A 255,773-nucleotide genomic window follows, 5' to 3' on the forward strand; every position below is an offset into this window, starting at 1 on the left:
ACTAGGGTCATTTTGACCCACTTCCCCTTCTGCTTATTATTTTAGATCTCATGACATTTGTTTATGGTCTTAAATTATAGCAATAGCCACTTATGATTAATATCGTGGGGGCACAGGGTGTAGACTAGCAGCCTGCCCCTTGGCCTGCCCACTGGTAGGTCTGATCTGTCAGCTGGTGAATAAAGATGGTTCTGTCTCCTGCTTTAAGAATGGCTGAGGGATTTATTACAATCTCGCCATAACACATATGGGTGATCCACATCACTGGTCAACTTGGAAAAGCAAACTGAAAATAACTTGAGATACTACCACACACAGACTCAAATTCCTAATAATTAAAATAATTCTAGATTTTAAGCCAGTTACCCAAATCTCTACTCTGAAAGCACATTGGGGAACTGGGGAATGGCTACTGAGTAGGTACCAGACTCAGGGGACCTGCTATGGACAGAACTTGGTCTCACACTCTCCGCCCCTAGATGCTCTAGAGAAGCAGGGACCATGACACATTTTGGTCTCAGGTTATCAGTGTCAAGTAGGAGTCGGTGTCCACCCAGGCTCAATGTATTTGAGTATTTTCGTTTTCTCAGAGCCCAGTTACCCACAGGAGTGAGTAGAGCTTCCTGGGGAGAGATGGGAGGGACACAGGTGGTGTTAGTGTGGGGTCACGTCAGCGCCTACAAAGCCGCTGCTCCTGGGGGCGAGATAAGGAGGACCTCAAGCACAGGACTAGGAGGCAAGGAGAGGGGAGCTGGCCACTTGCTTGTCTCCAGACGTGGGTGGGGATCAAGCAGTAAAGGGCGGTCCTCTAACACCAGGAGAGGTGCCCCTGTGCAACGGGCACACGCCCTGTTCTGAGTGTTCCGGCTTGCAGATGCGCTGGGGACCCTTCACTGTGTTCCGCCTCACCGCAGTGGAGGAATGCATGAGTAATAAAGTGTCCAGAGCCTCTGTGTCTAGTCCTCCAAGCTCACAAGACCCTGGGGCTTCTGCAGCCCTGGGGTCACAGTCAGGATTCCTTCTGCATTTGCGGCCTCTTCAATCAGGTTCTGGGTTTGAAACTGACTCTTAGGAACTGGGCAAGGACTGAGCTGAGGAGTTGCTTAGGGCCTTGCTAAGTTTCTGAGGCTGGCCTCAAACTTAAGATCCTTCTGCTTCAGCCTCCAAAGTCACTGGGATGAGTGGCCCGTGCCACCGCACCCAGCCCATCTACCTTTCCTAATTGAACAAAGGGCCTATAAATGTTAGCTCTGGTGCTGTCCATCCCAGACCCTTTATGTGAAGCAGGTGGCATTGTTGTCCCCTTACCTTTGCCATAATGAGTGAGTCAAAGGCAGCTGCAGATGCCAGGAAGGCTGCACAGGCCACAGCCCTTCCAAGCTTCTTGAGCCAAGTTCTGCACCCCCTTAGCCCAGACGGCATGAGGGCGGAAGGGCAGGCATTGCTGAGACCAGAGGGGCCTGGCCCTGCATGTTCCCTACTCAGGCTCAAGACCACTCAGAAGGGACGTCCCTCACCTGAGAGGCTCTGCTGCCACTAAAGCTGGGAGGGCAGAGGGAGTTCCTCAGGGTGGGGGCATGGTAGTGTGTTCTCCAGACGCCCCCTGCCTGGACAGGGGCTGGCACTACCTGAAGTGAGGCTGCCAGGAGCTGTCACAAACATGTCTGCTCATTGACAGCCAGCTGGCACTCACGGGGCAGGAGCAAGGCACCCAGATGAGCTGGGCCAACCTCAGCAGAGGACTGGGCTTGCTCTGGGATTTGTTCCCAGGTCTGGAGATTACTATGCCTGGTCCTGTGTCACAAGAGCAGCCTGTTAACAGCATGGAGCTGCTTCATGGTGCTGATCCCCAGCCTCACAGAGCAAGGAAGGGAACAAGACCCCTCCCTGCACACCCCTCCTTGCTTACCTCTCCCTGCACACCCCTCCCTGCACACCCCTCCTTGCTTACCTCTCCCTGCACACCCCTCCCTGCACACCCCTCCTTGCACACCCCTCCTTCACACCCCTCCCTGCACACCCCTCCCTGCAGAACCACCCCCTGCACACCCTCCCTGTACCCCCTCCCTGCACAACCCCTCATTGCACAACCACCCACTGCACACCCTCCCTGCACACCCCTCCCTGCACACCCCTCATTGCACACCCTGTCACCACTGAAGCATCTCTTCCACCACAAATGGAAGTGAAGGCTTCTCAGGGTCTGCTGCTCTGGTTCCCAAGAATGAGTCAGCTTGTCATCTTGACAGAAGAGGTGCTATAAGGTCAGCTGGGTGAGGTACCACATTCCAGTGTCCCTTATGAAGGAGGGCTTCCTGCCTCAAGTATCCCAGTGACCATCTTGGAGACAGCATTCCAATACAGCCTAAGACCACCAGCTTGATTTCCAATCCTGTGAAGAAATTTGTGCAAATTCTTCTCCACTGCATCTGAGGTCTTTGTTGCTTCTTTGAGAGTCCGACCCAGAAGTTCCCCGGGGACCACTGTCCTTAGGCCTGCAGGACGCTTCTGAGAGCTTTGACTGCTCAGAATCTGTTGTAGTGAAGGTGAGGCAGACCTTTGGGAGGGGTCAGAGCAAGCACTAGAATAAATCGGGAATGGCCTTCACTTTAAGTTCCTGTCCTACCAGATAACAGCTTGGGTCAGACCACTGGCCATAGGACATGGCTCCAGCAGTGGTGGGACCTGGGGACATGGATTTCTCTCTGCATCTCCTGTTAAGTGTGCCCACGGCAGCTGTGTGGTGGCCTTGGGGGCTGTGGGGAGCACCTGGCACCAGCCACTGGCCAGTGGTGCTCCACAAGGTGGGCTGTGAGGGGTTGTCTCACCACACGGATTCAGACAGGTTGTCACATACACAGGACACAAAAGTAGTGGGCAGTAAGCATGGTGTCCTCGACCACATGGTGACACAAGCTGGGGTCCAGAAAACAGATGGCACAGGAGCAGGTGGCTCTGCAGGCAGGGGCCGACCACCTACTGTGGCCAAGCAGCAGCTTGGACCTCGCTGGAGCTGTAGACCATGGTGCAGAGGCAGGCGAGGCTCAGAGGGCTGCTGTTCACAGAAGCAGAGGGGATGGAGGAGCACTGGCCTAGGGGCAGCATAAGTCTGGGGCAGCTGGGAGGCCTCCTGGCACAAGGCTGCTCAGCATCCCTGCTGCAGAGAACACTCGGGTTCCTTCAGGCCTGGGAGGCCTCCTGGCATGAGGCTACTCAGACTCCCTGCTGCAGAGGACACTGGGTTCCTCCAGGACTGGGAGGCAGGCTGGCCAAGCTCTGCTTATGCTACCATGGTGTAAATGCGCAGGTTGCTGAGCATCAAGGCTGAGCAGTTCCCTAAAGTTTGTCTATATTTGTGAAATAGAGTCACCAAGAACACTGACCACAAGGTTTCTTTCTTTCTTTTTTTTAACTGGGGTTCAACCCAGGGACCTTAACAACTGAGCTACCTCCCCAGCCCATTTGTATTTTTTATTTTGAGACAGGGTCTCACTAAGTTGCTTATGGCCTTGCTAAGTTGCTGAGGTTGGCTTTGAACTTACAATTGTCCTACCTCAGCCTCCCAAGTTGCCAGGATAACAGGCATGTGGCTCCACACCCTGCTTTGTGTTTCATATAAACTTCAGGTAAAGGTCACCATTCCGACTGTGTTGAAGTGTGTGACTTGGGGTGCTCAGTGTTCTCAGGGAGCTGCAGGACCACTGCTCTTGCTCTGGGGCACTTCCTCACCCAAGAGCAGCAAACCCTGCACCCTGGGCAGTCCCACTCTCCCTGCCCTCAGCTGCTGGACACGTTAATCCACTCCCTGTCTTGTTGCCTCTGCCTATTCTTGGCAGGTCACTTGAATGGAGTTAAGCAGTCTGTGGACTATTGGGACTGGCTTCTTGCACTCAGCAGGTTTTAATGCCTTTGTGTCTCAGTGCTGGGGTGGAACCAGGGCCCTCAGGTGCTAGGCAAGTGCTCTGTCCCTGAGCTACACCCCAGCCTTCCCTTAGGGTGCTTTCCATGTGATCCAATTTGCTCCATGTATCAGGGCTTCATTCCATTTCAAGACCTAATGCTGTTCCATTTCTTGAATACATCACATTTTTTTATCTGTCCACTGATGGACATGTGGGCTGTTCCATCTCTTGGCTATTGTGAATAATGATGCTCTGAACATTGATGCTGAGTTTTGTGTGAAGGTACATTTCTACTTTCCTGGAGGTACCTAGACAGGAATTGCTGAGTCATGTGGTTGTCCTGGGTAATATTTTAAGGCACTGCCACACTGTTTCCACAGAGACTAAGTTACATTTTATCTCAGAATATGGTTTTAAGTAATAAAAACCGCTCTCAACAAAGCCTGGCCCACAAGACTTATGCTTCCATTCCATGGGTATTTATGGAGAACATACTGTGTGTATTTTTTAAACATGGCAGTGGAATGCATCACAATTCTTATTACACATATAGAACACAATTTTTCATATCTCTGTACATAAAGTATGTTCACACCAATTCATGTCTTCATACATGTACTTTGGATAATAATGTCCATCATATCCACCGACATTGCTACCCCCCTCCCTCCTCCCTTCCCTTCCCACCCCTCTGGGTTAGAGTGAGGTCCTCGATCAGTGAGATCTTAATGGCTTGAAAGTGTAAGAAATGAGGTTTTTTGATCCATTGTAATGGCCTTGTGGGACAGGGTTAGCTAGAAGCCCAAATAAGTGGTTGTGGGAAGAGAGAGCTAAACCTTAGAGGGGGAGATGGGATATCCTCATAAGGCCAAGAGGGCCGTGTGGGCTTTACTGTGTGGGCTTTACTGTGGTACAGTAAAGGAAGGGACTGCAGAGAAGGGAGGTCAAGCACATACTGGAGGAGGAGTGACAGTGACAATGATAGGTGGAGAGGTCTCGGGGTCAAAGCTTGTCCAAAAAGGTGGGGGCCATTTCTAAATCCCTGAGGAAGGACTGGCGATGCAAAGTGAGTGGATATCTGGGTATCTGGGTCAATCCAGGTAAAAGCAAAGAGGTCTTGGGAATCTTGGTGTAAGGGAATGGAGGAGGAGGCATCCTCAAGCTCTAGGACAGAAACCTGTGTGGTGGAGGCGGGGAAGGAGCACCAGTGAGTGCATGCATGAATGTGGAACGATGGGGTGTAAAGGACCACTGCTGCATTGATGACAGAGGTCTTGGACCAGATGGAAGGTGCCTGAGGGCTTTTTGATGGTGAGAATGGGTGTGTTATGAGGGAAGTCTGCCAGACACAATAGGTCTTTGGCTAGGAGGTCAGAAATGATTGTCTGAGTCCCCTAAGGCTGTTTAGAGGTAGTGGGTATTGGGATTGGGATGGAAAGAGATGGGGTTTTAAGTGTGATGTGGATGGGATCTTGGTGTGTGGCTACAGAGGGGTTGTGTATGTCCCATGCCTGGAGATTGACCAAGCACCAGGGCAAGGGTACTGATGAAGGGGTAGTTGTAGGTGATAGAAGAAGGAGGAGTGGGAATGAGGATGAGTCTGGGAGAGAGGCCCACATGGGAAAATGATGAGCTGAATTTACTCAGGAGATCTCTGCCTAGAAAGGGAATGGGGCATTGGGGAATAATGAGGAAAGAGTGGGAGAAAGGGATCTCATGAATGGAGCATGTAAGAAGAGGGGTTCTTAGTGGTTGATATAGTTTGCCTTCCACCCCGACAATGGAGGTTGTGGAGGTAGAAGTGGGTCCCCTAAATTGGACAAGTATTGAGAATGTAGCCCATGTAACCAAAATGAAAGAGATGGGCCTACCTGTTACCACAATGGTTATCTTGGGTTCCAGCATTGTGATGGGAAGCTTTGGGAGAAAAAGTAGGTCATGAGTGAGTTTTGACCATCAGGTGACTCAGAATCTAAAGTGTGTATTGGAGTAGGGCCTGAGTCAGGTGGTTTTCAATTCATTCTAGGATGAAGACAAGAAGGTGCTTCTGGATGCCAAGCTGATGCTAGTGGTCCCTGGGCAGTCAAATTCCAGAGCCCTGGCACACGGCAACACCATAGAAGCCCAGACCCCAGGGCACTGCAGGCTGCCATGCTGCTCTAGGGAAGTTTAGAAGCCATGTCTGAGAGCCAAAGCATCAGGTCCTCTCTGAGGATGTTGATTGGGGTGTGCTGGCACCAGGAGGGACACGGGGCAGTCGTGTTACTCTCCTGGCCATCAGGAGGCTCTGAGACCAAGTTCATGCTGGCAGCTTCAGGATGGAGCTGCAGAAGCTGGCAAGGTTATTCTGGGCATGTCGGTGATCTCCTGGGTGCTGAGATAGGAGCTGCAGTCGAGTTGGTCACAGGATTTGGGAGCTGCTGCTGCTGCTGAGCTCTGTGGTTGGGGCCTGGAGGCTGGATGGAAGCGCCAGCTTCCTTGAGGGCCCTCTGTGAGGACAGCTTACACCTTACCCCTGACTGCAGTCAATGATTAGGCACAGTGTCAGGTGCCCAGTCAGTCCCCTGGGTAGCCCTGGCCCTTTGAGGGATTGTTTATTATCATATGTGTCATGGAGGAGGAAACTGAAGCCCAGAGAGATGAGGTGACTTGCCCCCATCGTGGGCTTCCCAGCACTGGGTTTGGGTGTTAGATCCAGCCTGCCCACGCTCAGTCTGAGGCTTCTCTGGCCCACCTGGATCCCGGCTCTACTTCCTCCAGCACTTGACCATGATCTCCTCAGTCTTCTGGGTGTCACCACATGTTGTGGATGCAGGCTTCAGCTCTTCCAACTGTATAGTTTATGGGTGTCTGTGAGACCATCAGGAGATGCACTTAGGCCTCCACAGAACCTGGAGGCTGGTGTTCCAGCCATCACCAGGCTCCAGGTTCAATGCTGAGCCTGGGCTTCAGATTCAGATACTCCAGAGCTGATTCTGGAGACATCCCACCCTCACTGTCCACAGTTCTGCCCAGCCTCACCTCTGGGCTTCACTGAGCTATACCGAGGCCCAGAGGCAGGCACTAAAGTGCTCCTCTGGCAGCATGCCATGCTGTTGCAGGCCCTCTGCAGCAGCTTGATCAGGAAATCTCTTCAAATTCCTGGGCCTGAGGGTGCCAATGGGTGAGCAGGATTCAGTGCAAATACTTCTCTCACTGATGTCCAACTCAGTCACCATAGAGATGACGGGCAGTGCACTGGGCACTCAGAAGCCAAGTTTGATGCATACAGTATTACCACATCTTTCAGTACATGCCGGGGTCCTGCCCTAGCGGGGTCCAGGGAGTCCTGAAGGATGAGTGGCATCGGCAAAAAGATGAGACAGGAGTCATTCAGTTGGAGCAATCTCCAGAGAGAGAGCTCTAATGCAGCTTTCTCTGGGTTGTCTTTTATTACAATTTTTCTCATCATTATAGATTCAGAATACGTCATTGATTATATAATTTGAAACTTTGCCAAGACATGACATTTCCTTAACCATGATTGGGGGTACAAAAAAATGTAACATTAATTTACATTTTCCAGGATATGACATTTAGTTATTTAATTATTAAAAGTACAGAATCATTAATAAAATACATCACTAATTTACATTTTTCAGATTTTCCCAAGATTTACTATTTTCCCCAAGATATGCTATTTTCTTATTATTTTTTAATGCCAAACTACGTAACCAGACTCTAAGTCTCCTAATCAATCATTAACCTTAAAGTTTAAAGTACACTTGTACTTTATTTCTAATCTAAAATTCCCATCTAAAAAAGTCCCCTTAAATCTTATACTTAAAACATCCTAAAGTTCCACCATGGGACCAGCACACTGGTTTCATTAAAGAGGTTCTTGGCATAAAAGTTAGCTAGTGAGATCAAAATAAACACACAGACTCAATTACCTTTTTCTATGACCAGGTCCTAGACGGCTCCCACCTCTCTGGCTCACACCTCGAACTGGTAGGGCAGCAAGGATTACTTAGGGCTAGCAGGAGAGAGGAAGAGGCAGAGCACGCTAGGGAGTAGCCTTTTATTGGGGAACAAGAAATTCAGGGGAGAATTCCATCCAATGAAGGTTGAGGGGGGCAGCACTTCAAGGTCAGGGTTAGTGATTGGCGTCCGGGTCAGTGACCAGTCACACCCCCACACGGACAGGCTCTCTCACCAGGAGAGGGTCGGGAAAGCTCCCACTCAGTTTAGCCAGAGTGCCTCACACCCAATCCGGGAGTTGCCCAATCAAGTGTGAGAATGGCTCCCCACACTAAAGTTTATAAATCATTCTTAAAACATATCAGAAACCCATACAACTAAAAACTTAAGAATTTCTAAACTTAAGAATCTAAATAAAATAATATTTCTAACATTATTTTAAAACTGTGTCTTTTAAAGCTATTTTAATTAATTCCTAAATTTATTCTCATAAAACTGGTTGAGCTGCTTTCTCAAAGAGTTTTTTTGTTTCTCAGTCAAGGTGCACTAGTTCTCATATCTTTATAATCTTTCTCAATAGAAAGTAAGTTCTAAACATTAATCTACTTTCCACCAATATTAACTATGCTCATCATATATACCTATGTAAAGAAAGAAGGGTTTATAAAAAGAGAAGAATATATCTTTATATGTTTTAACTTTCCTAAGTGTATAATATAACTTTCCTTAATCAAAAATGAGACTAGATGTGGTAAACTTTGTAAAATAAGCATAATGATTAGGTTTTCTAAGAGGCCAGAAATATGGGCTTGGGTTCTAGTTGATATAATCAATGTGGTGCCTAAAATTCTCATGACCTTTCAGAGGATGATTGTTGTCCATTATCAGATTTGTCCACAATGTACTGAGATAGAAGAACAGCCTTCTACTTTGTCCTTGATATGCTGAGGGGTAGTAGAACAGCTTCCAAGGCATGAACTACCTGTTATGTTCTAGCCATCTGAAATTTAATTTATTTGGCATTTAACATACTCATGCCTCCTGTCAGAAACATAAGCATGAAAATGAAAAGTCCCAATTACATAAAAAAGGGTCTCATGGTTTTGGTTTCCCACCAACCAGCGTGGCTTTGCCAGCATTAATCCTCACTGTGACCCTGTCAAGACAGTGGGAGAGCGGCTTTGCCAGCACTTTTTCTCACTGTGACCCTGTCAAGACAGTAAGTGGGGGATCGCCTTCACCAAGTACAGGTGACCGGTAAAGTGCAACCAAATGGATGGGACTCATAACGAGAAAAATCTCTTGGTACTATATGGAGTATTGTGCAGACTTACACTGCCTAATAAATCTGAAAGATAATGAAACCCTGGGGTCTGTTTTTCTCTCTTTCCCACTAAAAGGAAATCCTAGACCTCTTATTGAGCTCTTTGGGTGCTGAGGACAATACCTGATCTTTCTGGGAATTTCACTTGGTATTTTTACTGGCCGGCCACAAATTGGTATCATTTAAGTGGGACACAATACAAAAGGCTTCCGGGAATTTGAGAAGCTGTGGTTACTCACTGTTTTGGCACTCTACACCCCTCACCGCCACTTTGAGTCACAAGTCTCCGTGACTGAGGGTTTTATTGATGAGAACATCTGGTGAAGGAAGACAGCCTCCTCCTGGATGTGCCCTTGGTGGGTGCCACTCATTGCCTCCCTGGCATGGATATCAGTTGGAAAAGCACCTTTCAGCTTGCTGCAGAGCTCTCTTCAAATTGGAACGTCTGAGTTTTGAAAGCCTTTGAAACACCACCATGAGATTCCTATTATTAGGTGGCTTAACTCAGATTCTGTGATTGTCAATGTGAAAAATAAAAATGGTGCACTCAAGAATGCAGCTGGCCTGTCCTCATAAGCTTCATGCCACCAAAAAATGGCATCGCTATGCTGAAACATCCCCCCTCCCCACCAATTTAGCAGTATCAGTGATTGTTTCAACACTGGGGCCTTCTGGATAGTTGAGACAGCATGAACATCTCCCTTCAAACACTGATTCTTGTGATCAATTCAGAACTACTCAAAAAATGTTGTGGAGAGTAACAAGCACAGATTTATTAGAAAGGATAGGAAAGGGGGAAGAAGCCACTCTCAAGGGAAAGTGACTTCTCTGAGAGCAGACGGACAGAATGCCTTTTATTCCTGCTTTCCAGTTTTGGGGGAGTTCCTACAGAAATTTCCAGACAGCCTTACCCAGGTCCATCTCTTGACTTTTGACTGATGGAGGACTACCTCTGACTTTCAAGTCCCCATTGCCATGACCACTCTAGGCCACTTCGGCACATGCTGACTAGGTTTAATTGGAACCTGTTCTTATAGGAAATTATCCTTCATTCCCTGAGTTCTGAGACCTGATCTGTGTAAGGGCCACACAAGTCCCCCCACTTCAGAATAACTTGTGTTCCTTTTATTGGCATTTTTTCAGGCCTGCATTTCTCCTGCAGATGACAGGTATTTTGCTGAGGAATATAACCTATCTTGTCCATTATGCCAGGCAGGTCTACTGGTAAATAGCTCCTTGGAAAAGAAAGCATGTTGGGTCAGGAAAGTGGGCCCATTTGATAGAATTATTCCCTTAAATTTGTGTTCCCACCACACCTGCCCCTTATCATTCCCACACCAAGGATGTAGGGTCCCTAAATTCTTTTAGGGTATTGGGTATTAACTAATTCTGACGGCTTTCTGGTTAGAAAGGTCCAAGTTGGGGGAGAGTGACCCATAGTCCTTTTTATTCAACTAGTGGGGCCGGGACAGTTATGAGTATTCAGAAGCAGGGCAGTAGAGGTCCATGGTACCAGTTACCTGGGTACTGAATATGGTGTACATAGAACAGAGGTCATACTATGACAACAATACAGAGGACAGCAAAGCATTATTTTTTGTAAACACTTAGGGCATAATAATTAGTATTTCAGACGTCTCTTAAATCCATGAAGACAGTAACATATTCAAGCTTATGGTAGGGTCTAGCATGCCTTTTGAATGGAGGCCATTAAACTCTCTAGAAACATTAGCGGTATTGTCAGAAACATATACACTTTTAGTTTTTATAATGTCACAGGTGTCCCCTTGTGAAATATTTAAACTATCAACTGCCACCTGATTTTTGTAAAATAGCTTTCTCATTGGTGATAACTCTGTTGAGTACAGAGATCCCTTTAGCTGTGTCACTTAGGGGTCTCTGGGTAAATTTAGGGCTTCTGCATGCCACATTGCACTATTTAGACCAATCAGACATATACATATTGGGGTTAGAAAACACACCAATGAAAAACAGGTCAGTTACCTAGTGGAAGGGTGGGATGATTTGTGTGTCTGTGAAATCAGGTTTAAATTGGCTGAGGACAAGCCTGTGGTTCTGCCAGTCTTCTGTGATCCTTGTCAGACACCCCTGCATGAGAACCCTTTCTTCATCGCCTCCTATCCTTTATGTCCTTTTGTCAAGGCTAACATAGTACACACCTCAAGTTACATTAAGAGGAAGTGTCATTCCTTTTAATAGTCCATATGATTTTGCTTTTTTTTTCTTTCCTGCAGTGCTGGAGATTGAACCCAGGGCCTTGTGCATGTGAGGCAAGCATCTACCAGCTGAGTTATATCCCCAGCCCATGACTTTGCTTTGCTTGTACTTTCTGGCCAGGTGTTTAAGACCAAGTTAGTCCAAACTGCCTTTGTTCCTGTCTACTTTTTAAGAGTTGACTGAGATTCCCCAGGAATCACTCTGGGGGAACTTGTGAGAAGCTTCTTGGCTTCTTTAGTCTTGTACTTGCTTTGCCATCTGTCAACATGGGTCAGGGCCTTGCTGACCACTCATGGTTTCCTTTGGTAGCATTATGAATATGTCCCAATCCAATGATCCTCTTCTTTGCAGACTGTGTACTGGTTGGCTTCCTGTCCTCATGATCTGCCTGATTGGGAGGTTTTGTGTCTCAGGAGTTTCAGCATTCTAAGAGAGGTTCTGTCATTCCCTGGGTCCTGGCTGACCTTAGAGGGAAAAGGCCAAATTATTGTCTGCTTTTTCATTAGCACTTTTTCCCCTTGGCTTTAGTCACCAAGCAGTCCATTTTCACTGTTCTTGAAGTGGGAATAGTGGGCTTTAACTTTAATGTCTATAATTTATAGTATAGTTACCACTTGCATTTAACTAGTGATAATGTTAGTGCTGGGAGTCAACATCATATCCTATCTGTTCTGTAGGTGATTGCTCATTGTCTTTAATCAACTCAGGCTGTTCTGTTAGAGTAATACTTCCGTAAAACACTAACAGGCAATAGTTGATAAGTTTCACAAGGAAAGTAGAAGATGAATTTAACAAGTGCAAAAAAAATTATTGGGGGGCTGGGGATGTGGCTCAAGAGGTAGAGCGCTCGCCTGGCATGCGAGCGGCCCGGGTTCGATCCTCAGCACCACATACAAACAAAGAGGTTGTGTCCGCCAATAACTAATAAATAAATAAATATTAAAAAAATTATTGGTTTATACAATGGCTTTGAACCAACAAGCATAATGTCTATAATAACACTCATGTATACTTCATATCTATTAAGCCTCCAGAAAGACCTATGACTTTATCAACTCCATCACACATGAAATGCTTTATAAGTTTGCTTTTCTTGAAACTCGTATAGGCTTAAATATTTTTATATTTTACCTAAACTTTTAAATAGTTTTGTGTATTATGTCCTTTTTAACTTTGAGATTACACTAATCTTTACAACAAAAATCTCTTTTTAATTGAGCTCATTCTAGTATAATTTGGAGCCATCCTAACATGGAGTAGGGTGTTCCCCTTGCTCATGTCTGCATTCTCCTGTCAATTTTACTTGCTCAATGGGACTCTCAAATCCTACACATTCCTCTGAATCCTAACCACAGTGTGGCTAAGGTCAGACTTGATGGTTTCCACTGGACCACAGTGGCTCTGCAACTCAGTGCCAGCTCTGCAGAACCAACACCATAAATGGCACCTCTGCTCAGTAGAGACTTCAAAGCCCTTCACAGAGCTCTGGCAAATACTCCCCTTGAGGAACTCTCGTACATTTTAACAGACTCTTGGGTGATTTCCAATGACCTTTTTGGGCTGCCACTCTGAAAACTAAAGTCTGGCAGATTACAGACATCCCTCCATGAATCTCTGTGGACCACAAAAACAAATCACAGCTTCTTGTTAAAACTTTCCTACTTGCATACACTCACAGGAGGGGTGGGGCCTTTGATGAGACCAATCAGAGCCAAGCTGCTCACTGAGCCAGCCCTGCCCCCTACTCTATTGCTGCTGGGATCTTTCATCACACCCAGCTAGGACAGCACAAAGAGAACGCTTTGTTTCTGCAGAGGCTGCCATGAGTGCCAGGGAGTGACTCCTTCTCAAAGGTGTTATAATTCTCTCCTGACAGTTTGATGACTTTGGACTGTAGACCCTTTCTAAATCTTCTCAGGATAGTGTTGGTGTTTTATCATCATTGACACTTTTCAGGTTTGGGACGGTCATGTCAGTTCAACCTGTCAACTAGTCACAGGTTTGTGGCATGCATTGGTTTTCTGGACAATTTGCCACCTGACCATGGTCTACCTTTTATTGCAAAAGATACTCCACATTGATTGATAGTGAAGGTACTCAATGGACCTTCCATGTCCCCTGCCATCTGTAGGCATCTGGCATTACTGACCATTGAAAAAATTTCCATCAAAATCAACTCAAAAAGGTTTTGATTCTCTCCTTCACCTCGTGGTCTGTGCATCTTGCTCAAGCAGTTGGTCATTAAATGCAGCTATCCCCAGAAAGAGATCATCCCCTCTTAGCTGCATCCTGGGTGATGATTAAGATGACCAGTTTGGCAGTTCTTCAAAAGTGAAACATACCCACCAGAGAACCCAGCAAATCTCATTCCTAGATATTCATCCTAGAGAAATAAAAACTTATGTTCACACAAAAGCCTGTATATGAATGTTTAGCTGGCTCTGTTAATAATCACCCCAAACTAGAAACAAAACCAGATGTCCTACAACTGTTCAATGGATAGACAAATGGAGATACATTTATGATAAATCAGCAATAAAAAGGAACAAATGATTGAAAAATACAACTTGGATGAATCTCAAGGAGATTAGCTAAGTGAAAGAAGCCAGTCTCAAAAGTTTACATCCTCTCTGTTTCCATTTATGATTTTCCAAACGTTGAAAACTATAGTGGTGAAGAATAGATCACGTGTGCCAGGGATCAGGCATGGGAGGGCAGCATGGCCACAAAGAAGGAGTTTGGGTGACCTGGGGGAATCACAGAACTCTTTCCGTAATCTATTTGTGCTGCTGGTTGCAGTCCATATACACATTAAAATGCAAAGAACTGTAAGCCAAGAGGCTGCACTTCTCTCTCAGGGGTACTGTTTCTTCCTGGGCAGGTGACCTCCTCCTTAAACAGCATCATGTTTGTAATGACATTGATCGTTCTCCTCATTGTCCCTTTGACCTACACAGCCTTACTCACATTTTAGCTGACCTCCAGCAGAGCAGGCTGTCTCCTTTCCTGGATGGCAAGTGGAGACTGGATCAGTGCATGTTCTGGTGGCACTTGTAAGTGGAGTCATGGCTTTTTGGGTGAGAAGTTCACCTGAGTACTTAATTTACACAGCAGATCTCATGCAGGAGCTGCATTGGACAACCTGGCAAGTACAAAATTCTGCCTTAGTCTTCGTTTTCCTGGTTGCATTCTAGGGGTTGGAGCACAGCATGTGGTTGAGACTGACTTTTCACTATTATCTTTATCACAATGCCTTCAACTTCAGGTGAGGCCCCACTATCATTTGACCCAGGGGCTCCTACTGGACCTGTGTCAATGTGGGCATATTTTTAATGGAGGGAGGCCCTACCCATGCTGTCTTTATGCTTCCTTGATGACCTCTTTGTGGGGTTGGCCAACGTAACAAGAGCTAGCTTTAATTTCTGTTTTTCCAGGCACAGCCTTAAAGAAAATATCTATTAGCTATGAGAGGTGTATGTCAGTTTGCCCCCTCCACCCATCGGAGCTTTTTTCTATGTCCAAGGTACTCTACCCAAAGAAAGTCACATTGACCAGAAAGAGATCTTTTCTTTCTTTCTTTCTTTCTTTTTTTTGTTTGGCACCAGGAATTGAACTTAGGTTCCCTTAACCACTGAGTCACATTCCCAGCCTTTTTAAAATGTTTTGAGACAGAAATTCCCTATGTTGTCCAAAGCCTAGTAAATTGGTTAAGACCTCAGTAAACTTGCCTCAAACTTACAATCCTCCTGCCTCCCAAATTGCTGGGATTACAACCATATACAACCACACCTAGTCCATACAGAGATGTTTAGGGGCCCCCTTCTATAGAAACCAGCAGGACCAAGAAGCAAGTGCCTGTATTCATGGGGACTCCAGGAGGCCATTGTACCTGCTGAGCTCTGAGCAGAAGGCAGGACTCCATTCAGAGCCACCTGCTTTCAAGCAAATATTCAGAGGTTCAGAACACAAAAGATGGGGGAGCTAGCACTGGAGGCCTGGTGCAAGCTACCGCCAGATTTCTCAGTGACATCATTTACCCTGGGGTCAGAAACATCTGGTCTGCTGGTCTCCACCCTGATCTTCTCGCCTTTCCCTCTTATCAGGCAAGGACAGCCTGCCCCTGGGCTTCTCTGGGTTTATCAAGGTGAAGGAAAGTAACTTGTTTGTGGCCATGTTGGAGGGCTTTGTGGGTGTGCCTGGTGAAACCGCAGGTTTCAAACTGGAGTTTTTTAAATGGAGTTGCTTAGGCTCAGGCCTAAGGCCATCCTCACACACTTCCTGTCAGAGCTCTTTGTCTTTCTGAAGGTTGAGTCTGTCTTGGGCTTTAGCCCCAAGGAGAAATATTAGTAAGAAAGCCTATTCTTTACCTTTGGCATGAAAAGTAGGAAGTGAAGCCAGGGGAGTCAGATCGCTGTAAACTGCAGTGTGGCTGATGTGAATTGAAATGTGTTGGGAGTCTTGAAATAGAATGAGCTTTGAAATTATAGCTCCCAAATATATACACTTCATTAATAATTTTATATTGTTCACATATGATAATATTCTGCATAAGGCCTCACTTAGTTGCTGAGGCTGACTTTGAACCTTTGACCCTCCTGCTTCTATCGCCTAAGCCACTGTGGTTGCAGCCATGAGCCACTGCACCTGGCTGTTTTTAATTTTTTAGTGTGATTGATAGAAAGTCACAATTACACTTGTGACTCACAATTTGTTTGTGTTGGACATTGCTTGCTGCCTTAGGGTATTGTTTACCAATTCAAAGCTCAAGATACTTCCTGATAAGACTAGAGAGCAGAAAAATTAAATAAAATTTAAAGTAATGGTTATTATATAATTTAAATTCATAAAATAGATACACAAATGATTAATAAAGTGATATGATCAAAGTTAATATGAGACATGGTTCAATGCAAATATCTTTCTGGATAGTCTAGATATTGCTATTTAGCAGAACCTTAAAACAGCTGCTGTTTGAAGTTCTGGATTCAAAGTACAGAACTTCAAATAAAAAGAAAATAGGAATGGTAGGGCATAACTGAAATACCCCGAATTCCAAGTTAGAGGCCAGCCTAGGTAACTTAGCCCTGATCTCATAATTAAAAAAAAAAAAAAAAGTGAAAGGACTCTGGGTGTTAGTTGCTCAGTGATAAGTGTCCCTGGGCTAAAATCCTACTGGGGGGAGTAAAGAAAACGTCGCCAAGAACCTGCCATTCTGTTCTCATTATCCTTGGTTGGATGCACTCTACCGTCACTCAGAGCGTTGGTTCAATGGGTTCCGTTTCAGGGGGCGGGCACTGAAGTTCTGTCCAATCAGAGGCGTGACATTGGGATCTGTCCAATCCAGCGCAGAGCCCGTGAGGAGGGGGCGGGTTTCTGCCATCCGGGCCGGCTGCTGTCCCGATCTGTCTTTATGTTCGCTCCGCTGTGCTCCTGCTGTTCGGGTCACTGTACTGCGGAGGCGCTGGGAACCCACAGGAGAGCGCTGCGCTCCCGACCTCTGGGAAATGGTGAGTGAGCGGGGGCGTCTGGAGCCCGGGCGCTGCGTGGAACTGGCAGGACTGTTGCGGCGGGAACCTGAAACGGTGGGTGGGACACCCCGTCCTCTCCAGTCTGCAGCCCCGAGTCCTCCTCAGGGCAGCGCCGCCCTCAGCTGCCCTGGCCGTCCTAGAGGAGCGCAGGTCCGCCGGCGGGGACCCAACCCCCTCTCGGGTCACTGCGTGGTCGCCTCCGCCCTGTCTGGGCAGCAGCCTGCCAGCAGCTCTGCCTCGCCCCAGCTGTGCGGTGAGACCAGGGACCATCCTCAGGAAGGGTCCAACTCTGTGCGTGGTGTTCCTGCGTGAGAATAGCTGGGGTCTGCGGGGACCTCAGCTCCCCTACCTCCTGGGCCTTCCGAACGTGCGGGAAGCAGCATGTCTAACCCAGAGGAGCCTGTCCTGCAGCCTGGCTCTTTATAAATGCCTAAGTTATAGATAAACCCCTAGGTTTCTAGCTCCCTGTCCGCATTGCAATGCCGAATTCTCCTCTCCAGGTTGTGAACTATTTGTCTCCCATGAGCACTCTACCGCTGAGCCACAAACCCAGCCCCCAATTTCTTTAAATAAGTACCTAGAATTCTTGTTACTGGATCATATGGTAGTTCTATTTTTTTTTTTTTTTTAGTTTTTTGAAGAATTTGTATACACACACACACACAAAACGAAATTTATATTATAACCAACATTCTATAAAAGGTTTTCTTTTTTCCATGTGGCTGTACTCTGGAGAACTTATTGTCTTGCAACTTTTTGATAGTAACCATTTTTATAGCATAGTTCAGGCTGCAGGGGGTCTGCTATTTGGTGCATTAAGTCCCTGATACAAGTTAGATTCCAGTGCTTCCACCACCTGTGGCCAAACTTGTGGTACTGGTGAAGGGCAATAGGAATTAGAAAAGATTCACACAAACAGATTATGAACATAAATAGTTTGAATTATGTGGAGCACTCCTTTCTGATGGAGAAGCAGACCTAAAGAGTTACACCAGCAATCTTTATTTATATATGTCTCCTTATCAGGTTAAGGAGTATGCAAGCATTATTCTTTGTACTAAGGAAAGTTTCAGAATTAGATACATCTGCAGCTTTTCTACAGTTTCAATGTGAAATATTAGGAGCTTTGTGTAGCGTTCAAGGAGGTCCATTGTTTGAAGTTACTGAGCAGCAGAGCTGGTGAAACATTGTGGTTGTCTGGCAGGAGAATTTCTGTATCCCTGAGAGCTATGTTCCTGAGATCAAGGTCAAAGCTGATAAGACTTGCACAGAGCCTCCTTGGGCAGGGCTTTACCATAACAGCAAGGCATCCTTTGCCTTTGCACAGAAACAATCCCAGGCAGCATGTGCACCACAGCCATGAGGTCATCAGAGACCCCCAATCGCAGTCACTGCTCTCTGCAATCTAGCCTGTCAAGTTGCCACTGGAAGAGTGTGCTGTGGCTTTTTCTGAGATCTGTACTTTTTGACCCCTTTTCTTCTCTAGTGGTGGGGATTGTGCCCAAGGAAGTACTTGCCCTTCAATATAAAACCACTTGTTAGTGATCTGTGGAGATTTGCACATACTCAGTTACCTTTGTTTGCAGAACTCAGGAGGCTGGGATGGAGACCCAGGAAGAAAAGGTGTTGAGGCTCTCAGTGCATGGGCAGACTCCTTCTAGGAAGAATTGGAGTTATTACTGGGGTGAAGTGGGGGAGAGAGCTCAGGAAGCATAAAACTCCCACTTAGGCTAACAGTGGTGGCCTTTATTTTCCTCTTTAAATTCATGATTCTGGCTAGATAGGAGCTCATTCATCTGCAGCAGCAGTTGGCAGAGTGAGCTGGCAGACCCAGAGCCCTTCTAGGGATAAACTGACACCTATGAGATTTAACCCATTGTCTTCCCTGGTCCCAGGTGATGAAGCCAATGGAAGTACTTGCATGTCCATAAAAAAATCACTTTTTCCTGTGGTCTTGATACTTGTGTGTTTGTAGTCCCCTCCTCTCTCAGCAGTAGATAAATTAAAATGCGAACCACAGAAGACTTTAGAGTTAGGATATGTAGAGTCCCAATCTTCCTCTCCTAGGTCTCTAAATTTACTTGTGGCATGACTTTGTCTAAGTACTTGAAACATGAGTAGATATTTATTCAGTGTATCCATATATGAAGGGAGAGTCAGGAGTCTCCTATTCTGAGGAATTTCCAACATTATCCTCCATTAACATCTGCCTTTTATTGTGGTGCTGGGGTTTGAACCCAGACCTTGCACATTCTGTATGCACCCTCTACCAGTGAGCTGTGCTACCAGTCCCTGCACCTACCTTTAGATTGGGCTGACCATGCATTGAAGTCTAATGTAATTCTTAATATGCTTGGATTTACTTTCGCCTTCTGTTGGTTTTGACAATAGAAAATTCATCTTCATGTGGCTTCACCTATGGATTTTGTGTGTTATGAATCCTTATTTATTATTAATGTAATATTACAGTTTCATAATATATGTTAGTGTCAGGTAATGATAGCTACTTGTTTTGCTCTTACAAATCAGGGTTTTTTGGCTAATTTTGTATATACTTTACAGATGAGTTGTAGGGTGTTTTGTTTTGCCCCTTCATTCAATAAAAGGAAAACATCCTGAAATTTTGATGGAAAATGTTACAAATTAACTGGGAGGAAAATCATTGTCTTTGGAAGGATGAGTTTTATCATGTACACATGGTGTGTGTAATTGAGCCTTTTATTTGCTTTTGTACATTTTAATTTTCTGGTAAATTCTACATATTTCCTTTGAAAAGCATGCATACACATGAAGTATCACAGGGTTGAGATGGCTCTCTAATACTAATCTGATGTTTTCTATGGTTAAACTGAGTGTAATATGACAAAAGATATGGGTGGTCCCTAGAAACCATTGTTTTCCCACTTTTTTATTTGTGTCTTCTTGAATGTACACCCTCTTTCCCCCCCTTTGGATTTCAGTTGTTTGGACCAATATTGCTGTGTCCTCATGTGTTTTCATGGTTTACACATGAAGTGATTTCTACAAGTCTGTGCTGATGGTGTATTGTGTATCTTCATAGATTTCCATAAATATAGAACAACAACATACATTTCATCTTTCGTTCATTATAATTCATTTTTCCATATATTTTTCAGTATTGTTTAATTTTATATATCTGATGTGATTTTATTTTACATTTCTCTAATTTCCTAAGATTTGGAATGTTTTCATGATTATTGGCTGTTGAGTTATCTTCTGTATAAATTGCTCAAGCCTGCTTTTTTTGGTGTCCTTGAATTTTCCTTTGCTATTAAAATTTTTTGGTTATATGTGAGGGAATTATTTTCTTCCACTGTGTCACTTCTCTTTTTGCCTTTTAATGTTAGCATTTGATGAATAAAATTTTTGTTTTAATGTTGCCCAATTTTTTTATTTTTTTAACATGTTTTTTAGTATACCTTTGAAAAGAACTCCTTTTTTTGTGGTTCTTGGAATTGAAACCAAAGGAACCCTCTTCCCACTGAGCTACATTCTGGCCATATTTGAAATTTTATTTTAAGACAGGGTCTCACTAAGTTGCCCAGGCTGGAATAGAAATTTCCATCCTCCTGCCTTAGCTTTCCAAGAAGTTAGTATTACAGGTGTGTACCACCATGTCCACCTTGTAACTAACTCCCTTTTTATAATAATTTGTGAATGTTTTATGGTTTGCTTTTATCTTTAATTATGTATTACCTCTGACAATGATTTATGATGTGATATGAGGAAAGACTACAACAGCATGTATGGGTCACCCAGATATCCCATTTTCCCAGCAGCTTTCTTTGGAATAGATGCAATTTTTGTACTTTCCTCCAGTGCAAACTTTTGTCATTTATCATTGTCTAAATAGCAAGTGTCTTTTTAAAAGTTCTGTCTTTGTATCAACAGGTCTATTTATTCATTTTATTGTGAGGTGTACATGACTGCTGTGACTTTATAGCATATGACCATGTGTGGCCTAATGACTTTTTCGTTGGTGATGGACCGCATGTACAGTGACAGTTATCACAGCCTAGGTGTGTCGTAGTGAACCATCTAGGTATCAGTGCTCTGGGTGATGACTGCAAAATGAAGAATCACTTTACAGTGATTTATAGCATTATCATCTACACATGGTGTAACTGAGTCTTTTATTTACTTTTGTAAATTTTAATTTTTTAAATAAATTCTATGTATTTCCCTTTGTTTTAGTTGTAGATGGACATAGTACCTTTATTCATTTATTTTTGTGTGATGATTGAACCTAGAGACTTACATGTGTTAGGCAAGCACTACACCATGAGCCACAACCCCAGCCCTACATTTTCCTTTTAAAGCATGCATACACATGATTTACAGAGATTTACAGCATTTCCCTGAATGTATATTTAACATTAAATTAGGCATGTATATGTATATTCTAATTTATTTATAATGTTTCCTTCTAAAATATAACCAGAGTTTTTTCTATCTTATTTTTCTTTTAGTAGCATGAACATTTGACATGCTAACACTGTGGAAATGTTCATTTTCAATATCTTTAAATTTTACTCTTTTCCCTAGGACTATCTTTCTATACTCCTAAAATTTGCTTTCTCCAAACTATTGAAATTGATGATTAACTAATGAATTCTTAGGCTCTTTATTAGTTCAACTATTGAACAATGTGTTTTCTTTTTTTACTTCAGCTTTAGATACATCTCATTTTTATAGCTTTATTGTGGGGATATAGTTCAGTTGGTAGAGTACTTGCCTCACATGCACAAGGTCCTGGGTTCAATCCTTGGCACTGCCAAAAAACAAAACCAAAAAATCATATATATATGATTTTTTTGTTTTGTTTATATATATATAAATATTTATATCCATCCATGAAACCAGCACCACAGTCAACATAGTTAATATAGCCATTACACTAATGTGCTCCCTGGTCCTCTGTTTTTTTTTTTAAATATATTTTTTTTTAAAGAGAGAGAGAGAGAGAATTTTTTTTTAATATTTATTTTTTAGTTTTCGGCAGACACAACATCTTTGTTTGTATGTGATGCTGAGGATCGAACCCGGGCCACATCCCCAGCCCCCAGGTCCTCTTTTATAATCCTTTTTTCCTGCTCTTCTCCACCATATTTAAAAATTAATTTGATCTTATTGGACAAAGCCAAAAATAGGATTAGTTTCAAAATTCTATACATCAATGAATTATCACGAATGGGACACCTCATATAGCTACTGTCCTCCTCAATAATCCAAACTTTGCTGGGCATGATGGTTCAGACCTGAAATCCCTAGAGTCTGGCATTATTGTATTCAACTCAGCAGTGCCCCCTCCCTGAGTTTGTCAATTTGGAAAAAAATTAAAAATGTTCACTAATTTCAAGCTCAGAATTTCTTAAGTTACAGGTTGGTTGTTTGTTTTTGGTACTGAGGGAGCTTAACCACTGAAGCCCATTCCTAGCCCTTTTTAGTTTTCTTTAGAGACAGGATCCTTCTGAATTGCTTAGGGCCTCACTAAGTTGCGGAGGCCTGCAACTTATGATCCTCCTGCCTCAGCCTCCCAAGCCACTGGGATTACAGGTATGCACCACGGGCTCATCCAAGCTATGTATTTTATCAATAGTATTAGAAAGGCATAAAAATAATTCCTAAGAGGCAAGATTTAGGTGGGTTTCAGCCAGCATACAAACAAACCAAAACAAAGAAACAAAACGAAACAAAAAGCAAAGAAATTGTATGCTAGGCCAGCTTTTGAGCCCATAAAATGATATTATTGAGGGCCCAATTCTTTCTAAGGAGCCTCCCCTGCAGCTGCTGTCACATCTGCCCCCATCAAGCATAGAAGGGTCTTTTACACTGAGAGCTTCAGAGCACTGGGAAACGGGGGACTCACGTGCAGTTGTGTTTCTAATGTTGTTGGAATGGAGACTTTAATGGAGTCTTTAATTTAACTTTAAATTATACCCCTTTCTGAGGGTATAATTTTTAGTGAGGCTTTTTGTACACTGTCATCTGTGTCAAATTCAGATTTGGGTAGCAAGTAACTTTATTTTAAAGATGCATTGACAGACTGGGAAAGCAGACATCTCCATGTTGACTAGAGAAGCACTTGCTTTCTGTCCTTGTCCCACAGCTGATCCCATAATAGGACAAGGATTTGAGAAAATGAAAAAATAGTTTTCTTGTTGTGCTAGTGAAGGAGAAACCAAGAGGACTTCTGTCTCAGAGGCTGGGATTCTAACTTCCCTGGGGAACAATGGGCCTTTGGTGATAAGGCTGCCCTCTAGCTGTGCCCTTTCAGGAGTTTTCATTTACTTGTATCCTATACAGATAGCCATTTCTTTGATCTCCTGGTACCAGCCTTGAAGTCTTGATTTTTTCATTCCTATGTGCAAGAGCTGAAGGAGAGATAATTAGCCAAGGACAGGAAGAAGGTTAATCTTGCTCCTCCCATGGTTAGGAAGAGGGAGAGGGAGAAAAGGAAGGCAGGGGGAGTAAGTTTTAAAATAAGTCACAGTGGCAGAGTACTGAGGGTTATTTTCATTTTCTCCACAGTTAATTTTTATGGAAAAATGGGTTACTACATCTCTAAGCTGCTTCCTGTGCAACCTGGGTGATGAAGGGTCCCTAGAATGGAAGGTTGTTGCCTGTTGTTGTAATGTTTTCTTTTGGATTTTTACTAGAATGGACAGAGAGGCAATTCCAGCCTTGGTGGTGACCTGGAAGAAGCACACTCTTGTAGAGAAGTTTCTTTGATTGTTCTACATGGTATTTTAACTATATTTTGTTGGGGGTGGGATTGCTTTTGGCATATTTTCCCCTCTGCCACCATGAAAAAAGGAATGGTCCCTAAAATATTGTTTCTTTGTGGTCTCAATTTAATCTTGCTGCTGTGGGTCCCCCTTTGGAGGCATTTGACAGACACCTGTTCCCACTGCAAGTGGGTCTCTTGGCATAATTAGCCACCATCTTTTTAAAGGTGTGGTTTCCCTTTTCTGTTTTCCCTGTACATTGGGGTCTCCAAAAAGCATGTAACTTCCCCGTTGGATATACAATGTTTTGATCACTTGTTGAGGCACTTCTGCAGTGACAGATATTCGGCTGTCACTCTGCATTGAGGAAGGGATGTCTTAGGATCATCTCCTTCCAGGGGACTCTAGTTATTTCTGAAGCTTTTTCTATTCTGGTAGAATAAGCCTAACTCATACAGAAATGGAGTCTACCAATACAAGCAAATACCTGCAAGTTTCTACCACAGGGCATTTCTGTACTTGTGAGTCATAGAAAGATTACATTTTTACATATTGAATTTATAGTAGACTGCCTCTTAGTCTTTGGATTGTTTGAGTGCAGAAGACACAGTTCTGAATTCCTTGCGGATGAGTCCATTGCAGGCATGACCCTCACTGGTGGGGCTTGAAGAAATTGACCAAGCCACCCTTCCCATAGCGAGCTGTCTTGTGAAAGCGTTTTTATCAAGAGCAGGCCATTGTTTCATGCCGAAGTGTGAGCCCATGAGAGTCTTCTGCACTTTGCAGTGTTATCCTAGAAGTCAAGATTTTCTTTACCCCTTTTCTTCTCATCAGTATGAAAAGACATGAATCGGTCTGATTCAAGCTGAGGTTCAAGGCCCTGATAAAGAGTTTGTTCTTTCTTGCCATTTAGGTTGCTCTGTCAGCAGCCTAATTTCTCCTGGTCACTTAGATGCCAATCTTCAGATGACTAGGATAGTGCTTAGTTGCCACCTGCTTTGGTGTGACCGTGGTCTATATTAATGCCAATATTTTCAAGGGCATGCTTAATACCATTGTTCTTAGCTGCAAGGACTCTCTTTCCTTCCTCATAGTAATTAGCTTGACTTTCTGGGTTGAAGTTTTAGGAGCAAAGCCTCAGCTTTCAATCTGTCTTGTTTCTTGACTGCAGAGTATACAGCTACCCACTGGCCATTGTCCATGAACTTGCTTTTATCACTGAAGAAGCCCAGTCTGGCTCAATGATAGACTATTGAAGAAAAAACACTTTCTGGAGACTCTCTAAGCTCTCTGAGCAGTCATACCATCTGCTGACATGAGGGTTGTTTGATTTAAGGTGGGCGTGGTTTCTCTTGAGGTTGACATTGAAGGGTCTCAGAGGATAGTCTGGAATCTCCCTACCCTCCCAGCAGTCAGCTGACACCAGTAATTCTGTTCCAGTACTTCTGTTTGAGCCGCACCAGGACTTGATGAGGAACATGGCAGAGTAGTGGGTTGTCCTAGAAGGGTTTCTCAACCACTTGTAGTAAATCACAAGCGGCTCTCATGACATGAAGGCAGGAGGACCTTTCTTTTTCTATGAGGTCAATTTGTTTTGACAGATAGGCTACTGGTCACAGTATGTCTCCAAAGCCTGTATGAGAACTCCAAGGACTGTACCTTGTTTCTCATTTAGTCTTAACTCCTTTATGAGTCAGGCAGGCCTAGGGCAGGGCTGTCATGAGGCTTTGTCTTAACCTCTCAAAGGAAGCTTGGCTTTCTGGTGTACAAGTCAAATGTTTGATTTCTGATCCTTTTAGGGCTTCCTAAAAGACAGACATTTAGCTATTAGTCTAAAATTAGGGACCCAAATGTGGCAGATACATGACATTCCCAGGAACATATATTTCTGTCTCTTGTTTCTGACTTCTTAATATAGCCTGCTTTTAATTTGACATTCAGGCTCATTTGGAATTCCAGATAGATGACTATTTTACAAAACTGAGCCTTTTTGTGGACACCCCACCACATGAGGTGGGATGGTTTAGTGCAGCAGTAGTATTTGAGAGGCAGTGTTCTTGGTTAGGGTTGGCTGTAAGCAGGTCATCCACATAATGCAAAAGGAGTCCTTTATCCAGCTCTGACCCTCTCAGCTACAACTTATGATAACCTCATTGAACAATATAGAAGAGAGTTTAAATCCCTATGGTGATGTGTTATTTTCATATTGAATTCTTGTCACTCAAAAGCAAATGGTAATTAGGCATTTCTTTTCAGTGGGATGTAAAGAATTAATCTTTTCATTGTAGTGCTATGAACCAGCCACAGATACCTGGCATTGCAGTTAGCAATGAATTATGTTCTGTGGGCTGAATATTCTAAACAATGTTAGTTATAGCTCCTAGGTCTTCTTGTACAAGTTGGTATTCATCACTGTGAGTTTTTTTCCCCTTTCGTTTTTTGAACAAGCAGGGCTGGAGTACTACAGGGTATTTGATAAAGCCAATTCCATACTTATTGTAAGAATTTGTCCACAAGAGGCTGGATTCCTATCAGCACTTCTCTTAAGGGGGTACTGTTTCTTCCTGGGCAGGTTACCTCCTTCTTCAACAACATCATGTTTGTGATGACATTGATCATCCTCCTCATAGTCCCTTTGACCTACACAGCCTTACTCTCATTTTAGCTGACTTCCAGCAGAGCAGGCTGTCTCCTTTTCTGGATGGCAAGTGGAGACTGGATCAGGACATGATCTGGTGGCACTTGTAAGTGGAGTCATGGCTTTTTGGGTGAGAAGGTCATCTTAATACTTAATTTACACAGCAGATCTTATCCAGGAGCTGCATGGACAACCTGGCATGTACAAAACTCTGCCTTAGTCTTCATATCCCAAGTTGCATTCAAGGGATTGGAGCACAGGATGTGGTTGAGCCTGACATGTCACTGTTATGATTATCACAATGTCTTCAACTTCAGATGAGTCCCCACTCTCAGTTGCACCCAGGGGCTCCTGCTGAGCCTCCTCTCAGTGTGGACATATTTTCCATGAAGGGAGACCATTCCCATGCTGTCTTTAGGCTCCTTTGATGACCTCTTTGTGGGGGCTGCCAACACAACAATAGCTGGCTTTAGTTTCTGTTTTCCCAGGCCTTACCTTAAAGGTAAGATCAATTAGCTGAGACGGGTGTATGTCAGTTTGCCCCCTCCACCCATTGGAGATTTTTCTATGGCCAGGGTAGTCTTTCCAATGAAGTTCACTGTTGTTATAAAGAGATTTTTATTTTTTTCTGTACCAGGGATTGACCCAGGTTCTCTTCACCAGCAAGTCATATTGCCAGCTATTTTTATGTTTTGTTTAGAGGCAAGGTATCCCTAGGTTGTTTAGCGCTTATCTAGATTCCATAGGGGCTTGCTGAGTTGCTGAGGCTTGTCTCAAACTTGTAATCCTCCTTCCTTAACCTCCCAACTTTCTGGGATTTCAAGCATTCACAACCACACCTAGTCCATACAGAGATGTTTAGGGGCCCCCTTCTATAGAAACCAGCAGGACCAAGAAGCAGGTGCCTGTATTCCTGGGGACTCCAGGAGGTCATTGTACCTGCTGAGCTCTGAGCAGAAGGCAGGACTCCATTCAGAGCCATCTGCTTTTAAGCAAATATTCAGAGGTTCAGAACACTAAAGGTTGGGGAGCTTGCACTGGAGGCTTGGTCTCTCCTCAGCTACCCTGACCTTGGTGGACAGTCAGGGCCTGGGTGGTTGGACCTGGCTCTGAGGCCAGACAGGTGCCCTATTTATCTCCACATGGTCATGAGCCCTGATGCTTGTGGTGCAGCTGCAGTGCAGCCTGGGGAGCCCAGGGCCTTTGGCCTTTTTAGTCAGAAATTAGCTGCTGTTTTTGTCCAGAGCCTGTGAGGTTGCAGATCTCTCTCTACTCTGGCCATCTGCTTTTATCCACAGCTGTTTTTCCTTTTGCAGTTGTTTATCCCCTCCATCTTCCTATACATTTAGGCTGATAGGATACTGTCTTAGGAACAATTTCTCTGCCCCTGTGCTGAGTGTTCCTGGGCAAATGGGGTGTTGTGTAAATCTTAAAAGGAGACCATCCCTTCCTTAAGTCCTTGTCTAGCTGTTCCACCACCAGCTGCCGTGTTCTTTGTGGCTTTTTTTCCAGGTTGGGCAAGGGAGTTGGAAGGCAGGGCAGAGCGGGGTCCTCTTCACTTACCTCTCTAATCCCCAGCAACTTTTCTGGGATTTTCTTCTGACATAGGGCTGGTTTTCCTGACCCATAATGGGATGATCTGCAGCTGCCTGGGATTAAGCTGAGAAACAGTGCTGGCCCAGCTTTCATTTTCTGGTGTTTTTTCTATCCTTTCAAGAAGCAGTGCCTTTTTACACTATCAATGTAGTCTCAGGCCATTTGGGCTCCTCATGCAACTACATGAATATCTGCACATGTAGAATTTCTTCCATTTACCTACCTTTGGCACACCAATTCCAATAGCAAGATTATAAAAGTTAAGGAAGTCATTCAGTGGCCTGATTGTTACAGTTAAATATCATCTTTTTAAAGACAGACTCATACTTGGCTCTCTTAGCCAGGATTATTCTGAAGAGTCTATAGATGGGATCAATGCAGAATTGCCCATGTGTCAAAGGGCCAGCAACATTCAATCAAAAACACAGAGTAAACCAGAGTGGATCCCCCAAACCAGGACCAACTGAAAGGACCCTTTAAAACAGACCAGATGGGGGCACATTTCCTAGATCCCCAGCTGCCACTTAAGCACACCTCTGACACCAATGGTGCCATAGATGCCCACAGAAAGAGGGACCTGGTGCTCCCCTGTAGCAGACCTGATGTGTGGAATCCAGGGTCGCAGTGTGCACACAGGAGGAGCTTGCCAGATGTCCATGTTGGCATGACTTCACTGCATTCCTTTTCCCAGAATAGGCCCATGGTGGAGCCGCACACCATTCAGGGAGAGAAGACAAGAGGTCCTTGAAGCCAAGGGGCCTTGGCAGCTGTTGGGAACGCCCCTCAAACTCTCCCTTTACTTACAGGAACAGCTCCTCCAGGACAACCTGAGGCAACTCACCTGTCTCCTAATTCTCCAGGCTCAGCTATCAATGAATTCATCAGCCAGCTTGCTTTTCAGGGTGGAAGTGGGGTTGCTCAGAGCACCAAACCTGCCCAAGAGGGCTGGAGCAGGGCACTCTCGGTTTTCTTCACAGTGACCAAATTTGACACTGATCGCTTGGTCCTTGTTCTCAATACTCATCCAATACTGAAATCAAGGTTTTGAAGAAAAGGAAAAGGTAGTTTTGTTGCTTTTCTACCAAAAGAGAAATACAGGATTGTGAACGTCTAGTGCGTTCGGGTCCCTGGGTAAGGGTCGCGAAATCACTGGTACACAGGGGATGCAGAGCCAAGGCAGCAATTGCAACTGCATGCTGAGGTTTATTTGCATGTTCCTTTTATATTCTTCTTCTAACAAAGCAAGCAATTCTTCAGTAACATTTCATCTACATTGCACAAATATCATGTCTCAGTGGGTACACAGAGCTAAATTCAGATTGTTCCTGTTCATTTGATAAGTACCCTCCCAAAGTTCTTTGTAGACATTATCTAATCCCCGAAAGTACTGTTCCCAGGTCCAGTATGCAGGAAGCTTCTTCCTCTAGGCCAAACCATGCAGAAGCTTGTGTCTTGTGATAAGGGGAAGAGGACTTTTCCTCCTCCTAGCGAGGCATGCCTTCAGCTGACCTAAATCACAGCCACAGCTTCTTGCAAAGTGTCAGGCTGAGGGAGCTAAACTCTGCACACTTAAACCCCAACACAGGATGTTGGGGACCGCAAATCAAGTCAAGATGGTGCCTGGCAGTTTGCCAGGAGGAGTGGTTTGTGAGGCAACGCCACCGAGCCATTAAGATGGTAGGGATTCCTTATTGGCTGATTGCTGTAACTGGATGATGCTAATTGAGTCAAGCTGTGTGTAATCACTTAGGTATATATACCTCTGCTGTTTTGCAATAAGCCGGCTCCCGCTACCTTGGGTGCCTGCTACCTTAAGTTCCCGCTCAGTTCCCGCTGAGCAGGGTATAGGCACTTCCACTCCTCCTCTGAGAATTTTATGACCACATCCCTGAATGACAGCAAACCCTGAGATGCTGACATTTCTTCCTCTTCCTCCTCCTGCTCTGGGTTTCCTTTTCAAGCAAGATTACTTGATTTGCGGTCCCCAACAACCGGGGACTCCTGTCCCAAAGGCTGTGATTCTAATTACAAGGTGAACAGAAGTCCTTTTAAAGTGATGACTCAAAGACTACCCTCCAGCTGAGCCCTGTCCAGCATCATAATTCCCTTGAAGCCTTGAGAGACCTATTTCTTAGATCTTCCTGTGCCATCCCTAAATTCTGGATTTCTTGATTCCCACAGTACATGAGCTCAAGGACATATAACTTGGTTTAAGTTCTGATGGAGACATGAAGAAGGTTAATCTAATTTTCCTCATGGTTAGGGAGGCATAGATGGAAAAGAGAAAGAAAAAAACAAGTCATTTGTAAAATAAGCCACAGTGGAACAGCAGCAAGGGTTATGTTCAAACCATGAAATAGACCCTGACACATTCCTAGGGAGAAGCAAATAGAACACCTGCCAGGTGGGAGTGGCTGGGGTTGATGAAGAATAGAAAATTCAGAACCTGCTGATCATTGTGATAGATGACAGTCTTCATATGTCCTCAGTATGGGGCACTTAGTGAAACCGTGAGAGGTCAGAACAATAGCAAGAACTGGGGATGTAGCTCAGTTTTAAAATGCTACTGGGTTCAGTCCCCAGTACCCCCCCCCCCACAAAATTCAGATGTATGATCAAATAATCCTTTACTGTGAAGCCAGCATAAACTTAGGAGGGGACAGGAAAAGACTGTGTTTGGGCTGAGGTGGAGGTGGGTCAGACTCCATGGGAGTAGGCAGGAGGGAAATTTCAGCAATTTTACTTAATAAATATTTTATTTGTCCTCAAACATTCATGTTTCATGAATATTTCACATTGGGAAAAAAACAGTGGGTTGTGTTTTATGCATGCATTCAGATTTACTAGGAAATGTCAGTGAAATGTGCCAATCATCTGGGCATGCATGCATGTTTGTTCCTCATGAACATTTACCCTTACTTATTTTGATGTCATTTTATATTACTTTTGTTGATAATCTATGACATCGAACACTTTTCTTATGTGGTTTTTAAATCTAAAAATAATTTCCATCATTTTTTACATTTAATTTGTGTGTTTATAACTTCTTCCTGTTTTACATATTTTACTGAGAATATTCTTCCATTTATATTTCTTTCATACAGATAATTTCTCAGGTAAGATAGTCTCTTTTTGCCCCATGCCACATTCTTATGGACTGCTCTACCTTTTAATGGAGTATAATTTATCAATCTGTCCTTTGGATTTGCTTGATTTTCTTATATAGAACTCTTATTGTCCAGGAGCAGGTGTTGAACTCCCAGAGTTAAACCCTTCAATTAAAGCCTCACCTCCAGAAACTGATTATTTCTGGAGATACATATTATCCATCAGTCTGGCTCTAGAGCTTATGAACATGTTTATTCCATTGAAAACAGGTTTTCTTTTTAAAATGTGAGACAACCAAATTCCTCACATGATGTTTGTTTTCTTTCTTTTAACTCTTTTGAAAAAAAATTACTGCTCTATAACTCTCATTTTAAATGTGTTTAATAATTACATTACTTTTTGGGCACCTTTTGTTTGCTGAGATGTAATAGACTAGGAAAGAATTGTCCAAAGCCTCAGTAATGCATGCACTAGTCTCTCTGGCTCCCTTCCTGGTGCAGCCAGGCCTGGCTTGTGCTGTTCTCCTGTGCTGAGGGCAGAGTTGGCTTGCTGGAGCCACTGAGTTGTAGTATGACACACACACTGTGGCTCCATGTCTAGGAGGAGTAGGAGTAGCCCAGTAAAGAAAGGGGAACACAAGTCTGCCAGTGCCCAAAGGCCAGAGTAAAACTCTGCCAAAATGCAAAACTCCCTTATGAGTATGAAACTGGCTGAGAGGAGCTGCAGCCCACAGTGTGTCACTCTGACATCATTCAGCCAGAGTTTGGATGCAACTCCTGGCACTCTATGCCTGTGTGAGGCCTGATAACACTCCCCAGTCATGGATTCTGGGTGGGAACTGCAGTTAGAAAGGACGGGGTGTCCTTCCACAGTTGTATAAGACTTTGTCCTGATTCTTGAGCTCTGGAGTGTCTTCTACTTGTGAGGCCCAGGTGTCTTTGCTGGGCTTGTGTCACCCACTGAACTGCAGGTCATGCAAGAACTCGAGGAAGGGTGCTAAAGTACCTAGAATGTGAGAAAATAGAGAAATCTACAGATTTTAGGCAAAAGGGAGAATCAGCCGTGGAGGGACTTTGTTCTGCCTAAAATTAGCTCCAGTTACAGATAAGTTCACTACAGTGGCAATATGGCCTTATCACCCACTGGATGGTGGGGTGGTAGATCAGCCTGCAGCTGGAACCATCATTGGTTACAAAGAGCCACCATTGGGCATCTCTGGGTCTCCACAGTTTGTGCAGAGTACACAAAACGTAATCCTGGGAGAAGCCACCTTGGTGGATATGGTTCCTGGGTAGGAGGTGCCTTGTTGACAGTAGACATCAGCTTTTTCTTTCTCCCCAGGGTTATTCATTTTCTGTGATTCTCCCACAATATGAGAGACAGGATCTCAAAACATAGACCCTGTTCTCTCTATAGCTGCTCACAAGAATGACAACAAATCCTTCATTTTTGAGTTTCCTCCAGATTCAAAAATATCAATTTTCCTTTTGCAATTCATAGGATTATTAATATTTTTACCCATGCAATATTTGAAACTGACAGAGTATTTTAATTATCATATACCCCTAAGTAGTGGATGATGCTTTTGAAAATGCTTGTTTTTAGGAGGTTAATATTTCACATTGGTGGAGAGCAAATTATTACCAGACTCTTTTCATTACTTTAGTGCCTTCTTTTTTCTTCCTTAGGCACAGTCACCTTATCATCATATTTTTGACAAGTATTGTGGTTTATATCTGGGATGTCTCCAAAATCTCACATGTTGAAATATGGTGCCCAGTTGCATCAAGGTACAGAGATGGGCTTTTGGGCCATGATTGGATTATGAGGGTTCTGACTTTTGTGGACTAGCCCATTAACAACTGAATAGACTGGGAGGGGAACTAGTTGGAGGAGGTGAGTCATTGGAGCAGCCCTGACCAGGATCATCTTCTTCCAGCACCTTTCTCCTTCTCTGCTGCCTGGCTGCCATGAGCTGAAGAGGTTTTCTCCATGCTCTTCTTCCATGATGTTTCTGTCTTGGAGTGAGACTACCATGGCCTGAGTGCTCTGAAACTGTGAGCTGAAATAAATGTTTCCACTTCTAAGTTGTGACTTTTAGCTATTTATGTCACAGAAATGAAAAGTTCAGTATAAACGTTATTAGGTGGCATGTTCTTACTCAGTTTTTCCATGGTGCTGGATTTCAGAACTATCTGGGTATGACACTTGGTATACACAGGGGTATTTCTCTTAGAATGTCTGTAGACCATCAGCCTCCTGATTATCTCTTCCCAGAGGACAGACTTATGATTGAAGTGGAGACTTGAGGGAAAACTGGTTGACTTGGGGTTTAGTGGCATCTTATTTTTTCTATTTTGTCTATATCTGTAACCCCTTGGAACTTGAATGTGTTTGCCATAACCTTCATTGCATGAAGATTTTGTTGGCCTACAAATTGGATCATAGTGTTGAGGGGGAAACACAAATTATTCTCCTTTCTGCATTTTCTCTGAGTTGTGAATACAAGGAGAATATCCCAGAGTTCAGAGAATACCCACACACTTCAGGGTGTATAAGAATCCACAGTGTACTTCAGTGTGTAAGAATAGGAATGGGAGAATGTCCAAAATGTTAGGATGTCTTGACTTTAACCTTGGGTCTGACATGTCTATATTACAGTCAGCTTTGCAATTCCTGGGCTCATCACCTTCAAAAGATTTCTTACTTCAGCTTCAAATTTTCCCTAGCTTTAAAATGTATTTAATTAGTAGAGCTTCAAATAAGAGAAAATATATTCAAAGCCACAGGATACAGTTAGATTTTAGAAAAGGAGTTCAGCCTTATGTTATTTTAATTAAATGTTTTATTTGCCTTTCTTCTTCTCCAAAGTGTTCTTTGTGGGTTTCTCATGTGCAAGAAGAGAAGGGGCCTCTCCTCCCAGCAGCCATGCTTAGTATCTCACAAGTTATCTAGCCTGCCATTACCATGACCACATTGTAACTTAGTATTCCTTTAACCCCGAGTGCTAGCTAACTGAGCTAAGGTCTAGGTTAATACAGTCACAGAGCCCTTTTCTCCAAGAACATCACTATAGAAACTAGATAGTACGCCTGCATAGTTATCTTAATAGGTTCAAGGGGAAACTGCTGGGCATTCTAAGCATGGGAAACAGTTTCCTCATGAAGAATACTCAGCCAGGCATCCTGTGCTTTTGCACAGGAGTTTCCTAGTAGTCAGGCATTCATGTCTTTGCACAGAAACTTCCTAGCAGCCAAGCATTTTGTGTCTTTGCACACAAACTACCCAATCACCAGGCATGCCACAATCATGAAGTTTGTCAGAGACTCCAATCCCAAACACAGAATTCTTTAATATTTTTTGAAAAAAAAAATGGGTGCTTTTGCTATTCCTCTTGAGGTATGAATGTAAGTGCTTTATACATGTATTTCCTCTGTAGACATAAATACTGAGTTTGGGCAGCATGGTGGGTGGTACGTGCCTGAGATGCCAGCTACTCAGGAGGCTAGTGCAGGAGGATTTTATGTTTGAGATCAGCCTTTGCAAATTAGGGACACCATGTCTTTTTTTTTTTTTTTTTTAAAGAGAGAGTGAGAGAGGAGAGAGAGAGAGAGAGAGAGAGAGAGAGAGAGAGAGAGAGAGAGAGAATTTTTAATATTTATTTTTTAGTTCTCGGCGGACACAACATCTTTGTTGGTATGTGGTGCTGAGGATCGAACCCGGGCCGCACGCATGCCAGGCGAGTGCGCTACCGCTTGAGCCACATCCCCAGCCCCACCATGTCTTAAAATAAAAAATAAAATGGGCTATGGGTGTTGCTCAGTGGTAAATCTATATATAGTCCCTGGATTCAATCCCTACTGCAGAACAAAATCCCACTGAGTGTAAATACTTTTTCCAATTGAGTTGTGGGTCCTTTCTCATTCAAAACTAAATGAATAAAATTGGGAAGCAGAGAGGTCAAAGCTCAGTGACTTCTTATTAAGTAAATCTTGAGCCTACAAAAGAAGGTCCTTGGGAACCATGGTTTTTGTTTCTTGAGACCCATGTTTTCCAGATATGGGTTTGAATTGTAGGCAGTCACTTCTGAGAAGGAAGCCTAGAGAAGGAGGAGGAAGATGTAGTTGGTTTCCAGGTGTGTAGCCCAGGTAAGGGATGGCTTTGCATTTTCCTTTTAAACTACCTTATATTTGGAATGGGTAGACCTTTATATTTCTACATTTCAGGTTTGTGCTTTCATGTTTTAGCCACTGTGCTTTCTTTTCTTCTTAGAATAGTCAACTGTAACTCTTTAAATATATATGCCCAGATATACCCCCTAGGCTGGGGCCTTTGTTCTTACTCGTTCACCTAAACCAGGCCAGGCATATATGACCTGCAGTATTGACAGGTTTTCTTTTTGATAAATGGATATCAGAATGTTTTGGTGTCCTAGATTCCCACTGGGGATGTATGTATGAGTCATTAGATATTGCTGAAGAAGTGTACCATGCTTTGTTTATGTTCCATCTGGATGCTCCATCATCTATAAATGTACAAGAGTTAATGAAATGCTCATTCACTACCCCTTAGTATGTCCTGAAAGAACAGAATAATTAGAAGAGACTCAATCACTAGAATGCCAAGGAAAGTCTACTGAAATACCCTATTATATCATTTAGTTTTGATTTGGCCACTAATGATGTATCCTTTTATGTCGATTGGCACATGGTAACAATTTGTTCTATTATAGCTGTTTTATCCTTATTTGCTTTGTATAAATGCTATCTGCCAGATTTTCCCCATACAGTAATTTTTGTATCTTTGTCTTCATGTGTATTGGTAGACTTTTTCTTAATAATCCACATAAACCATCATATTTGATACAGAAACTCTACTTTCTTAGTAATTTTTCTTTGTGTTTTGCTTTGGGGAATGCAGCCTCTGCCTTGAGTTTACCAGGGATACTTTATTGCTGGAGGTTCTGAAGTAGACCACAGGCTTTCATTTTATTACACCTGCAGCTCAGAGACATGCACCTCATAATCTCCTTGCATTTTCCATAAATGGAAAAAATTATATCTTTCTAAGTGCCTGAAAATTATAAAGTGTACCTCAAAATAAATTTTGATTCACAGGGAAAAAATGAACAGTGTGGCTCTTATTTTATTCTCTATCCTTACATATGTGTATCTCAATAGTGTCTTTTAAAATAGCATCCACCCCCAATTGATTTATATTTCACAAGTGGATTCCACTTATTTTCATTTGCATGAAAAATTGTCTGTTGGTTCAGTGTATAAACTTGACATTTCTATGTATGTCTACATGAAACTTAAATATCATTTGATCAATCTGATCTTGTTTCTTCTTAACATGTTTGCATTACTCTTCTCATTTATGATTATTGCCTTACTCTGAAAATTCTTTTAACATTCCCATTTCATCTTGACTTTAATGCTCCCCTGCATTTTTTTTTTCTGAATTGCAACTCAAATAAACTTGGGTAAAAATCAGGATCTACCATTTTTTACCAGTGTTTGGCAAATGTCATAAAAGATTAATACAATTACTGCCATCACATTCTTTGGGTTATCTGCATTAAGACATGGGAAATATTTAGAATGAGAAGAATATATTTGAAATGTTCAAAAAGAATTGTCATTGATAGTTGTTATTTTAATAAAGTACATAAATCTCTTAAAATACTTGAACTCAGATCCTTCAATGTTTTTTTCTTATAGTGGTCTACCTCACTGCTATTGAAGAGTTTCTCTTAGACCACTGGCACTAGGATCACTAAATTGGAATCATTGCTACATATTCAGAAAACCATGTCCAATCTGAGACCCACTGAACTAGGGTCTGTATTTTAGTAAATCTCTGATTTGTAGCTGTGCATTTAAAATTTGAGAACCATCCTTATTACTCACTATAACTTTCTCTTCTGAGAAATAGATGATTTATCTTATTCTATATAATTGGAATTAAAGTGTATATTACTATAATATAATGCCTTAATTTTACTTTTTATGTAATTATAGTATATAATTGGATAGAAATTCATGAATCAGATGATGTAGTTGAGAGGCCCAAAGATCAAGGAAGAAACCAAACCTCCAAATGTTGGTGGAAAAATTATCATGCCACAGAAATGGTTTTCCAGAAGCTTAAGTTTATTTCCTTTGCTGTCCTAGAAGGATAGGTAATGCCCTATGTTTAGCATGTATTCAGCTTCTTTAGTCTCCTCCTTCTTTAAACTTATGACACTCTTTCCTCTGAGTTAGATAATAGAGAATATCACTGTGTTTCAAAGTATTTTCCTGAATAATTAAAGTGACTCACTTATTTGAGAGCCAGGTCTACTAACTCTCATTTCATCTTCAGTCAACTTACAAGCTCTGTGAATTATCAAATGGTCAATGTGCTGTTAATTGATCTGTTCTTATTTTAGGAACTGTTGACATTCAGGGATATAGCCATTGATTTCTCTGAAGAGGAGTGGGAATGCCTGGAGCCTGCTCAGCGGAATTTATACAGAGATGTGATGCTAGAGACCTACAGAAACCTGGTCTTCCTGGGTGAGCAGAGCTTCCCTTCAGAATTCCTAATTAATCAGAATTCCTAATAGAATAATTGTCTTCCCTTGATGAATATCTATTGGACACTTCTGCTCTTCATGAATGAGTCTCAGATTCTTACTTTCAAGATAAAGAAAGACTTGGGCAGTTTTTGTTACAGAGAAGAAAATGTTAATGCCATTACTTTCAGTCCTTCGTTTCTCCCTTTCTTGGGTTTATATATACCCTTCACTTTAGATTAGTGGTACTTAACAGTAATTCAGTGATATGGAATGATGTGACCTACATGTCGAAGTCCAATTTATTCCCTTTATGGTACCAGAATAGAAGCATCAGTAGTCACAGGGAGAATTCCAACAAGTAATAATTTCATTTTCCAATGAACACATCTTATTATCTAGATTGTATTTGGGCACCTTCCTCTGGAGCAAAGGAGAGAGCCCTGAGTCATGTACCCAGATGGATAGAAATTCATGAATCAGATGATGTAGTTGAGAGGCCCAAAGATCAAGGAAGAAACCAAACCTCCAAATGTTGGTGGAAAAATTATCATGCCACAGAAATGGTTTTCCAGAAGCTTAAGTTTATTTCCTTTGCTGTCCTAGAAGGATAGGTAATGCCCTATGTTTAGCATGTATTCAGCTTCTTTAGTCTCCTCCTTCTCCTGTGGTGATATTCCAGTACATTCAAATTAACAACTCAAACACTTTTCCTTGTGAGGGTGAGTGTGATTTGACAGCATTTCCACTATTGGGGGTGTCTCAAAAATCTGCACATTCATGGAGACCACTAGGTGAAGGTATTGTAATATATTAGTGCCATAAAGCAGTTTCTTTAATATAACTTATATACTTATTCATTGAAATACCCTGTCACAGCCTCGTCTGACTCACATGTGGAAACCAAAAGTGCAGAGTAAGATGGTTACCAGCTACTGCTGTGTTTTGGGGAATGTTGGCCAAAGTCTGCAAAATCTTATTTTAATGGGCATCAGAAGGTCAAAAGTTGTATTGTACTACCTAGTGAGTATCATGTATTATATTCTTTTTTGGGGGAGTTACCAAGTATTGAACCCCAAAGCACTACTGAGCCACGTCCCCAGCCCTCTTATATTTTTCAGTTTGAAATGGGGTCTTTCTAACTTGCCTATGGCCTCACTCTATTATTGCAGATGGTTTGAAACTTGGGATCCTCCTACCTCAGCCTCCTGAGTTGTGGGAATTCCAGGCTTGTGTCACTATACCAGCTAATGTACTGTATTCTTGACAAAGGGTTATAGAATGAATGCAGTGTTTTGTAAGCAGTAACATGATAATTATATGAAATAATTATTTTAAATTATTTTTAAAATAATTTAAAAATACCATGAAATACTTAGTAAATACATGACATTGAATTTGTTAATGAAGTGAATCAGTAGATGAACAAAATTATAAAAATTAAATCAAATCATTTGTCTTGATCACCATGTAGTAAATTTATCCAGGTAACACTGACATTGTGTGTGTGTGTGTGTGTGTGTGTGTGTGTTTACCATTAAAAAGATTTCTCTAAATCTCTAATGAGAGATCAGAGGCTCTTTACCTTCTTTTGAATATTTGTTATTGTTACCCAAAATCTCTCTTACATCCAGATCTGTGTCATGATAGACAGAAAGTGGTTTTCAGACAATTCCAAAGAAAGCCAGAACTGTTCAAGGTTCACATTATCCTTTTTCTATTGAGAGAGAAGAAGGTAGTGGTTGGATTTTTCCTAATTGTACAATGGTGTATTCTCAAGGAGAAGACCTGTAGTGGATACTTTTCTTTTCTCTACCACATTATTCTTCTTAATGATATACTCATGGTGAATACTGTGAACTCTCACCATGGTTTGGGTAATTCTCACAAAGTAATTTTGTCTATCCATTGTTATTTAGTCTATATATTTACAGAGTAACTGTGGCCTTTAATGTTACTATTCTACCACTCTGCTAATGTCCTGACTGCTATAATTTCATGTTGTATTAGCAAGAGATATTTCAAGTATAATATGTAAAGTGATTGTTATTTATTTCAGCCATGATCTCTCATCATACTCAGGAAATATCACCAGAGCCTGGCTTAGAACATTTATTGAAGCAAATGATAAAGAGAAGATATGGATATTGTAACCTCGACTATTTACAACAACAAAAAAATGGAGACTATGTAGGTAAGAGTGAAGGTCAGAAATCATATTATAAAGGACAAGACAAATTAGAACTGACTATGCATAATGAAAATTTTACCATCAGCAGACCTCAAGAAATAGCTCAGAAAAATATTCAATGCATAACTGAAGGACAAGTTTCTAAAAGGGATCATTTTGAAAGTTTCTTTACGAACTGTCCATTATTCTGCAATGAACAAAAAGTTCCTTCTTGTTCCCAAACATACACTTTTAATGATTGTGGGAAGGCCCCAATGCACTCATTACTGCTTAATCAAAATTCAGATATAGATTACTGGAAAGTGTGTAACACATGTAATGAAACAAGCAACACCTTCAGCCAGGTCTCTACTCTAAGCAACCAGTGTACTTACATTGGAGAAAACAATTACAAATGTAGCAAAACAGAGAAGAACTCCAGCTCTGGTTGCAATATGAGAGAACATCAGTGTGGCCATTGTGCACAGAACTCTTACAGAGATGACGAATGTGGGGACGCCTTTCCTGAGTGCTCAAAGCTGATGACCCATCCAAGTACTCAGGGCCAAGAGGTGCCTTGCAAATGTGAGGAACGTGAGAGAGCTTCTAACCCAGCGGCTAGCATTCCTCAATACAGTGGAGCTCCTCCTGGAAGGGAGCCCCCCAAATTTAAGGAATGTGTCCAAGCATGGAGTTGCTCACCCCTTTCTAAACACAAGTACCATAGCAGTGATCAACACTACAAATTTAAAGAATGTGGCAAAACTTTTAATCTAGGACCTCCCCCTGTTAAACACCACAGAACTCATAGTGGAGAGAAACCCTACAAATGTGAAGAATGTGGCAAATCCTTTAATAATTGCTCAACCCTTTCTAAACACCTGAGATGGCATAGCAATGAGGAAACCTACAAATGTAAGGAATGTGAAAAAGTTTTTAAGAATTTTTCAGTCCTAATTCAACACCAAAGTATTCATACAGGAGAGAAGCCCCACAGATGTGAAAAATGTGGGAAATGTTTTACTCAAAAAGTATATCTTATTAAACACCAGAGAATTCATGCAGGAGAGAAGCCCTACAAATGTCAGGAATGTAGCAAAGCTTTTAAGGATCATTCAACCTTTACCAAACACCAGAGAATTCATACAGGAGAGAAGCCCTACAAATGTGAGACATGTGGCAAAGCTTTTACTTTCGGATCAAGCCTTATTAAACATCAGAGACTTCATACTGGAAAGCATCCCTACAAATGTGAAGAATGTGGGAAAGTTTTAACAAAAAGAGGATACCTTTCTGAACACCAGAGACTTCATACTGGAGAGAAGCCCTACAAATGTGAAGAATGTGGGAAAGGCTTTCATCGAAGAGCACACCTTACTGAACACCGGAGAATTCATAGTGGAGAGAAGCCCTACAAATGTAAGAAATGTAGCAAAGCTTTTAATGCTCATTCAGCCTTTTCCACACATCAGAAAATTCATACAGGAGAGAAGCCCTACAAATGTGAAACATGTTGCAAAGCTTTTAATCGAAGAGCACACCTTACTCGACACCAGGGAATTCATCATGGAGAGAAGACCTACAAATGTAAGGAATGTGGCAAAGCTTTTAGGGATCATTCATCCCTTACCAAACACCAGAGAATTCATACCGGAGAGAAGCCCTACAAATGTAATGAGTGTGGGAAAGATTTTACTCAAAGCTCAACCCTTACTCAACACCAGAGAATTCATACAGGAGAGACACCCTACAAATGTAAAGAATGTGGGAAAAGTTTTACTCAAAGAACATGCCTTACTCAACACCAGAGAATCCATGCAGGAGAGAAGCCCTACAAATGTGAAGGGTGTGGGAAAGATTTTACCCAAAGATCACACTTAACTCAGCACCAGAAAATTCATGCAGGAGAGAAGCCCTACAAATGTGAAGGGTGTGGGAAAGATTTTACTCAAAGATCACACCTAACTCAGCACCAGAAAATTCATGCAGGAGAGAAGCCCTACAAATGTGAAGAATGTGGGAAAAGTTTTACTCAAAGACCGCATCTTACTCAACACCAGAAAATTCACACTGGAGAGAAGCCCTACAAATGTAATGAATGTGGGAAAGGTTTTCCTCAGAGTTCAAGCCTTACTCAACACCAAAGAATTCATGAAGGAGAGAAGCCCTACAAATGTAATGAGTGTGGAAAAGGTTTTACTCAAAGCTCACACCGTACTCAACACCAGAGAATTCATGCAGGAAAGAAGCCCTACGAATGTAATGAGTGTGGGAAAGCTTTTAATCTAAGAGCATACCTTACTCAACACCACAGAATTCATACCGGAGAGAAGCCCTATAAATGTAGTGATTGTGGGAAAAGTTTTACTCAAAGCTCACAACTTACTCGACACCAGAGAATTCATGCAGGAGAGAAACCCTATAAATGTGAAGAATGTGGCAAAGGTTTTAATCAAAGAGCATACTTTACACAACACCAGAGAATCCATACTGGAGAGATGCCCTACAAATGTGAAGAATGTGGAAAAAGTTTTACTCAAAAAACATGCCTTACTCGACACCAGAGAATTCATGCAGGAGAGAAGCCTTACAAATGTAAAGAGTGTGGCAAAGGTTTTACTCAAAGCTCACACCGTACTCAACACCAGAGAATTCATGCAGGTGAGAAGCCCTACAAATGTGAAGAATGTGGGAAAGGTTTTACTCAAAAACCACATCTTACTCAACACCAGAAAATTCATACTGGAGAGAAGCCCTTCAAATGTAATGAATGTGGGAAGAGTTTTACTCAAAGCTCAAACCTTACTCAACATCAGAGAATTCATGCTGGAGAGAAGCCCTACGCATGTGAAGAATGTGGAAAAATTTTTACTCAAAGACCACACCTTACTGAACATCAGAAAATTCATACTAGAGAAAAGTCCTACAAATGTTAACATTGTGCTAAAAATTGTTCAACTCTTATTACACATTACATGAATAATAGGAGAGTGAAATTATACAAAGACCCAAATGTGACAATGTGTCTATAGTTGTTTATTCCTTACTCACTGAAGCACTGAGTAATGGGGAGAGATAATACAAGTGTAAAAACTGTTGCAGACCTCAGCAATTTCTCAAACATTGCTTATCACTGGAGAATTCATAATGCATAGAACCCCTAAACAATTTAAATACCATGTCCAAGTCTTTACTCAAATTTCAAACATTCTTTAACATTAGAAACCTGATATCTATAGAAAATGTAGAAAGACATTTGCCTGAAATAAAATGCCTTATATTTAGATATAAGGCCAATTGATAACAGCAAAATATCTATACTGAATAAATCCCTTGAAAAAATATTTTTAAATATGGCAAAGCCCTTATCTGTACCTCATAACTTGAAGTGAGAAGAAAATGAGGAATTGCCTTTAACTTAAAAAAAAATGTTTTTAGTAGTTGATGGACACAACATCTTTATTTTTATTTATTCATTTTTATGTGGTGCTGAGGATTGAATCCAATGCTTCACACTTCTGAGGCAAGTGCTTTATCACTGCACTTCAGCCCCAGCCCTGCCTTTAACTTTTGCATAAAATTTATTAAATACCCTTGGCTAATGTAGCATAAAAAATTCTCTCAAATAATCATAGAATAGTGTACAAAACTTGTCTCAAAAATTACTCAATATCTTCACTTTTGAAAACTAGAGAAAACAATCCTAACAGATCTTTTTATCAGAAGACTTGTTCCTGAGAGTTGTTAATCTATATTTTTGAGACTTTACAGTGGATTTTGAAACACTTTATTCAGAGTATGTATGGATTTTGTTACTAAATAAAAGTAAAAAGTGTTAATGTGTTAACATTGTTTTGTATTGAATCATGGTATTATGTCAGAGGTATCACACTGTACCTCTTTACTAAGGGTTGCACATAACAGATAATAAAAACATACTAAAATATCTCCATTAATCTTTTTAGAAATGGCAACTTATTTGGAGAATAGTTTTCCCATAAATCAGATCTATATTCATTTCTTCTGTTTGTAATTATGGAGAAATTGATACAGTTAGAGATAAGGTATAAGAACATGAAAATAAGCCCCAGAGTTCTTTATTTTGATTTAGTACTCTAAAATTTTATACTACAGGTGTCAGTCTCAGTGTTATATATTTTTAATTCCAGCAACTCAAGAAGCTGGGGCAGGAGGATCCAAGTTCAAAGCCAATCTCAGCTACTTAGACCCTGTCTCAAAATATAAAACAAAAAGAATTGGGGATGTGATTTTTAAGCACTAGTGGATTCAATTTCTGGTATCAGTTTTTAATATTTTATTTTATTTTTTATATATTTTTTAACTTTCTATGGAAAGTTAAATTGTAATTCGGGAGTAACTGAGGTGTTATTGCATTTTTTAAAAATATTTTTTGTTGAACCTGATACATTTATTTATTTGTCTATACATTTATTAATTTACTGGTGAGGATCAAACCCATTTTAGGCAGGTGCTCTACCACTAAGTTAGAACCCCAGCCTGAGTTATTGCATTCATTTTGAATAATTTTCAACTTACAGGGAAGAATTGTAATTATTGGGTTTAGAGGAAAGTTTCAACACATGTACATATCACATGATCCAATCAGTAATTCACATAACTTTCACACATCACAAAGTTTTCATCACTATGGGGAAAACATTGAGAGTGTTTTTTCTCATCTTTGAATGCACCACACATTAATAGCTGTAGTTACCCTACAGTATAATTGAACCCTAGAGCCCTAGTACTTGTTTTTCCCCCTAACACTGTGCTTATGAACCCCTCACTCACTTTCAGCACATAACCAGAAGTGGAATACCTGAATCACAAATTTATAAATTCTAAAGAAAAGGTCCAGTCACTCATTATGACTTCCTCCTTTTTCCAGTGGCATGTGGTTCTATTTTGAGCACTGTGACCCCAAATGCCACCTTATGTGCTTGTCAGCAAGTCTGGACAGCAGGCTTTGAAATGGGAAGTTCACATTTCTTTTTTAAAAGTGAGGGGTGTATGTGGTGTGTTTCATTTATTTGCCTCACTATAACTGTAGTATAGCATAAGCCACTCACTTAAAAAATTATATATTTACATCTCCCCCTAATTTTTCTTGTTTTCATGAAGGATAATCAGAGTTTCCCAAACAAAAAAGGAAATAACTGCTTCCAGATGGTAAGTCTTGAGCCCAGTCATCTATGAGAATTTTATAACCAGTCACCTTCAATACAGAAGGGAGACTGCTAAACCGATGAAACAAGAGATCAAGTGCAATAAGGCTGATTACCCTATCTCTACTTTACCTAAATTAATATGGAATACTGGTATTTTTTAAGACCTATATGTGAAACAGTATCACAATAAAAAACACTTTATTTTTTGGTACTGGGAATTGAACCCCAGGGCTGCTATACCAGTGAGCAACATTTCTACTTTATTTTTTATTTGAGAAAATAATTAATTTTTTATTTGAGAAAGGATCTTACTAAGTTGCTGAGGCTGGCTTCAGAATTGCACTTCTCTTGCCTTAGCCTCCTGAGACCCTGGGATTACAGGCATGTGCCACTGTGCCTTGAAAGAAATATATACCCATACAAATCTTAAATGTTCAGTGAGAGAACTTGTTTTTTGTTTTTTGTTTTTTAAGAGACAGTCTAGCTGAGTTGCTTAGGGCCTTGCTAAGTTGCTGATGCTGGCTTTGAACTCTTCATCCTCCTGCTTTATCCTCTTGAGCCACTGGGATTACAGGTGTGTGCTATTGTTCCTGGCTTAAATGATTTTAAGGGAGTTCCCAGCAGACTTCCATAGCCCTACGGGAAGAGCCAAGGATGGTAGGTTTTTTCTGTGGGAACACATAGGTTGCTGTCTCAAAAGTCACTCAAGGGACTTGCCTTTGAAAGGTTCTATTTTCTGGTTGCTACATCCTTAAAGAAACTTGGAGAACAGAGTGAGCACTATCATTTGAACATATGCATGAATTGTACAGCATCCCCAAGTGCTATGCCAAGGAAACTGCTAACAAAGGTTGATTCACTGGCAGTCAATAGAGTTGAAGATCCCTTCTCACTGTTATGGGCCCAGCTATGGGCAATGACCAAACAGACTCCACCTTATCCTGAGACTCCATGTCATGTAAGAAATGCTTCTTCCATGAGAACCCCCCCCCCCATCATACTGATTATGCTTAGCACACCCTGCTTAGAAATACAAATGTTTCTGTTCTTATACCATGTTCAATTGTTCTGGGTTTTTTTGTTTGTTTGTTTGTTTGTTTGTTTCCATTTTTCTTGGGTAATGTACCGTGTCAGAGAATGTTTGTGTAGATGTTGGTGACCATTCTTCAACTTGTACTCAACTAAGGTCATTTTGACACATTTTCCTCTCACACATGTCCCATGTGGGCAGTGGGATTTGAGATTCCTCTCTGTGGAGTGGGCTGGCTGTGGAATAAAAGCTAAGGCCAAAAAACAAAAAACAGCATAGAAACCACAGGAAATAGTAAGCAATTTTATAAAGGAAGGGCAAGATGGCTCTGTGATCTTAGGGATCAAGCTTCCAAGTTGGAAAGAGAGAGCAAGAACCTGTGTTTGCTTTATTTATATAAGGAAAACATAAAAGGTTTCCCTTAGAATTTTCTTCACCAATTAAGATAGGAGGTGGGCTGTGAGCTGTCCAGTTTCCAATGGGTTATGCTCAACTCCAGAGGTACAAAAGTGGTCTCCCTAGCTGAGTGAAGACAGAGGTCACTGATATTGCATAACCCATTAAGTGGGAGGAGCCACAAAATAGTTTTCAATGCCAAACCTAAATCTCCCTGGCTCAAGGCTGAGTGAAGATAATCTCAAATAATTTATAGGTGATGTACCACACTTACCCTTCTGCTTATGATTTTGGATCTCCTGATATTTGTAGTCTTAACTCATAGTGACAGCCACATATGATTTAATAAATTGGCATGTTTAAAAGGTGTCCTCTATCCCATGAAGGGGTTGAAGGTGTAGCCTTGCACCCCTTGGCCCACCAGCTGGTAAATAAAGATGGTTCTGCCTCCTGCCTTAAGATTGACTCAGTGACTTATGGCAATCTTGCCATATCATCGCCAACTTGAGAAATCATGGCACCCTGCACTAAGATTTCCCTTTTAATTTTTCTTTTTTGGATTTGATGCCCTTTAGATCCTCTGTCATATTGGTACTTGCTGTCAATAAGCATCTTATAATGACAATTTCAAACATACACAAAGTAGACAAGGTACAAGGTACTCTGAAGTGCTTGCTGCCATTGAGCATTGTGCTTGTAGAGTGGCATTCTTCATCATCTGCTCCCATGCACAAGCCCCTCACTCCTGGGCTCCTGCTCCGCACATGTGCTCTCACTTCATTCATTTTTGCATTTGAAACCATCAGTGTTAAGGTTGTCAGTCTGCTCCTCCCATCACACTCCTTACAAAGAATCAACAGGGCAACTGGCCGGAGTTCTCTGCAGTGGAACTGATGAGGGGCATGCAAGCACTCCAGGATTTGTTATTACCACTTCAGACACTCCTAGAAGATGTGGGTCTTGAAGATTCAGAAGTCACTCAGGCCTCTTGGGCAAACACTCATTCTACTGTAGCTGTGGACACATCTGTCCACCTGGATCCTCTGGAAGGAAAAGAAATTATTAGGCTGCAGCAAAGATCTGTTTGAGGGCTCCTGAGCCTGTGGGCACCTTTCCAGAGGACAAGGGACTTCCTCTGTGCCATCTGGGTAAGGAGGTCCATGGTTGAGCATAAAGCAATAGACAGGGCCTGGAGGAGCCCAGTGCTGCAGGGAGATGTGGAGTGAGCCTGATCGTTGGTGCAAGTGGGTGTCTCAGTGCAGGCAGGAAAAGTACAGCAAGCAAGGCTGCATGGTGTGTGCATCTGATATGTGTGCAGTGTATACAAAGGCTGTGTGGATTTGGATGATATGTGTGTACACAGGCATGGTAGGGGCCAACAAGTTCTTTAAGAAAACAATTGTCATGCCTTTAAATTTTACAAACATTCACAATGTCCAATTTTAACTGCTAAATTAAAGCAAACAAATTTTCAGAAATGCACTTAAATTTACAAAAGTTACAAACCTTATTTTAAAACATCCAAAACTGTAAGTTTGAGAAATAATTAAAATTAAAACTTCAAAACACATTGTTTTTCTTTTAAAATTGAAATAATTGTTATCTACAGTCGTCAGTAAGAGAACTTCCTTGAAAAAAAATATATATATATTTCTTATTTCTACTAATAGTGATGGTTAGTTGCCAAAGAAAAGCATTCTTTTGGTGGTAAGCCCTGCAAAATAATTTCCTTTATGGCAATGTACTGTCAGTCCCTGACAAATTAATATACAGAGCCATTCCAACTTGACTTTGAAGCTGAATAATTGGAATGTGAATAGTGGTTCTCTCTGAGCCAATAAAAACTCATGAAGAGGGATGAGGATGTAGCTCATGGATAGAGTGTCTAGGGGTTTAAGGCCTAGGATTATAAAACAAAGAAACCAACAAAAACTTCCTCCTAATGCAAAGGAAGAAAAGAAGAAGGCAAAGACTAGACAATATATTCTAGGACTTGACATTGACCTCAAAGCATAAAATAGTGTGAGACCTAAGCTGAAACTGAACTAAATACCATGAAAAGTGAACTTGACATTGTGTGACATTTAATGAGTCACCTGTAGAAATAAAATGTATCCCCTTCCAGGTCCAACTCTCAGTCTTCTGCAAAGGCCTCAGAGGAGCTCTCTGTCCTTTCTTAATTTGTAGCCCCTGCAACGGGTTTCTAGCAGATTCCAGAAGGAGTTCAGGAGGGAGGAGAAATGCTCTGGCAGGATGGGCTTTGCACCCAAGGAACTGGGGTGGACAGCATTGTTTGCTCTCCAGAGGAGATGGAACGTGTGGCCTCCATCACTTCCACCCCTCCCTGAGACAATGATTGCAGAACATTGCAGAACAGTCACAGCTGGTGAAGAACCCTAAGGGCTCCTGGAGAGTGACTGTGGACTATGGTGAACTGAGTAAAATGGAGCCATCTCTGCACACAGCAGTTCCCACAATGCATGGGTTGGATAGGTGTAGCCCAGACATCTCCCTTAGCAAAATGTGACGTATATTTGGGACAAAGGAGTGCTTTGTGCACTAGTCCTTATCCCATGAGCTCCAAAATAATGTAGGGCCAGTGCTGTATGCACCTGAAGAAGATTCTTCTGATGAATGTGAGCTGACAGCCATTGTCCTTCAAAGAAAGAGCAGCCCTCATGAGCGACAGTACACTGACTGGTCCAGCAGAGGCCCTTAGGCCATTGACCTGCCATCGCTCCACAGCCCTCCATAAACACCTTGTTGTGTGATGCTGGGATGGGGTAGAGCAGTCAAAGTCTATTCCATGCCAAAGTGCTAGTGATACAGGGGTCCTGGGCACCCCAGGATACAAAAACAAACAGAAACACTCAGAGACTAATCAACTCTGTTGGCAGGGCAAAAATTTTACTTGATGCACAGATGTTTAAAATAAGTAAGTGTTCATTGCTGTTAATGTTTTTCTTGGCAGGAAAAAGATGACTTTAAAGGTTAACTAGGTTTGTCTGATATCTTGGTTTTCATGAGTAACATAAAATGAAGAATTAAAAATAGAGCTCTCTGAAAAATTTTCTGGAACTCCCAATGAAACTGAAGGGCAAGAGGAGTGCACTATCCTTGTTTATGGGAGGAGCCACTACCTCTTTTTCTCCTTTTTCCTACTTTTTTTTAAATTTGGTAGCAGGTATTGAACCCAGGGGTGCTACTGACTGCACAACAACCTCAGTCTGTCTTATATTTTATTTTGAGACACGAGTCTCACTGAGTTGCTTAGGGCTTTGCTAAGTTGCTGAGGCTGGCCTTGAATTTGAAATCCTTCTGCCTCAGCTTCTCAAGCTGCTGGATTACAGGTATGTGCCACTCTATTTGCCTTTTCTATCCCTTTTAATAAACTCTTCTATTGTCCTAGTAGGTTCCATGTCTTGCCTGCAGTCCTTTCAAGCAAGAACACAAGAGTCAGGGATGGGGACCTTCAAAAACAGCTCACTCTGTCTCCACAGTTACTCTTCTTTGCAGCACAGTCATCCCTGATTCTTGTCTTTCACTGTAGACAGGAGGAAACTGGCTGAGGAAGGTCACATGGACAATTAAAGACAGCTGAAGCCAGAGTATTTCAAGACTCCTGCCCCATGTCCTGTCACACGCCTGGCGTTCTCTGGCAATAGGTCAACCAAATGTTCCCCTTTCCATCTGCCAGCATTACAAAAGTAATAATGGCTGCAACTGTCCTAGACTCAGAAATCTCTTAGGAATAATTTTCTTCTCCCTGCAGTTGCTCATTTATCCTTTGCTAACATCTTTTCTTCTCTTTGGCTGAGTTCTTATCAGCTACCCATCCAATGGGACATCTAGGGTAAGAGGAGTAGGTAACTCTGCCCCTATAAAGAAGCCACATTCTGAATACCACATTTCCTCTCCTGAAAGTTGGTAACAAAGGGGATCCATAACCCTAGGGTATGGGCCAGAAGGAAAGGTACTAAGGTCAGAGAAGCTGCTTCTACCATTGCTTGGCATAGCCTTTGCAGGTAGGAAGAAAGTAAAAATGTAAAGGGTACCCTTTCATCTCTGCCACCCCTGTGGATGGCTCCTCAACTTCATATTCCTGTCACTCAGGTCATACAGCCCCACCCAGCTCCACCTCTCGACTTCTGAATGACATCAGGATTGCATCAAACTTTCAAGTCCCCATGAAAAGATTTTATTACTGTTGCACTAAAGAACTTGTTTGTAAAGATTTTATGGTTGGGGGCAATTAACCTATCTCCCCCAGTTTTGAAATCTGCTATGTGAAAGGGTCACACCATTGCCCAGCCTAACTTGTGTTCTTATCTGAACAATATAAATCTCTATTTAGATAACTATAGAAAATATTCTGCCCAACAAAGTAGAAGAGACATTTTTCTCAAGTGTTTAAGGAACATTGTTCAGGACATGTCATATTATGGCCATAAAAATGTTAATAAGTTAAAAGCCCTGAAATCAGGACATGTTTTTTTTTTTTTTTTTTTTGTAGCAACAATGAAATTAAGCTAGAAAAGATGAGGCTATGGCTGCAGCTCGGTGGCAGAATTCTTGCCCTGCACATGTGAGGTACTGGGATCGATCCTCAGAACCACCTAAAAATAAAGATATTAAAAAAGAAGGAAAGAAATTAATCTAGAAAAGAAAATAACAGAAGGAAAACTTAAAAATTAACAAATATGTATAAATTACATAATGTACTCATTAAGAAGAAAAAAGTCAAATAGAAAATAATTTAGGATGGATGAAAATGAAAACACAACATGCCAAAACTTGTGAGGGGCAGCAAAAGTAGTCCTCAGAAAGAAGTATACTCACGTGTTGCTTTTGGAGGGCAAATGGGTATAACCACTGTGGAAAGCAATATGGAGATTCCTCAGAAAACTTGAAATGGAACCACCATTTAATCCAGCTATACCACACCTCAGCATATATTCAAAGGACTTAAAATCAGCATACTATAGTGACATAGTCACATCAATATTTATAGCAGTTCAATTCACAGTAGCTAAGTTATGGAATCAACCTAGGTGCCCTTCAACAAATGAATCAATATATGGTATATATACACAATGGAATATTACTCAGACATAAAGGAGAATAGAATCATGGCATTTGCTGTTAAGTGGACAGAACTGAAAACTATCATGTAAGTGAAATAAGACATTAAAAAATGGCTGGATGTTCTCTCTGACATGTAGATGCTATCACAATAAAGGGGGGAATAGAATTTCACTGGATTAGACAACAGAAATTTAAGGAAAAGAAGTGAGGATGGGAATAAAGTAGAATGATTCAGACATACATTTCTTATGTACATATATGAATACAGGACCAGGGTAGCTCCACATCATGTACAACCAGAAGGATGGGAAGTTAGAATGTACTTTGACATGTCATACATACACAGAATATACTGTCATGTATAACTAAAAAGAATAACAAAAAATTAAAAAAAAAAAACAGTAGTCCTTCCTCAAAGGGAAATTCATAGCTATAAAACCCTACACTATGAAACAAAAGTTACCAAACAAGAACTTAAATTTACATGTTAAGTAACTAGAAAAAAAACAAGCAAGCTATATTCAAATGTAGCAGGAGGTAAATATAATGAAGAACAAGGCAACAATAAAAGACATAAAGAATAGAAAATAGAGTCAAGGAAACTGTTGATTGTTTAATAAAGTTACAATATTGATTGTTAGACTAACAAAGAAAATAGAATAAAATTATCAAAATTTCAAAATGAAAGTAGAAACAGCAACACAGGATTTACAAAAATAAAGGAAATTTTATGCATAACTAAATGTCAGCAAATAGCCTAGATGAGGTCCGAGAGGCCCAACCCACCAGTGACCCCTCTGGAGAGGAATGCTCTGTCTGCCTTGAGAGGAGCGGCACTCGGGTTCCCTATTCACCAATTGGTGGCTCCCCCCAACCGCCTCCATCTTGGGACATGGCAGCCACTGCTGTAGCCCTCCCCACATGGTAATCTCCACTGTGGGACATCGCACAGGGCCAGGAGGTAGCTGCCTGTTGCAGCACCACACACCACACAGCAGCATCACAAAATAGGCCAACCAATGTCATTATATAGCCCCTCCTTCCAGCTCCAACTCTGAAAGCAGTTCCCTCTAATTTATGACACCTGCACTGCCATCTTGTGTTACCTCCACTGCCACCTCTGCCATACTTAGCTGGGGCAGATTTCACCTTGGGACTCTGACTGGGGCCTGGAAGCCCAACTTTAATATACCTACAGGCTTGATACTGATGTCACTACCAACCAGGGACATGGCTGCTTCCAGCTAAGGACAACAACCTGGGAAATCATCACCAAGGTCCCATGGGCCTGGTTGCACCAGAGGTCTCTCCTCTAGGTGTGCCAACAGTCACCATCCTGTTAAAGAGGCAACAGGGAGCCTTGCATGGGGTCACCTCTCTCCATTTTCTCCTGCTAACAGCAAACTTCTTTTGATTAAACTTTTACTAGTCCTGTAATCTAATATCTCTATATTCTCACATTCTAACTTTTAAACATCAGCCTCCCTCTCTGTCTACCATTTGAAACTGTAAACCCTTATGCAAACCTGCTAGTTACATGATAGAAAATAAACAAACTCATCATTTCTGTTTATAGTGACAAAACTGTAAATGCCAAACTAGAAGCTAATTGATTTATGGCTGCATATTGGTTGCATTGAGTGTTATAAATATTGATGTCCTCCTTAATGGTGAGGTATTGATAACCTGCATGGACTGCACAGGATTATAGGATAGAAGCTACAGTATCTCCGATCTGCACTGCAAGAGAGAAAGACACATAAACAACATGAAAAAACAAGGGAAGAAAGTGCCCCAAACAAACCAAGATATCACAATAATAAAAACCTCTGATAAAGCATTAATCTCTAGCATATATAAAGAACTCAAAAAACTTAACACCAAAATAAATAAATAAATAACTCAATCAATAAATGGGCTAAGGAACTGAACAGATACTTCACAGAAGAAGAAATACAATCAATCAAATATATGAAAAAAAAGTGTTCAACATCTCTAGCAATTAGAAAAATGCAAATCAAAACTACTCTAAGATTTTATATCACTCCTGTCAGAATGGCAATCATCAAGAATACAGGCAACAATAAATATTGGTGAGGATGTGGTGTAAAAGTTACACTCATATATTGCTGGTGGGACTACAAATTGGTGCAACCACTATAGAAAGCAGTATGGAGGTTCCTTAGAAAACTTGGAATGGGACCACCATTTGACCCAGCAATCCCACTTCATGGTTTATACCTAAAGAACTACAAATCAGCATACTACAGTGATACAGCCTCATAAATGTTTATAGCAACTCAATTCACAATAGCTAGACTATGGAACCAACCTAGGTATCCCTCAATAGATGAATGGATAAAGAAAATGTGGTATATGTACACAATGGAATATTACTCAGCTTTAAAGAAGAGTGAAATTATGGCATTTTCCAGTAAATGGTTGGAGTTGGAGAATATTGTGCTAAGCAAAATAAGCCAATCCCACAAAACCAATGACCAAATGTTTTCTCTAATATGCAGATTCTAATTCACAATAAGGCGGGGGCACTAGGGAAGTATAGTGCTACCTTAGATTAAGGTAGAGGGAAGTGGTGGGAGGGGAGGGGAGGGGATGTGGGGATAGGAAAAATAGTAGAATGAAACAGACATTATTACTGTATGTATATATGTGACTACATGACCAATAAGATTCTGCAACATGAACACTCAGAAAAATGAGAAATTATATCCTATCTATGTATTATATATCAAATTGAATAAATGCATTCTACTGTCATGTATAACTAATTAAAACAAATCAAAATTTTTTTTAAAAGAATTTGCTGCCAGTGCAGTAAATGAAATGTCAGAGAAGGATATATATAATTAAAATGATCTGCGAATTAAAGAATGACCTAAGTCAGCAAATGCAGGCAAAAATTGATCATTCCAAAAAAGAGATAAGAGAGCAAATACACGTAGTGAAAGATTACTTCAAAAAGAGAGAGATTCTGAAAAAAACACTAAACAGAAATGCTTGAAATGAAGGAAACAATAAACCAAATAAAAAACTCACTAGAAAGCATTACCTATAGACAAGATCACTTGGAAGACAGAACCTCAGACCATAAAGACAAAATATACAATCTTTAAAATAGAGTTGACCACACAGTGAAGATGATAAGAAACTATGAAATGAACATGTAAGAATTATGAGATAACATAAAAAGAACAAATCTAAGATTTATCATGCTAGATGAGGGCACAGAGATCCAAACCAAAGAAATGCACAATTTCTTTAATGAAATAATATCAGAAAATTTCACAAACATGAAGAATGAATTGGAAAATCAAATACAAGAGGCTTACAGGACACCAAATGTACAAAACTACAACAGATGTACACCGAAACACATTATAATGAAAATGAGTAGCATAAAAAGTAAGAATAGATTTTAAAGGTCACAAGAGAGGAATCAGATTACATATATGGGAAGACCAATTTGGATCTCAGCAGATTTTTCAACCCAGGCCCTCAATGCCAGGAGATCGTGGAACAACATATACCAAGCTCTGAAAGAAAATGGATGTCATCCAAGAATCTGATTTCTAGCAAAATTAACCTCCAGATTTGATGATGAGATGAAAACCTTCCATGATAAACAAAAGTTAAAAGAATTTACGGCAAGAAACCCTGAAGTACAGAACATTCTTAGTGAAATATTCCATGAGGAAGAAATGAAAAATAATGAAAATCTGCAAAGGGAAGAACTAGAGTAAAGAAAAGGCCAATCAAAGGAGAAACCAAGTCAAGTTAAAAACCAAAAATTAACCAAAATGACCAGAAATACAAACAATAATAACCCTGAGTGCTAATGGCCTAAACTTATCGATTAAAAGTCATGGAGTGGCAGATTGGATTGAAAAAAAAAAAAAGACCCAACAATATGCTTATTTCAAGAGACTCATCTCACAGGAAAAGACACCCAGACACTGAAGTGAAAGAATGGGGAAAAATGTATCACTCACATGAACTGTGTAAACAAGCAGGGGTTTCCACCTTCATATCAGATACAGTGGACATCAAACCAAAGTTAGTGAAAAGGGATAAAGAAGGTCATTTCACACTGAAGGGAATCATACATTAACAAGACATAACAACCATAAATATCTATGCTTCAAACAATGGGGCATCTATGTATATCAAACAAACCCTTCTTAACTTCAAGAATCAAACAGACCATAACACAAATAATACTAGGTGAATTTAACACACCTCTCTCACCACTGGATAGATTTCCCAAACAAAAACTAAACAAAGAAACTATAGAACTCAATTCAAAATCAATAATTTAGACTTAACAGACATATATAGAATATTCCATCCATCAACAAGTGAATACACTTTTTTTCTCAGCAGCACATGGTTACTTCTTCAAAATAGACCATATGATATGACACAAAGCAATTCTTGGCAAATACAAAAAAAAATAGACACTACCCTCCATTATATCTGACCATAATGGAATGAAACTAGAAATCAATGACAAAATAAGAAATAGAAGTTACTCCAACACCTGGAAACTAAATAATATGTTATTAAATTATTCATGGATAACAGAAGACATCAGGGAGGAGATAAAAATTCTTAGAGGTAAATTACAACTCTAATACGACATACCAAAGTCTCTGGGACACTATGAAGCCAGTACTAAGAGGAAAGTTCATCGCATTAAGCTCATTCATTAAAAGAAGAAAAAGTCAACAAATAAATGACCTGACATTACATCTGAAAGCCCTAGAAAAATAGAAACAAACACCAAAAGAAGTAGAAGACAGAAATTAAGTAAAATTAGAGCTGAAATCAATGAAATTTAAACAAAAGAAACAGTTCAACAAATTGACAAAACAAACAGCTGGTTCTTTGAAAAAATAAATAAAATTGACATACCCTTAGTCATACTAATGAAAAGAAGGAGAGAGAAAACTCAAATTACTAAAATTTGTGATGAAAAAGGAAATATCAGAGACAAACACTATTGAAATACCAAAGATAATTAGAAAGTATTTTGAAAATGTATGCTCCAGTAAAATAGAAAACCTAGAAGACACTGACAAATTTCTAGAGACATATGATCTACCCATACTGAACAAGGAGGACATATACAACTTAAGCAGATCAATTTCAAGTAAGGAGATAGAAGACACCCAGGACCAGATGGATTCTCAGCTGAGTTCTATAAGACCCACAAAGAAGGATTAATACCAATACTCTTCAAATTATTCCATGAATTAGAAAATGTGGGAATCCTTCCAAACTCATTCTACAAGGCTAGTTATCACCCTGATGCCAAAACTGGACAGAGACACATTAAAAGAGAGAGAGAGAGAGAGAGAGAGAGAGAGAGAGAGAGAGAGAGAGAGAGAGAGAGAATCCCATACTAATATCTCTGATGAACATAGATGCAAAAATTATCAATAAAATTTTGGCAAATTGCATATACAAACATTTAAAAAATAGTGCACCATGATTAATTGGGTTTTATTCCAGGGATGTAAGTTTGGTTTAACATGGTAATCAATAAACATAATTCATCACATCAATAGACTTAAAGATAAGAATCATATAATTATATTGATTGGTGCAGAGAAAGCATTTGCCAAAATACAGCACCTTTTCATGTTCAAAACACTAGGAAAACTAGGGATAGTAGGAACATACCTCAACATTGTAAAAGCTATGCTAAACACAAGGCCAACATTATTCTAATGGAGAAAAATTAGAAGCATTCCCTTTAAAAACCAGAACAAGAGAGGGATGCCCTGTTTCACCACTTTTATTCAACATAGTCCTTGAAACTCTAGCCAGAGCAATTAGACAGACTAGTTACTAAACAACTCAGTGAGACTCTGTCTCAAAATAAAATAAAAAATAAGGCCAGTGATGTGGTGTTTAGGGATATAAATAGGAAAAGAAGAACTAAAACTGTCATCATTTGCTGACAACATGATTCTATACTTAGAGGATCCAAAAAATTCCACCAGAAAACTTCTAGAATTAATAAATGAATTCAGCAAAGTAGCAGGATATAAAATCAATACCCATAAATCAAATGCATTTTTATACATCAGTAATGAATCCTCTGAAAGAGAAATTAGGAAAACTACCCCATTCACAATAGCCTCAAAAAAAATTGGGGAATCAATCTAACAAGAGAGGAAAAAGACCTCTACAATGAAACCTACAGATCGCTAAAGAGAGAAATTGAAGAAGGCCTTAGAAAATGGAAAGATCTACCATGCTCTTAGATAGGTAGAATCAATATTGTGCTATATAGATTCAATGAAATTTCAAATAAAATCCCAAAGTCATTTCTTATAGAATTAGAAAAGGCAATTATGACATTTGTTTGGAAAAATAAGAGATCCAGAATAGCCAAAGCAATCATAATGAAGAAGAATGAAGCAGGAGGAATCACAATACCAGAGCTTAAACTACACTACAAAGGAACAGTAACAAAAATGGCATAGTATTGGCACCAAACAGACATGTAGATCAATGGTACAGAAAAGAAGACACAGAGAGAAACCCACATAAATGCAGTTATCTTGTACTAGACAAAGGTGCCAAAAACATACATTGAAGAAAAGATAGCTTCTTCAACAAATGCTGCTGGAAAAACTGGAAATCCTTATGCAGAAAAAAATAAAATTAAACCCCAATCTCTTGCCATGCACAAAACTCAACTAAAAGTGGATCAAGGACCTAGGAATTAGACATGAGATCCTATGCCTTATAGAAGAAAAAATAGGCCCAAATCTTCATCTTGTCAGATTAGACCCTGACTTCCTTCCTTAATTCCCCAGTTCTTCCCCTTTCCTTCCCCACCCCATCTCCTTATTTACCTGTTTCTATTCTACCCCTCTCCCTTCTTTTTCACAAGATTACTTTTGTTTATTCCTTTTTTCTCTGTAGCTGTTGCAGGTGAGAGAAAACATTCAACCTTTAATTTTCTGGGTCTGGCTTGTTCCAATTTAACATGTTCTCAGTTACATTCATTTACCAGTAAATGTCCTAATTTCATTCTTCTTTATGGCTGGCACAACCCCATCATATAGATGTGCCACATTTTCTTTATCCATTTGAGTCTTGATGTGCCCATGGGCCGCTTCCATGAGTTGGCTGTTGTGGAATGTGCTGCTCTAAATGCAGAAATGCATGAAAAGTCTGTGTCTCTTAATCCCAGCCATGGATTGTAGGTCCTGCCATTTGATAAAAGAACATCATCATCTTCCCTCTTTCTCCCAGGGGAGGGAGGCAAGAAATGTCTGCAATCCTGGTGTCACATCCACAGCCCAGTTATGCTGGGGCGGTGGAGCACACGATACAAAGTCAAAGAAAGTGCCTGGAGAGAGCATGGAAGATGTATGCCTTATTGGAGAAAGCTTGTGGGAGGTTAGGGATGCTCCATGGAGAGTTCAGTAGCCACAGGCTGACAGGGAGCTCCTCCAACCCTCACAGTGCTTGGCCAAATGTGTATTCCTTCTTCATGGCATTTGTACAGTGGTGGCTGGGGGACAGCTGACAAGTATCTTTTCCACTATGTCCTCAGTTCTACATCCACCCCACTCAGAGAGAGAGAGAGGTCTTCTATGTGATGACAACAGCAGCATTATCTTGCTAGGTTTGCTTGTCTGATCAGCATCCCAAGGAGCAGCTATCCTGGTGTACATGCCTGATAGAGGCTTACATAGGCAACACTAGCCTGCCCTTGTTCCCAGTGTGCACAGGAGAAAACCCAAGTTCTTCCAGATAACATGTATCTGGACTTCCCAGCCCAGGCCTGCTGTTACTGTTCTTTTAACTTGATGAGATATTTTGAGAACAGAAAAGGGGGCATTCAGGGACATGGTTTTTACAGTACCCCTTTCTTAGAGACGATATACCAGAAATTCTAATTCTTGTTCTGTAGTAATTGATAGGGTAAATATTTGAGTTAGGCATTGTCATTTTTTTCCTGGACCTGAAATACACAATTATGTTGTTTATTTGGGATTTTACTGATTTAAAATTAGACACTCATAGCTAAAAACTTTCCTATTAGAACTACAGAGATTTTGACATGTTGTATTCTTTTTTAAGAATATTTTAGTTTTGGGCTTGGGATATAGCTCAGAGATAGAGCACTTTCCTAGCATGAGTGAGGCCTTAGATTCACTCCTCAATAATACACACACACACACACACACACACACACACACACACGAGAGAGAGAGAGAGAGAGAGAGAGAGAGAGAGAGAGAGAGAGAGAGAGAGATGCATTTCTCCTCTAATTTCTCCTATAATCTACTCATTCTATAGTGCATTTTTTGGTATCCATGTCTTTATATAGTTTCTGTGGCTTTACTTGCTCTTGACCTCTAACTTAATTCCTTTCTGACTTATTAAGATCAAAAAAATTGTATTAACTTTATGGAATTCTCTAAGACTGGTTTTGTGGCCTAAAATATAGTCTATTTTAGAGAAAGTTTCATGAGCAGCTGAGAAAAGAGTGTATTAAGCTATTGTTGAATAAAACATTCTGTAGGTACCTGTTCCTTCCATTAGATTTAAAATATTTTATAGGTTTGAGGTGTCTTTGCTAATTTTGTGTTGAATGGCATATCTATTGGTGAGAGAGTTATGCTGAAATTATTCAATATTATTGTGCCAGGATATCTGAGCTTTTATGTTTGTTTATGGGATTATATGCATTGATATTTGGTACATAAACATTTTCTTTTTTATTGGTTGTTCACAACATTACAAAGCTCTTGACATATCATATTTCATACATTAGATTGAAGTGGGTTATGAACTCCCAATTTTTACCCCAAATGCAGATTGCAGAATCACGTCGGTTACACATCCACAATTTTACATAATGCCCTATAAGTAATTGTTGTATTCTGCTACCTTTCTTATCCCCTACTATCCCCCCTCCCCTTCCCTCACATCTTCTCTCTCTACTGTAATTCATTTCTCTCCTTGTTTATTATCCCATTCCCCTCACAACATCTTATATGTAATTTTGTATAGCAATGAGGGTCTCCCTTCATTTCCATGCAATTTCCCTTTTCTCTCCCTTTCCCTCCCATCTCATGTCTCTGTTTAATGTTAATCTTTTCTTCCTGCTATTCTTCCATGCTCTGTTCATAGTTGCTCTCATTATATCAAAGAAGACATTTGGTATTTGTTTTTTAGGGATTGGCTAGCTTCACTAAGCATAATCTGCTTAGTGCCATTCATTTCCCTGCAAATTCCATGATTTTGTCATTTTTTAGTGCTGCGTAATATTCCATGGTGTATAAATGCCACATTTTTTTTTTATCCATTCATCTATTGAAGGGCATCTGGGTTGGTTCCACAGTATAGCTATTGTGAATTGTGCTGCTATGAACATCAATGTGGCAGTTTCCCTGTAGCATGTTCTTTTAAGGTCTTCAGGGGATAGTCCGAGAAGGGCAATAGCAGGGTCAAATGGTGGTTCCATTCCCAGCTTTCCCAGGAATCTCCATACTGCTTTCCAAATTGGCCGCACCAATTTGCAGTCCCACCAGCAATGTACAAGAGTACCCTTTTCTCCACATCCTCGGCAGCACTTGTTGTTGTTTGACTTCATAGTGGCTGCCAATCTTACTGGAGTGAGATGGTATCTTAGGGTGGTTTTGATTTGCATTTCTCTGACTGCTAGAGATGGTGAGCATTTTTTCATGTACTTGTTGATTGATTGTATGTCCTCCTCTGAGAAGTGTCTGTTCAGGTCCTTGGCCCATTTGTTGATTGGGTTATTTGTTATCTTATTGTCTAATTTTTTGAGTTCTTTGTATACTCTGGATATTAGGGCTCTATCTGAAGTGTGAGGAGTAAAAATTTGTTCCCAGGATGTCGGCTCCCTATTTACCTCTCTTATTGTTTCTCTTGCTGAGAAAAAACTTTTTAGTTTAAGTAAGTCCCATTTGTTGATTCTTGTTATTAACTCTTGTGCTATGGGTGTCCTATTAAGGAATTTGGAGCCCGACCCCACAATATGTAGATCGGAGCCAACTTTTTCTTCTATCAGACACAGAGTCTCTGATTTGATATCAAGCTCCTTGATCCATTTTGAGTTAACTTTTGTGCATGGCGAGAGAGAGGGATTCAGTTTCATTTTGTTGCATATGGATTTCCAGTTTTCCCAACACCATTTGTTGAAGATGCTATCCTTCCTCCATTGCATGCTTTTAGCCCCTTTATCAAATATAAGATAGTTGTAACTTTGTGGATTAGTCTCTGTGTCCTCTATTCTATACCATTGGTCCACCCGCCTGTTTTGGTACCAGTACCATGCTGTTTTTGTCACTATTGCTCTGTAATATAGTTTGAAATCTGGTATCGCTATACCGCCTGATTCACACTTCCTGCTTAGAATTGCTTTTGCTGTTCTGTGTCTTTTATTTTTCCATATGAACTTCACGATTGCTTTATCTATTTCTACAAGAAATGCCGTTGAGATTTTGATTGGCATTGCATTAAACCTATAGAGAACTTTTGGTAATATCGCCATTTTGATAATGTTAGTTCTGCCTATCAATGAACAGGGTATATTTTTCCATTTTCTAAGATCTTCTTCTACTTCTCTCTTTAGGGTTCTATAGTTTTCATTGTATAAATCTTTCACCTCTTTTGTTAGGTTGATTCCCAAGTATTTTATTTTTTTGGAGGATATTGTGAATGGAGTGTTTTTCCTCATTTCCGTTTCAGAAGTTTTGTCGCTGATACACAGAAATGCCTTTGATTTATGTGTGTTGATTTTATATCCTGCCACTTTGCTGAATTCATTTATTAGTTCTAGTAGTTTCTTTGTAGACCCTTTTGGGTCTTCTAGGTATAGAATCATGTCACCCACAAATAGTGATAATTTAAGTTCTTCTTTTCCTATTTTTATGCCTTTAATTTCTTTTGTCTGTCTAATTGCTCTGGCTAGTATTTCAAGGACTAAATTAAATAGAAGTGGTGAGAGAGGGCATCCCTGTCTTGTTCCAGATTTTAGAGGGAATGCCTTCAACTTTTCTCTCCATTCAGAATGATGCTAGCCTGAGGCTTAGCATAGATAGCTTTTACAATGTCAAGGTAAGTTCCTGTTATCCCTAGCTTTTCTAATGTTTTGAACATAAAGGGATGCTGTACTTTGTCGAATGCTTTTTCAGCGTCTATCGAGATGATCATATGGTTCTTATCTTTAAGTCTATTGATGTGGTGAATAACATTTATTGATTTCCGTATATTGAACCATTCTTGAATCCCAGGGATGAATCCTACTTGATCATGGTGCACAAGTTTTTTGATGTGTTTTTGTATTCAATTCGCCAGAATTTTATTGAGGATTTTTGCATCTAGGTTCATTAGAGATATTGGTCTGTAGTTTTCTTTCTTTGAGGTGTCTTTGTCTGGTTTCAGAATCAGGGTGATGTTGGCCTCATAGAATGAATTTGAAAGAGCTCCCTCTTTTTCTATTTCCTGAAATAACTTGAAAAGTATTGGTATTAATTCTTCTTTAAAGGTTTTGTAAAACTCCGCTGTATACCCATCCGGTCCTGGGCTTTTCTTGGTTGGTAGTCTTTTGATTGCTTCTTCAATTTCATCCATTGATATTGGTCTGTTCAAATTGTGTGTATCCTCCTGACTCAGTCTGGGCAAATCATATGACTTAAGAAATTTATCGATGTCTTCACTATCTTCTATTTTATTGGAATATACGTTTTCAAAATAATTTCTAATTGTCTTTGTATTTCTGTAGCATCTGTTGTGATATTGCCTTTTTCATCCCATATGTTAGTAATTTGAGTTCTCTCTCTTCTTCTCTTCGTTAGCATGGCTAAAGGTCTGTTGATCTTATTTATTTTTTCAAAGAACCAACTTTTAGTTTTGTTAATTTTTTCAATAGTTTCTTTTGTTTCAATTTCATTGATTTCCACTCTGATCTTAATTATTTCTTGCCTTCTGCTACATTTGCTGTTGTTTTGCTCTTCCTTTTCTAGGGCTTTGAGATGAAGTGTGAGCTCATTTATTTGTTGGTTTTTTCTTTTTTTGAGGAATGACCTCCAGGTGATGAATTTCCCTCTTAAAACTGCTTTCATTGTGTCCCATAGATTCCGATATGTTGTGTCTGTATTTTCATTTATCTCTAAGAATTTTTTGATTTCCTCCTTTATGTCTTCTGTAACCCATTGATCATTCAGTAACATATTGTTCATTTTCCATGTGATGTAGGATTTTTCCTTCCTTCTTTTATCATTGATTTCCAGTTTCATTCCATTATGATCAGATAAAATGCATGGTATTATCTCCACCCCTTTATATTTACTGAGGGTTGCCCTATGGCATAATATATGGTCTATTTTTGAGAAGGATCCATGTGCTGCTGAGAAAAAAGTATATCCATTTGATGATGGTTGATATATTCTATATATGTCAGTTAAGTCTAGGTTATTGATTGTGGTATTGAGTTCTATAGTTTCTTTATTCAACTTTTGTTTGGAGGATCTGTCCAATGGTGAGAGAGGTGTGTTGAAGTGACCCATAATTATTGTGTTGTGGTCTATTTGATTCTTGAACTTGAGGAGAATTTGTTTTATGAATGTCGCAGCACCATTATTTGGTGCATAAATATTGATAATTGTTATGTCTTGTTGGTGAATGGTTCCTTTTAACAGTATATAATGTCCTTCCTTATCCCTTTTGATTAACTTAGTCTTGAAGTCGATTTTATTCGATATGAGGATGGCCACCCCTGCTTGCTTACGAGGACTGTGTGCATGGTATATTTTTTCCCATCCTTTCACCTTCAGCCTGTGTATGTCTTTTCCAATCAGATGTGTCTCCTGGAAGCAGCATATTGTTGGATTTGTTTTTTAAATCCATGATACCAGCCTATGTCGCTTTATTGGAGAGTTTAAGCCATTAACATTTAGAGTTACTATTGATATATGGTTTGTACTTCCATCCATGTTTGATTATTTATCCTTTTTAAAAAAAAATTAGTTTGTTTCTCCATCATTATCTTTCCCCTCGCCCTCTGTCTTTACCGAGGCACTTCCCACTGATGGTTTTGGTTATTGTTTTTCATTTCTTCCTCGTGTAGTGTTTTGCTCAAGATGCTTTGCAATGCTGGTTTTCTGGCTGCAAATTCTTTTAACTTTTGTTTATCATGAAAGATTTTTATTTCGTTGTCATACCCGAAGCTTAATTTTGCTGGATACAGAATTCTTGGTTGGCATCCATTGTCTTTCAGTGTTTGAAATACATTGTTCCATGACCTTCTTGCTTTCAGCATCTGTGTTGAAAAATCCGTTGTTAACCTTATTGGTTTACCCCTGAATGTAATCTGCCTCCTTTCTCTTGTAGCTTTTAATATTTTCTCTTTGTTCTGTATATTGAATATCTTCATAACAATGTGTCTTGGTGTTGGTCTACTGTGATTTTGTGTGCTCGGTGTCCTGTATGCATCTTCAATTTGTATATCTGTTTCCTTTTTTATTTCTGGAAAGTTTTCTGTAATTATTTTATTCAGCAGGTTACTCATTCCCTTGGTTTGAATCTCTGTACCTTCTTCTATCCCGATGACTCATAAGTTTGGTTTTTTTATGTTATCCCATAACTCTTGTATGTTTTTCTAGTGATTTTTTACCAGCCTTTCTGAGTTGGCTAGACTCTTTTCAAGATGATATATTTTGTCTTCATTATCTGACATTCTGGCTTCTACTTGCTCCACTCTGTTAGTGATACTCTCAATTGAGTTTTTAATTTGGTTTATTGTTTCCTTCATTTCTAGAATTATTGTTTGATTATTTTTTTATAATCTCTATCTCCTGATAAAGATGCTTAACTTCTTCTTTTATCTGTTTATGTAATTCGTTTTCAATGTGTTCTTTCACTGTTTGAATTTGCTGTTTCATATCCTCTTTAAGGTTCCATTCCATCTGTCTAAGGTGTTCCTTGAGTTCTTTATATGACCATTTTTCTGAAGACTCTAGGTCCTCCTGAATATTTAGGCTGTCCTGCATTGTTTGTACTCCTTTTCTTCCTTGCTTTTTCAAGCTGCTCATGTTACTTCTTGTTCTGTTTGACTGCTGAGTTACTGTTTACTCCTATAAATTTATTTGATGCTTGGGAGGAAAGGTATTAGAAGGGAAGGGAAGAAGTCATTAAATAGAATGAGAGTAAGCAGGTAGAATTCAAGGAAGGGGGAATAAGAAAATTGAAAAGAAATGAAAAGAAAAAAAAATAGGAAATAAAAAAAGAAAAAAATTTTAAAAAAATAATAATAAAAAAATTAAAATTAAAATTAGAAGAAAAAAAATTAAAAAAAATTTTTAAAAATTTAAAAAAAACAAGAAAGAAAAATGAAAATGAAAAAAAACCCAAATCAAAAAAAAGAAAAAAAGAAAAAAAAACACCTAATAAATGCAGTCTTAGAGTTTGATTAACTTCTCTTCCAGTAGGTGGCGCTGTGCCCACCAGGCCAAGCTTCTCCTGTCAATATGCGGGAACCAATCACTGTGCAGCAGCTCCTCCTCCCAGACTGGATGAGTCTCCAATCCTGAGTGCCTAGGGCCTCCTCTTGTGTCTAGTCACTTCCCCACTTTTCCTCTAGCCAGGCCCCTCTCACGGGTGCCACTCACCACAATACTGGCTACACACCAGGTCTGCTGCTCCCGGGAGCCTTGTTTTCATGAATGACTAGGCACACTGTCCCTGCTTGCCATTCCCTCAGACCCTAAGTTTGTAGAGCTTGGGGCTGAGAATCTTCAGCGAATTTTACTTGCCCTCCGGTAGCCACGCCCCTGGTAGCTGGTGCAAGAGACCTCAGTTGTCTGCACTGGTGGGAGCGGTAGCCGGGAGTTCTTTGCCGCGGGTCCCGCGCCACTTCTGATTCCCTTGGTCTGGCTATCGCGCTCACGGGAGCACTGGGAGGGGCCCTTACGGGAGAGCTGGGAGGGGCCCTTAAGGTTTCCTGGATGTGTGGAGAGGGAAGGCTAGGGGATTACACACCTGTAGCCGCAGGTTTCAATGAAGTTATCTCCTCCGCCGCAGTCTGGTGACGTCAGTTCTCTGCCATGGTGGTATCTCTTGCAAATGGCGACAGTTCGTTTCCCTTTGCCGGGTGACCAATGCAACGGGTGGGTCCTTATTGTCTCTCCCAAGCCCCGTTTCAAACCTGTGGCCACTACCTATGAAGGCTCGGTTGGCATTTACCTCCGTAGGATCAGAAGGGCTGACCAGTTGTTTCAGCCAGATGGATTAGTGCTGAGTCACAGCTGTTTGTCTGCGGGAAGCAGGCGAACGGGAGCTTGAATTCAGCCGATCCGGGCTCAGTGTGGGTTCTGAGAGGCCCAGACTGTTCGCCCCAGATCCACGTCAGCTCAGCATTGCCTAGTGATCCTGAGCAAACAGAATTTAGATTGTTTACGACTCCCTATGCCCGCACAGCTGAAGAGGTCAGAGACTTGATCTCTCCGCGCCCGCCGCCATGTTGGAAGCAGTACATAAACATTTTCTATTGTTTATCTTCTTCATAAATCTATCCCATTACCATTATCTGGTGACCTTCTTCATCCCTTCTGATTGATTTTGATTTGAAGTCTGCTTTGTTGGATATGAGGGTCACTACTCCTGCTCATTTTTAGACTCTGTTTAATGAAAATTCACTTTCTATCCTTTCACTTTTAGTCCATGGGTGTCTGTGCCTGTTTGTGTGTCTCTTGCAAGCAAGACATAGTGTTTTTGTTTTTTGTTTGTAATTCAATCTACCAGTGTGTCCTTTACTTGGAAAGTTGAGATCATTTACATTCGGTGTTATTATAGAAGTCCTCCCACTTCAGAATAAGTTGTGTTCCTCTTATTGGCATTATTTCAGGTCTGCAATTCTCTGGCAGATAATAGGTATTTTGCTGAAAAATATAACATATCCTGTCCATGTATGCCAGGCAGGTCTGCCAGTAAACAACTCCTTGGAAAAGAAACAATGTGGGGGTCACCAAAGTGGGTCAATTTGATAGAATTATTCTCTTAACTTTGTGTTTCCACCACTTGCATCTGTCTAACCCTCATTGTCCCCTCCCCCAAGGAATTTGGGTCTATAAATTCTTTTACAGTGTTGAGTATAAACTGATTCTGGCTGCTTTATGCTGACAGAAGGCCAAGTTGAGGATAAGTGACACATAATTCTTATTCTCCAGCAGGTGGTGCAGGGACAGTTACAGTTATTCAGCATCAGGGCCATAGAGGTCCATGGTAGCAGTTGCTTAGGAACTGGATGTGGTATGCATAGGACAGAGGACATGCTAGACAACAATAAGTAGAACAGCAAAGCAATAGTTCTTATAAACAATTAGGAAAACAATTAGTAATTCAGCCAGTTTCTGAAAACCATGAAGACAGAAACACATTCAAGCCTAAGGTAGAATCTACCATGTCACTGAGTTTGAATAGAAGCCATTCAGGGCTTTAGAAACATTAGCAGAGTTGTTAGAAACATATACACATTTAGTTTTTATAATGTCACAGGTGTCCCCTTATGGTATGGTTAAAGTATCTAATGCTACCTGATTTTTGTAAAATAGCTTTCTCAGTGTAATTAACTCTGTTTTGTACTGAGATCCCTTTAGCAATGTTACTTGGGGGTCTCTGGGTAAAGTTAGGGCTTTCCACATTACATTATTTAGTCTCATCTGAGGGAGATATATTGGAGTTAGAAAACCAAACCAATGAAAAATATGTCAAGCTAGCCTAGTGGAAGGGTGGGAAGTTTTGTATGTCTGTGAAATCAGGTTTAAATTGAGGACAAGCCTGTGGCTCTGCCAGTTTTCTGTGATATTTATCAGACACCCCCATATGAGAACCCTTATTTTGTAACCTCCTTTCCTTTATGTACTTTTGGTAGGGCTAACATAAGATACATCTTATGTTAGGATTTGTCTTTCCTTTTAATAGTTCATGTGTGACTTTGCTTTGGTTATGCTTTACATTAAGAGGATTTGTCTTTCCTTTTAATAGTTCATGTGTGACTTTGCTTTGGTTATGCTTTCCTGCTATGTATTTAAGATCAAGTTAGTAAAAATTGACGTTGTTCCTGTCTACTTAAAGTTTGACTGAGATTTCTCAGCGATCATGCTTGGAAACTTGTGAGAAGCTTCTTGGCTCCTCTAGTCTTGCTGTACTTGCTGTGCCATCTGTCAGGATGGGTCGGAGCCTTGCTGATCACACTTGGCTTCCTTTGGAAGATCATATACATGTCCCACTCCAATGATACTCCTTTTTTTTTTTCAGACTGTGCACTGGTTGGCTTCCTGTTCCCTAGGGTCCTCACAATACCCCTGATTGGAAGATTGGGTGACTCACCAGAGTTGCAGAGTTCTAAGAGATGTTCTGTCCTTCCCTAGGTGTTGACTGATCTTAAAGGAAAAGGGCAAAAATATCATCTGCTTTTATATTAGCTTTTTGCTTCCTTGGCTATAGTTTCCAAGTTTTGGTTTTAAACACCAAGCCGTTCGCTTTTACTGGTCTTGAAGTGAGGGTAAAGGGTTTTAACTTTTATGTCTTTAATTTATATTATAGGTACCTCTTGCATTTAATTAATATTAGGGCTGGGAGTAAATATCATATCTGTTCTGTAGGTGATTGCTCATTGTCTTTAATTAACATAGGCTGTTATTTTAGAGTATAATTTCTGTAAAACACTAATAGGCAATAGTTCATAAGTTTCACAAAGAAAGTAGAAGATGAATTTAACCAGTGCAAAAAAAAAAAAAAAACTTGGTTTGTACAATGGCTTTGAACCAAGAAGCATAATGTCTATAATAACACTAATTTATCATTTGTACCTATTTAATTATTTAGCATCCAGAAAGATCCATAACTTTATCAACTCTATCCCATATGAAATGCTTTATAAGTCTTACTTTTGTGAAACTTTTTATAACCTTAAATAATTTTTATATTTCACCCAAACTTTTACTTAGTTTTGTATTAGTTCCTTTTTTACTTTGAGATTACAGTAATCTTTGTAACAAAAATGTTTTTTTAGTTGAGCTAATTCTTGTCTAATTTGGAGCTATCCTAACATGCAATAGGGTGTTCCCCTTGCTCACATCTTCATGTCACCTGTCATTTCACTTACTCAATGGGGCTTTCAGGTCACAAAGATTCCCCGGAGTCTTATTTATAGTTTGGCTAAGGTCAGACTTGATGGTTTCCACTAGACCACAGTGGCTTTGGAACCATAGTGTCAGCTCTCAGGACCAATACCATTCATAGTACCTCTGCTCAGCAGTGAGGTTTCAAGGCCCTTCACAGAACTCTGACAAATACTCCCCTTGAGGAAATTTCCTACATTTTAATAGATACTGTGGTGGTTGCCAATGACTTATTTGGGATGCCACTCTGAAAACTCAAGTCTGGAAGATTAAAGATATCTGTCTATACATCACTCTGGGGGGCAAAAACAAATCACAACTGCTTATTACAACTTTCTCACATGAATAAGCCCACAGGAAAATCCCATTCTCTGATGAGACCAATCAGAGGCAAGCTGCTCACTGAGCCTGCACTGCCCTGGCTACTAATTTATTGCTGCTTTGATCTGTCATTACACCCAGATATGACAACAAGTCTACCAGCACAAAGGGAAGGACTCTGTTTCTGCACAGGCTGCCATGAGTGCTAGACTGTGCCTCCTGTTCCAAGGGGTTAAATTCTCTCCTGGCAGTACAATGATTTCAGGCCTCACTCCCTGATTGTTCTCAGAATAGTGTTAGTGTTTTGTCATCATTGATACTTTGTCATGTTTAGGTCAGTCATTTCAGTTCAATCTGAAATTAGTAACAACTTTTTTACATGCATTTGATTTTCTGGACAATTTGCAACCTGACCATGGTATTTTTTTTTTCAAAAGCTACCCCACAATTGATTGATGATGAAGTTATTCAATGGATCTTCCATGTTCCCTGCCAGCTGTAGGCATCTGGCATTACCGACCATTGAAAAAGCTTCCATCAGCAGTTGTCAGCTGCCCCTGTTATAGTGGCAAATTATCTGTCAGCACGATCAAAGCTGTGTGTTTCTTCAGTCATATCTAAACAAAATATATTACCTCTAAACCAAAATATTAAATGGGAGGCCTAATTTTTACCAATTGTACACTTTAGAACATCTGGTATCCCTGACCAACCACAGGCAAACACCACAGGTGCTGCACACTGCAGAAAAGAGGAGAAGATATGAGGAGTCCACATCATGTCTGCAGTAATCATTGTTTCTCATTTAGTTATGACATTTCCTTTGCCTCATAGTAATTAGCTACTATTTATTTCATCCTCTTGTATGCTATCTCTTTGCAACTTTTTGGCAATTTCAAATTACAGGGAATTGAGTTATAGGTCCAGGTTACCTTCATTAATAGGAAACACTAGTGGAAGGTCAGGATGACAGTGATCTTTTCAGCAGTTAAGCAGGGAGGCTTAGTGGGGAGCTGGAGGGCCAACTGAGGGCCAGTAACAGCTCTGGTCATTCCACAGCCAGTCCTAGGTGTGCCTGAGAAGTGCTGCCTTTTTACTTTCTTCTAATGTAGTGTCTCTTGGGAGCTCTGTTTGTCCCAACACCTGGGAGACTATCTGTCTGGTCTCCATCACATCCCTGTCAGTACAGGGCCACTAGTGGGCAGCCTTCCCAGAGAGAAGTGCTTGCTTCTGGGAAAGCCTATCCATGACCTGAAGCTAGAGTGAGGTCACAGGGCATCAGACTTGTCTAACAATTCCAAGAAACCCCTGCCAGCAGGCCCTTGGAGGGTCCCCTCATCCAAGAACACTGTGGCAGGGCCTTTTGAGGGTGTCACAGGAAAGGAAGGAGCTGAAACTCCAAACCTTGGTTCTTGTGTTTGGATGAAAGAAAATTTAAAGCCATAGCCCAAAAGTCATATAAGGGAACTTTATTACAAGTGAAAGTGAGATGAAATAAAAAAGGCAAAGTGAGGCTTAAACAGAGAGCACTCTGAAGAGAGAGTGGGCTGTCTATAAGCAGAGAACAACAAAGGAGAGAAGACTGTCTCCAAATTTATTAGTGTGTGATGTTTAACAGGAGAACTGGGAACCATCTTCTATACCCTTTGCCAATCAGGTGTTCTCCTCATCCTATATGTTAGGCAGTGCAGTTTTGACTTTAGTTGATCCCCTTGGATTGGTCATGGTCATTATCCTATTTAGGGGATCTTTATGTACAAGTCAATCCCATGTTAATGTGGGCTCAGTAGCTGGTTAGATGTTATTTTAATGTGTCTGTGCTGCTACCTTTATATGAGCAGAGATACCTAACCATAATTCCTAGCTTCACATCAACATTAATGATTCCTGTCAAGAGTTGACCCATTAATTCTTTTCTTTTGTTGTATTTTCCCATTAGCTCCTTTGTTTCTCTTTATTTTCTGCAAATTAACTACCACTCTTTGCTTGCACATCTGCTGCAGGCTGCCTGGCCTGGCCGCGTGGGCTCTCCCGAGCTCCGCTCCTGCCGCTGCTGTCGCCGAGCACGCCTGCTGCCTTCCTGCTGGGCGCCTTCCTGCTGGGATGTCAGTGCACGCCGGCTTGCAATCTTGCAAACCGGTTGGGCACAAAAACACAAGCCAGTCAAACTGAAACAAAGTTTTATTTTGTGAGAGGCCGTGTGCGTCCCCTAACAAGCTGGTCCACACACGTGTGTTCTACCTGAGCCGGGGGCCCCACTTCCCCCGGAACACCCTCCTACCATCCTTTCTCAACCAATGGGAACTCTCCCATTACAAGAGTGACATGAGTAACCTGAGTCCCGTAACGGGCCCAGGTAAACAGCAGGAGTCCAATTACCATATGAATGTAACTTAACATAATCATAATCTCAATGGCTGGCTGGCAGTCACTAAACCCAAAGGTGCCTGTATCAATATTTTTGCTGTGGCTCCTAGCACACATCTACTTTGAAAATAGTTTATAGAAGACCCTAAAGTAATTTAAAGAACAGTTGTGACCTTGCCATGCATTTCTCTGCTCATTGATGGCTACTTCCTAACATTCCCCCACTCAGGGACTAGAAACCCTGAATCATGCAGGGGATAAGGGATAATGAAGTCAAATCAAAAAAATACTTCCTGCTGATTAGGGCATAGTCCTATAGGCTTGATATCTGTCAGGAAAATGCTTCAGATTATGAGTAAGGTCTATCTAGGAAGCCAAGGCAATTCTCTGGTTTAGTAGAAACATTGTGAAGCCACCTGGGAGGCAGATACTATAAACAAAACAAGAAGACATAAGTATTGGAAAAAGATTGATGCCATAGACACAACAGCATCTAAATACACCAATAATATGGATGTCAGTGGTTTCTTTCACTAGTAAGTGTCAAAAAAAAACAAACATGGGCTTAGAAGGTGATTCCATGAAAAAAGAGGCAAGGACATAAAATCTATTTGAAAATTTAAATCTTTAATTTTAGTTACATTGAAGAGTGGTCAGGAATGTAAACACAACATTCACTCTGGGCTGGTGAAGTGGCTCAAGCAGTAGCATGTTCACCTGGCATGCGTGCGGCCTGGGTTCGATCCTCCACACCACATACAAACAAAGATGTTGTGTCCGCCAAAAACTAAAAAATAAATTTTAAAAATTCTCTCTCTCTCTCTTAAAAAAAAAAAAAAAAAACATTCACTCTGGATAATGACATAAGTGCCACCCTGAGCTGCAGCAATTGCATCCAAAGCCAACTGGTTTTGCAATGCAGCTTTTCTCGTGAGAGCCACCTGGTATTAAGGAGAGAAATACCTCTTTCAGTGTCATGCTCAGTGTTTTTGTATAATTGGTCAGAGTCTCTGACCTGATCTCATGCTGTTACCTGATCTCATGATGTTCCATGGAAACATCCTTTGTGTGTCCCCTTCTCTTGTTCTGCCTTTGGGTGTGGCCTTCCTAGGTGTCAGTCAACCTGTTGACAGCAGACATCAGGAAGCTAGACTCAACCCCCTGAAACCTGACCCCTTGCTTCATTTGAATGGCTTCTCCTCAATAAAAGGGGTCAGCATGTTTGTTCTCTCTCTCTCTCTCTCTCTCTCTCTCTCTCTCTCTCTCTCTCTCCCCCCCCCCCCCCGCCACAAGACCCTTAAGGTTAGAGGAGTCATCACAGGACCCAAAGAAAAAGGTATCTCTGTCTCTTGTGTGATTATTTTGTATAGCCCAGTTCCCCTGGAGTGACCCTGAGTGTTTTAGTCATGAGGAACTCGACAAGAAAGCATGTGTTTCTCCTCATAACAGGATAGAATTTGAAGCCTTAGTTTTATTACCAAGGTGTTCAATGATATGTCATATTTAAATTGCTTATAGGCTTTTTAGAGTAAGTTAAGCCTGAGTCTGTATGGCTATCTAGCCACAAGAGGCTTTTAAAGAACAACCAGAGATTATTATGTGGTCAATTACTATTTTTCTTGCAATTTCACAAATAATCAGGCAAAAATTGATAAAATTTAATGGGTCAAGCCAGGATAAAAGAATCCTATGCCATGTGCTCACTGTGGAGTTGACTGGCTGGCCTGGGATGTAGGATATCTGGACCCTAATTCTGTAACATACGTTTCAGTGAAGTCCACAATGCAATCACAAGTTTCATACATCCTTTTTGGTGACATTTTATTGTAATTTTTGTTTGAACTCCCACTTAGAGATAATATAGGTCATTTTATTTATACTTTCATTTTTGATACATATTTGAATTGTTTCCAGTTTGTATGTAATGCTGCTGTGAGCATTCTTTCACATGGTGAACACAGGTCAGCATTTCCATTGGGTATATGCCTAAGAGTAGGACCTCTGATCAACAAATACAGTCTATTTCCATCTCAAGAGATGCCACCACAGAGTTTTTGAAAGTGGTTGTCACCATTTAAATGCATACCTGTGTGTAATTGACTATTTTTACCATTCCTGTGACCCTAGAGAAGTTATTATGCTTTTGAGGCTTTCCCACACACACAATGGGGACCACATTGGCATCTACTTTCTGGAAGATCATAAAGTATAAATGAGATTGCTCTACATCCTTATAACTCTCATCAGTTGTTTTAAGCTATGGCTTTTTTGTTGTTGTTGTTGTTTTTCACATTGTCTTCTGTCTTTTAAATGTGTCTGGCACTGAGGATTGAAACCAGATTCTTACACCAAACAAGTGCTTTACTACCTGAGCTAAATCTCCAGCCCTGCATTGTAATTTTAAATTGAGTTTAATGAGTAATGATGTGGAGCACATTTTCATATACACGGGGGTCATTTTGTATCTTTCATTGAAATGGCTGATCAGATAGATACTCATCCATTCCCTTCCCCTTTGTGGGTTGCCTGGGTTTTTCTTACAAATTATTGCTTATTATCCACAGCAGGAGGAGTCTGGATGTGGCATGGGAATTGCCCTAAGGGCCAAGACCTTTGTGCATTGTGCATAAGTGTATGGTGCTGTAACAGAGATCTGGCTGTTCCAAGCCTCATGTACATCTGCAAAAGCCATGTCAGAAGGCCAGTAAAACTGCACATGCAAGCCTGGCCCACATTGGCACCTCAAGCAATATTTATGAAGCTCCCAACCATGTCCTCATTCAGTACATACATATGCTGGTTCACATAGAACTCCTCATTGCATTATCAGGAAACTGAGGCCTAGACAAAGAAAGGGACTGGTCTAGACCACAAGTGAGCAGAGTTCAAGTAGGATTCTGCCCCCTCCCATAATATTTATTTTGTAATGATAACACCTATCATTCCACAAATCCCTTCCCTGTCTCTCTTCATATGAGCCATTTTCTACTCCTTACCCACTCATGAGCACACAATATACACCTCCATACATGCATATACAACACAAGTACAATTTCCAAGGTTGGCACCACAAAGTTGGGGGCAGAAAAGTAGAAGATAATAAGGAAGTAGACAGTGGAAAAATTCAAAGCTTGAAGGTCTACCATCCATGGGGCAGTGATATCTTTTATGTTTATTAATATGCTCAGGGACAAGCAAATGGACAAGAGGATTAAAAGATTTTCAGGAATTAGGGAAGACAGGGTAAGATTTTATATTCTATCTACCTTAAACTAAGATGAGTTCAACTATGCTGTGTAAAAAAAGGACAAGAGGAGATACAGCTTCAGTGTCTTCCCATATGAGCTGGGTACTTTAACTGGATGACTTCATGCTCAGTAAGTGTTGGCCTTGTTTCTCCACTGAGAGCACACTGCACTCTAATTTTATGGGGAAAATAAGACTTTGAGTTCCATAGAAGACCATCAGAGCAATGTGAGTCTCTAGAAAGAAAGATATTTATTACTGCACCTTCTCCATTCTCCAGAATTATTAAAAAAAATTGATGTTGTTCTTAAGCCACCTAGCCTAGGGGACTGTGTTGCAGTGAACTGTATTTTCTGATAGAGAAGTAGCACCCCTTCAATTTCATTGCACACTATTATTAAGAATCGAGTCACTGGAAGCAGCGCCATTTGTCCTCAGAAAGAGCGGGAGCGATGCAGGGAACCCATCCGCCCTCGGTGGCGGCGGTGCGGCATCCACGTGGGTCTCCGGAGGGCGGGGGCGAGGAGGTCTGAGCCATGGCCTGTCGAGTGGTATAGCTGACATGTCATTTGAGGAACTGTTGAAATTGCAGAGCCAAGTGGGAACCAAGACATACAAACAATTGGTAGCTGGAAACAGCACTATGAAGCAATGTTCTAGACCACCTGTCCAAAATGCATGTGTTACAGATAAGCACAGGCCTCTGAAGATGTCAGCCAAGGTTCGAGTGCCATTTTTACGTCAGGTTGTTCCAGTCAGTAAAAAAGGTGGCCCGGGACCCCCGCTTTGATGATCTGTCAGGGGAATATAATCCTGAGGTGTTTGACAAAACATATTAATTCTTAAATGACATCCGAACCAAAGAGAAGGAGCTTGTGAAAAAACAGTTGAAGCACCTTTCAGGGGAGGAGCATGAGAAACTGCAGCAGCTGCTTCAGCGAATGGAACAGCAAGAAATGGCACAGCAGGAGCTTCGCCCGGCCCTGAAGCAGGAGCAGCGGACTCAAGCCCAGCAGGGTCATCGACCATACTTCCTGAAGAAATCTAACAGCGTCAGTTGGTCCTAGCTGAGAAGTTCAAGGAGCTGAAGCGCAGCAAGAAGCTGGAGAGTTTCTTGAGTCGAAAGAGGTACCGAAATGCAGGCAAGGACAAGAGACATCTCCCTTTGAGCAGAGAGTATTGAAGAACTGTCATCTGTCTACCACTGCCCAGGGAGACAAGGATCTGTGGAGACATGGACCTCTGGGTTCATTCTCCTGGTTCTTTGCTGTTCAAGGGCGAGGAAAGATCACAGCCAATCTTGAACTCAGAAGATTAGGGCTCTTGGACTCCCCCTAGAGCAGGACAAGAAGAATAGCTCAGCCTTCTGCTATGTCACACTGCCTGTATTTGGATTTGGTTCATTATGTCCTCCTGCCTTTCTTCCATCCTAGTCTTAAACCAGTGATTCTGGTACTGAAGAAACCGGACCATGAAGTCTGTGGCTACAGGGCTGGGACTTTATATAGGAATCATTTCATAAACATAACTGTTATTTTTCATTATTTTACTATTTTGTAGAACACCTAGAACTCTTTTAGTGGGATTTATAGGGATAAACAACCATTTATAGGGATTTATAGGGATAAACAACCAACCCTACACCTTCCACAAACGAAAAGTCAGATCAGACTCTCTTCCTACTTAAATCTGGGTCCTGAAAAGATGACAGTTATTTAAAGGGTCAGCCACTCCCACAGAACTACTTGGTTTTGACTGTAAGAGGAAATAGGAGGTAGAGACATAAAGCTTTCCTGAACTGGGCACAGTGGCACATGCCTGTAATCCCAACGGCTGGGGAGGCTGAGGTATGAGGATCAAAGTTCAAAGCTTCAAAGTATCAGCAGTTTAGCGAGGCACTAAACACTTAGGAAGAGCCTGTCTCAAAATTAAAAAAAAAAAAAAAAGGCAGTGCCAGGGATCTAACTCAGTGGTTAAGTGCCTTTGGGTTCAATCCTCGGGACCCAAGGAAAAATGTAGGGTAGGGCTGGGAATGTGTCTTGGTTGTAGAGAATCCCCGGTACCACAAAAGGGAAAATAAAAAAAGAACTACATCTATTGCTTGATGTCTCTGAAATGGGAAAAAGATGTCCTGATGATAGAAATGGAAGCTGAAATGCTCCTCTCCCCTGATTGTAAGCCTAGGATCATAGCTACCAGTATAGTTTGCCTTGCCAGGTGAGTGCTACAGGATCCCTGGTGTCATATGTGTCAATCTTTTTTTTTTAAGTCAATGAATGGATTCTGGCTAGTTAAAAGCAGAAAACTATCTAACTATCAGAACAACTGAGAATGCTGGAGAGAAGATCCAAATTGGGGGGAAGAAGATAGGGATAAAGTCTAGTCATTAAAAATACTCTGTATGGGCTAGGGTTGTGGCTCAGAGGTAGAGGGGTAGCCCAGCATGTGTGAGGCACTGGGTTTGATCTTCAGCACCACATAAAAATAAAATAAAGATATTGTGTCCACCTATAACTAAAAAATAAATATTAAAAAAAAGAATTGAGTCACTAACTGCCTAGCATTGGGACCCACTGTGTGTGCTGGGCCATACATCCATCTAATTCTAAACATAGCAGGATAACAGGGCAAGGTTTATTATCAGAAATGAACCACATATGAGGTTCATTTGATTTCAAAAAGCATGTTGCTGATGCAGAGTGCAGTTAGTCCCAGAAGAGAAGGACCTGCACAAGATCTGCTGGAATTCAGGTCTCCTAGAGGTTGTCCTCTGGTGTCTCTCACCCATTGTTATTCTCATGTCAAAGTTTCAGGGTTTTCTATGGTTGACACCAAAATGTAAATTGCATGAGCTTAATTTCATTTACATTTTATGATCTTCCAAGAAGTTTATGCCAATGTGATCCCCATTGTGTGTGTGTGTGTGTGTGTGTGTGTGTGTGTGTGTAAAGCCTGAAAAGCATGATCACTTCTCTAGAGTCACAGGAATGGTAATAAAATGTAAATTCTGAAGCCAAATCTGTTTTCTTAAACTAAGGCCCTTGGCTGCATTGATAACTGTCCAAAGAATTTGAAAGGCCATTTGTGTTTGCATACTTTTATACAGTTGAGAAGATGAAAAGTCAGTACCCCTAGGAGTGCTTGGGGAGGCTTAATTATTGGAAGAGGTTCACTGAAATAAATTTTGAAGAAGTGGCCTAAAGTTTTTGGCATTAGAAATCTTTTAACCAGGCACACATTCTAAAAACTGTCCCTTATCCAGTTCATTTGAAGGAAGATGCTCAAGAGAGAAATCTATTTCTTGATGTGTCCAAAAGTTCCAAGGTTGTAGCCACAAAAATGTTCAGAGTGGGAGCATTTAAGGATGTTGACAAAGCCAAACACAAGACCCTATGTCCATTCATCAGGAAGCACCCACAGGTAAAAGAGGGCAGTCCAGAAAAACCAATCCAGAAAAGCCCTTTCTGTGAGCACATGTGAGAAGTCTTTCACCCTCCCCTTACATGTATGTGGGGGTGTGTAGAGGGGAACTGCAGAGGACCTTATTAGATATATATTAGAACTCTGACAGTCTTTCATATTAATACCACTGGGCATGCATGGCTAGCCAGGGTGGGTATTTAGGCATTGAGTCATAATTTTTCTACTGAGCTATTTATCTAGGGACCTTACTCTGTAATTTAGTGTTACCCCTGGATGGAGGTGTATATTTATATTTATATATTCCAGATCTTGGTGTACAATTTTTCAAGGGAAGCATTCCCTGTGGTGCCTGTCAGAGTGGTCAGTGTTACATGTTGTACTGGATGTCAGGAGATCTCTTTGCAGAGTTCCATACAGATCATCAGGAAGCCATTTATTAACTCTGTTTCCTTGAGAAAAAAATCAAGTACACCACATAATCAACAATAATATCTCTGGTCTGAGGTTTGATGACCCTTCTGGAGAAGTGTATTCACAGGCAGGTACTTGAGATGGCCAGGACAGAGCTAGTACAAATACCCAAGTATAGAGACTTCTCTCAGCTTTGTACTAGAACTTTACCACTTGAATGACCTCATTTTCATTCCCAAAGGTATCTGGACTGTATTTACTACCTCGTGCAACCCAGTAGATATAAAGCTTCAGATCACATACTTGTAGAAATAACAGAGAAAGCATTTGACATAATTTTCAATTTGTACTGGGCAATGGGTATTTTTTTTTTTTACTGTTACTAGTTTTTGCTTTAGTTTCCAGCCCCAGGTAGCCCATGTAGCAGTTGACTCCACAGTGCATCTAGTCCTTCTACAAGATTTAAATAATAACAGCCTTACCAGGACAGTATTTACATGAAGAGGAGTGAGGATAATACAAAGGAGGTTAAACTTTGCTACATATTTTTTTTGGAACTATGCCCTACCACAAAACACATTGTTGTGGGGCAGTTTGCTGAGAAAACACACCAAGTTCCAGTTTTGTCCAAATTGAAGACTCTGTATTCTGACTGGCTGGGACTGCTTCTTACAGAACCAAGTTGTGTCTGCAGAAAATAGCCTAGAGCTTCAACATTTTAGGGTACTTATGGGAAAAACCACAAAACCCCTCTCCAAGCCGATGTAACTGCAAGCAAGCGGGGTACAGAAGCTGAATCGAGCAGTTAGCAAAAACAATGCAATGGGTACATTGGTATTTCCCATGGGACTTTTCCAGGTTGGCATAGCAGCAAGCAAGCAGAAGGGAAGTAGGTCACAATGACCCTAATTGATTACAAGTTAGAGAATGGTTACTAACATCCAGATAATCAATCTCGGACAGGGTACATTGCCCAAGAAAAATGAGAACCAAAGAGACAACAATTTTACATTGTATAAGAATTGCCATTTTGTGTTGCCAAGTATGCTGTGCTAGGTAATCATTAATGGGCACAGAGACAGGTTTTTCCCATGGGAAAATCATTCTTACATGATATAGAGTCTCAGGGTAACGTGGAGTCTGTTTGGTCATTGCCCGTATAGCATGCTGCATAACAATATCACTGTGGTTCCACCAGGTAAGAAGCTGTGTGTCCTCACTTGCCTTCAGAATATTCCAGTAAGAAATGTCATTTCTTGCAGCAGTTTAGCCTTTCAATGTTGGTGGAAGGTGATGTGATACAATTACACCTTCATTCCACTATGCAGCAGGGACAGTGTTTGTGTGTCCTAGAGGGCTACATCTGTTTCATAGGGCTGTCATAAGACACTGCCACAATTGTGGGCTTCAGGACAATAATGTATTTTGTCCTAATTCCAGAGGCTATACATCAACATCCTAGTTGGAATGATTTCTTTTGAGGCCCACACTTTGACATGTATATTGCCATCTTCTGTCTCTGTTTGCACAACATTTTTCTATGCTTATCCATGTCCTTATTTTCACTTCTTATAAGTGGGCCAACATATGTGCAAATAGAGTCACAGTCTGAGGTACTGGGTAGTTAGAACATCAACATGAGATTTGGGGAGGGGCACAATTTATCTGATGTATCTGATAACAAACTGGTTTCCTAATGAGGATAGAATTTGTGGAAATGGAATACTGATTGAAAGAACATGCACATGTAACATTGCAGTAGCTACAGGCAGAGCATGGTCACATTGAAGCTGCAGCTCTTAGACTGCCACCAGAAATCTCTGACTGTAGCCACTTCTCTGAAGCCAGTATTTTCTGGGTATTGGCATAGTTTTTATTTTGGCTGTTCTGTCATCCTTGTGGCAAATAAAATAACAATGTTTCATTAATTTCCAATTTCCCAGCTGATCAGCTTGAGTCATCTTTCAGTTGACTCTCAGCCATTTAGGTTTGTTATTCCCTTAGTCAAATTCTGGGCCCTATGATGTGCTCTGTTGCACCTGTAGTCTCCAAGCATTTGCCCCTAGGAGGAACCTGGGTTGACAGCTCTGTTTCTAAAGACCTCCCATAACAACAACAACAAAAAAGACAAGAAATTGTGTCAAAAAGTCCTCCTGAATGTTTTCTCTAGGTGCTCACTTCAAAATATGGAGGAGAGAGGTTTTCTCCCAACAGGAGCAGGTTTGAAGGAATTTCATACAGTCCTGTCTGGGCAGTTCTCAGTTGGGATGCATACTGCCAAGAAGCCATTTGATATGTAGAAGCCTATGTTTTCCCTGTATTGAGGATGTTCTTGGAGGACTTAGTCAGTTGAAGATCCTCATGGAGACTATTAAACACATATGTGCTGTGGCTCTATCATGGACAAAACCCTGGAAGACACCTTGCAGATAATAATTGTTTCACCACTATCTGCCACTCACACCAGTTTTCTTTTGCAAGTTTACTATAACCTTTTCTTAATAGGGACTAATGCCATCCACATGCCCAAATACAACATGTTGATTTTCTTTGTGTGAACTCCAGATACTAATATCAGATGATTCAAAGCACTTCCAATAATCACAGGTCCCCTTGCCCTCCTCTTATTCTATGCCTATAATAAAGAAGATCTTTGCTGCATTTCTCTACAGCTCACGTCCATCTATGTTTTGAAATCATAGGACTTGGTGGTCCTTTACATCCCGCTAGAGCAGCCAGTTGAATAATTCATAAACCCCAATTTAATCTACCACATTTTCAAAATCAGCCTATATTTTTATTTGCAAAGGGAAATTGATATTAATTCTAGCTGGTGTTTGCCCTTGATGTAAGCTGAACCAAGATTCCCTGGATCCTGGAATTGGAGTCTCATAATGACTCAAATATATGAGAAAGTTCTCTTTGTGTTTTGATATGTAATACATAGTACTGTATTTTATATACATATAATCACAAATGCTGCTTTTTTTAAAAAAAAGATTGTCATATTCCAAGTCTGATGAGAATTAGAAATGTTGCATGAGTTCCTTTTTCTGGTGGAGGGGTTTTGGATTTGGAATAAGGTACAGCTCATGCTGAGTCCCAGTCCAGCTAATTAGCTGTGGGGCTTTGACCACAGGATGAAACAGACATCATAGCCTGGCCATTAGGCCTAAGGCCAAATTGTCAAATAAGAAGTATTCATTTCATATTTGAAACAATAAAGTCAAGCCTGTGGACAGATCTGAAGACATGTGTCCCCCACTTCCTGGGACCCCATTTTCCTTTGTTTGCTGTCTGATAGCTGCAATGGGAATGGAGCTGTGACAACCTTCCAGTGGGAAAGAGTGACCTGCTTTGGACACTTCCCTGTCCTCACTCAGGCACTGTCTCCCTGGGATGTTGGGTCTGAGGAGAAATATTATTAAGGAACTGTGTCCATCACTTATGGCATAAAAAATAGGGGACCTGGACTGGGGTTGTGGCTCAGTAGTAGCTTACTCGCCTAGCACACATGAGGCACTGGATTCGATCCTCAGCACCACACTTTAAAAAAATAAAATAAAGATTGTGTTTCCACCTACAACTAAAAAATAAATAAATTTAAAAAAGGGACGAGGCTCTTTGTTTCAGAGGACAGGGGACCTATAATAGTCAAATCTGAATGTGTTTGCTGCAATATGGCATTATAATCAGAAAAGTTTAATGAAATTGCACAGTAATTGTCATTATATTATTTCCACTCATGAATACTATGCAGACATATAATTCATAAGTTTAAATCACCTTGTATTCGAAGTTCATCACACATGTTCTCCTGCGGGGTTAAATCACTCTTCTAAGAGGAAACTTTGCCTTCAATTAGTTGTAGCCTGAGGCTCTCTTGTCCAATATGAGATATCCTGGAAGGTTTAAACCCAGTGAGTTTTGGGATATAGTTCCAAAAATACATAAGCTTCATTAGTAATTTTATACATGTGACATTGGTGTAGGACAGTTGAGGTCAGACTCCCAAGGAATTTGTAGGAAGCAGGTTTATTTAAGCTTTAGTTGTCCGGAGGAGCTAAGGATGAAAAATCTCTTCATCTAGGGAAATAAAGTGAAATTTATCCTCCCTGGGTGTTTACATAACAGTTACTCTCTTTCTGATATTTTTAGCACAGGGGTTTTACAGGTTTTTCCCAAGAAAAACAAATAATAACTTTTGTACACCAAGCTCTCTTGATACAGAGTCTGTTATAACATTTGTCTGTAAACTTGGCATTTACAAGAAAGAGGAAACTTCAAACCACAGTGAGATCTCTGCAGAAAAAAAAAATCCTGCCCACATTCTTTTGGGGCTACATGAACATAATGATAATAATCTGGATAATATTCTGGATATATTCGTTTATGACATTACAATCAATTACCCTCTCTCTTTTAAATTTTTAAAGTGAATATTAGAAAATTTTAAGTTACCCTGTGCTTCACATATGGTTTTCATTGGACATTGCTGCCTTAGGGGATTGCTTTCCAGGCCAATCTGCAGAATCACACCACAAGAGAGCAGGAAAGTTAAATGAAATTGCACAGTAATTGTCATTTTATTATTTCCACTCGTGAATACTATGCAGACATATAATTCATAAGTTGAAATCACCTTGTATGCGAGGTTCATTGCACATGTTCCCTGGCAGTGCTAGATCACTCTTCTGAGAGGAAACTTTGCCTTGATAGCTGTAGCCTGAGGCCCTCTTGTCCAATTCACAGTCCTCAAGGGTGTGATTTCAAGCCAAAGTAATTCCATTTTGTTTAATAACTCCATTTTGTAAAACAGCCGTGCCACATAGGGACAAGTTGTTTTTCCTTTTCTTGTAGAGACCCTCAAGAACATGGTACTATCTAAGGGGGCTTTGTTTCAGTAACTGGGGTAACTGGGCTAATTGTGATTGGCTAACCTTCCGGCCGCCTGACTGCAATCTCCCACTTCTGTAACTTCGCTTGCTTGCTTTGGCCAAACCCCCTAACGTCCCTTTCGTGGTTTTTAAGCTTAAAAGAAGCGTCCTTGAAATTGTCCTTGCAATTGTTCGGGGATCCGGAGCAGACTATGTTCCCGGTCAGTGGCAGGTGTGCTTCAAGGCTTGATTCGATAATACGTGAGTTGTCTGGAAGTCAATTTAAGAAGTCCTGGACGTTGCTTTAACTACAAGAGAAAAAATAAAAGTTGTCAACAGGAACCTGTCATTCTGGCCTCACTGATTCCTGGGTTGGATGTCGTCTACTGTCACTCAGAAAGAAGGCTCTCTGGGCTCAGCCTGCGGGGCGGGTCTGCAGCCCTGTGCAGTGGAGAGCACTTGGGGAGAACCGTCCAATCCCGGCACAGCCAGCGAGGATGGAGCGGCTTCCGCGATCTGGCCAGGCCCTTTCCTTCTGAGCCGCCCTTCTCGCGATCTGGCTCTTGGCTTCTGTCGCCAGCCCTGGGGTCTCGCTGGTTTTGCCCTGCGGGTGCTGAAGATCCCTGGCGGCTGCCTGGCTCCCGAGCGCCAGGAAATGGTGAGTGGGGCGGGGCCTCTTGAGCCCGGGGAGGGAGGTCGTTGGAACCGCGGGACTGGCTGCGGTGGGGCCAGGAGCTGCTGGGGACTCCGGGCTCCGCGGCCTGAGCCCTCCTCCTGGCAGCGTCCCCTCAGGCCCCTGGCCAGCCAGGTGGGGAGCGTGTCTGCAGCGGAGCTCCTGCCCAGCCTGCTGCACCCCTCAGCTGGCCTTAGAGCGCCAGCAGCCCAGTCTTCCCAGGTGGATGGTGATTGACAGGTGGACGGCGGTCTGAGAAGTCTATCCACGTGGGATTTTCCTGCAGGAGAGGAGCAGTGGCTCTGGGCCTCGCTGCCGCCGTCCTCCTGAGCTAGCTGGCTTTCTTGCTTTTTCTCCTCCTTCCCAACCTTCCTTCCGCAGGGTGCTTTACCAGGAGCTCCATCCCTGGTTCTGAAGTAGGGCGGAGGGGGCGGCACCTGAGGAATTCGCGGGCAGCAGGTTTACTTAAGTTGCAGCCTCCGGAGGGAGCAATGCGGGGACCCTGGTAGGGAAATTCTCTGAGATTTATAGTCAGTGCGTGGTTACAGGGCAGCTACTCCTTGTCCCATATTTTTAGGATACAGAGAGGTTTCACAGGTTATTATTTTACCAAGGAAAACAAAAATAATAACATGTACAGCAAGCTCTCTTGAGACAGAGTTTGTTAACATTTGTCTCCAAACTGGCCTTTTATAAGAAAGAGAAAGTTCAAACCACAGTGAGCGCTCTGGGGGGGAAAAAAATCCTGCTGACATTCTTTGTAATGATCTTGCTGTTGATAGTGGTTCTTTGGGGCGACATCAGAATTTTTTATTTTGAGAAAAGTTGCTGAGACTGGCCTAGATATGTTTGGATTTACAAAGACTGTTCTATTGAATTTAAGAATATAATTTTCAGCCAGGCACATGGTGCACACCTGTACTTCCAGCGGCTCAGGAAGATAAGGCAGGAGGATCAGGAGTTAAAAGCCAGCCTCAGAAACTTAGTGAGACCCTAAGCAACTCTGTGAGACCCTATTTCTAAATAAAAGAGGCTGGGGATGTGGCTCTGTAGTTAAGCACCCTAGGTTTAAACCCCAGTACAACAAGAAAAAAAGAATACAATTATATGGATTCTTCTATGGATTTTTTAATGCTGTGATTCCTTGATCATTATGGTAGTATTATAGTTTCATAATATACACTATCTCATAATGATAGCTACTCCTTTTGCTTTAATAATTTAAAAGTTTCTTGGCTAAATGAACATATATTTAACTTATGGATAAATTTTAGAAACTTATTCTTTGGTTCCTTATTCCATTACAAATAAAGCATGCTGAATATTTTTATTAGTGCATTATATTCATACATAATGTTGGGGTTCATTTGACATAATCATAGAAGCATGGGTATAATTTGCTCCATTTTAGTGGTACTTCCCCTTTCCCTCTCCTCCTAGCTCCTCATTCCCCATCCTCTCCTGGTCTTCCTTCTGTTTATTTATAGTTTTAAACTACTGGTTTATAGATAAACATAATGGTGAAATTTACTGTGATATATTCATATATGTTCAGAGAAGTTTTGATGGGATAATATAGATAAGTGTGGAGAAAATGGTCATTGTTGTAATGATGACTTTTGTCACTGGTACATGGGGTGTGTAATTGAGACTTTTATGGACTTCGGTATATTTTAATTTCTCATAAATCCCACACATTTCTCTTAACAAACACGTTCCCATGTGAGATACAACATTTATGTGAATCTGTATGAAACTCACGTGGTGTTGGGCTTGGTGGCCCTGAGTCTGTTACAATAATCTGTAATCCCAGTGGCTCAGGAGGCTGAGGCAGGAGCATCCTGAGATCCATCAACCTCAGCAACTTAGCAAGGCCCTAAGCAACTCAGTGAGACCCTGTGTCTAAATAAAATACAAAAAAAGATGGGGATGTGGCTCAGGAGTTAAGTGGCCCTGAGTTCAATCCCTGGTACAAAAAACAAAACAAAACAAACAAAAAGTCTCATGGTGTAAATTTGTGTGTGTCCATCCTCACGTGGTCAAAATGACTTTCCCCTATGTAGACTTTGTCACTGGGTTCTCATCCCTCTCGCTGATATTTTCCTAGTCCTGTGTTTTAGAACTGCTTAATGTAGGATCCCACAGCTGGCCTAAGTTCTCTTGGAGTGTCTCATGAATGTCAGTACCTGGGTCTTATCCTGATAGAGAGCTGTCTGAATTTAGGGGTGTAGTCTCTCAGGAGTAGGTGAGTGTCCTGCAGGTGGGAGGAATCTCCTGGTGCACCCTTTATCCAAAAGACACTTATTTCCTTACCTTGGCTACTGTGTATACTGCCAAGTGAAGATGAGTATGAAGTCATTTATTAACAGAGAGATTCCAGTTCCTTTGGCTGTATACCCAGAATTATTTTCACTGCATCATATAGTAGTTCTATGTTTAGTTTTGAAACAACTTTCATGCTATTTATAAAAAATATTCTGTACCAAATTTATATGTTACCAACCATGTAAAAGAGGTTCTTTCTTCCATTTCCATAAGATCAGAGCCCTCATTACCTTTCTAGATTTGCTTAGGCTGCAGGAAGTCTTACACTTGACTGGTGCACTAAATTCCTGTTGCAAACTTGCTAGAATTTAGGCTGCCCAGTAGCCACTGGGAAAAGGAGCCGTGAACCTCTTCTAGAAATAAAGGGAATAAGCAGAGATGTGTAGGTGGGCATGGTGGTGCATGCCTGTAATCCCATCATCTGAGGAGGCCAAGGCAGGAGGATTACAAGTTCAAAGCCAGCCTCAGCCCCTTAGCAAGTCCCTAAGCAGCTAAACATGACCCTGTCCCCCCACCAAAAAAAAAAAAAAAAAAAAGAGTAATAAAAGGGCCAGGGAGTGGTGCAGTTGTAATGTGCCCAAAGGTCCAATCCCTGGTACAAAATAACAACCATAACACAGAAGCAAAACCGGGATCTGTGGTTTTTAACCACTTTTCTTCACTCCTGGTGGGGACTGTAGCACACAGAAGTGCTTGCACACCAATGTGAAACCCCTCCTCTGCGATCTGGGGAGATACACATAAGCACAATTGCCGTTTCTCCTAGGGTTTGGGGTTTGGGGATGCAGTCTGTTGAGTGGAATGAGTTAAAGTTGGGACACTTGGTGCATGCTCAAGGCCAGGTTCCTACTAAGGTGCTAGGGAGAGGGGTGGGCCTCAGGAAGTGCTGCTTTCCCACTTGGTCTTCCTGTGGTGAACTGTGTTCCCTGTTAACTCTGGTGCTGGCCACATAGAAGCTCAGCTGTTAACAACAGCAGTTTGCAGAATTTGCTGGTATATCCCTTCTAGGGATAAACTGGGACCCTGAGATTCAACTCTTCCTTTGTCCTTGTCCCAGGGAAGAAGCCCTAGGGATTATGCACAGCCATGGAAAACCACTAGTTTGTCCTCTGGTCTTGATACTTGTGTATTTCTAGTCCCTTCCTCTCTGTGCACCAGATAAATTCAGGCCCAACTACAGGCAATTTAGTTAAATATGCTATATTTATGATCCAAATCTTCTCTACTCAAGGTGACACTGGATTTGGGGTATCCTGTCCCAACTATAGGCTCATTGCTCAAGGCACGACTAATGCCCAAGTGTACCCCAACTTTTCTTACTCATTTGATGGTAGGTGTTTTCTCAGTTGTTCATTGTATAGAAGTTTCTCAACTCATTTAGGAGTCTGTTTAAGAGGGACTCAAAACAGGAGCAGATGTTTGTTGGGTGTATCATGAAGGGAGAGTCATCAGCCCCCTAGTCTATTCCATTTGGAATATCAACCCCCTTAACCTCTGCTTCTAGGGGAGAACTGTGCTGTAACCTCAGAGCCATACCCATGCTGCGCAACTCTGCCAGTGATCTGTGCCTCCAATTCTAACATCTACCTTTAGGTTGCATTGTATCGTTCATTACATTAAATGTTTCTTTCTTTTTTTTATTTCTTACATACATGACAATAGTGTGACATATCTGTGGAATTTTCTGTATTGTGAATCCTGGGTCTTTATTTTTATAATAATAGTTCAATCATATACATTAGAGTCAACAATTGATAACTGCTGCTTTTGCACAATAAAATTTTGATGGGATGTTATTCCAGATTAACTTGAGGGAAATGATCACCTTGGTAATGAAGACATTTGTCATCTACACATAGAGTGTGTAATTGAGTCTTTTATATTCTTCTATGTATTTTATTTTCTCATAAATTGTCCCCATTTCTTTTAAAAATATGCTTATGGGTTACATGCAACATTTGTTTGACATTTATGGAAAACCGACATTACAATATTTGTATGTACTATGACATAATTGTGTCTGGCTCCTAGAAACCATTATTTCCCACAGTTTGTTGTTCCTCTTCCTGAGTGTGCAGGATCCTTAGGCACACCCCTGGGCCTCAGGTCTTTGAGCAATACAGCTGTGTCCTTCTATGTCATTAAGGTTCACATCTGCTGCCATTTCTAGGAGCCTCTGCTTCTGGTGGGGGAGTATCATGTATCTTTAGTAGCAAAATAGTTTCCACAGATAGATAACGACAACTTAAACTCCACCTTCACTTCATGAGCATTCATTTACTCCATATGTTCTTCAATACTATTTAGTTTTGTGTGTATGATGTGATTTTATTTTACATTTCTCTAATTTCCAAAGAGGTTGAGTCTTTTATGTTTATTGAACACTTAGATATTTCATATAAACAGTGACTCTTCAAATTTCTTGCCTGCTTTTTGTTTGGGGTCTCTCTTTGAACCTTTCATTGTATATTTGATTATATGTGAGGAAATGAGTTTCTTTTACTCTATGACTTCATCTCTCTGCACCCTTTATTGATATCATTTGATTAATAGAATTTTTATTACTATTGTATAATTTGTAAAATTAAAAAAATATTATTTTGCGTAACTTTGTACAAAAATAACTCTCTTTTATATTTATTGATATTTTTACCCTTCTTCTGTGATACTGTAGATTGAAGCCAGGGTATCCTATGACTGAGTTGCATCCTCAGCCCTTTGAAAAATTTTACTTTGCCTCAGGGTGTTGCTCACTTTCTGGGGCTGGTCTCACAATTGTGATCCTCCTGCCTTGGCCTCCAGAGCACCTGATATTGCAGGTGTGCACCCCCACATGCACCCTAGCCCACCCTTTCTTACATCAACTTTTCAATGCTTTATATCTTCTTTTTATTTCAGAACTTATTGCATCTGAAATGAGTTCTTATGTGGTATGAATGAAGGGTACAATAGCATTTTATTTTCACACAGTTGTCCAATTATTCCTGCATCATTTTTTGGGGGGAGGGGGAATGTCATTTTTTTTCTTTCCTGAACTGTAATCTCTATCATTTATCATTGTCTACTATCAAGGGATATATGAAGGGTATTGTTTCAATTCCACAGCCTAATTATTCCTTTCATTACATGGTCTATGCTGTACAAACACGTGTGGACTACTGGTTTTGGGGATAGGGATAGACTTCAGGTACAATGACTATAGCATATAGCCTATGCACATAGTAATTCATACCATCTAGGGCTTGTCATTACTCTCTATGATGATAGAATTATCTTACATCTTCCAGAATATTTCCCCAACATTAATAGAAACATTGTTGCATATGTACAATTATATAATATATAATTAACACAATTTTTACTTGTCAAATTTATCATAGTTCTTTCAATTTCATTTGTTTTTTAAAGCAACAAATTTGACATTAGTGATACTCTGTGTTGTGTTTATTTTCAAATTTTGCTCTTTTGCTTAGGATTTTCTTTACTGTTATTTTCACAAAATTTGCTTTTTCCAAATTACTGATTACTTGCTAATAAATTATTTGTCCTTTTATAGTGTACTGGTTAAAGACTGTATGTTTCCTTTTTAACATCAGTTTTAGATATGTCCCACTTTATTACAGCCTTATGGAGGTTTGATGGACATATGTTAACCTATATATATCAAAGGTTTATGCTTTTATGTTTGGACATTTGTACACACCCATGAAACCAGAACTGCAGTCAACAAACTTATTATATCCATTACTACAAAATGTCCCCTAGTACTCATTTACATCCCTCCCAAAATTTTATGTAATAAATTTGATCTTATTGAGCAAGAACAGGGCAAACTTCAAAATGATAAAGATCCTTGAATTACCATAGAGGGAGCACTTCCTGTCTCTACTGCCTCCAACAAGACACAGAGCATTGATGATCCCCAACACCCCTCCCTGCCTTCTTCCTCTTACCACCCTCCCTTCTCCCCAGAGGCTAGTGCTGCTTTCCTTTTTCATGTAGTTCTAGAGAAGTGTTAGTTAAAGGCAAAGCAAGCAAATGGTAAAAGAGAAGTGTGTCTCCCTCTTTACTCAATCACAGAAAAAGGGGAGGAGAAGGGGGCAACAGTGGGCTGGGCTCCAGGGCTGACCCTGGCCCAGCCGGGTGCTCTCTGATAGGAGGGCATGTGAGGTGAATCCTAGGATGAAGGAGAGGCTGGGCAGAATGTGAGACTGTGGCTACTAGGAGAGGCTGGCAGACTGCAAGGAGGGGGAGGGGGAGGGGGAGCTGGGGACCAGTTGGAGGCTCAGATGCAGCAGGCTGGAAGGCTTAACTGTGGCAGAGGGAGGGGGAGTGCCAGCACCTGGGGAGGTGGAATTGAGAAAGCTGGTGTGAACACAGAGACATGGGATCAAGGGCTGTAATGAAGGGAGACTAGGTATTTCAAAGTGTGAGGAAGAGGACTCAAAATCCATGCTGAGCTACCTGAGTTTGAAGAACAGGGTCCCTGAGGTTTCATTGTAGGATTATAGAAGATATGAATATAAACAGCGCAGTGGACTCCATGAGGAACATAGAGTAGTGGGCTGTCCTACAGTGGGTTTCTCAACCTCCTGTAGTAAATCACAAGTGGTCGTCATGCCATAAAGGCAGAGGACACTTTTTTTACTGTGTGGTCAAGTTTTTTTTTCACTGATAGGCTACTGATTGATCTATCTGCAGTGTCCATGGGAGAACTTTCTTATTCATATAAGGTCTTTTAAAAATTTTGTTCTAATTAGTTATACATCACAGCAGAATATATCTTAATTCATTGTACATAAATGGAGCACAACTTTTCATTTCTATGGTTGTACATGATGTACAGTCACACCATATGTGCAGTCATACATGTACATAATGATGTCCATCTCATTCCACCATCTTTCCTGCCCCCCATGCCACCTCCCCTCCTCTCCATCCCCTTTGCCCAATAAAAGTTTCTCCATTCTTTCCCCCCATATATCCCTATTATAGATCAGCATCCACTTATCAAAAAGAACATTTGGTCTTTGCTTTTGGGGGGATTGGCTTACTTCTCTTAGCATGATATTCTCCAACTCCATCCATTTACCTGGGAATGCCATAATTTTATCTCTTAATGCTGAGTAATATTCCATTGTGTATATAATACCACAGATTCTTTATCCATTCATCTACTGAAAGGCATCTAGGTTGGTTCCACAGTTTAGCTAATGTGAATTGAGCTGCTATGATCAGTGATGTGGCTGCATCACTATAGTATACTGATTTAAGTCCTTTGGGTATAGAGCAAGGAATGGGTAGCAAGGAGTGGGTCAAATGGTGGTTCCATTCCAAGTTTTCTAAGGAATCTCCAGACTACTTTCCATACCGGGTGCACAATTTGCAGTGCCACCAGAAATGTATGAATGTACCCTTTTCCTCACATCCTCACTGACATTTATTATTTCTTTATTGTGATAATTGCCATTGTGACAGGAGGAGTGAGATAAAATCTTATAGTAGTTTTGATTTGCATTTTTCTAATTACCAGAGAAGTTGAACAGTTTTAAAATTGATTTGTTGATAAATTATATTTATTCTTCTGAGAAGTGGTCTGTTTAGATCCTTAGCCAATTTGTTGATTGGGATATAGATAGATAGATAGATAAATAGATAGATAGATAGATAGATAGATAGATAGATAGATAGATAGATTGGTGTTAAGTTTTTTGAGTTCTTTTAATATCCTGGAAAGTAGTGCTTTATCTGATGTCCTTGTAGTAAAGATTTTCTCCCACTCTCTGGTCAACAGAAGGGACCCCTGAAAACAGACCAGCTGGGGAAATATGTCCTAGGTCCCCTAATGCTATTTTACCACAACTTTGACACCAATTATGCCATATATGTCCACAGAGGGATCAGATATTTCCCTGTAGAGAACCTGATGTGTAGAATCCAGGGGTCGCAGTGTGCCTCCTGAGGAGATTACCAGTTGTCCACGTAGGCATGATTTCACTGCATTAAGTTTTCTTTTCCCAGAGTAGGCCCATGAAGGAGCAACACACACCATTCATGAAGAGAAGACAAGGATCCTTGGCAGGTCCTGGAAAGACCCATCAGACCTTTCCTTTACTTACAGTTACCCCTCATCCAGGACAACCTGAGGCAAATGCATTTGTCTCCTAATTCTCCAGACTCAGCTTTCAATGGACTAATCAGCACCTTGCATCCTCAGTGTGGAAATGGGGTTGCTCTGAGTGCCAGGCTTGCCTGAGAAGGCTGGAGGTGCATTCAGTTTTCTTCATGGTGACCAAATATGATAGCAAAATCTTAGTCCTTGTCCCTAGTCCTTTTCCAATACAGAGAAAAGGAATTTGAGGAAAAAATAAAAGTGTTATTGCTATGCTACAAAAAAAAAAAAAAAAGAAAGAAAATAGAGGGACTCCTGTCCCAAAGGATGTGATTCTAATTGCCAGTGAACAGAGGTTATTTTAAGCAGTGCCTCAAATATTACCCACCAGAACAGAGATGAAAATTTGTTCTCTATATGTGTAATAAGAATTGTAATTTACTATGCTGTCATGTATTTAAAAAATAAAATCAATTTAAAATAAAAAATATATATTACCCACTAGTTATGCCCTGTCAGAAGTCATAATTCCCTTGTAGCCTTGAGAGAGCTATTTCTCAGAACTCTTGCATCAGCTCTAAAGTCCAGATTTCTTGGTTCCAATGGTACATGAGCTGAAGGACATAAAACCTGGCTTAAGTTCTGACTTCAGACAGGAAGTAGGTTAATCTAGTATTCCCCATGGTTAGGAAACAGAGGAAAAAGTAGAAGAAAAATTCAAATCAGTTTTAAAATAAGTCTCAGTGGAAGAGGAGCAAGGGTTATGTACAAAGCATGAAGTGGACCCTGACCCATTTCTAGAGAACACCTGGCAGGTAGGAATGGGTGGGGTTGATGAAGAACAGAAAATTTAGATCAATCTGGGCATCAAAGTGAATGCCAGGAATCTCAGGGACACAGACATGCAGGCTAGAAACTCAAAGTTCAAGGTCAGCCTGGAGGACTTCGTGAAACCATGAAAGGTCAAAACAATACAAAGGGTTGGGGACAAAGCTCAGTAGTAAATTGCCCCTGGGTTCAATTCCCAGTAACAACAACAACAACAACAGAAATTCAGAAATAAGATCAAAGAATGCTTTTCCATGAAGCCAGCAGGTACTTAGGAGGGGATAGGAAAAGAGTGTGTCTTAGCTGAGGATGAGGTGAGTCAGTATCAATGGGGCTAGAGGCAGGATGGAAATTTAAGCCAGTTTTTTTTAATATTTATTTTTTAGTTGTAGTTGGACACAACACCTTTATATTACTTATTTATTTTTATGTGGTGCTGAGGATTGAACCCAGGGTCCCACACGTGCAAGGTACAACCCCAGCCACAACCCCAGCCCATAAGCCAGTTTTAAGTTAACAAATATTTTGTTCTGCCCACTAAAAGCAAACTGTTCAATTATTTGTTTGTGAGTGTTTGGATGGTTTTAGTTAACATAGAGAGGATCATCAAAGTTATAATCAGTAGGGAGACTCTTTTTACTTATTTTTTTAAATTTGGGTACCAGGGATTGAATCCAGGGCACTTAACCACTGAGTTATGTCCTTGGCCCTTTTTGATATTTTACTTAGAGACAGGGTTCCACCAAGCTATTTAGGGCCTCTCTAAGTTGCTGAGCCTGGATTTGAATTCTTGATCCTTCTGTCTCAGCCTCCCAACTTGCTCAGATTACAACTGTGCGCCACCATGCCCAGCTTAGGCAGGGGGAGTCTCTAATATGATGCTGGAAGAACACCAAGGATGGATGGATCAATGTATTCAGTTGACAGTTCCTAGGATTTCAAACCTGCTGCATATACTGCCACATTTCATGCTCCGTGCGTCTTTTCTGTGTTAATTTCTTGAGTTATGAAAAGATGGTACACAAAGTCAAATGTTTTCCTTTATTCTGAGTCAATAGTTATATCAAATTATTCAACATGTAAGGTAGTTGTAGGGTCCCCCAATTTATGGGAAGTAGATAAGAGGATAGATGATATCATAAGGTTGGTAACTGGAATCCCAGTTAGGCAAAGTACTGCAGGGTTGAGCCATAAACTTGTGGGATCTCTACCAAGGGTCAAAATTGAATTATTGGATAATCAGTTGTTAGGACATTGGTTGATGTTGTGGAAATTCACACTCTTTTTTGATAGAAGTGGTTTCAGAAAGCAGACATTAAATGTCAGGACTTTAACTTTAGCTATGTGTTATTCACTGGTGAGAATCATAACCCTAGAAAAGGGAGCATTTCCACACTCTGAAAAGGGTGCATTGACCTCAGAGAAACTTCTCCTTAGCTGCTCAGAATGTCCTCACTCACTCCTTAGGAATGACCCCTGCAGGGCTGCAACTTTACAGTGAATGCTCCCTAACTGTGGGGATGCATTTATTCTAATGTGTGAGTTCCCTTTTGAACAGTGAGTACAACAGGCTACTGACCTGATTTATTTCCCTGTTGTCTCTTTCATAAAATCTTAGTCATACAATTCTAGTTTACCCATGTACTTGAAATTTTTATTTTTTGATATGAGTTTAAGAGTTTTAATTATGGTTTAAAATAGGAGTGAATTAGGTGAAATGCTCCGAAGAAACCAAGATTCTTTCCATAAAGCAATGCTGTGTTTCAAAAATGAGAATCCAAACACCCCTGGAGTCCTCATTAGATAAACATAAGGGTTTTGGCATTTCTGGTGTGTCTCACGGACCTCCTCTTCCTTCTGCACAGAGATAATGACAGTCCTGTGACTACTTAGTCACTGCTCATAATTTTACCATGTATTTCTTAGAATCATTTCTTTTCTTTTTTCTTTCTTTTTTTTTTTTTTGTTTTTGCTTGATTGTAGTAGTTTTGAGCTTTGTATAACTTAATTTTCTCATTGCTATTCCATTAGGATTATGTTAAGACTTTCTTTCTTTTCTTTTCTTTTCTTTTTTAACCACTTCTTTGTTGGCTCTCTTAAACACATGATGCTGTGCTGCTGTCTGGAGCTCTGTTCTACTTAATTAATTTACTCCTTGAACTGCCTGTGGATCTGGAATTGTTTCAAGTTTGTGTTGTGATGATGTTGACAGTGTCTTTTTCTTAATTTTTTCCCAAATATTAATGTTTCATGAATATTTTACTCATTGGGAAATACAGTAGTTGTATATTATGCATAAATTCAGATTTACTAGTAACTATCAGTGAAATGTGCCAATCATCTGAGCATTCATTCATGTGTGTTTGTTCCTCATGAACACTTACCCTTACTTATTTTGATGTCATTTTACATTACCTTTATTCATAATCTGACATTCAGCATTTTTCTCATGTGGTTTTTACTTTAAACACAATTTCCATCATTTTATTACATTTAATTATTAATTCTTTCTGCTTTACATATTTTACTGACAATGCATTTTTATTTATATTTCTTTCATACAGATAATTTCTCAGGGAGCAATGTTCCTTTCACTTTATACTACATTTTCATGAACTTCTCTACATTTTAATTGAGTTGAATTTATCAATCTGTTCTTTGAACTTGCTTGATTTTCTTATATAAATTTTTTGGAGGACAGGAGAAGGTGTTGAGCTCCCAGAGTTAAATCCTTGGATTTCCAAACCTCTCCTCCAGAGACTGAATCATTCTGGAGATACATGTCATCCATCCATCTGTCTCCAGAGCTTCTGAATTCTGCAAACAGGTTTATCCTCTGCATACAGGTTTATTTCTCTAAACAGGTTGGCTTCTTGAAATGTGGGTCATGCAGACTCCTTACATGAGCTAGCTAAAATATGTGTTTTCTTGCTTTGAACTCATTTTTTAAAAATATTACTGCTGTATGACAACAATTGTATATGTGCTTAATAATTGTATTTGGAGGGGTTAATTACTATTTATTTATTTGTTTGTTTGTTTGTTTATTTATTTATTTATTTATTTATTTATTTATTTTTGCTGTGATGAAATAGACTGAGAGAGAAAGTGTCAGAAGCCTTAGTCATGCAGACACTAGCCTTACCTAGCTCCCTCCTTGCTGGTGTAGCCAGGCTTGGCTTTTGCTGTTCTCCTGTGCTGAGGCCAGAGCTGGCTTGCTGCATCAACTGAGTTATAATACTACACATGCACACTTGTGACTCCCTGTGTAGAAGAAAGATGCAGGAGTAGCCCAGTAAAGAAGGAGGGGACAGTTCTGGTATCTCCTGAAGCCTAGAGTGAAGCTGTGCCAAGATGCAAAAGTTCTTTCTGAGCAAGCAACTTGCTGAGAAAAGCTGTGGCCAAGATGGTGCCACTCTGACATCATTCAGCCAGGGTTTGGATTGCACCTCCTGGAACTCTGTGCCTGTGTTGGGCCTCTCTCCATTCATGGATTCTGGGAGGAAACTCTCCAATCAGGCCTGCAGTAAGAGAAGAAGGGGTGTCTTTCCACAGTTTCATCAAATTGTGTAATGCCTCTAGAGCTCTGGAATGGCCTCTGCTTGTGAGGCCCAGTCATACAATAAATCTAAAAATAGTGCTGGAATATCTAAAATGTCAGAAAATGTAGAATCTGCAGTTTTTTGTTTTTTTTTTTGTTTTTTTTTTTTTTGTAAAAGGGAGAATCAGCTGTGGAGGGAAAATATCCTGCCTAAAAGTAGAGCAAGATTCAGGTGATCTAAGTTCATTACTATGGAATTATAGCCCTTTGACCTCTCTGGACCATAGGGTGGGAGAACAGCCAGCAGCTGAAAAGTGTGGGCATCTGTCATTGCAAAGAGCCATCTTTTGACATCTCTGTGTCTTCACAGTTTGTCAGAGTATACAGAGCATCACATTGGGAGAAGCCAATTTGGTGGATGTGGTCTTTGTGTAGGAGGAGCTTTGTTGGCATCACAAATCAGCTTTTCCTTTCTCCCCAGGGTTATTTATTTTCTCTGATTCTCCCACAATATGAGAGATAGGATCTCAAAACTTAGCTGCTCAGAGGGCTGACAAAAAAATTCTTTATTTTTGAGTTTCCTCTACAGATTCCAAAATATCATTTTTTTTCATTTGCAGATCACAGGATTATTAACAATTTTTACCCATGCAATATTTGAAGCTAATGCTGTATCTTAATTGTCATTTACCCCTAAGTAATGGATGATGGTTTTTGAAAATGTATGTTTTTAGGTTAATGTTTCACATAGTTTGAGAGCAGAGAATAATCACCAGATCTGCTTTTGAAAATCTTTGTGCCTTCTTTTTTCTTCCCTAGGCACACTCATCTTATCACCATATCTTTGACAAGTATTCTGGTTTATAAGTGGAATGTCTCCAAAATTTCATGTGTTGAAACATGGCCCCCAGTTGCAGCAAGGTGGAGAGATGGGCTTGTAGACCATAAGGGCTCTGACTTCTTTTTTGGACCAGTCCACTAACAACTGACTGGACAATTGGGAAGAGAACTAGTTGGAGGACATAGATCATTGGGGTAGCTCTGAACAGAATCATCTTCTCCCAGCACCTTCCTCCTTCTCTGCTGCCTGGCTGCCATGAGCTGAACAGCTTTTCTCCATGTTCTTCTTCCATGATGCTTCTGTCTTGGAGTGAGACTACCATGGCCTGAGTGCTCTGAAACTGTGAGCTGAAATAAATGTTTCCACTCCTAAGTTGTGACTTTTAGATATTTATGTCACTAGTGGAAAGCTCAGTACAACAGAAACTTTACTAGGTGGCATGTCCTTATCCAGTGTCCTATTCTTTCCCTGGTGCTGGATTTCAGAACCGTCTGGGATGACACTTGGTACCCATGGGGATATTTCTCTTAGATTGTCTGTTGACCATCAGCCTCCTGATCATCTATTTCTAGAAAACAGATTGAGGTAGAGACTTGGGGGAACACTGATTGACCTGGGGCCTAGAGGAACCTCTTTTATCATTTTATCTACATTGTAACCCCTTGTAACATGAATATTTTTCCTTTAACCTCCATTATATGGAGATTTTGATGGCCTATAAATTATGTTGTGGGGGTAATAAAGAATTTTGGTTCTACTCTATACATTTTCTTTGAGTTGTGAGTTCCAGGAGAGTATTCTAAAAAACGCACACCCTCTGGGTGTACAGGAAACCACAATGTACTTCAGTGAGTAAGAATGGGGATGAAGAATGTCCAAAGTGTCAGGATGCCTTGACTTTAACCTTGGGTCTGACCTGTCCATATTACATTCAGTACGGTTCTTCCCAGGCTTGTCACCTTCAAAAGATGTCTTTACTTACTTCAGCTTCAACTTTTCCCTAATTGTAAGATGTATTTTACTATCAGTCTTCAAATTAAAAATATATATCCAATACTGCAGGATAAAGTTGAATTTTAGGAAAAAAATCAGACATATGTTACTTTATTTAAATGTTTTATTTGCATTTATTCTTCTACAGAGGGTTCCTCATGGGATTCCCATGTGCTCTGTGTTTTGGAAAGTGATTTCAAGTGGAATTTCAGGGCTTAGCTTTGGAAATTTTACGAGAAATAATGAATAGGAAAAATCTACCATTATGGTGGCAGAGAAATGAATGTAGGTTTTAAAAATTGATTGGTAGCTGCCTTGGTGAATTTCATATAGACCAAGCTATCACCTCCTCATCCATGAAGACATGTGATAATCAACTTGTCATAGATCTTATCATCTGAATATTAGAGATTAATATTGAATCATGTGAGATAAGATTTGGCAAATCCTAGAATTATTCACATGATTTCTGTTTAGTAAATGGTCATCATGGAGATAGTAACCAAATATTACATATACTTTCTGAAAAAGATGGATGCTTTTCCATTTCAGGGGCAAATGTAAGTTCTTTACACTTTTGTTGCCTCCCATGGACTGGAATTTGGCCACGCATAGTGGGTGATGCATGGCTGAGATGCCAGTTACTCAGGACACTAATGGAGGAGGATTGCACATTTTAGATCAGTCTTGGAAGCTTAGGGACACCATGTTTCAAAAAGTAAAACGAACTAAAGATGTTGCTAGTGGTAAATCTGTAAACAGTCCCTGAATTCAGTCCTAACCAGAAAACAAAATCCCTCTGAGTATGAATACTTTTACCTTTAGGTAGTGGTTCTTTCTCATCTAAAACTAAATAAATAAATTTGGAAAGCAGAGAGGTCTGAGCTCAGTGATTAGTAGTTAAGGTAATCTTGAGCTTACAAAGGAAGATCCTTGGGACTCATTTTTTTAATAAGTCCCATATTTTCCAGATACGGATTTGAATGGTAGGTAATCATTCCTGAGAAGAAAGCCTAGAGAAGTAGGAGGAAGATGTAGTTGTTTTCCAGGAGTTTCCTAGGTCAGGGGCAGCATTGAATTTTCCTCCCAAACTACTATGGAATATGCAGACTGTTACTTCTGCACTGTTCTAGTATTGTGTTTAACATGTTTTAAATCCACTTTGCTTCACTTTCTTATCACAACAGTCAACTTGAACTCTGTTTAAAACATATATGGTACACATATCCCCCCTATATCAGGAGCCCTCTGTTCTTTTACTTTCATCAAAGCCAGGCCAGGCATACGTGACCTGCGGGATTCAAAAGGTTTTCTTTTTGATAAATGAACATCGGATTGTCTTGGTATCTTAGATTCCCATTGAGGATGTTTCTGGGTCATTAGAAGAAGTGAACCCTGCTTTGTTTTCATTCCATCTGGATGCTCCACTATCTATAAATAAACAAAACTTAATAAAATGCACATTCATTTCCCCTAATAACAAAGTAAGTCCTAAAAGAACAGAATGATTAGAAGAGACTCAATCTCTACAATGCCATGGAAAGTCTGCTGAAATACTTATTATGTCATTTAGTTTTGATTTGGCCACAGACATCACAGCAGTGATGATGTGTCCTTTTATATTGACTGACACTTTGTACCAATTTGTTCTGTTTGTTCTTCAACTCTTTTAACCTTATTTGCTTGGTTTAAATGCTGTCTGCCACATTTTCCCTATAATGTTATATTTCTTTGTCTTTGACTTGAGATGTTTTGTTAGGATTTTCTAAATAATCTACATAAACCATCATATTTGAAACAGAAACTCTTTTCCTTAGTAATTTTTATTTTTGTGGCTTGTTTTTGGTAATGCAACCTCTGCTGCCTTTTGTTTCATACAGACATTGGCTCTATTACTGGAGGTCCTGAAATAGACCACAGTCCTGTAGGCTTTCATTTTATTCTACCTGCAGTTCACAGACATTAACCTCATTTTATATAATGGTTGTGCACTTAAAATCACCCTTCTTCTCACCATAATTTTCTTCTGTGAGAAATAGACAATTTATCATATGATATATAAATTCACAATTAAAATGAATATGCTCTGATGATGCCTTAGTTTTTCATTTTATTTTGTAAAATTAGAGTATAAAAACTTTTTTGTGGATTTGTGACACTCTTTTCTAAGAGTTTTATAATAGAGAAAATCACTATTATGAAGTATTTTCTTGAATAATAAACAACACTTACCAGTTAAGAGCCAGGTCTACTAACTATCATTTCATCTTCAGCCAACTTTCAAGCTCTGTGAATGATCAAATGGTCAATGTGCTCTTAATTTTTCTATTCCTATTTCAGGAACTGTTGGCATTCACCGATGTGACCCTTGATTTCTCTGAAGAGGAATGGGAATGCCTGGAGCCTGCTCAGAGGAACTTATACAAAGAAGTGATGCTAGAGACCTACAGAAACCTGGTCTTCCTTGGTGAGCAGAGTTCCCTTCAGAATTCCAAATAAATCAGAACTCCTAATTGTATAATTTTCATACCTTGCAGAATATCTATTGGGCATTTCTGCTCTTCATGAATGAGTTTCAAATTCTTGCTTTCAAGAAAAAGGATTGGGCAATTTTTGTTACAGAGAAGAAAATGTTAATGCCATTTATTTCAGTCCTTAGTCTTTCTTTTTCCTGAAATGATGTATACTTTTCTCTTAAAATTCGTGGTACTTATAGAAATGCAGTGATATAGAATGATGTGACCTACATGTCAAAATCCAAATTCTTCCCTTTATAGATAGAATAGAAGCATCAATATTCTCAGTAATAATCCCAAGAAATAGTCAATTCATTTTCCAATGAACACATTGCCTCTAAGCTGTATTTGGACACCTTCCCCTGGTGCAAAGAAGAGAGCCCTGAGCTATGTACCCAGGTGGGCAGAAATTCATGAAACAGAGGACACAATTGAGAGGTCCAAAGGCAAGGAGGAAGCCAAATTCAAATATTGGTGGAGAAGTTATTATGCCACAGAAATGGTCTTGCAGGAGCTTAGGTTTATTTCTTGTACTGTCCTATATTGAGCAAGGTTTCCTCTTCTTTAATCTCCTCCTTCTTCTCCATGGATGTCTGTGTTGAGTCAAATCAACAGCCCAAGCACTCCACTTTGCTTATGAGGTCAGCATGATCTGATGGCATTTTCATCATTTGACATGTCTCTCAGAAATCTGCACATTTCTGGAGACCTATAGGTGAATTTATTAAAATATAGTAGTATCAGAAAGTAGTTTCTCTTTTATCCTTATGTTTTTATTATTTGAAATTTCCTTATCAGAGCTCATTATGAATACTTATAATGAATATTCTGTGAAACTTTTCTGTCATTAGTGAATGACTGCTCATTTTGCTTATATGGTCATAGGTGATAACTACAGTTATATAAAAGGGTTTGCACAATAATCAATCAATGGTTGTTCTGAATTTTGCTAGTTAAATTTTCTTTTTATTTTTTCCTTTTCTGTATTTCATTTTATACAGTAGATTTTGAGTTGTACTGTAGGTTTCCTCCCTCATTTAATGTTTCTATTTTTTTAACCTACACTTTATAATTTGATGGCCATTTCCAATATTTCACAAATTAGGGCATGTAAGATGAAATTATGTTTGATTTTTGTTTCCATTGTCAATAAAATTATATTTGCTTCTATTTTTATTTAATTTTTATTTTTTTTCTTTTGCCAATAAAATTACATTTGAGATAAAATACTTTGTATCTCATAAGTTTTTGTTTTAAAGTATGTTGCACATACGATAATCATTTTCATACCAGCCTCTGATCACTTTTGTGTGCAATATTCCTATACACTTTTGCCTTCAAATTGCATCTTTAGGTTTAGTCTCTGATAATCTGCATATAGTTGTAACTTTTTATTTGTTTCCTCTGCTTCCTTTAATTCTCTTTTCCTTCTTTTTTAATTGGGTTATCTTGTGGTCCATAGATTGTTATCATGACATTAATTGATTCCTCTTTCACTTCCCTTTATTCTATGAGTATTTTGTCTTTTACTTTGATATTTTATAAAAATCATTTTAAATGATATGTCAAGAGCTTTGTAATGTTTTGAACAACTAATAATAAAAAAAAATTTAAAAATCATTTTAAACTTACACTAGGTTTTTAACTGGCAACAAGTTGACTTCAATTCATAACAAAATTTATTATATTTATGTATCCTTTGAAAATTGTGTTATTGATGACACATTTATTTTTATATTCCATATATATTTAGAGGTTTATGATGATTTTTATGTTTTTATACTTTAAATTCTATAGAAAAAGTGTTCTATGACCCATTGGTCCAGTAAAATTGAATTCTATATCGGTACATGAATTTTCCTTACAATGAAAGTTTTAAAATTTTATATGACTTGTGTTGCTGTGCACATTTATTTCATTTTTCAATATGAATAATTCACTTTATTATTTTTTGAAAAAGAGGTCAAGTAGTTATAATGTTTGGGTGCACTTATACATATTTAAAATCTTTATTTTTATTCATGTTAAAGTATAGTATTTCTGGTTATAGTATTCTCAGTTGGGAAGTTTGTTTTATCACCCCTTTGATGCTATTCTCCTGTTTCATTCTGTATTGCAAGGCTTCCATTAATAAATTGACTAATAATTATATTCAACTACCCTTCTCAGTTGCACATTTTTCTTTTGGTGCTCTCAAGATTCTCTCTTTGAGATCACTGAAAAATTGAGTACAATGCACTTTGTATCTTTTTGTTTCTACTTAGACATAATTGAACTTCTTTAATTTTGACTTCTTTTTTTTTTTTGCTCATATTTATCTTTTCTCAGACTGTTAAAATTGATACTGGAGATTGAACTCAGTTGTTTTTCCATTGTTCTTTTCTTCAGCCCTTTTCATTTTTAATTTTTGACAGTCTCACTAAGTTGCTGAGGCTGGCCCCTGTGGCTCATTCTCCCAATTTGCTAACCCCCACCCACTCTTTCAAACACTATTTCTTAAGAAATCCTTCAAGTACACAATTTTTGCTTGTGTCTAGTAATGATTTTTTTTATCTGAATTTTACTCAGTTTTCTGTGTTCTCATTTATTTCACTAAACTAAACTTATTTCACAAGGCTATTTAGGTCTTTTAGTTAGTTCATAACTTTTTCTTTTGATTAGCCAAGTCTCCATTTTTCCTTGAGTATTGTACAACTTTGGATTTGTCCATATAACAGCCAACAAATAGTAGATTAATAGTCATTTTGGAAAACAATATGGGAGTTAGTAAAGAACTGAAAAACAGGAAGCACAGTGCTACATGTTTGAAATCCCAGGTAATAGGGAGAACATGTAAGATGCTTGTCACATCATGTCTCAAAATTAGCAAGCTTAAAGGGTTTTGTGTAGTAAGTCAATAGTATCACACCCTTGGGCTTAATCCTAAGCACCACACATAAAAAAAATTAAAAGTGGAATGACTCTGTTATCCAGAAATACAAGTTCTAAATAGGTATCCTGAGGAGATTAAATCATCATGTTGAAGAGAAAGCTCTACTACTGCTTCAGTGCAAATATTGTTCACAGTAGTCAAGACATAGACTCCACCTATGTGCTCATCAGGAGTTGGATGAGTAAAAAAGATGGTATTTATACACAATCAATTACTAATAGAAAAGAGATATCTCTCCAAACTCCTCTACCACTGAGTCCTTATGAGATACTCCAGATTACACCTGTCCCTTTTTAGGTCTTCACAGAAACAGAAGCACCTGCCACCACACAGGAAAAAAACAAAGTTCTTATTCCGATGAGACACTGGAATATATACAAGTCATGTTCAAAAGTTTACCACAGCCAAAAATGTTGACACATGCCTATAATTCCAGCAGCTCAGGAGGCTGAGGCAAAAGGATCTCTGTTGCCCCCAACCTGTGTGGGCACCTGAACTTAAGATCACTCGTATGAATTTGTAGGGACACCAAATAAAAACACAGACACCCTTTACCTTTAAACAAGCTTTAGGATGGCTTCTTCGCTATCAGCCTCAGGATCCCCAAAAGAGAGATCAAGAGAAAGTCACAAGAGGCTGGTGAGAGAGAGTGAGTACCTTTGGAAGTGGGCTTTTATTGGGGGGGACTCTTGTTCTTTAGAAAGTTCTATCCAAAAAGGCTAGAAGGGGCAGGGTTACAAGGGACAGGTGAGTGTAACTCAACCCCAGTGGTGACACCTACATCTAAAGACACACCAATGCCCAAGTCACCACCAATGTAGTGATTGGTCAGAGCTTCTTGCTTCAGTACTGGAAGGTGTGGGTCATTCAGAGTAGCTTCCCACATATTTTCCCTTCTTAATTTGAAAAAGTAGGTGATGGGTCACTATTTCAAGTCCCCAAATTCTTGTTCTAAAGGTTGGTCATCCTACAATTAGAATACAAGAGAGAATTAGTAGCAAAGAGAACAGTACAAGGATATACCATGCAGAATGTGTAAGAATGTTACCAGGGTTAAATTCATTCAATTCTTTAAGTATTTGATTATCTAAAGAAGTAAGATCTGAAAAATCAATCTTACTTTTTTTGTATATCTTGAATATGATGATGTAACACCAAAAGATCCATGCTGTTATTATTATTTTACCAAATACCTAACATGGTTTTTAACCTCCCATTCCCATTGGGAAGCATTGTACTTGGCAGCAGTAACATACACATACTTATAGTTAACATGAGTCTTTCCTTGAATTTCAAAGCTGAAAGTCCATTACCAATATTTATGACAGTAGCCTCTGAGGCATTTAACTTAGCCTCAATCCTTTCATCAATATTTATTTGATTATGAAGAGCCTTGGAAGTATTCTAAGCTAAATTTTAAGAAAATTTGCATGTTGAATATTTTGAGATAGGGCCACTGAAGCTGTGACCCTTGAAGCCATAAGGGAAACTAAAGCAACAACTCCCACTATTACAGAGTCCAGGAGCACATTTAGGTCTCACTAGCTGGACATGTAAATTGTTGTAAGCATCGACATGAAAACCAGCATCAGCATACCACAGCTCTAAAATGTTAGCTGGCAATGAGACAAAAGAGGGCTGATGAAGTGTCAGTGTTCCTTTCCCTCTATTATATCTGGTGATACAGTTTGTTAAATTACATTTATTACATGTTACAAGATATCTATTATCCTTTCTTTTAACTTTCACATTTCCAGTAATTAAAATGTCAGGAGATTGAACACAGGCCCATAGGCCATAACAGGAACCCTCCTGTTATTTAGTTTTTGCCTACTAAATCTGGTAAAGGTTTGTCAGTAAAGAATTCTGAGGCAGCAATTAAGCACCAAACATCTTTTTGAATGCCACCTTTGCTGAAGGTCAAGATGTTATAAATCCTCCAGGAGTCATGGTAATACCCTTGCACCATTGCCTTTTGTCAATTTTAGGAGACCAGTCCAAAATATACCCACTATTTCTAGATAACTTATGCTGTACTGGAAAAGTATTTATACAATCCATCTTATGAAAGATGACAATTTCTATCACAGAATGATTAGGAAAATGAGGTATTTGTGGACGTTCTTCTGAGATGACTGGTTTGTTATGAGAAAGCCCCATTTTAATAACTGATGTGATATAAGATTTTGAGTCTCCAGGAACAGTACAATTAGCTGGTCTAGGTCTCCCAAATGCTGTCTTTTTCTCAAAGGACACTTTTAGACAGCAGCAAGTTTATTGAGGGACCAACACAAAGGCAATTGAGCACTATAGCCAGAATAATTAAACCCAGTCAGATGATTGGGAGTAATATGGGTGTCTGTAAATCCTCCCATCATATATGAGTCATTAGTAAATACTGAGATGGATTCTCCAGTCCACACTGCTGTGTGTTCTAAAGGTGCATCTGGAAAATATGTCCAATAGGTTTCTCCCTGATTCCCATTTACCTGACAGCTCAATCGAGCTAATATTGCAGCAAGCATCATCCTTAGAGATTTAATTTTTTCTTGTTGTTGAATCATTTGTTAAGCCTGCAGCATCAGATTCTTCAGCTCCTTCCATGAGGGTAGCTTCACCATTGCGTCTCTCTGGGCCATCTTCCTTCCTCTCTTCCTTTGAGAGTTCTTCCTGTTGGGGGAAGCCAGGTCTGGCATCTCTGGGTCAATCCTTAGTCGTTTGAATCTTGGTTCTAAGTCCTCCATGCCTTATGGTGCCTTCAGGTACCCAAATAGAATGGAAAGCACCTTCTGGGAAAATACAAGCATGACCTCTACCCCACATAATCACTGGATCTGGTCCTTTCCATTGGCCAGTCTGCAGATCTTTCCACCAAACTTGGCCTAAAGGGCCTGTTGCTGTGGAAGATATGTGTCGCTCAGCTGCAGTGCAAACTTCTGAGTCACAATTTAGAAAATTTAAAACAAACAGAACATGACTAAGATTATTTGGGGGCACACTAGTCCTATGTCCCCTTTTAGTTTTTGTAATTGTAGCTTAATAGATAAATGAGCTTGTTCTACAATAGCTTGACCTTGAGGGTTGTAAGTAATACCTGTTTCATTGTCAATATGAAACTCTAGGCAAAATTGTTGAAAAAGAAGAGCTAAAATAAGCCAGTGCATTACCAGTTTTAATGTGTAAAGGACATCCTAATACAGCAAAAGCAGTCAAACAATGAGAAATAACATGTTGAGTATTTTCTTTTGCATGGACTGTGGCAAAGATAAATCTAGAATAAGTAACTACAATAACATGAACATAACATTGTTACCAAATTGAGAAATGTGAGTTACATCCATTTGCCATAATTGATTTGGTTTTAATCCATGGGGATTTACCACAGATGGTAAAGATGGAGTATGTATAACACACTGAGAGCAGTGATGTACAATTTGATGAGCTTGCTCTCTAGTAATGTTACATTTTTTAATGTAAGTTAGAAGCATTTTGATAATATAAATAATGTGAAGTTTGTGCACACTCAAAGACATTTGTTGACAAACAGCTACCAATTTATCAATCTTATCACTACTTGATGTTAGAGGCCCTGGAAGATTAGTGTGGACCCCTTTGTGGCCTGAAAAACATGGGTGCTTTCACATTTGAACTTCCCTTTGTAGGGTATGAAACAAATTGAAAACTCTTGTGATGATGTACACCCAATAGTTAAACTTCAATTTTTTTGTAATTCCAACTGCATATAACTGTCAAAATAAATATTGATGGGCTTGTTTGCAAAATGACTTAAACCACAAATGACAGCTTATAGTTCTGTTCATTAGGAGAAAGTATATGAGGTTTGTATCACCTTTATACGAGCATGACTATAAATACCTTCTTTACCTGAGCTTGAGCCATCAGTGAATATTGTTAGTGCACCATCCATTGGTTGTGCACATACAATCCTTGGAAAAATAAATGGAGTTACTAATGCAAATTGAAATTTTATCATGAGGATAATGACTCTCTATCTGACCAGGAAAATTAGCAATAGCTACTTGCCAAGTATTACAAATTTGAAAAAGTCAATCATTCTGTTGAGAAGAAAATGGAATGATTATAATATTAGGTTCTGATCAAAGAAGCTGTAAAACTTGTTCTTCTCTTGATCACTAATTGAGCAGCAAAATTATGAAAAGGAGTTAATGACTTTTGAGAAGAGTGGGCTAAATAAATCCACTCAATAACTTCCAATGTTTGTGATATTGCCCCTGTAGGAACATAAGCAGTTGGAAATATCAATAAATGTATAGGCTCTTGTGGGTTAAATCTAGTAAGTTGAGCATTTTTAATAGCAATTTCAACTTTTCTTAAAGCCATTCTCACTTCTGTTGTGAGCTGATAAGAAGTTGGAAAAGGATATCCCTATAGTATCTGGAATAAAGGACTTAAATATGATGTAGTTAGCTTTAAATATGGCCTCAGCCAATTTATATCTCCTAATAGTTTTTGAAAATCATTGTTGTGCAGCTCCTTGACCAGGCCACAGTCTGAGGAGACTCAGTCAGAGGGTGAGGAAGGGCTTTGGTAGGTTATGTCTGGCTGGTCCTGCACCTGCCATTCAGATCCAGCCCCTCTCCTCCAGGACAAGGTTCAGTGACTCCTCTGAGCTGGCTATATCCTTGCTTATGCCCCTCCAATGCGGCCTTAGGACAGCGCAGGAAGTGGGGGAGGACATTACAGGTTTTCAGCCTTTTACAGTCTTTGAGCAGATTAACGAGCAAAATCAGCTGTCTGTGTGCACACTGCAGTTCCTTTTAAGACTCTAAAGGAGTTCAAAAGTGCTTGCTGTACTTACAGTCCAAATTCAGCCTTTGTTCAAAGTCGGCTTGATTCGTTATGCAACGAGCCTTCACCACCATGTGACTGGATCTCTATGGCCAAGATTTGTCTATCAGGGGGTGATTATCTCCTTTGGTGATCTCACTGGACTGATTATTGCACCAAACAGTCTGAGAGAAACCAGAGGCAAGGCTTTGATGCCCCTTTGGAGATGTTAATGGGTGGGAACTGGGGAATTTACAGACCTAGAGAGACAATTAAATTACAATATGGCCATTTATGATCAGTTCACTGAATGTGCCAAAAGGGTGTGGCAAAAATACCTTTTGGGGATCAGCCTACTTTGGATCTTAGTCAGTTAAACAGGATCAGAATAGCAGTTTTCCAATTTTGTGGCGCGTCAGTACCAGGCAGCAAATAAATCAATCAGAGACTCAAATGCCTCAGAGTTCCTGGCCCAACAGCTAGCATTTGAGAAAACCAATAAAGTTTGTCAGAACATCTTCCAACCTCATTAAAAACAAAAACAAAACAAAACAAAACAAAAAAAACGGATGGATTCTGAGTTCATTTGCCTTTGTGCAGATGTTAGTCCTACCCAATTACAGAGTTTTACACTCAACATGGCTTTAAAACAGACCCTCCAGCCTCAATTTCAGAGACTCTATTCTCAAGAGTGGTGTTTTAATTGTGGCAGGACTGGGCATTTGACTCAGGACTGCGGGTCTCTGTGCAGAGACCTCTTGCAGTTAGAGCAAATTAGGCCTATGTTATCTGGGGGTGAAGCCAGAATTAGACAGGCAGTCCGTATAGATAGGTAAATCAAGTCAGTTCAGATCTAGGAGGCCAATTTTGAGTGAGTATAGGAAGTTAGAGACAGTCCTCCTGAGGGATCTTATCAAGAACCTGCCCCTGCTCCAACCTGTGCCATGGTAACCTGTCCCAGGTATTTCCCCTCCCTACAGGGAGCTATAAGGTTGTTAATGTGTCCTTGGATACTCCACCCTGCCCTTCCCCCCTCATCCCACCTGGTTCCCACCTTTTGTCCCTCCCAGTGAGCATTCCTGGGCCTAGTCACCGAGGCAGGAAAGAGAAAGATGAGGGGGAAAGGCAGGAGAATAAAGAAAGCCTTGGACATATAAAAAGGGCAGAATACCTCATTTCTTGGGATACCAGCTAGGGCCCCATTCTCCTTCACAGGAGAAGTTTATGTTATCCCTTATTAAATAAACCCTGATTTATATGCTTTCCTCAGCATGCCTCTCTAAAGTTTGAACTTCAACATGTGAGGAAGCAGAACTTGTCACCTATAATAAGATAACCAGCATTATCAGAGGTATTGGACCATGAATCACAGTAGGAACTCACTGTAGTCTCATTTCAGGTATTAAAGTTCTTGCCGGGGCTGGTCATAAGTGCACAGTATGGGTGGAGCTGGCTGGTAATAGTGAAAAGCTGCCATGGCCTGCAACACATATTGGAGTGCCCCTACTCTTTGGCGAGCCTGGGGGAGGCCTTGCCTTAGGTTTTTTGAACCCTAATAAGGTGGAAGTGAGGTCAGAAGTGGAGGTGGGCCATTGACACCACATCTGTACCAATCTTCTCACGCCATGTGGTCATCTTGCCAGTAGCACATCTCACATTTAAAAAGGATATATAAACTTCCCATTCCAAAGCCTGCTGTCATGACTTGCTGATGAGCACATATGGTGGCTTTTGGTGTCTTGGTGCCTATGATAGGGATAGATACCAATGGGGAAAAGAGGAAGACATTTGGAGTGACTGGACTTTTCCATAAAATTTATAAACTTGTGATCCAATTTTCCCACTTCTGGGTATGTGTTGGAAGCAAATGATGAGCTCATAAACATAGTTTTATGGGAAAAACAAGGTCTAGGGCTCTAGGGTCCAATTACACAGTAATGTGAGTACACATAGGAATGTGTGGTACATTCACAGATGAGAAGAAAAAACTCTCAATATTTTCTCCATAATGATATTTGAGGTGAAAGATATTTGAGGTGAAAGATATGTGATGTACTAATTGGATCATGTAAAAACGTATATCAACACTTCCCTCTGAACACAATATAACAATTCTAACCTGTAAATTGAAAATTATTCCAAAAATTCTGTACCTTTAGCCGGGGGTATAGCTCAGTGGCAGAGCACTTGCCTAGCACATGTGAGGCACTGGGTTTGATCCTCAGTACTATGTAATAAATAAATAAATAAATAAATAAATAAATAAAGGCATTATGTCCATCTAAAACTAGAAATAATCTTAAAAATTGCAGTAACCCCCTAGGCACTCCCAAATTACAACTTAACTTGCCTTAGAAAACTAAAATGACATCAAAACTAAAGCAGTTCTCTGTGTGAGGCTACTTTTAGTAGAGAAAAGAAGAAAAGGTAGAGCCATAAGCCCCGAAATGCAGAATGGCTGATAACTGTGTAGCTGAATCTGAAATCCAAGGAACCCAAAGATACACACTGCTTCCTTGTCTCCTATGCATAAAATTGATCTGTATCCTGCAATATTTACATATCCAATCAATTTAGATCAAAGTGATAATGTGAGTGTTCCATTGACCCAAAGGGTTAACACAAAGAAAAAATGTAAGGTAATATGTATTATTTTGCATTTAGCTTTTTTGTTGTTTGTTTTTTGGTACTGGGGATTAATCAAGGGTTGCTTAATCACTGAGCTACACCCCTAGCCCATTTTTGTATTTTAGTTAGAGATAGGGTATCACTAAGTTGCTTAGGACATTGCTAAATTGCTGGCACTAGCTTTAAACTTGAGATCCTCCTGCCTCAGGTTCCTGAGCTGCTGGAATTACAGGCATGTGCTACCATTCCCAGGTGTGATTAGCTTTTGAATATGACTTATCTATACTCCAGTGTCTCATCTAAATAAGAACTTTGATTTTTCCTGTGTGGCGGCAAGTGCTTCTGTTCCTCCTAAAAAGGGACAGGTGTAATCTGGAGTATCTCATAAGGACTCAGTGGCAGAGGAGTTTGGAGAGACTTTGCCATATACTCTCTATCTTTTAATCCCTAATGTAAAATAACCATGATAAATTATAGAGTAGAGTGAAAAGTAGCCAAAGTCAGATTGTATATAAAATTATATAAATTATGTGGGAGGTTAAAATGCTCTATGAGTATAGCTTTTTTTCCCCACATTCATTATTGGGCACTTGTTTCTGGTTGTAGTTCCCTTCTGGTTGTTCAATGCTAAATAGATATTTGTTACTGGGCAAAAGTATTTTCCTAAATTTTTTAATGTGAGTCTAGACTCCTTGGGGGTTATTCCTGGGGTCTTCATGAGGAAATCTTTGGCTTCTTCAGTATTTTAGTTGTTTCCTACCACACATGCCAGGAGCCAGGATGGGTCAGTGTCCAGCTGACCACATGGCTTCCTGGGCAACCATTGGGATCTCTCCCTCCAATGGCCCTTCTTTTCACAAAATTTGCACTGGTGGCTCCTGGTTTCTGGGGTATTAAAAGACCCTGTGTTGGGAAATTGTGTTGCTCTCCAAAATTGCAGGGCCCTTAGGAGTTCTCTCATTGTATGAAGTACAAAAAAATTGGGTGGTACCAAGAATTGAAATCCAGGGGTGCTTAAACACTGGGCCTCAATCCCCAGTGCTTTTTATTTTTTATTTTGAGACAGTGTCTCATTAAATTGCTTGAGGCCTTGCTAAGTTGCTGAGGCTGGCTTTGAATTTGGGATCTTCTTGCCTCAGCCTCCTCAGTTGCTGGAAAAAAAGGTGTCCACTACTGGGACCAGAATGTGTAGGGTAAATTTGAGAGTAGTAATTCAAGATAGAGAAATCTGGGGCTTATTTTCATGTTCTTATATCTTACCTATAACTGTCTTAAGATCACCATAATTACAAACAGAAAAAAATAAATGAAGATCTGATTTGCCGAAGTCTGGCTGGGCACAATTCAGGAGCCACTTGTCAAAAGAAACGGACTTTATTTTTAGAACCACACAGGCCAAACAAAACAGCTCCTCAGGAAAAACCCTCAGAGCCCAACTTCCACCACTGGCTTCCCACAAGCCTCTCACCCCATCACAAGCCTCTCCACCTCCCACAATCCTCCTGCTCTTGAGGCCGATTCACTGGGTCGTATGGGCGGAGCCAAAATAGTCCCCCAATGAGCAGCTCCATGGTCTGAAAGGGCAGGGAAACAGCCCAAGGAGCATCACCGCAGAGGAGCCAATCAGCTAGATGTTGCTGGGGCCGCTGTGAGCCAATCATCAGCTGGCAGTCTGAAAGTTTGCTGGGGCCCCTTCGGCTGTGGCTTTCAACACTGATTTATGTGAATACTATTCTCCAAATGAGCTAATGTTTCTAAAAAGATTAATGGAGATATTTTAGTATGTTTTTACTATCTGTTGCATGGAACCTTTAGTAAACAGGAACACAGTAAGTAATACCTCTGACATATTACCATGATTGAACACCTAACATGTTAAACGTTAAAAATTTTTACTTTTATTTAGTGGGAAAATTTATACACAATGTGATTAAGATTTTATAATTCACTATAAAGACTTGAAATTATAGACTAACAACTCTGAGGAGCAAGTCTTCTTCTTCTAAAAGAATCTAAGTTAAATTGTTTTCTTCAGTTTTCAAAAGTGAAAATGTTGAGAAGTCTTTGATTTATAATATATTTACATCCTTCCTGAGTCAAGTTTTCTGCACTATTTTATAGTACTTGTGATAATTTCTTTATTTCTCCCACCTCACCTAGGGATTTTTAACAAATTTTAAATAAAAGTTAAAAGAATTTTCTCATTTCCCTCTCACATATATCAAGATACAAAGTACAGATAAGGGCTTTGCTATATTTCTTATATTTCTAAAGATGTTTTCTTTATTGTAGATATTTTGCTGTTTTTTAAGGCATATATTTCAGGCAAATATCTTTCCCCATTCCGTATAGGTATCAGGTTTCTAATGTTAAAAAAAATTTGAAATTTGTGTAAATACTTGGGCACAGTATTTGCACTGTTCCAGATTCTATACACATGAATTCTCCAGTGATAAGCAATGTTTGAGCCATTGCTAAAAGGTCTGCAACAGTTTTTACATTTGTACTACCTCTCCTCATTATGATTGGTCTGGTGATGAGTAAGCCATACTCTTTCATTAAGACCTTTCCCACATTCTTCAACTTGAATCTCTGCATTATGAATTCTCTGGTGCTGGGTAAGGCTTGATTTATACCTAAAAGCTTTAACACACTTATTACATTTGTAGGGCTTCTCTCCTGTATGAAATCTCTGGTGTTGAGTAAGCCCTACTCTTTGAGTATATCGTTTGCCACATTTTTCACATTTGTAGGGCTTCTCTCCAGTATGAATACTCTGGTGATGAGCAAGGCCTGCTCTTTGAGTATATTCTTTCCCACATTCTTTACATTTGTAGGGCTTCTCTCCAGTATGAATTCTCTGATGTCGAGTAAGAAATGAATTACACCTAAAAGCTTTGCCACATTCCTTACATTTGTAGGGCTTCTCTCCAGTATGAATACTGTGGTGTAGAGTGAGGTGTACTCTTTGAGCAAATCCTTTTCCACATTCTTCACATTTGTAGGGCTTCTCTACAGTATGAGTACTCTGGTGTAGAGTAAGGCCTGCTCTTTGAGTATATTCTTTCCCACATTCTTTACATTTGTAGGGCTTCTCTCCAGTATGAATTCTCTGGTGTTGTGTAAGGTTTGATCTTCGATTAAAAGCTTTGCTACATTCCTTACATTTGTAGGGTTTCTCTTCAGTATGAATACTGTGGTGTAGAGTAAGGTGTGTTCTTCGAGTAAATCCTTTCCCACATTCTTTACATTTATAGGGTTTCTCTGCAGTATGAGTACTCTGGTGCTGAGAAAGACCTGCAGTTTGTCTATATTCTTTCCCACATTTTTTACATCTATAGGGCTTCTCTCCAGTATGAATTCTCTGATGTTGAGTAAGATATGAACTACACCTAAAAGCCTTGCTACATTCCTTACATTTGTAGGGCTTCTCTCCAGTATGAATACTGTGATGTAGGGTAAGTTGTGCTCTTCGAGTAAATCCTTTCCCACATTCTTCACATTTGTAGGGCTTCTCTATGATATGTATTCTCTGGTGTTGAGTAAGTTGTCCTCTTTTAGTAAAACTTTTCCCACATTCTTCACATATGTGGGGCTTCTCTCCCATAGGAATACTTTGGCATTGATGAAGGGTTGAAATTTTCTTAATTTTTTTTTCACATTCCTTACATTTGTACACATCTTCACTGCTATGCCATCTCAGGTTTTTAGAAATTGTTGAGCAAATATTAAAGGATTTGCCACATTCTTCACATTTGTAGGATTTCTGTCCATTATGAATTCTGTGGTGCTTAAAAGAGGGCTGTTCTTGATTATAAGTTTTGCCACATTCTTTAAATTTGAAGTGTTGTTCACTGTTATGGTACCTGTGGTGTTTGAAAAGTGGTATGGAACTCCCTGCTTGACCACATTTCTTAAATTTGTAAGGCTCCCTTCCAGGTTGAGCTCCACTATACTGAGAAAGACTTGCAGTTAGATAAGAAGGTCTGTCATATTCCTCACAATAGCAAGGCATCTCTTGGCTCTGAGTACTTGGATGGTGATTTGTGCATTGAGAAAAGACATTCTCCCATTTCTCATTTTTGTAAATGTTCTGTGCACAATGACCACACTGATGTTCTCTTTTATTGCAACCAAAGCTAAAGTTGTTATGAGTTTTGCTACATTCATGCTTTTCCTCTCCAATGTAAGGGCACTGGTAATTGCTTAGCATAGAGACCTGGCTGAAGGTGTTGCTTGTTTCATCACATGTGTTACATGCTTTCCAGAAATCTATATCTGAATTTTGATTAAGCAGTATGGAGTACATAGGGGCCTTTCCACAATCATTAAAAGTGTATGTTTGGGCAGGAGAAGAAATCTTTTGTTCATTGCAAAATGATGAAGAGATTGTAAAAAAATTTTCAAAATCAACACTTTCAGAAACTTGTCCTTCAGTTATAAATTGAATACTTTTGTGAGCTATTAAATCTTCTTGAGGACTGTTGATGGTATTAAGGACATTTTTATTAAGAATAGTCACTTCTAATTGGTCTTGTCCTTTATAATATGATTTCTGACCTTCACTGTTACCTATACTGTTCTGTATTTTCTTTTCTTGTAAGTGGTCAAGTTTGCAATATTTATATCTTCTCTTTAACATTTTTATAAATAAATTCTGTCTGCTGGGTTCTGGTAAAATTTTCTGAGTATGATGAGAGGTCATGGCTGAAAAAAATGCAAATAACAATTATTTTACATATTGGTCTGAGAATATACTTTACAAATCTAACATAAAATTATAGCTGTCAGGACATCAATATGGTGGCAGATTGAAAGTCATCATTACTCCATAAATATATGAACTAAATAACAATGGACAGACAAATTTTCTTTGTGAGAATTATCCAGTGTCTAAGATGAGTATACTATTAAAGAGAGTATTATAGCAGAGGAAATTCACAGTACCCAAAGGAGTATATCACTAAAAAGTGTAATACAGCAGAGGAAAGAAAAGTATATTATTCACTACAGGCCTTCCTCCTTGAGAAATCACCATTGTACAATTAGGAAAAATTAACCAACTCCCTTCTTCTCTTTCAATAGGAAAAGGGAAATGTAAAATGTGAATATTTTTGGCTTTCTTGAGGACTGCCTGAAAACCACTTTCTGTCTACCATGAGAAAGACCTGGATATAAGAGATGTTGGATGACAATAACACAGACATTCAATAAGGTTTCAAAGAGTGTATGGTCTCAAAGGAGAAATATGAAAAAATCTTTTTAGTGGTAAACATATATCATATATCATACACACTCACACACCCACCCACACACACACACACACACACACACACACACACACAATCCTATGTCAGTATTACCTGGATAAAGTCAACACATGGAGATGAAGACAAATGACTCAGTTTTTAATTTTTATAAATTTGGTTATTTATGGATTTATTTCATTTACAAATTAAATTGCATGTGTTTTCCAAGAATTTCATGGCATTTGAAAATATAAATATATGATGACATGACTAATTGTAGCTAAGGAACATTTTATATACTCATCATTTTAGTTTATAGAAAACAATGCATTCATTCTACTATCAAAAATATACTACATTGGCCAGTGTGGTGGTACAAGCCTCAAAACCACACAACTCAGGAATCTGAGGCAGGAGGATCCCAAGTTCAAATCCAACCTGAGAAAACAAGTAATGCTGTAAGTGACTTAGAAAGACCCTGAATCAAAATAAAAAAATAATAATAAAAGGGGTTGGGATGTGGCTCAGTATTTAAGTGTTTTGGGGCTCAATACTTCTTGTATCCTTTAAAATAATACATTGTGGTCTTTCATCAACACTCTGAAAACACAGGAGCTGGTAACCATTTTACTCTCTGTACTTCTGAGTTCCATATGTGAGTCAGATGAGGCTGCAAATTACTTTGTGTGGCTGCCTCATTTCCTGTAATTCAAAGTCCTGCATATTCAGCCCTTGTCACTTTGACAAGATAACTCTTTTCTATTGGTAATTGATTATGTATAAATACCATCTTTTTTACCCATCTAACCCCTGATAGGCACATAGGTGGGAGTCCATGTCTTGACTACTCTGAACAATGTCTGCACTGAAACAGTAGTGGAACTCTCTCTTCAACACACTGATTTATTCTCCGTATGATACCTATTTAGAACTTGCATTTCTGGATCATAGTGTCATTCCACTTTTAATTTTTTTTATGTGTGGTTCTTAGGATTAAGCTCAAGGGTGCTATACAAATGAATTACAGAGAGTAAAATGGTTACCAGCTCCTGTGTTTTCAGAGTGTTGATGAAAGACCACAATGTATTAAATTGTTTGAGACATGGTATGACATGCCTCTTGCATGTCTTCCCAATTACTTGGGATTTCAAACATGTAGCACTGTGCTTTCTATTTTTTCAGTTCTTTACTAAGTTTCATATTGTTTTCCAAAGTGACTATTAATCTACTACTGGCTGGCTTTTATATGGACAAATCTAAAATTGTACAATACACAAAGAATAATGGACACTTGGCTAATCAATGGAAAAAAGTGAAACACTAGGAATTGAACATTAGGAAAGTAAGAGTTATGAATTATCCAAAGCACCTAAATAACCTTTTGAAATAATTTTAGTTTAGTGAACTAAGAAAGAACATAGAAAACTGAGAAAATTTCAGACAAAAAGTCATTACTATAAACAAGCAAAAATCGTGTACTTGAAGACTTTCTTAAGAAACAGTGTCTGAGAGAGTCAGGGGGGTTGGGCACAGCTGTAATCCTAGCAACTTGGGCAGCTGAGCCAGAAAGATCACAAGTTTGAGGCCAGCTTCAGTAACTTAGTGAGACTGTCAAAAATTAAAAATGAAAAGGGATGAGGCAAAGGGCAGTAGAAAAGTAACTGAGTTCAATCTCCAGTATCAATTTTAACAGCCTGAGAAATTATTAATAGGAGCAAAAAAAAAAGAAGTCCAAATAAAAGAATCTAAATTATGTTTAAGTAGAAACAAACAAAAATACCAAAGTTTGCTGTTCTCAATTATTCAGTGGTCACAAAGAGAGACTCTTGAGAGCACCAAAAGAAAAATGTGCAACTAAGAAGCATACTTGAATATAATTATTAGTCAATTTGTTAATGGAAGCTTTGCAATACAGAAAAAAAGTGGGGAATAGCATCAAAGGGCTGACAAAACAAAATTATCAACTGAGAATACTACAATCAGAAATACTATACTTCAACATCAGTAAAAATAAAGAGTTTAAAAATATATAAAGGCACACAAACATTATGCCTACTTGACTTCTTTTTCAAAAAATACTAAAGTGAATTACTCATATTAAAAAATAAAATAAGTGTGCACAGCAACATAATGCATATGAAATTTTAAAGCTTTCTTACTAAGGAAAATTCATATATCAATATATAATTCAATTTTGCTGGACTAATGAGTCATAAAACTCTTTTTCAATAGAATTAGAAACATAAAAACATAAAAATCATCATAAACCTCTAAATATGTATGGAAATTAAAAATAATTGTGTCATCAATAACATAATTTTCAAAGGATACATAAATAAATATATGTATTTTGTTATGAAATTGAAGTCAATTTGTTGCTAGTTAAAAACCTAGTGTAAGCTTAAAATTATTTTTATAAAAAAATCTAAGTAATTGAGAAAATACTCATAGAATGAAGGGAAGTGAACGAGGAATCAATTAATGCCATGATAACAATGCATGAAACACAAGATAACTCAATTTAAAAAGAAGAGATAAGAATTATAAGAAACAGAAGAAACAAATAAAAATTACAACTGTATGCAGATTGCCAGAGACTAAATCTAAAGGTGGAATTCGAAGGCAAAAGTGTATAAGAATATTACCCACAAAAGCAATCAGAAGCTGGTTTGGAAATGATTATCATATGTGAAACTTACTTTAAAAGAAAAACTTAACAGTGTATTTTATCTCAAATGTAATTTTATTGGCAAAAGAAACAAAAATAAAATAAAAAAGAAGCAAATATAATTGTATTGCCAATAGAAACAAAAAATCAGACATAATTTAATTTCATCTTCTACTCCCTAATTTGTGAAATATTGGAAATAGCCATAGAATTATAAAATGTAGGTTAAAAATGGAAAAATTAACTGATGTGAGGAAACCTACATTATAACTTGAAATCTACTGTATAAAATACAGAAAAGAAGAAAAGAAAACAAAAATTTAACCAACAAAATTCTAAATAAGCATGGTTTACAACACTTTTACATAACTGTAGTTTCCACCTCTGTCCTTGTAATTAAAATGAGCAGTCATTGTGAAACATACACCAACATACACTCTATGGCAGAAAAGTTAAACAGAGTATTCATTATAAGTATACCTAATGAGCTCTGCTAAGGGAATTTCAATTAATAAAAACACTTTAAGGATATCAGAGAAACTGCTTTCTGATACTAATATATTACAATGAATTCACCTAGAGGTCTCCAGAAATGTGCACAGATTTTGGAGGGACACACCAAATAATAGAAATGCCTTCAGATCATGCTGACCCTCACAAGCAAAGGGGAGTGTTTGGGCTGTTAATTTGACTGAACATAGACATCAGTTGGGGAAAAGGAGGAGACTAAAGAGGGACCCATGCTCAACATAGGACAGTAGATGTCTTTCTAGGACAGCACAAGAATTAAACCTAAGCACCTGAAAGACCATTTCTGTGGCATAATAACTTCTCCCCCAACATTTGAATTTGGCTTCCTCCTTGCCTTTGGACCCCTCAATTGTGTTCTCTGTTTCATGAATTTCTATCCACCTGGGTATATAGCTCAAGGCTCTCTCCTTTGCACCAGGGGAGGGTGTCCAAATATAGCTTAAAGGCAAATGTTCATTACAAACTGAATTGACTGTTTGTTGGAATTATCACTGAGAGTATTGATGCTTCTATTCTGGTACCACAGATGGAAGAAATTGAATTTTGACATGTAGGTCACATCATTCTATATCTCTGAATTACTGTAAGTACTACAAATTTTAAGTGAAGAGTATATATCACTTCAAGAAAGGAAAGGATTAAAAACTAAAAGAAATGGCTTAAACATTTTCTTCTCTGTAACAAAAACTGCCCAAGTCTTTTTCTTGAAAGCAAGAATCTGAAACTCATTCATGAAGAGAAGAAGTTCCCAGTAGAAATTCTGTGAGAAGAAAAAATTATACAATTAGGAATAACGATTCATTAGAAATTCTGAAGGGTAGCTCTACTCACCCAGGAAGACCAAGTTTCTATAGTTCTCTAACATCACATCTCTGTATAAATTCCTCTGAGCAGGTTCCAGGCATTCCCATTCCTCTTCAGACAAATCAATGGCCACATCCCTGAATGTCAACAGTTCCTGAAATAAGAATAGGTAAATTAATAGTACATTGACCATTTGATAATTCACAGAGCTTGTAAGTTTGCTGAAGATGAAGTGAGCATTAGGAGAACTGACTCTTAACCAGTGATTTCTGAGGGACACAACAAATAGTGGAAATGATTTATTATTCAAGAAAATACTTTGTAACAGTGATATTCTCTGTCATCAAACTCTGAGGAGAGAGTGTCACAAGTTCACAAAAAAAGTTTTTATACTCCAATTTTATAAAATAAATTGTAAAATTGAGGTAGCAACAGAGAATATACATTTTAATTGTGATTTTATATATCATAAGATAAATTATCTATTTCTCAGAGAAGAAAATTATGGTGGGAAAGTAGGGTGATTCTAAAATTTTAAGTGCACAACCATGAACCAGAGACTTACTAAAATGAGGTTAATGTCTGTGAGCTTCAGATAGAATAAAATGAATGCCTACAGGACTGTGGTCTATTTCAGGACCTCCAGTAATAGAGCCACTGTCTGCATTAAATAAAAGGCAGGCAGAGGCGGCATTCCCCAAAGCAAGCCACAAAAATAAAAATTATTAAGGGGCTAGGGCTGGGGCTCAGTGGTAGAGTGCTTGCCTAGCATGTGTGAGGAAATGGTTTCAATTCTCTTCGCCACATTAAATAAATAAATAAATAAATAAAGTCCATCTACAAAAAAAAAAAATTAAAAATAAAAAATACTAAGAAAGAAGAGTTTCTTGATCAAACATGAATGTTTATGTATATTATTTTAAAAATCCTACCAAAACATCTAAAGACATAGAAAAAAATTACTTTATAGGGAAAATGTGGCAGACAGCATTCACACCATGCAAATAAAATAAAATAAAATAAAAGAGTTGTAGAAAAAATAGAACAGATTGATACAAAGCATCAATCAACATAAAAGGACACATCAACACTGCTGTGATATCTGTAGCCAAATCAAAACTAAATGAAATAGTATTTCAGCAGACTTTCCATGGCATTGTAGAGATTGAGTCTCTTCTAATCATTCTGTTCTTTTAGGACTTACTTTGTTCTTAGGGGAAATGAATGTGCATTTTATAAAATTTTGTGTATTTATAGATAGTGGAGCATCCAGATGGAATGTAAATAAAGCAGGGTTCACTTCTTCGGCAAATCTAATGACCCAGAAACATCCCCAATGGGAATCTAAGATACCAAGACAATCCAATGTCCATTTATCAAAAAGAAAACCTTTTGAATCTCGCAGGTCACATATGCCGGGCCTGGCTTTGATGAGAGTGAAAGAACAGAGGATTCCTGATAAAGGGGGGACATGTGCACCATATGTTTTAAACAGAGTTCAAGTTGACTGTGGTGAGAATAAAGTGAAGCAAAGTGGATTTAAACATGTTAGACATAATACTGGAACAGTGGAGAAGTAATAGTGTGCATGTTCCATAGTAGTTTGAGAAGAAAATTCAAGTGTGCAAGAATAGCAAGACACTAGAAAACTAAAACTAAAGAGACCCTACAAAGAAATGGTTAAAAATAAAAAGAAAAGAAAGAAAGTCTTAACATAATCCTAATGGAATAGCAGTGGGAAAAGCAGGTTATACAAAACTCAAAAGTAGTACAATCAAGCAAAAATATAAAAAATGATTCTAAGAAATACATGGTAAGATTATGAGCAAAAAACGTGGATGTGGAATCGATGTGATTCTGCAATCTGTATACGGGGTAAAAATGGGAGTTCATAATACACTTGAATCAAATGTATGAAATGTGATATGTCAAGAGCTTTGTAATGTTTTGAACAACTAATAATAATAATAAAAGAAAGGAAAAAAAGATTATGAGCAATGACTAAATAAACTGACTTGGTTTTTCTTTCTGTTTTCCCTTTATGTTTCTCTAACCATGGGGAAAATTAGGTCAGAAAAGACGCACAGAACATGGAATGTGGCAGAATATGCAGCAGGTATTAAATCCTAAAAACATGGCCAATTGAATTCATTGACCCATCCTTGCTATTCTTCTACAGCATCATATTAGAGATTCACCCTTCCTGATTAGGGCATGGTGATGCATAGTTGTAACCCCAGCAGGGGATTACCATTTTCTGCAACAGAAAACAGGAGGCTGAGGCAGGAAGATCAAGAATTCAAATCCAGGTTCAACAACTTAGAGAGGCCCTAAAAAGTTTGGTGAAACCCTGATTAAGATAAATGTAGAAAGGGGCTGAGGATGTGGCTCAGTGAGAAGTGCCCCTGGATTCAATCCCTAGTACTCAGAAAAAAAATAAAAATATAAAAAGTCTCCCTGCTGATTATAACTTTGATGATTTCCTCTATGTTAACTATAACCATCCAAACAGTCACAAACAAATAATTGAACAGTTTGTTCTTAGTGGACAGAATAAAATATTTGTTAACTTAAGATTGGCTTTAATTTCCCTCCTGCCTCTAGCCCCATTGATACTGACTGACCTCAGCCCCAGCCAACACACACTCTTTTCTGTCCCCTTCTAAGTACATGCTGGCTTCATGGTAAAGCATTCTTTGATATTATATCTGAATTTTCTTTTGTTGGTGGTATTACTGGGAATTAAACCAAAGGGCACTTTAAAACTGAGCTATATCCCCAACTTTTTCTATTGTTTTCATCTTTCATGGTTTCACTAAATTCTCCAGGCTGACCTTGAATTTGTGAGCTTCTGGCCTACATGTCTGTGTCCCTGGGACTACTGGCATCCACTACATCACCAAGCTTGATCTAAACTTTCTATTCTCCATCAACCCCACCCACTCCCACCTGCCAGGTGTTCCATTTGCTTCTCCCAAGGAATGTGTCAGGGTCCACTTTATGCTTTGAACATAAACCTTGCTCTCTTCCACTGAGACTTATTTTAAAACTGACTTGGTTTTTTATTTCTGTTTTCCCTTTATGTTTCTCTAACCCTGGGGAAAATTAGGTTAACCTACTTTGTGTGTTAATTCAGTACTTAAGCTAGGTTATCTGTCCTTCAGCTCATGCTCCACAGGAACCAAGAAATACAGACATTACGGCTGGCACTAGAAGTTCTAAAAAATATCTCTCTCAAGGCTAAAAGGGAATTATGACTCCTGACAGCATACAGCCTATGGGTAGACTTTGAGTCACTACTTTAAAACCTCTATGCACTGGCCATTGGAATCACAGCTTCTGAGACAGGAGTCCCCTCTATTTTTCTTTTGGTAGCAAAGCAATAAAACTTTCTTTTTCTTTTTCTCAAAACCTTGTTCCCATTATTGGATCAGGACTAGGGATAAGGACCAAGATTTTGCTATCAGATTTGGTCACTATGAAGAAAACTGAGAGTGCCCCTCCAGCCTTCTCAGGCAAGCCTGGCACTCAGAGCAACCCCACATCCACACTGAGGATGCAAGGTGCTAATTAGTCCATTGACAGCTGAGTCTGGAGAATTAGACAAATTAGTGCATTTGTCTCAGGTTGTCCTGGATGAAGGGTAACTGTAAGTAAAGGAAAGGACTGATGGGTCTTTCCAGGAGCTGCCAAGGATACTTGGCTTCAGGGACCTCTTGTCTTCTCTTCATGAATAGTGTGGGTTTTTCTAACCTGGGTCTACTCTAGGAAAAGGGAAATGAATGCAATGAAATCATGCCAATGTGGACATCTGGCAAGCTCCTCCTGTGTGCACACTAAGACCCTGGAGTCTACACTTCAGGTCCCCTACAGGGGAACATCTGGTCCCTCTGTCTGTGGACATCTATGGCACAATTGGTGTCAGAGTTCTGGTAAAATAGCAGTTGGGGACCTAAGAGATGTTTCCCCAGCTGGTCTTTTTTAAGGGGTCCCTTCTGTTGCCCCTGGTTGGGGGATCCACTCTGGTTGTCTCTTTGTGTTGGACTGAATGTTGCTGGCCCTTTAACACATAGACAATAGTGCATTGATCTCACCTGTAGACTCTTGGAAACAATCCTGGCTGAGTGGGCCACAAATAGGTAAAATTCTGCCTAAGAAAAAGCTGATGTTTTACTGTATCAGGCCACTGAATGACTTTCTGAATTGTTATATAATTTTGCTACTGGAATTAGTCTGTCAGAGATAGGTAAATGGAAGAAATTCTACATAATCAGGTATCCATGCCGTTACATAAGGAGTCCAACTGGCCTAAGACTAAGTTCATGGTATAACCCTCCTCTGTGCAAGAATAGCAAGGCACCAGAAAACTAAAGTTTGCCTAGCACTGTTTCTTAGCCCAGTTCCAGGCAGCTGCAGAACATCCCACTGTGGGTCAGAAAAAACAGCCTTATGTCAGAAGATAATTTCCAGAAAAGCTGCTGGGGTTTAGAGAAGTAAGTGAAGATGACTCGGACTCTGCCCTGCCTTCAACCTCCTTTGCCCAACCTGGGAAAAGAGACATAAAAGAACATAGCAGTGGCTGTTGAAACTTCCGTATTATGACTTGAGACAGGGATGGTCTCCTTTTCAGGTTTACAGGACATTCCACTTGCTCAGGGTACACTCAGCAAAGGGGAAGTGCAATTATTCCTATGAAAATATCCCATCAGCCTAAATTTACAGGAACATGGACAAGATAAACAATGGCAGAAAGAAAAACAGCTGTGGAGAAAAGCAGATGGCCAGAGTAGAGAGAAATCTCCAGCCTCACAGGCTCTGGACAAAAGCAACAGCTAAGTTCTGGTTAAAAAGGCCAAAGGCCCTGGGCTCCCCAGGCTGCACTGCAGCCACACCACAAGCACAGGGCTCATGACCATGTGGAGATAGATAGGAGCCACTTGTTGGCTTCAGAGCCAGGTCCAACCTCCAAGTTCTTGTCAACTGAGGCCAGGGAAGTTGAGGAGAGGAGGTATGGTAAAAGACAGTCCCTGGCCATGTACCTAAAGCTCTCTTTTGTTTTAATTGGGACTTAGAGTGTTTTCTGAGGCAGCTCCCCATAACAATACCCACTTCTTTCCCATCCCTCCCCTTTTCCCCTTTGCCCTATCTAGAGTTCATCTAATCCTTCCATGCCATGCCCCTCCCCAGCACATTATGAATCAGCACAGCATCCTTAAATCAGAGAAAGCATTCGGCATTTTTTGTTTTGTTTTGTGTGGGTTTTTTTTTTGGGGGGGGGTTGGCCCCAATAGATTTTTCACTGTGACAGTCCAGCTTATAAAGCTGCAGGATGCTAGGCTAAAATTTTGGTGGCTGATATCCAAGAGACAAGAAAAACGAGTTTAGAACAGGACCCCAACCTAAAGGAGCTCTCCCAAGGAGACCATGAAAGTAGGATCCCTTGATACCTTTTTGGGAAATTCCTTCAGGAATCCATGGGACAATGCCTTTGTCTATATTCACTTACAATTAAGAAAATAGACATTCTCCTCTCTCCGAGTGCCCACAAGTCCTAATTTCTCTTCTCAAATTCTTTTCACCTCAGATAAGTAGGACCACATCAGGACAGAGGCTAGGAAGGCTTTTAAAATTCTATTTTAACTCTAATTCTTTGAGTTTCTGATTTTGGTCCAGTGTGCCTACGTTAATGTGTTTCCCTCATTCGACCTATTTTATCTAATTATAGAGTGTTTCTGTTGTTCTTGTTACACTCTACTTTGCTCAGTGATTAATTTACAAGAGTTAGCTCTCAATCTAATAGGTTTAAAAAAGCTGCATGGCAATTGTTCTTTGTTTTGTGTATGTGTGTACACTAATGATTGTCATGTCTACTTTTGTTTGGTTAAAAAAAAAGTTTAAAAATGATTTTTGTCTTCACTAAAAACAATGTTACTTAAAGTCCCAACAGGTATAAACAAATAAAAGTAAATATGTCTTTAAAGGTTACTGACTCAGTTTTTGTTTTTGTTTTAAGGGGTCAAACGACTGATAAAATGGTGATATCTATAAAATGTCTATCATCTATCATTTATTTTCTAGAATTTTTCTTCATCAAGGAAGAAATGGCTAATGCTGTTCAATACATTTGTCTGATATCTTGATTTTTAAAAATAAGTAAACTAGATTTGACATATCTGTGATTAATCATATATATGTGTTTGTTAGAGACATATGATTAATTTACAAAGATAAAGTGCTAACAATATATAATATACCAAATACTCTTAATTTTTTAAATTTTATGGATGATATATTTGATTATTGTTTATGTTTTTATAAATAGGTAAACAAACAGATAAAAAGTTAAAAGCTTCTAGGTATAAAAAGTACTTAGTTAAAAAAAGAAATTGTTTCTAGGTAATAAAGTCTTTATGTGCTAAAGTTGAAATACATTTACATAAACAACAAGGGGGTCGAATTCAATTATAAAAGATATATGTAAGTGAAGGGTAAATTTTAAAAAGTTTGTGTGAACTAAGTTGTTTATATGTAACTAACACAATCAATTAAACCTATTCAAGTTTTATTTCTAAAGTCAAATATTGGCGTACTAACAAAAACCAAAGTTTAATATATGTAAAATGACAAAGATTTTTTAAAACATTAATTTACTCTTTTTAAAAATTTTTTAATTTGTTTCAATTAGTTATACATGACAGTAGAACACATTTGTGCATTTTCATATATCATACATAGATGGGACATAATTTCTCATTTTTCTGAGTGTACATGTTGCAGAATCATATAGGTCATGCAGTCACCTATACATAAAGTAATAATGTCTGTTTCATTCTACTATCTTTCCTATTCCCACATCCCTTCCCTTTCCCTCCCATCACTTCCCTTTATCTAATCTAAGGTAACACTATTCTTAAGGTTGTTTCTGTTAAGTTTAATTCTCTAGAAAAACTAGTCTTAAAAAATTAGGGTTTGTACAACTCTGGCTAAACAGCAACTATGATTTTAGAGTACTGTACTACATTACAGAATCTAAATTTTCTTTAAAACCTAAACTTGGTTTTATATTAACTTGGTTAATATAAAACTATCAATGTAATTGTGGTACAATTACTCTTCTTTGGATATTAAATGTGTTCATATCTTCAAAATATACAAGTCTTTAAGGTAGAAGGTTTAAAAGAATATTTTATCAAGCTGGTGTTCCCCAAACTAAAGTTGTCTGAACTAGTAATTTTAGACTTATATGATAAAAAAATTATGGGGGTTTTATTTATATCATTTACAGTTCTGTAACTGAACCTAAACCTTATGTTATCTTTTATACTGGGATAAAAATATAAGTGTATTTCTAAAAGATAATGAAAGACTGATCTGTTTAAATGTTAATAATGTAAAACATAAAAACATTTTGCCACTTTTCCACAAAAATAAAGTTAAAAGCTCTCCTAGCCTTTCTTTGATTCATGTTTTAGATGTAATGGCATATTGTGTTAGCTACCATTCATATAGACCCAGGAAACAATATATATAAACTTTATAAAATAATATTTTTTTAAGGCAAAGATCAACTTCAAAACTAGAACACTTTAGCTAGGACTTGTGAAGAGCTCCACCTTACTACCTGTGCCTCCCACCTTACCAAATGGCCCTCAAATTGGGCAGACTTCACTCAAAGTTATATTCCAAAGATTGATTTTATTGTAGATTACTGTGATCTCAAGCACAGAATATTCAATGTTCAAAATTATGTATAAACTAAGTATGTTTTTATTCTCATTAATTTCACTTTGAGCTTTTCTTATAAACTTTAACTGATATGTGTTAATGCCTTACAAAAGTACAACTTTCAATATAACAACCTAAGTTAATTTCAGATATTAAGCCATTATCTATAGACAGATAGTATAAAATGTGTTTATTTAATTGTGATCTGTACTAATACAGATCACAATTAAATAAAAGGGGTAAAAATTACTGTAAAGTTATAAAAATTATTGTTAAAGCTCACTACATTTACTTTAAGACTGGTAAGGCTATCTTGCTAGATGTTTGCAACTAAGGGTTAAAAATCAAGGTTAAAATAAAATGATCAAGAAAACTAATATTTGACTCTTGCCCTCTGAGTCAGCTTGATCCCAGGGAAAAGGGAACTTCTGTTAGAGCATGGCAACTCTATGTCACATGACCCCTCCAACAAGGGGGATTACTGGGATTCTAGAAAAAGAAAGCCAATCAGTTCACATATAGCAAAAGAGGAGGCTCACTTGAAATGGGAGACATTAATTATGCTTCCAAGGGAAGCCACATGGTCAGGAAGATCTTGATTAATCCTGGTGGATGGCACTAGTGGAGCTAAAAGGCTACTCATCAGTTTCCTGATAGTGATCCCCAAGGGAAATAGGCTGACTCTCAACAGTAGATAGGAACAAGGTCATTTGGGCTAACTTGATCTTAAATATCGAGCAAAAATAGTTAAAACCAAAACGGCCAATTCTGTACATTAAAAAAATAGTTATTTTAAAGTAACTTAAGATGTACACTTGTGTTAGCCCCCCCTACCGCAAAACCAGTAAGACTGGAAGTGACAAAAGAGAGATTCTTAGGCAGGAATGCCTGATAACTCTCAAGAGAAACTGCCAAAGTCAGAAGTTTTTAGTCCTTTTAAGGTCTACAGATCTTCCTAACCTCCTACACAGGTAGGCTTCATCAATGCTGATTTGATTATCTAGCCCCACGTAACAAAGGTAAAGCAGAAAGTTTATGTCAATAACAAGACATTTTACAAAAATCAGAAGACATTAAGTAACTTAACTAAATATTGTGTTTGTATCCCTCATAACTCTGGCAGTGTTAAAGATTTCCATTACCAAATAAAGGCCTTGTTAGGCTTTGTTAGGCTTTGTTAGGCCTGGTTATGGGGACAACCTCTCAGCTCTTCCACCTCCTGGTAAGAGATTATTGATTTCTATCATCTTCATGATATTCATTGACATGTTCCAGATGCTGCAACATTTATTTTGTATCAATCTTATTTCAGTACTCAAGTCTTTTTGTTTCTCTCTCATAGAAGCACCCACCCTTAGATGACCATACAACATGTTCTTCCTGAAACAAACTTTTGCCATGGACCCATGGACCAATCCAGTTTCTAAAAGGGGACTCCAAACTGCTTGCGCTACCCCACATTGTCCCCTCTCATCTCTAAGCAAAAAGAGTGGTCAAAGCCCTTTTCCTTTTCCATAGGAGTAGAAAAACTAGAGGGGGAAATGAAGCAAGTATTATAGTCACAGTAGAAAGGTAATCAGGTCAGATCACCAAAATGGACACTGGTTTGGGTCCAGAAAGTTGAAGGCTGCTTCCAGGGAATTAAAATGTTAATGCCACCAGAGTCCTTCCTCCACCCTTACCCAAATAACCTATTCCTGCTTCAACCTGTTGCTAAGTTGTTAGACCAGGACGCAAGAAAAGACCACTGACTCCAATTAAAATCAAATTAAAGCAAGCTTATTATTTCGACCGGCCGGGCTGCCTTTCCCTCCCAAAACGGCGGGAACAAAACAGCAGCCCCACCTTTCCTACAGCCCAGCTTTATAGCCCAGAAAGTTACACAAAAGGGGGGTTACAGATAACAGAACTCTGACAAGCATCACACTAATGGTAGTTTACATTTTTTGCTGGCCCCAACATCAGAATTTATGAGGGACATTAGAGCCTCAGAGAGGGTCGTTGTCTGGCCAGGGAAGGTCAATATTTATGAGGTGTCACTAAAGTTTCAGAGAGTGCTGCTATCTGGTCAGAGAGCCAGGCATGGGTGAGTTCAAGGCACGGGCAGGCATTCCAAGCAGGTTCAGAATTTGCAGTAATTTATAGTAAAGCCAAAATTAGCTTTTCATGGCTTTGTGGCAAGATGGCTCCCAATTTTAATAAAAGATCAGGTTGGGTCTATCAAAGTCTCTCCTACAGGTACAACATAAAACTTGTAAGTTCCTTTTTGAGAACCAGCTCTGAGGGATTACAGATTTCCAACACCCGTTTCAGCCAGGAGACTACTTCTGCATCAAATATTTCCAAAAATTAAAATTAAAAAAAAAGGACTAACACTCAGTTGGACGGGATCATACTTAGCCATCTTAACCACTTTAACAATCATGAAAGTAGAGGGACTCACAGCATGCATTCATCACACTTGAGTCAAGACAACAAAAGTGTCTTTTACTACAGAATGGACAGCCCATAGAGACCACAGCCATTCTCTAAAGATAGGACTAAAAAAATACTTATAAGTTTTCTCTTACTTTGACTATGTTATAAGGTCCAAGCTGCTGAACCTTGTAGATACAATTTCATCATCTCAAGTGAGAAGATTCTAGCCTGAACAGATGGGTGGATCTGGAAACCAAATCAGAAAGCTGCTTGTGTTAACCCAGGACCAAATTTCACCTTAGGTGATGTGTCAGGAAACGCAACCTGCCTTGTCTTCCCTAACAATGCAATGGAGCCATCTGATTTTCCCACTGACATCTGTTCTTATACTACTACTGGAAGATCCACTGTGTCCTATTTTGTTCCCAGTCAAGCATGGTTTGCTTGTGACCTCAGACTGGACCACTACATCTCCCCAGCCCATTATCCAATTATCTGCATTATGGGACAGGTATTGCCCCAGGGTTATGCCTACAGTGGGCCAGAGGGCACTCATCTCCTTTTAACCAGAGATGTTTTCAGGTCAAAAGAGCAGTCTGGGGGGGATAGTAGAGAATAGGACAGACAGCAGAATACATCAGACACTAGAAAGGCAATATGTCAATCAATGGAAGGGTAACTGATGTGATACAGCAATTTGTATACGGGGTAAAAGGGGGAGTTCATAATCCACTTGAATCAAACCGTGTAATATGATGTATTAAGAACTATGTAATGTTATGAACGACCAATAAAAAAAAAAAAAAAAAAAAAAAAAAAAAAGAGCAGTCTGCATTCTTATTCCAGCCTCTTAGGGTGGGTGAGCTGTGGCAGGATCAACTGTGGTGGGAATTGTGGCCTTAATAGAAGGTGAACTATGCCTTTCTATCCTGGCACAAGAAGCAAGGAAGACCTAGATCATTTAGAACAAACTATTGACCACCTTTATGACCAGGTTCAATCTCTGACTGAAGTGATTCTTCAAGAACAGGTGGGGCTTAAACCTCTGTTCATGTCCCAAGGGGGACTCTGTGTGGCCCTGGGAGAGGCCTGCTGTTTTTATATAAGTGTGGTATCCTCAAAGCTCCCGAGCCAAGGTAAAATATTCAAGATGAAATTGAGAATGAGAACAAAATGAGTCTTGATTCCAGAGACGGTTTAACTGGAATGCCTGGCTAACTACCCTTCTCACTGGCCTGGCTGAACCCATAGCCCTGATGTTTATAGGATTATACATTAGGCACCTGCATTTTAAAATGCCCTTTTAAGTTCATTAAACAGTGCATTTCTTCAGTAAAGTTAATGTATAGGAATGGCCATTACAACCCCATACCTCACCTGGAAAGTGAATCAAACATTTGATTGTTTCTAGAAAAGGGGGAAATGCCTTGGTCCAGGATATATGTGGCTTGACCAAACTTTCTGTTAGCCTGAGATTCCATTTTATGTACGAAATTCTTCTCCTGTGACAAAACTCTCTGCAATCCTGATTCTGCTTAACACAGCCTGCTTAGAACCACACAGCTTGGGGAAATGTTTCTGTTCTTCTTGTACAATGTAAAATTGTTTTCCTTTTTGGTTCCCCCCACGTTATTTTTTTAGCAATGTACCCTGACTCAACTTGTCATTCTAACCAACTTCTTATGTTGGTATGGTTTTGACTTATTCATGGCTTGCACATTTTTGCTGTAAGGATGCACCCTGCCTTATGCAAGAGTTCTAAGTTTACAGGGGTCACTTGCTTGGTGCCCTTCTGGCCTGCTGGTGAATAATGTCCCATGTCTTGTTTCAAGACTCACCTTGTGATTTAACCTGTAACATCCCATAACATGTGAATGACCTGCTTAGAGTCATCTACAATCAAGAACAGCACCTCTGAAATACTTCTGCTGTTCTAAACCGCCCTCTTCGTGTGAAAATGAGGCATCCACCAAAAGCCCAATTTGTAAAAAAGTCAGGTTATCCAATGAACTTGAGTTTATATGTCACATGGAAAGCAGGCTATATTAGGACGTCAGGATCAGAGACAGTTATATTGTGCCAGAGATTGTTATGGCTCTGCCATATTTGGGTTCCTAATTTTAGTAATAGATAAATATTCACATTAAGCCCTAAAAAGAATAGAAATCAAATATTTGATTTCTACACCATATTTTCAAGTAACCTTTGAGAGGTTAAAGCAAAGCCTCATGACAGCCTTTACCCTAGGCCTGCCTGACTCACAAAGGCATTAAGACTATATATGAATTTCCCAGCACCATATTTTCACCAATGTCTGTTTTGGGCACCTTTGTCTAGTATGAGATAACTGTATTTGTCTGATTTGCCATTGTGTTTTCTGTCCTATTGTTCTACATGTCTATCTTGATGACAATACTTTAACTTTTTGTTATTGTAACTCTTAGTACAGTTCAAGGTCTAGTATGGTGATGCCTCCTGCTCACTCTTCTTGCTTTGGCTATTCTGGGTCCCTTATTTTTCCAAATAAATTTCATGATTGCCTTTTCTATTTCTATGAGGAATGTTGTTGGGATTCTAATCAGAATTGTCTTAAATCTGTATAATGCATTTGGTGGTATGGCCATTTTGACAATATTAATTCTTCCTATCCAAAAACATGGAAGATCTTTCCATCTTCTAAGGTCTTTTACAATGTCTTTCTTTAGTGTTCTGTAGTTTTCATTGTATAGGCCTTTCATCTCTTTTGTTAGATTGATTCCCAAGTATTTTATGTAGCAAAATGAAATTAAAACATTATCTCTTACCATGCACAAAACTCAACTCAAAGTGGATCAAGAACCTAAAAATTAGACTAGAGTCCCTGCACCTAATAGAAGAAAAAGTAGGCTCAAATCTTCACCAACTCAGATTAGCTCCTGACTTTTTAACCAGACTCCTAAAGCACAAGAAATGTATAATTAATAAATGAGATAGATTCAAACTAAAAACTTTCTTCTTAGCAAATGAAACAATAACATGAAGAAAGAGCCCACAGAGTGGGAGAAAATCTTTACTACAAGGACATCAGATATAGCACTAATTTGCAAGATATTAAAAGAACTCAAAAAAACTTAACACACACACACATATATAAATTATAAACATATATATATATATATATATATATATATATATACACATACATATATATATTCCAATCAATGAATGGGCTATAGATCTGAACAGACCACTTCTCTGAAGAAGATATATATTTGCTCAACAAATATATTTTTTAAAATGTTCAACTTCTCTAGTAATTAGAAAAATGCAAATCAAAACTACTATAAGATTTTATTTCATTCCTCCAGTCAGAATGGCAATTATTAAGAATACAAGAAATAATAAATGTTGGTGAGGATGTGGGAAAAAGGTACCCTCATACATTGCTGGTGGCACTGCAAATTGGTGCACCTAGTATGGAAAGTAGTGTAGAGATTCCTTAGAAAACTTGGAATGAAATCACCACTTGATTCAGCTATCCCATTCCTCAGTCTATACATAAAGAATTTAAAAATCAGCATACTATAGTGAGGCAGTCACATCAATGTTCATAGCAGCTCAATTCACAATATTTAAACTGTGAACCAACCTAGATACCCTTCAATAGACAAGCAGGTAAAGAATATATGATATTATATATACAATGGAATATTAGTCAGCATTAAGAGATAAAATTATGGCATGCGCAGGTAAATGGATGGAATTGAAAACTATCATGCTAAGAGAAGTAAGCCAATCCCCAAAACCCAAATACCAAATGTTCTTTCTGATAAGTGGATGCTGATCCTTTTGGGGTGTGGGAGGGAAGAATGGAGAAACTTTGTACAAATGGAAGGGAGATGAGGAGAGTGGGCATGGGGATAGGAAAGATGGCAGAATGAGATGGACATCATTTAACCTAGGTACATGTATAACTGCACATATGGAGTGACTCATGTACAACCAGAGAAATGAAAATTTGTGCTCTACTTATGTACAATAAATCAAAACACATTCTGCTGTCATGTATAACTAGTTAGAATAATTTTTTACAAAAAGACTATATATGAACAAGAAAGAAAATACAGCCTTCAGAGTTCTCCTATGGACACTGGTGACACTGCAACCAGTATCCTATCTGTGAAAACAACTTGAACACAGTAAAAGAACTGTCCTCTGCTTTTGTGGCATGACAGCCACCTGTGATTTACTTCAAGAGGTTGAGAAACCCACTCCAAGAAAACCCACTACTCTTGTGTGTTGAGTCCTTGTGCTGCTCAAACAGAAAGATGTGTATCCGCAGGCTGCTGGGAGGGTAGAAAGACTCCAGGCCATCCTATTAAACACTCCAAATGTCAGCCTCAAGAGAACAATGCCCACTTTAAGTCAAGCAACCTGTGCCAGCAGAAGGTCATGGGCCAACACAGCATGACTGCTCAGAGAGCTTGGGGACTCTTCAACAAGTGGGATTTGCTTTAGGAGCCTATCATTGAGCCAGACTGGGCCTCTTCACTAATAAAAGCTAGTTCATGGACAATGGCCTATGGATAGCTGAATACTCTGCAGTCAAGCAACAACAGATATTTAAAGCTGAGCCTTGAAAAACCCAGAGATAGGCACTGTTGCCTGGAACCAAAATGTGTCTGGCTCAGGGTCAAGTCATCCTATCAAATGGGAAATTCTTCCACAATTATTCTGCTTACCTAAGTATTGGATGATCTTCCCATCATGAGGCACTGTGCTGGGCCCTCCTGTCTGAGCACCTGGGAAATTCTCTGGGATAATCTTTTGACTTCCTTGGAATTGTTTTATCTCCTTTCCCAACTCTGAAAACCCAATAACAAGGAGAAACTCTGCCTTCCTCTTCAATATGAGAAGCTAAATGGCTGACCAACAATGTATCTCCAAAGAACTAAAACTAGTGTTGGGGGAAGACAATCCTAATGCCCCAATCCATGACCTCCTTACAAAACCTATAGCAGAATATTCCTGTATTCTCCAGGGTATCATGCATACATATATACAATTTTTCGTTTTTTAAGATCATTTTGAGACAGGGCCTTTTAAAGATGCAGAGAGTCTCACTATGATGCTGAGAATGACTTCAAATTTGTGATCCTCCTTCTCAGCCTGTTGAGTACCTTGGGTTACAGGCTTGTGCCACCACACCTGACTTATTTTTTAGCTTTTATGGAGAAGGATTCTATAAGTGGAAGCAGTGGTAAAAGTTCAAGTTAAGCCTCATGAATTTAGCCAAATGCTATCTTAAAAGTAAAAATTAAAATTGACTGGGGCCAGGTACAGTAGCACCCACCTGTAATCCTAGCAACTCAAGAGGCTGAGGCATGAGGATCATGAGTTCAAAGTGAAGCTCACCAAAAGTGAGGTGCTAAACAACTCAGTGAGAACCTGTCTATAGATAAAATACAAAATAGGGCTGGGGGTGTGGCTCAGAAGTTGATTTCTATCCCCAGTAACAACAACAACAATAACAACAAAAAGACTGTGGATACAGCTCAGGGGCAAGGAAACCCTAGGTTCAAACCCCACTAACAAAAGGAAAGATTATGCTGCCATTTAAAATAACATAGATGAAGCTGGAGAACATCATGGTAGGTGAAATGATCCAGACACAGAGAGAAAAATTTTGCATACTCTATGTGTGGAATCTGGGGGAAATTTTGAATGCACAGAGAATGTGTGGTTACTACAGAACAATCCTTAATAATAGTGTCCAATATACTAGATATTCCAAAGATAGTAAAAGTTTAGATTTTCCTATTACAGAATGAAGTAATTATGGGAAATGATGAATTTTCTTAACACACATCCACTGTATGTATTAATTAGATTTGATGTGATATTTTCATATAAGCATGCACATGTACTGATCATGTCCAACAACCCTTCTTCCATTCTTGATGCCCCAGAACCATTCTCAGACAGAGTGAAAACTCTACTTTTACATCAGTTTTATTCCATCTGCCATGTCTAATAGACAGCAAGTGATATCTCTTTCTGGGTCTGTCTTTTGTCACTTAGCATTACATTATTCAGTTCCATCTATTTTGCTGGACATGACAGGATCCCATCTTTGTCTATGGATGGATAATAACACACCATTGTGAATACACAACATACTTTCTGATGCATATGTTAAAATGGTTATCTATATCACTTATTTTTCTCTTTGTATATAATGCTAAACATGTTATTAAACAACATAAATTTATACAACAAAAGAAAATTTAGAAGAATAAATTATGAAAGTATGCTCTTGGCCTGATTTTATCCAACTGAAAAGAAGTAATCAGGAGCATGAAAATAAATTCATGGTCCTATTTTATATTAAATTTGATGATAAATAAGACAAAAATATGCTCATTTTCTCTAAACCTGTCACTCATATTAAAGAAATTTGGGAGTCTTCAGTAGATTCTATTACACTGAAAACTTCTCTTCTACAATCAATGAAATAAAACAGCTGGGTGATAGATGAGCAATTCATAATCTTTCTGCCAACTCAAACTTCCAGCATTCCAATTATTTCACTTTTGACCAAGTCCTATCCAGAAGCATTTTTTAAACAATATATCCACTGCAATGTTTATACTCATATCTTCTGTGATCCTACAATGAAACCTCAGGGACCCTGTTCTTCAAACTCAGGTAGCTCAGCATGGATTTTGAGTCCTCTTCCTCACACTTTGAAATACCTAGTCTCCCTTCATCACAGCCCTTGATCCCAAGTCAGTGTTCACACCAGCCTTCTCAACTCCACCTCCCCAGGTGCTGGCACTCCCCCTCCCTCTGCCACAGTTAAGCCTTCCAGCCTGCTGCATCTGAGCCTCCAACTGGTCCCCAGCTCCCCCTCCCCCTCCCCCTCCTTGCAGTCTGCCTGCCTCTCCTAGTAGCCACAGTCTCACATTCTGCCCAGCCTCTCCTTCATCCTAGGATTCACCTCACATGCCCTCCTATCAGAGAGCACCCGGCTGGGCCAGGGTCAGCGCTGGAGCCCAGCCCACTGTTGCCCCCTTCTCCTCCCCTTTTTCTGTGATTGAGTAAAGAGGGAGTCACACTTCTCTTTTACCGTTTGCTTGCTTTGCCTTTAACTAACACTTCTCTAGAACTACATGAAAAAGGAAAGCAGCACTAGCCTCTGGGGAGAAGGGAGGGTGGTAAGAGGAAGAGGGCAGGGAGGGGTGTTGGGGATCATCAATGCTCTGTGTCTTGTTGGAGGCAGTAGAGACAGGAAGTGCTCCCTCTATGGTAATTCAAGGATCTTTATCATTTTGAAGTTTGCCCTGTTCTTGCTCAGTAAGATCTAATTTATTACATAAAATTTTGGGTAAGAGCATAAAGGAGGGATTTAAATGGGCACTAGAGGACACTTTTAATAGTGAATATGATAATTTTGTTGATTGTAGACCTGGTTTCATGGGTGTGTACATGTACATATGTTTAAACATAAAAGCATAAACCTTTGATGTATACAGGTTAACATATGTCCATCAAACCTGCATAAGACTGTAAAAAAAAAAATGGAATGCATCTAAAGCTGAGGCTAAAAAGAAAATATAGAGTCTTTAACCAGTTAACTATAAAAAGACGAAAAATGTATCAGCAAGTAATCACACTCAGTAATTTGAAAAAACAAACTTTATAAAAATAAAAGCAAAGAAAATGCTAACCAAAAAAGCAAAATTTGAAAATAAGGAAACACATACACACACAACACAGGGGATCACTAATGTCAAATGTTGTTCCTTGAGAAGACAATTGAAATTGAAAGAACTCTGGTAAATTTGACAAGTAAACAAACATTGCATTAACCATATATTATATAATTGTACATATATGTACATATACAACATGTTTCAATTAATGATGAGAATATATTCTGGAAGATGTATTGTAAGATGATTTCATCATCATAGAGAGTGCTGAGGAGCCATAAATTGTATGAACTACTATGTGCATAGGCTATGTGCTACAGCCAATGTACATAAAGTCTATTCTTTATTCTTTAACCAAAACACCATTATTCCACACATGTATATTACAAAGTTACAGTGTTCAGTGTAGACAATGTAGTTAAAGAAATAATTAGACTGTGGAACTAAAAACAAAACCCTTCATACATCCCTTGCTATTAGACAATGATAAGGGAAGAAAAAAAATGGCATTCTTCCCCCCCCCCAAAAAAAATGCAGAAATAATGGGACATCTTTGTGAAAATAAAAATGCTATTGTACCCTTTACCCATATCACATAAGAACTGATTTTCAGATGCAATAAATTCTGAACTCAAAAGAAAATATAAAGCATTGGAAAGTCAGTGTAAGAAAGGGTGAACTAGGGTGCATATAGTGGTGCACACCTGCAACATCAGTTGCTCTGTAGGCCAAGGCAAGAGGATCACAATTGTGAGGCCAGCCGCAGCAACTGAGCAACATCCTGAAGCAAAATAATATTTTTCAAAGGGCTTAGGATGCAACTCAGTGATAGGACCCCTGACTTCAATCCCCAGTATCACAAAAGAAGAAGGAAAATAACAACAAATATAAAAGAGAACTATTTCTCTGCAAAGTTACACAACATTTTTTAAATTTATAAATTATACAATACCAATAAAAAAACTCTATCAAATGATACCAATAAAAAGTGCAAGGAGAAGTCACAAAGTCAAAGAAACTCATCTCCTCACATATAATCAAATACACAATGAAATGTTTAGAGAGAGACCCCAGGAGAAAAGCAAGCAAGAGCCTTGAAAAATCACTTTTTAAAGGACACATCTAAGTGTTCAATAATCATAGAAAACTCAACCTCTTTGGAAATTAGAGAAATGTAAAATAAGAAAAACACATCATACACAGAAAATTAAATAGTATTGATGAATATATGGAGTAAATGAATGCTCATGAAGTAAAGATGAAGTTTAAGTTGTCAATATCTATCTGTGGAAACTATTTTGCCACTAAAGATACATGATACTCCCCCATTAGAAACAGAGGCTCCTAGAAATGGCAGCACACGTGAACCCTAATGACATAGAAGGTCACAGCTGTATTGCCCAAAGACCTGAGGCCCAGGGGTGTGCCTAAGGATCCTACACACTCAGGAAGAGGAACAACAAACTGTGGGAAATAATGGTTTCTAGGAGCCAGACACATTTATGTCATAGTACATACAATTATTAAAATAGTATACTACATGTCAGTTTTCAATAAGTGTCACACAAATGTTGCATTTAACCCAAAGCATGTTTTAAAAAGAAATGTGTAAACTTTATGAGAACATAAAATACACAGAAGAACGTGAAAGACTCAATTATACATCTCATGTATAGATGACAAAACTCTTCATTATCAAGGTGATCATTTCCCCAAGTTAATCTAGAATAATATCCCATCAAAATTTTATCATGCAAAAGCAGCAGCTATCATTTCCTGACACTAATGTATATGAGTGAACTATATTATTACAAAAATAAAGACCCAGGAATCAGAATACAGAAAATTCCACAGGTACATTCATATGTATATAAAAACCATTTGTATTGTTAAGTGCAACAGAAGAACCTACACATCCAAACATATCAAGAAACGTATTTAATGTGAATGAATGACACAACGCAACCTAAAGGTAGATGTTAGAACTGGAGGCACAGACTACTGGTAGAGTGTGTGCAGCAAGAGTGTGGCCCTGAGTTGTAGTCTCTCTCTCCTGCTAGCCCTGAGTAATCCTTGCTGCCCTGCTGGGCGTTTAGAGGAGCGAACCAGAGAGGTGAGCCGTCTCGGACCTAGCAATAGAAATAAGGTAACTGAGTCTGTGTTTTTATTTCAATCTCTTCTAATTAACTTTATGCCTAGAACCTCATTAATAAAACCATTGTGCAGGCCGCGTGGTAGAGCAGAGGTTAAGCAGGATAATATTCCAAACAGAGCAGACTAGGGGGCTGCTGACTCTCCCTTCATGAGACACCAAACATCTGCTTCTGTTTTGAGTCCCTCTTAAACAGACTCCTAAATGAGTTGAGAGACTTATATACAATGAACAAACGGAGAAAACTACTCATCATCAGATGAGTAGGAAAAGTTGAGGTACACTTGGGCATTACTCATGCCTTAAGCAATGAGCCTATAATTCGGACAGAATACTCCAAATCTAGTGTCACCTTGAGTAGAGATGATTGGGGTAAAAAATAAAGCATATTTAACTAAATTGCCTGTAGTTGGTCCTGAATTTATCTGGTGCACAGAGAGGAAGGGACTAGAAATACACCAGTATCAAGACCAGAGGACAAACTAGTGGTTTTCTATGGCTGTGCATAATCCCTGGGCTTCTTCCCTGGGACAAGAAGAAAGAGTTAAATCTCCAGGGGTCCCAGTTTATTCCTAGAAAAGATTTGCCAGCAAACTCTGCAAATTGCTGTTGCTAACAGCTGAGTTTCTTTGTAGCCAGCACCAGAGTTAACAGGGAAATACAGTCTACCACAGGAAGCCCAAGTAGGAGTACAGCACTTCCTGAGCCCACCCACCCCCCACCCAGCTACTCAGTAGGAACCAGGCCTGCCAATCCTTTCCTTAAGAAATTTGAGGGGCTGGGGTTGTGGCTCAGCAGTAGAGCACTCACCTAGCACATGAGAGGCCCTGGGTTCTATCCTCAGCACCACATAATAATAAATAAATAAAATAAAGGTGTTGTGTCCAACTATAACTAAAAAATAAAATATTTTTTTAAAAAAAGAAAAGAAATTTGAGCATGCAAAATTTGAGTGTCCCAACTTTAACTCATTTCATTCAATGGACTGCATCCAAAACCCCAAACCCTGGGAGAAATGGCAATTGTGCATGTGTGTATCTCCCCAGATCACAGAGGAGGGGCTTCACATTGGTGTGCAACCCTTCAGTGGGCTACAAACCTCACCAGGAGTGAAGAAAAATGGTTAAAAAGCACAGATCCTTGTTTTGTTTGTGTGTTGTGGTTGTTATTTTGTACCAGGGATTGAACCCTTAGGCAGTTTACAACTGAATCACATCCCTGGCCCTTTTATTACTTTTTATTTGGGGACAGGGTCATGTTCAGCTGCTTAGGGCCTTGCTAAGTGGCTGAGGCTGGCTTTGAACTTGCAATCCTCCTGCCTTGGCCTCCCCAGGTGATGGGAATACAGGCATGCACCACCATGCCCACCTACACATCTCTGCTTATTCCCTTTATTTCTAGAAGAGGTTCACAGCTCCTTCTTCCAGTGGCTACTGGGCAGCCTGAATTCTAGCAAGCTTGCATCAGAATTTAGTGCTCCAGTCAACTGTAAGACCTCCTGCAGCCTAAGCAAATGAGGTCTCTGATCATATGGAAATGGAAGAAAGAACCCCTTTTACACTGTTACTAGAATATAAATTTGGTACAGATTTTTTTTTTTATAAATAGCATGAAAGCTGTTTAAAATCTAAATGTAGAACTACTATATGATACAGTGATAATAATACTGGGTACACAGCCAAAGGAACTGGAATCCCTCTGTTAATAAAAGACTTCATACTCATCTTCACTTGGCAGTATACACAGTAGCCAAGGTAAGGAAAAAAGTGTCTTTTGGATAAAGGGTGCACCAGGAGATTCCTCCCACCTGCAGGACACTCACCTACTCCTGAGAGACTACACTCCTAAATTCAGACAGCTTTCTAATAGGTTAAGACCCAGGTACTGATGTTCATGAGACCCTCCAAGAGAACTTAGGCCAGCTGTGGGATCCTCGAATCAAGCAGTTCTGAAACATGGGATCAGGAAAATATCAGAGGGGATAATGAGAACCCAGTGACATAAAGTCTACATGGGGGAAAGTCATTTTGACCAGGTAAGGACGGACACACACAAGTTTACACCATGTAAGACTTTTTTTTTTTTGTGTACCAGGGGTTCAACTCAGGGCTACTTAACCCCTGAGCCATATCCCCAGCCCTTTTTTGAATTTTATTTAGACACAGGGTCTTACTGACTTGCTTAGGACCTTGATAAGTTGCTGAGGTTGGGTGGAACTCAGGATGTTCCTGCTTCAGACTCCTGAGCCACTGGGATTACAGATTGTTGTAACAGACTCAGGGCCACCAAGCCTGGCACTACCAAAGTTTCATACAGATTCACATGAATATTGTATTTCACATGTGAACATGTTTGTTAAAAGAAATATGTGGGATTTATGAGAAACTAAAATATACACAAGTACATAAAAGATTCAATTATACACCCCATTTACCAATGACAAAAATCATCATTAAAAGAATGACCATTTCCCCACATTTATCTATAATATTTATTATCCCATCAAAACTGCTCTGTACATACATGAATATATCACAGTGAATTTCACCGCTATGTTTATCTATAAACCAGCAATTTAAAACTATAAATAAATAGAAGAAGACCAGGAGAGGAGGGAGAATGGGGAGGTGGGAGGTAAGGAAAAAGGGGAAGAACCACTAAAATGGAGCAAATTACATTCATGCTTGTATGATTATGTCAAATAAACTCCAACATTATATATAACTACAATGCACTAATAAAAAAATTCAGCATGCTTTATTTGTAATGGAATAAGGAACCAAAGAGTAAATTTCTAAAATTTATCCACACAGTTAAATATATGATCATTTAGCCAAGAAATCTTTTAATTATAAGAGCAAAAGAAGGAGCTATCATTACTAGATAGTGTATATCATGAAAATATAATAATATCATAATGATCATGGAATTACAGCATAAAAAATCCATAAATGAATCCATATAATTGTTGTTTTGTTTTTTTGGTACTGGAGTTTAAACCGAAGGGCACTTATCCCCAACCTTTTTTTTTTTTTTTTTGTATTTTATTTATCAATAAGGTCTCACAGAGTTGCTGAGGGCCTCACTAAGTTTCTGAGGCTGGCTTTTAACTCCTGATCTTCCTGCCTTATCCTCCTGAGCCACTGGGAGTACAGGTGAGCCTGGCTGAAAATCGTACTCTTAAATTCAATAGAAAGGTCTGTATAAATCCGACCATATCTAGGCCAATCTCAGCAATTTAGCTACACCCTGTCTCAAAATAAAAAATAAAAAGTACTCATGTAGCCCCAAAAGAACCACTAGCAAAATGAAGCTTCTCTTCTTGTCTGCAAGATTGTTACAAAGAATGCTAGCATTTTTTTTTCTTCCAGAGTGCTCTCTGTGGTTTGAGCTTGCTCTTTCAAGTAGAACACAGGTTTGCAGACAGATGTCACACACTCTGTCTCAAGAGAGCTTGCTGTACATGTTATTATTTTTGTTCTCCTTGGTAAAATAATAACCTGTGAAACCTCTCTATATCCTAAAAATATGGAGAAAAAAAGAGTAGCTGCCCTGTAACCACGCACTGACTATAAATCTCAGAGAATTTCCCTACCAGGGTCCCCGCATTGCTCCCTCTGCACCGCTGCAACTTAAGTAAACCTGCTGCCCGCGAATTCCTCAGGTGCCGCCCCCTCCGCCCTACGTCAGAACCAGGGATGGAGCTCCTGGTAAAGCACCCTGCGGAAGGAAGGTTGGGAAGGAGGAGAAAAAGCAAGAAAGCCAGCTAGCTCAGGAGGACGGCGGCAGCGAGGCCCAGAGCCACTGCTCCTCTCCTGCAGGAAAATCCCAGGTGGAGAGACTTCTCAGACCGCCGTCCACCTGTCAATCACCATCCACCTGGGAAGACTGGGCTGCTGGCGCTCTAAGGCCAGCTGAGGGGTGCAGCAGGCTGGGCAGGAGCTCCGCTGCCGACACGCTCCCCACCTGGCTGGCCAGGGGCCTGAGGGGACGCTGCAAGGTGGAGGGCTCAGGCCGCGGAGCCCGGAGTCCCCAGCAGCTCCTGGCCCCACCGCAGCCAGTCCCGCGGTTCCAACGACCTCCCTCCCAGGGCTCAAGAGGCCCTGCCACACTCACCATTTCCTGGCGCTCGGGAGCCAGGCGGCCGCCAGGGATCTTCAGCACCTGCAGGGCAAAGCCACCTGGGACCCCAGGGCTGGCGACAGAAGCCAAGAGCCAGATCGCGAGAAGCGCGGCTCAGAAGGAAAGGGCACGGCTAGATCACGGAAGCCGCCCTGTCCTCGCTGGCTGTGCCGGGATTGGACGGTTCTCCCCGAGTGCTCTCTGCTGCACAGGGCTGCAGACCCGCCCCGCAGGCTGAGCCCAGAGAGCCTTCTTTCTGAGTGACAGTAGACGACATCCAACCCAGGAATCAGTGAGGCCAGAATGACAGGTTCCTGGTGACAGCTTTTACTTTTCCTCCTGAGGTCTGCGAATTGTACAAGAGGGCCTCAGGCTATAGCTAATCGTAGGCAAAGTTTCCTCTTAGAAGAGTAATGTAGTAGCGCCAGGGAACATGTGCGATGAACCTCGCATACAAGGTGACTTCAACTTAAGAATTAAATGTCTGCATAGTATTCACGAGTGGAAATAATATATTTACAATTTCTGTGCAGTTTCAATTAACTCTCTCGTTGTTTGAGTAGATAGATTGAACTGGGAAGTAATCCCCTAAAACAGCAATGTCCATTGAAAACCATATGTGAAGCACAAGGATAACTTAAAATTTTCTAATATTCACTTTAAAAATTTAAAAGAGAGAAGGGGAATTGATTGTAATGCTATAAACCAATATATTCAGAATATTATCCCGATTATTATCATTAAGTTAATGTAGCCCCAAAAGAATGTGGATAGGATTTTTTTTTTTCCTTGCAGAGACCTGACTGTGGTTTGAAGCTTCATCTTTTGTGTAAATGCCAGGTTTGCAGACAAATGTTGTAACAGATTCTGTCTCAAGAAAGCTTGCTGTACAAAAGTTATTATGTTTAAAAAAAAAAACACCTGTGAAACCTGTCTGTGCTAAAAATATGGGGGGAAAAAGTAACTGCTATGTAACCACTCAGTGTAATGTAAACACCCACTGAGGATGAATCTCAAAGGATTCTCCAACCCTGGATCCAGATTTTTCAGCCTTAGCTCCTCTGGACCACTAAAGCTTACATAAACCTGCTTCCTACAAATTCCTTGGGAGTTCTACCTCAACTGTCCTACATCAGTGTGACCCATATAAAATTACTAATGAAGCATATGTACTTTTGGAACTATATACCCAAACTCACTGGATTTTAACCTTCTAGGATATCTTATTTTGCAGCAAACACATTTCAGATATGACTATTATAGGCCCCCTGTTTTCTGAAACATAAAGAGCCTGGTCCCCTGTTTTTTATGCCAGAGGTGACAAACACAGTTCCTTAATAATATTTCTCCTCAGACCCAACATCCCAGGGAGACAGTACCCTGAGTGAGAACAGGGAAGTGTTCAAAGCAGGTCACTCTTTCCCACTAGAAGGTTGTCACAGCTCCATTCCCATCGCAGCTATAAGACAGCAAACAAAGGAAAATGGGGTCCCAGGAAGTGGGGGACACATGTCTTCAGATCTGTCCACAGGCTTGACTCTATTGTTTCAAACATGAAATGAATACTTCTTATTTGGCAATTTGGCTTTAGACCTAATGGCCAGGCTATGATGTCTGTTTCATCCTGTGGTCAAAGCCCCACAGCTAATTAGCAGCTGGACTAGGACTCAGCATGAGCTGTACCTTATTCCAAAGCCAAAACCCCTCCACCAAACCAAAGGACTCATGCAACATTGCTTATTCTCATCAGATTTGGAATGTGACAATTATTTTGTAAAGCAGCATTTGTGATTATATGTATAGAATACAGTACCATGTATTTCATATCAAAACACAAACAGAACTGTTATGAGGAACCACTTCAGAATACACTCTAAATTCAAATTCAAATCAAAGAGAGCATTATTTTCCTGACCAGGGACTGTCACCCACCCATAGAGACTAAAGCTCTGTGGGAGAACAGCAATTTCCTGGTCTGTGTCTTGGAAATTTAAGGATAAAAACCACAGCTCAGGGGCTTCTCTCAGTGTCATGCAGGCAAGCCAATAATAAGAGGGACCTAAGCAGGACTGGAATTTTCCAGTTAGCAAGCAAGCAAGTTACAGAAGCTAAAAACAGCAGGTAGCTTAATCACATCCGGGTCTGAACAAGTGTTAGACAACTGTATCCTGAGTTTCAGCTGAGTTGGGGGAGATAATCTATTTTAAAGTCCTGTAGACCCATAAATGTACTTAAACTCAGGATGTAGCTCACCACAACTACCATCATATCTTGAGTTGGATACATTCTGTGGGGTACAAAGTACAGAAAAATAATTTTGTTTAAAAGGAGACAGCTTTCATTTTTGTTTCTCAGAAATGGGTACTGCAGTTCCCTTTCACAGGAACAGTAACAGGAGAACAAAGATGGATTCTAAAATAGCTAAGGTGGAGTCCCTATGGCCACACTTGTGTTTGTATAGCCACAGTGACTCCATTGCAGTTATCCCAGTACTAGAAACTTATTTGATTATTGCATTGTACTCATCATTTTAGTACTGATATCTATAAGCCATATGTCTAACATGATCAAACTAATACAATTATTCACAATTATATAGATTTCACCTTGTCTATATCTATATTAACCTATCAGCATTTATTTATCTATAACTATGCAGGCATATTGACTTATCACCATTCACTGTTCCATATCTTTTTCCTCTGGCTTAAATCCTATGTGTTACAGTTACATGATTTTATTACTATTACTTAGGCTTACTCCTGATGAACTTTCTATGAACTTATGTCTTACTGTTGCTTATCTATGTTTCATTACCTAATTCCTATAATCTATGACCTATGTCTATGATTTATTGATTATATTGATGAGTTCACACCACAACAAAGACTTCTCATATACCTGAGTCATCATGAGACTCCCAATTCAGGATCTAGGGAATCTTGGCTCAGTTTACATCAGGGGCAAACATCATCTAGAAGTAATCTCAACTCCCTTTTGCAAATAAAAATGTAGGCTGATTTTTAAAATGTGGTAGGTTTAATCAGGTTTTATAAATTATTCATCAGGCTTCTCTAGAGGTATATAAAGGACCACTGAGTCCTATGATTTCAAACACAGATAAACATAGGCTATAGAGAAATGTAGCAAATAACTTCTTTATTGTAGACATAAAATAAGAGGAGGACAAAGAGGGACCTGTGATTATTGGCAGTGCCATGAATCATCTGATATAGGAATCTATATCAGACCAGGAAGATTCAAAATGTTGTATTTGAGCATGTGGATGGCATCAGTACCTGTGGGAAAAGGTTATAATAAACTTTCAAAAGAAAACTGATGTGAGTGGCAGATAGTGGCTAAACAATTGGTATCTGCAAGGTGTCTTCCAGGGTTTTGTCAGTGATGGAGCCACAGCACATATGTGTTTAATAGCCTCCATGAGGATCTTCATCAACTGAGTCCTCCAAGAACATCCTCAATACAGGGAAAACGTAGGCTTCTACATATCAAATGGCTTCTTGGCAGTATGTATCCCAACTGAGAACTGCCCAGACAGGACTGTATGAAATTCCTTCAAACCTGCTCCTGTAGGGAGAAAACCTCTCTCCTCCTAGAGAAAATATTCCAGGACTTAAGAGACACAATTTCTTGTCCTTTGTTTTGTTTTGTTTTGGCAGGTCTTTAGAAACAAAGCTATTAACCACTTGTTCCTCCTAGGGCCAAATGCTTATAGACTACAGAATAAAATAAATAAATAAATAAATCTTTTTTTTTTTTTTTTTTAAAGCACATCACAGGACTCAGAATCTGAATCAGGGAATAACAACCTTAAATGGCCAAAAATCAACTTGAAAGATGACTCAAGCTGATCAACTGAAAAATTAAAAATGAATGGAACAGGGTTGGGGATGTGGCTCAATTGGTAGTGTGCTCACCTGGAATGCGTGCGGCCTGGGTTCGATCCTCAGAACCACATACAAACAAAGATGTTGTGTCTGCCGATAACTAAAAAATAAATATTAAAATTTTTTAAAAAAAGAATGGAACAGTGTGATTTTATTTGCCACATAGATGAAAGAACAGCCAAAAAAAAAAAAAAAATGCCAACACCCAGGAAATACTGGCTTCAGAGAAGTGGCTACAGTCAGAGATTTCTGGTGGCAGTCTAAGAGCTGCAGCTTCAATGTGACCATACTCTGCCTGTAGCTACTGCAATGTTACATGTGCATATTCTTTCAATCAGTATTTCATTTCCTCAGATTCTATCCTCATTAGGAAACCAGTTTGTTATCAGATAAATTGTGTCCCTTCCCCAAATCTCATGTTGATGTTCTAAATACCCAGTGCCTCAGACTGTGACTCTATTTGCACATATGTTGCTTACAGACAAAACTAGTGTTAATCCCAAGTAGTTGGTGTGGGGCCTAATCCATAAAGCCACTTGGTCCACTTATAGGAAGTGAAAATAAGGACACAAATAAGCATAGAAAAATGTTGTGCAAACATAGAGAGAGAAGATGGCAATCTACATGTCAAAGAATGGGCCTCGGGCTGGGGATGTGGCTCAAGCGGTAGCGTGCTCGCCTGGCATGCGTGGGGCACTGGGTTCCATCCTCAACACCACATAAAAATAAAAAATAAAGATGTTGTGTCCACTGAAAACTAAAAAAAAAAAAAAAAAATTAAAAAAAATTCTCTCTCTCTCTCTCTCTTAAAAAAAAAAAAAAAAAGAAAAAAAAAAAGAGTGGGCCTCAAAAGAAATCACTCCAGCAAGCATGTTGATGTATAGCCTCTAGAATTAGGACAAAATTAATTTCTGTCCTAAAGCCCACAATTGCGGCAGTGTCTTATGACAGCCCTATGACACAGATGTAGCCCTCTAGAACACACATACACTGTCCCTGCAGCAGGGCTGAGTGAAGGTACAATTAGATCACATCACCTTCCACCAACATTGAAAGGCTGAACTGCTGCAAGAAATGGCATTTCTTACTGGAATATTCTGAAGGCAGGTGAGAAATCAGCTCCTTACCTGGTGGAACCATAGTGATATTGCTGTGGGCCTACTATACGGGCAATGACCAAACAGACTCCATTTACCCTAAGACTCCATATCATGTAAGAAATCCTTCTCCCATAGGAAAAACCTGTCTCTGTACCCATTAATAGTTACCTAGCACAGCATACTTGGCAACACAAAATGGCAATTCTTATACAATACAATGTAAAATTGTTCTCTTTGGTTCCTATTTTTCTTGGGCAATGTACCTTCAGAGATTGATTATCTAGATGTTAATAAAAATTTTCTAACTTGTATGCAACTAGGGTCATTCTGACCCACTTGCCTTCTGCTTGCTTGCTGCCATGCCAACCTGGAAAGTCCCTTGGGGAATATCAGTGTACCTATTGCATTGTTTTGCTAACTGCTCGATTCAGCTTCTGTTCACCTGCTTGCTTGCTGCTAGATCAGCCCGGATGGGGTTTTTGTGGTTTTTCCTTTAAATACCCTAAAGTGCTGAAGCTCTAGGCTATTTTCTGCAGAGATGACTTGGTTCTGTAAAAAACAGCCCCAACCAGTTGGAATAAAGACTCTTCAATTTGGACAAAAGTGGAACTTCTGAGTGACCTGCCTCACAGCAATATATTTTGTGATAGGGCATAGTTCCAAAAAATATGTAGCAGAATTTAACTTCCTTTGTGTAATCCTCATGTCTCTTCATGTAAATACTTTCCTGGTAAGACTGTTTGTTTGTTTGTTTGTTTTGTTTTGTTTTGTTTTGTTTTGTTTTGTCTTGTAGAAAGACTAGAAGAACAGTGTAGTCAACTGCTACATGGGCTACCTGGGGACCAAAACTAAAGCAAAAACCAGTAACAGTAAAAAAATACCCATTGCCCAGTACAAATTTTAAATGATGCCAAATGCTTTCTCTGGTATTTCTACAAGTATGTAATCTGGAGCTTTATTCCTATTAGGTTTCAAGAGGTAGTAAATACAGTCCAAATACTTTTGGGATTGATTATGTAGATCATTCAAATGGTAAAGTGCTAGAACAGAGCTTAGAGCAGTCGCTATATTTGGGTATTTGTACTGGCTCTATCCTGACAATCTGAAGTACTTGGCTATAGAAACCCTCATGTGGTGCATTTCATTTTTTTCTCAAGGAGACACACTTAATAAATGGTTTCCTGATGATCTGCATGAAACTCTGCAAAGAGATCACCTGATATCCAGTACAACATATAACTCTGACCACCCTAGCTGGTACCATGGGGATGCTTCCATTCAAAAATTGTATACCCAGATGTGAAATATATAAAATAAATATAGACCTCCATCCAGGGGTAACACCAGATTACAGAGTAAGATCCCTGGATAAATAACTCAGTAGAAAAATTATGATCCAATGCCTAAATATCCCCCCTGGCCAGCCATGCCCAGTGGTATTAATATGAAAGACTGCCAGAGTTCTAACATCTAGTAATATCCTCCCATCATTGCAGGTCCCCTACAATTCCCCTCTACACACCCCCACATACATGTAAGGGGAAGGTGAAAGACTTCTCACATGTGCTCACAGAAAGGGCTTTTCTGGATTGGTTTTTATGGACTGCCATCTTTTACCTGTGGGTGCTTCCTGATGAATGGACATAGGGTCTGATGTTAGGCTTTGTCAACATCTATAAATGCTCCCACTCTGAACATTTTTTGTGGCTACAACCTTGGAGCTTTTGGACACATCAAGAAACAGATTTCTCTCTTGAGTATCTTCCTTCAAGTGAATTGGATAAGGGACAGTTTCTAGAATGTGTGCCTGGTTAAAAGATTTCTAATGCCAAAAACTTTAGGCCACATCTTCAAAATTTATTTCAGTGAACCTCTTCCAATAATTAGGCCTCCCCAAGTACTCCTGGGGATACTGACTTTTCATCTTCTCAACTGTATAAAAGTATGCAAACAAAGATGGCCTTTCAAATTCTTTGGGTAGCCATCAAGGCAGCCAAGGGCCTTAGTTTAAGAAGACAGATTTAGCTTCAGAATTTACATTTTATTACCATTCCTGTGACCCTAGAGAAGTGATCATGCTTTTCAGGCTTTACACACCCACACACAATGGGGATCACATTGGCATTTACTTCCTATAAGATCATAAGTGTAAATTAGACCAAACCTATGCAATTTACATTTTGGTGTCAACCATAGAAAACCCTGAAACTTTGACATGAGAATAACAATGGGTGAGAGACACCAGAGGACAACCTCTAGGAGACCTCAATTCCAGCAGATCTTGTGCAGGTCCTTCTCTTCTGGGACTAACTGCACTCTGCATCAGCAACATGCTTGTTGAAATCAAATGAACCTCACATGTGGTTCATTTCTGATAATAAACCTTGCCCTGTTATCCTGCTATGTTTAGAATTAGATAGATGTGTGGCCCAGCACACACAGTGGGTCCCAACACTAGGCAGTTAGTGACTCTATTCTTAACAATACGTGCAATAAAATTGAAGGAATGCTGCTTCTCTATCAGAAAATACAGTTCACTGCAACACAGTTACCTAGACTAGGTGGCTTAAGAACAACATCAATTTATTTTTAACAATTCTTGAGCATGGAGGGGGTCCATTTGATGTGTTCCATGACTAAAACACTCAGGGTCACCCTAGGTGAACTAGGCTGCACAAAATAATCACACAAGAGACAAAGATTCCTTTTTCTTTGGGTCCTATGATGGCTCCTCTGACCTTTGAAGTCCATGGAGAGAGAGATATTACATGCTGATCTCTATTTTATTAAGGAGAAGCCATTCAAATGAGGCAAGGGGTCAGATTTCAGGGGGTTGAGTGTAGCTTCATGATGTCTGGTGTCAGCAGATTGACTGACATCTAGGGAGGCCATGCCTATCTCATGAGCTGAGTGGGGATCATGGCAGAGTAAGTGAAAAGACCACAGCAAGGAGCCCCCAAACAGAGGGGCAACAGTGGTTCCATCCACCCTGTGAGGTCAGTACCCATAGTTCACACACACACAGCCCATGCTGGCTTGCCACATCTCCACACTCTCATCACTCAAGGTTAAAGGGTGCTCAGTTCTTGTGTGGCAGCTCCTGACATATTTCCCCTTTCTTAATATAAAAAAAAGGCAACTGGGGAATTATATCTTTCAGTCACTGGATTCTTGATCTGAGATCATCATGATCTATTATTGAAATGCAAAAAAAATTAGTCGAAAACATATCACTTTAATAACATAATCAACTTGGAAGAACCAGGTTATTATTATTACTCTGCCAAACACTCATCAGAAGATTCTTAATCTTTTCCCAATTTTATTGGAAAGCATTGTGTTTGGTCATAGAAATATAAACATTTTTATTTGGCATGGCATTTAAGCCTTTCCACACCATAGAGCAGAGGGCTCATTCACAATATTTATTACAGTGGCTTCTTAGAGCATTTTAACTTAGTTCCAATCCTTTCATCAGCACTTATTGACTATGAAGGATCTTGGAAATAATTTAAGTCCATTTTTAAGAAAATCCATATATTTTAAGTTTTAAGACATAGCTACAAGGCTGTAATTGTAGAAGCAAGGAATAATATTTAAAGTACTCACGTCAAGGATCATGACACTAGGAGTTGCCTAGGTCTAGTTAATTGGCTTGCACTTATTTCAAAGCCTGAACATTAATTTCAGCATATTATAGCTCTGAAATATTAACTGGCAATAGCTAGTAATATAATAAGTTGTATTTTACATGCTACAGGATATTCATCATCCTTCCTCTTAATTCTCACATATAAAGACTTTATTAGGTCTGTAAGTAATGTAAATATTCTGAAGGCAGAAGTCAAACATCAAAACATCCTTTTGGGTGCCATCTTGCTGAGGGTTAGGGTATTACCAATAAACCTCCAGGTGTCATGGCATCCTTGCATAATCATCTTTGTCAATTCTGGGAGACCAATCTAAAATATTCCCATTATTTCTAGATATCTTAAGTAGTACTGGAAAGACATTTGCATAATCTATCCACTTAGAAAAGGTATTAATTTCTATTATAGAATTATTAGGGCAATAATACATTGGTGGATATTTTATGTAAATAACTGGCCTGAATAGGAAAAATCTATTTTAATAATCTTTCTGACTATTGTACAGATAAGTAAATTTAGTCTTAATCTTTAAGGACCAGCATGATTGACTGGTTTAGGTTTCTTATATGCTGTCTTTTTCTCAAAAGATATTCCCAGACAGCCTGTTTACCATAGAATCAACCTATAGGTATAACTGACAATTGTAGTCAGTACAATTAATCTAGTTTCATGGGTGGACTTTCCAGTCCACACTGAAGACATATTAAACGTGGATCTGAGAAATGGGTTCATAGAAGTTTGTTCATAAATTTTTACTTACCTGACAAGCTCATGTAACTGCATGGCTATAAACTCTGCAGTTGGGAGATTTACCTTCCTGTGTCGGGTTTTTTCAGTCATTTTTACAGTGACTGGTTTAAACTCTCCTTTGAAATGTGATGGTCATCATTATAAAAAAATTATGTATGAAGACTTAAATTGGGTGTCAACATACCTTATATACAAACAGAGATATGAAAAATTGTAATATATGTGTAGTATATACCTTAAAGATTAAGACTAAATTTACTTATCTGTACAATAGTCCTTTTATTGTAATGCAAAGAAAAGTACATGTATAATGGCATAAATTAGCGTGAACATACTTTATATACACAGATACAAAAAATTGTGGTCCATATGTGTAATAAGGATTATAATGCATTCCACTGTTGTTGTGTATTTTAAAAAATAATAAAATCAATGAAAATAAATAAATAAATAAAATAAGATAACTGAGGTAAGGAAGTTGAGGTTCTAGATTAATGTCCAACAATTGTGACTGGGGGAACTGGGCTCTAGACTAAAAATTACCCTAATATGAAACACTGCACTTTATTTTCTAAATACTCTAAATTAAGAAAAAAGTAAACTCTCCTTTGAAATCTGAGCTAATTTATTGAATCTTGTTCAGCAGCAGTGAGATTCTCAATATTACAATTAAGGAAAAAAATTAAATATTTTGCAAGCCTCTGGGGTCCTGTTTTCCCACTTTTTCTTTTCTTTTCTTTTTTAAAATATTTTTATTAGTTGTTGATGAACCTTTATTTTATTTACTTATTTTTATGTGGTGCTGAGAATTAAACCCAGTGCCTCACACATGGTAGGCAAGTGTTCTACCACTGAGCCACCCTCCCCTTTTCTTTATTTAATAAAATTGAGTAAAGGCTTGGCATAAGCCATAGTATCATCAGTTTAAGTTATATATAGTACAAGTATTTAAATTATAAAAAAAATTAACCTTTTATTGATTATTGTAATTTCCCAATACAATTTAAAAAGAACCCTCAATCTCTTTTTGAGAGAAGGTCTTAAAATATCTCTATATTTCAGATTTTATCCTTTAAATATTATTCTTTAAATAATATTAGTTATCTTTTAGAAAATATTATTAAGGTTACTTCTCAATGTAGGGAGTAATATATAAATCTTACCATATTTTTATGGATAATAGGTCCAGAGAACTTATATAATACCAATGAATTTCCAACAAGGTTTTCAACTTTTATTATTCAAAACTAGTATTCAACTTTAATTTGGAGAACTTCAGTCTGAATCAAATGTTCTCCTAAATCTCATAATTATCCAACAAACAAAAGTAATATTCAAGAATCAGCAGTGTCTTTAAATCAATCAAATTTAATTTCCAAGGAGAATTGTCAAAATTGGGATCTAAGGGAGCAGTTTAATATATTTAGTGTTTAATGAAGGATATGAACTTATTCACCAAGATTAATCCTTGCCTTAAACTGTAAGAATCATTATTCAATAAAGACCTTCCTTAAAGGAAATAAACTTAACATCTTAATAAGTCTTTATCATGTCAAAATATGGACAAAATCTTAGCTCATACTAGCATAGTAAAATCAGGAAAATAGCCTGAAATATCCTTGAATTAATCAGTTAAAATTTTTATAGTCAGTTTAGTACATACAATCTTTTTCTCAATTGTTTTAACTTTCTATATGACCTGTTTAGATAATGATATAAAGATCTTTCTATTTAGGAAAATACTTTTATCATTAAAATATAGAACATAAAGATATTTTTTACCCAAAGATGATTTCTTTCTTCTTCTTAGGACCTCTGTGTGTTTTCTCTCTGTTGAAGCATCTTCTTTTCCTTTCAGAATTCTTCCTGGTTATACTTTAGAATAATCTCTGAAAACCTTAGAATCTAAATATCTTAATGAAAATATAGTTAAAGTTCTTGGATATCCCTGTAGATAGAATTATATTTGTTCATCATTTTATAGAGTTTGTACAATAATTTGAGATTACTTGATTATCTTTTGAAAGTAAATTTATAGTAAACTACATTTATCTCAGATATCTGTAACTAAAAGGCATAGCATCAGATAAATTCATATTAATTAAACAATTAGACATATGTGCTAATTATTTTATGTATAAACAACAATAGGTTATCCAAATACCTAGAAAAATATATATTAAGAAAAAGCACATAACTTATAATTGTAGTAACTTTATGTAACCACGTGGATTTTAAGATATTTGTATCCATTTCAATTTATTTTTAACTAGGAGTGCACTCTTATATGTGACGTCACATGATATAGCTGAAATAAGATCTTGGTGTACACATTTATTCATTTCTTGTAATTATATAATCAGGAATGAGGAAAGGATTTCTTGATTATCACAGGAATATTGCCGGCTTCTGTTCCTGTGACAAGCAAATGCATCCTCATAACCTTCAAAATTAAAAGCAAAATATAAAGAAGCATATGTATTTCTTATAATTGTTATATTACCTCTGCAATTTCTCTTAATAATACAGCTATAAAGAAAAAAAAAGATTATTTAGCTTTGAAAATAAGTCAGGCTCAGTGCTGCAACTTAGAAACTTGTGGAATTATATTTTGTCTGAAAAAAATATTTCATTAGCATTCACAGGAGGGCATTCTTAAAAATGCAGGCTCTGTGTAGTTTCAGCAGCACATCTGTATGGAACAGGAAGTACAGGCTAGTGGCTGGAAGGCAGGACCAGATGTCTTGACTGAGTGACAGTGGAAGGACCAGTGGGAAGCCCATGAAAATGCAGGAGGCAGGACTAGGAAGCTTGCTCCGGCCAGGCTTCAGGTGTTTACCATGGTGATGGAAACAGCATGAAGCTGGCTGCCCAGCACTGGGGCAAAGGCTCCCTGAGCTTCCCTAGCCAGATGCATTCTGTCAGGTTGGTGGTGGTGACTTATGAACAAAGCACCAAGCAGCCCGCCCCCGCAAAAGAAACATCAATCAGGCGCCCACGGAAACGCCTGTCAATCAGCGGGATGTCCTGGTCAATCCTGGAGTTCAGCCAGTTCCCCTGACCAACTCCAGTGGGACAAAGAATACTAAAAATCCCTTTTTCTGTCCCAAGCCCTTCCCTTCCAACCATAAGCCCCATAAAATCCCAGTCTAGTTGAGCCCCCACGCAGTTTCTCCTCAGACCCTCCTCCTGTCCACTCAGTTGGACTGATAGAGTTCTGCCCGGGAGTGAGTCTCGATAAAGCCTCATTCAGTGGTCTTTTTAAATCTGCCTCCTTTGGTTGCTGCCTGTTGCCCGACCTCACAGTGCCAACCTTAGAAGTTGTGCAGGTGTTCTTTATATATATGCACACACGTGTATGTTTGTGTGCCCATGAGTGGGTAAGAAATGAAAAATGACTCATATGAAGAGATACAGGGAAGGAATTTGCAGAATAATAAATAGGTATTATCATTCCAAAATAAACATTATGGGAGGGGGCAGAACCCTACTGAACTCTGCTCACCTGTGGGCTAGACCAGTCCCTTTCTATGTCTGGGCCTCAGTCTCCTGAAAATGCAATGAGAAGTTCCATGTGAACCAGCATATGTATGTACTGAATGGGGACATAGTTTTGAGCTCCATAAATATTGCACAAGGTACCAATGTGGGTCAGGCTTGCATGTGAAGTTTTAATGACTTTCTGATATGGCTTCTGCAGATGTACATGAGGCTTGGAACAGCCAGATCTCTGTTACATAACCATACACTTATGCACAGTACACAAAGGTCTTAGCCCTTAAGGCAATCCCCATGCATTTACTCCACATCCAGACTCCTCCTGCTGTGAATAATAAGCAATAATTTGTAAGAAAAACCCAGGCAACTCACAGTGGGGAGGAAATGAATGAGTACCTGACTAGCCATTTCAAAGAAAGATACCAAATGACCCCCATGTATATGAAAATGTGCTCCACAATATTAATAATAAAACTCAATTTTAAATTGCAATGCAGGGCTCAGGGTTTGGCTTAGGTTGCAAAGCTCTTTTTTTGATATATGTAAGGTCCGTTTCAATTCTCAGTGCCAGACTCATTTAAAAGACAGACCACAATGTGATACAAATAGGCAATAGCTTAAGACCACTGATGAGAGTTATAAGGATGTAGAGCAAGTGAAATATTACACATAGATATGAATTTAAATGGTCACAACCACTTCTCAAAACTCTATGATGGCCTCTTTTGAGATGAAAGTAGACTGTAGCTATTTCTCAGAGATCCTACTCTAAGACATACACCCAGTGGAAATGCCAACCTGTGTTCTCCATGTGAAAGAACATTTACCTCAGCATTATGTACAAACTGGAAACCATTCAAATATGTATCAGCAATGAAAGGATAAATAAAATGGTCTAGATTAGTTTTAAGTAGGATTCCAAACAGAAATTAAAATAAAATATCACCAAAAGTATGTAATAATTGTAATTCTCATTGTGGACCTCATTGATTCATAATGACAGGATTGGGTGAGGTCCAAATATCCTATATCCCAGGCCACTAGTTAACTCCACAATTAGTGCATGGCATAGGATCCTTTTATCCTGGATTGATCCATTAAATTTTATTAATTTTTGCCTGATTATTTGTGAACTTGCAGGAAGAATAGTGATTGACCACATAATAATCTCTGATTGTTCTTTTAAAAGACTCTTGTGGCTAGATAGCCATGCAGACTCAGGTTTAACTTTCTCTAAAAAAAACCTATAAACAATTTAAATATGACGTCATTGCACACCTTGGTAATAAATATAAAGTTTCAAATTGTATCCTGTTATGAGGAGAAACACATGCTTTTTGGATTTATGTAAATCAATGCATACCACTGAAATAATAATTATGAATAATTTTCCAATCTTAAATAGATCAAAGATGGACTTGAGATAAATATTTCGCTTTTGTTCACAAAAGCATACCTGTTAGAATAGTTTTCTTTATTGTTTGAAGCATTATTTTTAGTTTTCAATGGATCTTTATTTTTTTTAATTTATTTTTATGTGGTACTGAGAATTGAACCCAGTGCCTCACACCTGCTAGGCAAGCACTCTACCACTGAGCCACAACCCCAGCCCAGAACAGTTTTCATTTGTGTAAATTACTCAAGGCAAGCCAACTTTATAAAGAGAAGGGGCTTACATAGCTCACAATTTTGAAGATTCAACAGCATGGCACCTGGACCACCTCAGCTCTCTCTCCAGTGATTTTGGAGCTTGAAGCAGAAGGATCACATATTCTTTTTTTATTTCTTTTTTTTATTAGTTGTTCAAAACATTACAATGCTCTTGACATATCATATTTCATACATTTGATTCAAATGGGTTATGAACTCCCATTTTTACCCCGTATACACATTGCAGAATCACATCGATTAAGGATCACATATTCCAGGCCACCCTCAGCAACTTAGCAAGGCACTAAGCAACTTAGATATACTCTGTCTCAAAATTAAAAAAAAATTAAAAGGGCTGGGGATGTGGCTCAATGTGCCCCTGGGTTCAATCCCCAGAACCAGAAATAAATAAATAAATAAATAAATAAATAAGAAATTTAGACGGATTATTTAATCTTATGTTAAGGTCTGTAAATAAGTCAAAAATAACACCTGGTATTTTGCCAGAGAAATGTTAGAGTTCGTAAACAAGTCTGGATGGTGCCTGGCAAAATGTCAGAGGGAGTGGTTTGAAAAGTAACAAAAGCTAGCCATTAAGTGTGGAGATTCCTTATTGGTTGACTGATGTATCTAGTTTATGCTAATTAAGATAAGCTGTGCAAAATGTATAAATAGCTCTGTTGCCCTATAATAAAGGGCTCCTACTCCTGCTGCATCAATCTACAGAAGTTATTCGTCACCCCCAGGTTATTTTGCTGCAGTCGGACTCCGGCAATCTTACATTTCAATACCCTTGGCATCAATACTTTTTTGAACAAACGCAGATGAGGCCCAGGAAAAGCATCCTGTCCCAGCTCAAGGATTGCTGTTTGAGGTGGGCAGGGATGGGTTTTCCACCAGAATGAGATCTTCTCAGTTTGGCAGCAAACAATGATGAAGTTCAGAAAGTGGGCACTTGGGGGCAGTGGAGTCCCACTAAACAAAAAGCATCTCTCAGCACAGCCCAGCTTTGGAAGGCCCTTCAGGTCCGTTTCATCATCTATTCTAAGGATTTCCCAGGCGGCCACGGGAACTGGGTAAAAGCCTCTCTGGGACCAGGGGCCGGTTCTGAGGCCAATTCTCTCATTCTCTGGCTAGGATCTGAGGGAAGTGCGCACCACTCCTGCTCCCTCCCTGACCTCTCCTCTCCTCTGAGAAAGGACTCACAACCAGGAGTGGGCCAGGGTCCTAAGTGGCCAAGGCTGTGACAGCACCTAACTGCAGAGCCAGGGGTGGGATGATCCCAGTGAGTCAGGCTGAGGAGCAGCCTCCAGCCGGGCCAGGAGGAAAGAGTGGTGGAGATGGCTGGTAGGAGCTGGCCTGCGAAGGGCGCACCAGCTGGTAGCTAGCAAGGGCCTGCAGAATCTGAACCAGCCAAAGGGCGACCCTGCCCGCTTTGCCCCAGCTGGTTGGGGAGATGCTGGGGATGGAATCCAGGACTCTCACAGGCTGGACTAGTACCCACCCCACACCCGAGCCCGGTCCTTGCCCAGTTCCTCCAGAGTCAGTTTCAAACCCAGAACCTGATTGAGGAGGCCGAAACTGCAGAAGGAGGAATCCTGACCTCGACCCCAGGGCTGAAAAACCTCCAGGGTATAGTGAACTTGGAAGACTAGGCAGAGTCTCTGGACATTCAATTACTCACGCATTTCTTTCTCAGCATAGGGCCGGGACCACGTGGAGGCTCCCAGGGCACCTGCAAGTGGGGACAAGTGTCAAGACCCCTACTTCGCTAGAGCATTTAGGGGCTGCCTATAAAGAGCCTGAGTTCTGGCCAGAGCAGGTCTGTTGAGCATTGTGCCTTCTCAGTGGCCCTTCCCCAGATCCCAAATGCACTTTCAGAGTAGAGACCCTTGGAAGTTGGACTAATATTTATAATTACTTCAATTACAGCCATTTGAATCAGTGTGTTTGGAAAAGCAAACTCAAAGTGTTTTCAGTTTGCTGAAATTCCCCATACCAAACAACAACAACAACAACAACAACAACAACAACAAAAAACATGAACTCTAGTGGTGGACACCACTGCTCAAGAAGCACAAGGAGAAGATGCTACCTTCTACATGCAAGGATAGCACAGGTGCTCCTTGACAATGAGGCTCCATCCCTAAAATACATTAAAGCTGAGTAGATCCTAAGTCCAATATGCATAGAACACCCCAATCAGCTGCATACCAGTAGCTGAGCCCAGCCTGCCTGAAACAGGCTCAGATCACCTTGCTAGCCTACAGAGGCAAGGTCACCTAGCAAAAAGTGAGTTTTGTAATCAAGGGTTGGCCCTCACCTGTGATATGTGAACACCTTTTTTCCAAAACCACCAGCTGTGCTGTGTCCTCTGTGGTCACATGGGATCTGAGGCTTGTGCCTCTGCCCGGCTGAGAACCTGTGGCTGCCTCTCCTGTCCTTTCCAGCTTCCCTCACTTCCTGACAGGTTCTTTTGGGAGTTCTACCTCAATAATTCATAGACACAAGAACTCCAAGGGCTGTTTTGAGGGATTCTGGCCTAAAACAGCATCCTTTTGCATAGGTTAATTATATGTGATTATTTAAAACTGTCAATTTCCTCCTTGTCCAAGAATGGTATTTTTATTATGCACTTTTAGACTGGTATTTATTAGACTTTTTTTTTAGAATGGAAGTTTATTTCCTCTTAGATGTTACTATATTTGGAGCTGGAGTGTCCCCCAAAGGCCAGGTATCATACATGTTGAGGTAGGCATTGTAGATGGTGCAGTGAGGCCCCTTGTGAGGTCTTTAAGGAACTCCAATGCCGCCACAGAAGTCACACCTGGAGAAGCACACACAATTAAAGTGCTGATTGTTCTCACAGGTCCTAGCACAGCATGCACAGATGGCCACCCAGTCATCTGAAAGAGCTTGGCCAAGGCAGGTGGAGGGACAGAACAAGGGCTGGTGGCCTTCACAGAGGGTCATTGGTAGGGAACTTGTGGCCAAAAAAAAAAAAGCATTCTTGCTGGGCTTTTTTTTTTTGTACTGAGTATCGAACCCATGGGCGCTTAACCACTGAGCCACATCCCCAGGCCTTTTTTATATTTTATTTAGAGATAGCGTCTTGCCGAGTTGCAAAGTGTCTTGCCAAATTGGTTTTTTTTTTTATACAGCTCTAACAAAACTCCTAAGACTGGATCATTTATAACAGCAGAAATTAGTTTTCTCACACTTCTGGAACTGATGTGGCTGTATCACTGTAATATGCTGATTTTAAGTCCTTTGGATACAAACTAAGGAGTGAGATAGCTGGGTCAAATTGTGGTTCCATTCCAAGTTTTCTTTTTTAAATATTTTTTTAATTGTAGATGGACACAATACCTTTATTTTTATTTATTTATATTTATGTGATGCTGAGAATTGAACCCAGTGCCTCACACATGCTAGGCAAGTGCTCTACCACTGAGCTACAACCCCAGCCCCCATTCCAAGTTTTCTGAGGAATCTCCATACTGCTTTCCATACGGTTGCATCAATTTGCAGTCCCACCAGCACTGTATGAATGCACCTCTTTCCCTACATCCTTGCCAACATTTATTGCTGTCTATTCTTGATAACTGCCATTCTGACTGAAATAAGATGAAATCTTAGTGTTGTGTTCATTTGTATTTCTCTAATCTCTAGAGATGTTAAACTTGTTTTCATATATATTCATATATTGTTGATTGATTGTATTTCTTCTTCTGTGAAGTGTCTGTTCAATTCCTTAGCCTATTTATTGATTAGTTTTGTTTTTGTTTTGTGTTAAGTCTTTTGAGTTCTTCACGTATCCTGTGTATATATGAAGGTTGGCTGCGTATATATATTAGTGCTCTATCTGAGATGCATGTAGTAAAGATTTTCTTCCATTTTGTAGGCTCTCTCTTTATGTTATTGATTTTTTTCAGTTTTATTGATTTTATTTTTTTAAATACATGACAGCAGAATGCATTACAATTCTTATTACATGTTATTGATTTTTTTCTTTTGCTGAGAAGCTTTTTAGTTTGAATCCTTTCCATTTACTGATTCTTGATTTTACTTCTTGTGCTTTAGAAGTCTTGTTAAGTAAGTCAGATCCTAATTCAATATGGTGAAGATTCGGGCAAGGAAGGACTCTTTTTTTTACAGGAAACTGAGGCGGTAGTACATGACTATAATCTCAGCAGCTTAAGAGGCTCAGATAGGAGGATGAGAGTTAAAAGCAAGCCTCATCAATTTAGCAAGGCCCTAAGCAACTTTGAAAGACTCTGTATCAAAAAGTATAAATAAATAAATAAATAAATAAATAAATAAATAAATAAATAAAAGAACGAACAGGGATGTAGTTCAGTGGTTAAGTACCACTGGGTTCAATCCCAGGTCCCCAAAACAAAAAGGCGCTGGGGGCAGGGCATCCTGATCTGGAGTGCTCCGTCTCTCTGGAGAGCTCTGTCTCCCTAGAGGCACACTGTACTGAAGTCAGGAAGTGACTTCTGGGCACCATCAGAAGCATCTGGTCTGTTAAGATCTCAGCCAGCCCTGGGTGCAGAGCATGTGCTTAGTGTGTGTGGAGCCCATGCATTCAACCCCAGCACCCCTCAAATGTTAGAAAGATCATCAGAGGCAGCTGGCCCCTGACTTGTGTTCTCCAGGAGTATGAAAGTGCAACATGTACCCTACACAACAACTGGGTGCTCCTTTTCAGTCGGCGTTCACACCCTGAGTGATACAGTAAGTACTTTGAGAGCTGGGGAGAGGCTCAGTGGTAGAGTGCACTTAGCCTGCACCAGGGCCTTGGTTCCATCCCCAGCACAGAAACTAAGACACTTAGTACTGCAGTGAAAGGTTGGCTGTGTTACTGACTGCCCTAATGCAGCCTGCCGTGGGTGTTCTCAGGCAGGCTGGGACAGGCTATGGAGGTCATTATGTTAGAAATGTGATATCCATTTTGCACTCATGATAGATACTTGTGTGTGTGGCTGGGGATCACACCCAGGGCTGCACCCAGGCTAGTCAAGCCTTCTATCACGAAGCTTCATCAGCGGCCCTTTTGTTGGTTTTATCTCTATTTATTTGCTTATGTTTTGTGGTGCTGGATTGAAGCCAGGGGTGCTTAACCTATGAGCTACAATCCCAGCCCTTTTTTATTTTTCAGTTTGAGCCAGAGCCCAGCTGTCCTTAGCCCAAAAAACTTTATTCTCTCCCTAGAAACCTCATACTCAACAGAGACCCTTAAAAGGAAGGCCATTTGGGGGCTCCTGGAAGTCTGATTTTTGGGGTTCCAGGTCCCTGGAGCCCATGGCTCTCACACAGGCATGCCAGGCCTGGGTCACTGCCCTCCTGCAGACTGCTGTGGGCCCTTCTGTTTGTACAGCCTCTTTCTCCTGCAAAGGCTGAAGACAATGTTGGGCTGTGCAGGGAGCTGAGCTCCTTAAGTGAGTTGGGTGGGCATCTAGAACAACTCATTCTCCCCCACCAGTCCCATACTCAACCAGTGAGTTGGGGGGGCCTCCCAGGCTTGATGTCCTCTGTATCCACCATCTGAGACCCTAGCTGTGCCCACTGCTGAGGGCCAGACTCAGTTCCTGAAGACCCAACAGCAGGCCTGGAATATTCATAAATGCCCAGGTCTTCCAGCCTTGGGCTGTGGACACCTGAGAGCTCCTGGCACGTGCCCATCACTGCCTTTCTCTCCCAGACTCCATGAGCTTCTGGGCACTCTCCCAAGTCTCCCTCCTGTGTCCCAATTATCTCAGTTTCCCAGTGTTGCCACATGCTGTGCATGTGTTGCCAGTGTTCCCAGTGTTGCCACATGCTGGGTTACCATTTACGTTTGCAAATTTAATCTCCAAAGATCTGGCCATACTATGTCATGTTGAAACCAGAGGCAAACACATCTGTGTCCAACATGGGCTAGTGGACAGTCATCTCTTTTTCTGTTTATGATCATTTTTCTTTCTTTCTTTCTTTTTCTAGTACTGAGCATTGAACCCAGGGTGCTTAATCTCTGGGCAACATCCCAGCACCTCTTTTTTTTTACTGATGTTTTATTTTGAGACAGGGTCTCACTAAGTTGCTTAGAGCCTTGCTAAATTGCTGAGGCTGACTTTGAACTTATGATCCTCCTGCCTCAGCCTCTTGAGTTTCTGGGATTATGGGTGTGTGCCACCGCACCTAGGTTATATCCATCTATCTTGATCAAATATGTCTCTTCAGTTACATTTCAAACCAGGAAAAGCAATACATATTTTCAATTGGAAAGAGGGGAAAGGCCATCATTTCCTTCTCATGTGGTCAGGAGGAACTATGGAGCCAGGATGACTGTATTTGAATACCTATCCCAAGTGATCCTGGGCAAGTCATTCAACCTCTTGGTGCCTTCAAGTTTTCATGGGCAAATAAAGTTAAAACCATCCATCCTTCAGAGGGTTGTGGGAACTGAGTTACTCTACATAAATCAATAGCCCTAAATAAATGCTTGTTCAAATGGCTTGCTACTCGGGAGGCTGAAACACAAGGATCACTAGTTCAAGGCCGTCTGGGCAACTTAGTGAGACCCTGTCTCAAGCTAAAGTTTAAAAGGGCTGGGGATGTAGCTCAGTTGTAGAGAACCCCTGGGTTCAATCCCCAGAACTGGGGGGGAAAGAAGGTAGGAGTTTTTATTAGTGGTAGAGTCTGGACTTAGCCCTATGCTCAAGTTTTCTTTCTTCCTTCCTTCCTTCCTTCTTTTCTTTTCTTTTCCTTTCCTTTCCTTTTCTTTCTTTCTTTCTTCTTTCTTTCTTTCTTTCTTTCTTTCTTTCTTTCTTTCTTTCTTTCTTTCTTTCTTTCTTTCTTTCTTTCTTTCTTTCTTTCTTTCTTGTTAAATAAAATAAAGTTCAACTTAGCTTCCTGGGAAAGGCAGTAGGAAGGTCACAGTGTCCATGGAGGGCTCTGCCTTGGTCAAGGCTGCTCCCTTCTCTCCTAACCAACGTCTGGTCCCCTCTCTCCAAGGCTCAGATGTCAGAATTTGTGCTGGTTCTGATTTCTGCTCCAAGCTATTAGCCTAGAACATGGCCCAAGTCCTAGGTAGGTCCAATGAACCTTCAGCCACTCTCTCCTCTGTGAGCTCTGTCTTAGGACAGGATGCCCACACCACAGCTGCCCTCCCAGGGTTGCTGAGTCCCTCTCTCTCCCTCATAAGCCACCATGGGGCAGTAGGACTGCCCAGTGCCCAGCCCTGACTGCAGTCTCTGGTGCTCCAGCAGCCCAGTCAGGTCTCCAGCCGACCAGCTGTACTGAACCTTCACCAAGGGACAATGACCAAGGATCAAGTCCCAATCTCTTAAAGCCTTTCCTGGCCAGTGAAGCCTGAGGTTCCCTCTTGAGGAAACCTGTCCTCCCAGCTGTGCTCTTCTTCTCTTGGGACAGAGACAAACCTAAGGGTCCTGGAGGATTTGCACATCACTAGATAAGGTCTATGTGGGGCTCAGGCTGCAGAGACTGGTTTGTGGAGACCAGGGATCAGGACTGTGGGCAGAGCTGGGGGAAAGGATGGAAATGTGGAGTGGTACGGGGTATTTCTAATGGAAGAAGAGGCAGGGTGGGGGTTACATAAGGCTGGGGCTGGGAGCAGGACAGTAAGCAGAGAGAAGGTGGGTGGGGTTCTTCCTCACAGTGCTTTGTGCCTGAGCATCAAGGATGGTCCAGAGGTGGATTCTACAAGCAGCTTCTGTTTGGCAAGTATCCCCAGACAGTTACCAGCCTCATCTATGACATGGCACTCTAGCAACTTCCTCCAAGATCTATTGGCGATCCCAGGATATGATGAGGTGGCTTCAGAGTGCTCAGCATGTGCCTGGCATGGTAAGTGGCTGTTTAGGGACCTGGGTCACTCTTGGTTGTGAGTCCCTTCTCAGGGGAGGGAATAGGTTGGGGGAGCAGAAGTGGTGCACTCTTCCCTCAGATCTCACAGCCCGTGAATGTGAGAGGTGGCATCAGAACCTGGCCTCTGGTCCCAGACACACTTTTACCCAATTTCCATTGACCACCTGCCAAATCCCTTAAACAGACATGAAGGACCTTCCAAAGCTGGGCTGGGCGGGGATTCGCTTTTCCTTTCATGGGACTCCACTGCCCCCAAGTGGCAAATCCTTGAACATCATTCTTGTTTGCTCCCAAACTGTAAAGACCTTGTTCTGGCGGGAAAACCAAACCCTGCCCACCTCAGACAACAATCTGTGAGCTGGGACAGGATTCTTGTCCTCTTGGGCCTCACCTGAATTCTTTTAAAAAATGAGATAATGCCAGGTGAATTGAAATGTGAAATTAAATAACCAATTTATTTTTTTTCTGGTCTTGAGGATTGAACCCAGGAGTACTTAACCACTGACCCACATCCCTAGCCCTATTTATTTATTTATCTATTTATTTTTGAGACGGGGTCTCTCTATAAGTTTCTTAGTGCCTTACTAAGTTGATAAGGATGGCCTTGAACTTGAGACCCTCCTACTTCACCCTCTGGAATCAGTGGAATGAGAGGCTTGTACCACCGCATCCAGCTCATCTATGTTTTCTGATTGAATTAATAATGGCCTATAAATGTTACCTCTGATTCTGTCAATCTCAGACCCTTTCTGCCTAAAGTGGGTGGCATTAATGTCCCCTTATCTTTGCCTTAATGAATCAAAGGAAGCTGCAAATGCTAGGAAGGGTGCCCAGCACCAGGCCACAGACCTGGAGCCATGCTCTGCACACCATATGACCTAGAAGGTGTGAGGGTAGAAGAGCTGCCTTTGCTGAGATGAGAGTGGCCTGGCCCTGCATCCTCCCTGCTCAGACTCAAAATCCTCTAGAAGGAGCATCCCTCATTTTACAAGGGTCTGCTGCCATTAAAGCTGAAAGTACAGAGTCAATTTCTTATGGTGGGGTCATGGGTGTGGATGCTCCCTCAGACCCCTTTTTCATGAACAGGAGCATGTGCCTACTACATGTGAGGCTTCCAGGTACCAACATGGACATATCCCTGCTCATTGACAGCCAGCTGGCACTCACGGGGCAGGTGCAAGGCTCAAAGTTGAGCTGGGCCAACCTCAGGCGGAGGACTGGGACTGCTTTGGGATTTGTCCCCAGGTCTGGTGCTTCCCAGGCCTGGTCCTGTGTCACCAGAGCAGCCTGTTAACAGCATGGAACTGCTTCATGTTGCTGATCCCATCTCACAAAAAAATGAGGAGAGCAAGTCCCTTCCCTGCACACTCTGCTCTGAACACCCCCTTCCTGCACCCCCTCCCTTAACACCTTCCCTGCACACCTCCTCCCTGCACATTCTGCTCTGCACACCCCATTCTGCACACCCTCTCCCTGTACACTCCGCCCTGCACACCCCATCACTGCTGAGCATGTCTTCGACCACAAATGCAAGTGGAGGCATCTCAGGGTCTGCTGCCTCTGGTTCCCAGGAATGAGTCTGCTTGTCATCTTGAGGACAGAGGATGTACTGCAAGGTCAGGGTGGCAGGGGAATGTTGGGTTAATTTCCACAGTTCCAGTGTCCCTCATGGAGGAAGGCTTCTTGCCTTGGAAACTGACATAAATTTCCTGACAACACTGGTTTTGTTTTAGAGATTGGTGGATTTATTTTATAACTCTATCTTCTGCTAGATAGAGAACAAGAAAGTTTGTTGGATAGTATTTCTATCATCTCTTGTGCCTGGCAATGTGTGTTTGTGGAAGCTTATGGGCTTGTCTTCTTGAGTTCTGACTTAGAGGGACTCAGACTTTGGCTGAGAGTCTCACCAGTTAATGGAATGATGGCCAGCATCTCATTGGGTTTTTTTTCCTCCTGCCAAGGAGGAAAGCTTAAAATCTAAAATAATTAGTGAAGAACAAAAGTCAAAGAGTCAGAAATATATTACAAAAGCAGAGCCCCTGATACATCCAGTCTAAACAAGAGCTGGAACTAGACAAAAGAAAAATGGCTCTGGTTTATTTAAGGGAATACATCAAAGGCAGGAATAAAGTTTCAAGGGTGGAATCTTGCTTTGTGATGTCTTGCAGTCAGCATGTTGATTGGCATTTTGGTAGGTCACACCCATTTCAGGTGCTATTTGGAACATGGCAGAGTTGGATATAATTCACACTGTCCCTAGCATTTGACCAAATAAAATGTCCACTGTTCATTCCCAGACAATAGATGTTTCTATTCACTAGGCTTTGATGCGCAGTGACCAACCCGCAACCCATGGACCGTTCATGAATACCAGTATGTCTGACTTTGTTAAAGTCAGGGGTGTTGTAACTTGCTTATGTTTCCTGCTATGTCAGCTGTAGTTTTTCTCAATGAGATTTAACATAGAAGTGTTTTAAAAGTAGATTGTGTTCTGACTTTCATATTATTACAGCTTGGCTCAGAATGAGGTTTGGACTTGGAAATGTGTGTTATTGTCTCCATTTTTATGGATGAGAAATGTCTGTGTCAGTGGTGAGCACCATAGGCAGAACTGCCTGCCTGGTTTGTGACAGAAATTTGCAAGACAGGGCTGGGGTTTTGGCTCAGGGGTAGAACCACAGCATGTGTGGGGAAATCCTCAACGCCACATTAAAAAATAAAATAAAGGTATTGTGTCCAACTACAACTAAAACAAAATATTAAGGAAAAAAGAAATTTGCAAGACATGTCAAAGTTCAGAACGATCTCTGTCTCTATATTTCTACACACACACCAAAATAAAAACTAAAGTTATTATTGATGGATGAAGTAAACATGAGGGTTTTGGGCCAAATAATTGGAACACTTACACTGAAAGTGTAAGTTTGCAGAAAGATTATGAATCATACATCTCCTATCAACCTACTGTTTTATTTCTTTGTACAAGAGCAGTTTTCTGTGTAATAGAATCTACTGAAGACTCCCATATTTGTTTAGTGCTTGACAGATTCAAAGAGAATTAGCATACTATTATCTTATTTATCATCATATTTAAAGCAAAATAGGGATGTGATTTTATTTTTCAAGTTTTAGATTACTTCGTTTCAGTTGGATAAAATCAGGCCAAGGAGTATAGTTCCCAAATTTACTTTATTCCTTGTTTCTGTCTTTTGTTGTAGAAATTTAACTTGTGTAACAATATATTTAGCATACATAAAAAGAGAAAAATTAGTGCCATAGGTAAACAAAGTATGCATCAGACAGTATGTTAGGTATTCACAATGGTATTAGTATCAGTCACAAACAAAAAATGAAATCCTGTAATTTTCAGCAAAATAGATGGAACTGGATGATGTAATGCTAAAAGATGAAAGACAGACACAGAAGAAAATGTATCACAAGCTACTATCTATTATATATGGCAGGTAAAATAAAATCAATGTGAAAGCAGAATATTGACTCTGCCCAGGAAGGATTCTGGGCATCAAGAGTGGAAGAAGTGGGGAATTGAATATTATCAGTACATGTGCATGCATATATGAAAATATCACACCAAATTTCATTACTATGTATAGTGAATATGTCAGAATAAAATCCATCATCACACATATTTATTGATTCTGCAGTAAGAATACCTAAAATTCGACTCTTTGGAATTTCTAGTATATGATGCAAGGATTATTAACTACTTTTCTCTAATAACCACTGTTCTCTATACATGCAAATGTTTTTGCCCAGATTACACACATAGAGTATGCAATAGATTTCTTTCTGTGTCTGGATCATTTCCCTTACCATGAAGTCTCCAGCTTCAGCCATTTATTTATTTTTTTAACAGCTTTGTGTAGTTTTGTTAACCATTCAAGTTCAGTAGCATCTATAATGATTTGCACAGAACTGGGATTGAAAAGTAAACAGATATTCAGCATCTAAGAGTTTGAAAGAAGCCACTACATACTCTTCATAAAGATGTTTTTACAGAGCCAATATGGTACCTGCCATTTACTCAGTACACCAAGTGCACTGAAGTAGAAAATATGCAAAAATAAAAACAGCTACACCAAAAAGACTAACACTTTAGAAACAGATTAAATCACTTTCAGTTTCTCCCCCTTTATCCCCTAAAACAACACCTTATAGTCTGGATCTACATAAGCAGTCCTACAGCAGCTTCTAGAATATTTGTGAGTAGGGAAAAAATAAAATGACAATGGCCGGTACAATCTTAGGATATTCAGGAAGGGAAGGAGAGAAAGTCAGTTCTTAGAACAAATTAGTCAGCTTCTGTCTCGTCAGCAGGGTCTTTGGATTCTTTGTTCTTCTGTACCTCTTCAATGTGCTTACTTTTCTCTCACTAATGCTTCAGTATGGCAGCCATTTGTGCATCTCAGTTCTCTTTGTTAGTCAGTTTCTCTTCCTCCATTTTATTGAGGTTGTTTTTTTCTATGGTTTTCTGAAGCACTTCTTTCTCATGCTCTTGACCTCCGCTTCATAGGACTCAATCTTTCTTCTACACTTCTAATTTCTTTTGAATTTCTTCCAAGGAAAGATGCTTATTTTTAGAGGGAAAAGGGGGAATCTAGGACAGATTATTTTGACAGAGAGCTTAGAATCAGCTCAAAAACCTGGCCTGAGTCACATTTCCAGTTCTTTCATCTGAATATCAGAAGCAGCCATGGTGAAAAGAAGATAGAGACTGGCAGTGTATTCTACACAATCCATAGGTAAGGGGAGCACTGCTGACTCCAAGCCCCCTGGCCACACCCTTATCAAAGTTATTTTAAATGGCAACATATTCTTTTCTTTCTGGGTTGCTTAGCCACTTACATGTATCCCCAGTCATTTTTATTTTTACTTAGCACCTTTGCTAAATTGATGATGCTGACCTTGGACTTTTGCCCACTTCAACCTCTAGCATCCTTAGAAGTGACTGGGACAACCCACAAAGCCTTTTTCAGTGTTTCACTTCTATTATGAATGATACTTTAAGCTGTAATATTCAAAAAGTGAGCATGCATCCTGGAACATGAAGTAATTAACTACATGTATTCGATTTTGGCTATGCTCTTATCCATACTCATGGTGAGTGTGGAGAATGACTTAACTTCTAGTCTCTGCTTCAGATCAGTGAGTGGCCAAAAGCAGGATTCCCTTTGGACCCTGAAATCATTCTGCCATGTCCTAAGCCACTTTAGTCTGCTGGAGTCCAGTCCCTCCTTCAGCTGCCTGTATGGAGTGAGGATGTAGATTTGGACCCACAGTTGCTGAACAGTGATGGGTTACAATCTGGCAGGTCAGGAGCCCTGCCTCTTCTCCTGGCACCTCTCACCAAGTGCCCCAGGAAGAGGCTTTCAGAGCAATTCTTAGCCTTCCTCCCAGGCTTTGTACATATAATCAGCCACCTGATTCTTCTTCTTTAGAATGGGCCCCAAAATCTATTCTCTCTAGCCCCAGGGAATAAGATAGAGAGTAAAATGGTCAGGCTGTCAGGATAATGGGCTCCCGATTTAAGTTTTGTTGCTGTTGTTGTTTGTTTGTTTGTTTTGTTTTGTTTCTTTTCCCCCTAATGCAAAAAAAACCAAACCAAAACAAAACAAAACAAACAACAACAACAAAAAACACCACCACTCCATGAAGTCAGCCTATAGAAGCAGTCCAAATATTAACAGCCAAGCCTCTATCCCAGAGCAAGGGAAAAATGAAAGTAGGGGCAGATTCAAATGGAGGTTATAGGTAAGTTCAAACTAAAAGGGCACAACCAATAGCCTTGATGCTTTTCCAATACCTGTTTAACACAGAGTTTAACCAACAGCCCTGGTAATTTTACAATATGTATCTGTTTAGCACAGATTCTGATCAGTTTCCCTACCCAGAAGGGACATAAGCCCCTAGATTAGTACATGTAAGTGGAAACCTACTGCCAGATTCCCTTCAGCCCTGCAAGACTTCTCTTTTTCTTTTCACTGAATAAATCCTACTCCTTTCACTCTTGCCTTCCATTATTATCCAAGGATCTCCTTCATATTCGTGAGAAAAGAAGAACCCAGAAAGAAATTGGCAGTCAGCTGCTAGGGCCCACAATTAAGAGCTGGAATGTGCCACTCGACTTAAAGGAATCCCCATATCTATCACAACCCTGTTGTCAAATTGGTCTAGAAAGAAACACAGACGAATGAGTCCATCACGCAGCCTCTCTGGACAAGGACGCCTCCTTCACTGACTACACAGAGGCCCAACCCATCCTTGCCACAGGTACCTTCACTGCCTCATTGATCACTTGGACTTTGTGCAATGGGCAGAACTTTGGAATCAGATTTCTGAAGAAGGCCAGTGGTTCAGTGGTGCTCCAGGGCTCACAGGAAGCTGCGGGGTCAGGGGGCGTGTCAGAGAAGCGCAGATGGAGAAAGACAAGAGCCAAACTGGGGGCGGCTGAGTGATCAGCCATATCCTTCCCATATGCACCCGGGAAGGAATATCTCCAAACTGCACAAACCGCTGTTCCCAGCGCCCCTCACCCCGGGAAGGTCCAGGCTGTCCCTCTCAGGCCCCACTGGGGCTGGGAACATGGAGTCTCAGGCCACTCCACCACACAGGAGTGCACGTGCAGCAGCTCTGGGGTCAGTGACCAAGCTCAACCCAGCACAGTCTGCTAAGGGCAAGAGGTCACGGAGAGCAGGGTGGTCCGGCGTGTTCCTGACCTTCTCCAATCTGCCAGGAGGAGCTCTTGGCGCGCTCGGCTACGTGGGTGCAGCGGGCTATTGCCTAGCAGTCCACGCGAGCCCAGCACCAACGCGCGGTCCGCGGTGGACGCGGATGCGCGCAGCCTCTCCCATGAGACGCCATCAATAGGCGCCATCATCAACTGCTAGGTACTTCGCGGTCCAAGGTCCCCAGATAAAGTCGCCCACCTTGCCATTGCTCCAAGGCCCTGCGCGCACGCTTTCTACGTCACGGGGCGGGGCCTCGGGTTCGCCACACAGCTGGGGCTGCACGTCGGAACAGACGGAGGTACGTGGCAGCGCGGGTGTCGCGGGCTTGGTCCATTCTCACAGCAGCAGCTGGACTGCATACCCCGGGGTGAGAGTGCTGGCGTCAAATACCAGCAGCTTTCGGGGTAAAACCCAGCTCAGTGACTATCTGTGGAAGCCCAGGGACGCCCGGCCGCGGAGACTGAACAGCGCACTTCTGAATGATGAAGGGCTGATAGAAGAAAACTGGAAAGCAGCTTTAAAAGCGCTCAGAATGTCGGAAATGCTGGAATACACCTGTAATCCCAGCAGCTCCGGAGGCTGGGCTGGAGGGTCGCAGGGGCAAATACAGCCTCCGCAATTCAGCGAGGTCCTGTATCAAAATAAAATATATATTTTTTAAAGGGCAAGGAATGTGGTTCAGTTTAAGCACAGCTGAGTTCAAGCCCTAATACCACAGAGGGAAAAAATGTCTTAGATTTTAATGAGAGTAGTGTTTCGATGTAGCCCCCCAAAAAACCCCAATCAAAATCATTAGCTTCTTTCCTTGTCAGCAAGATTTTTACAAAAAAATATCAGTGGCTGGGGTTGTAGTTTCTGGGTAGAGCGCTTCCCTGGCATGTGTGAGACACTGGGTTCAACTCTTAGCACCACATATAAATAAATAAATAAAGGTGCATCAACAATTAGAATAATAATAATAATAAAGTCAGCAGGATTTCTGCAGAAAGCTCCTTGTGGTTTCAGGTTTCCTCTTGTGAAAGTTAGGTCTGCAATCAAGCTTGTTGCTATGCAAATGTTATTTCTGTTTTCTTAGTAAAAACTTGTGAAACTTTTGTCCTACCTAAGAATATGAAACAAAAAGTAACTGCTATGTTAATTACCATGTAGTGTAACCACCCACTAGGTATAAAACTCAAAGTTTTATCTCCAGGCTGGAGGTCCAGAGATTTTTCAGCTTTAGCCCATCTGGACCTGTGTAGGTTAAATAAACCTGCTTCCTAAAAATTCCTCAGGTGTATGGCATCATCTGTCCTACATCAATAAACCTTGCCAGCACCTCTGGGACACCTTAGGATACCAATTCTAAGATGACAGTTTATAGCTTTGAAAATCAGAAAGATCCCAAATCAAAACCTCAAGGCCTTTGTAAAATAAGAACAAACCAATTCCAAAACCAGTAGAAGGAGATAATTAAAATCAGAACCAAAGTCTATAAAATAGACAATAAAATAATACAAAGGATCATTTAAAGCATCAATGAAATTAAGAGTCGGTTCTTCTTGGGAAGCCAAGCAGGAGAATCACCATTTCAAAGTCCTCCTCAGCAACTTAGAGAGGCCCTAACAAACTGAGCAAGACCCTATCTAAAAATAAAATGCATAAAGGGCTGGGCATGTAGTTTAATGGTTAAGGGACCCTGGGTTCTGAAGGGTTATGGAAAATAATATTCCTACAAGATAGCCACCCCCACCCCAGGAAAAATGGAAGAATAGTGTGGCTCAGGAGGAGGGGAAAAAAACTAGCCAAATATTAAACCTCTCCCAGTACATCCTTTCCCAGTAACAATTGCCTGGAAAGAAAAAGCAAACTTCAATCGCTTTCTGGGTTCAGCCCCAGCATCTCCACCAAAAGTCAACATTCACTTCTTCCCAACCACAATGGGCCCTGAAGCAGGGAAGCAGATACTGAAAAGCTGGGCCCTGGACTTTTACCTTTTCCCATTGCAAATGGGTCCTGGAAGGAGAAAAACAAATAGTGAAATCTAGGTAAAAAATGGGTCTCAGAGTAAGAAAGATAAACAGTGAACACTTAGTTCGGAGCTTTCCCCAGGGACAATGAGTTTCAAAGTTTTTACAACTGCTTTCTTGAGTTGAAATTTTAACCTGCACAACTAGGTTCCTGACTGTTTGAACAGAACAGTGTTCTGTTATAATCTCCAATGATATTAATTCACCCTCATTGTAAACTATAAATCCCAGACTTCTGTACCCTGTAAGCCATTTCCATACCTAGAAAATAAACCCTTTCTTGCCTGATTGATTGACTCCACTGCAGGGAAAAAAAAAAAAACAACTTGCTGATCTTTTTGAAGTCTGCTTCCATCCCAGTTATTTGTATTTTCATTATGGTGCCAAATTATTTTTGCTTACAAGTTTAATTCCTGGCACCAAAAACAACTATATATACAGTTTGCTCTTTGAAAAGATAAAGAAAATAGATAAATCTGTAGCCAACCTAACAAAAACAAAACACTCAAATTAAAAAAAAATAGAGTTGAAAAAGAAAGAAAATCACCACAGACATCATAAAAATCCAGGGGATCATTAGAACCTATTTTGAAAACTGATATTCTAAGGTTGGGGTTGTAGTTTAGTCGTACAGTGCTTTCCTAGTGTGTGTGAAGCACTAGGATCTATCCTCGTAACTATATAAAAATGTAAATAAATAAAGGTATTGTGTCCATTTACAACTAAAAATATTTTGAAAAAACAAAACTTATACTCTAATATTTTAGAACACCTAGAGGAAATGGATACATCTCTAGACATACGTAACTTGCTGAAATTTAATCAAGAAGTTTTAGGAAAACTAAACAAAACAATTAGAAGCAATGAAATATAAGCAGTAATAAAAACTGTTCCACCAAGAAAAACCAAGGTCCAAATAGATTCTCAACTGAATTCCACACCAGACCATCAAAGAGGATATCATGCCAACTCTCCTCAAATAATTCCATGAAATAGAAAGGGGTAAAATTCATCAAATTAATTCTATAAAACTAATATCATCCTGATACCAAAACCAGATAAAGATACATCAAGGAAAGAAAACTATAGACCAATATCCCTGATTAAATTAGATGCAAAAACCTTAATAAAATATTGACAAGTCATAATCAACTGATTTTGGAACTCATTTGTTTTTGTTTGTAAGGGCCTTGAGGTGCATCCTTTATATAGGATCTATCTGATTTTCTCAGGTAGGCACTCAAAGCTATAAACTGTCTTCTTAGAAAAGCCTTCATATTTCCCCGTGGTTTCTGGTATGTTTTATCACTATTTTTGTTTGAGTCTAAGAATTTTAAAAGTTTCTTCCTAGTTTTCTTCTATTATCTATTCATCATCCAAAAGTGTATTGTTCAATCATATTCAATATTAAGAAGATTGTACATCAATCTTCTTGGTTTCATACCTGGGATGCAAAGATAGTTTAACATATGCAAGTCAATAAAGGTAATTTACCACATAAAGAGAATTAAGGACACAAAGCATATAGTTATGTCCATAGATGAAGAAACAGCATTTGACAAAGTCCAGCACCTATTCATGTTTAAAACACTAGAGAAACTAGGGGAAGAAGAAACTGACGTCAGCATCATACAGGCTATCTGTGAAAACCCCAAGGCCATCATCATAGTGAATAAGGAAAAATACAAAGCATTTCCTTTAAAATCTGGAACAAGACAAGGATGTCCATTCTCACCACTCCTGTTTAATACAGAATTAGAACTTCTAACCAGTGTGTGTTAGAAAGAGAAGGAAATAAAAGGATAAAAATGGGAAAGGAAAAATAAAATCATCACTGTTGATGACATGATTGCATACATAGAAGGTTCAAAAACTCCACAAGAACACTGCTGGAGCTAACAAATTCAGCAAATTCACAGGTTACAAAATCGACATGAAAAACCAATGGTTTTCCAGAAGGGGCACAGGGTTTCAAGAATCAGTATCTCGAGGATGAATGTGACCTCTGGAAGTAGACAGATGGCACTCAGTTTCCATCTCCACCAGTGACCATCATGGTGACCTAAATGAACTAACTCACTCCTGTGTTGCTTCATGCATCACGGTTATGAATTTATTTTTCTCTTAAAACACCCTTGTCTTTTTTTTAACCTTTCTTTATATGTAATTCCTATGTACTACCGGCTTCTATCAGTATCTTATTCAAATTTATCTGTGTGTGTGTGTGTGTGTGTGTGTGTGTGTGTGTGTGTGTCTGTGTTATACATTGCTTTCATTCTTTGTGATGTTTTCTCCATAGCTCATATTTGGAGATAATCCCCTGCAAACATATTTAGATTAATTCCTTGCACTTAAGCCTCAGAGCTGAAGCTAGCCACATTGGCCTTCACAGTTCTTTGTGAAGACATGTTCCCAGGTGATGTTTTCACTTGGAGATTTAGCAAGTTCTTTGATCTATGCTCTATATTTTAAAAATAAAATATTTTTATTTTTTAAAAATACTGTCTTACTCTATGACTTCATATTCTTTCCTATTTGATGTTTCAAGTTGTTCATTTTTAGCATTGTTGTGATACAGATGAGGCTTCTCTTTGCAATTTCCATAGTGTGCTTTTTATCACCATGCTTGTGGGTGCATGATACCTGTTTTAAAATTTTTCTTGTCATAGGAAATATAATATATTGTTGTTTCTTAGTTTTCTTAATTCAGTGCTTAGTCACTTCCCAAAAATTTCCCAAGAACTTCCCAGAAGCTCCAGAGGCATTCACTCAAGGAATTATTCCCACTGGAGAAGAGCACTGGGGTGTTGATCTAGTGCTGATGTTCTGAGTAAGTGTCACTATCCAACACTTACATTATAAGAAAAGGATGGGTCATATGGTTTAGTGGAGGCATTTTGATTTTGGAATCAGGCAAAGTGGACCCCAAATCTCAGCCCAACTCCTTAATAATTGTGGGACTTTAGACATGTTCCTTTATGTTAAACAGTTATATGAACCACACTTATAAGAAAATGCAGAATGATACTGAGGGTCAAATTATAGGCAATTCTTCAGTCTTATCTGTATCCACAAACTTGATGATGTGCTCCTACTCCTACTCTTGTCAAAACTCAGAATCTCTTTCCCAAACCTTGAATCTGAACTTTTCTTTTTTTCTATGGCCTATCGAGAGCTGTGATCATGAAAGTGTATTAATTGGATAGATAAGATCAAAATTCCTTGAATGATTTTGCTTTTGCTTTCATAACCCTGTCATCTCCATGAGATGAAGCCCACATTAGCTTTTTGGAGGATGAAATATCATGAGGAGGAGGACCAAGGGGCTCCAGTTGACAGCCAGCCCACCCTCTGAAGTCCAGCAATCTTATAAAAAATCAGCTAACTATATGCAGCATTCAGACCCCAGCTGAGTCCAGCCTAGATGAGTGACCAGCCCAAATCATGAGCTAATACACTTTAAAGTATTTATATCCAGTGATTTATAACTAATATATTCACTATCTTAATGCCAAGATTAAATCACATGTGACTTAATGTTATTCGGCAAATAAGAGGTGCCATACATGTGCTGATTTTCTTTTTTCCTACCTTAAAAGTTAGATCTCTCATTAGATAGTGTTGAATTATACAGAAATATATGCAGGCATATATTGGTGCTAAACTCTCATAGTGCCCATCCCACAGAAGGAAACAGATTTCACAGCCTGGCCATTAGGTCAAATTTCAAAATCATATGTTCCTTTATCTTCTTTAAATAGAGCTTAACTGAAGAGATCTAAATACATGTGACCCCCCACCTCCGTGGACACCCACCTTCCTTTGTTTACTGTGTGATATATGAAAGGAAAATGGCTTTGTGCCCAGCATCAAATGAGAAATAGTGGGAGAAATAGTGGCCTACTTTGAATACTTGTTGGTAGGAGCTCCTTGCTCTTTCTGAAGGTAGTCTTTCCTGGGCTTTGGACCAAGGAGAAATATTACTAAGAAGTTTTATTCTTTTCCTGTGGTGCTGAAGTCAGGGGAGCCATAGCTCTGCAAGCTGGAGTGTGACCACTGTGAATTGAGATGTGTTGAAATAAAAAAGAGTGAGTTTTCAAGATACAGCTCCAAAAATATAAATACTTAATTAATAATTTTATATTGGTCATATTTGATAATATTCTGCATATATTGCTTAGGGCCTCTCTTAGTTGCTGAGGCTATTTGAACCTGCCATCCTCCTGCCTCAGCCTCCCAAGCCGCTGAGATTACACTTGTGACTCACATTTTGTTTGAGTCCGACATTGCTGCTTTAGAGTATTGTTTCCCAGTTCAGAGATCAAGATACTTCCTGATAAGACCAGAGAGCAGAAAAGCATTTTAAAAATTAAAATAATTGCTAATCTTTTATATTCATGAATAATATATAAACATATAATTAAGGTTGATATGAGACAGGGTTCAATGCACATATCTTCCTGGATAGGATAGATTCCGCTACTCAGAGGAAGTCGTGTCTTAAAACATCTGCAGTTTGAATTTCTGGGTTCAATATATAGATCCTCAAAAGAAAAAGAAAATAGTCAGCCATGGTGGGGCACAACAGAAATCCAAGGTAGAGGCCATTCCAAGTTAGAGGCCACCTTGGGATACAGGAAAAACCTCATTTCAAAATTCAGAGAGAGAGAGAGAGAGAATATGAATATAAAAGGACTGGGGATGTAAATGAGGGATAGAGAGTCCCTGGGTTATATCGCTAATACTGGAGGAAAACAAACCAACAAACCCACCAAACAAAAACAAAAACAAAAACAAAAACAAACAAACAAAAAAAAACAAGAGCCAAGAATCTGTCGTTCTGTTCTCATTCATCCTTGGTTGGGTGCAAACTACTGTCACTCAGAGCGTTGGCTCACTGGGCTCCGTTCGAGGGGGCTGGCCCTGAAGTCCTGTCCAATCAGGGGCAAGTGGGTGAGATCTGTCCAATCCAGCTCAGAGCCCGTGACGAGGGGACGGATTTCTGCCGTCTATCGCCGCTGTTCTCTGGAGCCCACCATTCTTCCGGTCCATCTGCAGCTTCGTTGTCCTATGTCCTGCCGTCCGCGTCGCTCTACCACGGAGGCGCTGGGGACCCACCGGAGAGCGCTGCGCTCCCGACCGCCTGGAAATGGTGAGTGAGCGAGGGCGTCTGGAGCCCGGGCGCTGCGTGGAACTGGCAGGACTGGCGCGGCGGGAACCTGAAACGGTGGGTGGGACACCCCGTCCTCTCCAGTCTGCAGCCCCGAGTCCTCCTCAGGGCAGCGCCGCCCTCAGCCGCTCAGGCCGTCCTAGCCGAGCGCAGGTCCGCCGCGGCGGGAACCCAGCCCCCCCTCGGGTCACTGCGTGGTCGCCTCGGCCCTGACTGAAGCCCTGTCTGGGCAGCAGCCTGCCAGCAGCCCGGCCTCTCCCCAGCTGTGCGGTGAGACCAGGGACCATCCTCAGGAAGGGTCCACCTCTGTGAGTGGTGTTCCTGCGTGAGAATAGCTGGGGTCTGCGGGGACCCCCAGCTCCCCCACTTTCTGGGCCTCCCGAATGTGCGGGAAACGGCACGTCCAACCCAGAGGAGCCTGTCCTGTAGCCTAGCTCTTTATAAATGCCTAAGTTATAGATAAACTCCTAGGTTTCCAGCTCCCTGTCCACATGGCAGTGTCGAATTCCCCTCTCCAGGTTGTGAACTATTTGTTTCCCATGCTACATTTTAAATGGACACATTTTTCTCCAAGTATTGGATGGCACTTTTTAAAGATTTTGTGTTCTGTTTTGAGGGTTGTTTTCTTTTCTTTTTTCTTTTTTTTATGAGAGGAGAGCAGAAAATTGCTTGAGCATTTGGGGGAAAAAATGTGTGTGCTTTTCCCTTTCTCTTTCCTAAGCACAAAAACTTACCACTATTCTTTTTGAGTTGTGATTCTCCTCTGTAGACTTCATTGTGTGAAGTGTCCACACTCCATCCTCCCATCTTTTCTTGGCCCTGGGTTTCATAAATGCCTGGCGCAAAGTGCCGCAACCCCGTCTAAATCCTCCTGGAGTGACTAGTGTACGCATTCCCTGGGTCTTGTGCTCCTAGAGAATAGCTGGAATTGTGAGGGTGAAGCTTCTCAGAAAATAACTGAATGTCCTGTCCTGATCTTTCTTTCATCTAAAAGGCATTTCAATTGTTTCTTTTATTAGCTACTGTGAATAGCACTTCAATGAAAATGAGAGTACAGTCATTTCTTTGACATACTGATTCCAATCCCTTTAGATATGTACCCAGAATTATTGTTACTGAATTATATGGTAGCTCTATTTTTTAGTTTTTTGAAAAATATTTATGCTATTTAAAATACTGTACAAGATTTATATTCTAACCAACATTCTGTAAGGGTTTTGTTTTCCTCATATGTCTGTACTCTGAAGCACTTGTTATCCTGCAACTTTTTGATAATAGCCACTTTAACAACACTGTTCAGGCTGCAGGAGGTCTGCTATTGATTGGTGAAGTCCCTAATGCAATTTAGAATCCAGTCTGTCAAATTGCCACTAGAAGAGTGTGCTGTGACTTTTTCTGAGATCTGTGGTTTTTAACCCCTTTTCTTCACTACTGGTGGGGATTGTGGCCCTAAGGAGTACTTGCATACCAAAGTAAAACCACTTGTTTATGATCTATGGAGATTTACACATGCTCAGTTACCTTTGCTCACAGAAGATTAGGATGAAAACCCAGGAAGAAAAGGTGTTGAAGTTGAGGCTCTCAGTGCCTGGACAGACTCCTTCTAAGAATAATTGGAGTTATTACTAGAGTGAACTGTGGGAGAGAGCTCAGGAAGTGCCAAATTCCCACTCAGGCTGCTAGTGGGAGCCTGTATTTCCCTTTTTAACTTTATAATTCTGGCTAGACAGCAGTTGGCAGAGTATGCTGGCAGATGGAGAGTCAAGTCTATGGATAAACTGAAACCTTCAAGATTTAACTAATTGTCATCCCTGGTCCCAGACCACTCATGAAAGTGGTCTTGATACTTGTGTATATGTATGAGGTCCCTTCCTCTCTCAGCACTAGGTAAATAAGATGCAAACCAGAGAAAACTTTAGAGTTCATATATATATATATGGTCCCAATCTTCCTCTCCTAAGTGTCTCAACTCATTTGTGACCTGACTTTGTCTAAGGTCTTGAAACATGTAGATATTTATGGAAACAGTGTATCCATAGAGAAAGGAAGAGGCAGGAGTCTTCTATTCTGCTGAATTTCCAACATTATCCTCCATTAACATCTGCCTTTTATTGTGGTGCTGGGGTTTAAACCCAGACCTTGCATATTCTGCATGCACACTCTACCAGTGAGCTGTGTGCTCCCAGCCCCAGCACCTAGTTTTAGATTGGATTGGTCATCCTTTCAAATCTGATGTAATTCTTGATAAGTTTTGGATTGGTATTTGGCCTTTCTGTTGCTCTTGACAATAGAAAATTTACATACATGTTGATTCAGCTATGGGTTTTGTTTTTATTATGAATCCTTAGTCACTATTAATGCACAATTAGAGTTTCATAATATATATTAGTGTCAAGTAATGACAACTACTTGTTTTGCTTTTAGAAATCAGAGGGGGTTTGGGCTAATTTTGTATGTATTTTACAGATGAATTGTAGGATGTTTTGTCCTTTCTTTCACTAAAAGGAAAGCATGCTGAAATTTTGATGGATAATGTTGGAAATTAACTGTGAGGAAAATGATAATCTGTAGAAGGATGAGTTTTATCATCTACACATTGTGTGTGTGATTGAGTCTTTTATTTGCTTTTGTAAATTTTAATTTTTTGGTAAATTATAAATATTTCCTTTGAAAGCATGCATACACATGAAGTATCACATGGATGAGACAGCTCTCTAATACTTATCTGATGTTTTCTGTGGTTAAACTGAATGTAATGTGACCAAAAATGTGGCTGGGTCCTAGAAATCATTTTTCCCCACTTTATTATTTATTCCTAAGATGCAAACCAGAGAAAACTTTCCCCTCCCTCTAGATTTCAATTGTTTTGACCAGAATTGCTGGGTCCTCACATGTTTTTATAGTTCACACATGCACTGTGCTGATGGTGTATCATGTATCTTCATAGCCAGTTTTTGTAAGCACAAATTACATTTTCTCTTTAGTTCATAATCCATTTATTCCATATTTTTTTATTATTGTTTAATTTTGTCTAGCTGATGTGACTTTTTTTTTTTACATTGCTCTAAGATTTTTTTTTTTTACATTACTCTAAGATTCCTTAAGATTTTTGGAGCCTTTTTATCAGTATTAACTATTGAGATATCTGCTTTTTTTTTTTTTTTTTTTTTTGGTGTCCTGTCTTTTTCTTTCCTACTAAAAATGTTTGGTTATATGTGAGGGAATTATTTTCATCCACTGTGTCACTTCTCTTTTTACCTTTTAATGGTAGCATTTGATAAATAAAATTTTTATTTTAATGTTGCCCAATTTTATTATTTTTTAACATGTTGTTTTGTGTAATTTTGAAAATAACTCCCTTGTTTTGGTTCTTAGGATTAGAACCAAAGGAGTGCTACCATTGAGCTACATTTCAACCCTATTTGAAATTTATATATTTAGATGCATATAATTTTTATAGCTTTATTGTAGTATAATTGACGTATAATAAGACAGGGTCTCACCAAGTTGCCCAGGCTGCCATAGAAATTTCTATCTTCCTGTCCTAGCTTTCCAGGAAAGCTGGTATTATAGATGTGTACCACCATGTCCACCCTGTAACTCCCTTTGTTATAATAATTTTTGAATGTTTTGATTTGCTTTTGTATTTAAGTGTCAGAGAACAATGATTTATCATGTGATATGAGGAAAGGCTACAATTGCATTTATTATCAGTCACACAGATACCCCATTTTCCCAGCAGCTTTCTTTGGAAACGATGCCATTTTTCTACTTTCCTGCAGTGCAAACTCTTGTAACTTATCATTGTCTAAATTGCAAGTGTCTCTTTAAAGGTTCTGTCTTTAGATCAACAGGTCTATTTATTCATCTTTTATGAGGTGTACATTGACTGCTGTAACGTTATAGCATACAGCCATGTGTGGCACAATGACCCTTTGGTTGGTGACAGACCGCATGTACAGTGACAGTTATCACATATAGCCTAGGTATGTAGTAGTGTACCATGTAGGTATCAGTGCTCTGTGTGATGAATGCAAAATAAAAAATTACTTTACAGTGATTTACAGCATTATCATCTACACATGGTATGATTGAGGTTTTTGTTTGCTTCCATAAATTTAAATTTTGTGATAATTTTACATATTTCATTTTTTAGTTGTAGATGAACATAGTACCTTTACTTTTATTTTATTTTTATGTGGCATTGAAAATCAAACTCAGTGCCTCACACATGCTAGGTAAGCACTCTATCACTGAGCCACAACCCCAGTCTACATATTTCCTTTTAAAGCATGCATACACATGAATTACAATGACTCACAGTGTTTCCCAGAAAGTATATCAACATTAGATGAGGCAGCCTTGAAAAAATATATAAATATATATCAGATATATATGTTTAATTGATACATAATTTTTTTTCTGAAGTTTAACCTGAGTTCTTTAAATTTTATTTGTCTTTTAAAAGCATGAAAATTTGGGGCTGGGGCTGTAGCTCAGTGTTAGAGCACATGCCTAACATATGTGAGACAATGGGTTCAATTCTCAGCACCACATAAAAATAAATAAATAAATAGAAGATAGATAAATAAAAGTATTGTGTCTATCTACAACTAAAAATATATTTTAAAAAAATAAAATAGTAAAATAAAAGCATGAAAATTTGACGTTGCTGACACTCTGTGCATGTGTTCACTTTCAATATGTTTAAATTTTGCTCTTTTGCCTAAGGCTGTCTTTCTATACTCTCCTTTTCATAAAATTTGCCTTTTCCAAATTATTGAGACTGATTATTAGTTAATGAATTCTTAGGCTCTTTATTAGTTTAATTCTTAGGCTCTTTATTAGTTTAACTATTGAAGAATGTGTGTTTCCTTTCTTACTTCAGCTTTAGATGCATACAATTTTTTTAGCTTTCTTATGGTATAATTGACATATAATAACCTGTACATATTTCAGGTATATACTTTTATCTTTTGCATATATATCCTTTCATGAAACCATCACCACATTCATCATAATTAATGTGTCCATAACCCTAAATTGTTCCTTGGTCCTTTTTAAAAATCCTTCCTTTCTGCTCTTCACCACTTTTTAAAACTAATTTTGATCTTATTGGGCAAAGTAAAAATAGGATTAGTTTTAAAATTATATAGATCAATGAATTATCACAAAGGGGACACACCTTGTAGCTAGGGTCTCCATTAAGAATCAGAACGTTGGACTGGGGATGTGGCTAAAGCGGTAACGAGCTCGCCTGGCATGCACGCGGGGGCTGGGTTCCATCCTCCGCGCCACATAAAAACAAAATAAAGATGTTGTGTCCACCGATAACTGAAAAATATTCATATTCATATTCTCTCTCTCAAAAAAAAAAAAAAGAATCAGAATGTTCCTGTACACGGTAGCACATGCCTGTAATCCCAGTGAGTTGGGAGTATGAGTCAGGAATTCAAAGCTAGCCTCCCAGCTTAGTGAGGCCCTAAGCAATTTAGTGAGACCCTGTTTGAAAAAATAAAAAGGGGAGGGGATGTGACTCAGTGGTTAAGCACCATCCCTGGTGCGCACGCACAAACACACACACACACATAAGGAACCAGAACATTAATGAACATACATAACCCCCCTTTGTGCCCTCCTTGTCTCCCTGTCCACTCTGTTGTCCATACTTGTGCATTACTTGTAACTACAGAAACATGTCTAATGTGTACCGCTCAAGTGTTCTTTACAGCAAACAAAGAACAGAAGTGTAAATTTTCTTTCTTCCTTTTTTTTTTTAAAGAGAGAATTTTTTAATATTTATTTTTTAGTTTTTTGGCGGACACAACATCTTTGTTTATAGGTGGTGCTGAGGATGGAACCTGGACCGCACGCATGCCAGGCGCAAGCGCTCTACCGCTTGAGCCACATCCCCAGCCCATAAATTTTCTCTCTTGAATTATAAGACAAGTAGCCTAGTGGATGCAGCTGTGGGTCCATCATCACTTACCTGCTGTATTAGGACTCACATATACACATATCATTTTATTTTCACAAATTTGTAAAGTATGAGTACTTATTTTTAATTTAAAAATGAGCAAAATTATATTCCAGGAGCTCAGGGTTGGGCTCACAATTGATAATTACTTGTCAAGAAGCCTGTGGACTCAATGGACAGCAATGACCTCAGATGCATCCTCTGGGGATTTTCTTCAACTGTGAATGTCATCATTTCCTAAGTGTTGCATGAGAAATGCAATAAAAATACCTAAGATGTGTTGAGGAAAAATAGCTTCAGCAGCAATATTAAAACAATGTTACTAGAAAAAAAATGAGATGTAACAGAGAACTCCCTTCTGTGACCTCCAAAATAAGATTGGCTTCAGAACTAAATTCTCACACAGATCAAATGCAAATTTATCCTAAATATTAGAGCTATTTGTAGGTTTGCAAGATTTGTCAGCCATAGAACTTAAGAGAGATATTTGGAAACAAACATGAAATACTCAGATTGGGAGGTTTCTCAAGGGAAAATGTCATATTGCCCATCCCAACACATTCCAGAGGAGAGATGGAAGGCTTGTTGAGTCCAGCATCAAGGACTGGGCCAGCCATTAAAATAGATTAGTCTTCTAAGAAAATATTTTAAAATTTACAGGCAGAGTAAATTCAGTTGATCTTCATGGATTTACTTATTAGTTGAAGAGAATATGATGTAAAATAATACATCAGAGACCACAACATTTTGTGAGTATAAGGTTTTTTTTTTTAATTTCAATTTTTCAATGAGTTTAGGTGTGTACTTGGATTTCATACAAAATGTATTTTTTGCCATTGGCTGAATTCCAAAAATACCTGAGAGCCTCACATTACTCTTACTTCTCTTAGCTATAAAAGGTCTTCACCACATTGCCTCTTGTTTATAATTTGATTGTCACCCACATCTCCTGTGAGGAGGTAAAGTATTGGCCTCAGTGAGTCTCAGCTTTCTGTGCCTGTGTGTGTGTGTTTGACATTCTCTTGTGTCTTGCACTGCATATAGACTGTTTCATGGCCACAAGCCTGGAATAAAGATCTTTACATTAATATACTTGATGCAATATTTAAATCAAATTGCTAGGGGTGGTATACTAGGAATAAATTGGACAATGAAAAGATGGACTGAGAAAGCTCAGGTTCCTGATAGTGCAGTGGCAACAAGGGCAGAGTCACATGTCTAAGAAGTGCTCCTTCCCACATAGGAAGAGCTTTCTAGTCCCTGCATTCCAGAACTCTCTCTGGTCTCACCTTTATGACAACTCTCCTCTGATAAACTAAACCCTCCACCTTTCTCCCTGACACATATGGTTGCATGTCTGCCTTAGCTCAGGGCCAGGTTAGTTTTCTGCCTTCTGATATCTGTCTTCTGTTGCATTCAGGAAAAAAGAATATTTATTTGCGGTTTATTCACTTTTTTCTTGTTCAGTATGTCAGAGCAAACTTTTTTTGTTGGCTTTCTGCATCTGCCAACTTTATTGAGAAACTGATTATTTTAAAATATATGTTTTCTGGGGCTGGGGTTGTGGCTTAGTGGTAGAGCACTTGCCTAGCTCATGTGAGGCCCTGAGTTCAATCCTTAGCACCACATAAAAATAAATAAATAAAATAAAGGTATTGTGTCCAACTACAATTAAAATATATATATATATATATATATATATATATTTTTTTTTTTTTTAAAAGGTATATGTCTAACTACAACTAAAACATAAATATATATTTGTGTGTGTATGTATGTATGTGTGTGTGTGTGTGTGTGTATATATATATATATACACACACACATACACATATGTTTTCTATTTTAGATTTATTTTAGAACTAGATTAGTGATGATCTCCCTACACTAGTTTCTGTTAAGTGTTTAACATGGTTGAACATCTTTTTTTTCTGTTTTAATATCATATTTATTCCATGTTCACTTTTGGTTCTGGCATTAAACCCAGATATACTCTACCACCAGCTACATCTCCAGTCCTTTAAAAAGTTTTTAATTTTGAAACAGGGTCGAGCTAAGTTGACCCAATGGACTTGTCCCTGCAAACGTCTGAGTTCAGCCTCCCAAGTCAACAGAATTACAGGTATGCACCACCAGGCCTGGACTATTTCCTTCTTTATTGAATTCACTACTTTTCTGTTTTCTTCTATTTCATTGTGTTGCTTTAGTTATTTTCACACATTAAGACATTAACGTTTGCTTTAGGGAGACATTTATAGAATGTCTAACTTTACCACTGACTTTAGCAGTTTAGACTTGATTCAAAACATAGCTGAAAGCCAGGCATGTTGCACATACCTGTAATCCCAGCAACAAGGGAGACATAGGAAGGAGGACCACAAGTTCAAGGCCAGCCTCAGCAACTCAGTGAGGCCCTGAAAACTTAGTGAGACCCTGTCTCAAAGTAAAAAAAAAAAAAAAAAAAAAAAAAAAAAAATTAAAAGGGCTGGAGATGTGGCTCAGTGGTTAAGTAACTCTGGGATCAAACCTCAGTACAACTAACAAACAAGCAAAAAAAAAAAAATAGCTGAAACTGACCAAACACTTGTTTTTTACTCTATATTCTTATTCTTAGGCTTTGTGGAACTATATAATGAACTAGATGAAATCCATGTTGCCTGGCCTCAGGAGAGTGTAATTCCTTGGCTAGTTTAACATCACAGTTCTGTAGACCTTTAAAAAAAAAATCACATTTCTATTGTTTGAAACACCAAGTTGTCATTTTAAAACAGAAACCAAAATTGAGGCTAAAGAAGGTGAGATCAGATTTTTCTGTTAAGAACCTAGGGCTGATTTTGATTTCATATACTTACAATGTATTGGAGATAACCATTCTGGCAACATTGCAGATATTGGATTTTAAGAGAGAATTGGAAATAAAATGAACAAGTATAAAGTCTATGTATGTTGGAGCTTTAGTCAGTGTATACATTTACACCCTGGGTCTTATTTATTTATTTTTTATTTATTTTTTTATTATTGGTCGTTCAAAACATTACATAGTTCTTAATACATCATATTACACGGTTTGATTCAAGTGGGTTATGAACTCCCACTTTTACCCCGTATACAGATTGCTGTATCACATCAGTTACCCTTCCATTGACTGACATATTGCCTTTCTAGTGTCTGATGTATTCTGCTGTCTGTCCTATTCTCTACTATCCCGCCTCCCCTCCCCTCCCCTCCCCTTTTCTCTCTCTACCCCTTCTACTATAAATCATTTCTTCCATTTGTATTATCTTGTCTTACCCCTCCTTTCCTCTTATATGTCATTTTGTATAACCCTGAGGATCACCTTCCATTTCCATGCGATTTCCCTTCTCACTCCCTTTCCCTCCCACCTCTCATCCCTGTTTAATGTAAATCTTCTTCTCAAGCTCTTCGTCCCTACCCTGTCCTTGTTTACTCCCCTTATATCAAAGGAGTCATTTGGTATTTGTTTTTTAAAGATTGACTAGCTTCACTTAGCATAATCTGCTCTAATGCCATCCATTTCCCTCCAAATTCTATGATTTTGTCATTTTTTAATGCAGAGTAATACTCCATAGTGTATAAATGCCACATTTTTTTTATCCATTCATCTATTGAAGGGCATCTAGGCTGATTCCACAATCTTGCTATCGTGAATTGAGCTGCTATGAACATTGATGTAGCAGTGTCCCTGTAGCATGCTCTTATTAGGTCTTTAGGGAATAGACCGAGAAGGGGAATAGCTGGGTCAAATGGTGGTTCCATTCCCAGCTTTCCAAGAAATCTCCATACTGCTTTCCAAATTGGCTGTACCAATTTGCAGTCCCACCAGCAATGAACAAGAGTGCCCTTTTCCCCGCATCCTCTCCAGCACTTATTGTTGTTTGACTTCCTAATGGCTGCCAATCTTACTGGAGTGAGATGGTATCTTAGGGTAGTTTTGATTTGCATTTCTCTGACTGCTAGCGATGGTGAGCATTTTTTCATGTACTTATTGATTGATTGTATGTCCTCCTCTGAGAAGTGTCTGTTCAGGTCCTTGGCCCATTTATTGATTGGGTTATTTGTTATCTTATTGTCTAATTTTTTGAGTTCTTTGTATATTCTGGTTATTAGGGCTCTATCTGAAGTGTGTGGAGTAAAGATTTGTTCCCAGGATGTAGGCTCCCTGTTTATCTCTCTTATTGTTTCTTTTGCTGAGAAAAAACTTTTTAGTTTGAGTAAGTCCCATTTGTTGATTCTAGTTGTTAACTCTTGCGCTATGGGTGTCCTATTGAGGAATTTGGAGCCCGATCCCACAGCATGTAGATCATAACCAACTTTTTCTTCTATCAGATGCCGTGTCTCTGATTTAATATCAAGCTCCTTGATCCATTTTGAGTTAACTTTTGTGCATGGCGAGAGATAGGGATTCAGATTCATTTTGATGCAAATGGATTTCCAGTTTTCCCAGCACCATTTGTTGAAGATGCTATCCTTTCTCCATTGCATGCTTTTAGCCCCTTTATCAAATATAAGATAGTTGTAGTTTTGTGGATTGGTTACTGTGTCCTCTATTCTGTACCATTGGTCCACCCGCCTGTTTTGGTACCAGTACCATGCTGTTTTTGTTACTATTGCTCTGTAGTATAGTTTGAAGTCTGGTATCGCTATACCGCCTGATTCACACTTCCTGCTTAGCATTGTTTTTGCTATTCTGGGTCTTTTATTATTCCATATGAATTTCATGATTCTTTTATCTATTTCTACAAGATATACTGTTGGGATTTTGATTGGCATTGCATTGAACTTATAGAGAACTTTTGGTAATATCGCCATTTTGATGATGTTAGTTCTGCCTATCAATGAGCAGGGTATATTTTTCCATCTTCTAAGGTCTTCTTCTATATCTTTCTTTAGGGTTCTGTAATTTTCATTGTATAAATCTTTTACCTCTTTTGTTAGGTTGATTCCCAAGTATTTTATTTTTGGGGGGGATATTGTGAATGGAATAGTTGTCCTCATTTCCGTTTCAGAGGATTTGTCGCTGATATATAGGAATGCCTTTGATTTATGCGTGTTGATCTTATATCCTGCCACCTTGCTGAATTCATTTATTAGCTCTAATAGCTTCTTTGTAGACCCTTTTGGGTCTGCTAGGTATAGAATCATATCATCTGCAAATAGTGATAATTTAAGTTCTTCTTTTCCTATTTTTATGCCTTTAATTTCTTTCATCTGTCTAATTGCTCTGGCCAGTGTTTCGAGGACTATGTTGAACAGAAGTGGTGAGAGAGGGCATCCCTGTCTTGTACCAGATCTTAGAGGGAATGCCTTCAATTTTTCTCCATTCAGAATGATGCTGGCCTGTGGCTTATCATAGATTGCTTTTACAATGTTGAGGTATGATCCAGTTATCCCTAATTTTTCTAGAGTTTTGAACATAAAGGGATGCTGTACTTTGTTGAATGCTTTTTCTGCATCTATCGAGATGATCATATGGTTCTTATTTTAAAGTCTATTGATGTGGTGAATAACATTTATTGATTTCCGTATATTGAACCAGCCTTGCATCCCAGGGATGAATCCTACTTGATCATGGTGTATAATTTTTTTGATATGTATTTGAATCCGATTCGCCAGAATTTTATTGAGGATTTTTTCATCAAGGTTCATTAGAGATATTGGTCTGTAGTTTTCTTTCTTTGAAGTGTCTTTGTCTGGTTTCGGAATCAGGGTGATGTTGGCCTCGTAGAATGAATTTGGAAGTTCTCCCTCTTTTTCTATTTCATGAAATAGCTTGAAAAGTATTGGTGTTAGTTCCTCTTTAAAGGTTTTGTAAAACTCTGCTGTATACCCATCCGGTCCTGGGCTTTTCTTAGTTGGTAATCTTTTGATGGTTTCTTCTATTTCCTCTATTGTTATTGGTCTGTTTAGGTTGTCTATATCCTCCTGACTCAATCTGGGCAGATCATAAGACTTAAGGAATTTATCTATGCCTTCACTATCTTCTATTTTATTGGAGTATAGGGATTCAAAATAATTTCTAATTATGTTCTGTATTTCTGAAGTGTCTGTTGTGATATTGCCTTTTTCATCCCGTATGCTAGTAATTTGGGTTCTCTCTCTTCTTCTCTTCATTAGCATGGCTAAGGGTCTGTCAATTTTATTTATTTTTTCAAAGAACCAACTTTTAGTTTTGTCAATTTTTTCAATTGTTTCTTTTGTTTCAATTTCATTAATTTCAGCTCTGATTTTAATTATTTCTTGCCTTCTAGTTCTTTTGCTGTTGTTTTGCTCTTCTTTTTCTAGGATTTTGAGATGAAGTATGAGATCATTTATTTGTTGGTTTTTTCTTTTTTTGAGGAATGAACTCCAAGCAATGAATTTTCCTCTTAGAACTGCTTTCAATGTGTCCCATAGATTCTGATATGTTGTGTCTGTGTTTTCATTTAACTCTAGGAAGTTTTTAATTTCCTCCTTGATGTCTTCTAAAACCCATTGATCATTCAGCAACCTATTGTTCATTCTCCAAGTGATGCTTGATTTTTCCTTCCTTCTTTTATCATTGATTTTCAGTTTCATTCCATTGTGATCAGATAAGATGCATGGTATTATCTCTACCCCTTTATATTGTCTAAGAGTTGCCCTGTGACATAATATATTGTCTATTTTTGAGAAGGTTCCATGTGCTGCTGAGAAAAAAGGTGTAACTACTTAATGTTGGGTGGTATAGTCTATATATGTCAATTAAGTCTAGGTTGTTAATTGTGTTATTGAGTTCTATAGTTTCCTTATTTAACTTTTGTTTGGAAGATCTGTCCAGTGGTGAGAGAGGTGTGTTGAAGTCTCCCATGATTATTGTATGGTGGTCTATTAGACTCTTGAACTTGAGAAGAGTTTGCTTGATGAACACAGCTGCACCATTATTTGGGGCATATATATTTATGATTATTATGTCTTGTTGGTGTATGGTTCCCTTGAGCAGTATGAAGTGTCCTTCTTTATCCCTTTTGATTAACTTTGGCTTCAAATCTATTTTATTAGATATGAGTATGGCCACTCCTGCTTGTTTCCGCAGTCCATATGAGTGGTATGATTTTTCCCAACCTTTCACCTTCAGTCTATGAATATCTTTTCCTATCAGATGCGTCTCCTGTAGGCAGCATATTGTTGGGTCTTGTTTTGTGATCCATTCTACTAGCCTGTGTCTCTTGATTGGTGAGTTTAAGCCATTAACATTTAGGGTTATTATTGAGATATGGTTTGTTCTTCTAGCCATATTTGTTTATTGATGTTACTAAACCTGATTTGTTATCCTCTTTGACTACTTCCCCCCCCTTTACTGTCCTACCTCCCATTGTTGGTTTTCAATGTTATTTTCCATTTCCTCTTCCTGTAATGTTTTGCCAAGGATTTTTTGAAGAGATGGTTTTCTAGCTGTGAATTCTTTTAACTTTTGTTTATCGTGGAAGGTTTTAATTTCATCTTCTATCCTGAAGCTTAATTTCGCCGGATACACGATTCTTGGTTGGAACCCATTTTCTTTCAGTGTTTGAAATATGTTATTCCAGGATCTTCTAGCTTTCAGAGTCTGTGTTGAGAGATCAGCTGTTATCCTGATTGGTTTACCCCTAAATGTAATCTGCTTTCTTTCTCTTGCAGCTTTTAAAATTCTCTCCTTATTCTGTATGTTGGACATCTTCATTATAATGTGTCTAGGTGTGGATCTCTTATGATTTTGCACATTTGGCGTCCTGTAGGTTTCTAGGATTTGTTATTCTGTCTCAAAGAATGAGTCTGGGAAGTTTTCTCGTATTATTTCACTGAATAGACTGTTTATTCCTTTGGTATGGAGCTCTGTGCCTTCCTGTATCCCAATGACTCTTAAATTTGGTCTTTTGATATTGTCCCATAATTCTTGGATGTTCTGCTCATGGTTTCTTAGCAGACTTGCTGAGCTGTCTATGTTCTTTTCCAGTTGAAATACTTTGTCTTCATTGTCTGATGTTCTTTCTTCTAAGTGATCTACTCTGCTGGTAGTATTCTCAATTGAGTTTTTAAGTTGGTTTATTGTTTCCTGCATTTCTAGGATTTCTATTCGTTTGTTTTTTATTACCTCTATCTCCCTGTGAAATTGATCTTTTACTTCCTGGATTTGTTTGTCAATGTGATCTTTCATTGTCTGATTTTGCTGTCTCATGTCTTCCTTGAGACTCCAGATCATCTGAAGCATATATATCCTGAACTCTTTATCTCACATTCCATCTGTTGCAGCTATTACCTCTTCTAAAGTTGAGTTGACCTGCATTGCTTATGGTCCTTTCTTTCCTTGTCTTTTCATACTGCTCGCGTTTCTTTCTGCTTGGTGCAACTGTTGTGTTTTTGAAATTTACCCCCTATTTATTTATATTGCTCTTGTATAGTTGGGAAGTCTCCCTTGCAGGGCGGGTAGTGGCTGTGTTCCTCCTCTAATTAGGGTGATCTGTCTACCACGCTGATCGGTCGCAGGTCTGCCCCCCCTGCGGGCACGGGTGGCCGCTCTGCTCTGCCCCCACTCCAATTGTGGTAACGTAACTACCACACCCTGGGGTCGTTGGTCCTGATCTGGATGTGGGTGGCGGCTCTGCTGGGTCCCCACTCCAATTGGTGTGACGTGTCTATCACGCTGGCAGGCCTCTAGGCCGGTGGGTCACAGTTCTGCACAGCCCCCACTCCCAATGGGGGTACCTGACTACCTCTCCAATGGGTCACTGAGCCCCCTCCGGACCCGGGCAGTGACCCTGCTCCACCCCCACTCCAACCAGTGTGACGCAACTGCCTTGGTGTTACGTGTCCACCACGCTGGCAAGCTACCTGGCCTGTCTTTCCGGTGGGCCGCAGGTCTGCCTGCCCTGCTTGCTCAGATGGCAGCTCTGCACAGCCCCTACTCCAAATGAGGTTACTTGGCTACCGCGCCGTGGGGTCGCTGGTCCTATTCTAGGCGTGGGCGGCTACTCTCTTCAGCCCCAGCTGCATTTGGTGTGTCATGATACCACGCCGGCGGGTCACTTGGCCTGCTCTGGGCGCAGGTGGAAGCTCCACTCTGCCCCACAGCACCCAGCAGGAGCCTGACTGAGAAGCAGTCACTGCTGGTTCCCTAGCCTTGGGCCGAAGCAGCTTCGGTAGCCAGAACCCCGCCTCTCGGATTCCGATACACTCTCCGCTGGGAGCTGGCTCCAGCGAGCAACCCCCACGGGTTCCCCAGCCCCAGGCCAAAACTGTTCCGGGAGTCAGAACCCAGTCGCCCCAAGCTCAGCACACGCTCCACTTGGAGCTGGCCTCCACCGGTAGTCTCCGCAGTTTCCTCAGACCTGGGCCAGGTTAGCCCCGGGAACCAGAATCCAGCTGCTCAGTGCCCGGCGCACGCCTTGCCAGGCATGAGCCTCTAGGAGTATTCTCCACAAGATCCCCAGTCCCGAGCCTGAGCAAGAAATCTGTCTGCTAGACGCAGGCAAATACCAGCCTGAAATCACCTGTTCCGTAGCTGAATGAGCTGAGATCAGTAGAACATGGGGATGATTACATCATCTCTCCGAAATGGCGGCTGCTGTCCTCCTCTGTGGTCCGACCGGTGTCTGGAACCAAACTGGCCCGCTTCTCTCCTCTGTCTCAAAGCCGGAACTCAGCACTCAGCGCTGCCAATGTACCACTGGCGGGAGCCCCCCGAATCCGTATCGCTGCTCCCCCGCTCCGGTACCTTGCCGCTCCCCAGCACGTGCCACAGACTCCAGCCGTGGGGGGATTGCCTATCAGGCTATGCGACCCTCCGTGCGGAGAAATGGAGCTCCCGCAGTCGAACTTCGCACGATGGAAATCTGTCCACTAGATTCTGGAGCACCTCAATTTCACTGGAAATTCCCAACAAGATAGCCTTCAGGCGATTCACATCGTCTTTCTCCCGCTCAGTGACGAGGCGCACTGGGGTGATGCACTCCCTTCGCCGCCATCTTCCCTCCTCAGGACTTGACTTCTGCACCCGCCGCGGGGCCACCTGTGGAGCCGGGTAGCTGCGGCCGCGTGGTTAGGAACCGGGCAGGTGAGGTGGCTGCTCGCAGAACGAGAGCTAGGCCTCCCGGGGGAGCCGCTTGCCGGAGCGGCTGATGGCTGCGGGACTAGACCTCTGTGCCTGAGTGGCCGTCCAAGATCCACTTCTCTGGGACAAACTGTCACTTCCAATAAACCTACCAGATCACGGCTGCTCTCCTCTTAAGGGAATTATGCTAGAAGTTCCTCCGTAGGTAGGCTGCAGCTGTTCAGATGGGTCTTTCTTATCCCGTTAAAGTGGAGACGTTGGAATCGCTGCTTCCTCGCCGGCCGCCATGTTGGATCCCCACCTATTTTTTATTTTTTAAAACCTTTTTTTTTTTTTTGAGAGAGAGAGAGAGAAATTTATTTTTATTTTTTTAAACCTTTTTTTTTTGAGAGAGAGAGAGAGAGAGAGAGAACTAGAACTTTTAATATTTACTTTTGGTTTTCGGCGGACACAACATCCTTGTTTGTATGTGGTGCTGAGGATCGAACCCGGGCCGCACGCATGCCAGGCCAGCGCACTACCACTTGAGCCACATCCCCAGCCCCCTGGGTCTTCTTTATGCTCAAGTTCTTTGTTCTCAGGGTTTGTTCTGTCTCATGTTGAGTGGCATGTGGCTCCCTTCTCATGCAGCTGAGTATCCCTTTGCTCAGTTGCTTCTCTATGAAAACATGGCTATGAGAAGAAGATGGATTCTTGTTATTCCCCCACATAGTCTTGTGTCTAGTGTGCTAGATGCAGCCATAGGCCCTTTGCCCTGGTGCAGGTAGGAGAGCCAAGGCAGGAGCCAGTAGGCTGAGGTGGCCAGGGAACTGAGCACCTGGTGAGGTTGAGCACACTGAGGTGCAGGGAAACCAAGGGTAGACCCTAGATGAAGTAAACAGGCAGCACTACAATGCATATGCATGAAGCCCTACAAGGTTGTGGTTGGCCACGCAGAATTCTCAGCCTATGTCAAGAAAATAATCATAATATTTTAAATATTCTATGCTTAAACACTGTAAGGTTTTATTGGTGTGTTTGTCAAAACAACACGGTTAATATTTGTTATATTCAATATGTGTACACATGAACTCACCCAAAAGTAAATAAGGTGGGGTTTGGCTGGGGAGTGGGTAGGCACACAGGGGAAGGGAAAATGGCACATAATAAGCAGATGCTGCATCTAGGTGGTAGGTATATTGTACTATTTACTTTATTTTATATATTTTTTTAAAAATTCATATAATAAACCATTTGTATAAATGCATGTTTTTATACAAATACATGCATGCTTTCTGTATGTTTTGTATGCACATTGTATATCAATGTAAATGTTAAATATGATTGATTTGCCCAAAATTCAGTATCTTAGAATAACCGTAGCATTTGGTTTTTGTTTTAGAGTAGGACATGTTTGCTCATCTTATGGATTTTAATATTATGAGAAATTTATCTATGTCCTATGTCTTTGGGTGGCTCCCTACATCTTTTTATTTTGGCCCCAATTTGATAAGTGGCCTTGTTTTTATTTATTTACTTACTTATTTTTTCAGTGTAAGAGAGCTTTAGTACTGAGTTGTCTATACAGGGCCTTTAATGTTGTTTTATTTATTTATTTGTTTGTTTGTTTATTGTTTTTTCATGTGAGAAAGGTTTTCACTAAGTTGCTTTTTGGTTACTGTGGAATTGGGAAAGTTTTCTTTATTTGGAAAACTCAGACTTTATTTGAAAAGAAAGACAGAATGAAGGATTGCAGACACAGCTACATTTCTTTATGCTTTATAATATCCACCTCCTTGGCATTGTTCTTTTTATAGCTGTTCCCTTTGAGTGGCATAATCTCCTTCTGAGCTTTTCATCTAAAATGGCTCATGTACTTCACCAACAGAATGCAGTGAGTATAGAAATGTATCAGTTTTATTCCTAGGCCTAAAAATGTCTTCAGTGCTTTTGTCTGTCCTTTTCCAAACCCCACTAACTCCATGGGAACAAGCCTACATTAGATTTATGAAGGATAAGATGCCATGAGGAGGAGAATGAAAGTGCCCCAGGGGACTGCCAACTGTCCCCAGGAGCAGATCCACCAAGTTAAACTGCAGAACATAGGACTGATGGAGCCCAGCTGAGTCTAGAAGAATAGCCTAGATAAGCCCAGCCTACATATGTCTTAAGGTGATTTAACAATTTCAATCATAAACTGTTAAGCTTGAGGGTGGCTTATTATGCTTGATAGCTATTCAACAAACCCCCATTATAGTTTGCCACCTGGGGATGTGGAACACTTTGAATGTACCTGGTCTGTATTGAGAAGTCATAGAAGCTTAAAACATAGAGTGAGTTTTGAAGGTTTAGTACCAAAAATATGTAAAATTAATTAATAATTTTATATTGGTCACATATTACAATGAAAATATTTTGGATATGTTGGGTTAAAGGTATTATTAAAATTTATTTCACTTGTTTCTTTTAATTTTTATGTGACCACTACAATTTCAAAGTTACACATGTGGCTCAGTTTCATGGACAGTGCTGTCTCCTTTTGTAGAGATCAGACTCACTCTTTAAATTATGAGAGGATGAGCTGGGTGTGGTGGCTCATACCTGTATTCCCATTTGCTTGGGTGCAACAGGAGTATCACAAATTTGACGTCAGCCTCAATATCTTAGTGAGACCCTGTCTCAAGATAAATCTTTTTTTTTTTTTTTTATTGTTGGTCGTTCAAAACATTACATAGTTCTTAATACATCATATTTCACAGTTTGATTCAAGTGGGTTATGAACTCCCAATTTTACCCCGTTGGTTGTTCAAAACTTGAATCAAAATGTGAAATAAGATAAATCTTAATAAAGACTGGGGATATAGCTCAGCGACAAACTTCCCCTTGATTCAAACACACACGCGCACGCACACGCACATGCACTACCAAAACACAAAGGTTATAAAACTTGAAAATTAAAATTAATTTTGCCTGTATTATTTACATTTGTGAATATATGTTATTGATAGTCTTATTGGTAAATGGATATAACCTTAGATTCCAGGTGAATTTCACTTGTCCCTTTGCAAATTCAGCTATTCTTCAAAGTAGGAAGTAGGAAGCTGTGTTTGAAAGGGGTTGTACGCAACAACCTAGCAGTCTTGTGTTCTGTAGCCAGAGTTCGAATTTCTTCACATGCCACTTGGGGCCAGAGGTATCTGAGCCTGTAGTTTTGTTCACTCCTGGTTGATGAGGTGATTATTATCCAATCAGAGGCATAGTCAGATAATAGGATGTGGGCTTCATAATGTGGAAGATTTTATCTCTGGCTCAAGCAAATCTCTGAATACATCTTCAGGTTCTCTGATATGTGAGTGGCTTTGTCACTCTGACTTTTAGGTACTGGAAGATTTGTACACATGTTGCCTGGACACACCAGAAACCAGGAAATGGTTATGTCTGCCCAGGGTTAGTGTTGTTTGGAAGCAGCCAGAGCTGGCTGTGGGAACCTGGGCTTTTCTAAGGTCAGGGATTGTATCTGAATTCCATTTCAGTGCTAGGACAGCTTAGTGTTTTGTTTTTTGAGGCCTTATGGTTAGGCTGAACTGGCAGCCAGGGCCCTGGTTGTTTTGTCCTGTGCCCAATTGAGTCATCTTTGTGCAGCTCCTTCTCTATACCTCACACTGGCCCAGAATGGGTGATGGAGACAGGCAGGGGATCCTGGGAGAATCCTGACCCATGTAAGGGATTCAAATTTGGAGTAGCTGTGGTCTGTAGCATTCCTTGACACTCTTTTCTACAGTGAGGTCATCCATTCTGTACCATGCTTTCCAAATCTGTGGAGAGCATGCTCTTTCTAAATGCTGTATTCCTCCATTCAATTCACTACTTTTTACATATTTGCCTATGCTACATTTCAAATGACAAAATATTTTAATTCATTTTTATTGAGTTATTTATGACATTTTAAAAATGAATATTCATATGACAGGAAAGCAGAGTATAATCACCTGACACTCGGATTTTAAACATCTTTTTTGTACCTCTTCTCCATTTATCCTCCCTAGGCACAGTTGCCATATTAGAATGTGTTTTTGTTGTGTCTCCCCTTAGGAAACTTGACAAGGTGAAATTTCCTCAGTCACTGCAATATCTTTTCCTTGTCTTGCTTTTAAAACCTGCATGAGACTGACATAGGTCCCTACAGGTGCTTTGTCCCTTAGAGTTCCTAGAGAATATCAGGCTCTGTGTACTCCTCTCCTTCTACAGAGCAGCTTGAGTTTTGGAGATGGAGGCTCTTTTGGGAGCAGCTGGATACCCTGAAGAACACAGGAATACACTGGTGTAGGTTTCATCTAAGGACATAATGGATTGGGGCTTTGGGATTATCTTCCCCAAACTCTAGCTTCAATTCCTTGAAGACACATTGTTTGTCAGCCATTTATCTTCTAGTAATGAAAGAAAAGGCAAAGATGATCCTTGTTCTTTGGATCTTCAGAGTTGTGAAGGAAGATTAAAGTATTCCAAAGAGGGCTGGGGATGTGGCTCAAGCGGTAGCGCGCTCGCCTAGCATGCGTGCGGCCCGGGTTCGATCCTCAGCACCACATACCAACAAAGATGTTGTGTCCGCCGAGAACTAAAAAATAAATATTAAAAATTCAAAAAAAAAAAAGTATTCCAAAGAAATAGGAAGATCATTTCTAAATTGTTATTTCCAGGGTATTTCCAGGGCAAAACTCACTTCATGCAGATACAAGGGTACAACACAGTATTTCATGGTAGGGATATTTATGGGAAGAATTTCCTATTTGGCAGGATGACCTGACTTTTCCCTAAAGTCTAGCATGTTTGTGTTCAACCCACCCGTACACCCCCCCCTCTCCAAGTTTGTCAATTTGAAAAACATGTTCACTATTTTCCAGCTCAGTTTTTTATGAGCTATGTTTTTTGTTTGTTTTGGGTACTGGGTGCATTTAACCACTGAGCCTCATCCCCAGCCCTTTTTCATATTTATTTTAGAGACATTCTTGCTAGTTGCTTAGGGCATCACCAAGTTACTGTGGCTTGCCTGGAACCCAGTGACCCTCCCCCTTCCACCTCCTGAGCCAGTGGTACTATAGGCATGTGCCACCATGTCCATCTAAGTTTTTTGTTGTTGTTGTTTTGTTTTTTGTTTTTGGTACTGGGGATTGAACCCAGGGGTGCTTAATAACTGGGCCACATTTCCAGCCCTTTTTATATTTTATTTAAAGACAAGGTCTCACTGAGTTACTTAGGACCTCTCTAAGTTCCTAAGGTTGGCTTTGAACTCATTATCCTCCTGCTTCAGCCTCCCAAGCCTTTGATATTATAAGAATCTGCCACTGTGCCTGGCTAAGTTATGTATTTTATCAATAGTAGTAAAAAGACGATATTTCCTAAGATGCAAGATACAGGTGGATTTTAGCCACTCCAGAAGAAGAAGTTGTAAACTGAGGCCAACTTTTGAACCTATAAAATGATATTGTTGAGGCCTGCTCTCTCTCAGGAGCCTCCTCTACTGCTGTCACATTCTTCTCACATCAAGCATGTTAGGGCCCTCCATGAGACCAGAAAAACGGGGAATCTTTGTTTCTAGTTTTGATGGAATGGTGAATTTTAATGACCTTTTTGAGAGTATAATTTTTAGTGATACTGTACACTGTCATATGTGTCATTCAGATTTGGATAACAAGTAATTTTATTTTAAAGATGCATTGACATACTAGGAAAGCAAGCATCTCTGGGTTACACAGAGAAGCACTTGCTTTCTGTCCTTGTCCCCATTGCTGATCCAATAATGAGGAAAAAGTTTTGAGGAAATGGAAAAAATAAGTTTTATTGCTGTGCTGTTCAAGAATAAACAGAGAGGAATCCTGTCCCAGAGGCTGTGATTCTAACTACTCTAGGGGAAAATGTGCCTTTAATGAAAAGTCTACACTCTAACTGTGCCCTATCAGGAGTTATTCTTAAGAGGTAGTCACTTCTTAGATCTTCTGGTGTCAGCCCTGAACTCTTGATTTTTTTCATTCCTGTGGTGCAAGAGCTGAAGGAGGGATCATTGACCTAGGACAAGAAGAGGGTTAACCTTTCTCCTCTCATGGTTTCAAAGGTGGAAAGGGAGAATTTTTTTAAAGTAAGTTTTATAATAAATCATAGAGTTTTTTATAATAAATCATTGAGTTTTGGAGATGGAGGCTCTTTTGGGAGCAGCTGGATACCCTGAAGAACACAGGAATACCCTGGTGTAGGTTTCATAGAGGCAGAACAGCAAATGTTATTTTTCCCACAGTCAATTTTTATTTAAAAAAAAAAAAAACCCACAGGTGACTATATCTCTAAGCTGTTTTCTCCACAGACTAGGTGGTGAAGGGGTTCCTAGAATAGAAGGTATTTACCAGTTGTTATAATTTTTCCTTTTGCATTTTTACTAGAAGGGACAGAGGGGCAATTCTTCCAGGTGACCTGGAAGAAACATGTTCTTGTACATCAGTTTTTTTGACTGGTGGTTGTACATACTATTTTAACTAAGTTTTTGTTGAGGGTATTGTGCTATTGCCCTATTTTCTGTTTATCCCATCATGGTGTAAGGAAGGATCTCTAATACACTGTTTCTTTGTGAGTTCTATTTAATCCAGCTGCTATGAATACTGTTTAGTGGAGAGCATTTGAAAGACACCTATTCACAATGCACATGGGTTTCTTGACATAATTTAGACTCCATTTTTTAATATATATTTTTTAGTTGTAGGTGGACACAATGTCTTTATTTTATTTATTGACTTTTTAATGTGGTGCTGAGGATTGAACCCAGTCCCTCATGCATGCCAGGTGAACACTCTACCACTGAGCCACAACCCCAGCCTTAGACCACATTGTTTTTAAGGTGAGATTTGTCTTTTCTATTTTCTTGTTCATTGGGGTCTCCAGAGTGCATATAACTTTCTTTGGATATGCAATGTGTTCCTTACATGTCGAGCTATGAAAAGGTTGAGTATGAAAAGGTTTGCATTGGTCTGATTCAAGCTGAGGTTCAAGGCCCTAACAAAGAGTTTGTTCTTTCTTGACCTTTCGGTTATAGCCCAATTTCTCTAGGTCACCTAGATGTCGATCTTCTGATGACCAGGATAGTGTATGATTGCTACCTGCTTTGGTGTGCCCACAGCCTATATTAATGCCAGTATTTTCAAGGGCATGCTTAATGCATTGTTCTTAGCTGCAAGGACTCCTCTTTCCTTGAAGATAGCTCCATGTGCCTACACTCTCATGAGAGCATATTTTGAGTCAATGTAAATGCTTACCTTCTTTCTTTTGGTCAGTGAGAGCTCTTGTCAGAGAAATTAGCTTGCCTTTCTTGGTTGATGTTTTAGCAGCAGGGCCTCAGCTTTAAATATCAGTTGTTCCTTGACTACAGAGTATCCAGGTATTCACTGGCCATTGACCCTGAACTTGCTTCTATCAGTGAAGGGCCCCAGTCTGGCTCAATGATAGGCTACTGAAGATAAAAGCACTTGTGAAGAGTCTCCAAGCTTTCTGAGGAGTCATGCTCATTAAATCTGCTGGCAACAGGGTTGTTGATTTAAAGCGTCATGGGTTTTTTGAGATTGACATTTGGACTGTCTGATAAGGTGGCTTTGAATCTCCCTACCCTCCCAGCAGTCACCTGGCACCCATACTTCTGTTTGAGCAGCACCACAACTTGATGAAGAACACAGAAAAATGGGTTGTTGCCGTAGCCCGTCTGGCTGGGCAAACTAACGGGGGGGGGGGGGGGGGGGGTGACGAATAACTTGTGTAGATTGTTACAGCAGGAGAGGGAGCCGTTTATTGTAGCACAACAGAGGTATTTATACATTTTGCACAGCTTATCTTAATTAGCATAAACTAGATACATCAGACAACCAATAAGGAATCTCCTCACTTAATGGCTTGCTTTTGTTACTTCTCAAATCACTCCCTCTGGCATTTTGCCAGGCACCATCCAGACTTGTTTACGAACTCTAACATTCCCCTGGCAAAATGCCAGGTGTTATTTTGACTTGTTTACAGACTCTAACAGGTTGTCCTGACCAGGCATTACCTTAAAGAAATTATCAATTAGCTTTGAGGGGAGTGTGTCAGTTTTTCCCCTCCACCCATCAGAGCTTCTTTCCTATGTGCAGGGTACTCTGTCCAATGAAGGTCACATTGACTGTACTGTACCAGGGATTAAATCCAGAGTCCCTTAAACACTCAGCCATATACACTAATTTTATGCTTTATTGTGATACAGGGTCTCCCTAAGTTGTTTAGAGCCTCTCCAAGTTTTCTGTGGCCTCCCTAATTTGCTGAAGCTGGCCTCAAACTTCTAATCCTTTTGCCTCAGCCCCACAAATCACTGGGATTACAAGCATGCACAACAACAGCTAGTCCATACAGAGATTTTTAGGGACCTCCTTCTGCAGAAACCAGTAGGACCAAGAAGCAGATGCCTTCATAAATGGGGACTTGAGGGGGGTATTGTATATGCTGAGGTCTGTGTACAAAAGTCTGGACTTCATTCAGAGCCATGTACTTTCAGGCACTAGGGAATAGGATTATGACACAAAAGTTGGGGGAGTTTGCACTGGAGGCCTTGCCTCTCTTCATCCAAGCTGACCTTATATCTACATGGGCATAAGCCCTGCTGCTTCACTAGAGCCTGGCTAGTACAGGGCCCAAAAGGTCACAGTTTTTTTTTTCCTTCTTCCCTCTAGCCATTTACTTTTATCCAGACCTATTTTTTTTTCTTTTTGCCATTGCTCATTCTGTCCATCTTCTTAAACATTTAGGATGATGGGGTACTGTCATAGGGAAAATTGCTCTGCCTTGGGGATGAGTATCTTCTGAGCAAATGACTGTCCCCAAGTCATAATTTAGTGGTTACAATACCCCTCCCATGTCTTTTGTGTGTGTGTATCTTTTCCCAGCTTAGGCAAAGGAGGCTGAAGACATGGCACAGGCCACATCCTCTTCACTTACTTCTCTAAACCCCAGAAGCTTATCTGGGATTTTTCTTCTGACATAGGGCTGGTTTTTCTGACCCACAGTGGGTTAATCTGCAGCTGCCTGGGACTGGGCTGAGAAACAGTGCTGGGCACGCTTTTGTTTCCTGGTGTCTTGCTATCCTTGCACACCACAGGCAGTGCCTTTCTACACCACCATCTTGTTTCAGGCCACTCAGACTCCTCATGCAACTGCATGAATGCCTGCACTTGTATTATTTCTTCTATTTACCTATCTCTGACAGACCAATTCCAATAGCAAGATCATAATAATTAAGAAAGTCATTCAGTGATCTGATTGTTACAGTAAAACATCAGCTGTTTTTGGACAGGCTTATACCTAGTTTTGGCCCTCTCATCCAGGATTTTTCTCAAGAATCTGCAGGTGAGATCAATGCAGCATTGCCCATGCCTTATAGGGCCAGCAACATTCAATCAAAAGCATAGAGACAACCAGAAGAGATCCCCAAACTAGGACCAATAGAAGGGAGCCTTTAAAACAGAGCTGATAGGGGGAAAATCTCCTAAGTTTCCTACTCTCACTGAAGCACAACTCTGACACCAATGGTCCCATAGATGTCCACAGGGATCAGGTTTTTTTCCCCCATAGGGGGCCAGATGTGTGGAATCAAGGGACTCAGTGTGTACACTTGGGGAGCTCTTCGGATGTCCAATTTGGCATCACTTTACTGCATTTAGTTTCCTTTTTTCTATAGTAGACCCAAGGTGGAGCAACCCACAACATTCAGGGAGAGAATCGGGAGATCCCAGAAACCAAGGAGCCTTGGCAGCTTCTGGGAAGGCCTCCCAGACCCTCTCTTTATTTAAAGAAACAGCTCCTCCAGGACAACCTGAGGCAAACTTACCTGTTTCTAATTCTCTGCACTCAACTGTCAATGAGATGATCAGCCACCTTGTATCCTCAGTGTGGATGTGCACTCACAGTGCCAGACCTACCTAAGAATGCTTGAACATGTCACTGTCGGTTTTCTTCATACAACCAAATTTGATAATGAGAGCTTGGTCCTTGTCTCGAATAGTAACCTAATAATGAGAATGAGGTTTTGAGAGAAAGGAACTTTTATTGCTTTTCTATCAAAAGAGAAACAGAGGGGACTCCTGTTCCATATTCTGTGAGTCTAATTGCCAGGTGAACAGAGTGCCTTTAAATCGGTAATCCAAGCCTTTTCTCTAGCTGTACATTGTCAGGAGTCATAATTCCCTTGTTGTCTGGATCTCTTGATTCCTGTGGTACATGAGCTGAATGACACATAACCAAGTTAAGTCCTGACTTAAGATAGGAAGGTCAATCTAATTTTCCCCATGGTTATGGAGGCATAGAGGGAAAAGGGAAAGAAAAACATAAGTCAGTTTTTTAAAAACCCACAGTGGTAGAGCAATGAAGGTTATCATCAAAGCATGAAGTGGATCACTGTTATATTCATAGGAAAAAGCAAATAGAATACTTTGCAGGTGGGAATTGGGGAGCTGATAAAGAATGGAACATTTCTATCCAGGTGGGCATTGTGGTGGATGCCAGTATTCCCAGGGACTCAGACATGGAGGCAAGAAGGTCACAAGTTCAAGGTCAGCCTGGAGAATTTAGTAAAATCACGAAAGATCAAAACAATGGAAAAGGCTGGAAATGTAACTGAGTTGGGTAGTGCCCTGGGTTCAGTCCCCAGACCCCCCACACACACACACACACATACACACACAAAATTTAGATGTAAGATGAAAGAATCCTTTGCCATGAAGCCAGAATGTGCTTAGGAGAGTATAGGAAAAGAGTGAGTGTTGACTGAGGCTGAGGTGGGTCACATTTCATTGGGTTGTTGGCAGGAGGGAAATTTAAGCCAATATTAGTTAATAAATAGTTGTTCTGACCACTAAAAGCAAACTGTTCAGCTAATTGTTTATGAATGTTTGGATTATTATAGTTAAGATAAGAAGGACTATCTAAGTCATAATGAAATAAGTGACTTTTTTTTATACTGGGTATCAAAACCAGGGTTGCTTAACCACTGAGCCATATCCACAGTCTGTTTTATATTTTGAGACATGGTCTCACTGAGTTGCTTATGACCTCACTAAGTTATTGAGGTTGGCTTTGAACTTGAGCCTCCTGCCTCTGACCCCCAAGCTGCTGGGATTATGGGTATACCACCATACCCAGCTTGTAACTCTGGAAGAGGGAGCATTTCGACACTGTGAAAAAGGGACATATGGTGCATTGGCATTCTGTGTCCTGAATGAAGATATAGGAGTAGCCCACTAAAGCAGGGTGGAGACAACTCTGCCAATTCCTGATGGCCAGAGTAAAACTGTGCCAAAATGCAAAGGTTTTTTATGAGCAAGAAACTGGCTGAGAAGACCTAAAGCCAAGAATATGTCATTCTGCCATCATTCACCCAGAATTTGAATTGCACTTCCTGGCACTCTATGCCACCGTGGGGCCTGATACTTTCTTCAATCATGGATTCTGGGTGTGAATTGCCCAATCAGGCTTACAACCAGAAAGGAGATGGTGTTCTTCCACAGTTGCATAGAACTTTGTCTTGCCTCTAGAACTCTGGAGTGTCCTCTGTTTGTGAGGCCCAGGTGGCTCTGCTGGGGCCTGTGATACCCTCTGAAGTGCAGGTCATACAAGAACTCTAGGAAGGTGCTAGGATACTTAGAATGCCAGCAAATGTAGAATCTTTTTGGTAAAAGAAAAAATCAGATGTGGGGGGACTGTGTCCTACATAAAATTAGCTCCAGAAGCAACTATTCTAAATTCACTACAATGCCATTATGTCCCTTTGACCTCTGTGGACCATGCAATGGGATATCAGGAAGTAGCTTGAACCCAGGGTATTCTGTAACTACAAAGAGCCATCACTGGGTATCCCTAGGTCTTCTCAGTTTGTGCAGAGTACCCAGCATCACCCTGTGAGAAGCCAACTTTGTAGATATGGTCCTTATGTGAGAAGTACTTTGTTGACAGCAGACATCAGCTCATCCTTTCTCCCCAGGGTTATTCATTTTCTGTGATTCTTCCACATTACGAGAGGCAGGATCTCAGAACTTAGACCCTGTTTTCTCTATAGCTGTTCACAGAACTGACAACAAATCTTTCTTTTTTTAGTTTTCTCCACAGATTCCAAAATATCATTTTTTTCTCTGCAGGATTATTAGCAATGTTTACTTATGCAATAATTGAAACTGACACATTATCTTAGTTGTCACATATCACTATGTAATAGATGATGCTTTTGAAATGTTTGTTAGGAATTTAATGTTTCACATGGGAGAAGAGCAGAGAATAATCATCAAACGCTGCTTTAAAAAAAATCTTTGTGCCTCATTTTTTCTTCCTTAGGCACAGTCATCTTATCACCATATCTTTGACAAGTGTTCTGGTTTATAACTGGCATGTTTACAAAATCTCACGTGTTGAGACATAGTCCCCAGTTTCAGCAAGGTGTTTTTGTGAAGATGCAAGAACCAAAACAAGACTCCTCCCACATTGAAACCTTATACCTACCAATCCCCTTGGATCTGTACCACTATAAAGCAAGAGTGGGCTCCATCTTTGTTAGACACCATGCTCCTCTGTTCAGCTTAACCCATGACTGCCCCCACTCTAAAAAAATTATTTCTAGTCTCTCATGTTTATTTAATGTTACTATTTTCATAGCTTTTATTTCATAGCCAGCCCATCACATGGGATGTGAGTAAGAACATTCTTCTTCCACAATGTTTCTTTCTTGGAGTGCATCTACTATGGACTGATTCCTCTGAGACTGCGAGCTAAAATAAATGTTTCAACAGAAATAAAAAGGTCAGTACAACAGAAATATTACCAGGTGCATGTCCTTATCCAGTGTCCTATTTTTTCCCTGGTGATAGATTTCAGAACTGCCTGGAGATGACACTTAGTACCCACAGGGATATTTCTCTTAGATTATCTGTACACCATAAGCCTCCTGATCATCTCTTCCTAAAGGACAAATTGACGGTTGGGATAGAAGACTTGGGGGGAAAACTGGTTGTCCTGGGGCTTAGACACATCTTCTTATATCAATTTCATTTACATTTGGAACATGAGGGTTTTTTTTTTTTTTTTTGTAACCTCCATTTCATAGATTTTTGGTTGCCTAAAAATTGGGTTATGGTGTTAAGGGGGAAACACAGAATTTATTCTCCTCTCTGCATTTTCTCTGAATTATGAATGCAACAAGAATATCCCAAAGTTCAAGAAAACCCACACCCTTTAGGGTGTTGAAGAATCCACGATGTACTTAAATGAATAAGAATAGGAATGGGAGAATGTCCAAGGTGTCAGGATATCTTGACTTTAACCTTGCATTTGTCATGACTATATTAGAGCCAGCACTGCTCTTCCTGGGCTTATTAACTTGAAAATATTTCCTTACTTACTTCAGCTTCAGCTTTTCCCTAAAAGTAAAGTGTATTTTTTAAGTGGAGTTTCAAATATAAGAAAATGTATCCAAAGATACAGGACAGAGTAGGATTTTAGAAAAGGAAGTCAGCCTTACATTACTGTATTTAAATGTTTTATTGCCTTTCTTCTTCAGAGTCTTCTTTGGGTTTTTTCTATGGCCCTGTATTTTGGGAGTGATTTCAAGTGAAATTCCAGGGCTTAGCTTTGGAAATTCTACCAGAAATAGTAAATAGGGAAAATATCTCTCCCATTGTGGCTGCAGAAAAAAAATGAATACAGTTTTTAAAAATTGAGTGGCAGCAGCATAGTTGAATTCCAAATTTACCAAGTTATCAGCTTCTTATCCATGAAAGCCTGTGACTGTCAATAAGTCATTGATCTGGGTTTTTGAGCTTAATACTAAATCATGTGATATAAGTTTTGGCAAATCCTAGAGTCATTTATATGATTTGCTTTTTAGCAAATTATTTGTTATCATGAAGATAGCAATAAAATTTTACTTTTATTTTCTGAAAAAGATGGATGCTTTTGTTTTTCCTCTTGAGGAATGAAATATAAGTGCTTTACACATTTGTTGCCTCCTGTAGACATAAACACTGAGTTTTGCTAGGCATGGTGGGTAGTGCATGCCTAAGATGCCATCTACTCAGGAGGCTAATGCAAAAAAAGATAACATTTGGAGATGAAACTTGGAAGCTTAGGGAGAATGTGTTTTAAAATAAAAACTAAAAATGACTAAATGTAAAATGAATTTTATTACAACTATGAATGTTGCTACTGGTAAATTGCTGCAGTCTGGCTGGGCACAAATCACGAGCCACTGAAGCAGGAATAAACTTTATTTCTGAACTCCACCAGCACACTCCACACACGCTCCCGGGAAATATGCCGAACACACTGCCACGAGGCTCCTCCCGGGACCTCTACTCCAACAGGAAAAATCCCTCCTCCAGAAATCCCTCCTACCGCACTTCCCCAACCAATGGGAACTCTCTGGGAATCCCGCTAGAGCTCCAAAGTAGCAGGCCGAGGCAGACAGCAGGGGTCTAATAGCCAATTGAATGCAAATCTTAACATAATCATATCATCTCAATGGCTTGCTGGCATCACCTTTCAACCAAAAGTGCCATTCATCATTCCTATTGGCTATGGCTCTCAGCATCTCCCCCCTTCTGTTTAATTAAGCAAGAAGCAATGTGGCTTAGGGACTGTGCCTGTTAGGTTGTCCAATACAACATATGGTCCTTACCCGTCATTGGATGAGCTGACCTCTAGGCGTCAGCCTCCTGTCTTAGGTTGGTACCATTGCAATTGGATCATACCTGTCACTGACTACCAGTCCAGTATACAGCCATACTTGAGGATAGGCCTATGCACCAGTGGGGGGGGGGGTGAGGTTCTTTGCCTCACCTCTGTTGGCCCCCAAATTTGGCCTTTGCACCAGTGGGGGGTGAGGTTCTTTGCCTCACCTCTGTTGGCCCGCAAATTTTAGACCATCACTAGCAGAAGGGAGGAGGATACAGAAATGCCATGACATTAAGCCAATTGACAGCTCCTATGAAAAATTGTACCACTGATGACACCATCAGCAAAGATACTCCAGCATTACCACAATTCACTGCACCAAAAGATAGTTCACAATGTATACAAGTGATACATAGTCCAGGCAAGTTCTACAAGCAGTTCAAAGCGGAGGAATCTATCAATATGTCCATTTCCTCCCAAAGTAAATCGACTCCTTGATTGAGCATTACTTGTTGAGTTATTATTCATTGATGCATCAGTTTATACAGTTTACTGTGTTAGCTATCGAAGAAGCTGTAGTTTGGTTTTATCTTTGTCTTCACCGGCAGTGGGATGAAGATAGGAATTCTGGCAATGATGGCTAAAAAAAATATGTAACATTCCAACAGGCACTAAGAAAACAATTTTCTGAACAGTTTACATTATCCTGAACAGAATTATTAAATATAATGAAAAGGAAAGGTGAAAGTAAACAAACATATCTGTTAACCTCCTTATTTGTACACATATTAAAACAATCCTCAACATCTATTTACCCAATTTAAATTAAACCATTAAAATCACATGAACAAAAAAAATTTGGATCCATTTTTTCATGAGCGCTCCTCATATATGATATATGGACATATGCACACACATACAACACAAAACACAAGAGTGCACACAAACGTACAACACAAAGACAATAGTAAAGGCCTTGTAGCTTTACACAGGTGAAGTGTCCATTGCAATGTTTAAAAACTCCACAGTCAAAAAATAAAACTGATCAGAAAAACATTAACCTAGGTCTGTATGAGCTCAAAAAATAAAATAGAACTTTATGATGTGGGAAAAGGCAGTAATAAAATAGATATTGAAAAAAAAGCATCCTGGTTAATCACTGTCGCAGATGTAAGAATAGCCAAGCTGGAGCTCTGGATATCAGCTGTTATGGATTTGAGTCAAATCATCTTCTTTTTGGTCTGTAAAAATCACTTTGGTTAGTCTCTCTGGAATCAAAATCCACTGCTGTTCTCCCTGTGGAAACACACAAACAGAACCCCGACTCCAGACAATCACTGGGTCAGGACCTTTCCATTGTCCTGTTAGAATATCCTTCCAAAGTACCTTAGGCTTATGTACATGTTTTTTGGATACATAAGCCTTTCCGCAGCACTAAGCCCTGATGAATCCAAATTTTAAAAGTTTAGAGTAAAAAGGGTTATTTTAAGTTTATCTTTGGGGGATATATACCCCTTTCCAATTCCCTCTTTTTGCTTTAATAAGTACATTTTAATAGTTTGATGAGCTCTTTCAACTATGCCTTGTCCCTGTGGATTGTATGGAATTCCTGTTATGTGAGTAATGCCAAATGATGAGCAAAATTGTTTAAAAGAGGTAGAAGTATAACCAGGACCATTGCCTGTTTTTAACTGTTTTGGAACACCCACAATGGCAAAATTTTGTAAGCAATGAGCTATAATATCTTTAGTTTTTTCTCTGGCATGAAGGGAGCCCATCAAAAATCCAGAAGAAGTATCAACTGTAACATGCAAATATTTTAATTTTCCAAATTCTGGCAAGTGTGTGACATCCATCTGCCAAATATGGTTAGGTATCAGTCCTCTAGGATTGACTCCAAGATTAATTTGTGGTAAAAAGATCTCACAATTTTGACATTGTTTTATTATATGTCTGGCTTGTTCCTTAGTTATTTTAAAACGCTTTTGTAAAGTATTAGCATTGACAGGGAACCTTTTATGAAAAATTGTAGCTTCTTCTAGTGTAGAGAAAATATGTATGTCATGTGTAGTTTTATCTGCTAAATCATTGCCCAAACTAAGGGCTCCAAGCAATCCTGTATGTGCCCTGATATGTCCTATAAAGAATGGATCTTTTCTGTCCCAGATTAGACTTTGTATAGTGGAAAACAAAGAGAAAACAGTAGAGGAAGGGGAAATCCTACCGGCATCTTCAAGGGATAGTATAGCATTAACTATATACTGACTATCAGAAAATAAATTAAATACAGAATCTTTGAACATTACAAAAGCTTGTAAAACTGCATTAAGCTCTACCTTTTGAGCTGATTGTTTGGGTACTAAAAATGTAAAAGTTTGATCAGGGGTAACTACTGCTGCTTTACCATTATTTGACCCATCAGTGAATATATTTGGAGCATTCATGATAGGGGTTTTTCTTGTCATTTTTGGAAAAACTACAGGATGCTTAGACCAAAAAGACAACAAAGGATTAGATGGTAAGTGATTATCAAATGAAACATTAGATTTACACATGATTATTGCCCAAGTATTTAACTCATTAGCTAACTCATCAATTTGATCCATAGTATATGGAGTAATAATTTTATTGGGAGAAATTCCAAACACTCCCTTTGCTGCTTTTATTCCTTTGAGTATTAATTGTCCTACAGCCTCAGGATACCTAGTAAGAATGGTGTTAGGAGAATAAGTACATGTATCCACAATAATGGGCCTTCTTGCCAAAATACTCCTGTAGGAATATTTTTTTGTTGGTAGTACAGTAAATAATAAAGGCAAACTTATATCAGTTCTATCCAAATGCATATTTTCCATATATGTTTCAATAATTTTTAATGCCTTTCTTGCTTCAGGCATTAACATGTGGGGTGAATTTGGATCTGATGGACCTTTTAGGATATCAAATAAAGGTCCTAACTCTCCTATTGGTGTGCCTAGATAAGGCCTTATCCAATTTATGTTTCCCAATAAATTTTGAAAGTCGTTAAGTGATTTGAGTTGATCTACTCGTATTTGAATTTTAGGTGCTCGGACGATGGTTGAGGATAATAGAACTCCTAAATAATTAATTGGAAGTTTTAATTGTACTTTATTGCTATCTCTAGATTATAATTTTTAATAAATTTGTAAGTGTTCCATAACATTCTAGCAATGTGTTTTTATCTTTATGTACTAATAATACATCATCCATATAGTGAAATATTTGTAGTTCAGGATTTTGATTTCTAAATGGCTGGATTGCTTTGTTAACATAAATTCGACACATAGTTGGGCTGTTAGCCATCCCTTGAGGGAGTACTTTCCATTCATATCTCTGATCAGGACCTTCATGATTCACTGCAGGGATAGTAAATGCAAAACGTGGACTATCCTCAGGATGAATTGGAATTGAAAAAAAATAATCTTTAATATCTATAGCTAAAACATACCAGGTTTTTGGCAAAGCAGACAATTGAGGAATCCCTGATTGAGTAGGTCCCATAATAATCATCTCATTATTAGTGGCTCTTTAATCTTGCAATAATCTCCATTTACCAGATTTCTTTTTGATGACAAAAGTGGGAGTATTATGGGGAGATACAGAAGCTTGTATATGTCCCTCTGCTAATTGTTGTTTGACCAGGTCATGGGCTACTTGTATCTTTTCTTTAGTCAGGGGCCACTGAGGAACCCATACTGGTCTTTCTGATTTCCAAGTAATTTTTATTGCCTCAGTGACCCCTTCTGAAAACCCAGTCCATGTCTATTTATTCCTTGATCTATTTGAATTGGTGCTGCTATACCTTGTTCTTGTTCTCCTAATCTGTTTTCTTTCCTAAAACCTTGTCTATCCCTAGTAGTGGGCACATTAGGATTGATGTTATTTGTTAATGTCAAACCTAATTGATCTAGGGCATCTTGTCCCCATAAATTTATAGGAAGAGGATCCAATACATATGGCTGTATAGTTCCTTCACATCCTTCAGGATCCTTCCAATCTAATACCATTGCACTTCTATGGGGATTAGTTGCCACTCCTAGGCCTCAAAGCGTTTGAGTGGCTTGTTGTAATGGCCGATGTTTTGGCCATTCTTGACGAGATATGATGCTAAAGTCAGCACCTGTGTCCAGTAGCCCATTAAATTCATGTCCTTGAATATTTAGTTTTAGCATTGGGCGAGAATCTAAATTTAAAGACAGCATAGCCCAATCTACACCTGTGAAGCCTAATCCCCTGGAACCTCTTTCTACAGTACAACTGGAAAATTTATCATGCAGGATGGGTATTATTAATAACTGTGCTATTCTATCTCCTGGTGAAATTACTGATATACCTCTTGGAGAACTAGCTATAATTTTTATTTCACGTTCATAATCGGGATCAATTACCCCAGGACTTATCATAAGTCCTTTTAGTGTAGAAGAACTGTGTCCCAATAATAAGCCTACTGTTCCTTGGGGAAGAGGTCTTTTTACTCCTGTGGGAATGATTTGAACTCCCATCTCTGGAGTTAGTACTGCTCTGGCAGAGGCGCAGATGTCCAACCCTGCCCTCCCTCTGGTTTGTCTGATGAGGGATTTAATGGATAATGTTTCCTGAGCACTACCCTTATGGTATTGCTGGGTTCCCCCATTGCCCCATATATTTGTGGTTGTGGGCCTCAGAGCATTGGGCCCCCCAGTCTGTTTTTTGGCAATGGAGCCTGATACCTTTCTCCATGATATCATGGGTAAACACCTGGTCCTTGTCCGTTTTTTAATAATGGAGTACCCTCTATGGTGGTTTGAGAATGGCATTCATTAGCCCAATGTCTCCCTTTACAGCATCGTGGGCAAATACCCGGTATTCTATTCTTTTGATACCTAGTTTTGTTAAACCCTCCTCCTATGGGGCAACTCCTTTTAAAAATGTCCTGTTTGTTCACAATTGTACCATGTTTTTGGCGTGGCATCTAAAGCTTGTTGTACTGCATCTGCCAAAACTTGCCCTTGTTCATTAATGTCTCTACATAATTTGATATATGTGTTTAAATCTCCATGTTTCCATGGTCTAATGACCTTTCTGCACCAACGATTTGCTTTCTCAAAAGCCAGTTGTTTTATTAATGGCATTGCTTGTTCTGTATCCCCCAAAACTCTGGCAGCTGTTTGAATAAGCCTATTACAAATTCAGCGTAAGTTTCATTAGTTCTCTGTATTACCTTAGATAACTGACCTTGTAAATCTCCATGTCCTTTTAAACTCTTCCATGCCCTAACTGCATCTGTAGCAATTTGTGCATATATAGCAGGATCATATTCAATTTGTTGTCGTTGACCCTCATAAGGTCCTTTTCCTAATAACATATTAGATTTCTTTGAGGGTAACTGGCTTCTGCATTTCGCCTAGCTGTCTCCGTGCAAAATTCCTCATTGGCAACCTTCCATAACAAATATTGTCCTCCATTTAGCACAGATTTACACATGCTAGCCCAATCTGCTGGTGTTATATCCAAGTTGGTAATGGATTTGACCATGCTTACAGTGAAGGGTGCTTGGGGACCATAGGTTGTTACAACCTCCTTTAACTGCTTCACTGTTTTGAACTTTAGAGCACGGTGAATTCGCTGCCCTCCTGCCTGCTCAAGTACAGGGCATGCTAATCTTTGAGGTCCTATCTCAGGATTCCATCTATCAACTATGGGGGTTGAGGGCCACTCAGCTGTCTCTATAGATGGAGCTGTTGGTTGAATTACACCCTCTGGTGATAGAACAGTGTTAGTAGCAGCCTTCTGTTGTAGTTTTTTCCCTAATAGCCCCTTTTCCTTTAAATTTTCTTCCTCTGTCTGACTAGCTTGAGAGACCTTCTCTTTTACTTGATCTAAGATGTCTTTCTCCATGGTCTGAACCTCTAACAACTTACTTAACACTCTTCGGTTTGTTTTTTACTAATTTCTAATCTACTATAAAGATAACGCAACCCAATAAGATAACACAAAACAAAACCGAAACAGAATGAAACAAAAACGGAACAAAAAATCATTGTATCAATTTTCTCTTCCTCAGGGCTGAACAACTTCAAACCTTGAGCCAACCATTTTTCCCAGTTTGCCTGAGAAAATTCTAGGGATAGGCAGCTTGAAACAAAAACAAAATAAATCAAAACAAGAACACATTAGTTTTTGAAATGGTCACCCATTCTCTCGCCTTCCCTCAGGGGCGAGCAATTTCACTTACCTCCGAGCTTCAGGCGTTCCCCGTACGGGCCACCAAATGCCGCAGTCTGGCTGGGCACAAATCACGAGCTACTGAAGCAGGAATAAACTTTATTTCTGAACTCCACCAGCACACTCCACACATGCTCCCAGGAAATATGCCGAACACGCCACCACGAGGCTCCTCCCGGGACCCCTACTCCAACAGGGAAAATCCCTCCTCCGGAAATCCCTCCTACTGCACTTTCCCAACAAATGGGAAGTCTCCGGGAGTCCCACTAGAGCTCCAAAGTAGCAGGCCGAGGCGGACAGCAGGGGTCTAATATCCAATTGAATGTAGATCTTAACATAATCATATCATCTCAATTGCTTGCTGGCATCACCTTTCAACCCAAAATGCCTTGCATCATTCCTACTTGGCTATGTCTCTCAGCAGTAAATCTGTATATATCCCCTGGATCCCAGCAACCACTGGTACAAAACAAAATCCCACTGAGTGTGAATACCTTTACCCATTAAGTAATGGGTTCTTTCTCATCTAAAACTAAATGAATAAAATTGGGAAACATAGAGATCTGAGCTCAGTGACTTGTAGTTAAGTTAATCTTGAGGCTTCCATAAAAGATCTTTGTGACCCATGTATTTTGTTTCTTGAGACCCATGTTTTGCATTTATGGGTTTGAATTGTAAGCAGTCACTCCTGAGAAGGAAGTTTAGAGAAGGAAGAGAACGATGTAGTTGGTTTCCAGGTATGTGGTCCACGTCAGGTGTGGCATTGTATTTTTCTCCCAAACTACCTTATATTTGAAATATGCAGACCTGTAATTTTCTATTGATCAGGTTTGTGTTTAACATGTTTTAGCCACTTTGATTCCTTCTCTTCTCATGATAAACAACTTTATCTGTTTAAAATATATGTGACCCTATATACCCACTATACCAGGAGCCTTCAGTTCTTATACTTTCGTCTAAGCCATGCCATGCCTGCAAGATTGAAAAGGTTTTCTTTTTGGTAAATGGATATTGGAAAATCTTGGTGTCCTAGATTTCTATTGGGCATGTTTGGGGGTCATTAGATGTTGCTGAAGAATGGAACCATGCTTTGTTTACTTTCCATCTTGATGCTCCATCATCTCTACATACACAGTGTTAGTAAAATGTACATTAGTTTCCCCTAAGAAATTAGTATGTCCTGAACAAACAGAATGGTTAGAAATGACTCAATCTTTAGAATGCCAAAGAAAGTCTACTGCAATTCTTATTATGTCATTTTGTTTTGATGGCCACTGATATTACAGCACTGATGATGTGACCTTTTATGTTGATGCAACTTTGTTAAAATTTGTTCTACAACTGTTTTAGCCTCATTTGCTTGGTATAAATGCTGTCAGCCAAATTAACTCCATAAAATTAATTTTTTTTCTGTTTGTAGGCATCTTGGTAGGATTTTTCTAAATAATATACTTGAACAATCATATTTGATACACAAACTCTTTTTTTCTGAGTAATTTTTCCTTATGTTTTTCTTTGGGCGAATATAGCCTCTGCCTTTTGTTTACCAGAATACTGACTTTATTACTGGAGCTCCTGAAGCAGACCACAGTCTTCTAAGTTTTCATTTTATTCTACCTCCAGCTCACAGACCTAAACCTCATAAACCTCATAACCTCCTTGCATTTTTCTGTGAATGAGACAAGAGTTATAGCTTTTCAGTTATCTGAAAATTACAAAGTATATCTCAAAATTAAATTTCAACAACAGGGAAAAAATGAAAAGTGCAAAAGACCAAGTAAAAGTAGCTCTTATTTTATTTGCTATCTTTAATTATCTGTATCTCAATAGTGTCTTTTAAAATAGCATCCATCCCAAATTAGTTTATATGTGTTAGAAAACAGAATATGCTTCTTATTTTTATTAAATGAAAAAATGTTGTTTTAATGTGTGAAGTTGACATTTCTGTATGTGTGTACATGAAACCTAAATATCATTTGATCAATCTGATCATGTTTCTTCTTAAATACTTTTATTAGTCTTCACATTTGTAATCACTGCCGTGCTATAAAAATTCTTCTTCTAACATTCACGTTTTGACTTGACTTTAATGCTCCTTTTTTTACTGAGTTACAGGCCAGATAAACTTGGGTAAAAATCAGGCTCTACCATTTACTGGATATTTGACAAATGTGATAAAGGAGGAGTACCACTACAGCTATCACATCTTTTGGGTTTCTGCATTAAGACATGAAGTATGTATTTGAAATAGCTAAAAAGGATTGTTGCCGATAGTTGGTATTTTAATAAAAGTACATAAATCCCTTAAAATACTTGAACTCAAATTCATTAATTATTTTTTTTCCCTATAGTGGCCTACCTCATTGCTATTCAAGAGTGTCTCGGCCCTCTGGCACTAAGATCACTAGATTGGAATTACTGTACATATTCAGAAAACCAGGTCCCATCCAATAACCACTGAATCAGAGTCTGCATTTTATTAAATCTCTGATTTATGGTTATATACTTAATATTTTAATGTTATTACCTTTCCTACCATAACTTTCTTGTCTGAGAAGTAGACAATTTATATTATATATTAAATCTCAATTAAAATGTATATTCTTGTGTTAATGCCTTAAGTTTACATTTTATTTTATAAAAGTGGAGAATATTCACTTGGAGTCAGGGGGCTCTTGACACTCTTATGTCAGTGTTAAATAATAGAGAATATCACTGTTACAATGTATTTTCTTGAATAATTAAAATCACCCACTTTCTTGTCAGCAGTTCTACTAACTCTCATTTCATCTTCAGTCAACTTTGAAGCTCTGTGAATGATCAAATGGTCAATGTGCTATTAATTGACCTATTCTTATTTTAGGAACTGTTGACATTCGGGGATGTGGTCATTGATTTCTCTGAAGAGGAATGGGAATGCCTGGAGCCTGCTCAGCAGAATTTATACAGAGATGTGATGCTGGAGACCTACAGAAACCTGGTCTTCCTGGGTGAGCAGAGCTTCCCTTCAGAATTCCTAATTATATAGTTTTCTTCCCTTGCAGAATATCTTTTGGGAGATTTTTTTTTTCATTAACGAGTTTAAGATTTTTGCCTTCAAGAAAAAGGATTGGGCAGTTTGTGCCATTTCTTTTAGTCCTTTATCTCTTCATTTCTTGCGGTGATATATACTCTTCACTTTAGATTAGTGCTACTTACAGTAATTCAGTGATATACAATGATTTAACCTATGTGTCAAAGTATAATTTTTTCCCTTTGTGGTATCATCAGTACTACTATTAAGCATCAGTAATCACAGGAAAAATTCAATGAACACATCTTATTATCACTAAGCTCTATTTGGGCACCTTCCTCTGGAGCAAAGGAGAGAGCCCTGAGCCATATTCCCAAGTGGATAGAAATTCAAGAATCAGAGGACACAAGTAAGAGATCCAAAAGCCAAGGAGGAAGCCAAACTTCCAAATGATGGTGGAGAAGTTATTATGCCACAGAAATTGTTTTCCAGAAGCTTAGGTTTATCTCTCTTGTTGTTCTAGATGCTCTGTGTTTAGCATGATTTCAACTTCTTTAGTCTCCTCTTTCTCCTGGGTTGATGTCCCAAAATGTTCAAATCAATTGCTCAAACAGTCCCTTTTTGTGAGGTCAGCATCATCTGTTGGCATTTTCATTATTTGGTGGAAGTCTCTCAGAAATCCATGCACATTTCTGGAGACCTCTACATGGGGCAATTGTAATATATTAGTGTCATAAAGCATATTCTCTAATATTACGTATATATTTATTCATTGAAATTGCCTTATTAGAGCTCCTTTGAATATTATAATGGATTTTCTGCAGATTTTTTTTGCGGGGGGGCAATATAATGAATGTCAGTGATTTACAGTGGCTGCTTACTTTGGGTAAATAGTCATAGTTGAAAATTGTAGTTATATAGGAGTTTGTAAAATAATACATCCATGGTTATTCAGAATTTTGTTAGTTAAATTTCTTTTTTCTTTTTTTTCCTTCTCTCTGTTTTGTTTTATAAGATAATTTCATGTTAAAGTGCAGGTTTCCTCACATCAATCAGTAATGCTTTCATTTTTTTTACCTACATTTATGATTTTATGGCAGTTTCCAGTATTTTGCAAATTATGGCAGTGTGAGATGAATTAAAGTATGCCTGTTCCTTGTTTCTGTTGCCAATAAAATTACATTCTTTCTTATTTTTTATTTTTGTTTATATTGCCAATAAAATTACTTTGGGGATAAAATGTATTCCTAAGTTTTTATTTTAAAGTATGTTTTGTACATGATAATTATTGCTACATCAGGTTTTGGTCATTGTTGTGTAATATTTTTATGTGCTTTTTTCTTTACATTGTATCCGTAGATTTAAAGTCTCCTGTAGACTGCATATAGTTTTTGTTTTGTTTTGTTTTGTTTTGTTTTGGGTTTTTTTTTTTTTTTTTGTAAGTTTCCCTTGCTTCTTTTATTTCTTTTACCTTGTTTTCTTATTGCTTTAACTTGTGGTCCACTGATTTTTATGGTGAAATTCTTTGGTCTCTCTTTCACTTCACTTCATTCTACGTATATTTGTTTTGTCATTTATGTTGGGATTTTATAAAAATATTTTAAAATTATACTATATTTTAAACTGGCAATAAATTAACTTCAGTTTTATAACAAAATGTAGTATATTTATATGTTCTTTTAAAATTATTTTATTGATGGCACAGTTATTCTTTTAGTTTTTATTTATTTTTTGTTATAGTTGTTGATGGGCCTTTATTTTATTCACTAACTTATATGTGGTGCTGAGAACCCAGTCTAGTGCCTCACACATGCAAGGCAAGCACTCTACCACTGAGCCACAACCCCAGCCCTGGCATAGTTTTTATATATATATATATATATCATACACATTAAAGTTTATGATGATTTTTTTTGTCTTAGAAATCCTATTGTAAAGGTGTTTTATGATATATCATTCCAGTAAAAATGAATTGTATATTGCTATATGACTTTTTCTTGCCAATAAATCTTTAAAATTTCATATGACTTTATGTTTTTGTGCACATTTATTTTATTTTTTAACATGAAATATTCATATTGTATTAACACCAGAAGTAATTAACCACTGAGCAACATTCCAAGCGCTTTTTTTATTTTTCATTTTGAAACAGCATCTCACTAATTAACTTATGGCCCTACTAAGTTGCTAAAGGTAACTTTGAATTTAGGATATTCATGCTTCAGCCTCCCAAATTGTGGGGATTCCAGGCTTGTACCCCCACACTAGCTAATGTATTATATTCTTGATGAATGGTAATAGAATAATTGCCATGTTTTCTGAGCACTAAAGTGATAATTATATGAAATAATAAATTTGATAATTAGCTAGATTTAGCCATTTCTTTCCTTTTTTTAAAAAATTTACATTTTAGTTCTAGGTGGACACAATATTTTTTTTTTAATTTTTATGTGGTGCTGAGGATCGAACCCAGTGCATCATGCATGCTAGGTGAGTGAGCTACCACTGAGCCCCAGCCCCTAGATTTAGTCATTTCATCATATATTTATATTTTAAAATACCAATACTTAGTAAATAATGAAATTTAATTTGTCAATGAAATTAATCAGTAAATAACCAAAATCACAAAACTTAAAAAGCAAGGCTGCTACAGCTGCTGCTAGAGGTCCATTTTTAGGGTGCCTGCAGGTTTCCTCACACCCAGCCTCTTCTCTCTTGGGACACTGGTTGTTTTAGTCAGCTATTTTGCTGCTGTGACTAAAGGACCTGACCAGAACAACTTCAAGGAGGAAAGGTTTGTTTGGGGGCTCATGGTTTTAGACATCTTAGTCCATAGAAGTCCAGCTCAGTTCTTTGGGTCTTGAGGTGAGGCTGAATATTATGGCAGGAAAGGAGAGCAGAGGGAAATGGTTCACATGATGATCAGAAAGCAGATACAATACATGCTCCAAAGCATGCCCTGATTCCTACCTCCTCCAGCCACATTGTATCACTTCAGCTACCACCGGAAGTCTGATATCAGAGTGCCATCTAGTTTGCTGTTGCCATCTTGGGTCCCAACCACCTACATCTGGGGACACAGGCCTGGAGGACCCAAATCAAAGTACCTTGAGGTTTTGTTGTAGCTGAGATCTTTCTGTAAGTGCTGGACAATCTTACTGCTGCATCACATGGTCACATCTTTGTGTGTAAATTAAAACAACATTGAGATCTTGGGTCTGCAACACAGCAGAGCCTAAAGAATCTGAAACCCAGATCTGTGAGTTTACAACTAGATCTGCTTGGTCCAATCTGAGTTAGCAATCCTGTGGAAAGGTCAGAAACTAGGAGTATTTTACTAAGGGGAATCACAGGTTAGAGAGGCCAGAGAGAGCCAGGCTGTCCCCAGCTCCATGAGTCCTAAAGTGTGTGGGGATAGACAAGGTTGGCTATAATGGGTCAGAAGTTTGATAAAGGGTATTAGGGTATCTTGCTATCAGCTTGCTGAGCCAGCCAGTTTAGCACCCACCAGACCTGAGCTACCATCAATCTCCAGACTACCACACATATCAGCTGAGAAAGGAATCTAAAAAACTTGAACTCCAAGAGAAACAATTTTTCAATTTTTCATTGAGAAAATTTTTTAAATTATTATTTCTCCCCTTTTTACTTCTCTACCATTTTTAAAACCAAGAATTTTTATGAATCAGTTTATTGAGGACTGGGATGTCTGAATAGTATATTACAGTTTTCTTGTGTATTTTTATATTTCTCTCTCTATCTCTATCTCTCTCTTTCTCTCTACTCTGTATATATTTTTCCTCTCACTTATCTGTCTCCCTGGAATCTTTCTTTCTTTTCTACTTTTAACATCTAGCCTCTATTAATACCTCTTTCACTCTTTCTATGAATTTTTACTTCTAACTTCTCTAATCCTTCCTCATAAACATCACATCCTACCACTTCTCTGTTTATCCACCAGTTGAAATTGTAAAACCTTTTTGCAAACTTACAATAATTGAACCATTATTTCTGCTTATTGTGACAAAACTCTAGATGTCTTAATAGGAGCTATTTTGTTAAGAGGCTGCATATTGTTTGCATTGGGTGCTGTTAATATTGCTCTCTCCCTTAAAGGCAAGATACTGGAAACTGTACTGCCTCAGATCCATAGTGCTAAATGGGAAGACATAAAAACAACATGAAAAAAAAACAAGGGAACTAATTGCTCCAAACAAACCACGATGCTCCAGTAATAGAATCCATTGACCACACAGTAAAAGAAATATCAGAGAAGGAGTTTCGAATGTACATAGTTGGACTGATCCACAATGTAAAGGTGATGCAAAGAGTGAAATCAAAGATAAATTTCAGGTGATGAAAGAGCACATCAATAAAGAAACAGATTTTGAAAAGAAATCAAGCAGAAATCCTCAAAATGAATTTTAAAACCCAATCAAAAATTAATGGAAAGTACCCACCAACAGATGAGGAGAAACTATATCACCTTGAAAATTAACCATGCAGAGAAGATTATGAGAAACCATGAATATAACTTCTAAGAATTATGGGATAACATTAAAAGACTAAATTTAAGATTTATCAGGATAGATGAAGGTACAGAGATACAAACTAAAGGAATGCACAATATTGTCAATGATGTAATATTAGAAAATTTCCTAAACCTAAAGAATGAAATGGAAAATCAAATACAAGAGGCTTACAGGACCCCAAATGTACAAAATTACAACAGACCCACACCAAGTCACATTATAACAAGAATGACTAACATAAAATATAAAGATCAAATTTTAAAGGGCATGAGAGAAAAATATCAAATTATATATAGGGGCACAACAGTTTGGATCTCAGACCCACTAAAACTAAGTTTCAGATTTGAAGATGAAATAAAAACCTTCCATGATAAACAAAAGTTAAAGAATCTATAACTTTTTAAAAGTGTGCACTACAGAATATTCTCAAGAAAATATTACATGAGGATAAAATGAAAAAAAAGTGAAAATGAGCAAAGGACAGAAATACACTAAAAGAATCATCAATCAAAGAAGGAAGTAAGTCATATGAAAAAATAGAAATAAACCAAGATGTCAAGGAATACACATCACATCTCAATAATAACCTTTAATGTTAATGTCAATCAAAAGACATAGACTGGCAAATTGGTTTAAAAATCAAGACCCAACAGTATGCTATCTCACCTCCTAGCAATTAATTCCACAGAATGAACGTGAAAGGATGGAAAAAAACATCACTCATATGGATCATGTAAACAAATAGAGGTTTACAACCTCATATTAGTGAGGATATCATACAGTGACATAGCCACATTCATGTTTATAGCAGCTCACAATAGCTAAACTATGGAAGCCTGCTAGGTCTCCTTCAACAGATGAATAAAATGTGGTACATATACACAATGGAATATTACTCAGCCTTAAAGAAAAACAAAGTTATGGCATTTACTGGTAAATGGATGGAGCTGGAGAATATCATGTTGAGCAAAAGTAAGCCAGTCCCCAGAAAACAAATGCCAAATATTTCTCTGATATGTGAGTGCTAATTCACAATAGGGAAGAAAAGAGATACTTCAGATTAGGCAGAGGAGAGTGAGAAGAGTTATAATGTATGGTGTAAGAAGGATAGTAGAATGCATCAGACATTATTACCCTATGTGCATATATTACTACATGTCGAGTGTGATTCTACATCGGGTACAACCCGAAGAATGAGAAGTTACACTCATACTTATGTATGATGTGTCAAAATTATTCTTTCATCATATATAACTAATCAGAACAAATAAAAGGGTATCATAATAGAAAAATAGTTTGTATTTCAGTATAATAAAAATAAATTTTAGAATTGAAAAAAGTTAAAAAGCAAGTCATTTGTCTTGATCATCATGTGTTGACTTCATCCAAGTCATACTAATATAGGCTATGTGCGTGTTTGTTTGTGTATTGTTCCTATTAAAAAGATATATCCATATTTCTCCTTGGAGATCATAGGCTCTCTACTGCTATTAAATATCTGTATTGTTGTCATCCAAAAATCAATATCTTAAATCCATTTCTCTGTCAAGTGGTTTTCAGACCTTCCCCAAGAAAGTCAGAAATGTTTAAGTTTCACATTTCCTTTTGCTATCGATAGAGAAGAAGGAAGTTGGTGGATTTTTCATAATTGTACTAAGGTGTACGCTTGAAGAAGAAGACCTGTAGTGGATAAAAGTAACACACTTTCCTTTCCTCTATTATATCACTCTCCTTAATGATATGCTCATCTTGGATACTGTGAACTCTCATGTGGTTTATAATTCATACAAAGTAATTTTTTCTGTCCACTGTTATATATTTATGGGGTAATAATGGCATTTGGTGTACTATTTAGCCACCCTGATGATATACTGACTGCTATAATTTTATATTATATATGCAAAGCATATTTCTAGTCTAATATGTAAAATAACTGTTATTTTCATTTATTTCAGGCATGACCTCTCATCATACCCAGAAAATTTCATCAGAACCTGGCATAGAATATTTATTTAAAAAAGTTATAAAGAGAAGATATGGAAATTGTGACCTTGACTATTTACAACAAAAGAAAGTATGTGACAGTGTAGGTGAGAGTGAAGGTCAGAAATCATATTATAAAGGACAAGACAAATTAGTAGTTACTGTCCATAAAGAAAATTTTAATGTCATCAGACCTCAAGAACATTTAATAGCTCAGAAAAGTATTCAATTTATAATTGAAGGACAAGTTTCTAAAAGGGATCGTTTTGAAACTGTCCTTACAAACTGTCCATTATTCTGCAATAAACAAAGAATTTTTTCTTGTGACAAAACATACACCTTTAATGATTCTGGGAAGGCACCTATGCACTCATTACTGCCTACTAAAAATTTAGATATCTGGAAAGTAAACAACACATGTAATAAAGCAAGCAACACCTTTAAAGAGGTCCCTATCTTAAGCAATTACCAGTGTACTTATATTGGAGAAAAAAATTATGAATGTGACAAGACACATAAGAATTTTAGCTCTGGTTGCAATATGAGAGAACATCAGTGTGCTCATTGTGCACAGAACCTTTACAAAGATGATAAATGTGGGAACGTCTTTCCTCAGTGCTCAAAGCTTATGACCCATCCAAGTACTCGGGGCCAAGAGGCACCTTGCAAAAGTGAGGAATGTGAGAGAGCTTCTAACCCAGCTGCTAGCCTTCCTCAATACAGTGGAGCTCATCCTGGAAGGGAGCCCCATAAATTTAAGGAGTGTGTCCAAGCATGGAGTTGCTCACCCCTTTCTAAACACCACAAGTTCCATAGCAGTGATCAACACTACAAATTTATAGAATGTTGCAAAACTTTTAATAGAGAACCATGCCCTGTTAATCTCCACACAATTCATACTGGAGGGAAACCCTACAAATGTAGAGAATGTGGCAAACCCTTTAAGAATTGCTCAACCCTTTCTAAACACCTGAGAAGGCATAGCAGTGAGGAAATCTACAAATGTAAAGACTGTGACAAAATTTTTAAAAATTTTTCAACTCTTACTGAACACCAAAGGATTCATACTGGAGAGAAGCCCTACAAATGTAAAGAATGTGGGAAATGTTTTAATCGTAGCTCAAACCTTATTCTACACCAGAGAATTCACACTGGAGAGAAGCCCTACAAGTGTGAAGAATGTGGCAAGTGTTTTACTTTCAGATCAAACCTTATTAAACATCAAAGAGTTCATACTAGAAAGCATCCCTACAAATGTGAAGAATGTGGGAAAGGTTTTGCTCTCAGAGCACATCTTACTCAACACCAGAGAATTCATACGGGAGAGAAACCCTACAAATGTAAAGAATGTGGCAAAGGTTTTAATCAAACACAAAAGCTTTCTGAACACCGGAGAATTCATACAGGAGAGAAGCCCTACAAATGTAAAGAATGTGGGAAAGCTTTTACTCAAAGAGCACACCTTACTCGACACCAGAGAATTCATACAGGAGACAAACCATACAAATGTGAAGAATGTGGAAAAGGATTTACCCAAACGCGAAAACTTACACAACACCAGAGAATTCATACAGGTGAGAAGCCCTACAAATGCGAAGAATGTGGGAAAGCTTTTACTCAAAGAGCACACCTTACTCGACACCAGAGAATTCATACTGGAGAGAAACCCTATAAATGTGAAGAATGTGGGAAAGCTTTTACTCAAAGAGCACACCTTACCCAACACCAGAAAATTCATACTGGAGGGAAGCTCTACAAATGTAAAGAATGCAGCAGTGCTTTTAAGGATGTTTCATCCTTTATCAAACACCAGAGAATTCATGCAGGAGACAAGGAAAGTCCCAGTCATAGCACCCCAGAACACCTATTAGATTTCCTGCACATGCTACAAGTACCCAGAGCACTAAATTGGAATGTATTTCCCTAGCAGCTAAGCACACACTTACCTCCTTCCAGTGGCAAAGCTCTGAGTCAGAGTGTGGGGAGTTTTTTCTTCCTGCCTTCCTCCCCTCCTCCCCTCCTCCCCTTCCTCCCCTTCCTTCCCTCTATTGAAGTACGAAAAAATGCTGACTTCAAGAGGCTGTTAAATATTTCCTGTTTGTACTTTTTATGTTACCAGACCCAATCTTGCAATCTCTGGATTAAACAGTAAAAGCTGGGATTATTCACATAGGATTCTGTTTTACTTTACATCAGTTTCTTTGCTAGCTGAGAAACTTTCTGCACATATAACTTCCTTATGTCCAAGAAAAGCTGAGCAACAGTGGGATATAATGTGGGCCCTAGCTGAGAGTTGGAAGCCTACCTCAACATAGGAAAAACAAAATGACCATATAAGCTACACCACCAATAAAAGAATAGCCTTAGCTTATTTTCATAGTTCTTGATGCTGATTACTTGACAATCATTTGGTTGGCCTTAAGCCCTATAGAACAGTTTTCTTTGGTGCAAGGTCCTGTCATTCCCTGAGAGACCTCCAATAGAATACAGAAGCATCCCAAACCTGACATTGAAGCTGGATAATTGGAATGTGGATAATGGTTCTCTGTGCCAATAAGAATACATGAAGAGAGCTGGGGGTGCTGTTCAGGGATAGAGTGTCTGTGGGTTTAAGGCCTAACATTATAAAACAAAGAAGGAAAACCTCCCTCCAGATGCAAAAGAAGAAGGAGAAAACTGGACATTACATTCTAGGACTTGACATATTCTTCAAGACATAAAATATTGTAATGCCTAAGCTGGGACTGAACTAAACACCATGAAAAGTAAACTTGACACTTTGTGTCTTGAAGGATCACGTGTAGAAATTAAACAGATTTCCTACAAGTTCCAACTCCATCTTCAGCAAAGGGCTCAGAGGAGCTTTCTGTCCCCACTGAGTTTTCAGCCCCCACAATGTGGTCTGTGGTAGAACCCAGAAGGAGCTCAGAAGGGAAGACCAACAGACCATGGGCAGCCTGGGCTTTGTGCCTATAGAACTGGGGGTGAACAATGATTGCAGAATAGTCACAGTTGGTGAAAAAACCTAATGGCACCTGGAGAATGGCTAGATTATGGAGAACTGACTGAAGTGGTGCCTTCTCTGCATGCAGAAGTTCCCATGGTGCATGAATTGTATGGGCATAGCCAGACACCTCCTCCATCAAATTAGGGCATATTTGGAATAGAGAAGTGCTCTATGCCCTAGCCATTTATCCCATGATCTCAAAAAAGTTCTATAGCCAGTGCAGTATGCCCCTGAGAATGCACCAGACACTGGTGATGAATGTAGCCTGACAGAACCATCATTCTTCCAGGAAGAAGCAGTTCTGGTGGGCAACAAGAGTGCTTAGTACACTGACTGGTTCAGCAGAGACCCTTGGGCTATTGGACTGCCACTGCTGTACAGCTCAACGTGAACACCTTGTGTGAGTCTGGTGTGCAGCAGAGAAGCCAATGGGCTGCCCATGTTGTTGTATATGCCAGAAATACTGGGAGTTCTGGACACCTCCAAGAGTCAAAGAAACACTCATGAACTAATTAGCTCAGTTGGCAGGGCAAGAATTTTATTTCCTTGTGCAGATGTTGAAAAAAATTGCTGTTAATGTTCATCTTTGGCAGAAAAAATATGACTTAAAATGTTAATCAGGTTTGTTTGATATCTTGGTATTCATGAGTAACATAAACTGAGCAATTAAAAATAGAACTCGCTGGACATTTCTCTGGGACTCCCAATAAAACTGGAGCACAGGAGGAATGCACTATCTTTGCCTCTGAGAGGACCCATTCCCTCCTCTTTCCTCACTTTTATACTTTTTTTTTTTTTTTTTTTTTTTTTTACTGGATGTTGAACCAGGAGTGCCAGTCTTTTGTAAATATTTTCTTTTCTTTTAAGATACTGTCTGGCTGACTTGAATAGGGACTTGAATTCACAATCCTCCTGCCATAGTTGTGTGCCACTGTGACCAGCTTTCCTTTTTTTTTTAAATAAACTTTGCTGTTGTTTTAGTAAGTGCAGCATCTTGTCTGGAGTCCTATCAAGCAAGAACACCAGAGTCAGGGATGGGGACCTCCAAAAGTGCCTCACTCTGTCTTGTTTGCAGCACAGTCAACACTGATTCTTGCCTTTCTCTTGAAAGAGGAGGAAACTAGCTGAGGGATGCCACGTGGTCAATTAATGACAGGTCCAGCCAGACTGTTTCAGAACTCCTGTCACATGCCTGGCCTTCTCTGGCAAGAGAAGGATCAAATGTTTGCAGGGACAACACCTCCCCTCCCATCTACCAGCATTGCAAAAGTAATAATTACTTCAATTGTCCCAGCTGCAGAAATCCCTTAGGCTTAACTTTCTTATTCCTGCAGTTGCCCCATTTACCCTTTGCTAACATCTTCCCTCCCCACTGTTCTTATCAACTACCCACCCAATGGGACATCTAGAGTCAGAAGAGGAGTTAATTCTTCCCCATAAAGGATTCATTAAGAATGCCTGTTTGGGGGCTGCGGTTATGGCTCTGAGGTAGAGCACTTGCCTAACGTGTGAGGCACTGGGTTCGGTGCTCAGCACCACACAAATATAAAATAAAGATATTGTGCCCACCTATAACTAAAAAATAAATATTTTTTAAAAAGAATGCCATGTTTTCTCACCCAAAAGAATAATAAGTAGGATACATAACCCTGAGGGTATAGCCCAGAAGGAAATTTTCTAAGGTTGGAGCAACTGCTTCTAAAATTGCTCAGCACAGCTTTTGAAGGCAGGAAGAAAGTGAAAATTTGAAGGGCATCCCTTCACCTCTTCCACCCCTCTGCAAGGCTCTGAAGCCCCCATCCCTATATACACTGTGAAGGGTCCAGCAAGGGTAGCAACCCCAATATGTGTAGATTTAATGCACTTGAGGAGTAGCAGTGACTAGCCTGATCCAATAGCAATGCCACCTAACTCAGGATGGCCTGAGTCCTGGAGCATGCTCCTATGCTGGAGAGGGGGATCATCCAGTTACTCTGCATAGGCACATGGACTGTAGGACCTGACCTTGCATTCTGTATGTTTGGGGTTGCTGCTGGATGTGTGTTCAAGGAAGTGTTCTTGAGGGAGGATACAGAAGGGTAACAGCTCACAGGGGCCCTGACAGTGGGCAGCTCAAGGACAGCTCATCATTGTAGTCCACAGGCTACCTGTGGGAAATGGAAGCCTAATTCTCACCTCACCACAGCTCTTTGCCTTCCCAATCTGACACCAAGCCTCCATGCTTCAGTACCAGCTCCTATCCACCTCAAGTTTCCTGGACAACTACCTGCAATATGGTGCCAGGGAAGTTTGGAAGGGAATCAGGAGCCAAGGGGTCACTTGCTGAGGGCCATTACCAAGTAGGTATTGACGCATTGTAATCCTTGCCAGTGTACCCCATGTTAAATGGACTTGCCTTGGAAATTTGCTGCGACCTTGCTTGTGTGTTTGAGAAAGATGACCCTGCTCAAGGTGATCGAGGGTGGATCCAGGTTTGAGGAAGTATCCTGCAGGTTTGAGGAAGTATCCTGGTCCTTGGGTTTAGGGTGTTCCCGGTTTAAGGCGTTTCCGGTTTAAGAATATGGGTTTTAGGGAAGTTGAGGTTTAAGATTATTGCTGCTGGGATTAGGGTGTTCCTGCTGCTTGTTCCCGTTGAGTTCTCGTGAGATTCAAATGGGATTTGGAAAAAGCCTCCTGGAGTAGGTGAAGTGTGCAAGGAGATTTAGACTGCCCCTGAACGTGTGTGGAGGCTGGTGTGAGATCGGGAATAAAGAATTGCTGTTTGAACCTACAAAGCTGTGTGGTGGCTCGTGATCTTGTGCCAAGCCAAGACATTGGCATTTGGCAGTCACTGGCCTGTACAGTCCTGTGGTCCACCTCCCTCTTACCCTGACTCTGCACACGATCCTTTTTCATAGGAAGTGTGCATTTCCCACCCCTGAACCCCAGGGAGTACTACCCAGACATCTACAGCTGTGTGCTTGCACCAGCCTCCACTTCCTGATCCTTTTAGTCTCCTGCCCTCTGCAGAAATTTCTTCACCTTCTGAAGCCTTCCCGACATATCTGCTCCTGGCAACCCAGCTGAAATGACCGTGTTTCTGATGGAGTATTTCCTGCAGACCCCTCTTTTAACCCCTCTGAACTCTGGCTCTGCCATCACTCTGCAGTTTGTTAAGCAGCTTGGCTGCCCTGGGCTCCATGGGTTAGGTTGTTTAAGATGTTAGATTTCATCATTTCTCCAGTGAGGCTGTCACATTTCTCACCTCGCTGAACAAGTCCTCATTGTATCATGCACAAATGGTGATATAGACAAAGGTTCTCATTTAAATTTCTTAGAGACTATATTAGATTGGTTTCTAAAATAATGAGTTTGGCATGTAGCCTGAGATTTTTGCATTTTTAAAACGTGTGCAGGTGAGGTGTTTTTGCCACTGAGTGGAAAGTCCTTAAGGTGAACTCCTGGTGCTAATTCATTAGCACAAGCAGGCTTGCCTTGAGGGCTTCATTAAGAAACACTGTGTGGGCCCCCCACCACATTGATTCTCAGGCTTAAATTCAGAGGTTCCAGAGCTTTTCTAACAATCTTTCTGGAGACATCATGCTGGTCCACTGGTTTGTGGGCCACTGCTAAAACTGCATGAGTGCTCAGCAGAATAAATATGTAACAAATAAACATCAAAATTAGCATTTTTCTAAGATCTACATTTTTTTTCCAATTTCATTTCCAATGCATTTCAATTCATTGTACAAAAATGAAGCACCACTTTTATTTCTCTAGTTGTACATGATGTAGAGTTGTACCATTCCTGCAATCATACACATACCTAGGATAATGTTGTTGGTCTCATTTCACCAGCTTTCCTATCCCCATTCCCACTTCCTTCCCCACCCTCCCTTTTGCCCAACACAAAGTTCCTCCATTCTTCCCATGCCAGCCCTCCCATTATGGATCAGCATCCACTAGTCAGAGAAAACATTTGGCCTTTGGTTTTTTTGGAAGTTTTCTGGTGGAATCTTTTGGGTCCTCTAAATATAAAATCATGCCATCAGCAAATAGTGATAGTTTGAGTTCTTTACCTATTTGTATCCCTTTAATTTATTTCTCTTGCCTAATTTATTCTGGCTAGAGTTTCTTCTATGATAATGTTGAATAGTGGTGAAAGAGGGCATCTTTCTCTTGTTTCAGTTTTTAGAGGGAATGCTTTCAATTTTACTCCATTTAAAATTATGTTCGCCTTGTGTTTAACACATATAGCTTTTACAATTTTGAAGTATATTCCTACTATCCCTAGTTTTTCTAGTGTTTTGAACTTCAAGAGGTGCTGTATTTTTTTTCAAATGCTTTTTCTGCATCTATTGAGATGATTATAAGATTCTTGTATTATGTTTATTGATTTTCATATATTGAACCTAATTTTCATTCCTGTGATACACCCCACTTGATTGTGGTGTACTATGTTTTTAATATGTTATTTATGTGATTTGCCAGAATTTTGTTGACAATTTTTGCATGTATATTCATCAGGGATATTGGTCTGAAGTTCTTTTTTCTTGATGAGTCTGTCTGCTTTGGGTATTACAGTGATATTAGCCTTATAGAATGAGGTCGGAAGTGTTCCCTCCTTTTCTATTTCATTGAATAATTTGAGGAGTATTGATATTATTTCTACTTTGAAAGTCTTGTAGAACTCAGCTGAGAATCCATCTGGTCCTGTGCTTTTCTTGGTTGGTAGGCTTTTGAGGTGTCTTCCATTTCATTGCTCAAACTTAATCTGTTTATATTGCATATGTCCTCCTGATTCAGTTTATGCAGATCATATGCCTCTAAAAAGTTGTCAGTGTCTTTCATATTTTCTATTGTACTGGAGTATAAATTTTGAAAATAGTTTCTAATTATCTTTATTTCAAAAGTGTCTGTCATCATATTTTTGTTTTCATCACAAATTTTAGTAATTTAAGTTTTTTCTCTTTTTTCTGTTAGGGTGGATAATGGTTTACCAATTTTATTTATTTTTTTAAAAAACACCTTTTGTTTCATAAATTTTTAAAAATTGTTTCTTTTCTTTCAATTTTATTAATTTTGGCCCTGATTTTAACTATTTTCTGTCTTCTACTTTCGGTGCTGATTTGTTTTTCTTTTTCTAGGGCTTTTAGATGTAATGTCAGGTCATTTATTTTGTTCACTTTTTATTCTTTTCATGAATTAGCTTGATGCAACAAATTTTCCTCTTACTACAGCCTTCATAGTGTTCCTCAGATTTTGATATGTTGTATTGGAATTCTCATTTACCCCTGAAAAATTTTTACCTCCTCCCTGATGTCTTCTGTTATTCATTCATCATTGAATAGCATTATTTAGTCTCCAGGTGTTGGAGTACCTTCTATTTTTTATTTTATCATTGATTTCTAATTTCATTCCATTATGGTCTGATAGAATGCAGGGTAGTATATTTATATTTTTGTATTTACTGAAACTTACTTTGTGATGTAATATATAATCTATTTTAGAAAGGGATCAATGTGCTGCTGAAAAAAGTGTATGATGGATGAAATATTCCATATGTCTGTTAAGTCTAAATTATTGATTGTATTATTGAGTTCTATAGTTTTTGTTTGTTTGTTTTGTTTGTTTCAAAGATCTATCCAATGTCAAGAGAGATGTGTTTAAGTCACCCAGTATTGTTGTGTGTGGTGCATTTGGTTCTTTTTTAAAAAATATTTATTTTGGGTGGGGCTGGGGATGTGGCTCAAGTGGTAGCACACTTGAGCCTGGCATGCATGCAGCCCGGGTTCGATCCTCAGCACCACATACAAACAAAGATGTTGTGTCCGCCATAATAATTTATTATTATTATTAAAAATAAATATTAAAAAATTCTCTCTCCCTCTCCCTCTCCCTCTCTCACTCTCTCTTTAAAAAATAAATAAATAAATAAATAATATTTATTTTTTAGTTGTAGTTGGACACAATAACTTTATTTTATTTATTTATTTATATGTGGTGCTGAGGATCGAACCCAAGACCTCACAAGTACTAAGCAAACACTTTACTGCTGAGCCACAACCCCAGCCCTCGTGTATTTGGTTCTTGAAATTGAGAAGTGTTCATTTGATATACACTCATGCTACATTGTTTGGGGCATAGATATTTATAATTCTTATGTCTTGTTGATGTATGATTCCCTTTAGCAGTATGAAATGTCCTTCTTTATCCCTTCTGATTAACTTTGGTTTGTAGTCCATTTTATTTGATATGAGAATGGAAACCCCTGCTTGTTTATACAATCTATGTGAGTGATATTTTTTCTCCATCCTTTCACCTTCAGGCTCTGGATGTCTTTGATTATGAGTCTCTTCAATGCAGTATTTTGTTGTTGTTTAATCCAGTATGTCAGTCTGTGTCTTTTAATTGATGAGCTTAGGCCACTAACAATCAGAGTTATTATTGAAATATGATTTGTATTCGAAGTCATTTTGGTTTATTTTTTGTTTTTAACTTGACTTGGTTTCTCCTTTTATTGGATTTTTCTTTAGTGTTGTTCCTCCCTTTGTTGATTTTCATTGGTGGTTGTATTTTCTTCTCATGAAATATTTTACTGAGAATGTTCTGTAGTGCAGTCTTTCTTCTTGTAAATTCTATTAAATTTTGTTTGTCATGGAAGTTTTTAATTCATCGTCAAATCTGAAGCTTAATTTGCTGGATATAAGATTCTTGGTTGGCATTCATTTTCTTTCAGAGCTTGGTATATGTTGTTCCAGGATCTTCTAGCTTTGAGGGTCTGGGTTGAAAAGTCTGCTGACATCTCTATTGGTTTTCTCATATATATAATCTGACACTTTTCTGGCTTTTAAAATTCTATCCTTATTCTGTATGCTAGGCATTTTCATTGCAATGTGACTTGGTGTGGATCTCTTTTAATTTTGTACATTTGGTATCCTGTAAGCCTCTTGTATTTGATTTTCCAATTCTTCATGTATGGTAAATTTTCTGATATTATTTCATTGAAGACATTGTGCATTCATTTGGTTTGTATCACTGAGTCTTCCTCTGTTCCAATAATTTTTATATTTGGTCTTTTCTTTTTTAAAATTAGTTTATTTTAATTAGTATATATGACAGTAGAATGCATTTTGATTCATTGTACACAATTGAAGCACAACTTTTTATTTCTTTGGTTGTATACGATATAATGTCAAACCATATTTTCAGTCATCCATGTATCTAAGGTAATGATATCATCTCATTCCACCATCTTTCCTGCCCCCATTAGATTTGGTCTTTTCATGTTGTCCCATGATTCCTGGAGGTTCTATTCATGGTTTCTTACTATCTTCACTGTGTGGTCAACTTTATTTTCAAAGTTTATTTTATTTATTTTGTCTTCATTGTCTGAGATTCTGTCTTCCAAGTGATATAGTCTGTTGGTGATGCTTTCTATTAATTTTTTTACTTCCTTCCTTTTACCGATTTTTGAGTTTTTTTTTTCCCTTCAGAATCTCAATCTCTTTCTTGAAGTAATCTTTTTAAAAAAATCTTTATTTTATTTATTTTTTATGTGGTGCTGAGGATTGAACCCAGTGCCTCACACATGCGAGGCAAGTGCCCAACCATTGAGCTTACAGTCCTAGCCCTTGAAGTAATCTTTTGTTCTTATCTCTTTGTTGGAGTGATCAATTATTTCTGTATTTGTTCTCTTATATCATTCTTTGCTTTGCAGATCATTTTAATTGTGTACATTCTGAACTCCTTCTCTGACATGTCACCTACAGTGTTGTCAATATAGTCCATTATTGTAGCATCTTGGTTTGTTTGGGGCACTTTCTTTCCTTATTTTTTTCTTGGTGTCGATGTGCGAACCTCTCCAGCAGTGCGAATCAAAGATATTATACATTCTATCCTATAATCTTGGGGTGTCCCTGCAGGTTACCAATACCTTTACTTTAAGGAAAAGATAAATATTTACACCACCCAATTCAAACAATATGCAGCTTCAAACCATATAACTCCTATTTGGACAATTACAGTTTTGTTGTAATAAACAGAAATGTGTTTGATTAATATTTACAATATAAATCATAGGTTTGCATAAGAGTCTACAGTTTTTTTAATATGTATTGTTTAGTTTTCGGTGGACACAACATCTTTATTTTATTTGTATGTGATGCCAAGGATGGAACCCAGTGCCACGCACATGCCAGGTGAGCACGCTACCACTTGAGCCACATCCCCATCCCCTAGTCTATAGTTTTTAATGGTGGACAAAGACAAAGGTGTAGGATGTGGGGTTTATGAGGTAGGAGTGAGATTACAGAGGTATTAGCTCATACAAAGAGTAAAAGAGAAATCATGAGAAGTAGGCTAACAGGGATACCTTTTGTGCAATCAAGCCTGCAGCATCCTTGGTGATGGTGTACCAGGTCCTCACAGTTGTCTCCAGATAAAAACAGCCATGTTCCTAGTTGGTGGCAGCAGAAGCATCTAATCTGTAGATATGTTGGTGTTAGGCTTCCAGGCCCTACCTGGTGTCCTAAGTTGGAACCTGCCCCAAGTAAAGATGGTGGTTGTGGCAGTGGAGGTAACCAAGATGGTGGTGGAGGTGACCACTTTCAGAGATGGGGCTGAGAGGGCAAGCCATGCTGTGGAATTGGGAAACCTGTTCAGAGATGCAAAGCCATGGTGTGCAGTGCTGCAGTAGGCTGCTGCCTCCAGGCCCAAGGTGGAGGACAATATGTGTGGAGGGGCTATTGAGAGGCCTGTAGTGTCCCAAGATGGAAGTGGGCTAGGGGAGCCATGCATTGGTAGATGGGGTACTGCAGCAAGTTGCTCTCCTCTGTGTGGGTGCAGTTGTTTGTAAGATTTCCATCTTGAAGCCACTGTCACGTTTGCTTTCCTAACCAAATGAAAATTTAATGGTTACTTTAGCAACTCTTGGGGGCCATAAGGAAGTGTGGACTATGTTTGCCTGAGATAGGAATTTGGAATACAAAGAAGATATGCTGAGTCTCAAAGTAGAAGGCTCATAAATCACTACAGTACAGGAAATGCCAAAAAAAAATTGACATTAAAAACAAGCAACTCCTAAGCAATCCAGAATTCTTGGTAGGCCAGAATTCTGGCTCACAAAATACTAACCTGATAACCAGTCTATAAGAAACCCCTGGATAAACTAGTGTAAAATCATGTATTTCTGCTCCAACTGCAACTTTGGTGCAGCCCCATCCTACCCTGTCCCACTATGAATAACACACCAAAATAGTGGTTTGCTCTATCTCCCTTGAAAATGTTTCACATTTTCCTTAAATGTGTACCCACTTTCCTAAATAGATATGACCATATCTCTGATTGACAAATGCTGGAAGTCTATTCTGCCATGCACACTGAAGTTTCCACTTTTTCCTAGTTGATCTCTCTCTCTCTCTCTCTCTCTCTCTCTCTCTCTCTCTCTCTCTCTCTTTCTCTCCCTCCCTCCCTCCCTCCCTCCCTCCCTCCCTCCTTCCCCCTTCTCTTTCTTTCTACCTCCCTTTCAGGCATCTCCATTATATTACCTCATATAGCATGATTTAGATTTTTAACACTAGAATTGTGTTTTTTTTTAATAGTTTGGGGTCTGACATCACATATATATTAACAGTGTGTGTGGGGGGGGGGACCAGCAGCTATGGGGATTAAAAAAAAAAACTGGCAAGGGACCAGATTTGATGGCACATGCCTGTAAGTCCAAGTATTTGGGAGGCTAATTATGACTAATTCAAGTTTGAGGACAGTCTTGACATCTTAGCAAAACACTGCCTCGAAATTGAAAAGTAAAAATGGCTGGGTAGAGAAATGAATAAATAAGTAAATGATAAGCTTGAGCCTCATCTTGGAGAAAGACCTGAATGTCTAAACTACAAGAATAACCCATGGGAAATAATTAAAGATTTTCAGAAGGAGAATGATATTTTGGACATAATTACAAAATCACTCACACAATAAAAAAAAATTACATTAGCCAAAAAGCTGATGCACAACAAAAGAAAAAGCCCAGATGGGAAAGAAAGGGTATAAAACTGGAGCAAATCTAGTCATTCTATGCAAGACTAATACACAAGTTATGTCAAGAACTTAAAAATCTTTACACCATAAATAATACAATTCAAAAGGGGGTAAAACATCTAAGTAGACAGGTCTCAAAAGAAGAAATGCAAAGTTTCAGTAAACATAGAAAAATGCTCTATAAAATTAGCCTTCAGGGAAATGCCAATCAAAAATATAATTAGTCATCATCTCATCCCCATTAGAATGAATAATTTGAAAAAGTAGCAGTGTGATATGGAGAAAAATGAACTCTCATGCACCTTTGTGTACATATAAATTAGTGCAGCCAATGACTCAGATTATTGCTCTAGAGTCGAATGATCCCTAGCATTGTGGTAAAAGCACAACAGATCAATCTGAGGGCACCTTCACTTAAGTATATTTGCCTAGATGAGTTAAATGAAAGCATCCTGGGTCTGACAGACATACCTGGTATTCTTTGAAGGTGGAGAGTGAGGCACATTCTTGTCCTCTGAGTCACCTAGCGGGTGATATGTACACACTCAACCACCCTCAGTCCCTGTGGAGTCCTAGTCATCTGAGGTGCCATCCTAGACTTGGCTCAACATTCTATTGAGTCCTTCTTGGGATCAGTGCCTTGAATGTGTAAATGGCCAACTTGGTCCCCCTCCTGCTCTGCAGAGGGTCTGTGACCCACTTTCATCACCTTCTCTTTCCCTGCCAAGTGGGATTGACCAATTATCTCCAGAGACCCTGGTTATCTTGTTGCTGGGGTCACAAGAATGTGGAGGGACAGGTGGGCACAAATCTATTCTGAGAGTTCAGCATGGACAGTAGACCAATCTCCAGTTGGTCCACAAGGGGGAAAAGGGGAATGGGGATAGTAGAACTTGCGTAGACTAGAGCAGAGGCCTAGGGGACCTCTGCTATTCTTTCCTCCACTGAAGTACATTATGATTCCTTAAGTTCTTTAGCCATTGTGAATAGAACTACTGTATGTAATTGCATGCTATTATCAAGATATGTGTTTTCAAGGCAGTTGTTTTTATTTTTAGGATCATGTGGTGACACTGTGTGTAACACTGGGAGGGAAAACAAGGCCAGCTTTTTTATAGTGAATTGTATGCACTCCTCCAGCAATGCATGAGAGTGCCTGTGGCTGCTCATCCTCCTCATGGTGGATATTGCTCTTAAGAAAAGACCATAGCAGCTTAGTAGTGTAAGGGTCCGGCGAAACGTCGGAGGAAGAGACCACAAGAGACTGTCTTATGCAACAGCAGAAGGGAGGGTTTATTTGGAGACCAGCATGCTAGGGCCCAGAGCTGTCTATAACAAAGAGAGATAGAGCCCTGAGAACAGCTTAAGCAGAGCTTATATACTTTCCTTGGAGAGGGCAGGGAGAGAAGTTACATTTTGTAGTTTGGCAGTTGGGGACAGTCATTCTGGGAACAAGATTAACAAACAGTTCACAGTTGGGGACAGCACATTCTGGGAACAAGATTAGCAAACAGTTCTTAAGATTTCAACAGTGTTTTGTTAAGCATATAGAAAAATGGAGTGACAAGTACCTATTTTATTAACCTTTCATTCCCCACTTCTTCTTCTGGATACTTTTAATCATAAAAGTGATCATTGGGGGATGTAACATTTTATGTCTGCTAGTGGGGTATATTGTTGTCTGATTACCATAAGTTTGACTTGTCCAATTTGGGCTTGGAGAAAGGAAACTACACGGTTGAGCAAACAGGGTCCTAGAGTTAGCAACAATGTAAGAATTATTAAAGGACCGGCCAGGGCTGATAAAAGCGTAGTTAACCGGGGGGACTGTGTGAACCAAGACTCATATCACCCTTTTTGGGCCTCTCTCTCTCGCTGACACTCTTTTAATTTACTCATAGATTTTTTTACAACTCCAGTATGGTCGGCATAAAAACAACATTTTTTCCTCAATGCAGCACAAAGGCCCTCTTCTCTCATGAAGAGGAGGTCCAAACCTCGCCTGTTCTGTAAAACAACTTCAGAGAGAGAGGTTAAAGACTCCTGCAAAGCTGTGATGGAGGTTTCTAATATTTTTAAGTTTTGGTCCATTGCTGTTTCTAATTGGGTCATTTGTTGTGTCCCACGGACCAGGGCAGTGGTCCCTGTGCCCACCCCTGCAGCAATTCCCATTCCTAATAAGATGGCTAAAGTGAGGGATACAGGTTCCCAGCGAAACCGGGTTGTATGCCCCCCCTATTTGATCTTTAAATGAACCTGCATCATGATAGAGCACTCTGGGAAACATCCGCACCATTATACAATTAATTACATCTGTTGACCATTTTATGAAAACATGAATAATGTTTAAGTATATAGAATTATACTGTTGTAGGGACGGACAAGGCAAGGCACCTAAGATAGCACTGAAGACAAGGAAACAGTCCTATTTGGTTGCAACCAGATTTAGAGGGCATTGTTTCTGTTGTAATCAATTAATCCCCTGAACCCCAAGTTTAGGTAGTTTCAGAATTTTGTACTCAACATATAAGGGAAGGGGCTCAGAAGTTCACAGTCTGCAGAAGTTCACAAAAAGCAGTTTTTGTTTCTGTTTTTTCCTCTGTTCTGGGCAAGTTAACTTTTCAAGGATACCTGGGAGGGGGACAATTTTTTTCTTTTCTTTTTTTTTTCCTTGCCAGCTGTTACCATGGAGCCCAGTTGATAACTTTTTTATCTTAGAAATGTAGCCATCTCTGTGAAGCCCCAGCTCAAGGCCAGAGGCCTTGTTCACATATTTTGTGAAAAACTAGTAAGGGAGTGTCTAGCTTAGGAGTGCTGATTTTTCCAGCCAGTGGCCAAGTAGAACAGGGAAACAAGAAAAGAGGAAGTTTATCTATACTGAACTCTTTTATAGGGACTCTTTTGCTGAAAGTCCTAAAGTCAGCCATAGTGAAGACTTCTGGAGAAGGTCAGTTAAGACTTTTCTGTGGGCCTGGTATAGAGGGGGAGGACGGGGAAGGCAGTGCTGAGAGCAGTTCTGTGGATCTGAGAATGAGGAAGGAGAGATGTAAAAGAATAATGGGAAAGGGGTTTGGGATTTTTCTAGCAACAAAAACTTGAGTAGTAGAACAGGTAGAGCAGAGGGGAAGACTGGAGTGAGTATCCCAAAAAGCCTGTGAGGGACTTTAAATTTTTAGTAACCTGTTTTCAGTGATGACAAAGCAACTTTAAAGGCCATTTTCATTACATCTTGGATAGGGGTCTGAGGGCTCTCCTCAACTGGTTTGAGCTTTGGGTTAGCTGGTAAGAGGACCTGGTGGGACCCGGTGTGGGCACTGACAGGAGAAGAGAGGAGTGAATGGGTGGAGAGATACCTCAGTACCTGTTACTTCAGCAAGGGGGCAATAATCTGAGAACCGGTGGAGGTTTGGGTTCCATCAGGTAGCCCCTGTATGTTTACATCCTTATGAATTACAGAAGAAGTCGGTTTTTCCCCCACACAGCCGTGACTGTTTGTGGCTTTGATAGTCTGCCGGGCAAACATAGTAATCTAGGTTAGCCAACCTGCATCTGGCTCGCGTGTCCCTACATCCATAATGTTTGTTTCTATTATCTATGGTACGGAAGGGATTTAATGGAATTTTAGTGGGATTTTTTTATCAGGGATACCCAATAGGAAAGGCCTATAGCCAGCTGACATGATTTGTGATTAGCCATCACTGTTGTACGGGCTGATGAGGGTTAGGACTACTGGTGGTCAAGGGGAGAGTCCATAGCCTTATCCACAGGGCGAATATGCAATTTGAGAGGGTTACCAGTCTTTTTCAATTTCCAGCCAGAGTCTGGACAGGGTGCAGGCTTGAGATGAGAGGCATGGATCCAGGAAGTGATTCCGTTTACCTTTACCACTGTAGGTGTTATAAGTAGCACCTGGTATGGTCCTTTCCAGTAGGGTTCTAGGGATGACACCTGATGTCGTCTTACATAGACGAAGTCTCCCACACCACTTGATATCGGTGTGGAGTCCCTTCGTCCCCAGGTTGGTAGGCAGTGGCCAGTTGTTTCCACAGGTATCGCTGGGTTCTTTTAAGAGCTTTAAGTCTGTCAAGCAAGGGGGTGTGATAGGAATCGTTAGGTCTTAGAGTTGGGGTCAGGTCCCTTACTGGAGGAGGGGAACCATAGAAAATTTTATAGAGGGTGAGGTTACACAAAGAAACAGAGGGAGTATTTTTTTGTACAAAACAGTGCATAAGGCAGAAACATAGTCCAATCTTTTATGCCGGTCTCCAAGCTTAATTTCGTCAAGGTCTCTTTAATGGTTCTATTTATTTTTTTACCTGTCCTGAGCTCTGGGGTCTATAAGCGCAATGTAACCTCCAATTAATCCCCAGGGTCCTGGTTAACCCCTGACTTACCTGGGCCACAAACGCCGGTCCATTATCAGACCCTATTACCTTAGGCAGGCCATATCTTGGAAAAATATCTTTCAGTTCTTGACCACCATTTGCGCTGTTTCTTTTTTTTTTTTTTTTTTTGTGGGGAAGGCTTTAATCCATCCTGAAAATGTATCTACAAAGATTAGGAGATATTTAAGTCCATACCTTGCTGGCTTAATTTTAGTAAAGTCCACTTCCCAAAATTGTCCTGGTCTGGTTCCTTGAAGGCGCCTACCTACAGGAAGCTTGGAGGGGTAAGCATTAACCAGTTGACAGACCCGACAGGCTTTTGTTACTCGTTCAGCTATTTTTTTTTTTTCGCTGTGAGCCGGTTAGTAGAAAACTCTGTTCTTGATCCTTTAGGAATGCCTGCAGTTTCTTTGAACCAAGGTGAGTGAGTTGATGTACATTTTTAACATAGTGTAGGGCTTTCTGAAATTGCAAGCTAGGCTCAGTGTAGTCAAGGAGTTCAGTGTCAGTGTCCTTAGATGTTAAGTTGTCGGGGTGCTCTGATGTAGTTAAATCTCCTGACTCATATTTCCCCCGTATGGAAAGTGTTAACATGGTTATTCCGTTTAGGGCTGCCAATTTAGCTTCTTCATTTGTCCTCTTGTTAGATGGGGATAGTATCTGCACAACGGTTTGTTTTCTGGGCTCAGTGATCCATCGTTTACTGCCCCTAAGGGAATAGTCCAGGAAGATTACTTCTTGCTGGCAAATTTGGGCCTTTTTGGCAGAAGCTCTATACCCAAGTTGAGCAAGCTCGGATAACAGTGCTTGGGTCCCAGACTTACAGTTTCTCTTGGTATCGGCTTCCAGTAGCAGGTCATCCACATATTGAAGCAGGGTGACCTCGGGGTGTGTAGTTCTGAAGTTGTTGAGATCTCTGTGGAGGGCTTCATCAAAGAGAGTGGGGGAGTTTTTGAACCCCTGTGGGATTCTGGTCCAAGTTAGTTGATCAGACGTTCCGGTTTCTGGGTCTACCAACTCAAAAGCAAACAGCAACTGACTATTTTTATGCAGAGGCAAGCAAAAGAAAGCATCTTTTAAGTCCAGGACAGTATATCATTTTTGTTCAGGGTTAAGGGTGCTAAGCAGATTGAATAGATTAGGTACTGTGGGGTGAATGTCCTGCACTCTGTTGTTGATCTTTCTTAGGTCTTGAACGGGGTGATAGTCCCCGGTTCCTGGCTTTTTTACTGGTAGCAGGGGAGTGTTCCAGGCTGATTGACAGGGCCTTAGGACCCCTAAGGCCAGATATTTCTGAATATGGGGCCTTATCCCATCTTTAGCTTCTTTGCTCAGAGGATATTGTTTAATATTAATTGCGGAGGCTGAGGTTTTTAACTCCACCATTATTGGAGGTTGTTTTACGGCTAGGCCTAACCCAGCAGTTTCTGCCCAGGCATCTGGGTAATCTGTTATCCATTTCTGGGATAGCTTGCCTGTTTGATCAGTCTTGGGGGGTGTGAAGAGTTGATGTTCATCTTCTACTGACATAGTTAAAGCCATGACTATAGGAGTTTTTACTGAAGGATTTAGAAATTTTATTTGGGGGCCTTCAGGGTTAAAAGTTATTTTGGCCCGGAGTTTGGTGAGCAGATTTCTGCCCATCAATGGGACTAGGCATTCTGAGATCACTAGGAAGGAGTGATGGATTTTTCCTTTCCCCAGGTCCATGGTCCTCCTAGTTGTCCAAGCCCGATATTTACTGCCATTAGCCCCTTGAACTAGAGACCTTTTAGTTGATAGAGGGCCCAATGGGGCCTTAAGGGCTGAGTATACTGCCCCTGTATCCACTTTAAAGTTTGCTGGGATCCCCTCCACTTCAAAAGTTACCCTGAGCTCGGGGAGGGGATCCGAGCCCCGACTTTCTTAGTCATCCTCCAGAGTTAGAATGGCTGGCTGGCGTGGATGTTTCTTTCTAGGGCACTCTTTGGCCCAGTGTCCTTTTTTTCTACAGTGGGCACATTGATCTGAGGCCAGAGGTGGCTTTTGGCGTGGGCCCAGGTATCCCTTTCTGTCTCCCTGTCTCTTAACTTCTGGCCTATTTGTTGTTGTGACCAGGACCTTAGTCAATGCCTTAGTCTGTCTTTTGTTTCTATCATCCTCCCTTTACTGCCTTTCTTTCTCCCTCCTTTGTTCCTTCTCTTCCTCAGTTTCTCTCTTATAGTATACCTTCTCAGCTTCTCTGACCAAATCTCTCAAAGTCATATCTTGTAATCCATCTAAGCGTTGTAATTTTCTTTTAATATCCAGGGCAGCTTACCCAATAAAGGCCATCGTAACAGATGCCTTTTGATCCTCTGCCTGAGGATCAAAAGGAGTATATCTCCTATATGTCTCCATAATTCTCTCTAGAAACATAGAGGGAGATTTATCAGGCCCTTGAATAATCTCTCTTACCTTGGCCAAATTAGTTGGCAGTCTAGAGGCTGCTTGGAGACCCGCTATTAGAGCCCGGTGATAAGTGGACAGATGCTCCCTACCTTCAAAGGTGTTAGGGTCCCAGTTGGGTCGGTCCAAGGGGAAGTTGTGTCGGTCGCCCATCTGGTCCGAGGATATTTTTTCTTGCTTTCAGGAGGATTCTCTCTCGTTCCTCTGTCATGCCTAAGAGTTGTTGGCAGTCATCCCAAGTAGGCTGGTGTGAAAACATCAATGACTCGATCAGACTTGTGAGCCGGGTGGGGTCCTCAGAAAAAGGGGGATTGTTATTTTTTCAGTTATATAGATCTGAAGAGGAGAAAGGCCAATACTGGTAGGCTTGCATTTCTCCACCATGGCCATCCTCTATCATTGGCCCATAAGGACGAAGGGGAAGTATCACGGGGGCTTCAGGGTTTTTAATCATTCGCTGTCGGCGAGTTCCTTTAGCCGGGCCAGCTTCCTCCAGGGGAGGATGGGCTGTGTGTGCTGTGGGGGAGTCATCTGGAGGGCACTGGGCCGGCTCAGCTTCCTCCAATGGTGGAGAGGATGAGTCAGCAGCAGGGGAATCACTTAGAGGGTGTTGGGGTTGGGGAACAAAGGCAGGAGATAAGGAAAGGGAGGAGAGTCCTGCAGAGTCAAATCTTGAGACTCAGGGAGAACAAAGGGTGGAGGAGGAGCAGAGGGTTTGAGAGATTGAATCGTGGGGGGAGGAGTAGGAGCAGGAGCAGGGACAAGAAAAGGCTTCACCCATGGAGGAGGAGATTCACAGAGGTCCTGCCAAGTTAAGATATACGGCTGTTGATCTGGATGGCTATGTGGCCCCGGCTGAAAAACAATATCTCTGATTTTCGCATTAGCGGGGAGTAGAAAGATCCTTCTGGAGGCCATCCAATTCCAAAGGCAGGCCATTCTGAGGCACAGAGAGTCTGCCAGGTCTGGCGCTTTACTGAAAAAGAAAGATTCTGAGCCCTTATGCGGACTTCAGTCCAGTGATCAAGGGTCAGGGACAGAGGAGTGGAATGGCTCTGTCCCATAATGAAAGTTACTTGAACAAAGACAGGGACAATACAAACGTGACACAAACACAGACACACACAGTAAACGTGTAACACAAGTTCAGAGGCAAAGATTAAAAACAGACAGTGAATTCAACCTGAGAGAAAGAATTGCCGGCAAGACCAGACGGGTTGGCAGCAGAATATACCAGATGGGGGCACTTCCATACCTCCCAGATGAGGGCACCTCCGTCCCTCCCAAAGTCTTTCAAGGCGTCCCTTGAAAGACGTGGCCTGTGGCTTCAGGACACGTCTGTCCACCACCGCCAGGGGGAGCTCACGCTCTCCGCTGGCAACCACACTCTGCCAACCCAAACCGAAAAACCAGAAGGCTCTAAGAGCTCACGCTCTCCGCTGAGCCAAAAACCAGAAGGCTCTGAGAGCTCACGCTCTCCGCTGAGCCAAAACCCAGACTCAAAAAGGAGAAGAAGGAGGAGGAGAAGTAGAAGAAGAAAAGGTGCCTTACTTACCCCCCTAAAGGAGTCTTGTTGAGGTCTCCCTGTCCGGCGATGCACATTTCCCGGCCAATGCACCAAATGTAAGGGTCTGGCGAAACGTCGGAGGAAGAGACCACAAGAGACTGTCTTATGCAACAGCAGAAGGGAGGGTTTATTTGGAGACCAGCATGCTAGGGCCCAGAGCTGTCTACAACAAAGAGAGATAGAGCCCTGAGAACAGCTTAAGCAGAGCTTATATACTTTCCTTGGAGAGGGCAGGGAGAGAAGTTACATTTTGTAGTTTGGCAGTTGGGGACAGCTCATTCTGGGAACAAGATTAGCAAACAGTTCTTAAGATTTCAACAGTGTTTTGTTAAGCATATAGAAAAACGGAGTGACAAGTACCTATTTTATTAACCTTTCAGTAGGTGTGCAGTGCATCTCACAGTTTTAGTTTGTGCTTTTCTCATGACAGGTGATGCTAAGCATTATTTTTACCTCTTTGTTTTTCTTGTATCTTTTCTGTGAGTTGTCTATTCAGATTTGTACCCACTGAGTTATCTTATGACTGAGTTTCCTATTATATGTTGGACACAAGTTTATTTAGACACATACTTTCCAAATGTTTTACCCAGTCTTTGACTTGTCTTTTAATTTTCTTCATATGATTATTTTTCAGAGAGTAGTTTTAATAAAGTCCACATTTCATTTTTTGTTTTATAAATGTATTTGGGGGCTGTATTTAAAACCTTATCATGAAACATATGGTCATGCACATCTAGAATTTACAGTTTGATGTTTCAAATATAAATCTATGTATGGAGTATTTTGACAGGTTCTGGAACCATATTCTTGAAGTTTACCTTTTTGAAGTCAGTGCTAGCTATTCTAGGTTTAGAAACATCTTGTTTTGGGGAATTTTACTGGGACTGCAGTGAATCTGCAAATCAGTTTTCAGGTAAATTAATCATAACTATATTGAGATCTGAATGTTGTATTTCAAGATTCTCTGAAAGTATGTAATTTAAAACTTACATGTGCAAGTACTTCAATTGTGGAGCATATTTTAAATTTTTCTTATTGTAGGTTTTTAATTCCACTGTTTTCTATTCATTATTTCTGACAAATAGGAAATCAGAGGAATTTTATTGATAGGCCATGCACTTTATTTCTTGCCACCTCCATCCGTTTGACCCAGACATATGATGGTGGATTTCTGTTTCTTTTTGATCTCAAAAATCATGACCCAGAATTATCAGACTTATGGATTACAGAGCTTCAGTGTGACTGGCACCATGGGCACAGGGGCAGCTCTGAACAATTGTACCCAATGTTATGTGCTGCCCCTGGAGGCCAGCAGGTGGTGCTTGGAGCAATGTTCTCTGACTATGGTGGAACATCTGCCTTTAGGAACTTGTGTTCTATATTCTCTGTAAGCTTCCTTCTCCTTAGGAGCTACCCAGGGAGATTCCATGGCCTGGGAATTCCTAGAAGCAATGTCTACACTGAGGATCAGAACTCCCTTTTCTTCAGGACACACCTGGAAGTTGCCACAACTTGGGATGCCTGGGAGCTTTAAGGTAAGGAGCAGAGCTTTATTCTCCTTAGTACCTATCCATGGAGACACCACAGTGGATTCAGGATGACTGAGGTCTATGTGAGGAAACAATTAGGAAAAGCTTACTGAGTACTGCCCAGCATGTGGAGGAAGAAGTTCTGCCACATTCTTTACTTTCTCAGGTAATATTTTAGCAACACTAATTTTAGAGAAGTATTCCTTACTGAGACTTTGGCTGCTCATCATCATAGCATGTCATGGTGTTATGTGTGGATTGGATGTATTTCTGGAGACAAATACAAGGACACATAAAGGAAAAGTAGATGCCCCCTCAAGATGGTACAGGGAGGGCCCAGTATCTGGAGTCTCACTGGAGCCTGAAGGGAAGGGCAAAGGGGAAGTTTACCTCATTGCTTGCTCTTATTTATGTTTTGATGACTCATTTGTCTTATAGTGTTAAAGTATTTGAGAAATATGAGAGATTAATGTGTTAAAATTCAAAATAACTTTAAGTTTAAATATTATATTTGTGTCTGTTAAAATAAGAATCAAGCAGGTGGGCTATAACTCTGTGGTAATGTTGTGCCTATTATGTGTAAGGACCTGGCTTCAATCCCAGGTACTATGAAAAGAAGCAAAACACAGACTTGGAAATTCAACAGTATAAATTACTTTTGTTAATAAGTAGGAGGCAAGAAAAAAAGACTGAATATGTAGTAATCAAATACAATGGGTGCTCCTACTTTGAACATAAATCATTTGTGCCTAACTACAAAATTATTTAAAATATCTGGAATAATCAGTATATTAATTGGGCATATCCTATTAAGGAATTACTCATGAGTATTTTCAATTATAGCTGTATTAAAGTGCCGCAGTCCGGCTGCAGCAAAATAACTGGGGGGTGATGAACAACTTGTGTACTTTGATACAGCAGGAGTGGGAGCCATTTATTGTAGGATAAGAGCGGTATTTATACATTCCACACAGGCTTATCTAATTAATATAAACTAGATACTGCAGTCAACCAATAAGAAATCTCCACACTTAATGGCTTGCTGGCCTTACTTCACAAACCACTCCCTCTAGCATTTTGCGCCATCCTGACTTGTTTACAGACTCTAATATTCCCCTGGCAAAATGCCAGGTGCCATCCTGACTTGTTTACAGACTCTAACATTAAAGAATTCTTTCCATTACTGACTACAGTTTTTATTTTTTATTTGTTTTAGAAGGAACAGTGCTGGGCTTCCTGGGTGAGTCTCTTCACATAGAGTGAACCTTTTGACAAGTTCTGGGGCCACCATGAAGGTGGCTGTGTGGGCAGTCTCTAGGCTGCAGTACATATAATCTTCAGGGTACCAGGGTCAGTATGTGCCCTGCAGATCCTATGGATCCCCAGGGAGGGTTGGATGGGGGAAATGCTGGGTTATGTTACCTAGAACTTTCAGGGGCTCATAGCTCCCAGGAGTCTATGTCATGAAAACTGCACAGGCGGAACAACCACTACTCAGAATTCATGAGGTTACTGGCAGTTATGTGGCTTCAGTTTCCAGAGCACTCTGTGGAGGGTTCTTGACTGGGCAGGCAGTCCTTGGGATACACTACCTCAAATCCTCATGTACCATGGAAAGCACATGGCTTGAATCTCCCAGGAGCCACCATGGTGAGTGCTGGGTAGCAGAATGATGGACTGCACTGCCCAGAGTTCTCAGGTGTGGCTGGTAAGAATGAGACAGGAAGTTCCCAAGAGGTTCTGAGATGAGGGCTGCAAAGCTTATGAGGGTCATCACTACCCAGATCCTTTAGAACCTGCAGTTACCAGAGCACTGTGCAGTGAGGGCAGCATGGGCCAAATCTACCACTGCACTATCTGTTAGAGTCTGTAAACAAGTCTGGATGGCGCCTGGCATTTTGCCAGAGGGAGTGGTTTGTGAAGTAACGCCAGTGAGCCATTAAGTGTGGAGATTCCTTATTGGTTGATTGATGTATCTAGTTTATGCTAATTAAGATAAGCTGTGTGGAATGTATAAATACCGCTCCTGTCCTACGATAAACGGCTCCACTCCTGCTGTATCAATGTACACAAGTTGTTCGTCACCCCCTCCCCCACTTATTCTGCTGCATCTGGACTGCGGCAACTATCTATAACCCTGGGGGACATGCAGCTTGTAGAGACCCATGCACTGAGGGATGTAAGGGCAGAAGACAAACTATGCTACTTGTAACCCTTGGGTGTCTACAGTACCCAGGGAGCCTCTGGGGTGAGGGCTACAAGTACCAGACTTCAAAGCTCAAATTCCTTGGGGATGCCTGTACCCTATAATCCTGTAATTTGTGATACTACATCATGTACAACAATAAAAATGTAAACTTGTGTTGCAATGTGTACAGTGAATCAAAATGCATTCTGCTGTCATATATACCTAATTAAAATTAATTAATTAATTTTTAAAAAAACCTGTAACTCCCAGAAGTTTCTGTGGTCAGGGATGCACTGGTAGAGCACACCACTTAGTATCTTCATGGTACTAGAAAAAAACATGGGATATGCAGCTCTGTGGTCTTCCTGGCATGGCTGTGCAGGCAATACTGGGCAACATGATCCACAATCCTCAGGGGTTGCAACTCCCAGGATCCTGTGTGGGTGATTAAGTAAGAAAAATGCATTTCAATACCCCACAATGCTCAGGGACTATGGTTTCCATAACCTTCTGTGGTGAGTGGAAAAATAACTGTACTGCATTACCCACAACCTTAGAGGGAATGTAGCTCCATTAATCTTCTGCAGTGAGTGAGCAAAACAATGGACTACATTATTCAACATTCCGGGGGCTGTATCTTCTAGGGTCCTCTGCTATGAAACTCAGGACTGTGTTAACAACAAACCTTAGTACCGACAGTTCCCATGAGCCTTTATGGTGAGGACTGTAGGGCAGATAACTGCACTATTAAATGTCCCTGGGGTGAGGTGCTGCCCAGGTGGGGTGTGCAGCCTGCAACTCCCAGAGGCCCCCACAGTAATGGCATGTATGCTGAAAGCCAGACTACATTACTCATTAACCCTGGTGAATTTGAAGCCTGCAGTTCCCAGAGGCCTGCAGTGAGGTTTGCAGTACCAAGGTAGATATGTGGCCTGCAGTTCTCATGGTCCTTCCAGCAGGGGCATGCAGAATAAACACTGGAGTATTTTACTCATAGTAATGAGAGGACTGCTGTTCCTAGGACCCTCAGTGGTGAGGGGATACTGGATTGAGAAGTGAATTGCACTGCCCAGAATTCTGGGATGTGTCCAAGTACCTGTGTAGCCTGCAGCTCACCACAGTGAGGCTGTTCACGTAATCTCTGGGAGTTTCCACTTCCTATTGGATAGCTGCATGTGTGACCTTCATCTTGCACTACCCAGACTCCTCTCTCAGGTGGCCAGGCAGTCTTGTGGTATGTATATTTTGGGAGCCTTGATGGTGAGGTCCTCTTAGTTTGGATGGAATGCACTACCCATTATAATCAGTGGAATGCAGCTCTCCCAGAAAGCACTGAGGCCTGTGTTGACACAAAACTACAATACCAAGAATTCCTGGAATCTGAAGCTTCAGGGAGCCATCATAGTGTTGTCTGCATCAACATACCATCAGACTACATTTTCCAGAGTCCCTAGAAATGCCTGTGTCACTGCAGCAAGTATTTCAACAACCCCCTGCAGTATGGATCTGTTATAGGAATACTGGACTATACTGTCCAGAATCATGGGAGTATGTGCTATGGCAGCCCCCATTGTCTTCTGTAGTGATGGCTCTGTGGGGCAGAGCACAAAACTCCACTACCAAGATCGTCCAAGGTGTCTGGCCCAGCACAAAGCACAAATACCAATGATACTTGCTTTCATTTTTTCTTTATGTTTCACAGTTGTTGAAGGACTTTTATTTAATTTGCTTATTCATATGTGATGCTGAAAATCAAATTCAGTACCTCACACACGCATACCAGAAAAGGGCTTTATGACTCAGCTACAAATGCAGACATTTCCATAATCTATTGATGCAAGAACAGTATGGGCAAAATACCATGCCAACTGTCCAGAATCTGGGAATTATGAATTAAAGGTGTAGACTGAAGAACACAGCTTGACCTCCATCTGG

General features: G+C 39.8%; 2 protein-coding genes, 1 long non-coding RNA gene and 2 pseudogenes across 3 annotated transcripts; 3 read left to right on the top strand and 2 right to left on the bottom strand.

The window, feature by feature from the left end:
• Window positions 1-33,079: 33,079 nt before the first annotated feature.
• On the top strand, window positions 33,080-230,645 carry LOC113197251 (uncharacterized; the record flags this gene model as incomplete). The annotated part of the gene is made up of 5 exons (XM_026409495.2): window positions 33,080-33,100; window positions 37,477-37,603; window positions 40,079-42,703; window positions 226,794-226,799; window positions 229,561-230,645. Coding segments are annotated over 5 exons (3,864 nt in total), but the record flags the coding sequence as incomplete, so codon positions are not given.
• On the top strand, window positions 76,166-76,786 carry LOC113197237 (ribosomal RNA processing protein 36 homolog; annotated as a pseudogene).
• On the top strand, window positions 84,854-123,894 carry LOC113197224 (uncharacterized). Its single transcript, XR_013342328.1, has 4 exons — window positions 84,854-84,972; window positions 101,968-102,094; window positions 121,855-121,933; window positions 123,834-123,894. It is a non-coding gene; the product is annotated as an uncharacterized LOC113197224 (long non-coding RNA).
• Window positions 114,857-116,161, bottom strand: LOC113197222 (uncharacterized). The gene has a single exon (XM_026409461.2). The coding sequence runs from the start codon at window positions 116,117-116,119 to the stop codon at window positions 115,019-115,021; it is 1,101 nt and encodes a 366-aa protein (XP_026265246.2). The 5' UTR covers window positions 116,120-116,161; the 3' UTR covers window positions 114,857-115,018.
• LOC113197223 (stathmin pseudogene) lies at window positions 171,505-173,395 on the bottom strand (annotated as a pseudogene).
• Window positions 230,646-255,773: the final 25,128 nt, after the last annotated feature.

This window comes from Urocitellus parryii, chromosome 12 (assembly GCF_045843805.1).
Source record: "Urocitellus parryii isolate mUroPar1 chromosome 12, mUroPar1.hap1, whole genome shotgun sequence".
Classification (NCBI taxonomy): Eukaryota; Metazoa; Chordata; class Mammalia; order Rodentia; family Sciuridae; genus Urocitellus; species Urocitellus parryii.

Excerpts from the sequence above, each read along its gene's own strand:
- LOC113197222 (XM_026409461.2), bottom strand. The coding sequence starts at position 116,119 with ATGGGAGAGAAGCCCCACATATGTGAAGAATGTGGGAAAAGTTTTACT.